Source organism: Eleutherodactylus coqui, chromosome 2, assembly GCF_035609145.1.
Source record: "Eleutherodactylus coqui strain aEleCoq1 chromosome 2, aEleCoq1.hap1, whole genome shotgun sequence".
Classification (NCBI taxonomy): domain Eukaryota; kingdom Metazoa; phylum Chordata; class Amphibia; order Anura; family Eleutherodactylidae; genus Eleutherodactylus; species Eleutherodactylus coqui.
Window position 1 is genome coordinate 180820239 of NC_089838.1, and position 288358 is coordinate 181108596.

A 288358-nucleotide genomic window follows, 5' to 3' on the forward strand; every position below is an offset into this window, starting at 1 on the left:
ACCTGAAAATTGTGATATGAAGCTGGGGACCGAAGAAACTTTCCTCTTTCCTAATCCCGCAGCAGCTGGCTGCGATTCACCTGGACCAGGAATTCGGCCTATGCCCACACCCTCACTTGGAACTCCGCGTCCTCGCCCGCGTCCACCACCACGTCCTCTATCCCTACCCCTGCCCCTCAGCATGGTGGATTACGAATAGAGCAGACACTGAGCGGTGTAAAAAATTTTGTGAATTATTGGTGTGCAGTTGGAGGCAGGCAGCGGTTATGTAAGGCAAACTGCAGCCAGAAATAAATTATATGGAAGGCTGCAAGCAGGCCTAGCTGTGCAATAGTGATGCACCTCAACTCCCAGCAGCCACGCAGTTAAATGCACACCGTCACAGGTAGCCCTAAGAAGGATTTTTTTTTTAAATGCAATGCAGGCTATATAGCGTGTATCTGACTTTCCCTCTATCGTGGGCTGTCGCCGTACGCTGTGCGTGCAGTTGACGGCAGACACAGAGTGGCGTAAAAAATTTTAGAATTATTGGCGTGCAGTTGGAGGGAGACAGCGCTTATGTTACGCAAACTGCAGCCAGAATAAAAATTATACAGAAACCTGCAAGCAGGCCTAGCTGTGCAATATGCAATAGTGATGCACCTGAACTCCCAGCAGCCACGCAGTGAAATGCACACGGTCACAGGTAGCAGTAAGTAGGATTTTAAAAAAAAATTGGAGGGAAATGCAATGCAGGCTATATAGCGTGTATCTGACTTTCCCTCTATCAGGGGCTGTCACCGTAGGCTGTGCGTGCAGTTGACGGCAGACACAGAGCGGTGTAAAAAATTTTTTGAATTATTGGCGTGCAGTTGGAGGGAGACAGCACTTATGTTACGCAAACTGCAGCCAGAAAAAAAAACAAAAAACAGAAGCCTGCAAGCAGACCTAGCTGTGCAATTGTGAAGTACTAGAACTCCCAGCAGCCCCGGAGTTAAATGCACACGGTCACAGGTAGCCCTAAGAAGGGCCGTTGGGGTTCTTGTAGACAGGATTCCACACTACCACTGTCCCTGCCTGACTAATACTGCCCCTATACTATGTAGTACAGACTGCAGCCTGAGAACACTATAGCCTGCACGCCCGATATAAAAAAAAAGGGCAAAACTGCTCCCAGCAGCCCCAACAGTAATGCACACGGTCAGATGTGGCCCTAAGAAGGACCGTTGGGGTTCTTGTAGACAGGATTCCACACTACCACTGTCCCTGCCTGACCAATACTGCCCCTATACTATGTAGTACAGACTGCAGCCTGAGACCGCTATAGCCTGCTCGCCCGATATAAAAAAAAAAAAAAGAGCAAAACTGCTACCAGCAGCCACAACAGTAATGCACACGGTCAGATGTGGCCCTAAGAAGGACCGTTGGGGTTCTTGAAGACGCTAACACTATTCCTGAATGAGCAACAGCACCTTCCCTAATCTCTGCCAGCGTGTGTGTGAGTTGAGCCGCGGGCGGGCCCACTTTATATACTCGGCGATCACTTGATCTCACCAGCCACTCACTGCAGGGGTGTGGGATAGGGCTGGAACGTCACAGGAGGAAGTTGTAATGCCTTCCCTGCATGTCTATTGGCCAGAAAATGGCGCAAAACTTTCAGGGAAGGAAATGGAATTGACTCGAGTAGCACGTGGTGTTTGTCTCGAGTAATAAGCATCTCGAACACCCTAATACTCGAACGAGCATCAAGCTCGGACGAGTATGCTCGCTCATCTCTAGATGTTATGTAAATGGTTTATGCCAGTGTATAATGGCACAACAAGGCATGTATATAGGAGAGTTTATGTAGAATCGTATGTGACACAGGAATAAAGCTGCCATTATTGTATGACGATCTTTGGTAGTGACACCTATGATGTGTTTTGCATCCGGTATGAAAAGACACTGCTTCTATGGAGCGTTTGAGGTCAGGGCTTATGGCTATTATCATGATGCATGAAGAAGTTGCAAATAATGCTGATAGTTATGTCAAAAAATACGTACCTTGCTGCAGCTACAAATAGTAGACAAGAAGGTAATGTAAATTTTGTTGAAAGATGCGGTGAGATAGATAGATATTGTGATGAAGAGACTTTAGGCTGTCAAACATTTTGTGTGTGTCTCATCATTCATTTTTATGTTGGCCCATTCAGTATGCTGGCTGTATGGTGGCCATTGTATGTAGTTAGTTAGCCTGTGCATTTTGTCAGGACCCTGGGAAAGCTGAATGCTGAAGGGAAGTTTGAAACAGGCTTCAGAAAGACTGTCCCATCCCCCAGGGGGTCTGTAAGGTACAACAGCTAATTGCTAAACCAGAACAGGAAATATTTACAATACTAGATAAAGACAGAAACAGCCTTCACACCCCCGTAACTTCTGCCCCCATTTTTGAAACTGGCCCCAGCTAAACCTAATTTTTTAAAGCCAAATTCTAACAAAGGAAATTTGCTCAAACCAAAAGGAAAATGTAGTTTAGAAATTATGACTGATCTATACATTGCAACACACCGACAAGGATATTTTGCAAACCATCACTTCATCACGAATACGACGCAGGGACTCCCATCCTTGCAAGATGCTCAGAGACACTAGAACCGCATATCAGGGAAGGTATGGATCAGAACACATTTGTTTGTGGGTCCAAACCATATGTTGGTCCCACCCCCACGAAGTTATGAAGGAAATATGGATTTCAGTGCCCATGTGCTCCGATGTATGCCACACCCCCACGGGGGCTGGAAGGAGCTAAACGGGAGGTAACTCGCCGAGGGTTTAAAAATCACACATGGACTTGTGCTCAGAGTCAGTCCCTTGGAGTGCATCATGTGTGCGGACTGTCCTGTAATTCCGTGTAACTCCACACAAAGAATAGTAACATTCTTACTTTAATCCTTTTATTTTAATATTGTCTGTGAATATCATATATATGCCTATTGCCTTGTAACATCATTTTTTGTATTTTTCTGTAAACAAGCCCTGCTACTTTTTAGAACTAAGCTTTCAATTAATTAGTGAACCTCATCCATGTTATCGTGAACTCTTATCTGTAAAGACATAATTGTGGGTAATTAGCCTTGGGGGTCCAATACCCATGAACATTGGTGGTGGCAGCATAGCAGAGTAGGTGGATGATTTGAGCTTTCGCTTCGCATGCGTGGAGATATCTAGGAAAACTGGGTACAAATCAGCCTGTATTCTAATGACTTCAAGCTTGCAATCTCAGCGATAGTGAGCGCAGAGCTAGGCAGTTTGCAGTAGAATTGTGGCAGAAAGTGATGGTTGCTTGTCTGGTTGACGTGCAGAGCCTGGAAAGTTGGGTACCAGTCACTCCACAATCTAAGCCTCCTCTTCGCTACGTGTTAGACACCCATTAAAGAAATATGACATTTTGATTTACTGTCAATATATAGACTATTGTCGCTTTAAAAGGGGTTGTCCCGCGAAACAAAGTGGGGTTATACACTTCTGTATGGCCATATTAATGCACTTTGTAATGTACATTGTGCATTAATTATGAGCCATACAGAAGTTATTCACTTACCTGTTCCGTTGCTGGCGTCCTCGTCTCCATGGTGCCGTCTAATTTTCAGCGTCTAATCGCCCGATTAGACGCGCTTGCGCAGTCCGGTCTTCTGTCTTCTGAATGGGGCCGCTCGTGCCGGAGAGCGGCTCCTCGTAGCTCCGCCCCGTCACGTGTGCCGATTCCAGCCAATCAGGAGGCTGGAATCGGCAATGGACCGCACAGAAGACCTGCGGTCCACCGAGGGTGAAGATTCCGGCGGCCATCTTCGCAAGGTAAGTAAGAAGTCACCGGAGTGCGGGGATTCAGGTAAGCACTATCCGGTTTTTTTTTTTAACCCCTGCATCGGGTTTGTCTCGCGCCGAACGGGGGGCTATTAAAAAAAAAAAAAAAAAACGTTTCGGCGCGGGACAACCCCTTTAAGTACATGAATCCTCCTATGGAGTGTAAATATTTTTACTCGGTGAATGTTCAGTAAGGTTACTTCTAAAAAAAAAAGTGCCACCTCTGCCTCCATCTGTCATCGCTATGCCATCATGCAACCTGCAACATGGGCACACACCACCTGCCTGTTACATAACCAGAGCATACCATAAAACAGTTTACGGTATCCACCCCAAGCAGAAAAAAAAACATACACTGTGTGGGTAATTTTTTTAAAAGCAGAATCCATTATAATGGAAAGTGCAGCAGCAGTAGGTAAAAAGGGAGGAATGCTGAAGGACGCTCTTTTGGCATCTGTAGGGGTCTATTCAGCCTATGTGGAATACTGACGGAAGTTTGATATGAATAGATCTTACTGTAAGCTTAACAGATGCAACATTTTATTTATGACTTCATTTAATCTAACTTAAAATCATACAAAAAGGTTGTACTTGCTGATGCAGAAGTACAACTGGAGCTGAAGCACTGTACAGTGTTGGGATGGGGAGTCTCTGAGATATTGGAAAAGCCTGGGTTATTAGTACATTGTGTACTACACTAAGAAGATGTGAATGGGAAGATTGCTGGGTTTATTTGGGTCTAGCTGCTCAGAGGAAATCGCCAGACCCCTGACAATCAGGTGCTCAAAGTTTTACACTAAGTAGCATCTTATAGGTTACATATCATCACTAGAAGTTTTGAAGTTTGGAAATTGACATCAACTGGCAAAATGAAAGGGATAAGTAGCCATATAGTGTGAGCTGCAAAGTATGATATATGTTTACTTCAACTGCCAGAAATGAAAGCTTGTGTCTCTATTGGAGGAAAAGGTGCAAACTCTTCAGGAGAGAATAGCTATATTGAAACTCATTAAGGCAGATAATGATTTTCTTGACAGAGCAGCAGTAAGTCTTCAAAATGTTTAAAGAAAATACATTTTCAGTGTATCTGCAAAAGCAGAGGAATGGAAGCATGTGACCCAAAGAAACAGAAGGATCAGGAGTCAGTCAAAACCCATACTGCTCAAGAAACGGTACCAGGCTCTCACGCAGGTGGAAAAGAAGTGTTGTTGTGAGGAAGAAAAGGAGAGTGGTGGTTGTGGGGGATTATCTACTAAGAGGAACAGAGGCCGCTGTCTGCAGACCTGACATAACTTCAGGAGAGGTTTGCTGTCTTCCAGGTGCACAAATCAAAGATGTGTCTGACAGGCTATCAAGAATCTTCAATCCTACAGAACACCACCCATTCCTAATAATACATGTAGGAACAAAAGACACTGCAAAACACAACCTTGCAACTATCTGCAGAGACTTTGAAGACCTCGGAGAGAAGGTGAAGGAACTAGGAGCACAGGTAGTCTTCTAATCCATCCTCCCAGTTGATGGCCATGGAATAAGGAGATAGAACAGGATCCTGGAGGTGAACAACTGGCTATGTCAATGGTGCCATCAGCAAAGATTTAGATTTCTAGACCGTGGAGTGAATTACCTATATGATGGACTGTTTGCTAGAGACGAGTTGCACCTTACAAAGACAGGTAAGCATATATTTGGCAGATGCCTTGCTTTACTCATTAGGAGATCTTTAAACTAGAACAATATGTGGAAAAAAAGTAAAAGGCCAGGTAAAAATATGCAGCTACTTAATACTTTTGAGAACATTGCTATAAAAAGTAGAAAGAAAGAGACACCGATCACAAACTAAAATGTTTCTACACAAATGCACAGAGCTTGGGAAACAAACAAGGGGAATTGGAGCTTCTAACACAGGAAGAGAAATATGATGTCATAGGCATCACGGAAACTTGGTGGGATGATACACATGTTTGGAATACAAGGCTTGAATGATACAACTTATTTATAAGAAACAGACCTAAAAAAAAGGAGGGAGGTATTGCGTTGTATGTTAGGAAAACATTCATCTCCACAAAGATTCAAGCTTCAGAGCATGGTAGTTCTGTAGAAACTGTTTGGGTAAGAATACAAGGAGAGAACAACAGAAAGGACACCATTGTAGGCATATACTGTAGACCGCCTGGACAAGCAGAAGATATGGATGAACTCTTTCTACATAAGATGGCCAAGTTCTCAAAAAAGTATGACATAGTGATCATGGGAGATTTTAACTATCCATACATTTGTTGGGAATCTCTCTCAGGAAAACTTAGTAAGTCCAATAAATTCTATCTGCTCTTGCTGACAACTTTATCTTTTAAAACGTAGAAAATGAAACAAGGAGATCTGCTATCTTGGAGCTAATTCTTACTGACAGGGAGGAAATGGTTGAGGAAATACGGGTGGCTGGGACCTTAGGAGGCAATGATCATGCTATCCGTGAATTTTTGGATAACAAGGGGAGGTAGATCTGAGAAGACTCAGATTGGATTTCAAAAAGGCAGATTTTAACGGACTCAGAAAGAGGGTAGTAAGGAGCCAATGGCTGGATGTTCCTAGGGACAGAAATGTCCAAGAAGGTTGGGAAATATTTTGTTTTTGTTTTCTCTCAGAAAGTAGATGTAGCATCAACTGATCTTCTCTGCGAAGGAATAAAATAATATAGGCTATCTATAAGCAGAGATATGGTGAGGCAACACTTAGCTAACTTTAATGAATTCAAGTCTCCAGGTCCAGATGAATCACACCCTAGTATACTGAAGGAAGCAGCAGAGGTAATTGTTGAACCACTTGCCATAATCTTTGAAATTTCATGAAGAACAGGAGAATTCCCAAAAGATTGGAAAAGGGCAAATTTTATTCCTATATTCAAAAAAAGGAAGAAGGTGGACTCAGGAAACTACAGGATTGAGAGTCTGACTTGTACACACAGAAAGATCTTTGAAATAAAAAGTATTAAACAGCACATACAGTATACAAGTACCTGGATGCGAATGGAGAAATTAACCAGAGCTAGCATGGGTTTGTAAGAAACAAGTCATGCAAGACTAATCTATTTTCCTTTTATGACAAAATTACCAACTGGGTTCATCAGGGAAATGTGGTGGATATAGTATATCTTGACTTTAGTAAAGCATTTGAAAAAGATTCTCATACCATACTTATTGAAAAAATGACCAAATATGGGATTGACAAGGCAACTGTTAGGTGGATTCACAACTGACTGAGTGATCGTACTTAAAGAGTAGTCACAATTGGCTGCACACTCAATTAATGAATGTGTCAAGTGGGGTACCACAAGGCTCTGTCCTGGGCCCAGTGTTGTTCAACATTTTTATAAATGATCTGGAGGAGGGAATTGAGAGGAAAATGATCAAATTTGCAGATTACACTAAAGGAGAAAGGGAGACGATTCAAAAAGATCTAGGTAAGCTTGAACAGTAGGCGGATACATGTGAGCAAGATAAATGAAAAACAACATACAGAATAGGAGGAAATGGGCTAAGCAATAACACATGTGAAAAAGACTTGGGTATACTAATAGATCACAGACTGAACATAAATGTACAGTGTGATGCAGCAGCAAAAAAGGCAAGCACAATTCTGGGATGTATTAGGAGAAGCATAGAGTCTAGATCACATGAGATAATTATGCCCCTCTACTCATCTTTAGTCAGACTTCTTCTGGAATGCTGTGTCCAGTTCTGGGCACCCTAATTTTAAAAATACATTGCCAAACTGGAGCAAGTTCATAGAAGAGATACCAGGATTGTGAACAATCTGCAAATCATGTCCTATGAGGAATGGCTAAAGGACCTGGGAATGTTTAGCTTGCAAAAAAGAAGGCGGAGCGGCGACTTAATAGTTGTATACAAATATCTGAAAGGCTGTCACAGTGCACAGGGATCAGCCCTATTCTCATTTTCACAAGGAAAGATTGGAAGCAATGTGATGAAACTGAAATGGAGGAGACACAGTTCAGATATTAGCAAAAACTTTCTGACAGTGAAGGTGATCAATGAGTGGAACAGGTCGCCATGGGAGGTAGGGAGTTCTCCTTTGACTAAAGTCTTCAAACAGAGGCTGGTCAGATATCTGTCTGGGATTATTTAGGGAATCCTGCATTGAGCACAGGGTTGGACTAAATGACCCTGGAGGTCCCTGCCAATTCTACCATTCTATGATTTTATGTAGATGGTGTGGGCTCAACAGTTGAGCCAGGGTCATATGCAACGTTAGCAGGCTGTAACTGCTAGCTAGGTCCAACTTCCAAGGGCCATAATGGAAATAATGCTGGTCTGGATGATAACCTCTTACATACCATGGTCAATGCTGAATGCAGCATGTAAGCGATTAATAGAGGGAGGGAACTTATGCGATCCAATCATGGAGAACCAGTGGGTTGCCACGGCAACTGGAGGCCTAAGAGTTCCCTCAGGTCTACCAGGGTTGGTAGTATAAGAAAAAGAAGAAAAGAGATAATACCCTGCAATGATGAAAAAAAAAGGAGGTCCAGCTCATGCAATGGGAAAAATGTAATAAAACAGTAAACTTTTATTTGACATGCTTCTAAAAAATATATAAAATGCCGTGTAGACTAAAAATGACCATATCAAATGAAAAAAATGCTCTAAATCCACTGACACATTTCCAACGCCATCCAGCACCCTTAATTGTAGTCGCCATGTAAGTATTATTTTAGTATGGGGAACATTATCCTACTATTACTGGGTGCAATATGTCTATTTGTTACTAGAGGAAACATTATAACTACTTTTTAGTACAGGGGGCAGTAGGGGTACTACTACAGGGGACATTTGGGCTATTACTACAAGAGAGCATTATAGCTATTTATTAATACATATGGACATTATTGCTATTTATTACTAGAGGGGACATTATAGATATTTATTACTACAGGGTGCCAGCACAGCTACTACTAAATGGGACATTATGCCATTACAAGTGAGGACATTCTGAATATTTATTACTACAGGGGACAATATGGATATTTATTACTACAGGGAGATATTATGACTATTACTGCAGTTGGACATTATGGCTATTATTACTTTAGGGAGGAATAATGACTATTACTACAGGGGGACAGAACAGTATGGCTATTTATTACTATATGGTGCATTACGGCTATTTATTATTACAGGGGACATTATGACTTTACTACTAGAGAAAACATTTATTTCTCACTACAAGGGGACAGTACTGCTATTACTACAGGAGGACAATATGGTTATTTGTTACTGCAGGGGAATTATTGCTATTTATTATTAAAGGGAGATATAATAGCTATTTATTACTACAGGTGTGTGGGGGGGGGGGCAGTATAGCTATTTATTACTACAAGGGGACAGTGTTGCTATTTATTTCTGCAGGGGAACATTATGGCTGTTTATTACCAGAGTGGACTTTAAAGCTATTTATTACTATAAGAGGACAGTATGGCTATTATTGGGGGATATTATGGCTATTTATTACTACTGGAGAAAGTGCTATTATTTATTACTAAGGTGGCAATATGGCTATTTATTACTACAGGGAAATTATGGTTATGTACTACTACAGGTGAATAGTATAGCTTCTCATTTACTACAAGAGATAGTGAGGATCATTGTTCATTACAGGGAGTCAGTGTGGCTTATTATTTATTACTCAAGGGTGCTGTGAGTTGCACTGAATTTAGGTAAACCATGTGTGGTACTCATTCACGTTTATATTGAGATAGGGATTATGGATATGAAAAAGCAAAGAGCAAAAGACATCTGTGTGACAATCTCTAAAGAGACTAATTGTGTTCAGGGCAAGTTATGTCATGTCGGTATGGACCGTATGGAGAAGAAAATGACAATGCTAATTAAAGATTAGATCATGTGTGTGTCACAATGTCATTGTTTATTCTGCCATTAGCTGCCTCTGATCCGTCATGTAACCAATATATGCTGTGAATTGTACAGACATTTCTAGTGATCAACAAACTCTACACAAGTGGAAAAAGAGGGCACTACACACAAGTAGCCTCTGAGAGTCTTTTTATAGGCCAAAGGTGAAATCACTTTTAGGGCACACCACAACACTAATTATTTGCCTGAAATGTCACTGCATGTTGAGTTTTATCATCCGGACCAACTCCAAACAAGAACGAATAAACTTCCATGAGAGATTCAATGCATTTTACCGCTCCATAAATCTGACATTAAGCTACTCGTATACAGAAATCAACTTTTTGGACACCACCAAAAAATTTCAAACAACTCAATACAGACATTCCTGCACCAAAAACCTATATCGCCATAATCATACCATATTATTTATATGTAAGTATAATTATGTGCCTTGTTTTAATTGTCATTACCTAAGTTGCAGAAAATTCACCTGACAACAGCCCCAAGTAATTTACCTTAACAAAAACTAGTTGACTACCTTACTGTAGAATGTTGATTCAAAGTTTTGTTTGATTGCCTGCAGGAGTCAGGAAGGTATTTTTACGGTAAGTTGGGTCTATGTTTTTTAAAGAGTGATTTTTGCCTTTCTTTGAAAAAACTTGGGTTGGTAAGTATAGCAGGAAGGTTTTTTTCAACTACACGAATTATGCAAATATACAACAGGTTTGTAAGTGGATAACTTTTGGGAAGTTTTCCTTTAACATGTCCTTTAACATATTCTAACCATAGCACTGCCATTTCAATACAATGGAAAAACTAACTAATGGTCCATTTACTCATAATGATTGTCACTCAAAATTCGTTCATATGAGTGAAAGCGAGTGATTATTGTTATGTGTAAATGCGAAGCCATCATGTACTATTTGTTTACTTTTCATGGGTCGCTGAGTTTCATCCTGCATAAAAATAGTTGAAAATTCGTTTGATTGTCGTTAGGTTTAAACAATAGTCATTTAGTCATTCAAGCAACTTGAGGGTAGAGGTAATTGTTTGCCCAGCTAACCAAAATGATTCACTTAAAAGCCAATCCACATACTACCACAATAGGCAATGGCTTTTTCTGTGCACTAACTAAAAACCGCCAAGCTAGAAATTTTTATCAAAAGCCAATCATCATACTGGCACAATGCCAACCTTTTTTTCTTTGTATATACACGTGCCCACCTGAACAAACAATCATCCACTTATTTTTAGATATAAACACTACCAAACAAGGGGAAGGGACTTGTTATTTGTGTAGCGCCAACTTATTCCACAGCGCTTTCAGGTAATTTGTTTATTACCCCCCAGCAAGCTGGGTACTCATTTTACCAATATCGGAAGGTTGGAAGGCTGAGTCAACCTTGAGTCAGTTACCTGAACCATGCAACCCAGCAAACAATTATCTTATGTGTAAACACTCATTGTTTGAGGACAAAAAAGTCGCTGAGTCATTAGTTTGTTCAAATGACAATCGTTGCATGTAAATGGTCCTCAAGTAGCTAGTTATTAGTTCATATTTAAAGGGGTTTTGCAAGACCAGTGCCTTTTTTTACACAGGACAATAATCATTTGACTGATCACATGAGTTAATGACGTCACCACTTAATCATTCACTGTTGTTTGTGCTCATGCAGAATGTTTAGAAAGGGAGATCATCTTTGAGAGTTGTTCAATTCTTGTACAATGCTTCACATTTAAACGTAATAAGAAGTAAGTGAGCCAGTGATGATTTTTATGCAGGCTGAATCTGATCAACAAACGAAAAGTGCACAATGGCTCGTGTTTAGATGTAACGATTATCATTCACTTTTGATCTTTTGAGCAACAATATTACATGTAAATGGGCCTTTAGACATCAATATCAGATCTGTGGCAGTTTGCTATTTGGCCCCCCCACCAATTAACTCATTTAAGAGCCTGTGATGTTTGGGTGAATGTTACAGCCTCTTCTCAGGCCTGTGGTGTCATGAATATCAATAACTTGGCATATAGGTATCTCAGTTCCACACAAGTGAATGACATTCAGCTGCTATACCAAGCACAAAAGTGATTTAAAATGTTTGGTGCTGCGCATGGTATTTAGGTAAGTGACTATGACGCTCACCTGAGTGTCATGGCCGCTTTAGATAGCTCAACAACATCTTCATACTAGAAAACTTCTTTAAGAATTGTGCTACCAATTCAACCACAGTCATATTGCAGTGACTGCTCCCCAATATCCCCATGCTGTGCTATCCAATTTGGAAACATCAGTTATTCTTTTATGCATTTTTCCTGAATACTTTCCATCATGTAAAGAAATTATGAAAAATGTTATAAATATTGCACTTGTTTTCAAACTGCTGACCTGTGACTCAGTGACAAGACAACAGATGCGTCTCTTTCACACAAATGCTAAATTAATTTTAATATCTTGAATTAATTTTCACATTTTTTCAAGTAAGCTCTTATACTCCTTGTTCCAGTAATTCAACCTTAGATTAGCTGAGGTTTAGAAAAATAGAACTGAACATAAGTTGCTATTTCTGTTATATATTAAATCAAATGTGAAGAAAATCTTCCTACAGCACTATACAGATAAGCCAATCCAACCAATGTTTATGAATGATGCAGCTCTCTACTGTTCTAGAGTACAGATTTCTGCATGAAATTGCCTAATAGAAATATCAATAGTAGTTTGTCTAATTGTAAACTATTTTTAGATTGCAGATTCTGCAACATTTAAGTAAAACAGATGTGCCACCTTGTGGGCTCTTATGGAAATCAGCTTCTATACCAGTATGAATTATGGATACATAGTACATTTGTATTTTAATAGTCTCCAAGAGTGCGAGTCCATTTTGTGATTTTTAAGGATTTATCATGTTAAATTTATATTCAAGTACTGATCAATTTTCTGATATACTGTATATACTCAAGTATAAGCCGAGTTTTTCAGCACAAAAAAATGTGCTGAAAAAGTCCCCCTCGGCTTATACTCGAGTGAGGTAAAAAAAAAAAAAAACTCAATACTCACCTATCAGCTGGCGTCTGTGTCCCCGGCGGTGTCACCAGCTGCTGCAGTTTTTTCCCGGGCTTGCTTTTAAAATCCCCACTGTCAGCGCTGTGATTGGATCGAGCGCTGGCCAGTCACAGCCGGAGCTCAATAAACCAATCACACCCATTCAGTGATGTCATTCTGAATGGCTGTGACTGGTTTATCGAGTGCTGGCTGTGATTGGCCGGGGCTCGATACAATCACAGCGCTGATGGTGGGGATTTCAAAAGCAAGCCAGGGAGAAGACAGCAGGGAGAAGACTGTAGTAGCTGGCCGCACCGCTGGGGACAGCATTGTGCTGGGGACACAGATGCCGGCTGATAGATGAGTATTGTTTTTTTGTACCTACTATATACTCAAGTATAACTAGGCTTATACTCCAGTCAATAAGTTTTACCACTTTTTTGTGGTAAAACTTATTGATTTGGCTTATACTCAGGTCAGCTAATACGCAAGTATATACGGTAATCTGTGGGTTAGAATTTCACTTTACACTATTTTTGTCAAAAAATATTAAATTGTTTGTAAATGCAATGCATCTTAGAAGGAGTAAATTTATCTGATTATTTTGTCAAAGACAAGCAACAAGATTAATAAATGGAATGGGAGGACTGGAATACCCAGAGAGGATATCAAAATTGGGATTATTCACCCTGGAAAAAAGGCAGTTAAGGAGTGACCAAATAACTATGTATAAATACATTAGGGAACAATGCAAGGAACTCTCCCATGATCTGTTTATACCCTTTATACCCAGGACTGCAATGGTAACAAGAGGGCATACTCTACTTTTAAAGAAAGAAGGTTTCATCACCAACACGGAAGGGGGTTCTTTACTGTAAGAGCTGTGAGATTATGAAACGCTCTGCCTGAGGAAGTTGTGATGGCACAATCAATGGAGGAGTTTAAGAAGAGACTAGACATCTTTCTGGAGCACTACAACATTGCAGGATATGGACATTAAATAACCAGAGGAGTTGTTGATCCGGGCCTTTGAGTCAGGTAGGAACTTTCAAATGTTGATCCAGGTATTATTCTAACTGCCAGTATGGAATCGGGAAGGATGTTTTCCCCCCAAAATGGGATAAATTGGCTTCTGCCCCATTGTTTTTTTTGCCTTCCTCTGGATAAACAAGGGTGAAGTGTAAACAGGATGAACTGGATGTCTTTTTTAAGTCTTGCATACTATTTTACTATGTATAAAGCAATACTGAGCAATGTTAAGGTAGCATATGCAATAGGTGTAGATAGGTCAAACCAACTGATTATAATGTGTATGGGAAACTTCTGTCTCACCATCAATGATTCATTTTGGATGACATAAGATTTGAACAGTTTGATTTCAGCTGCCCCAATCTTTTGTTTTGGAAGGTAAGTTTCATGCTTGGCTGAGCGCAAATACATATGTGGGGGAGTTGGACAGGATAGCTGTAAGCTGAATGAACATTCAGCAGGAAGATTTCAAATGTTTTTGGGCAGCCTTATTGTAAACCCAGTGCTTGGATGACATAAAACACTAGAAGCAGCAGAATCTTGGTGTGTTTCTCTGCTTCTTTCTGCCACTGCAAATGCTCCTTCTCCACTCTCCATAGATGTCTAAGGGTGGCAACTGTAATCTTTTCTCTCAGTGAGCTGAGACAAAAGATACATTTTACCCATATTACCTATATTTTGTGAGTGAATGAACCAAGGGAGTGGAGGCAATTCTAATAAGTAAAGACAGCGGATTTTTTATGTAATAAGATATTACCAAGCTTTTTAACAATAGTGATGAGCGATTAGTGGAATAATTGGTTTGTGTCAATAGCTGGCTGATTTCATGAAAATCATTATCAAAAATTAAAGTCAATGGGAATAACAATCAGGTCTTCAATACAGCCACACATCTGCAGAACACTGTGCTCCTCCCCAAAATTGGTCTAAATAGTGTACAGTGGTGTAGTGGTTAATCTTAGCACATGGGTTTCACTAAAACAAAAATAGGCCCAGGGGTCTCCTAGATCAAGAATTGTTTTAATGAAGACAGCAAGTGTACTGCTCATTTTAAAAGCAATGTCATTAATTTTACAAGTAGAAATTCTGCAACATGAACACAACAGTCAAACACATTCCTGCTCCAAGGAACAGCTGTTGAGCTACCACAAAATTTTGCTATGCAAGAAAGCAGGTGTGCTGTTTGTTTTAAAAGCAATGTCATAAAGTTTGCAAAAATTCTATCAGATGAATATAACAGCCAAGCATGGGCCTTCTCCAAAAATAAAGCTGTAGAGCTATGTCTGTTTCTTCTGCTCTAGAAAAGTTTCATTTTGGGAGAAGGAGGAAGTAGAGCAGCAGCAGTTCCACCAGCAGCAGAAGCAACAGCACCTTGTACGCAGAGTGTGCTCTTCTTGTAAACATGAGAGACGCAGCTCCATATTACCATGTTGAAATTTTTATCATTTGGGGGACAGTAGGAGAAGTAAACATGGTGGAAACAGGAGAAAAAGAGTAGCACCCCCACCACCAACACCACTACCAGCAGCAACAGCACCTTGAGGGCACAGTGTGGCTTTTGATTTAAACCTATGCTCAGTCACATGTGAATAAACATTGCCAGCATGTTAACTAATCACCATGCACCCCCATAGAATCTGCCATGGGGGTGCAGAAGTCAGGTGAATTCCATGCCTGATTCAATTATATAAATATCAGGTGATCCACATTGTCTGTGGACAAGGGGATGTGTCTGTAATTTATCACACCCCACAGCTATGCTGAACACCCATTCTGTTTGCACACTGGCAGGGTGGCAGGCAAGAGCCTCTAAAGCATGTTGTGCAAGCTCTAGCCACTAGTCTAGCATATATATTCAGAAGTCAAAGGGCCAATGCTATGTCTGAATATTTCCATGTTGTAGCTAACATACTCTCGGACCATCATAGATAAGTGTTAGCTGTGACTATCAGTCCTACTCTGTTCTTTTGCTGCAATAGACAGGAAAAACTATGCCACACCTCTGTTAAACCTCCCTGCCACTGGTGGTGGTGCTGCTGTGGTGGCCTCCTGCTCATATGAGCCACAGCCATGGTGAAATGCTGTGCTCAAGCTGCTTAACACTGTCCTGAAAGTGCAACATTTTGAGGTCCTCTCCACTGTCAGACACTTCCGGTTCCTGTGCCAGGCTGTAGAGACACACAGTTGAGCAGCTCCGGTAACCTGCTATCCCTACACCAACAAACAAGCACATACAGCCTGCCTGCAAGTGGCTGTGGACAGTGGAGGAGACAGGCAGTAAAACTGCCTCCAGAGGAGCTGCTCTCACTGAAGCTGGGGGACACAAATCAAGGAAAGAGCAGCGGAGGTGGCGGGCGACTGACTGGGCTACCACGTGGAGAGGAGAGAGGTGAGAGGACTCCAGCCAGCAGCCAAAGTGTGTGTAACTGTGTGCTCACAGCCTGTCAGCAATTACAGCTGCCATAAGCGGCATCTGAGCTGAAGAAGTGACTTAATTCATTAATTGCACTCAGGAGCCCCGGCATAGAGCTGAGCAAGGGGAGTAATTTATTCATTTATTCACTGCACTCAGGGCGTGCCTGTAACCAGCTGACCTAATTTATTCACTGCACTCAGGGGCGTGTCAGCACAGAGCAGATAGCTCCCTCCCCCCTACTCTGAGACACAAGTGAACACCCTTGGATTAACCATTACATCCCCACTGCCCCAGAGACAGACTTTGCTACAGTTCATCTCCCCACTAGTGGAGATAAAATACTCTGGTGACCAAAGTGAAAAGCACACTGTGACAGCAAATTCTCACTTCTATTACATAGACTGCTCCTTCTCCTACTCTGCTTCAGCCTCAGAGGAGCAGACGAAGTTGTTAACAGGAGTTTGACCAGCCAGGAGGAGTTACAGAGGGCTGTTCTACAATTGCCCAAACAAAACCTTTAAGAGAAACACAGTGGACTTAGGGCAGAAAAACACACTGAATCCTCCCCAAAACACTAGCAATACTCCCTTAACTAATATCTAATATTACTCTGACAGGAGGAACTACTGAGGATTCAGATTAAGAGAAAGTCAACGTAACTCCATGCCAGGACACCCTACCACTATTATAGAAAACATAAAAATGCCCTTACCCTCCCAGAAGTAATATGTGGGAGAGACTCATGGCCAACATGGAGGAGGCATTTTCTTAGCCACTTACCAGGCGGACCCCCCCTTCCTCTATCAACTAGCAGCGGTGTAGGGCAAACAGCGAATCTCAGTTCAACAAATTATAAAGGATTTAACTTTCGCCACTCAAGATGGTCAAGATCGGTCCTAACAATAATAGGGACGTGGGTGCTACTAGCAAATCTGGAAATATAGACAACTTTGTCAAAAAAATGCAGCCACTTCTCTCAGCACCCTCAGCACATCAGATGCCATCCTCTGTGAAAAAGCAACGCTGATGACCTCCAACACCAGGGCAGACAAAACTAGCAGTAAGGATGAAGACCCTGCAAGTAACAGAGAACTGCCCATCACTAGAGACTTCCTCACCAGAGCGCTGGAGCCTCTCCTGAGAGAAATACAGAATGAGATTTGTCATTTTGGCCTTGTAGTAGAGATCAAGGAGGGTAGCCACCCATTAATGATCTGATCTTTAATGCGGGCTATGCAACAGTCATTCTGCAGCATAAAAATACTCATATGCCTCAAAGTACCTAAGAGTGATGGTCCACATTTCTGGGGGTCAGGAGAATCTTGCAGCTGGACCCACCATCCATGTAGAATAGCTGGGTTAGTGATAGATGAAATGAACATTGTGTAGCCCCCTGCCCTGCCTCTGGACCTATATTATACCCTCCTCTTTCTCCTCTCATTTCACCTCTATACTAATCCCATGGGTGGAGAAACATGTTGGAGGAGGTGCCCCCCCTTCTTGCTCAAAGCCACACTGCCTGTGGTGTTGAGCAATAGCGGACTGGCCAGACAATTGGGAAAATAGTATCTCTTCCTCCTTCCGTGACAACAACATTGTTCCTAAGGCCCTGCAACATCTGCTCAACATCTGACCATATTGGTTGCTTCCTTGAAGTAAGCTAAAGCGATACACACATCTTTGATCTGCAGCAATTCCACAGGTGTTAAGTAACCAGCCTCCATACAGCTTATGCTAATGGTATACACTGCTTGGTACTCTGTGATTGCTCTTTGTTGCTGACTTAGCCTATTCTAAATATGCAACATGGAATTTCACAGTGTAGGTTTGTCACAAATGAGACAGTTGGGTGGTAGCCCGAACTGCCTCTGCACCTTTGCCAGACGATAAGTAGCTGAGTGTGATGCCAAAACTTTGCGCAGTTTCCTGGCACTTTCCAGCATTGGATGTAAATCTGGGAATAGACACTGCAGGACCTCATGGAAAAGGATGTGCTGTTGTAACAGGGGGGAAGGGATACCAATTTCCAAACTGTCCAGCCAGTCCATCGTTACTTAAAGGGGTTGTCCCGCGAAACAAAGTGGGGGTATACACTTCTGTATGGCCATATTAATGCACTTTGTAATGTACATTGTGCATTAAATATGAGCCATACAGAAGTTATTCACTTACCTGTTCCGTTGCTAGCGTCCTCGTCTCCATGGTGCCGTCTAATTTTCAGCGTCTAATCGCCCGATTAGACGCGCTTGCGCAGTCCGGTCTTCTTCTTTTCTGAATGGGGCCGCTCGTGCCGGAGAGCGGCTCCTCGTAGCTCCGCCCCGTCACGTGCCGATTCCAGCCAATCAGGAGGCTGGAATCGGCAATGGACCGCACAGAAGACCTGCAGTCCACCGAGGGTGAAGATCCCGGCGGCCATCTTCGCAAGGTAAGTAAGAAGTCACCGGAGCGCGGGGATTCAGGTAAGCACTATCCTTTTTTTTTTTTAACCCCTGCATCGGGTTTGTCTCGCGCCGAACGGGGGGCTATTGCAAAAAAAACCCCGTTTCGGCGCGGGACAACCCCTTTAACACCAAAGGGACAGTGTTTTTCATCGAGATTTAGAGGACATATATTCCAGTGCATTTCTCCATCCATGTGAAAGGTATAGAAGAAAAAGAGGAGGGGGATAATATAGGTACAAAGGCAGGGAATGGGGCAACGCGACATTCTTTCCATCCATCACTAACCCCAGCTATTCATTCTAGATGGCGGGGCCAGTCAGGGGACACTCTTAGGCCTGACCCCGAGAAATGTGGGTTATCACCCTTAGGCACTTTGAGGAATATGAGTTCTTTTATGTTGCAGTGATTGTAGAAGGAATGTAGCATAGCCCATATCAAAACATCAGATCATTACTGGAAAGCCATGCTCCTTGATCCCCGCTACAATGCCAAAATAACAATTACCATTCTAGCTGTGGAGCGAGCAATGTAGCAGCTTCAGGACAGACTGTTAAGCAGCTTGAGCACAGCATTTCCCCATAGCCACGAGGGTGCATCCACAATGCATCACAGTTCTGCAGCTCATGAGCAGCAGCATCACCATCAGTGGCAGGGAAAGTCTAACAGAAGTGTGGCATAGTTTTTTTCAGTCCTCTACTCTGCCCTCAAGGTACTGTTGCTGATAGAGGTGGTGAAACTGCTGCTGCTTTCCCTCTCCTGCTTCTCCAAAAATGACAGCCCATGCTTGACTGTTCTATTCGCCTGGTAGAATTTGTCCTTTACAAACTCTATGACACACCTGTTGTATTGCGTAACAAATGTTTTGGCCGCTCTACAGCTGTCTCTTGGAGCAGGCCTGTGCTTGAGTGTTGTCTTCAGCTGGCACAATTTCTCTTTGCAAAATGTATGTCATGGCTTTTAAAACCAGCAGCACACCTGCTGTCTTGTGTAGTTAAATTTAGTGTTGCACTACAACTGCCCCTTGGATTATGCCCTGCATGAATGTTTTCATCTAGCAGCATTTTTGCTTGTAAAATATATAACATTGCTTTTAAATTGCAGCACACCTGTTGTCTCCCTTGGCACACTTTTTGATTTATGAGACTTATATGGGCCTTCTTTTGTTTTCATTGACATCCCCCTGCTATTATTGACCCTCTACATCACTGTACACTATTTTGACCAATTTTTGGGAGGAGCACAGTGTTCTCCAAATGTGTGGCTCTATTATCATGCAATTTGGGGGGCTTGAGCTGCATTGGCATCTTCATGGGGGCAAATTAGTACACCCAATTTTTACTCCCATTGACTTTAACAGGAGTCATAATTAACCATCCCAATTCACGTTTATTTTCAGTGAAATCGGCCCAATGTTACACGAAGCAATTATTCCAATAATCGCTCATCACTAGTAAGGGGTAACATTATAGACCAATGGTATATATGACTGTTACATAGTGCAAGGCTAAATTGATAGGATCCAAATTAGAATTACTTTACTGAGGAATTATTATGTTAATTAACGTGACCTTTTGACTAATCCTTTATTTTGTCATTAAAAGAATTTATTATGGCAACTTCTCCATAAAGAATTCAGATTACCATCAGTAAGTCATTTAAGATACAGTAAGAATTCGTAATATGACAGCTCAGCGGTATGTAACTGCCTGGATTGTATGTGTCAGACTTATACACAATAGAAGACAATTTTAGTAAGTGCTAAGGCTTAGTCATAGGTGCTATTCAGCAGTGTGTAAATGCCATAAAAAAGACGTAGCAGGTACTGCTCACAGTTCTTAAACACGTATTCAATATAGTGTTATAAATAGTTGACCTCCTCTTGAGAAATGGATGAAAAGAATAAAAAGCAATTTCATGTCACTAAGAATACACAGATCAGTAGTTTATTATATGATCACTCAGAACAGCAGAAATATTAGTATTTTAATCAGTTTGTGATACACCATTACGACTTTTCTTATGGCGTTCACCAAAGGGTCTTTTTATAGTGCATCAAAATAAACCCAGAAGATTAGTGGCTTGGCTGCTTAATGACAGCTGGTCTCCTACTATAAAGGGGTTGTCCCGCGCCGAAACGGTTTTTTTTTTTTTTCAACCCCCCCCCTCCCCCCCCCGTTCGGCGCGAGACAACCCCGATGCAGGGACCTAAAGAAAAATCCGCACAGCGCTTACCTGAATCCCCGCGCTCCGGTGACTTCTTACTTACCGGCTGAAGATGGCCGCCGGCATCTTCTCCCTCGGTGGACCGCAGGGCTTCTGTGCGGTCCATTGCCGATTCCAGCCTCCTGATTGGCTGGAATCGGCACGTGACGGGACGGAGCTACACGGAGCCCCATTGAGAAGATAGGAAGACCCGGACTGCGCAAGCGCGTCTAATTTGGCCATTAGACGGCGAAAATTAGACGGCAACCATGGAGACGAGGACGCCAGCAACAGAACAGGTAAGTGAATAACTTTTGATAACTTCTGTATGGCTCATAATTAATGCACAATGTACATTACAAAGTGCATTAATATGGCCATACAGAAGTGTATAGACCCACTTGCTGCCGCGGGACAACCCCTTTAACCCCATGAAGACATGGTCATTTCTCTTCTTTTTTTTCTTCTCTGCTTTTTTTTCCTGCTTGCAAAAACTCATAACTTTTTGAAATGTTTCCATCCACATAACTGTTTGAGGGCTTGTCGTTTGTGGGATGAAATGTATTTTACACTGGTATTACTTAATTCTGCACTGAAAAATGGGGGGATATGTTTTGGATAGGGGGAAATGGAAAAATAGCAAAGACTTTATTTTGTGGGTCAATACCATTAACCCCTTAACGACAAATGACGTACCGGTACGTCATGGAGCGTCGGGGTATGTATGAAGAGAGGTTGCGTGGCAACCTCTCTTCATACAGTGCGGGCATCAGCTGTTTATAACAGCTGACACCCGCGGGCAATAGCCGCGAGCGGCCGCGCGGCCGATCGCGGCTATTAACCATTTAAATGCCCCAAACGATGTTCGGGGGTCCCGCGCGGCCCCCCCGCGGTGAGATCGGGGGAGCCATGCACGTATCATGGCAGCCGGGGGCCTAATGAAAGGCCCCAGGGCTGCCTTAGCAGACTGCCTATCAAGCCGCCCCCGTGGGGTGGCTTCATAGGCTGCCTGTCAAAAAGCAGTATGACGTAATGCTATAGCATTACGTCATACTGCAGGAGCGATCAAAGCATCGCATCTTAAAGTCCCCCAGGGGGACTTCAAAGTAAAGTAAAAAAAAGAATCAATAAAGTTTTTTTTTAATTGAAAAAAAAAAAAGTTGTAAAAGTTTAAATCACCCCCCTTTTGCCATATCTATTATTAAAAAATCTAAATAATAAATTAAAAATATGTATTTGATATTGCCGCGTCCGTAAAAGTCCGATCTATCAAAGTAGCACATAATTTTTCCCGCACGGTGAACGTCGTCCCAAAAAAAAATGAAGAACGCCAGAAATGCACTTTTTTAGTTACCCTGTCTCCCAGAAAAAACGCAATAAAAAGTGATCAAAAAGTCATATGTATTCCAAAATGGTACTATCAGAAACTACAGGACATCCCGCAAAAAATGAGACCTTGCTCAACTACGTCGATGGAAAAATAAAAAAGTTATTGCGCGCACAAAATGACCGCAGAAAATAATTGAAAAAAATTTTATGTCTTTTAAAAAAAAAAAGAGGAGTATAGTAAAAAAAAAGCTAAACAAGTTTGGCATCGTAGTAATCGTACCGACCCATAGAATAAAGTTATCATGTCATTTTTGTTGCCATTTGTGCGCCGTAGAAGCAAGACGCACTAAAAGATGGCAAAATGTCGTGTTTTTTTCATTTTACTCCACTTAGAATTTTTTAAAAGTTTTTCAGTACATTATATGGTACTTTAAATAGCACCATTGAAAAATACAACTCATCCCGCAAAAAACAAGCCCTCATACAGTGACGTGGATGGATAAATAAAGGAGTTATGATTTTTTTAAAGGGGGGAGGAAAAAATGAAAATGGAAAAAGAAAAATGGCCGTGTCATTAAGGGGTTAAAGTGAAACCAAATATATTTTTTGTTATACTACTTAAAAAAAAGAATCTTTTTTTAACCCCTTAATGCTGCATGACATACAGTTACGTCATGTAGGTTCGTGGTTTGTATGGAGAGGGATCCGGAGTGATTTGTAGGAAGCCTTAGGGTAGTTTCACCAGAGCATATTGTGACACTTTTGTAATATGGATATGTAATACAGACGTGTGACACATGGCATTGCAACCATATATCATCAGTATTTCATCATTGTTTGATCTGTATTTGCGGTCATTGGTTTTATTGTCTACTGGGTAAGTAAAAATTAATATTTGCCCAGTAGAAAATAATACCAATGCAAACATGGTCTGTAAAATATAGACTAAATATGGATTAAAAATATGACGCAGTGAAAGAAGCTTTAAAAGGACAGGCATGCGTTAGTAATTGTTGCTTAGCCTATGGCAGCATAACTGATTATTTAAACCTGCTCAGAACTGCAACGCTGTGCTTTAAAAACAGTCATTTTAAGTAAATAATTGCAAAAGTCCTCAGATGCTGTTCCCTGTTTAGCACTAATCCCAATCTAAGGGTGCCTACCCCCTTGCGATTTTTTTTCCTGTGATGTTTTGCGTTTTTTCTCAAGAGCAATTAGTATAGAATGTGTTCTTGTCCATCTGGGGTTTTTTTTCCGTTTCGTGGGGTTTTTTCACATAGGAACTGTCAGTTGCATATGTCTCCTTATTTTTCTCTTAATGCACCCATGATTGTCAATGGAGGGCTGCAAAAAACGCGCAAAAAACGCCGTGGGAAAACGCGCAAAAATCGGCAACGCAAGTGGCTAGGCGCCCTAATAGTGACATAGTAGGTCTATGCTCATGTCCTGACAGGAAAACAATGCAAATAACTAAGAAAATAGTGTTATAGGCTTTGGAAAGTTTTATAGTTAAGACATTTGCAATTGTGCAATAGATTAAAGTACAATATATAATCAGGGCTAATGTGTGAATTCTCCTTCCAGTGATACTTAAAGGGAATGTATCACTTAAGGCCCTTTTACAATCAACAATTATCACTCAGTTTGTTCAAATGGGATGAAAATTTACAATAATTGTTACATGTAAACATGGGCATTATGTACTTTTTGTTTGAATGATGATTTTAAGGTTAACTTAAAATCCATCATTCAGCCACTGAGAGATAAAGCAATCACCTTTATCTATCAATAGACCACAAGCTATTCTCCCCCAAGGCACGTTTACACTAGGATAAAACAATGCAATCTACCAGCAGCTGTGAAGAATAACAATGCAGCTGTTTGCATAGCTGGGAGTGTTTTTAAACAAATACTGGGCTCTGCAAACAACCCCTGGAATCTCTTTTACATGCAAATGAGGATGGTAAAGTGTTAATAGTAACATAGTATGTTAGGCTGAATGAAGACAATGTCCATTTAGTTCAGCCTGTTTCAACTCCCCCCCCCCCCACTTTGTTGGCCCAGAGAGAGGCAAAAAAAAACAACAAGCCAATTTAGCTCATTTGGAGGAAAAAAAAATCCTTGCTGACTCCCTAGTCGCAGCCAGAGTAATCCCTGTATCAACATTTGAGATCAACAACCCTGTTGGACACCTAATGTCTATATCCTGTAATATCATAATGCTCTTGAAAGACGTCTAGTCCCCTTTTAAACTCCTCTATGGATTTTGCCATCACAACATCCTCAGGCAGAGAGTTCCACAGTCTCACTGCTCTTACAGTAAAGAACCCCCTTGTGTGTTGGTAATGAAACCTGCTTTCTACTAGACGTACAGTATGCCCTCTTGTTACCGTCACAGTCCTGGGTATAAACAGATCATGGGAGAGATCCTTGTATTGTTCCCTAATGTATTTATACATAGTTATTTGATCACCCCTTAGCATCTTTTTTCCAGATAAAATAATCCCAATTTTTATATCCTTTCTGGGTATTCCAGGCCTCTCATTTCGTTTATTTGTTTAGTTGCCCCTATTTGGACCCCCTCCAGCACTGCAACATCTTTCCTGAGCACCGGTCTCCAGAACTGTACGCAGTATTCCATGTGAGGCCTGACAAGTGCCTTATATAGTGGAAGAATAATGTTCTCGTCCCTCGTCCTATGTCTCTTTTACTGCTTTTGCAGCAGCTGACTGGCATTGATTGCTCCAGTTAGGTCTACAGTCAACTAGTACCCCCAGATCTTTTTCCATATCACTTTTCCCTAGCAGCACCCCATTTAGTATGTATTGGTGACATCCATTTTTCCTGGCCATGTGCATAACCTTACATTTATCAATATTGAACTTCATTTGCCATTTTTCTACCCAAGCCCCCAGTTCATCTGGATCCTTTTGTAGCCATATACTGTTCTCCATTGTATTAATTATCTTGTATAATTTTGTATCATCTGCATATATTGATATTCTACTGTGCAGTCTCTCTATCAGGTCGTTGATAAATATATTGAACAGAATGGTGCCTAATACTGAACCCTGTGGCACCCCACTAGCAATGGTGGCCCATTAATGGCCATTAACACTTTATGCTAAATCTTTCAATCCTTCAGTTATTTATCTTTGCATATAAAAGGGCCTTTAGATGTGTTATTGTTATTTAAAAACATTGAAATATACTTTATTTTTCAAATCTGTTTTTATTTGCTGATTGTAATTTTTTTATTTCTATTTCCTGTACATGAATATGAGGACTGCCTTCTTCCTTGAGCTGCAGTTAACAGCATTTAGAGTTATGTTTTACAGCAGATTCATGGGCCATTCACACAAAGGACAGGAGCTGACCATTGACCTTTATAGGAAATTGTTCTAGACATGTTCTGTGACCTATTGAGAGGTCATTGCGTAGGGAGTGAGAGTAGATAAGCTGTGTTTCTCAGCTGTAGTAAATGGTGTGATCTTGTATTTTCTATATATAAATATTACCTTTTTTTGTAAATTTGCTTGTGATGATGAGATTTCTACTAGGTCATTATCTAATTGCACATTCCTTTTAACACTAGGTTCTACATTTTGTCTACAGAAAACAATAATAAAGGCGCAAATTTAGGTTAAAAAAACCAAGAACTTCATATTGGACAGCGGAGGTGGGAGGTTAGAGCCCATGCAATGATTGTCGTTTCAACAACAACAACTTTTTTGCTTTCAAATGATGAGTATTTAAACATAAAGATAATCATTTGAAATCATTGCTATTTCCCTTGTTTGTTGGATTGTTTCGTAGTGTTTATATGTAAAAATAAGTGTGTGTGTGTGTGTATATGCGCAGAATCTTTAGGTGGGTGCTTTTTAATTAGTGCGAAGAAAAGGCCATTGTCTACTGTGGTTGTATGTGGATTGGCCTTTAAATGAGTCATTTTGTTTAGCTGGGCAAACAATCACCCCTCCCCTCAAGTTGTTTGAACGACTGCTGCTTAAAACTAAAGACAAGGCAACGAACTAGGTACTATTTTTATGCAGGCTGAAACTCAGCAACCAATGGCAGGTGAATGAATAGTGGTTGATGGCTTCGCATTTACATGTAACGATTTTTGCTCCCTTTCGCTCGGCTGAATGCGTTTTGAGCGTCAATCCTTGTGTGTAAATGGGCCATAAAGGCTCAAAGGATAGATAAATGTTTGCCTGAAAGAACACTGATAAATAGAGAAGAGTAAACAGAAGTTTGGTTTAGCCAGTTCACCAAATTTCTTCAAAAAGTTTGGTTTGGTCGATATTAGTTTGATCCAAACCTCTAAAATAGGATTGAACACTGTCTGAAACCCCTGAAACAGTGTTGATAGTTGAATGAATGTGCATCAGTGGTTAGTACTGTTGCTTTGCAGAACTGGAGTCCTTGGTTCAAATCTGACCAAGGAGAACATCTGCATGGACTTTGTAAAACTCCATGCAGACGTTTTTTTGTTTTTTTGTTAGATTCAAACTTAGGACCCCAGTGCTGCAATGCAGCAGTGCTAACCACTGAACCACCATGTTTATTCTTCCTTCTCCCTCTTCCTATTCCAGAAGAGGAGAAGAGGGAAAAGAGCAAGAATAAGAAGCACAGTTAGAAAGTATAAACTCAATGTCCTCAGTCAGATTTAAACTTTGGACTCCAGCACTACAAGGCAGCACCACTTACCACTGAGCCAACATGTTTCTCTCTTGTTTCTTGCTCTTTCTTTCTTCCTACTTTGGAGGAGGAAAAAAATAAATGCAGGGAGAACAGACAAACCTCACTCAGATATTGTTATCAGTCACATTTGAACCTAGCTACCTAGCACTGCAGTGCTACAAGGCAACAGTACTAACCACTGAGCAACCGAGCTTATTCTTCCTTTCCTCATTCTGCTTCTTCATCTAGAGAAGGGGGAAAAAGGATAAAACTAAAGCTGTAACTAAAAATGCCTGTATAGAAATATTAAAATTAATTGTTTCATTAGGTCTTCGTAATATAACCACAATGTACTGTATCAAAAATGTAAACAAATAAATGTTATTGACACATTACATATTATCCTTGATTAATTTACACTATTAGAAAAGTAACATTAAAGGAGCTTTCTGGGATTTTAGGGGATAGGCCTCAATGTATGATCAGTGTGTGTTTGGGGGTAGTAGGGTAGTGTAAGATCCTTGGGATACCCATGAATCAGCAGAAGGACGCGGCTGCAGCATTCACCCATCAATTGAAAATTTTGATCAAACCCTTGATCTAGGTAGTCAATATGGTGTTCCTCTTTTCTAAGGCAAGAGTCTATTAGTATCAGTATTTAAAATAGGTTTGAAATATTAGCCAGTGACTTGTGAACTTAATCACTAATTGTGATCTAATACATATTCAATTACTTGTGTAACTAGTTTTCATAGTGTACCTCCAATGTTGGCCCAATACATACAGTGCAGCCCCTCACCTTTTTGAGAAGATCACACCTTTATTCAGAATAGTTTTGCAGCTTTAATAGATTTTTTTCAGAAATTTTGAGTTTCACTATACATTGTGCATAGTTACATCTTCTTTGAGAAGGCCCCCCGCCACCCCACCCTCAGAAGACAGACCACTTTTAATGCAAGTTTGAGTGATTGTCTTGAAGAGGTTTCACTGTAATTTGGATTTCCAAATGAGAGGCTGTGTGGTATGATCACGAGGGCCTATCTCTGCGAAAGCCTTCTGCAAAATTCTTATTGGGACATGTAGTTTACACCATAGTTATTGTACCACAGTCAATCTATCATTCAGTTTGGTCTTGTTGCTTTCTCTTATATTGAATGCGGCATGCACTGCTGAGCACAGAATCCAGTACCACCCACATCACACTTTACATCACTGAACAATGCTTCCCTATAGGTACTGATTGCAGCAGGAATGGCTAGCCACAGATTGGTGAAGCAGAAGTAGCTGAGCCAAATGTGCAGGTGAGTGCAACAGGAGCTGCTTTCTACTAAACTGCTCAGTGTAGAGCACAGGGCACAGTGGAGTGAGTTTGGATTAGATGGGTGTCTCCCTGCCTTCCCCTCCTTGGTACTGTGCACATCAAACTGTACATTTATGTACAGCACTTTGATGTGGGCACTGACTGTAAGGCTGGGTTTTCACAGGGCGGATTCTCGGCGGAAATCTCGCGCTTTGGCCGCAGCGAAAAACCGCAAGATTTCCGCCGGGAGAACCGCCGATGCAAAACCCGTGGCGGCTTTGAAGCGGCCTGGCCACTCGCTCTTCCACTGCGGCCGTCGCTCCCATAGAAGAGAGCGCGGCCGCAGCGAAAAAAAAAAAAAAAGGACATGCTGCGGTCGGCAAATCCGCGCCGCAGCAGCGGTTCCTGCCATCTTAGCCGCAGTGGATTTGCCGTCCCGTGTGGACAAGATTTCTTAGAAATCTTGTCCACATGGCTGGCTAATCCCGGGATTAGCGGCCGCATGTGGATTTGCCGCGTCAAAATTCCGCACGGAATTTCCGCAGCAAATCCGCCCTGCGTGAACCCAGCCTGAGTGTAGCAGGAGCCGCTACACTGGAAGTAGGTGTCATAGCATCATTGTCCCTCAACCACCACCCCCTGGCTGGTGAATGCAGACCATAGTGTCCTCTACAGTATAGACAATTAGGTGTCAAGTTCCCCTCTATTGGCCCACATATATAAATGCCTTACTGTATCATTTGTGTGTCTAACACTCCCCAATAAAATGGAATCTATCAAGCTATGTTTCCGAATTAAAGGAATTTTTACTGGACTGCATTAGAAACTTATCAAGTGGTACATATGAAATTAATTTAATTGTTTAAAATGCAAGTTAATGCACCAAATATTCACGGTACATAGCATGTTTACTGAATAACACCCGATTGGACACTATATCTCTGAAACGAAAAACGGTTTTGGGTAAGCTAAGAAACAGCAAATTTAAAGGTAAAACAAGCAGCCAGCAAAATAACAAATAATAGCATGCAAAAATAATTATGGTACAATTTAGAACATTGAAAAAATCACAGCTAAAAATCTGGCAAATGTTTAGGTGACACAAAGAATGTACATTAAGGTCAATATTGATCTTCCAAAGCTCCATAAGCAGATGACATTTTACAAATAGTAGTGCAAGTTATACATGTTTGGGTAAGAAGAGCAGAGAAACTTGACTCAAGACTTATAGACAAACTAACACATGATTCTGAATAAATTCTATCCTCATTTCTTAAAAACTTATTTAAAACTACAAAGGTTTAAATACTCACATAGCCCATTGTTAGTCTTCATAAAAGCCATGTTCACTTCACAGTCAAAAAGGGAAGATACTCTTCACTATCAAGGCTATAATGTGATAGAGTCACTTGTATAAATAGTTGTCAGCTGTATAAAAAGTCATATTCAGGTTGCCATGTATACAGTTGAAGGAGACTTTTGGCTCTCCCTCAAAGACCAAAAGGGTCAATGGCACTTAGGTATTGTTTTGCCTTTCTACACATTTTAACTACATAATGATTGTATAACATGTTAAACCTAATGACCTTCTGTCCTTTTGCAACCCTTTTTATTTAATAATAAGCATATATAGTTACATTTTATACAATTTGCAAACTGTCCATATTTGCTGATTTCTTAAAAAGTAGCCTTTCATACATTTTGTAAACAATTTAAGAAAACGATATTTGGTTATAATATACAAAACAAACAAAACAGAAGTAAATCCAGTAAATCCATATTAAATTATGGATGTAACCACATTTAAAAACAACATTTTTAATAAAATATATGAAATATTTACATAATGCCAAAACAGTCAATATGTTGTTGATGCTTCATAAGGTATGCTTGACTTAAAATGGTGATTGAATAGATTTAGTTTTGTTCATCATTCATGTAAATCATTTCTGAAAGAGTCTTAAACAGTCACAATTAGAAAACCTATGGTTGTGGTATGTGTCTTGGCATACGGTGATGGTCTGGTTTCCCACGTGACTTACGCTCTTGTGGGTTTATATGCTTCCATTTATTTGGAGACATTTTCAGTTTTCTTTTCCTTTTATCTGTGCACCATACCTTTTCACAATATTCCTCAACTTTTTGAAAATTACTGTATCCAATTAACTGCAAGAATTCTTTATACCATTGTTTGGATGACTGGGGGAGGCTTGGCTGTCCAGGACATGGCATTTTGTGGAGTATAACTTCTTCCTCTTCTTCTTTGTGAAATATGTCATCAACACGATCTTCTTCAACAATTTCCAGAGTCATCTTTCTAATTGTATGGACATACGAATTCTCTACAGTTTGGCAATAATATATCCCAGCATCTGATTTATGCAGTTTTAAAAACAGAAGTCCAAAGTCTGTGAATGTAACTCTTTCACTTGTTTTCACCTAAAGGAAAAATATAAACTTTATGTTACTGTAATAATCTTCTCTTCCAAAATACTTGAAAGCAGAATTTATACTTAAAAGTCAATGAATGTGTCTGAACTGCAATGCCAAACACAACCCTGGGACAATAGTGGTGCTTTTTCTAGAAAAAAAAAGCAGATCTTTTTTTCTAATCTCATAAAACTGCATTATATAATTATTCCTAACTTTTCAGCTGAATGTTAATAATTTCACAGTTGCCAAAATAAATTAAAGGAGATGTCTCGAGGAAGCAGTTAAATTTTTTTTTTGCCCAGTCCCCCCCATTAAACATACATTACTAATTACCCCTGTAAATGACATTTCTAGCTGGTTCGTACTTACCGTTCCAGCGTTTCAGCAACTTATAAAAGTTTCCTCAAGATGGCCGCCGGCTCTTTCCCCGTCGCTCGCTGCAGCCCGACGTGCGCGCTCCCGAGACGCCGCCAGCTGTGTCTCCATGGCAACCGGACGCATCGCAGCCGCCGACCAGACGCCCCGCAGCCGCCGACCAGACGCCCCGCAGCCGCCGACCAGACAGCAGGTAACCGGCGCTAGCCCCCGGCTCCCCAGCGCTAGACCCTCAGCCCAGGTGAAGGCCCCGGAGCCCAGCGCTAGGTTCCGGAGCCCAGCGCTAGTTCCCCCGGCCTAGCGGCAGCCCCCCCCGGTGCAGCGACAGCCCCCCCGGCCTAGCGACAGCCCCCCCATCGCAGCGACAGCCCCCCCGGCCTAGCGACAGCCCCCCCATCGCAGCGGCAGCCCCCCCCGGCCTAGCGACAGCCCCCCCATCACAGCGGCAGCCCCCCCCCCCGGCGCAGCGACAGCCCCCCCGGCGCAGCGACAGCCCCCCCGGAGCAGCGCGGCGCAGCGGCAGCCCTTCCCCGGCGCAGCGACAGCCCCCCCGGCGCAGCCCGGCGCAGCGGCAGCCCCCCCGACAAATCACTTAACTGGGAGGCTTCTCGGGGCTGCTGGGCTGGGCTGGGCTTCTCCGCTGGGCAGCTCCAGTTTCTGCACCTTCCTCTAACAGAGGATGGTGCAGAATGGCCGCTGCAGCGCGCTCCCGAGCAGTGACAGCTCGTCTGCGCATGCGCAGACGAGCTGTAGCGGGGAGCACACTGAAGCGGCTCGTGCTGAATGGAGAAGACCGGACTGCGCAAGCGCGTCTAAAAAAGCAAGCTGCCAGCGAATTTAGACGGAACCATGGAGACGAGGACGCTAGCAACGGAGCAGGTAAGTGGAATAACTTCTGTATGGCTCATATTTAATGCACAATGTACATTACAAAGTGCATTAATATGGCCAGACAGAAGTGTATAACCCCACTTGGTTTCGCGAGACCACCCCTTTAAGTGTCTATTCTAAAAAAAACATTTATATTAACAGTTACATTTGCCATCTTTTATTGTAAAACCTAAATGTGTTAGTGTTACCATAGATCTTTCTGCAGCTCTCTAGACATTCCTCTATCATTTAGTGTAAATTAAAAATATGAACTTTTGCTTCATGTTATTAACACCTATTACCACTAAATTTGTTCCACCATTGCATCTGGATTTAGATTTTTGTTTGTCTCATATACTGTATATACACATTTTTCTTTCTTAGCTTACTTCTAAATACATTTCCATTCATATTGTGGAAACTTTACTAATATAATAACTAACATTCCATGAAACTAACCTAGTGGCTGTGTAATAAGTAAAACAATCTAACATTAACAACATAAATTACTATTCTTTAATGACTTTTATACTGTTGGTGACTTTGTAGCATGCATGTTATTTACTGTGACTGTTTCCTGATACAATAAATCATATTACTTGGTTTTCTGAATTACATTCCGCTCAGAAAAACATTCACTTCCCCCCTGCTTATTTACTGCATACATCTATGCCATTATTTTATTAAAACAAATAGTTTTATATTAGGATGTAGGGCATTTTCTAAAACTAAGTGGATGCTACTGCTACTGTAGTCACCATAGAACTTCCATTTAGGAAAGTGAGAAAGTGCTATATTTTAATTTGCACACCTTTTTTATCTAATTGCACAAAGTGAAATATGTTGCTTGGTACATAATCCCTTTTTGTCAATATGCAATAACCAGTAGATAGACAGACAGATAGATAGATCCAGAAGTATTTGGATGGTGACACAATTTTCATTATTTAGCCTCCGTACATCATGACAATGGATTTGAAACAAAGCCATCAATATGTGATTGAAGTACAGACTTTCAACTTTAATTTAAGGGCTTTAATAAAAATATTGCATTACCCATTGAGGAATTACAGTTATATATAACCTCCATTTCTTCTAAGCTTAGAAGGAGGTCAGAATTTTAAGAATGTTCATCAAATAATCTGCGGAAGTAAGACCATTATATATAATGCCATCTGTCATTGTGACCTAATTTGTCAGGAATGACTTTGTAAATTAATAGATAGACTGTGGAAATCAAATACGAAGGCCATATAAGAAAGGCCTAATTACTTAATTACAAAAGAAAAAATACACATATAGACTGTCAACTAATGTATTCAATATTTGCTTGCATTAAATATTGAGTATTTTATTATGAAATCCCTCAATGATGTCAGTGGCTACAGGGAACACACAACAGGTAATGCATACAACTTATCCTCTACAGTATTTAAATTGTACCTCATCTTTCTTTGCTTCATGTGCTTTCTGCAAAAACCAGATCACTTTAGATTGTAAAGAACGAGGCATGCATTCCAATAAAGTGCTGTTGTGTTCAACACCGTATACTGTATATTCCTCAGTCTTTCTTAGACCTTCTCCTGGAACATGAAGAAATGCAAGTGAAAGTTGTAATTTATCTGCTGTTGTCACTACTACTAATCATGATAATGATGATTATTACTATTACTGTTTTGCAATTTAAGTACCATATATACCCGTGTATAAACTGACTTTTTCAGTACATTTTTTAATGCCGAAAACCGCCGCTGCTGCGGCTCAGGCGTGTCTAGCTGCTTGAGTCCTGTCACTATAATAAAGTTCTTTCAGCAGGCAGGGATTTAAAATCCACGGCTGCTGAAAGGGCTGCATCTGATTGGCTGAGCGCTCAGCCAATCACAGGCAGCGCTCAACCATTCACAGGCAGTGCTCAACCATTTATTGAATGGCAGCTGAGCGCTGCCTGTGATTAGTCACAGTGCTCAGCCATTCATTGAATTCAATGAATGGCCAAGCACTGCCTGTGATTGGCTGAGCACTGTGATGCAGCATAAACAATAAACGATGAGCTGATCGCTGATCATTCAGTGTAAATAGTTCAGTATTGAACGTCCACTATGTTAAGTCAGTGGAGAGGGGCGGGGAGTGAGAGGAGAGAAATCTCCTCCAGCCTCCCTGCTGAGAGCTAACAATGCTAGCATGTGCGGGATGATTTTTGGGCATCGTTTGCCCAACATTCATCCTATCTTAAAGGGCCTTAAGTCTGGCTTGGATTTATATAACATATTTAAAGTACAAATTTTCAAATATATTGTTAAACAGAAAGAATCAAACGATTACATTCCTTATTAGATGACGATTCATGTGCACAGTCATATTATGATCCTGTGTTGTACAGATATGCTAACTGTATCTTGCATAAAAATGCTCACTGGTAGGCTACACATCTCCTGCATAAACCTTACATTGTTTTCCAACAATGTAAGATTTCAAAATTCTGTCCCAGTATTTATTGATTTAAACTGAATGTATCTGTTTTATTGGGTTTAATATATTTATTTTCTGGCACTAAAATATGCAAATATAACTTACCATTAAAATGTTGTCCTGAACACTGCTGAGCTGCATTGCCATGTCGAACATCCTGTCTTCTGAAACGTCTGTCAAAATTATGTCATTACGTGCTTGCCATTGAAACATATTATAGAAAAGTTTTGTGCTTTATATTAAATATATTTCCATTTTAATTTGCATTTTAAATAATTAAAATATATATTTGTCACCGATCAAATATTACTAAATGTATATTACAGTAACAGTATGTTACATGTCACAGAATGTACATCACTGTAATATTAAATACATTCATGTTTGCTTTTAGAAAATGTGATTACTAGCACAGTCTGAGATGGAAAATTAAATGGTGACTAGAGATGAGCGAACCTACTTGTTTCGAGTAATTACTCGATGGAGTACCGCCATTTTCGAGTACTTCAGTACTCGGGTGAAAAGATTCAAGGGGCGCCGGGGGGCGGGGGGAGGCGTGGCGAAGCGGGGGGTAGCAGCGGGGAACAGGGGGGAGCCCTCTCTTTCTCCCTCTCCCCCCCACTCCCCGCTGCAACCCCCCACTCACCCACGGCGCCCGCCGAATCTTTTCGCCCGAGTACGGAAGTACTCAAAAATCGCGGTACTCGGGCGAAAAAGGGGCGTGGCCGAGTAGGCTCGCTCATCTCTAATGGTGACGGCTTCCAAATTGATTTTTTTGAGCATGACCAGCCTAACAACCTATATATCTGCCAAAAGTAACAACCCTGAGTGCATCCTCTTAGCTAGCTCCACTGTTGATAATAAAGTATATAAACCCCTAATATAATTAGTGGGGCAGGTGGTTTATATGTTAATTTTTTTCTTGCTGCTGTAGCATATCTGTTTTTTTAAATATTTCTTTGAGGTGCAATTTTATATATGACTAATAAAAAATTACTTTTAAGGGGATCCACTCAGGGTTGTTGCTTTTGGCAGATATATTGGTTTTAGTATTAAATACAATGCGACCCTATGGGTTGGACCCCGAGCCTTTTCTTTTTCAAGATCAGCTTAACAAGCTGTCTGAAATTAGCTAGGTCTTTTTTTTACCAAAATGACTCTTTCACTAAGGGAAATAGATGCAAAAGGATGTTCAATAGAACTATCGTCATCTCTTACTACCAGATAACTATATTTTTGTAAAAGTACATTTAAAGTTTATTTGTAAAATTCGAAGTTGAAGCATGAAACTCTACAATAGGTTCTTATAAAAAAATATATATTGTGAAAGCTTTGATCCCAAATCAGTGTTTTACCTACCTCTTAGATTGTGTTCCAATTGGGAGGTACCTGGTACAGGATAAGCCATCCCAAGCACAGTAGGGATCACGTGCAAGGCAACAGTCAGCACATGCAGTACCATACATTTCACACTGATGAAGCTTTACTTGGGCCACACTTGATTTGGATCCAATGTACAGTTGTTGCTGTATAAATTAAAATAAAGACCTTGATTGTAGGGACAGTGAAAATGTGGAATTGTGTATTTCATGAAGTAGTTCAAGCAGAAGCAGCTGATCATTTCATGAGTTTCCATGCTTTCTCATAGCAAAATAACATAGACTTATATTAAATGGACCATGTGTTGGGTTATTCCCCTTCTTCTGGATCACAATTATAGGCTAAGATTGATTTTAGTCTTTCAAATATTTCCCACTTTTATGTATCAAGTTGAAACTCAATCATATCTTCATAAATAGCAAGATTCTTTTTTCCCTTCTAAACAGTTTTTTTTTGTGTTTATCTATATCTTTACTTATATTTTATAATACATACTCTTTTTGCTGAAATTTCCATTGCAACAATAGGCTCCGAAATCTGAGAAGAACAAAACAAGACAATAGGATGATGAAAATGAGACAGTGATTAGCCATAAAACAACATTAGTGCCCTTTCAATTCATACTTTTTTTGTTTCATTGTTGTTTTTATTGAATGAATAATCAATATGCAATTTTAAATGCAGTTGTGATTGAACATTATCAAAGAACCAAAGCTCTGAAAACCTCGTTAATTAGCAATTAAGAGAACAACTAAGGACAGTTCAGCTAGTATTGCATTTATTCTGTAAATTCTGCTTGTCCTGCAAATAAACCTTCATTTCTTAACTTGAATATAAAAAACTTTCTATTTGTCTGGTTGCACCTACCTAGTAAATATTATAGGGGGTTGGGGATGGATTACGAGTTTGAGGGTTGGTACAAGGGATATTGGGGGTGGGGGTAAAGCACATCTCTGATCTCGCCTCTTTTCACAAGCTCCTTTATAAGTCAATGCATATTTTTGAAGAAATTTCTTCATGTGCACAAGCTTTATGGAAGTCTGTCAGCTGGAACACGCTGTCCAAACTGCAGACATTGTGTTATAGCACAGAAGTAGCCAATCAGATTGATATATAGCAAAGATTCAGTATAACTTGTGTTTTATTCATTTAAACTTCAGCTCATTCTGAACATAGTGGTCCCTGGGTGATCTTATCAGTGATTGACAATCACACTGCTCTGCAAAGTTTTTCATTCGAGTTGGTTAGGCTATCTTGGTGGACTAGATAGACTTTTGTGTGCTGATTTCAAATTTATTCTCAGTTTTTCTGTGTGTGATTGTTCTCAGTGAGAGAAACTAAATAATCTTGTAGATATGATACCTTTTACTGTCTAACAAAAATACATGATGAGCTTGCTGTAACATCATGTATTTTTGTTAGCCATTAAAAGGTATCATATCTACAAGATTACGTGTTTTCTCTGATTGAGAACAATCACACTTTGCTCTACTGGCTAACACTGTACCAAACCTTTTTTCCAGTTTTTCTGTAGCATGCATAGTTTTTGTGATGAAATGCATTACCTTGCAATATTTGTGGTAATATGAGTGCTATGTAGAGATGAGCGAGCGTACTCGGAAAAGCACTACTCGCTCGAGTAATTTGCTTTATCCGAGTATCGCTGTGCTCGTCCCTGAAGATTCGGGTGCCGCTGCGGCTGACAGGTGAGTCGCAGCGGGGAGCAGGGGAGAGCGGGCGGGAGAGAGGGAGAGAAAGATCTTACCTCCGTTCCTCCCCGCTCTCCCCTGCAGCTCCCCGCTCCGTGCCGGCACCCGAATCTTCAGACCCGAGCACAGCGATACTCGGATAAAGCAAATTACTCGAGCGAGTAGTGCTTTTCCGAGTACGCTCGCTCATCCCTAGTGCTATGTAATCAATATTTCTCATTTCAGTTTGAAATTCACTTGCCATAAATTTATTTGTTGGCATGCCTAGAAAATGCAAAAATTACCCGGATATGTTTTGCTATGTTTGTGATTTATTTACAGCTTCAGGACAGCGACGTAAAATTACTGCAAATCTTTCAAAATCTAGAAGTTGTATTAATGTTTTGTTTGGTAAAAAATATAAAATGAATAAAAATTGATTGAACTGATGATAAATGTGCATGCTATAGATTACTGAAGTGCACTTTGGAATGATTCCATTCCTGGTATATTCTGAAATATACATAAAATCAGTAAAAAGCATAGGTGGTCATATTTCAAAAACTGAACATGGTGGGAGAAAACTGAATGCATATTTGGAATCAGCAAACAAGGTTTTATATTGTTGACCAGTGTTATCTGTGTATGACTATGCATACCGAAATATCTGTCAATCCCTGATAGAACCGCCACTGGACCACAAAGCCAGAATGAGCTGAAGTTTAAATGAACATAATACAAGTTAAACTGCATTGTTTCCCATAAAACTATATATCAATCTGCTCAGCTCATCCTGCTCTAAAACATCATGCCAGCTGACAGATTGCCTTTAAAGAACAAAAAATACTAAAGGCAACTTAGTTCTAGAGGTAAAAATAGACGAGATTAGGAAGGGCCATTGTTTTCTCATTGATTGCTCATCGTTCAGTGTTAATAGTGGGCGTTCAGTATTGAACGGACTCTATGTTATGTCAATAGAGAGGGGCGGGGGAGTGAGAGAAATCTCTCGCAGCCGCCCGCACCCCTGCTGGCTGCTCTGTGAGCGAGCAAGCACTTCTCGCTCCCGTGCAGAGCAAGGACACACAGGGACAAGTATTTAGAATCATTTGCCCAACATTCATCTCGTGTAAATGGACCCTAACAAAATGTATCATAAATCTGTTTCTATAATTTCCACTGGTCAATAACACCACACAAAAGCCAGAAAACAGCCCTATAATTAACTTATGGAATGTATCTAGTATTAAAATAAAATAAAATGCCAAAATAAAACTACCTGTATATATAGTAGTAGTAGTAGTTATTAAGATGAAGTTACCTTAAACACCCGAAGTTCTTCAAGAATAACTTCCTCCATTGTTTCTGTTTCTTGATTGTATATCGTGATAGTTTTCAGTACAATTCCATTGTCTGTTTCAGTGGAAATTGGAAAAATGAATAGAATTAGTTATTACTGTAGAAGTGAAATAATACTGTTAAATTATTGCATTAAGGAGGCAGTTCACTTCTATTACAATCGGTTAACAAATGTTCGGCAATCCCCTGCTATATCGGTTGGGAAAGTCAGATGCCAGAAGCTAAATATGTTGCACCTGGCATCCCTTCTGGCACTCCATAGGCTCAAATGAGGCCTGGCGCTGGACCTGCCAATTTTCCATATCTAAAATTGCAGTAGTCAATGTCTTTTGATCTGTCACAAGCATACCAGAGGTAAAATATTCCAGATCAATGGACATATGTGAACACACCCTTAGCTAAGGCTTCTAAAATTGGATGTTTTGAAGTGTGAAAAGTTTGACATAGTAAAACTCAAATCAAAACTGGTACATATAGTTGGCTTAAGGCTTTATGGCCACGAGCGTATATCGGCCGGCCGTGAAAACGGCCGGCCGATATACGCTATCATCTGGGGCATAGAAGCTCATCAACAGGCGCACAAATCTAATATTTGTGCACCCGTTCACATGGCATGGGACCCGGCGCACATGCGCCGAGGTCAACATGCCGTCGCCCCTTTCCCCTCTCTCCCTATCTCAGGCTTGCCTCTGCTCTCCTCCCTGCTCATTCTTTGCAATAGGGGGGGGCGGGCAGAGCTAAGAGGCGTCCCATCCCGCCTGATCCTATTGATGGCTATGGACAAGGGGCAGGGAGAGTGTGGGAGCTTAGCTATGCCCACATCCTGCCCTTGTCTGCAGCCAGCAATGGGAGGAGACGGGATTGGCCGCACTTAGCTCCGCCGAGGGAGGGAGTTTAGCAGCGTGGCTAACAACTCCCTCCCACCTCTGGCCGCTGCCATGGGCTCCCACAGGAGCCCATGCAGCGGCTGACGTTTTCCAGCCCAAAAGATAAGGAGGAAAATCTGTGAGAGCGATCAAACATAGTAGCCATTTTGAAACTCTCCATCTTGGATGGAGATAAAGCAGATATTTGAAATGGGAAGTGGTACATGTGACATGTGTATGTGTTAGAGAATTTGATGAGGAATCCAAATCTGTTCTTAAATGTTATTTCCTTTTATTCCTGCCAAAGTTATTCATAAAGGTTTCTCTTGTCCTGTAGCTGCAACTGTCTCCTCCACACAGTGACACAACTGGCTTATGAAAATAGGAGAAGCAGGGCTCTAACAATCCCCACTACTCTCCATGTTATCTGCTGTGCAATGTATTTGCCACACTGGAAACCATCCACTCATATTTTTCAGATGCATTACCAGGGTCTTTTTTGTTGGAGAAACATAAACCTAGTGATGTACAGTAATCAGGGATCCAGCATTAGTGTGGTGGATGGGGGTAAGTGTAACCACTGTTACCCCTATAGCTAAGACTGCTGCTTCTTCAATAGTGTTATACAAAACTTGCTCTTTGGGACAGAGATCATAAGTCTCATTTCACGTATCCAGTCAAATAGGCCTTATTTGTTAAAGGTGTTATCCACATTTGAACTATTGATGGCCTTAGGACAGGTCATCAATAGTTAACCTGTGAGAGTCTGCCGCTCAACTGATCAGCTGTTTACCTAACCACTGTGAATGCTTACTGAGCCAAAAGCAGAATTCAATGTAAATTGTGAGTGCAGTACCAACCCGGGCCACTGCAAAGTGTATGCAGCTGTCTGCTTCCGGCTCCTTACATATTGACAACAGTCTGAAAAACAGCTGATTGGTGGGTGTCCTGAGTGGCATATCTCTGCCAATCAACTATTGATGACCTACCCTGAAGATAGATTATCAATAGTTTAGATGTGGGCAACCCCTTTAAGAGTGAACATACCCTTTTGAATAGTATATTACTATGGCATTTGTTAAAAAAAACACATATTTAGTGGGTTAATTTGCCACATACAATTCAAAATTCAGTCTTTTTCTCCTCATTTGCTCATTAGTAACAGATTACTAACTGATAATTTGTCACTGTTCATAGATATATAAAAAATAAACTAGTCTCCTACTAAGAAGTAAGAGGGGACAACTAAGAAATATTGGAAATAATGTGCCCAGATTTCAGCAGGATGAAACCTATGTTTCAAGCAATGATTGGTCTATATAATAAACTAATATGCGTATACAGTATATAAAAATCTAAGTCATAACTTGAAGCTTCAAGGCCCAAAGCAAGATCTACAACAGGGTCACCCATCAACTATGTGCCATTTTAATTGGGTTGTTCTCATGTAGCAGAGGCTCTTTTAGAGTCTCTTCAGTTACTGGGGCTATATATAAGACTTACCTGTTCCTAGAAATATTACATCATATTGCCCATCCTCTGCTTGTACTCTGTCGACAGCAATTTGCTTTAAGTTGTATTTTCCATCAACCTTTACAAGAATTGGCTTTTTATGTACAGGTTTAATAGGCTCATACATCAGAGGATGACTTCTAGCAAAGCGCAAAACCTCATCTGGATAATCCTTGGTAGTTCCATAGTGACCGCCATTAACCTTGCTTGGACACTAGATTGCAGAAACAAATCAAAGAAAGCTTAATTTTATAAAGTCATATACTATATTTAAAATAAACAACTTAACTGCAGTGTAGAGTAATTCATATATGCATTTGCAGTGGCAGGCTTAAATGGGTTAAAACACTTGCCCAATCCAGTCCAGTAATGTCAGCACTTCCACCTCTAGCCTGGTTTTTGACCTTGACCTACCTAGCACCTGTGAAGTCATAACAGGGGTTGGCTATTTGGCTTATGTCATTAATTAATCCACTCCTTTCTTTAGCTCTGCATTGGTGGTGACATAGAAAGAGGCTGCCTTAGTTAATGTTAAAATTTCATATGACTTGATATTGCTGTCTGTGCATGAAAAAAGAGCAGGCATCTGTTAGGATATATGTGATGAAAGTATATAATCGCAGTGCATATGTGTATAGATGTGAAGTATTCTGATAGCTCTTTGATTGGCCAAGAATGTTTATTGCAAGAAGAAGCTCCTTGGCGGTTGCTATGATTCTTGAAAAGAGTGCCATATTTGTTACCTAAGCTAGATAAACTGGTTTTATTAGGAAGCCAAATGTAAACTACACAAGCTTCAAAGGGGAAAGAAGATGGACATTGCTGGTCCGAATCCAGCATCCTTTACTGCCAGCTGTGGGGAGGAAGTACAGGAAGATGAACTGTTAGATATTCTTTGTATTTCTCCCTTATTACCTCACTGTCCAATCCTAATCCAGAGATTTCCTTAAAAGGGTTGTCCAGTTGTAAATTACTGATCGTCTAATAGTAGGATAGGTCATCAATCGATCAATGAGGGTCTGGCACCAAAGACCCCACTGATCACCTCTTTGTTGGGTCAGTGTGCTAATACAATGATCTGATTTCTGGATAAAGCAGACAACTCCGTTCCTACTGCAGTGGCTAGGTTTGGTATTGCAGGTGGGTTACCGTTTACATCAATGCAAGCTGGGCCTGAAATACCAAGTCTGACCACTGCAGTAAAAATTGAGCTGTCTGCTTCCTGCAGAAATCAGCTCAGTGGACAAGTACAAAGGCTCAGCAAACAGCGGATGTGCAGGGGTCCCTGGCAACGCAACCCTATCAACCTACTACTAATGACCTAGCCTAAGGATTGTCCATCAATACAACTGAACAACCCCTTTAATAAATTAATATGCAGCTCTGCAAACTGAGCTAGAGACTGGTGAATTTAAAAGATGCGTGGGATGATAGAAATATGTTCATATTTGTGAGGACAGCCGAGCTGAAATATGTACCAATCTTCATCCCAGCTTTGATGACACAGAGATGTTAAGAATGTGCTGTAAGTTTAGATTTTTTTTATTTTTCTTCATTTTATTTGCTGTTTTGCTTTTATTGTATGTCATTTTATTTTGTCTTTTTTTGCATTAAAGTCTAAAAACTTGGATAAGGGTGGACCGTTTGACTCTGACTCTAAACCTCCAGTTGAGGGAAAGCATTGTGGGTGTGTGTATGCAGGTCCCTTGGTCTTTACTAGGATTGGTGGTAGTGAGTCTTTTGGGGTGAGTGGACTGTGTTGGGGTGTGATCTATGTTCAATTTGCAATCTGAGAGAAAAGTAATTGCAAGATTGAGTTAGTCAGGTGTTGTAAGAGTGCATACATGACAACATACTTGAGGTATTTACTAACATGCATTAGTTCTGGAGAGCCCTGAAAGCCTTTATTGGGCCTTAGACTGTCCATATCAAACCATCAGACCCTACAACCCTAATTAGGTCAGATAATATCAGACAAGTGCCAAGGCTGATATCAGAAGCAAAAAGATAGGAGGAGGGGAAGGATTAGAATGCTGTGGGAAAACTAAAAGAAGACTGTTATTTAAGTTCTTGTGAAAAGTGGCATGAATAGTTAGTACTTTGCTAGGAACATGCTATTCAGTCTTTTTGAGGTAGTTTTTTGGGGTGAGAGAGATGTATAGTAAATAGAGATAAGCGAGCGTACTCGGTAAGGACAGATACTCGAGCGAGTATCGTCCTTACTGAGTACTTGCCTGCTCGGCCACAAAGATTCGGGTGCCAGCGTGGGTGAGCTCTGTGTTGCGGGAGTGAGCAGGAATGAGGGGGGGGGGGAGAGAGAGAGATCTCCCTCCCGTTCTCCCCACTCTTCCCCGCGGACACCCGAATCTTTGCGGGCGAGCAGGCAGGTACTCGGTAAGGACGATACTCGCTTGAGTATCTGTCCTTACTGAGTATGCTCACTCATCTCTAATAGTAAACTATTCTCAAGGTCCTAGGATATTGTTCAGTTAGTGCATTTATGCCCCCTAGTTCTATGTTATTAAGTCATCATACATCAATCGAGGTAAAGGAGTCTGTCTTGATATTCAGTTTCCTTCAGAATGACTTGTGTGAGTATATTCAGTGCAGATATTCTAAGCACTCACAGAATATGTTGTCCTAATTTGATGTTAACATGAATCCTGTCTATACTTAATTTCCATTTACCCGATTGTGCACTCTTCCTGAGAAGAATCAACTAGTTATATATTTATCCCTCTCTACAAGGACATGAATAATTCCAAGATAAGAACTTCATACAGCCAACACACTGACTGTTCTGTAGTGAGTTTTCATAGCTTATTTAGAAGTCGTAAGCAACTCGATTGCCGCTTGGCATTATATTAGCTTGATGTGTCATACCATTCCACACTGAATAATTTAGCTCAACTGGAGGCAAAGGAATAGCAAAAAATCATTGCAGAAAGCTGGTAGTTATTTTTAGCAAGTTGTATATCTTTTACGAATTTAGTTGAAAATAAGGAAAAAGCTTTAAATACTGCTGAAAAAAACAACTTACTGAGCCTGGTCTTGGGTAAGGAACTCTACCCTCATACATTGTCCAGTGGTATTCTGGTCCTTCTTTGTGGGCATAGGGGCCATTAAATGCTTCACGTATGCTGGCCATTTGATAAATACAAACTGCATACCCTTTAAAAATGTTGCTGGAAAGAAAAAGAGAAAACAAATTAAGTGTTTTTTAACTTTATTAAAGTGGTATTCTCATCTTAGCACATTATGGTTGAGACGATGAACCCACAGTTGGTTTCTTGACCACTTTGCTGGGTGTTACAGAAACAGCCGAGTACAGCAGCCATATGCTGTTTTCATAACTGCCATTGAAGTAAATAGGAGTTACTTTCTGTGCTGTTTGTAGTGATAGCAGATGACCTGTGTGAATGCTGAGCAGCGGACCATCACCAGTCATCTATTGCTAACATGTCCTGAAGACAGGTCATTAATAGAAAAAATCCCCAAATCCCAGGCAACCCCCTTAGTTACTTAATTTTTTTGTAAAGCTTACCTTGTGGTACTGAACAGTGCAAAGATCTCTGGGTTCTTTGAATCTCTAGTATGCATGAAGAATACATCCTCTATATTTAAAAGAAAACAGATTTTAGAATTTTATTGAGCATATGTTACATAAAATGTATTATTGATATGCCTGTAATAATATGCAAAATAATGTTATGTAGAATCAGCTACTTTTGTTGTTTTTTTTTCTGTCATAAAATTAAAGAGGTGATTTCCAAAGTGACTTAAATCCAATAAATGCCATTTTTCCACAAAACTCCATTTTCTGTGGTGTGACTTTGGACACTTTGGAATAAAATGTGATGTTTGCAGTGAATTTGTGTAGGAAATTTGCAGTAATTTTAGCTATAACATATTTTAATGGTACAGTAGGCTTCATAAAATATCTAACCACTCTTGTCTTCATTTCGTGGAAAAATGGATCTGTCATATTGCAAATAACCTCTTCAATTATGTAAACTGTTTCTTCATGTCTTTGACCACCCCACAGACAACCTGGGCATTGTTTCATTTAAACAGATAAACTCTGGGTCACATCTGGTGTTTGCAATATCTTCAAACACAGTGTACAACTTCTGGCAAATATAATTATGGAATCACCATACTGAGATGATGTTTGCCCAGCTCTTTTATTTCATAGCAAATACGCAGGTGTGACACAAACACTTGGACAGATTTACTATCACTGTATAATAGTTCAGGTAAACATAGGTGGATGGTACTAAAACCGCGTTGGATTACCACAGTGACTCATGCTGAATGATAAATCTGGAGTATTTTTAGACACCTTTGTCTAATTTTATACTACTGTTTAGTTGTATTAGTTGTCTTTGGGGACAAAATTTTGATGCAACTTTTGATGCACAGTGTCGCATTGAGGTAATGCTCCCCTTCCAGGAAGCCATGATCTCTTTCCAGATGCACTAGAAAACTTAGCATTTAAAATTGTATATCTAGCCCAAATGACTTTGTGAATCATACCTTAATCAAATTAAAATATTGTACTTAAATGTTATATGTTCTTTCCAGATCAAATAGAGAAACATTATGATAGATTTACTGAGGTTTGTGGAAGAAAAGTATGAAATCCTCAACAAAAAACTCAGCTAGTGCTTTGTCACTTTTTCTTAGCTTTTGCTGTATGATGGCCTGAATTTTTGAGGCATGGACTTCACTAATATAATGATAAAAGATATTTAGCATCAAACTGGCTCTAACTCTCTTGAAGAGCAGCTGTCAGGTCAGCTTTATAGGATGAAGCCTTTTCATGGACCAATTATTTTTCCACCATACACTTCTAGGAGGATTTGCTGGTTATATTATTATGTTGATATGGCTTTCCTAAAGAAAAGCTTTGCCCTGTGGGAAGATATATTATCCTGAAAAATTACTTTGTAATCATCAAACATACTTTCTATGGATGGAATGAGATGTGTCCAAAATTTGTACGTATCTGTGCATTGATTTTAGCAGTAATAATTGCCATTTCTCCTGGTCCTATACTTCAGGGGTCCCCAACTCCAGTCCTCAGGGACCACCAACAGGTCATGTTTTCAGGATATCCTATAGTAAGAACACCTGTGGCAATGTCTGAGGTGCTGACAATAATTACATCACCTGTGCAATACTAAGGAAATCCTGAAAACATGATCTGTTGGTGGTCCCTAAGGACTGGAGTTGGGGAACACTGCTTTACTTGACAGCTCACCTGATATAGTAAATGATTGGGGAAATGTGATTGTTTTCTTCAGGTAGACATCATTATATGTTTAATTTTATCAGACAAAAGTTTCAGCATCATCTTCTTGCCCACTCTAGTTTACTGATTTATCACTGAATATCAGTTTATATCAATCTTTCACAATTCATGATTGCTTTTCTTCAGCCCACTGTAACCTCATCATCTTCTGTTTAGCTGCTAGTGTTCATTCTTGTTTGCCTTTTCTATGTTAAGTCTTATTTCATTCAGGCAATTTCTTATGGTTTTCTCATAGACTTTGCCTCATGTTTCTTCACGTTTGTTTTTCATTTGTTTTGTTTTGCATTTTCTGTATACAAGACATACAGCTGGGAGTTTTCCATCTTAAAGGGGTTGTCCCGCGCCGAAACGTTTTTTTTTTTTTTTTTTCAACCCCCCCCCCCCCGTTCGGCGCGAGACAACCCCGATGCAGGGGTTAAAAAAGAAAACCGGATAGTGCTTACCTGAATCCCCGCGCTCCGGTGACTTCTTACTTACCTGGTGAAGATGGCCGCCGGGATCTTCACCCTCGGTGGACCGCAGGGCTTCTGTGCGGTCCATTGCCGATTCCAGCCTCCTGATTGGCTGGAATCGGCACGTGACGGGGCGGAGCTACACGGAGCTACACGGAGCCCCATTGAGAAAAGAAGAAGACCCGGACTGCGCAAGCGCGGCTAATTTGGCCATTAGACGGCGAAAATTAGTCGGCTCCATGGAAACGAGGACGCTAGCAACGGAGCAGGTAAGTGAAAAACTTCTTATAACTTCTGTATGGCTCATAATTAATGCACAATGTACATTACAAAGTGCATTAATATGGCCATACAGAAGTGTATAGACCCACTTGCTGCCGCGGGACAACCCCTTTAATGCTTTGAAGCCTTCTGTTCTTTCCTTACATGCGTGCCTTGTATAACCTACCTATTTTGTTTATATTTGCACCACATTTTACACACACAGCTGACTTGGAACAATCAACATCTTTTGCTATACTCCATGTTGAGTTTCTGTCGTGAAACTGTTTTATAATCCTTTCCATAATTTTAATTGACAACTCTTATCTAGGGGTCAGGTTCTATGTTTAGTACCCAAGTCCTAAAGCTCATTAAAGGGAACCTGTTAATTCCTTTATGCTTCTCTGATTTTGGCAATATGGTACAATGACAGAAACACTGATTTCAGCAAGCTGTCACTTATACTAATCAATTCAGCAGTTTCGTAAAACTTTTTAAACAGTGCAGCACTGGGCCTGTGATGAGTCTGAGGTGACTCATTCATATTTATATATTCATGCCCCCTATGCCTTCCTCCTGCCTCCTACTACTGGTTGATAGGTCTCTCTGTGTTAAGCCCTATTTACAGGAGATGAACTGTCGGACAAACGAAGCTTGACCTCGCATCCAAGTGAAGCTCGCTCCTGTGCTGTATCGCTGGCATCGCTCAGAGCGCCTCCATTCACTGTAATCAGGCAGTTGTTCAGAACTAAAGGGGTGCTGTTTACAATTAATGGGCTCATTGTTCAGTTTTCTGCATGCATTTACACAGGACGACTATGGTTCAAACTCCCCCATGAAAGCAGGGATTTGAACAACTCTGAATGATAATACTGTGAATAAGGAGGGACCAATTGATCAGTGCATGGAGGTTAGAGGGAGCATGGATATAGGAATATTAATGAGGCACATCAGACTTATCACTGCGTGGCACTGCACTGTTTAAAAAGTAAGTTTGTACAAAGCTGCTGAACTGATCAGTATGAGTGGCTGACCACTATAATCAGTATGCCTGTCTCTATATAGCCTGACGTTAGCTAACAATACAAAAACTTGGCACATTTCGTTTAAGATCTGTAAGCATTGCCACTTAACTAATTTGCATTTGTTGATTTATATTGGAATTTGTTTTAAACATAAAATTCCATACTTTCCCCGAGAATTGTATAAAATCTGTAATCCAGCATTGTTAATTTCTTAACCTAAACAAAATCCAATTTTCTGACATTGATAGTCCAAAAACTCACAACATGGATGATAAGCATTATATAGCCACCTAATCATTATTTTTCTTAATAGTAAACAAAGTAAACCTATTTTATTGTACTACTGCAGAATATGTACATTTGAGGCTTTAAGAAAAGTAGAAAATTTGCTTTAAGTGGTGTAGTTAAAGAGCTGATGCCACTGGCGTAACTATAGGGGATGCAGTTGCACCCGAGCCCAGGAGACTTAGGGGGCCCATAAGGCCTCTCTTCTCCATATAGGGAGCCCAGTACTATGAATAAAGCATTATAGTTGGGGGCTCTCTTACAAGTTTTGCAGTGGGTCCCAGACGCTTCAAGTTAGGCCTCTGCGTTAAGTGGTTAAGAAAAGTTGGGGGGCCCCAAGATAAACTTTTGCATCTGAGCCCATGAGCCTTTAGCTATGCCCTTGGCTGATGTCCATTTTCATTGCGATTTCAATGTGTATAATTATGCAATGCACAGGTGGGCTTAATAGGCTGAACATCCATGGCAGGCTTGGGAGCCTTCACAAGGTCTCGGTCTGCTATTGTAACCCATCAACAACCTGTAGTTGCACCAGGAAGGGGGGCGGGGGGTTAACACCAGAGCCCCCCTCTTAGGCTAGCTGCTTAAAAGCTAAAGTCATCAGCTGAGTCAATAATTGGTCAGAGCTAGCTCCAACTGCTGCTGTTCCTAGTTGGCTGTCAGCTGTCATAAACAGCTGATGGCTGCTGGGTATGAAGTGTGCTTGGCTCCCAAGCATGCTCCATACTTCCCTTACAACCCATGACAGTTATATCCAACATAGGTAGGTAAGGAGTTAAAATTTGTAATAACAAATTTTGCAAAGAAATATACAGAGGATATATGATGTCAGAATATTACTAATGCCCCACTTACATATATAAATATATTTAAAGGCTTTGTCAAGTAATATTTTAGTCATCCTTCTGATTTTTTGTGCAATGTTATATGCTGAATTCTGTTTGGATTTAATGCTTTTTTTTCTCTGCATACAAATAGTGGCAAAAATTATAATATAATTAAAAATGGAATTAAAAAAATAAGAACATGCTTACCAAGTTCATCAAAATGTGTGTCAATCCTATTATGACCAGGCACCGAACAGGTCAGTCTGGCTTTAAGAAAAGTGGTCCACTTATTTACCATCATTCTCTGTCCTCCAATGTCATTCTAAAATAATAAATAGAATTTAAGGTCCATTATTCTTTCTCCTCCCACGGAAATAAACTAATTTAACCTTAACCTTAAAATCCCTTTCCATTCCTAAAATGAAGGTGGAAACTTTTACAGCTGTTCATATGTAAATTCAAGCTACCTTGGATCACAAGTCATTTCTAGAATGGCCTTCAACTGAATAGAATTATGCTTAGAAAGTTATATCAGATTTTAAATAATAGAAGTGTCTGAGCAGTTCCAAAGAGTTTGAGCAATCTATAAAGTCCTTTCATTCTGGAAATCAGTGTTGGTCAGAGATCATAACCTTCACCAATGTGATCCCTTTATATATGTGAATGACACATCAGAAGATCTTTTCCTGGATTTTCCATTTAATAACTATAGTAAAAGCTTCCAAAGGGTTCAATAAAGTATATATTATTATACAGTAAAACAGATATGACTACATTTATAGTTATATATTGTTATATATTGAAGTAACTTACTGCACAGACTCGTCCTACTCGAGAATAAAAAGCTTGGACTCCATCACTTTCTATTGCTTTTTCAGTGTAAAAGAAGTAGATTTTATTGTCATCCTTGTCTTCATTGTCCGGAATCATGTAGGATCCTACAAACTTTGGCTCTGAACAAAAACATGGGTTTTATAGTTTATAGTTCTTTTTAAATTTTTTTATAAGGTTATTTCTAGTAATTCTGCAATACCATAAAGCTATCATAGACATTTATAGTTAATTGAAAACGAATAGCAGAGAAAGAAAAAATAAAATTTACATATCATATGTAGCTATTAGTGATGAGCGAGCATACTCGCTAAGGGCAATTGCTCAATCGAGCATTGCCCTTAGCGAGTACCTGCCCGCTCGGGAGCAAAGATTCAGCTGCCGGTGGCGGGCAGGGAGCTGCGGGGGAGAGCAGGGAGGAACGGAGGGGAGATCTCTCTCTCCCTCTCTCCCCCCCCCCCGCTACCCCCTGCTGACTGCCGCAACTCACCTGTCACCCGTGCCGGCAGCCGAACCTTTTCTCCCGAGCGGGGAGATACTCGCTAAGGACAATGCTCGATCGAGCAATTGTCCTTAGCGAGTATGCTCGCTCATTTCTAGTAGCTACGCATTATGTATAGTATAAGAAAAGAATTTGAACTGCTCTGTGCTTTATCCAATATATTCACTTTATCAGGCACTTTCAAATCAAATGAATCCTTATTGTGTACTTTTTACAATTATCTTGTTAGGTGTAAATTTCTCAGTTTGGATCCATTTTTAACAATAACAAAAGATCTACTAATACAGCATAGAGGGAACAAGAATTAAAGTTTATATAATTCACCTTTTAGGATACGGTCATCATCATGTTCTGTCCTTATGTATGACAGATGTCCCATGCTTCGAAATAAAGTAGCATCTCTTCCCCAGAAGTCATTGTAGAGACCAACAAATAACTCACCACCTGAAATAAAATGAAGTTCTCATATAATCTTATAGTTACATACTCAGTATATTTAGTTATTTTACTTTTTATTGGAATATTCAATAGTTCAATCTGGTTACAGGATACTGACACCTGAGACTTGCTATTATAGTATGTAAGGCTGAAAAAAGACATATGTCTCTCCAGTTTAGCCTATTAACCCACAATGTTGATCCAGAGGAAGGCAAAAGAAAAATCCAATGAGGTAGAAGCCAATTTTCCCCACTTAGGCTGCCTGTCCACGGGCAAGGCAGGATATCGCTAGTGATTATTCGCCGTGGGGGAGCAGGGGGGAGAAATGACAGGTCTCCACATTCAGCCTATCTGATAGATAGGCTCACCTCGGAGAATCGCAGCAAATCACAACATGCCACGATTTGAATCCCGCAAGCGGAGAATCGCTATGATTCTCCACTTGTGGCCGTCGGGCAGCACTTTCAATTGTTAAGTCTATGGAAAGTGTTCACTGCGTTACCCATGGACGGATTATCGCCGCAGATAACGCAGTGACATATTGCCCATGGACAGAAGGCCTTAAGGGGAAAAAATTTCTTCCTGACTCCAATCTGACAACCGGAATAATCCCTAGATCAACAACCCAAATGTTGATCAATGCAGCAAATGTACCAATATGTTGTGGTACCACTTTTGATGTGTCGATTCTTGTCATGTTGCTGTAAACAACAGGGTATTGTGCCATTTTTAGGTGATAATTTAATCTGTTTGCAAGCTGTGTATTTGTATGGGAAGGGAAGATTAAATATGACTGGTTTACAGTGTTGTGTATTCAATCAAGTATAAGATCCCACTTGTGAATATTTTTACATCTATCTATCTGTCAATTTAGATATTCATCGATTGATCATAGGTATGCAGTGATATGCACATGAAAATACAATATTGTTTTGAGGCAGTTTGAACATCGGTTACTCTCTGCTTATCCCATTGTAAGTGCATTGCTGAAAAACTGAATCTACTTCTTTCTAGTGCAGTATCCCACTGGCTGGTGCATATCTGATGCATGAAATTTTAATGATTAAAATAGTAAAATATCTGACAAAGTGAGGCATATATAACATTATTTTTCATCATATTAAAGCGATACACTATAAATGAAGCTTACATCAAGTTCATCATAAAAGCAAAAAATAATTAAAGTAAATGGCCACTAGATGGCAAGCCTACATTACAACTGGATTTAAAAGTTAGAGCAACAATATTAACGCAGATGAACTAATGCATGTGCACGTCAATGTACTGCAGATGAAAATAATCTTATTACTTCAATTTATTATAAATGGAAACAAACAACAGCATATTTGCAAACATCAAACACTGAGTCTGAAAGAAACTGATTAGGTATTTAATTTGCACCTAAAATATCTAGTAACGCAAATATTACATTCACATTAATAAAACATTGGTTCCTCCAAACTTTTGTTTTTTTATACATATGTCCATCTAGTTCAGCCTATTAACCCACAATGTTGATCCAGAGGAAGGCAAAAGAAAAATCCAGTGAGGTAGAAGCCAACTGGAACATCCCTCTAGTTGTTCCATATTGAGAGTGAAATATGTCTAGTACACTGGTCATAGTCTGATTTATCACTAGTAAATTGGGGTTCCCCACATGCATTTCATCAGGCAGTGTATACATATGCTAATAAATACTGTATGAAAAAGTAAGTGAAGCTAACTGCTCCTCATTTTATTCATATCATTATTTCACATGCACTCAAGTCACAGAAAAGAGAAAAGCTCAGGTAGTGGATCCTATTGTCTTAGGGGCCTTTCACAAGGATAATCACTGACTGACCATAAGAATGTTGGTCAACGCTCATTCCCTCCGTGTACAAAGGCAGATTATCTGCTCTATCTGAATGATCAGTCATTTATACGGGAAGATGTGCAGCTAACTAGGACACATTTATATGCTCACCTAAATGACACAATCAGCTGGTGAACAAGCGTTTGCACATTCGCCATCTAATCGTTCATCCTTCTACATGGCCCAAGTGAGCAAGTGTTCGTAGGAATGTTCAGGTCCGATAACTAGCATATGTAAAAGGAACTTTATTGTCAACCAGCTGATACACCTGGCCTCGTCAGAGTTAATTTGATACAGGTGTTAACGTGTTGTTTGCACAGAAAAGTTTATGAAATCAAGGTTACTTTAGAGTAACCAAGGAATAAAATATGCATACACATAGAGGAGCGTTAGATTCTCCTCAGGCTGCATGTATGGATGTACCTCTGCAGAATGTGCCACCCCTTCCACTCTCCTCATTTAGGACCTAAAGAATGCTTGTGCCAAATTTCACGCTTGTACAACACAAGGAAGTTACAGTACATAGTGGTACCAATACTTTTGCACTAAACATTGAACAATCAAGTTGTGTCCCCTTTACTTTTCCTATTCAGGACCTGAAGAATGCTCTTGCCAAATTTCATGTTTGTACGAGTACGTCATGGAGAAGTTAAAGAATTAGTGGCGAGTCAGTCAGTGAGGGCTTTCACACACATATCAATCTATCTATCTAAGATTTTGCATGGTATCAACTTCCCTGTCCCTATGCTCTATTATGGTATAAGAACATCCCAGAGAGAGGCCCCCACTGCCTATGAGCCAGAATGCAGAGTCTTCTGGTGCAGTTGAGCTGCCCATGTACTACATTTAGGGCTCAGTCACACGGGCGCATCCGGGCGCCGATGAGCCCGTGTTACTGCACGAAGAAGACGGCCGCACTGCAGGTGTGGACGACTCTCCGCACCGCCAGAAGAAAGAACACATGACCATCAATGGAGTTGGTCATGTGTTCTTTCTTCCAGCGGTGCAGAGAGTCGTCTGCAACTGCAGTGCGGCCGTCTTATCCTGCAGTAACACGGGCGCATCGGCGGCCGGATGCGCCCGTGTGACTGAGCCCTTATGTGAATGGCCTAATTCTTCTTTTACTTCATTTCAGGATAAGAAAAGTAACAAGTGAAATTAAGGATTTTCTCATTTAAAAAAAATCTAACTCCTGCTCATCAACACCATTAAACTGATCAGATTTAAGCATTCCTGTACCATCTGCTAACATTTCAAGATGTTCACGTTCACTACAAAACAATTCAGAATATGCAGTTTGAGGTCTTTGCTGTATGTGGAATATTTTGATTGCATTTCCTCTTATTGCTTCTTACCATAGTGTTTAAATTATTTGAATTGCAAGCACGTGCATATTTCCTTTTTTGATACACACAAAGTGAAAAAAAATAGCAAAATGAAGAAAAGTTTCGATTTCTCAGCAATATTAGACTCTAAAAGCCTAATAAAGACTGTGCTTCTCGTCATTCTAGAAACATGCAAGGTTTGGAGAGAGGCATAATCTTATGACCATTTCCTTTAACTTCTTGCTTATGAGATCAAGCAAGTAATGTAATATGCTGACACTATCCACTAAAAGATTTTTTACCCAAAAGTAGAGATTTATTTTCAGCAAATTGTTCATAAGATATTAATGATTTTAGAAATAAATGGTTTTCATTTATTAAAACAATATAAAGAAAACCTGGTCTTGTTGCTCATAGCAGCCAATCACAGCGTAGCTTTCATTTTGAGTGCAGTTTAAGAAATTAAAGCCGAGTTCTGATCTGTGCTTAAGAGCAACAATTAGAGTTTTTAAATAGTTTTGATTAAAGAGGCTCCTTGTTCAGAGTTAAGTAAAGTGCAAGAATCACAAGGTTTTACTTATTTGATGATAATTACCTGCTAATGTTGAAATCACAGATGAGTCAGGGTCGAAAGGGCATCTGCCTCGCCCTCGCTCAACGTTTTGGAGTTCCTCTTGGAATATATGTTCCTGTAACCATCAGATGACAAAGACACAAAATTAAAGGTAAATCAACTGCAACCAATCTGCACAAGTTATTCTGTGTAAACCACAGTACAAAGGAACCCTTAAGTAAAAGGAATGTAATTACAGTCATTCAGTTTGTATGTAATAAACAAAAGTTACAGATGTGTCCAGCCTTAATTTAACTTGAATTTGGTTAATGACTCCAATTTCTCATGAAACCAATTCAATAGAATATCAGTACATGCTTGCAATACCCTTGACAGCCAGCAGCAACCATTGGGTGGCCACACAGAGTCATATAAGATAGACATCTTGTGCCAGACTATTGCAAAATATTTTTAAAAAGCTGATTTAAGGGTCAAGTTAAGGGAGGACATTTCTGTATTTTTTACAAACTGATTATTCATGTTCAGCTCTATATAATCAAAAGGTAACTAAATTAGTTAAGTGCCAATAAAATCAGGGCAAATTTTGATAATACACATAATACTAGTAAAGTCAGGGGCAGACATACAAATAGTGCCATCTGTGAAGCTACAACAGGGCCCTGTAGGTAAATGGGCTTACTGTCACCTTAAAAACATCTTTCTGCCTTATTTTGGAGAGATATAATTCAGTGCTCTATAAAGAGTGATTGGACAACAAAGGGACTCAAATACTGTTCTTGCAAAGGGGACCTTTGCTGTGTAGATCCAGCCCTGAGTAAAACACAAACCCAGTATCTCATTTAGTTCTTTCCACTTTCATTTAAGGGAAGGTACTGTACTTTGTGTGTCTAAAAATGAATAATATACCTTGGTAATAGAGATGAGCGAATATACTCGTTTCGAGTAATTACTCGATCGAGCACCGCGATTTTCAAGTACTTCCGTACTCGGGTGAAAAGATTCGGGGGGCGCCGGGGGTGGGGGGAGGCGTGGCAGAGCGTGGGGTAGCAGCGGGAACAGGGGGGAGCCCTTTCTCTCCCCCCCACTTCCCGCTGCACCCCCTCCCCCCACTCACCCACGGCGCCCCCCGAATCTTTTCGCCCGAGTACGGAAGTAATCGAAAATCGCAGCACTCGGGCAAAAAAGGAGCGTGGCCGAGTAGGTTCGCTCATCTCTATTTGTTAACCATAAACTATAGGAAACCTCATGAAATAATGTCAGAAGAAAACTTTGCATGTTAAAAAGTCTTGATAAATCACATGGCAGCCACAAAACTGCTTTTAAATTTAATCTCAACATCCTAAACGTCAGTCCTAGAATAATATAGGACTGCAAAGGTTATGGTAATTTCCAGACTATTACTATGGCCATAGAATTTAGGCTAAGCTCACATGAGTGTCAAAGCTTCCCTTTGTAATGAAAGTCATTACACTATTCAAGATCCATCACACACTGGATGTACTAAATATTTTAACAAAACCATTACATAAGATGTGTCAAAGAATTACTTCAAATTGCTAAACAATTTATACCAATCGCTAAGTGAATAATGATCATGATGTCAAAAACGTGACATTATGCATAAAACAATGTGTGACTGCTGGAAATGGTTTATAAGCAGGTGACTCAATACATTTCACATATTGCATCTGCTCATTTCCACATGTGGACAATTCAAGCTGAAGAGGGATTATTATTATATGATAGCATCTATTAGATCAGGTTATAACCTTAGGTACTTTAGCTATTTTGACATTCACATATCCCATGCATAAGCAAACCGAAATTGCTATAAATTAGAAACAGCCACTCAAATATTCTCTCTTTTAGCGGACAGAGCAAGGTTTATATTTTTATTTCTAAATAATATGAAACAGGGTAAAATATGTGCAGATACAAATTATGCAAGGTGTGTCCCAACACACAGTCTTATAAAGGTCAATTTGGATTATTTAAACTTTTTGTCATGCTGAATGAATATTGCTATTGAAACAAGATGTACTGTATATTAAAGAAGGGCATTGTACACTATTGAAACTCATATAACTCATGGAAAGAGTAACTGCCCAATGAAACAAAGAGTTATACCTATTATAGAAGACGATGGCAGGTCACTGAGATTATGCCAACACTCTCTGATTAGTGGTGGTCAGCTTTAGCAAAACAAAAAGATGTAAAATGTAGAAATCCATTGAATCCATAAACAGAAAAGCTTACATATTTCTTCCACTGTATCATTTTCTATTGTTTTTTCAAATATACACATGGTTGGAGTGGGTTCTGTACATTCTGAAATTGAAGTTACCAACTCGCAAGCTAGTTTCCTCTTCTGGAGGAGTGCTACTGTAATTTCAATACTATGACTCATTCAAAGTTTCAAAGGAAACTAGAGCACAGCCTCATTTACTTGAGTGAAAATCAGTGAATGAGATACAGTACTAAAGCTGACCCCAATGCTGATATCTACACTCGGGTCAACTTTAGCACTGTATCCCATTTTGTTTAACTGAATGGGACTGCACTGCAGTTAACTTTGAGTGTGTCACATTGTGGAAAGTAGTTTTTGTCCTTGTGGGCGGAGAGCTATCTTCTATCAGCCAAACCGAAAACACACAAAAAAGAGAAAATGCTTATATATCTTACTTGTATGTCATTAGTTTAGTAGTTCGTTAGGTTGAATGAAGACAATGTCCATCTAGTCCAGCCTGTCTATCCTCCTGCGTTGATCCAGAGGAAGGCAAAAAACCCCAAGAGCAGAAGCCAAATAGCCCTTTTGGGGAAAAAAATTCCTTCCCGACTCCCTAATGGCAATCAGACTGTTCCCTGGATCAACCCCTAAAATTTCCTACCTACCTGTAACCTGGATTACCATTTAACTTAAGATTTATAACCTATAACATCCTTTCTCTCTAGAAAGACATGAAGTCCCCTTTTAAACTCCTCTATGGATTTTGCCATCACCACTTCCTCAGGCAGAGAGTTCCACAGTCTAACTGCTCTTACAGTAAAGAACCCCTTTCTATGTTGGTGATGAAACCTGCTTTCCTCTAAACGCAACGAGTGCCCTCTTGTTACCGTCACGGTCCTGGGTGTAAACAGATCATGGGAGAGATCCTTGTACTGTCCCCTCATGTATTTATACATAGTTGTTTGATCACCCCTTAGCAGTCTTTTTTCTAGAGTAAATAATCCCAGTTTGGATAGCCTCTCTGGGTATTCCAGTCGCTTCATTCCATGTATTAGTTTAGTTGCCCTTCTTTGAACCCCCTCAAGTACTGTAACATCTTTCCTGAGCACCGGTGACCAGAACCGTGCGTAGTATTCCATGTGGGGCCTGACTAGTGCCTTATATAATTAGAAACTTTATTTGCCTTTGCAGCAGCTGACAGGCATTGGTTACTCCAGTTTAGTCTACTATCCACTAGTACCCCCAGGTCCTTTTCCATATCACTTTTTCCTAGCGGTACTCCATTAATTGAATATTGGTGACATCCGTTTCTCCTGCCCATGTGCATAGTCTTACATTTTTCAACATTAAACTTCATTTGCCATTTTCCTGCCCAAGCCCCCAGCTTATCTAGGTCCATTTGTAGCTGTACATTGTCCTCCGTTGCATTAATTATATTGTATAATTTTGTGTCATCTGCAAATATTTATATTTTGCTGTGCAGCCCCTCTTTCAGGTCATTGATAAATATATTGAACAGAGTGGGGCCCAATACTGAACCCTGTGGCACCCCACTAGCGACTGTGGTCCAATCCGAGTACGAACCATTTATTACCCCCCTCTGCTTTCTATCATTGAGCCAATTTTTTACCCACTTACACACGTTTTCACCTAATCCGAGCTGCCTCATTTTGTATCTTAGCCTATTATGTGGCACGGTGTCAAATGCTTTAGAGTAGTCCAGATATACGAGATCAATAGACTCTCCCAGGTCCAGCCTAGAGCTTACTTCATCGTAGAAACCGATCAGATTTGTCTGACATGAGCGACCCTTCATGAATCCATGCTGGTGAGGAACTATTCCCTTGTTCTCCTTGAGGTATTCATTGATGGCGTCTCTCAGAATCCCCTCGAAAATTTTTCCCGTTACTGAAGTGAGACTTACTGGCCTGTAGTTACCAGGCTCACTTTTGCTCTCCTTTTTGTAAATTGGAAACACGTTGGCAATGCGCCAATCCAATGGTACTATGCCAGTCTTGATAGTGTCTAGAAATATTAGATATAGCGGCCTAGCTATCTCGTCACTTAGTTCCCTTAGTATGCTTGGGCGTAATCCATCTGGGCCCTTTATCGATTTTAGTCTTCTTTAGTCGCTTCCGCACCTCCTCCTGCGTTAGGTATTTTGTGATGGGTTCATTTTGTGTTATGAAAATAACTCTTTAATGACTGTTCACACCACCTTTAGGCCTTAGTCAGACGGGCGTTTTTTCGCACGATTTGCGGATCGCATGACGGATGCGCATCCGCAAATCGCGTGATCGGGGCCCGAAAATCACCCGAAAATCTGCTCCTAGTCGCGTTTCATTAGAAACGGGCTGGAGCTGTCCAGCGCATTGCATTCAATGGAGCCGGCAATACAGCCGGCTCCATTGAAAGCAATGCGCTGCGGGCGAGTGTGGGATGAATTGTCAGGAAGGGCTTAAATATATAAGCCCTTCCCTGCAATTCATCCAGAAATGTGTTAAAATAAAAAAAAATATATATATACTCACCTTGTCCTGGCAGACGGAGTTCAGAGCGGCCGGCCTGCAGTGGGTGTGAAGGGGGTGTGAGTCAGACTTGCCTCTGATTGGCTCAGCGCTGTTACAGCTGTGGCAGAGAAGAATGATTTGTCTTCTATATGTTCTCAATGGGGTCGGCGCTGCTGCCGCCGGCCCCATTGAGCGCATATAGAGAAGAGAACAGGAATCGCAGATCGCAGATAGGTGCGATCTGCGATTTCTGTTCTATAATTTATCGGACGAGCGCATAAAAAGCGCTCATGTGTCCGATACCATTGCAAAGCAATGGTTTAAAAAAAAATCGCCGGACGCATGCGCATGCTCAAATCGCGCGAAAAAACGCCCGTCTGACTAAGGCCTAAGGAACTTTAGCCCATTTTTCTTTACAGTGATGTTTTGTCAGAGCAAAAGAAAATTATCAAAATTAATGTAAGGGAAAAGTGAACCAAATGACCAAAACAAACAATGATATTCTCTCTTTTATTTCTCAAAGGCCCTTTGGAGATTAATAACAGACAATTAATTGCTAGGTATGGATAGCTCTTGTTCCTCCTCATCCATTCAGATAATAGGCGGAAATCATTCCCATCATGCTCACACTATCTTGTCTAGAGTTCTTATGATATTTTTACTGTGAAATGCTGCAGTGGTTTACAACTAGAGATGAGCAAGCACCAAAATGCTCAGGTCCTCGTTATTCGAGTCGAGTTTTTTGCAAAATTCAATAGCTCTGTTCGCGTAATGAACCCCATTGACTTCAATGAAAGACTCAAGCATTTTTGTATGGTTCCCGCCGTTTGCCAAGCTTTTTTTTCCCCTGTGCTCTCTCTTTCTCTCTCTCTCTCTCTCTCCTCCACCAAGCCAGCCACAAACTACTGTTGACATGCATAGCGTCGCAGCAGTTAGTCGTCAAATCTGACACGTCAGTGGCGGGGCCAAAACTGGGGCGGGGTCGAACACGGCATGATGCCAGCCCGATAGCGAGCACCATCGAGTATGCTAATACTCGAACGAGCATCAAGCTCGTAAGATTACGTTCGCTCAACTCTACTTACAACCAACAGGAAGACCTCCTAGTTTTAGGTGTATGTGTAAAATACATCACTGCTTTCTTCCAGAAACAGTTCAGCTTTGTCCATGGGCTGTATGTCATATTGAAGCTCAGCCCTTCAGCCATAACTTTTTTTGTAAAACTACATATATGAGGCATTGTTTTTATGGGGTGAGTCATATTTTTAGGCATAATATTAGGCATTTAGGTTATATCAAATTTTCAATATGAAGGAATGCATAAAAAAGCAATCCAGCCATTGCTTTTTTTTGCATTTTTTAGCATTAAAAGTAATAGAAAGCATAATTTTACTGTAAGGATCTAGACAAGTTTCTAGAAATATAATAAGTATATGTTTTATATTTTTCTTTTAACTTTGAGTAAATAAAATAGATCGATTTAACCTTTTTTGCATTGTGGCATGATTTTTAATTGTGGATTTTATCATTTTTTAAATCCCCGTGAGAGATTTCAATGGGAGCCATGCCTGCAGGGACAAGCGCCGGCCGCTACATGGAGGCCGGCGTGGAGACTTCTGCTCTGACCTCTGTGTATTTGTGGTGCTGATAACATGTGCCCACTCAGCTGATCAGTCGGGGTCCTGAGTGATAGACCCCAGCCGATCAACTATTGATGACCTATCCTGAGGATAGGTCATCAATAGTATTCTCACTGGAAAGCCCCTTTAACTATTTTGCAAAAGAGAATGTACTGTCATATTTCTATATAAAAGTACATCACTGTTTGTGCATATACAATGCACAGGCTTCTGTTAGAGCACACCTGAGATGACCTCCCTTATGCCCAGAACTATCATGATTTCACAATCAGCTCCACCAATCACATTAGGTAACTCTATATTTATCATATTCTGATAAGAGATTTGAGGCATGAGATGCCTAATATAAAAGTGAAATCTAATTTTGTCATCTAAAGGAATGATTTCAGCATATACATCCATTTCTAGAAATATTTTATTAAAATGTCAAACTAGAGAACATTCATGGCAAAGCGCTTATTTTCTCCCTTTTCCAATGTAAAATAGCTATTGTTCATGACAGACTATTAACTAGCATTTTAGCTCTTTTCTGCTGTCTTGTACTTTTATTGTGCTTAGGTCCTAAAAGAAAAAGTAACTTAATATACTTTTTATACATAGATTTCATGGTGTAACATTTTTTCAATTGCCTACATTACTCTTTTGCTTTGGTCTAATAAATTTTTATCGTAGCATTTATATTGCCACATTTAAGAGATCTCATGAAAATTTAGTATTTGTCAATTTAAGCATGGCATAAACACATTGGGTAGGTCAAATAACACATCTGAAGGCTGAGGCTGCGTAAGAGTTTTGGCTCCATTTAAAATAATATCTATCATTCCAGTTTTCCTGGCTAGGCAGCATCTAGTAAGTCCAAGAGCAGCAAAGACAAATATGCTTAGTGATGTAATTTTTGAGATATGCCCAAGTAACGCCCGGCTTTTCCCTTTTAAAGCCGTGTGGCATCTAAAATAATTTAGAATTTTAAACGAGTAGAATTTCAAGTAGGTCACTGCATTTTTGTGGTTTCTTGGTTAAACAGAATTATACTGTATTGGACATGGTTACAATGTTTCCGCTTGTAGTTTTCTTTAATTTATTGCTTTTTGTAGGCCTTTCTAGCTTTCTTCAGAGGCTTTCACTAAAGCTTTCCATCATATAGCTAAAGCTGCTTATATTTTGTGTTCTTTGTTGACACTGTTGAATATATATACTTGAATTCAGTGCATAAAAAAGACCATCATTGCAAATACAAGGTTTAAAATAAAACCTCTGACAAGTAACTAAAATGAACCCTGTACATAATCTTCAAAATCACACTGAAATATCAAATGGTATTATACTTTCAGAAAAGCGTATTTATTTTGCAATGAAAATGTATTAATTTATTGGTGCCAGTCACTGCTCTGATGGCTTATACACTTAAAGTGATCCTCTAGGCTTGGACAAACAAAGATGGCCAAACCTCTTCTCTGACTACCTTATGCACACTTTACATTAGCATGCATTGGTAGTCTAAGACACTACATGTTGCTCTGACTGGCCAGTGCTGCCTATGTGCGCAGCAATGATTAATCAAAGCAGCTGTAATGTCTTAGACGACTGATGCCTGTTAATGCACAGTGTACATCAGGTAGTCAGAGAAGCTAGTGCAGCCATCTTTCTTTGTTCAGGCCTGGAGGGTCACTTTAAAATACAAGACTAACATCCTTCATAATCCAAGATTCACATTCCTGTCTGTAGGACTTTTCTTGAGTTGTACCATTCCTCTGGAATGTGCTACCTAAGACAATCAGATTCTTTCTCAATATCCACAGTTTTAAAGGGACTATATCACAATTTTTTATTAATTAAAACCAGATAGAGAAACATATTGCATTTTGTGATCTGAGTGTAGAATTTTTTATTCTATTGTCTATATATAACTACGGGAGGGGGGGCAGTTTTCTTTCCTGAGCTACATTTAACAGTGTTTAGAGCATTTGCTTTACAGCAGCTTCATGGGCAATTCACACAATGGACAAGAGGGGACCTATTTTCTTGTATTGGAGACTGTTCTAGGTATGCTCTGCGTGACCTATGCAGAGGACATTTTGCAGGGGGAGGGGTAGATAGTGATGTTAGTAATATCACTGCTGCAGAGCTTTCTCTACAAATCAGGAAGTTTCAATATATTATTAGGCTAGGTTGTCAGTGTGAAAAATGCAGGATTTTAGTTTTTTTTTTCAAAAAATATAGATTATGATTGAAAGTTTAAAAAAATGCTTTAGAAAAATGTTAAACACAAAAATGTGATTTATATAATTGGTCATTTTCTGATGACAGATTTCCTTTAAGCATGCCATAAATACTCATATTTTAGGCAGAACTATCACATTACCTAGTGAAACCGTTCTCTGTTCACCCCCTTTCTTCGTTATCCTCCAAACCTGATTCCGTCATCTAACAATAAGCCCCACATTCCTTGCTCTCAAATACACTTCATATCAGTGAATACACAGATACCAGCTGGAGACCAGCTCATGCAGCTCTATGAGTGCTAACTTGTTTTATAAAATATAGCTGGACCATTGTACTGAACAAGCACTATTGCCCCTTGTGTCTCCCCTGTTTTCTCATATATTTTAATCTTTTGCAAGCACAGCCCCCTCTCCTATTGTTTATTTGTATATGTACCCTCTGATTTGTATAGCTTATTATTATGTTTCAAATCCAGGATTTCTTCTACAAATATTTTCTTTATTATAAATTGCATTAATTAGTTAAAAAACAAGGTCCTACAAGCTAGTGCCAGTAATGTTTACACGTTTTGAAACAACAGGTTCTTGATCACAACATTATTATGTTTCTTATCGAATGACTGCAAGCAGAGGTTAAAGGGTTGTCCAGTTGTAAACTATTGATGGCCTAGCTGCAGGATAGGTTATCAATAGTAGATTAGCAGGGGTCAATCGCTTTGGATCACTGTCGATCAGCTGTTCACTGGGCCACTGAACTGATTTCTGCAAGGAGCAGATCACCCCATTCTCACTGTGATGGCCAAACTCTGCATTGCAAGCCAATTTCTCATGCATTTCAATGCTTGCAATACCAAGAATGGAGCTGTCTGCAGAAATAAGCTCAGTACACAAGTGCACTGCCCAGCAAACACCTGAGGATAGACCATCAATAGTTTATAACTGGATAGCACATTTAACATGGGTGCCTGTCATTAGGTTATGTTATCACACTGCTAATTGTTAACTGTAAGGAAAGTATGAAAGAAACACAATGGAGGTGATCAGCCTTTTTACAAAGGCATACAGAAATGTGTTGCTGTAGTTACATACACTTTATAAATTTTGCTTCTCAGAACTAACTCAGACTGTTTCACTTCCAGATGTTGTCTTGAATAACCTGCTGCTATCAACTAAACATGGTATCTATACATGGATGTACATGCTTAGTCTAAGAGTTATACCATTCAAATGTGCATAAGCTAAGGTCTCCCACACTAGTTTAACAAACATATGTGAACAGAATTTTAAAGGTTATGGACATCTCCGACATGGGAAATTTTATTTTTTACATATGTTAGTGGTTATCTTGAGTTAGAAAGTTGCACTAATTTTTATGCTGCAATCTACATTACTTCATTAAATTTCAGACCATCTGGTATTTGGTTTGCACCCTGTTTCTAGCCTCAGACTTATTTCATATGATTGTGTCTGTCCAACTAATAAATGCTGGATGAGAGGTCTGTGTGGCTAGGATGCTGCTGCCTTCACTAGCTCTCATGTCTGCACTTATTTCTTCTTCTACAGCTAATGAGGGAGTTCTTCTCTCTTCTGCTGACAATGTTACCTTTATGCAATTTGCCTAGTAGTTCTGCTTTCTCACTGCACTTTTACAAAGCTTATGTGATTCACGCTTACTCTTCTGCAAACAGCCTTGTATATGCTTTCCTCCCTATCAAAAGCCTGTGTGTACTGCCCTCCATAATAACTTGGATGCTTTCATCCCTCTCTGCACTGCTGAATACATTCTCTTCCCCTTTCCTGCTGCTATTTTGATGAGAAAAGTAGAAGGGATAGGAGAGAGAACTGTCAAAGCCAGTGGCAACATGCTGTTCGACCTATCTCTGATTCAATGGAGCACTAACTATGTGATGTAGATACACAAACTCTGCAGTAGCAAAATGGTAGGATATTTTTTAATTAAGACGATTGGGAAAGTTTCTTAATTTTGCATTTAGAAAGCAATTGAAGAATATAAAAAACAGTGCAAAGGTCTTAATTTCTATTACAAAATCATGTTGCTTAGTTTTAAAAATATCTAAGTTAATGAAATCAGGGAATAAAACACAGAGCTCTTCAACAGCACACACACCAATCCGGGACAGTAAGTATAAACACCTTTTTACAGCAGAAATAAGATAGTCTGTTTAAAGTCCGGACGGGCCCCTTCATTAGGTACTTTGTCTACTTATATGATGAAGGTGCTCTTCTGGCCTTGAAACACATTGCCTTGAGTCTGCTGTAAATAAAGTATTTATACTTACTGTTCTATAAGTTAATGAAATAATAGCTGCCCCACATTAGACATGTATTCTGTACAATCTGGGGGAATATCATGGTAACAAATGAAAATTAATTTTTGTGTGTACTCTCTTATAGGATGACTATTTCTAACAGTCCAGTTCAGTTGTTGCTCTCCAAAAAAAAATTACCCCGGAATCCTCATGGAAATTGATGTGATGTTCAGATTTTAAATCCACAGCGTATCTTTTAATGTTGAGCATCTTCAATGTGATTTCACCCTATGCAATGCAAATGGTGGAATCTGCAGCAAATCTGCAACATTTATGCACCAAAATCTATGACTAAAACTGCACCATATAGCGTGTTTGTTTCCCACTGCATATTTTCAGCAGATTGAATACAGAATTTCACATGGCCATACCTTTACTGTGAAAATAAATGAAGCGGACTAGAGAAGATGTTTGCTTCGTATTCTTTAATATGAGCTTCAGAAAATTGACAGTGTGGAGAAAATATGCAGACCAAAGTATGGCCTCACAAATTTCTCACCTTTACTACAAAACTGATTTATGGCTTGTCAAGAGCAATTTATCAGACTAGAGACTGACTTTTTCTACCATATGTTGATTTGTATGCACCACGAGAGTATAAACAAAATAAACTTTTGCCGGATGTAATGATAATAATGATTTTTACTTTGACCCTTGAGGGAATATTGTGGAATACTGTGAAAATAAAGTAATAAAAGGATAATTATATTGATTCCAATGAAATTGTAATAACATGGGTAAGACAGGAATGTACCAGCCATCATGGGGATATTTTGGGTACAACCAATACAGTGTAAGAGCAGAGGCCACACATTCATCTGCTTTTAATACAATCGGGCTCCATATTTCTAGAAGACTACAAACAGTTATGAATAGGCTGCTGCACTATTGTAAATGTGACTATATGTATAATCTTGATTTTGTTTTTTTGTATAGATCATTACAAATTGCCTTGTTTTTCATTTTTCCTACTATTAATGAAGGTTTGTTCATTCTGCTCTATGATGAAAACTGGTTGCATGTTTTGATTAGATAACCTACAAATAAACTAGACATGAAACAAAATTGTATTCTATGACAGTGGTGCCCAAAGTTTCTGAAAGTGCGAACAACTTTTAGGTGAGACTTTGATTGTGACCTCCCACTATCATACCTAGCTACATATGAAATTTAAAAGTCCCTGTAAAATTGAAATCAATAACAATTTTATACGAAACCAGTGGATACCATCCAAAGAATGACCAAACCAGAAGTATATGGCACATCAATGACACAAAATCTTTTGCATGCTCTTTTTAAAAACCTATCCATCTTTAAAAAAAATATGCAAACCTCATAATTGTCTAATATTTCATATTGCACTTATTGCTTACCAGTAGAGCCCACAAACTGGTAATAATGTGTCATCACACTTTGCTGCTTATATATAATTGAATTATTTTACAGAAGACTCCACTGCCATCCAGCTATGAATAGTGCATGCTTTTGCACATGCTGGACAGTCCCAAAAAAGGTTAAACAAATTGGGCTACTGGGTAACAGATAGCACAAGCATCATTTTCAAATTGCATTCAACTATTTTCACAACACCAGGGTGGCAGTAGTTCTAAGTACTAGAAATTATTGTTTACATACACCATATGTCATACTGTTATCCGATACCCCAATTTGGTTATCGTTGCTTCCTGAATCTTCCGGCATGTTTCAGAGCATGCGATAGTTACATCTGGATGGCATTGAAGTCTTCTGGAAATAACCGAACTATATGTAAGCAGCAAATTTTGATGGGGCATCATTCCCAGTCTGTCCGCCATACTGTTGGGCAACAAGTGCAATATGGAACATTAAATTACTAGTACAAGCTATATGTATTTTGTTAAAGGGGCTATCCGAGGCCATGTTTTTCTTCCCCATACTGGCTCAGCCTTCTCTAATAACATAACAGAAGACATACTCACCTTCCTTGCCTCCCCACAACTCTAATTTAGCCAGAAAACAGTTCCTGCTGGTCTTTACTTGAATGTGTAGGGTGCCGGTAATTAAGTCACTGACACCAGGGCATGTGATTGCACCCAATCATCAGCTCACTTCAGTTGGTGATTAGCTGCATTTGTCACATAACCTAGGCTGTGTCATCACTTTTCTCCCAGATGTAAAAATCAGCGGGCACTGAATAGCAGAGGAATAAAAGCTGTGGGAAAGATAGGGAGGTTGAGCATGTTTTCTGGTTTGGTGAAAAAGTGCCCTCAGATAACCCCTTTAAAGATGGATATTCCTCTTGTGACCCTCTCATCTCTGTAAAATTGCCCCAGGGGGTCGCAACCTACACTTTAAGAACCATTGCTCTCTAATATATAGTGTATTAACATACAGCAGCTAAATAAATACGGTCATCTGACATTATTACATTTTTAAAGACTGTATTTGCCCTATAATAGCACTTGATGACTAGAGTTCTTGAGGGCAAAATTCAATGTTTGAGGCAATGAAATATTTTTATATTAGGGTCCCTAGGGGTTAAACATTATCCTACTGAAGATGTTAGTGTTTTATTGGTACCAAATGCAGAAGCTAAAAAAGGCAAAAATAAAGTACAAAGTGTACTGTTTTCAAAGCTTTCCAATGATCATTAGTCAATTTAGATGAAACTTTAGAAGTAAAAGTACAGTAGTGGAAAAAAAGGAATTCGGGCAGATTTTATGTAAAAGCTACAAACCAAAGATATAATATATCTATATAAAACCACAAAGAGCAACAAGAATATGCAGAGCTGAAGAAGAAAGGATCCCAAGGCTCAAAGCATACCTACAAAAGTACATACCTGTGACCTGAGTCCAACTCTTATGAAAGTACAAACTGGATCAAATGCTCCTGTTCCACAAGCTAAAATGTGAGTCCGATTATAATGATGAAGAATTCGAACAAAATTTGCACATTCTCTCTGTGAGGAATAAAAAAAAAATTAAAAATAATTTAACAACAATATCAGCATATTTCTAAAAAATAACATCTAGATCACTATATGGATAGATAGATAGATAGATAGATAGATAGATAGATAGATAGATAGATAGATAGATAGATAGATAGATAGATATGAGATGGATAGATAGATAGATAGATATGAGATGGATAGATAGATAGATAGATAGATAGATAGATAGATAGATAGATAGATAGATAGATAGATAGATATGAGATGAGATGGATTGTTGCAGACGTTTTTAGGACAGTGATACAATATTCATAATTTAGCCTCTGCAGACCACCACACTGGATTTGAAAGAAAGCCATCAATGTTCGATTAAAGTGTAGACTTTCAATTTTAATTCAAGGGTTTTTAAAACAATATTACATTAAGGGCTTCTTCATACAACCGTGTTTGTGCACACACACAATCTATGCGCTCTAAACACAGAGACTAGAATCCCTTGTTTTAAATGAGTTTGTTCTTATTGCGCATGCATGGGAAAAAGTAGGACCTGCTCTTTTTTCCTGAGTTTGTGCAGCAGAAATCTCATAGATGTCTAAGGAAGGTGTGAAAATACGAGAGGGGAAGGGCACGACACTAAACAAAATGCAGAGAAAAGAACACATGTATAGCTCATATGCCTTAAATAGTCGTGAAATTCATGGAAGGTGTATGTCTAGCCATTAATTCCATGGAAGGCGTGTTTCATGCACACGTGTGAGCTGGCCTTGCATGTACAAAAAGTACAGTACTATGTACAGACATGCCCGCAATACACAGATTCTGTACCTCTTCAAGCCTCATTGATGCACACATACGCTGTGCTGAGCGTATATTTGTGCATAGCCTCATATGAAGCTGTCCTAACTGTTGATGATTTATAGTCATTTTTTTATTAGCTGTTGTTGTTAGCTGTTTAGTCATTCACGACCCTCGGTGACCCTAAAGGCGAGCTTTGACAGTATCAAGCAAGTCCCTCCTATTTTACAAGCTCAATAGAAGGTCTGGAATTTAAAATCATTCACCATATAACCTGCAGAAGTGAGTATAACTATGCCATCTGTCAGTCTGACTTATATATGTGGGAATAACTTCTCGCTCTGCACTGAAAATTGATCATAGTGACATAGATGTACTATACAACCTTAAATCCATCCCCAGGCACATCCTGGGTCAGCATGGGGAAAAAAAACAGTATGCTGTATTGAAAAAATCCACTGGGGTGCATGGGGTAGTGATGTTATGAGAAAATTGGTTCAGCTGTAATGCAACTTGATCATAGTTTTACAAGCCATAATAGAGAAAAAGTAAATAAGAAATTAAGCTTTGGTTCCTTTTTGTAGCTTTCTAGATGCATATCTGAGATCAGTGTGTCTAATTAGTACTCATACTATCTAGCATTTACCTCTTCTCTTCCTTTTCTGTAGCAGTCATCAATTTGCTGTTCAGAGCTCGGCCAATGTATCTAGGAGAAAGGAATACCGATTTGTTAGGATCACACCCCAAGTAGTTTTTAAAACAAAAATAATTTAAGGGAATTGTACAGTTAAGAATTTCTGCAAAATAGAAACAATACTTGATACTTTTAAATTGTACACAGACATTATATATCTTTCTCATATCTATCTATCTATCTATCTATCTATCTATCTATCTATCTATCTCATATCTATCTATCTCTCTAACTCATATCTATCTCTCTCTCTAACTCATATCTAACTCTCTATCTCTCTCATCTATCTCTCTCTCTATCTCTCTAGCTATCTCCTATCTATCTCTCTATCTATCCCCTATCTATCTATCTATCTATCTATCTATCTATCCATGTATCTATCTATCTATCTATCTATCTATCTATCTATCTATCTATCTATCTATCTATCTATCTATCCATGTATCTATCTATCTATCTATCTATGTATCTATCTCATATCTATCTATCTATCTATCTATCTATCTATCTATCTATCTCATATCTATCTATGTATCTATCTCATATCTATCTATGTATCTATCTCATATCTGTCTCATCTCTCTATCTCTCTATCTCTCTTATGGACTTATAATACGTTAAATTAAGTAAACTGCTATAAACATATTGTTGACACAAGTAGTTTTTACCACTAGTAGTATATTTATGTAGCCACTAGGTCTGTCTTTTATTTCATCAGGTTGTTGTTTGTGATTGAATGAATGGCTGTTAAATTGCTAACAAGCAGATTAAAGTTGTATAATATATTATTTTAGGCTTCATTCACATGATCGAAAAAATTACGGAGAAGTTAGCCGCGCAAAAAAAATTGCAGCTAACTTAGTGAAAAATAGCGTGAACAGGCGATTTATCGCTGTCAATCTCGAGCTTAATTATCAGTGAAATTATCCATTCACATGATTAGGAGATGCATGGTGCTGAAAATGAGTGCTGCAGCTCCAAGAGGGGAGAGAGAGATGAAGGAAAGCCCCACAGGGCTTCCCTTCATCACTGGGGACTCCCTTCATCTCAGTGGGGATGGGGAGTTTCCCCAGCAGCTGAGTTGCAGGAATTCCCATGTAGAGGGGAGAGAGAGAGTGAGATAAAGGGAATGCTGGGCTAATCGGAATGCTTAGATAATCTCTCTCCCTCTCCCATGTTATCCAGCTCCACTAGGAGTCTATAGAAACTCCTGCCATCATGCACCAAAGATAGGCCAGGTCCTATGTTCTTACGCAGCATAGACATTTCAGTCACATATGTCCTATCTTTTTAGGTGTGTATTTATTGTGCATCTAAAATTCATTTATCTGAATGTTCCCATAGGAAACCATTGGTTCTAATAGCTTCCAGGAAGATTATGCGTACATAAACCACACTCTGATGGGTACTTATATAATGACAGAATCATTAAAAGAACTAGCTCATATATTCCTTAACGGATAAAGCGCTGGATTGAATAACTCAGTATTTTAAAGCTTTTAAATACTGTCCCTAAACAGGAAAATGTTACCTAATAGTTTATCCAGAGAGTAAAACTTGTAATGCTATCCATAGCATGGCACAGCTTTATGGCTCAATAAGTTGCACTTCTTCAGAATGACATAGGATAATTAATAGTGCATTAGACATAAAAAAAGACTTGAGATAACAACTCAAACTCCCACTTATCACACAGATACACTTAGTAATGGAAAAAAACTATGTAACAATATCTTGTAACATAATAGCTAAATGGGTTGCAATAGAAAATAAGGCCAAAGTCTACTACTGTCATAGATGGGAAACAAATGCACATAAGTGTATTTAAATCAGTACAAAATGTCTAAATTTACAGTAAAATAAACAACTACATTCTAAATGACAAACAGCCAGAATTGTTGATTGTTCATGTGCAACACAGGCCTAACCTTTACAGTGATAATAGTCTCAGAGGGCTGACGGATATGTGGATAGAATAGTTTTCATAAATGAAGTCATTTAAATCTGGAGTATAAAGCTTATTTAATCAATCTATTTCCCTGATAGCTGGGCCTGAGCTCATAGTGTTTTAATTCAGTAAGTTAACACATGGCAGAAAATCATCAGTGATTTCAATATATGTATTTTCTTACCCTTTTTACAATTTTTGCTAGATTACATTATTTTTAAATTATGCAATGCATCTACCTTCAACAATCCTTTGTCTTTAAACACAGATTTTTGATATTGCCTATATAAACGACAGCAATCATTTTGCATTCATTTCTCTTCATTCTGAAATCTGATTTTTTTTATATATTTCAGATATGAAGTATATAATATTATAAATGTATATGTCTATCTGTTATGTCTAAAAATGTTATTTTTGTCTAGGAAAACTACTCTGATTTTAACCACTTAGGCCTCAGTCAGACGAGCGGCGATCTGCTCGTCGTTCCGCGTGGAAAAATGTCCGCAGAAAATCTGTACCTGTCAAAGGAAGAACATATGGGTGGCAATGGACGTGGTCATGCGGATTTTCGTCCGCACATGCGGTGTGTTTTTTTCCACATGGAAAAACGTGCGTATATCCGCTCGTCTGACTGACTGCCTAAGAACCAGAGTCCCAAGGAATTTAACTATGTGGTGGTTTTACTGCCCCAATTTTTTTTTTCAGCTACCAAATTTTTTTTCCTCCATTTCCTAGGTTTATTACGGGTAAAAACCTTAAAAAAAAAACAAAACTAAATTTTTTTAGACTTAGAACTTTTACAATTAGTGTATTTACACTAAAATAAAGTACAGGAATGGGTTCCGCATTTTGTTTCAGAAGTCTTGAAATATAATTTGTATAGTCTCAGATTACAGGGAGTATATGCTGACGGTTTTGGTTAGCGTCGGTGGTGGGTCATTTTCTTTTATATATATATATATATATATATATATATATATATATTTTTTTTTTTTTTTTTTACTGTTTTTTTTTTTAGAACTTATTTTTACAATATTTTTTTTTTGTTTACATCTATGTCCCCCGTGACATTGTGTAAAACTTCTGGGGGTCATTCACATTTTCTTTAATTTCACACTTTTTCAATATAGCAGGGGCATCCAGTTACAGGGAAAAATATCCCCCTGTACTGACAGTAATCATTAACAGTATTGATCGAGGTCTACTAAGACCCTCCAGCTCTGCCTCGGCAGGGGTCACCCTTCAGTCACATGATCACTTCCGCTTTCTCTCTTTGTACATAGCACTCATTGAGCGTTATGTAGCCTGCAAAGGAGAAGGCAGAAGTGGTTAAAAACTGCTTCTTCCTTCTCTTCCAGGTCCTCGGTTGTGACTAACAGCCAAGGAGCCGACCTAGTCCTGCTACATCGCAGGAGCTGAAATCCTGCGCTGTATTTTTGCTATCAGTCAGGATTAAGGTGCAAGAGCAAGCGCCGTAAATTTACTGTGCTTGGTCCTTAAGGGGTTAAACAATGCTGCATTTTTGTTTGCATCAGATACAGTATTTTGTGCTTAAAAATATTTCCCCTATTTTTTATTTCTAATTATAGTAATTGCCATATATGATGAGTGTATATATGTGTGTATATTTGATAATCACAAGATAAACTTGATCTTATCTGGTAAGCTTTCACGCTGGTAGGAAAATAGCTCTGTGGTGGGTGCTTTCATTATTGGAGATGAGTGCCATATTTGTTATTCAAAGCTCATTTAGATGAAGCTAGATGGAGATTGCAAAAAGTTTGAAGAAAAAGAAAGGCAGATGAGCCTCTGTTTGTACAAGGTGAACATCTCCTATGCTAGTAAGGAGGAATACAGGACAATGCACTGTTTAATATTCATTGTATTCACCCCTTATTACCTTACTGTCCATTCCTAACCCAGGAATTGGCTTAATGAACAAATGGGCAGTTCTGCAAACTAAGCTAGGACAGAGAACTTTTAAAGATGTGTGGGATCATAAAAATGTCACATTTTATGAGGGGAGCTTGCAGCTGAAATGTATGCCAGTCTCTCATCCACCCTCAGGAATGCAAAGACTTCAGAAGGTCTGTTAAGTTCAAGGATTATGTGTGTGTTTCTCTATTTTATATTCAGAATTGCTGTTTTGCATTTACCGTATGTCATTTTATTTTGTCCTCTTTCTAGAGGCTTATTTTTATAAGCCCTGCATTTTTCCATTAAATGAAATTTAGTTGGGCCAGAAATTCAGCAACAGAGGATGTAAGCAAGCCTTCTATCTGACTCATAAAGCACTCAGGTGTAGGGCTCAGGTAAAAATATTCATGAAAATCACATTAAGATCATATTATACACCAATCTAGATAATCAATATATAACCTGATTGCTCGGCTGACTATTGGAGAATTTGCAGTGATTATTACCAATAATAGTAATAATCTTTAGTTGTATAATGCCGATTTATTGCACAGCGCTTCCGAGGCAGATGGGGAACACAAACAATACAGAGATTACAAAAGTTAAAAGGTACAGGTGTAGGAGGTGGAGCAAGGGGGGACACAGCAATGCGACAATGACATGCGATATACAGTTTTTAGGACACAAACGGGGTGGGGATAGTGCAGGAGGTACAGGGCAGGAAGTGTACATGGTAGGCAAAAGTGGAAAGCTATAGGGAAGGGCAGGGGGCATATTGTTTGCGTGGGGGACTAGATCAGGAGGTTTGGTATGCTTCTATAAAGAGGTGCGTCTTTAAGGCGCGTCTGAAGTTCCGTGCGTCAGTGATTGTCCGGATGTTTTGGAGTAGAGCATTCCATAGGATGGGTGATGCTCTAGAGAAGTCTTGGAGGCGAGCGTGTGAGGTTTGTATTAGAGGGGTGTTTAGTCTGAGTGTGTAAGCAGAGCGGAGTATGTGGGCTGGGTGATGTATGGAAGGGGAGGAAAGCGATGTAAGGTGGTGTGGTGCCATTGAGAGCATTATGGATGAGGGTGATGAGTTTGAATTGAGTTCTGTAGTGCATGGGCAGCCAATGCAGTGACTGGCATAGTGCAGAGGCGTCTGGGAAGCTGCTGGAGAGGAAGATGAGTCTAGCTGCCACATTTAGTATGGATTGAAGAGGAGAGAGTCTGGTGCGGAAAAGGCCAATGAGCAGCGACTTGCAGTAATGAAGTTGGGAATGGATGAGGGCGACAATAAGTGTATTTAGCATATCCGTGCTGATGGATTTTAGCAATACTCCTGAGGTGCAGATGGCATGTTTGGGCCAGAGATTGGATGTGGGTGGGTAAGGGTGGCTTCAAACGAGCATACGCACACACAAAAATATGCGTCTATTACAAGCGATGCATTCCCTATGGTGTGTTCCCATGTCTGTGTTTTACAGGTGCGTGCCTGTAAAGATAGGACATGCGTGCACAATAGGGAATGCAGGCATTGTCTTCAATGGAGCACCCCGTAATTGTTTTTCAGGGAAGGGCTTTTTTCATGAATGGGTGAGTGCTGCCTCTGATTGACTGAGCACAGGAACCAATCAGAGGCAGCTCTCAGCTGTCATTCAATAGCTGAGAGCTGCCTCTGATTGGTCACAGTTCTCAGCCAATCAGAGGCAGCCCATTCAGCAAGCCGGGATTTAAAATCCCTGCCTGCTGAATACTCCTCACATCAGTGCAGGAGAAGAGCCAGCTGGACGCGGCTGAGCCCCAGCAGCTGAGGAAAGGTGAGTATAGATTTTTTTTATTTTTATCACCATTTTTTCTTGTTTTTCAGGGAAAGGCTTATATTTAAAGCCCTTCCCTGAAAAACAATTACTGGGTGCCAGCAGCTTGATCCACTACGGAATTCTTTATTCCCTGCAGGGATGAAGAATTCCTTTGCTGCATCTGTCACAGATGTGGCAGGTGCAGCAGGGAATTCTTTTTCCATGCGAGTATGAAGGGAACATTTGCCGCATGCGGCACATGTGTTCTTCATCCCCGCGGGGACACGGCAGTGGCGGACAGGTAAGGTTTTTTTTTTTTTTACACTAAAATTCTTGTTTTTCAGCGAAGAGCTTATATGTAAAGCTCTTCCCTGAAAAACAATTCAGGGGTGCCGGCAGACCACTGTCTTCAATGGAGCCGCTGGCAGCAGATGCGGCTCCATTGAAGACAATGCGTGCATTATTATTATTATTTTTTTTTTACACTAAAATTCAGTTTTTCGGGAAGGGCTTATATGTAAAGCCGTTCCCTGAAAAATAATTCAGGGGTGCCGGCAGACTATTGCCTTTAATGGAGCCGCGGCAGCAGCCACGGCTCCATTGAAGGCAATGCATGGACCTGCGTTTACGCATGTTTTTCACGTACATGGGTGCACACTTATGTACACGCCTATGTACGCACAAAAACACGCTCATGTGAAGTCACCCTAAAGGAGAGGTTAGAATCCAGTGTGACCTGAAGGCAAAAAACATGCGAATGTCCCCAAAGGTCTTATATAAATTTATAAAGGACATTGGTGGTAAAAAAAAAATAATTACATAAATAAGTAAAACAAAATTACAGAATAAAATTAAAATATATACATAAAAAAGAAAATAGCCCAAAGACAACGCCAACCAAAATCGTCGCTATATGGGCCTTGTAATCCAAAACCATACAGATTATATATCAAAATGTCCAAAATAAAATGAGGAACCCATTCCCATACTTTATTTTAATGTAAATATACTAATTATAAAAAAAAATATAAATGTTTAAAAAAAACATCTATTTTTATAGCTTTTTACCCCCAATAAAACTAAAAAATGGAAAAAAAAACACAGAGAAATACATATTAAAAAATAGCCCTATATGTGATTAAAAAAACAACAGCAAAAATAATTTTGGTAGCTGAAGGAAAAAAAATTGTGCAGTTAAACTACTACACGGGTAAAATCTCTAAAATCCCTTAAGGTACAAAACAGCCTGGTCCTTTAGGGGTTAAACCAGTAGATGCTCTTTTCATCTCATAACCTACTTAATGTCATAAACCACATATCTATTGGAATGTTCTAACTGCATTTATTTGTTGTTGAATGTGTTATCTTGTTATTACTTGTTATTAAAAAAATAAAACCCAAAACATACTATTATAAAAAACCATCGCCATAGGGCTTGGTCAGACAAGTGTGTTTTACACGCTGCTACAGCAGTGTGTAAACCACGGTCCTATAGCAGCCATTAGGTGCTCCTATGGGAGCCGTGGAAGCAGACTGCCCGCATCACAGACTTGCGAACGGGCTGCTCCCCAGAGCTAGGTGCAGCCCATTCACACGCATAATCCCTGCATGTCAGCAGCGTGATTTACACATTGCTTAGCAGCATGTAAACCACGCTTGTCTGACCGAGCCCTTAGGAAGAAAACCAAGCTAGCCAGCTAAAATAGCAGTTGGGAACTTTCCTATCATACCTACAAGATTACTTGGTTTCTGTTACTGAGAACAATCACACTTTCCACTACTCACATCCCACCCTTCTATCAAAACCAGTATAAATGTTTTTCAGCAATTTGTGCTATAGTAGTTCTATGTTATCAAACATCACAATCTAGCATTTACTCCTCATGTACATCATTGAGCCTTTATTGCCTGTGACCCTGCTGTTGTGACAGTTGTTCTTCCTTGGACCACATTTTTTACTCCTTAACCACTGCATATCGGAAACATTCCACAAATTGTTTTGGAAATGCTCAGTAGTCTAGCCATCGTAGTTTGTCCCTTATCAAAGTTTCTCAACTTTGAAGAAATGGCTGTTCACTTGCTGCCTTATATATCCCATCCCATCCTCAGTGGTTTTAATGCTATGGCAGGTGAGTGAATATAGCTTTTAAATGACTAGTGTTATATGTGTTGTACTATTTAGACAAAAAAAAGTTTAGAATAAGAAAATTGATTTTGTTTACCTATATTGCTACTTTTTATAAGAATTAGTACTAAGAATTTAATATGATTTCACAATGAGTTTGATTTCTAACTCCAGTTTTTTTAAATTCAAAATGAAATTTTTAAGTTTCTCAAATACATGGTCAATAGTCTTGATTGAAAAAATTAAAATCTTTTTTTTTTTTTTACAGGTTTACCTTCTACCCATAGTTAGGCCGCCTGCACACGCGGTGGCCCCCGCGTACTTGTCCGGCATCTTCTATTCTGTTCTGTGGATGTGCCAGCCGGCACGCCAGTGCAAATGTGCAGTACAGAATAGGCTGTGCCATCGCTAGGCGATGACACGGATCCTGCGACATTTCTACAATGATGATTGCAGAAGGGCCGCGGGATGGACAGCTTCCATTGAAATTGCATGCTGCGATTTCTCCTCCGTGACCAGAAAATCACAATAGATTTCTACTCGTGGACATAAAATTGTGTATTGCCATTGCATGCTATGGGCAGTACATGCTGTAGAACCTGGAGGCGGACGCCCGCTCCGGATTCCGCAATGCAAATGTGCCCGTGTGCAATGAGGCCTTATATCTCTCCGTGGATAGAGAAAACAACAAAAAAACCTTTGTGAAAACCTGTGTTTGCCTCTTTTTCTACTGTCAGTAGTTTAGCAAAGAAGACTGATAGAAAGGAACAGACTTGACTGCAAGATTATGTAACATTTAATCTGATTTCACACGAGTGCATTCCACACACATTTATGAGTCTATAATACGGTTGAGTGTCCTTGCCCAACCACAGTTTTTCTGAACCAAATTATGAACGACATATGAATCTATGGTGCTGTGAGTTTGGGTCAGGAGACACACAGTCGGGCCAGGACATTTGTCCATATTATGGCCACATAGTTTGAAGCTAACCTTAAAAGTTTGTTACCAATGTATAATCACAGAGATTCATAAATCTGCATAAGAGGATAGTTTTAATGAAGACTTCTAGCAAAGTTGTCTTTTATTTCAAACAGATGGATATATTCTTCAAAACAATATAATATACCATATTTTTCGAACTATAAGATGCACTCAATTATAAAATGTATCCAAAGTTTAGACAACAGAAAACAGAAACAAATATTTCATACTAATTTAAACATCTTTGGGAGCGGAGTTTCAATAGTCTGAATAAAAACAAAACCTGGTTCTTGCTCTAATACGTTCCATAGCGACAACCATATTAGTGCATGCTCCCATGTGGTTTTTTTTTTGTCTAGTAAAGAAAAAGGGGTAAACAGTGAATACTCAGTTTCCATTAAACCTAGTTTGTCCATTCAAGCAATGTGTGATTATTATCAGTAAGAAAACCAAGTAATCTTGTAGATATGATACCTTTTAATGGCTATCAAAAATACATGACGGTATAGCAAGCTTTTGGATCTTCTATGGACCCTTCCTCAGGCTTTATGCATTCAAACAATGGCGCAAGCACATAAGTTTACCTTATATACATACACTGCACTCATGCATGCACATTGTACATGCACACTTCACTCACAGTTCAACAACATGCACAAATAATGCAGCATACACAACTCTAATACATACACACAGCTCTGGAGCATTCACATACACACATACAACTCTGCTACATACATGCACACACACATACTTGTTTAGGCCTTAGTCAGACGGGCGTTTTTTCGCGCGATTTGCGCATGCGTCCGGCAATTTTATAAAACCATTGCTTTGCAATGGTATCGGACACATGAGAGCTTTTTATGCGCTCGTCCAATAAATTATAGAACAGAAATCGCAGATCGCACCTATCTGCGATCTGCGATTCCTGTTCTCTTCTCTATATGCGCTCAATGGGGCCGGCGGCAGCAGCGCCGCCCCCATGGAGAGCATATACTAGACAAATCATTCTTCTCTGCTACAGCTGTAACAGCTGTGACAGAGAAGAACGATGTTTGCCCATTGAATTCACTGGAGCCGGCAATACAGCCGGCTCCATTGAAAGCAATGGGCTGCCGGCAATCGCAGGATGAATTGTCGGGAAGGGCTTATATATTTAAGCCCTTCCCGACAATTCATCGTGAGATCGCCCGCAGCGCATTGCTTTCAATGGAGCCGGCTGTATTGCCGGCTCCAGTGAATTCAATGCGCTGGACAGCTCCGGCCCGTTTCTATTGAAACGCGGCTAGGAGCAGTTTGTTCGGGCGATTTTTCGGCCCCGGTCACGCGATTTGCAGATGCGCATCCGTCATGCGATCCGCAAATCGCGGCAAAAAACGCCCGTGTGACTAAGGCCTTAGTCAACATGCTAAACACTGATTTTGTTAAGCGTTGCTTCGCACCGGCAAAGACGTAATTGCACGTGCCTTATGGCATCTTATTTGCGCTATGAACAAGTTATTTTTGCGTGCGTGTTGGCATATTTCACTGTAATTTTTGCACTCACAGGGCATGTGCACTTGCTCATAGGACACAAGCATGCCCATTTTTTAATAGCTGTTTAGCTTTTTCCAGAGAAATTGTGCAGTGTTTTATGTATCCTCTTGCACATTGCGCACACATTTGTGCACCCAGTCATAGACTTCTATGAGGAAATTTGGTGTGCAAATACACACAAAAGTAGAGCATTCTGTTTTTTTTTAATATGCTCGAAATGTGCATGCAAAATAAGGAAATATGTACGAACCCATTGACATCAATGGGTTCTATTTTCTGCATATTGCATGCGTACATTTTGCATGTGCGAAAATGCACACAAATATGTGAGGGTCCCTTATCACTGAATCCCCAAGTACAAATATCTTAATACATTACCTCCTCTTGCTGCTTCCTAGTCACAAGATCTTGTGACATGGTTATGACATCTTCAAAAGGTCCTGATTAGAGATGAGCGAACGTACTCGTCCGAGCTTGATACTCGTTCGAGTATTAGCGTGTTCGAGATGCTCGTTACTCGTAACGAGTACCACGCGATGTTCGGGTTACTTTCACTTTCCTCTCTGAGACGTTAGCGCTCTTTTCTGGCCAATTGAAAGACAGGGAAGGCATTACAACTTCCCCCTGCGATGTTCAAGCCCTATACCACCCCCCTGCAGTGAGTGGCTGGGGAGATCAGGTGTCACCCGAGTATAAAAATCGGCCCCTCCCGCGGCTCGCCTCAGATGCGTTGTGAGATAGCTGAGGGACAGTGGTATCATGTTGGAGCTGCTGTAGGGAGAGTGTTAGGAGTTAGTGTAGGCTTCAAGAACCCCAACGGTCCTTCTTAGGGCCACATCTAAACGTGTGCAGTAGTGTGGAGGCTGCTTTTAGCAGTGTTGCACATTTTTTTTTTTTAGTATATCGGCCGTGCAGAGCATTGCGCCCTGCAGTAATAGTCCAGAGACAGAAGTGTGGAGGCAGGGAGAGCATTAGGAGTTATTGTAGGCTTCAAGAACCCCAACGGTCCTTCTTAGGGCCACATCTAACCGTGTGCAGTACTGTGGAGGCTGCTTTTAGCAGTGTTGCACATTTTTTTTTTTGGTATATCGGCCGTGCAGAGCATTGCGCCCTGCAGTAATACTCCAGGGAGAGAATTGTGTAGGCAGGACCAGAAGACATATATTATAGATTGAATATACGCAGTGGTCCTTTAGAAAAAAATATTTGAAAAAAATCTATTTGGCCTGCCTGTCACTCTGCTCAGTGTTCTGGGTCTGTGTCTGCTGGGGGTAGTAGTTCTCCAAATAAATACGCAGCCAGCTAAGTGTTACAGCAGGCTTGCGCCAAATAATTTCCTGGCTCTGAAATCACCGGTCTGTTGCAGTTAATAACAGTGCAACACTGCAGTTCCGTGACACACACATCAGGGACAGAATTGTGTAGGCAGGGCCAGAAGACATATTATAGATTGAATATACGCAGTGGTCCTTTGGAAAAAAATATTTGGAAAAAATCTATTTGGCCTGCCTGTCACTCTGCTCAGTGTTCTGGGTCCGTGTCTGCTGGGGGTAGTATTTCTCCAAATAAATACACAGCCAGCTAAGTGTTACAGCAGGCTTGCGCCAAATTATTTCCTGGCTCTGAAATCACCGGTCTGTTGCAGTTAATAACAGTGCAACACTGCAGTTCCGTCACACAGTCCAGGGACAGAATTGTGTAGGCAGGGCCAGAAGACATATATTATAGATTGAATATACGCAGTGGTCCTTTTGAAAAAAATATTTGGAAAAAAAACTATTTGGCCTGCCTGTCACTCTGCTCAGTGTTCTGGGTCCGTGTCTGCTGGGGGTAGTATTTCTCCAAATTAATACGCAGCCAGCTAAGTGTTACAGCAGGCTTGCGCCAAATTATTTCCTGGGGTTCCGTAAAGGAAGTCAGCCTCCAACCACAGGCCAATAAGCGGCACATTTAATTACAGCGTTCTGTTTACTGCACTACTGCTAATACACCATGCTGAGGGGTAGGCCTAGAGGACGTGGACGCGGGCGAGGACGCGGAGGCCCAAGTCAGGGTGTGGGCACAGGCCGAGCCACTGCGGTGGCCAGGGGTAGAGGCAGGGCCAGACCGAATAATCCACCAACTGGTTCCCAAAGCGCCCCCTCGCGCCATGCCACCCTGCACAGGTCAAGGTGCTCTACGGTGTGGCAGTTTTTCACAGAGACGCCTGACGACCGACGAACAGTGGTGTGCAACCTTTGTCGCGCCAAGATCAGCTGGGGAGGCACCACCACCAGCATGCGCACGCATATGATGGCCAAGCACCCCACAAGGTGGGACGAAGGCCGTTCACCGCCTCCGGTTTGCACCACTGCCTCTCCCCCTGTGCCCCAACCTGCCACTGAGATCCAACCCCCCTCTGAAGACACAGGCAGTACCGTCTCCTGGCCTGCACCCACACCCTCACCTCCGCTGTCCTCAGCCCCATCCAGCAATGTCTCTCAGCGTAGCATCCAGACGTCGCTAGCGCCACAGTTTGAGCGCAAGCGCAAGTACGCCGCCACGCACCCGCACGCTCAAGCGTTAAACGTGCACATTGCAAAATTGATCAGCCTAGAGATGCTGCCGTATAGGCTTGTGGAAATGGAGGCTTTCAAAAGCATGATGGCGGCTGCGGCCCTGCACTACTCGGTTCCCAGTCGCCACTACTTTTCCCGATGTGCCGTCCCAGGCCTGCACGACTAGTCTCCCGCAACATTGTACGCGCCCTCACCAACGCGGTTACTGCCAAGGTCCACTTAACAACAGACACGTGGACAATCACAGGCGGGCAGGGCCACTATATCTCCCTGACGGCACATTGGGTGAATTTAGTGGAGGCTGGGACAGAGTCAGAGCCTGGGACCGCTCACGTCCTACCCACCCCCCGAATTGCGTGCCCCAGCTTGGTGGTGGTATCTGCGGGGGTGTATGCTTCCTCCACTAAAGCACCCTCCTCCTCCTCCTACGCAACCTCTGTCTCGCAATCAAGATGTGTCAGCAGCAGCAGCACGTCGTCAGCAGTCGCTGTCACGCGGTGTGGCAGCACAGCGGTGGGCAAGCGTCAGCAGGCCGTGCTGAAACTACTCAGCTTAGGAGAGAAGAGCCACACGGCCCACGAACTGCTGCAGGGTCTGACAGAGCAGACCGACCAACCGGGCATGGTCGTGTGTGACAACGGCCGTAACCTGGTGGCGGCTCTGCAGCTCGGCAGCCTCACGCATGTGCCATGCCTGGCCCATGTCTTTAATTTGGTGGTTCAGCGCTTTCTGAAAAACTACCCCCACTTGTCATACCTGCTCGGAAAGTTGCGTCAGCTCTGCGCACATTTCCGCAAACCCACACGCACGCTGCCACCCTGCGGACCCTGCAACATCGGTTTAATCTGCCAGTGCACCGACTGCTGTGCGACGTGCCCACACAGTGGAACTCTACGCTCCACATGTTGGCCAGACTCTATGAGCAGCGTAGAGCTATAGTGGAATACCAACTCCAACTTGCGCGGCGCAGTGGGAGTCAGCCTCCTCAATTATTTACAGAAGAGTGGGCCTGGTTGGCAGCCATCTGCCAGGTCCTTGGAAAATTTGAGGAGTCTACCCAGATGGTGAGCGGGGATGCTGCAATCATTAGCGTCACCATTCCTCTGCTATGCCTCTTGAGAAGTTCCCTGCAAAGCATAAAGGCAGACGCTTTGAAATCAGAAACGGAGGCGGGGGAAGACAGTATGTCGCTGGATAGTCAGAGCAACCTCATGTCTATTTCTCAGCGCGTTGAGGAGGAGGGGGAGGAGCATGAGGAGGAGGGGGAAGAGACAGCTTGGCCCACTGCTGAGGGTACAGATGCAGCTTGCCTGTCATCCTTTCAGCGTGTATGGCCATAGGAGGAGGAGGAGGAGGAGGAGGAGGATCCTGAAAGTGATCTTCCGAGTGAGGACAGCCATGTGTTGCGTACAGGTACCCTGGCACACATGGCTGACTTCATGTTAGGATGCCTTTCGCGTGACCCTCGCGTTACACGCATTCTGGCCACTACGGATTACTGGGTGTACACACTGCTCGATCCACGGTATAAGGAGAGCCTTTGCACTCTCATTCCCGAAGAGGAAAGGGGTTCGAGAATGAGGCTATACCACAGGGCGCTGGTGGACAAACTGATGGTAAACTTCCCATCCGACAGCGCTAGTGGCCAAAGGGGAGGCGCAGAGATTAGGCAGCATGTACAGCGCAGGCAGGGGAACACTCTCTAAGGCCTTTGACAGCTTTATGGCTCCCCAGCAAGACTGTGTCACCGGTCCACAGTCAAGGCTGAGTTGGCGGGAGCACTGTAAAAGGATAGTGAGGGAGTACGTAGCCGATTGCAGCACCGTCCTCGGTGACGCCTCTGCCCCCTGCAACTACTGAGTGTTGAAGCTGGACACGTGGCCTGAACTCGCGCTGTATGCCCTGGAGGTGCTGGCTTGTCCTGCGGCTAGCGTCTTGTCAGAGAGGGTGTTTAGTGTGGCTGGGGGAATCATCACGGATAAGCGTACCCACCTGTCAACCGACAGTGCCGACAGGCTTACACTCATCAAGATGAACAAAGCCTGGATTTCCCCAGACTTCTCTTCTCCACCAGCGGACAGCAGCGATACCTAAGCAATACGTAGGCTGCACCCGCGGATGGATGCATCGTTCTCCATCACCATCCAAAACGGGGACCTTTTTGCTTCATCAATCTGTGTATAATATTCATCCTCCTCCTCCTGCTCCTCCTCCTGAAACCTGACGTAATCACGCCGAACGTGCAATTTTTCTTAGGCCCACAAGGCTCAGTCATATAATTTTTGTAAACAATTTTTATACGTTTCAATGCTCATTAAAGCGTTGAAACTTTCACCTCAACCAATTTTTATTTTAACTGGGCTGCCTCCAGGCCTAGTTACCAATTAAGCCACATTAACCAAAGCCATTAATGGGTTTCACCTGCCCTCTCAGTTGGGCATGGGCAATTTTTCTCAAGTACATTAGTACTGTTGGTACACCAATTTTTGTGGGCCCTCGCCTACAGTGTAATCCAATAAATTTTTGGCCCACCTGCATTACAGCTGACATAACATCAGCTGTGATGGGCAATGCAATGGGATATATTTATGTACCGCCGGTGGGTTCCAGGGAGCCACCCATGCTGTGGGTCCACAGGGAGTTGTAACTACATGTGTCCACTTCTAAAGAACCCCAGTCTGACTGGGGCATGCAGTGTGGGCCGAAGCCCACCTGCATTAAACATGACATTACTACCTCAGCTGTGTTGGGCAATGCAATGGGATATATTTATGTACCGACGGTGGCTTCCTGGCACCCACCCATGCTGTGGGTCCACAGGGAGTTGTAAATGCATCTGTTTCCACTTCTAAAGAACCCCAGTCTGACTGGGGCATGCAGTGTGGGCCGAAGCCCACCTGCATTAAACATGAGATTACTACCTCAGCTGTGATGGGCAATGCAATGGGATATTGTTATGTACCGCCGGTGGCTTCCTGGCACCCACCCATGCTGTGGGTCCACAGGGAGTTGTAAATGCATCTGTTTCCACTTCTAAAGAACCCCAGTCTGACTGGGGCATGCAGTGTGGGCCGAAGCCCACCTGCATTAAACATGACATTACTACCTCAGCTGTGATGGGCAATGCAATGGGATATTTTTATGTACCACCGGTGGGTTCCAGGGAGCCACCCATGCTGTGGGTCCACAGGGAGTTGTAAATGCATCTGATTCCACTTCTAAAGAACCCCAGTCTGACTGGGGCATGCAGTGTGGGCCGAAGCCCACCTGCATTAAACATGACATTACTACCTTAGCTGTGATGGGCACTGCAATGGGATATTTTTATGTACCGCCGGTGGGTTCCAGGGAGCCACCCATGCTGTGGGTGCACACGGAATTCCCATTGCGGAGTTGTACCTGCCCGTGACTATTTATAAAAAAAACGCGGTCTGACTGGGGCGTGCAGACACCTTGACAGAATGAATAGTGTGTGGCACATAGGTTCCCCATTGCTATGCCCACGTGTGCAGCTCCAGATGGAGGTGGCACAGGATTGGATTTCTCATTGCTTCTGTACAGCATTGTGGGCTATCGCCCCGCCCCTTTTAAAGAGGGTCGCTGCCTAGCCGTGCCAACCCTCTGCAGTGTGTGCCTGCTTTTCCTGTGGCAGACGCACTTATAAATAGACATGAGGGTGGCGTGGCATGAGGGCAGCTGAAGGCTGGGCAGGGACAGTTTGGTGTGCGCTGTCGACACTGGGTCATGGGGGGGGGGGGATTTGGCAGCATGTAACCCAGGAGAAGTGGCAGCGGAGTGTCATGCAGGCAGTGATTGTGCTTTGTTGGAGGTAGTGTGGTGCTTAGCTAAGGTATGCATTGCTGATGAGGGCTTTTCAGATGTTAAAGTTGTTGGGGGGGGGCACTCTTGCTGCTATTGTGGCTTAATTGTGGGACCTGGGAACTTGAGATGCAGCCCAACATGTAGCCCCTCGCCTGCCCTATCCGTTTCTGTGTCGTTCCCATCACTTTCTTGAATTGCCCCGATTTTCACAAATGAAAACCTTAGCGAGCATCGGCGGTATACAAAAATGCTCGAGTCGCCCATTGACTTCAATGGGGTTCGTTACTCGAAACGAACCCTCGAGCATCGCGAAAAATTCGTCTCGAGTAACGAGCACCCGAGCATTTTGGTGCTCGCTCATCTCTAGTCCTGATGCTACTGCAAGACCTTCGCTCTTTGGTATTGTCTGTCCCTGTGTGAACAGAAAGGGACTTGCACCCTCGGGGAGATATGTGAGTGATCTCCAGCATTATCTGCTGGTAGGGATTGATCGGGCAGGGAGAGGAAGGACTGTGCAGCCGTGATATGTATAACTAAAGAGTTCTCCCGATGATCGATCAGCGCACTGCCAAATCATTAAGGCAGTGGTCAAGGGTTTCTGCCTCTATTAGACTCCCACCATCACCTCTTGTCGATAAGGCACAGACACTTTTCAGTAAGATTTTATGTTGCTAAAAACTGCGTCTCGGGGGGAATTCACACAAGCGTGTTTTTGTGCGTACATACGCATGCACAAAAACACGCTTCTATTTGCAACAATGCATTCCCTATGGTGTGTGCACATGTCCATACTTTGCTTTACATATAAGCTCTTCCCTGAAAAAGAAAAATTTTAGTGTAAAAAAAATACTTACCTGTATGCCGCTGCTGTGTCCCCTGCGGGGATGAAGCTAGTTAAAAGAATTCCCTGCTGCTACATCTGCTACATCTGTGACAGATGCAGCAGAGGAATTCTTCAATTCTCTACCGCAGCTGTCACACATGTCAGCTGCGGTAGAGGATTCTGCTGCTGGCAAGTGATTTCAGGGAAGGGCTTTAAACATAAGCCCTTCCCTGAAAATCAAGTAAAAGTGGTTTAAAAAACAAAAAAAATAGATAATCCCTGTCTGCTGAAAGAGCTGAATGGGATTGGCTGAGGTGCTCAGCCAATCACAGGCAGCTCTCGCTCGTCATTCTTTTGGGGAGAGCTGCCTGTGATTCGCTGAGCACCTCAGCCAAACACATTCAGCTCTTTCAGCAGCCGGGGGTTTTAACCCTTTGCAATCCAATTTTGGATTCAGGGTTTCCTAGGGGATTTTCTCTTTCTGCCATTATACAATGGCGCCATCTGCTGGCTAGAGCCAGCACAGAGGTATGACATGCTGGAGAGGCCCCCGACAATAGAGCAGCCAGTAATATACAGTAAGAATGCCCTGAGAGAAATGTCTTCTGACATAGGAGCTCTACAGGCTTCAATCAGAATGTCTCCAGATGTCAGACAGTGGATTGGAAAGGGTTAAATCCCCGTCTGCTGATAGATCAGCACCACAGTGCAGGGGACAGCAGGAGAAGACATGGCTGAGCCCCAGCAGCTGAAGGAAGGTGAGTATTTTTTTGTTTGTTTTTTAAACCACTTTTACTTCATTTTCAGGGAAGGGCTTGTATTTAAAGCCCTTCCCTGAAATCAATTGCTGGCAGCAGAATCCTCTACGGCAGCTGACGTGTGACAGCTGCGGTAGAGAATTGAAGAATTTTTCTACTGCATCTGTCCCAGATGGGGCAGATGTAGCAGCAGGGAATTCTTTTAACTAGTGGGGATGAAGGAAACATCTGCCGCATGCGGCAGATGTGTTCTTCATCCCCACGGGGGACACAGCAACGGCGGAGAGGTAAGTATATTTTTTATTTATTTATTTTTTTACACTAAAATTTTTCTTTTTCAGGAAAGAGCCTATATGTAAAGTCCTTCCCTGAAAAACAATTCAGTGGTGCTGGCAGACCGTTGTCTTCAATGGAGCCGCCGGCAGCAGCAGCGGCTCCATTGAAGAGAATGCCTGCATTTTTTTTTCTTTTACACTAAAATGTTTCTTTTTCAGGGAAGGTCTTATATGTAAAGCCCTTCCCTGAAAAAGAATGCAGGGGTGTTGGCAGACCATTGTTTTCAATGGAGCCTCGGCTTCATTGACAACAAGCACGCAGCTGTGTTCACGCGTATTTTTTCTCGTACCTAGGTGCACACATATGTACGCACCTAAGTACGCACAAAAGCACGCTCGTGTAAACCCACCCTTATAGTTAGAAAAATAGAGTGAAACACTAAATAAGTATAAAAAATACCTTTACAATTTAGTCACATCTAATTTAATGTATAGTTCAAGAGAAGGGCAATATAGAGTTAACATATTTAGATTGTCCAGATGCTGTCATTTATACAATCTGTGGACAGTAAAATACATCTCCATAATGTCTTCAAGTTCAGGGGCTCTTGCAATTCATATTCCCTTAACAATCAGTACATGCTTTTACAGAATTACTTTAGTTTAGTAAAGGCCACCATATGCTCAATATCATATTATGAGCACATTTCACCATTGTGTAACAAGTTTTACAAATACAAGGGTTTCAACACAATACCAATATGCAATGTGATAAATGATAAGAAAAAGACTTTAGGTAGTGATTACTGCATTTTTAACTCTCAGGCCTCTTTCACACAAGTGTTATTTCAACAGTAACTTTGCGTTTTTCTCTGATTAGTAAGGGACAGGAGTCCTTCCATCTTACCCTGGAGAGGTGCAATTGGTCCTTGCAACACTATGAGAGGTGTTTGCAGTTTTAAATAGGACAACATCTTATGTCCATACTGAGGTGTGGTGTGTTAGTGCGCCGAATGGATGTAACACTGATTGGAGGTATTCCATATTTGCAAACCACCTAATACTTATGGGTTTTTTTTCCTTCGGAATTTAAAAAAATAAATAAGTGAATTGAGGTCTTCATGCATAAAATTGTTTATTAGCTACAATTATCTTTTGATGATACTTTGTATCATTATTTATAATTGTGACATAGAAGCAATCCTTTCTTGCTCAATAATTTTTTTTAAATTTTTTTTAAACTGGCCCCAACCATCTTGTACAGTATAAATATTAGACCAATGATTGGTTGCAGTAAATAAAGCCAAGTTGGGAGGACTGGAGTTGCTGCTCCGGGGCAGTGAGAGAAAAGGTCAGTATAGTATCTTAGTATTTTCAGGCCATTCACTGTGCTTATGTCATTTTTTAAATAATTTGGGCAAACCCTATAAGGATTGTAGAACTTATAGGGATATTCCCAAGATTGACTCTTATCACCCACCCACAAGGTAAAAGTGTGGTGGTGGGGTCTTATTGCTCAGACCCCCACAGATCTTGAAAACAGGGGTCCTGTGTCTCCCTTTCCTCCTTACTGCACTCCTCGCACTGAGAAGGATTTTAAATTGAGTGGCAGCAGAACAAGTTCACTGTTACTCTGTTCATTTTCAATTAGACTGCTGGAGATAGTTGAGTACAAGTGCTGTCTAAGACAGTCCCATGGACAGGCTCAGACTGAACCACAGGGGAACAGATAAATGGTGGGCCCCCATCGGTGCACAAACTGTGCACAGGATCTGCACATATTAGGTAAATGGAAGTCTACCAATTTCTGCCCATAGCATTCTCCATATAATTCAGTGGAACAGGGCCACATGCAAACGCAGCCACCTTTCCACGGAAGTACAACCCCAATTCCCCTTCCCCAATTAAAAAGTGTTTTTTGTACCATTTTCCCAAACACTTGGAAACCTTGGTCTGATTTCACTATAACCAACAATGCCAACATCTTACCATGTTCTTTTCTTTTTTCTTTCATCTTCCCTCTCCAATCCATCCCCCCCCCCCCATTCTTCAATTACTTAAAAAAATTTCCCATACGGCACACCTTATCTTCATTTATAACTCAGACAGCTACCTCATTCTTTTACTGCTTGACTGCCCTTATAGTTCGATTTTGTTTTTCGTTTTCTTTGTCTACTTTTCAAGTTAACATTTGTTACAACCTCTTGTATACTTCAATATTATATCTCTGCACTGCAAAGTGATATCACAATGTTATGCAATTAGTTTTTAATGGAGACCTGCGTGTCCCACTTTATATAGTTTCTATCTGGTCTTGCTGATTTCACTTATGTAACCTTATGATATAACTGCTTAACACTCTAATGAAACGAGATTTAAAAAAAAAAAGACAAATAGACTGAAGCAAAATGGAAAACTGTTCTGTGGCCAGAGGAATCAAAAGTTGAACTTCTGGGAAGAAAGAAAGGAAATAAAATCTGCTTGAAGTTGTATAAAACATACAAAAAGTCATACTCAATCCCCTGCAGCTCCTGTTTCTACAATGCTGCAATGTTCTTCCAGTTGCCATGATGATGTTCTAACACAGGGACATGTGAGCACTGCAGCCAATTTCCAGCTGTATGTAACTCAGGAACAGCCAGTAATTGGTTTCTTTGGTTACGGGTCCCTGTGATGAAACATCAATGCTGGAACCAGAAAAAGAGTCCAGTAGGTGTTTGGGAGCTGTGGGGCATCAGGTGAGGTATGACTTTAATATTTTTATGCAGTGCTGAGCAGATTTCAATTCCCTATTTCCTTGTCAGATTATCTCTTTAATAATTTAAATGAACTAATTTAAAGAGCATTCAACCTTATTTTACATATTTTTCAAGATTCAGTATGGTATAGAATTTCCATAAGCATCTATTCTTGAAATGGTTATTTTAAACCCCCAAATAAGATTTAGTATTATTCTATCTTTGGCTCCATGAAATCATGATTGTTCCTTCATAGATTCTGAATAAGTGAAAGATGCTAAGGGTGCACACAGCATTTCTACCCACAAAAAAAAAATTCAGGCATAGCTCTGTTGATTTTCGGCAGCTCGTATGGCTACACGAAGTACCCTCTACTGAATAGTGAAATTGATACTCAAGATGAGAACCTTTAACCATAAGAAGTGTAAGCTTTAAACTGATACATCAATTCCAAAATATGCCAAAGAATAATAATTATTTTTTTAACCATCATTTTTATTAATTTTTTTAAGGTTGTGCCCAAAATAATCAAGATTAATCTTGAAAGTCAACCAATACACAGGTTAAAGAAATTTCATTTGCACAAAGAAGTTGATAAGAAACTAGAGAAATAAGGCCCATTTACACGGGACAAATGTTGGGCAAATGACACTCGTCCCCGCACATACTGGCTCCCGTGCTGCTGCACAAGAGTGAGTATCGTTGGTTCACAGTGGGGCAGCAAGAGGAGATTTCTCTCCTTGCTCTCCCCCGCTCCTCTCCATTCACTTAACATAGCAGCCGTTCAGTACTGAACGGCTGCTATTTACACTGAGCAATCATCGTTCAGCTCATCGTCCATCATTTATGCTGCATAAACGATGGACAATGAACTGAATGATAAGCTATTTTAAGTGAATAAAGAGGGGCAGGGGAGAGCGAGGACAGAAAACTCCTCCAGTCGCCCTGCTGTGAGCCAGCGATATTCGATCTTGTGTGACAACACAGGAGCAAGTTTGTGCAGGAACAAGTGTCGGGCATCATTTGCTCGACATTCGTCCCGTGTAAATGGACCTTTAAGTGAACAAAACCTTAAAGTACACACATTTTTAGTGTTTTGATTAAATTTAAAGGACTTTTCACACCATTTAAAATTGCTTAACGACTTTGTCCTTCCTGGTTGCTGCTGACCAGGACCTCTGACTGCTGCATCTAATCACTAACCACAACAGTGACCTTCTATAGACAGCAGTCACTTGTCCTAGTCAGCAGCTACCAGGAAGTACAGAGTGATTGGGAAATAATTTTAAATAGGAGGAACAGGTTTTGGATACTCTTAAGGACTCCTTCACACTGGTGTAAACACATTTACATGTGGATTTGTGCTCTGTTTTTGTGTGTCTGGCATTGCATGTTTGCTTATTTTACATTCTTTTTTGCATGCGCATGCACTACATATTTGCATGCACAAAAAACATGGCCAGATGATGTCAGAACTTGCCCTGCCCCATAAATAGGTCACATGAGTGGCCAGGTACCCTTTTTGTGGTGCTTCTTGTGCTTTCTGAATTTGTAAGAAAGTTGGTGAACTTGGAGACCTGTCTTCTGATGAAGATTATGTTCTTTTTCCTTCGTTGCTGTCTTGCAGATTTGGAGAGTCATGTGAGATGCTGGAAGAGGGGCCTAGAAACATGGGGTGGTGGTTCTGGGTTTACTCTTTGGTATCACGGCATGCGTGTAAGGGGCATTTCTAAACTCTTTGTTTTATAAATGTCTTCTACAGTATTGTTATTTAGTGTAGTGTGCTTTGAAAAACGTTGTCAAACGTGTCTTTGAAGCTAGTGTGCCTTTTTCATAAGTGGATTGCTATTTTGACAAAAAAAAATTTGCTTCCTTGTTCAGGTTCCTGTCCACTTGCTGCATTTTGAATTTCTGTTGAGAAATCTACGATTTCTGGGATCACTAGGAAGACCTGAAATTTCCTTTGGCAGCATCTGATGACATGATGATGGCTCCGCTCTCTTGTAAAGACTGGCTGGACATTGCTGGTGTATTCCTAACTGCATTGGGGCTCTGGACAAAAAGCACATCCACATTAAGCAGCTCATGTACTCAGGGCCCTGATATTGCAAATATGAGCAGTGTTTCTCACTAGTGCTGTTGGCTCTCACTGGTAGTAACTATCAGTTAATAATTGTTGACATTGGGGTTTATGGAAGCACCGTGGATGCTCAGATTTTCAGGGCTTCCAGAATGGGTCATTGATTTGACCGGCTATCCCTGCCAGGACCATGAAACCTTCCTCGCTATTCAGGACCACCTGCCGCTACTTTCAGTGTGGAAATACACAACAAAGCAGGACATGCAGCATATTCTTTTAAGCGACTGAAATGCGCACTTAAAATACATACATGTGAATGAACCCATTGAAATCAATGGGTTCTATGCACTGCATATTATGCTGTGCTAGTACGCTCATGTGAATCAGCTCTAACTTTTCATCCAAAGTTACAATTAAATTGCCTTTCCTTAACAAAAACTGTATTTTTTTGCCTTCTCATCTTTATGCTGTCTTTCTAAGCGTACATTGTATAAAGTATACAGTCACGTCCTAATATACTTCCATTATCAGAATTGTTCTATTTATTATCTCAATAACCCAATATTATGTTTACAATGCATATTTAATCAATTATCTGACATACTGTAGTACTACTATCTGTATAGCTCTTTTACGGCCAAAACAATCCATTAATAGAATTAGTAGTGAATAAATTAATTTCACTGCGGCTTACAATTCTGTAACCATGGTATTTGGCTGAGTGCTAATTTGCAGTTGTTGCTGCCCTGCTTTGTTACCTTCTTTTTTTTTTTTTTTTTTTTTTTAAACATTGAGTTTTTATTGTATAAATGTAAATACAGTTTACAATGGGAAAACATAACATGTTCTGAAGTATGCACAACACATATTAATACAAGCAGTAGAGTAATATGTATTTTTAAAGAACTTAATGCGGTGAATACTGCTTCCCCATTGCTTCTGAGCAAATCAGCTTTGTATTTTTGAAGAGGGGAGGGGGAAAGAACATTAACTATGGGTGAAAAGAAAACCAATAAACAGACTAGGCTATGATAGAAGTACTTGGTAAAACAATTATGGTGACTCCCTCCAGCAACTCCACATCTCCTCATGCTTCGCTAGCGTATTTTCCCTGAACGCCAACCATCTTTCAAATAGCTTCTGCTCCGCCATCTTATTTTTAAATTCGTTGAAGTGTGGGGGATCTGGGCCTCTCCAATGTTGCGCTATGAGAGCTTTTGCCGTCATCAAGGCATGACAGGTTAGATGTCTAGCTGGCGGATGGAGATTCTCTAAGCCCACCAGTAGTATAGCATATTTTGCACCCCTTGGAACCCGGGTGCCTAGCATATCCTCTACGTAATCAAGCACACTCTTCCAATAGGAGTCTAGTTTGGGGCAGGCGTAGAAAATATGCGAGAGGGAACCTCTCTGACCACAACCTCTCCAGCACAGACCATCGCCCCTCCCAAATCTGCCATGCAGCAGGGCAGGAGAATAGTACCATCTAGTGAAAATCTTCGTTTGAACTTCTAAGATACTCAGTCCTTTGGTTGATTTCCCCGAAAGACCAAAGGCGTTCTTCCAGGATTCTAAGGAAATAACCGTCTCCAGCTCTCTCTCCCAGTTCAACATATGGATTTTTTTGGAGAGGGTGACATTGCCTGTCAACATGTCATAAAAATATCTGGTTTCTGATTTCTTTAGATTAGGTGGGGAGGTGATTATATTTGCCGCAGAGAGCGGGATCCTAGTCGTATGTAATTTAGACCTAGACAAAAAGTGGTTGACTCTGGAGAATTTGTATATATCCTGAGGGGACAGGTTGTACCAAGAACGGAGCACATTAAACTTTTTTAAAACTCCCCCTAATTCTAGGTCTGACACTGACCGTAGACCCTTCTCTACCCACCCTCTCATGTCCAGGTCGGGGATGAAGGCTGACAAGACTTCCAGGGGGATTTCAGGAGACACCAGTCTGTCATATTGAGCGGCTTTTTTTGTAAAATCTCCCCAGGTTGCAAGAGCTGCTAGTGTGGTGGGGGCCAGAAAGTCAGATATTATTTTTATGTTCACTTTCTTATCTTCCCCATTTAACATTGTTTCGAGTGATGCTGCTAATAGTAAATTACCGCCCGTGGAGAGTCTAGCGAAACCTCTCTCCATATTTGCCCAGCACACCGCCTCATCTTTCTGGATCAAATATCTCGCCTGGTTCAGGAGAGACGCTTTGTAATACTTTTCTATGTCAGGAAAATCCGCTCCACCTTTAAGTCTGCGCATAGCCAGAATGGATAGGGTCAGACGGGATCTCTTGCCGCCCCACACAAAGAGGGACACCTGCCTTTGGAGTTTACTTAGTGTAGTTTTAGAAAGGGGAATTGGCAGAACTCTAAAAACATATAGGATCTTAGGTAAGATTTTCATTTTGTATGACATGATTCTGCCATACCATGACAGACTGAGGCGAGCCATTCGGTCTAATTCGCTCTGTATGTCCTCCAGTAGTGGGGGGAAATTTGTTTTCTCTAAGTCTTTTGCGTTAGGCGTTAAGTAAACGCCCAGGTACGGTAGGTCTGTATCCCTCCATTCATACGGAAACTCCTTTTTTATCGCGTTCTTTAACTCTACAGAGGTGTTAATCCCCAAGATTAGTGATTTGTTTGTGTTGAGTTTGTAGTACGTCACGCTACCAAATACCTGTAGAATTTGCTGGGCTGCCCTCAGGGAGTTGAGAGGATTCGTCAGGGTGAGAATGACATCATCCGCAAACAACCCAACCTTATATTGTCGAAAATTTAGTGGGATGCCTCCAACCTCAGGGGATGATCTAATAGCCTCGGCCAGAGGTTCTATAGCTAACACATATAGTATAGGGGATAGGGGGCAGCCCTGTCTCGTTCCGTTGGATATTCTAAACGAATCGGACAGCGTACCATCCACCAGTATCCTCGCCGACGGGACGGAGTACAGGGCCCGGATGGCACTCCGCAACCCCCCCCCAAATCCAAACCTAGCCAACGTCTGGAACGCGTAGTCCCAGTGGACCCGGTCAAAAGCTTTTTCAGCATCGAGGGCCAACATGACCGCCGGGGTGCGGGAAGTTTTTAGTGAATGTAGAAGGTTCAGAACTTTACGGGTGCCATCCGGGGCCTGCCTCCCCCTCACAAATCCCACCTGGTCCGAATGTATAATTCCGGGCAAGACTCCAAGCAGCCGATTCGCTAGCGTTTTGGAGTAAATCTTTATGTCCGTATTTAACAGCGATATTGGACGGAAATTCGAGGGATCATCGGGAGGCTTGCCCGTTTTGGGCAGGACTACAATGATAGCTTGTAAGGCTTCTTCTGGGAAGGAACCTCTGTTCATGGCGGAATTAAAGTATTTAACTAAATATGGAGACAAAAGGGGTGAAAATAATTTGTAGTACTCAGAAGAATACCCGTCGGGGCCAGGGGCTTTACCGTTTTTCATATTTAAAATTGTCTCGGAGATTTCAAGACCAGATATTTCTTTATCTAATTCTTTCGCTTGTGCGTTGGAGATGTTAGGGAGATTTAAATTATTTAAGAAATTTCCTATCACTGTTTTGTTCGGTTGGGTCGTGGACGAGTCGTCCTTCAGGTTGTATAGGTCTCTGTAGTAGGAGCAAAATTTGTCAGCAATCTGTTTTGGGTGGGTTATTTTGAATTCTTTGCGTCTCGAGTCCCACAGGAATGGGATCGAGGCTTTAACCGACTGTTTTTTGATTAATTTGGCCATCCATCTGGAGGGTTTATTCAACGAGGAGTAAACATTAGCTCTCCGGTTTCTGGTCTCCCTGTCAAAGTCGCAGTGTAATGTTTTGCGTAGCTCCAGTCTCAATTTAAATAGGTCGTCATGGGAAACCGAAGAGGAGCTCTTTTGCAATTCTTCTTCTAGTCGCTGAATTTCTCGTACCAGCGAGTCGGTTTTTTCTAATTTTTTCCTTTTAAATCTAGCACCTAATTTGATAAGCACCCCTCTTATAAACGCTTTATGAGCGTTCCACAGAGTGCCGGGGTCTATATCTGAGGAATCGTTAGTAGCGAAAAATTCTTTTATATTATTCGTGATTTCGGTTCTATATTCAGGAATTTTCATAAGGTAAGCGTTATTTCTCCACAGCCTGGCGGGAATTCTAGGTCTGCCCAAGGCTAGTGATGTAATTACTGGCGCGTGATCAGACCACGTGGCCGTGCCCACCTCCGCACTCGTCACCATTGTTATGAGCTGCTTGTCAGCCAGACACAGGTCTATTCGCGAAAATGTTTTGTGACGGGGGGAATAGAACGTGAATTCCCTGGACGTGGCATTTAGGCAACGAAAAGTGTCGTAGAGCGAATAGCTGCGCAGCCAGCGGTTCAGACCCTTGCCTATTGTATGCTTTGAATGTTGAGTGGAATCAATAGATTTCTCGGGGCACAAATTAAAGTCTCCACATAGGAGCAATGGACCTATCGCTATTTTTTTAATTTTCCTCATAAGTTTGTTTAGAAAGTTTATTTGTTTGCAGTTCGGGACATAGGCATTTACTAAGGTGATTGGTGAGCCGTTTAGCTCCCCTACCAGAATTACATAACGACCGTCTGGATCACATACTTGTAGCGTAGGTGTGTATGAGACCGAATCGCGGAAAGCCACCATGACTCCGGCCTGTTTTTTTAAGGCGCAGGCAAACACAGTGTGGGGGAACTTCCTATGCGACATGCGGTGTGTGTCTGTGGCTAGTAGGTGCGACTCCTGGATACATACAATATCGCTGTTGTAGTGAAGGGCCTCCTTCCAAGCGAAGCTTCGTTTTTGTGGGAGGTTGAGCCCGTTAGCGTTCAGTGACATAACTCTCACAGCCATATCAAAGAGGCAAGCAATCTGGAGCTAAGAGGCAGGGGTCCCAGGAAGGTGCTGTAGCCTAGAAACACACAACTAAGCAAAAAACAACAACAGTTTGAATTGCAGAAAATTAAGCAATTATGGATTGCTAAGGCGGGTAGCAAAACCACATAGCATACAACAAGAAAACAGTAGAGAGAAGAGTGGCAAGCTAAAGCTTGCTGAAACATTTGGGGGTGTGGAAAGTTCGTGGTGGTGACAGACCGGACTCACAAGTATGGCCAATCTTATTTCGGTGGACCTTGTTGAGCGAAAAAAAAGGGGGAGAATGAAAAGGGAAGACTCACTGTTAAGTCCTTAAGAAAATTTCGGGAGCAGCCCTCTCTCTCGAGGGCCACCGGACGCCTCTCCTGGGCGGCCAGAGGGGGGATCCACAGTTTTTAGCCCCCACGCAGATAGGGAGGTCTTAGCAGACGCCGGATCCGAGAACACGTGTGGAGTATTGTCTTTGAAAACAATAATCTTCGTGGGAAATCCCCATCTGTATGGAATATTTGCCTCTCTTAATGCAGAGGTGACGCCCGCGAAATTGCGCCTTGCTAACATCGTGGCTTGAGAGAGGTCGATATACAGGCGAATGTCTGTGTAGGGGCTCGGCAGAGCCTTCGAGTTTCTCGTTGCTGCCATGAGGGCCTCTTTCGTGCTATAGTAGTGAAGCCTCACAATAATATCCCTGGGGGTGCCATCTTTCAAAAATTTCGGAAGGGGGAGTCGATGCGCTCTGTCGATCTTCCCCTCATGAACGGGGAGATTTGGGAGGATTTTCTGGATCAAACCCGTAACATAGTCGAAAATTTCCGCGTTGGATATCTTTTCAGGGACACCTCGGATCTTAACATTATTGCGCCTATTTCTGTCCTCCATGTCGACTATCTTTTTTTGTAGCGCAATAACGGTCCCTTCTAGGTCGTAATGGGCATCAATGAGCTCATTATGTGATTTTACGATCTCCTCCACTTTGTTTTCTGTGGTGTTAAGCCTGTTGGTGATTTCTGAAATTGATGCGTCCACCCGTTGGGACAGACCCCTCAGGTCAGCTTGTATGGTGTTACTTAGAGCTAACATAGCCTCCTTGATATAAGACTCTGAGGCCGGTCTATCAGACGCAGCCAAGTTGTATATTTCCCCCTCTGATATTGATTGGGAGCTGGGTGACTCAGTGAGTATTTCCTCTGCTGCTTCTGACATTTTCTGCTTGTGTTTAGCAGGACTATTTGATGCAGAGCCTGCTCCCTGCGCCGCCGCCGGCGCCATCTTGTTTTTTGTAATCCGGTTTATGGGGACCCCGGGTTTCTGTTTATTCCCCGCTGCTACTCCTTTCTCTGTCAGACCCGGTCTCGCTATCCCTTCTCCACATCTATCTTCTTCCTCCCTGCTAGTGGGTCTCGGAACTAGGGATTTGCGAGTGTCTCTTACCGGGGTTCCCGCTGCTGTCTCCGGAACTCCCTCCGTCGCCATTTTAGGAGGAGAGCCGCGCGGAGCGAAAAACTCTTCTAGGCGCGCCGGGACCGCTTTGGAAGCCTTCCTTTTTGCCGCGGCCATGGTCCCACAACGTTCCCCTGGCAGAAGGTGAGATTTTTACAGTCCGCCGATTGCTGTGTTAGTCGCTACGAGTCCCTGACGAGCGGAGCCTACACAAGTGCTGCCGTCTCGGGATCACTCCAGGCCACGCCCCCGCTTTGTTACCTTCTAATATAATTGTGTTCCCATTCTTAAAAGGTCTTATAGTAGAAATATATATTAAAGATTCTTATATGTAGTTCTATAATACAAGTGTAGATGAGACTACATTTTATTACATAAGCAAGTACTGCGTTTATTGTTATTAACTTCACTTCCTTGTACATCCTAATAAGGCCTCATTCATATGAGTGTATGCATTTTTATGCGTGCCAGCGTGTGCTATAAAATCGCATCAATGAAGAACAGCCGTGGTCAAGTCCCGAGCTTAATTAGCGTTTTCTCATCCATTCACATGGGTGTATCGTGGGAAAAATACGCAGTAGTACAGAAATCCTCAGTTAGAAGAAATCCTCGGAATGACTTCTATTAGCTTCAATAGCTTACAGAGAGCCAGCTGTCTTCTTTTCCAAGCGATGGATGCAGGTAAACTCCCTCCTCCCTTTTCTTTCAGCTGCTATGGAAGTCTGTGGGAAACTTCTAGCGTTTTTCGGTAAAAGATAGGTGAAGACCTATCTTTTCACGTAGCAAGAAAAATCGGTGACCAAAAATGGTCTCAAATTTCGTGTTTTGATGGTACGATTTTTTGACGCTCTCGAAAACCGCTCATGTGAATAAATGCATTGGAATCCAATGCTTCACATGGTCACCAGTTTCGACTGACATATTTACTCGGTTCAATAGCCACGTAAAACGCTCGTGGGTGAGGCCAAAATCTGCTATACTGATGCAAAGGCCAGTATCTGTAACATTTCATTATTCTGTTTAAGGTGACTGTCCAGCAGTTTAAAATGATACATTAATTAGCAACTATAGACAATGCTTACTTGCAATATACTTTTCTCAGTGTTTTCTATTTGGCTACATTTTAGCTTAGCTTTATTAGGGCAAAGTTTCGTCTTTGATTACACTTTCAATACAGTGTCTGAGGTAGTCTAAAACACACCTCCTATTAATCATCATTGGTTCAGGCAGCTGCTCACTCCCGCCCCATGCAACTTTGCCTCCTCTAATTGGCTGTTGTATATAAATACAAGCATATCACAGGCTTACCATGAGGTCAGTGCATGGAGAGCTGATTTCTATTACAGAAAGGGCAGAATGATTAAAGTACGAACCATTAACCCACCAGTGAGAAAGATATACTGAAGCGAATGAGCCCTAGTAATAGTGAGCTTGGTGGGTCTCTTTAGATTATATGTACACTACATTGGTAATAGTTCTGAAAAGCTAATTGTAACTTAACTTTATGTTAATAACTAACTTTGCATACTGATAAAAATAGTGAATTGCAATCTATAAATAATGCTATTCAATTAGGCTACATACCCCTAACAATACTAATAAGATCTGTCTGTAAAACATTGTAATGATATGTCATTTATGTAGTGTTTAAACAGCTAGACTGTGCGAATGAAGATTGTATAACCTGATGTAGATTGCATTGTAATATTCTTAATTGAAATATATGATACTTTACACATCCATCATAGAAGTGATTATAATAGGATTTACTGCTGCGCTGTAATTCATTGGTGGTTGAGACTCCAAAAATCATCTAAGATTAAGTTGCAAAGACATATTTTTCTCATTTCATCAACTTAAACCTCAAGAGCAACACTGGGTAGGAAAGGTGATTGCCACAAAAGAAATTTATTCTAAAGCAAATGCGTGCTTTTAGTGAGGTAATTCTGGATGACAAGCTCAAACTTCTTTTCAGTAAACTGTAAATCTGTCAATTATGTTTAAAGCTATACAAGAATCATGAATATAGCAGTCATGGCTGACTTATTAAACTCCCATGTGAACGCATAACTTCTGCTATGAGGCACGTCCTCTTACGTTAATTTAATTTACTGTATGTGGAAACTGTTATGTTCTAATACAAGGGGAATACAAGATGACTCAACCGACAGAAATTGGTTCTGTGAAATTTATCCACTTAATCTTTGTGCCCTTAAAGAGTGTAATAAATATTAGCATTTAATCAAAAAGTGAAGGCAAACATGGAGCACAACAGTAAGCATCATTGTGTAAAAAAGGTCAATAAAGGTCCCGGACAAAACTGATACACTGTATTATGTCTAATTTAGAACCTGAAGTCTAGGCAAATGACATATGGACACTTTCTTCTGTGTTTTTAGAAACTCTTTCTCATGCACCTCCACCTCAGACCCCCGACTAAGCATATTGTATGCACAATATATACATTTTTATTGGGAAGTTGCTTTAACATTTTATTATTATTGCAGAAGTTGTTTTTTCCAAGTTTGGTGGTTCCCATAATCATAATAAGCCTGCAGGGCTTCATGGAGTTTTTGGAAGTGCAGTCAGCAAAATGCATACAGCCTCTGTACTTTGAATTGACCATTTATAGAAGCTGTCTTATTTTTTAAGGTCCCATTCAGACAGCCATATTTTTTTGACCTTGTGCTGTCTGTGTATTCCATGGACAGTACACAGACCTATAATAGTCTATGAGGCTATTCACATAGCATTTTTTTTCTGATGGACTTATGGTTCATGTGAAAAAAATCACTGCATGTCCAATTTTTGTCTGTTTTCATGAATGAGAACAGGTAATACAGTGCATCGCCTCCAAGAAAATCATACAGCACATGGACAGCGTCCTTGCACTGTATGATGTATTTCCCATCTGAATCTCTGCACCGAACATGACAATGGTAGTGTGAATAAGCCCTAAAAGAATTGCTGCAGTCCTATTCTAGAAATAGTAAATGTGTTCCAAGCCAGAGACCCTCTTTATGTATTTAGACATTTTGCAGAACATTTATTTTAACTGCAATCAAAACCAAACTTGGCTTACGTTTTTTTCATACATTACCTCTTTATATTTCTCACTGATGTTTTCCAGGCTAAGTGAATACACATGATCTTTGCCTCCCACAAACAGTCTTTCTTGATACTCATCCAAATACATGGTACATAAGTCAAGAGCTCCAAGTTGACTCTGGAAGATTGAGGTTCTGTTTAAGTCCCACAGCTCTGAAATACAAATAAAATTATTAAGTTACAATTCATATGGTCACTGTGAATGGACATATAAGAGTAAAAGGAATGAGAATCATTTCTAAATGAATGGAAGCAGACTTCTAAAAAGATCTGTTTGAGGCTACATTCACACAAGTGCGAATGTTGTGGGAGTTCTCTGCATATGAACCAAATTTGCGCAAATATGAGCTCCATTATTTTCAATGGAGTCAAACACATGAGCGATTTTTTTCCCCTCACAGGAGAAAAAATTGCTAAATTTCTTATTTTTTCACGTCCCATGGAATGCATCGCCCATTGTTTATAATGGCACAGTCAAACACATTGCATGCCGTGCAAATTGCACACGTGTATGTTGGGATGTTTTCCATTAAAATAAATGGGAAACGCTTGCCGACCCACCAATGCGTGCGAAGCAAGTGCCGGATGATCGCAATTTCACTAAAGTGATACGAGGCGTTTTTGCATGAAAAATGCCTCCCATCTGCAGTTAAAACGCACGTAGACAAGCTTAATATCGAGGCGGGTTTCTCGGCCTAATATTGCGCTCGCCTGTGTTTTGTATAAAGTGTAAAATTGTCAAAGTATACATAGAAGGGTATCGCCTAGGGTCATTACTGAACCAGAGTCCAAAGGAGACCAAGCTATTCCTTGGGACCTGGCTAGAGGTTCTCTGTAAGGCAGGCTACACACGGGATGCACAAATCTCGCACGAACAAGAACCCCATTCTTTTGTCTAGGGTCATAGAGATGAGCAATATTTTCAGGAAACAAATCTTTGGCCGCGCTCTTGCATCGCATCTCCCATTATTTCAATGGGACCGGCGGCAGCATCACACCACATGCAGGTGCATGCAGTGTGATGCGATGCGAGGTTTCCCCATTGAAAACAATGGGAGAAACTCTGTGATCCTCTACCATCGCTGTCAGCCGCACCGGAGGATCGTTTCTTCCCCAAAGTGATGCGATTCTCCGGCACTTGCTTCACGCGCATTGGTGGGTCAGTAAATGTCTCCCATTGATTTCAATGGAAAACATCAGAACGCACACGCGTGCAAATTACATGGACATGCAATGTGTTTGACTGTCCCATTGAAAACAATAGGCAATGCGTTCCATGGGACATGAAAAAATAAGACATGTAGCTGTTTTAATATAAAAATGCCTCACATCCACAGGGAAATCGCATGTTGGCGAACGCGATATCACACCCGCCCATGTGAAGTTAGCGTAAAACAACAATAGCAAAAAGTAGTTGTAAGGATTACAAAGTAGTTGCAGATTATAAGGTTGTTGTAAAAAGGGGATGGAAACTGCAAGACAGTATTTGACTTTGTATATTTGTCTCTAGTAATTAGCACCTACATTTTACAAAACAGTTTTAACTGACAGGCTAAATGTTTAATATTTTGGGGCCCTTTATCTACTTAACAGTGTTTTACTGCATTTAAGTGTGGATCATACTGTACATATCATATATCAGGAGAATGGAGTTTATGCATGCAGCTATCTTCATTGTAATTTATGGAAGTTGTGGAATGCTATGTGTTATTACAACACTCAGACCTCATGCCTGCCTGGTCTCCTCACTGGAGAGCACTATTAGGGGAGAAGCTTTCCACCTGACTAACCTGATAGGTATGAATCCTGGAAGTGGAACCTGCACCTGTCAGACATTTTTGGCATATCAAAAGGATAGGCCAAAACTGTCTCAGCTGGTAATTGGCTCTTTAAATTTTATTACAGATCTTGTTTGTGGTTTAATATGACAATGTCAGACCAGAAAAGGTGGTGCATCCCTATTATAAAGAATGATGTATAGGGTTTAATATTCACTAATGCAAACGTTCACAGAATTAAACTATTGCTCATAACAATATTTATTTCACTTTCCCTGATCCCAATCTAGATTTCATGAGATATGCAACTTAATTGCTTAATTTTTTTGAATTCTATAATATTTCTGGATAAGTGATTAATAGCATCACCATCATATCAGTATAAATACAAATAGACACTTACATTACTACATTCATTTAGCATAGGTGGTTTTAAAGTTTTCATTTATCTTTGCTCACCCATAAAGGATTTCAATTTGGTAATGTAAACATCCATACTAATATTATGAATGTGAAAGTAACTGTCTGTTTGTAACTTTTTCATGGCTAAACTGCGGAAGCGATTTTGATGAAATTTGGCAGGGAGATAGCTTACATCTAGAGGAAGGTCATAGGCTACGTTTTATCCCGAAAATATATAGAGTTTTCTAGGGAGCATGGCAAGACAGATTTATTTAGTGATGCACAGGCGCACCTGCTGTCTGCCCTCAGCGCAGGCAGAGGGGAAGAGGGTACACATCATAAGCTATGTCTACATAAACTGGCAGACACGTGAGGGCAGACGTCATTGCCGCATGTACACGATTATTAAAATTGCAGGGGTACCTCACATTGCCCTGGATTAAAACGTGAACAAAAGACACATTAAAATGGATTGAGATTTAAAGAAAATCTGTGTTGCCCATAGCAACCAATTACAGCTCAGCTTTTATTTTACCACATCAGTATAATAAATAACAACGAATCACAGCACTGCTATTATGCTACCTCAGCTTTGTAAGCAATGAAAGCTGAGCTCTAACAACCAATCACAGTGCAGCTTTCCTTTTATCTCAGCAGTATAACAAATGAAAGCTGGGCTGTACGACACAAACAGACAGATAATGCTTTGCGATAATGCCAACGGATTTGCCTTTTCAATTCAAAGGGCTGCAATTCCCTCTAAAAACAGATTTGTGATGACTATCAATAAGGCTCAAGGGTAAACACTTAAGGTAGCAGGTGTACATTTAGAAAACACATGTTTTTCTCATGGGCAACTGTATGTGGCGGCTCACGTGTATGCAGCCCACAAAACCTTTATATCCTAGCAAAAGATGACAAAACCAAAAATGTTGTGTATAGAACTGTGCTGACATAGCAGATTGCAATTAAATTCCTTTCACTATTTCAACTTTTTACATTTCAATACACAGCAAAACACAGATTAGATTAAAAAAGTACAAATTCGATGCGGATGAAGTCGCAGGTAATAAGCTAGTATGATTTTCAGGGACAACCCTTAACTACTTTTTTTATAATTGTACCTCTATTTTTGGCAGCACTTTTTATTTGAGACGTTCATTCTAATCCTGAGCAATAAAGCTTTTCATGTTCATTCGGTAGACTTGAAAAAGAAATATGCTTATGGATTATTGAACAATATGAAAACAAAAACTTTTGGTTAGGCGAGAATTTCAAGCTATTTCTGCATGCTATACATACAGGTTTTCTATTGCATGTCTCTTGTTTAATTTTCTTTTGCAGCTATAGAATGACAGTGAGCTTAACCTCTTCTGTGAACTTGCCCTAAAACTACATTGAGTGTCATGTCCCTTTGTAAGGAATGTCTAGGAATTCCACACTCTCTTGGTAACACAAACGATGCCTAGTCAATAGAATCCAGAGAAAGTAGACAGTGAGTATTTGAACAAGACAGAACAAAACCAGACAGGATTACAGGAATAGCTACATAATGCAAAGGCATAATGAAAGCCAAACGCAAGGTTGGTGCAGGTGGTAGCAATCACTATTGACATAACAGGTCAAGGTCAATAAAAATTATGATGAAATATTTAGTTTTCACTAGCAATATTGTGATTAATCTCTTTCAATAGAACCTGATGATTTTCAATCAGAAAAATGAGCATGATCATTGATATGGGAATAAGATGTCACTCCTACATTAGACTGTATATCAAACTGATAAAAACAATAATACATTTGGCTATAATCTGCATAGAGAGCCAAGTTAGTTGTTTATTGCCATTAATAATGTTTTATATGGTCTAAGTATAGCGAAGAAAATAGTTGCGGCATAAATATACGTAAATTACAATTTTCAATTATATTATGTATCTGTAGTAGAGATGAGCGAGCACCAAAATGCTCGAGTGCTCGTTACTCGAGTCAAACTTTCAGTGATGCTCGAGAGTTCGTTTCGAGTAACAAACCCCATTGAAGTCAATGGGCGACTCGAGCATTTTTGTATATCGCCGATGCTCGCTAAGGTTTTCATTGGTGAAAATCTGCAAAACCCAAGAAAGTGCTGGAAACGACACAGAAACAGATAGGGCAGGCGAGGGGCAACATGCTGGGCTGCATTTCAGGTTCCCAGGTCCCACTATTCAGCCACAATAGCGGCAAGAGTGAGACCCCCCCCCCCGCACTGTCAGCATAAAGAACGATGTTAGCCCATTGAATTCAATGGAGTCGGCAATACAACCAGCTCCATTGAAAGCAATGGACTGCCGGCGAGCGCGGGATGAATTTTCGGAAGGGCTTAAAAATATAAGCCCTTCCCTGAAATTCATCCAGAAATGTGTAAAAACAAAAAATATATATATACTCACCCAGTCCCGGCAGACGGAGTTCAGCCACGGCCGGCGGCATTTCTCCTGAACTGCTCTCTGTAGTATTCAGCAGCCGGGGATTTAAAATCCCCGCCTGCTGAATGAGCTGCCTCTGATTGGTCACAGCCTGACCAATCAGAGGCAGCTCTCACTCACACCCATTCATGAATTCATGAATGGGTGAGTGAGTGCTGCCTCTGATTGGCTCAGCGCAGGGACCAATCAGGGGCAGCTCTCAGCTGTCATTCATGAATTCATGAATGGGTGTGAGTGAGAGCTGCCTCTGATTGGTCAGGCTGTGACCAATCAGAGGCAGCTCATTCAGCAGGCGGGGATTTTAAATCCCCGGCTGCTGAATACTACTGAGAGTAGTTCAGGAGAACTGCTGCCGGTCGCGGCTGAACTCCGTCTGCCGGGACCGGGTGAGTATATATATTTTTTTGTTTTTACACATTTCTGGATGAATTTCAGGGAAGGGCTTATATTTTTAAGCCCTTCCCGAAAATTCATCCTGCGCTCGCCGGCAGCCCATTGCTTTCAATGGAGCCGGCTCCATTGAATTCAATGGTCAGTGCTCGTTTAATCGAGACGAGTACCGCGTGGTGCTCGTCTCGAGTAACGAGCATCTCGAGCACCCTAATACTCGAACGAGCATCAAGCTCGGACGAGTATGCTCGCTCATCTCTAATCTGTAGTCATCTTTTGTTTTTCTTATTGTATTTAAATGGGTTTGCAAACTTATTTTATTTTTTTACTATTATCCTTCCCTGCCCCAAACAAAAACCGAGAAAAAATTTAAATAAAATTAATATTTACCTAACCCTGATAAGCGCAGCATTCTCTTTTGGCCTGCAGAGTTTCTGCCCAGAACAGGCTGTACCCCTTTCCCAGATTTCTAAAGGCTGAGGATCTAAAGCAGCCTGCAAGACAGAGGATTGTGCATCAATGAGCCTATGTCTTCCTTCCCTACTTTAGGACTAAACTGTATAAGCATCCTCAGTGGTGTTAGCTCTCGATAGCTTTGTTTTTGCTATTTATAGTATAAAATAGTGACACTTTTTGGGAGCAAATAATATAGGGACTTTGTATTGTGCATAGGATCCCTTGCAACTCATGCTACGAGATATTCCCAACATTTCTAATCCATTTTCCTTTATTGTAGTTCTTGAGTGTTTGTTTTTTGATGCAAAAAAATTGCATACATTGGAAATACATTTTCAACAAGTTAAGAGTCATAAATTTTAAGCAGAGAGATGGTGAGGAAACACTTAGCTAACTTAATTGAATTCAAGTCTCCAGGCTCAGATGATACTGAAGGAAGCAGCAGAGGTAATTATTGAACCACTCACAGTCATCTCTGAAAATTCCTGGAGGACAGGAGAAGTCCCAGAAGATTGGAGAATAAATGTTGTCCCTATCTTCAAGGAAGAGAAGAAGGTGGAACCAGGAAACTACAGGCCTGTGAGCCTGACTTCTATACTGGGAAAGATCTTTGAACAAACTATTAAACAACATGCAAGCAAGTACTTGGATGAGAATAGAGTAATTAACCAGAGCCAGCATGGGTTTGTAGCAAACAAGTAATGCCAGACAAATCTAATTTCCTTCTATGACAAAATCACAGACTGGGTTAATCAGGAAAATGTGGTAGATATAGTATAGCTTGACTTTAGTAAAGCATTTTAGAAAGTATCTCATACCATCCTTATTGAAATAATGACCAAATATGGGACTGACAATGCAACTGTTAGGCGGATTCACAATTAACTTAGTGATCATACTCTAAGAGTGGTCATAAATTGCTGCACATGCAATTGAAAGAGTGTCTCAAGTGGGGTACTACAAGGTTCTGTCCTGGGCTCAGTTGTGTTCGACATTTTTATAAATGATCTGGAAGAGGGAATTGATGAGAAACTGCTCAATTTTGCAGATGACACAAAGCTAGGAGGGATGGTTAACATAGGAGAAGAAAAGGGGGTGGCAACTAACAGAACTGCATTGAACGAGGAGAAATGCAAAGTACTACATCTGGGCAAGAAAAATGAAAAAAGTTCATACAGAATGGGAAGAATTGAGTTAAGCAGCAGCACATGTGAAAAAAACTTTGGTATACTAATAGATCATAGACTGAACATGAGTCAACAGTGTGATACAGTAGCAAAAAAGGCAAACAAAGGTCTGGGATGTATTAAGAGAAACAGAGTCTAGATCACGTGAGGTAATAATTCGCTCTATGCTTCCTCAGTCAGACCTCATCTGGAATAGTGTCTAGTTCTGGGCACCCCAATTTGAAAAATACACCAACAAACTGGGGTAAGTTCAGAGAAGAGACACGATGATGTTAAGTAGACTGTAAACCATGTCCTATAAGGAACAGTTAAAGGATCTGGGAATGTTTAGTTTGCAAAAAAAAAAAGGCTGAGAGGAGACTTAATAGCTATATACAATATCTTAAGGGCTGTCACAGTGCAGAGTGATCAGCCCTATCGTCATTTGGACAGAGAAAGACTAAAAGCAATGGGATGAAACTGAAAGGGAGGAGACACAAATTTGATAGTCTGGATAGACATCTGTTGGAGATAATTTAGTGAATCCTGCATGGAGCAGGGGGTTGGACCAGATGACTATGGAGGTTTCTTCCAACTCTATGATTTGCATTGTAAGGGAAATGTCACAATAGTTATGCATGAATGAGAGGGCAAAAACTTATTCTGAAAATTGAGTTTTCTTCTCATTTACAAACCACTTGTCATGGCTCCAATCCACAACCTCCTGTACTCCAGTCAATAGCTCTCCCCAGTGAGCAATCCAGCTCGCTGAACAAGTTCTCCTGCATACATCAGCCTTATTCCCTGATCCCAGTTTTCTAGCTCCTTTCTCCTGGTCCTGACCCCACCTCTGTCTTTGATTGCACTTCCTATATAGGCCTGGCCCTGCCACCTCAGTACAAGATTATTCTGCTCCAGAGCTTTTGATCCAACTTTTTTTTTGCCTGCTATTGCTGCAAGACTTCTCAGTACAGACTCCTGGCTTTTTTTTCCTGTCTATGTTACCCACCTCATCCATTGTACTGCAACTGAAACTTCTCAATATTGACTCCTGGCTTTTCCTTTCCTTCTGACTACATTACCCGTCTCATCCATTGTACTGCAACTGAGACTCCCTGTTACCGACTCATGGCTTCCATCTGACTACTCTCTAGTGCCCTGCACGGCTACTACTCACGCGGCTCCTCTTCAGCGATGTTAAAGACGTTAAACCACTTTTCCCAGAAATTAAGATTCATTTTTTTAGATGTAGATGGCATATGTAATGCATTCATCTGGAATACTTCTTTCAAGATGTTATCTTATGGTCATATTTTTTACATCAATCTGTTATCTGTGTTAAGAAAACATTTTAAGATAGTGGGATATTGAATTTGGCTTCTTACTCCTTCATCTCCTGTTTCAATGTTCCCAATAGGGTTTAGGGAGATAGCATTTCTTCTTGAGGAGAGCAACAAGTTGGATTTCGGAATCCTATTTAGGTTATGCAATGTTCATTAGGAAAAATATATGCAAATAGAGACTGGAAAGGTACCTCAATAGCACCACCTATTGAAAAAGGACTTTCCTATACAGTAAGTCAATGTTTAGCCTTTCAACGGGCCTTTCAACTAAAATTCTCTGGAAATAATACTCTATGTGTCTATGATAAATGATGTTAGCCTGTAACCTTGATTGACATTTAAGTAGCCTGTAGGCAAAGAATATCTCCAACCATTAAGTAGGTCACACCTCTGTCGAATATTTAAACATATTTATATGTCTGATCACAAATGTAAAGTGGAGGAGGTGGATCTCTCGTATCCACTTGTTTCAAAATCCATATTTTAAAAGTAGATTCTTTTAATCACTATCATATTTAGAAAACAATCTTTCATAAATGTTCATGATGCATAGTAGCTTTACTTTTATATTGCAACATTTGAAATGTTACTTATTAAGCTATAATTATATTTTCTCTCTTTTATGCTAAATTTAAGAAGTAGACACTCATAAAAACAATATTACATAATGGTTGAAATTACTAAGCAACGTAATGAAGGGCAGTGTCTAAACAAAACAAGCTTTATTGGTTGTTCTGCTCCACTGAATGTCTCATTCAGTGGTAATATTTTTGTGAAGCTATACTGTGCAATGCTTCATTGACTAGTCGGTGACATTTTATATTTACTTCAATTCTTTCCACATGTAAGTTTAAAGGAGCTTTAATAGCTTTAATCACATGCCTGTTAAATAGATTGACAGGGTTAATACCTTGAGCTACAAATCCCACATGCATTTCAGGTCAAGAATTGGATCCATTTTCAATTTCAAATTGGACAAAAATGTATTCTAAAGCACATTAGATACTACAATGTGATTTTTGACTAAATTACCTTGCTCTAATAAAATTGCTCGATGTGTACTCTAGCATAAATACTTAAGCCCTTTATGACCAAGGCCATTGATGTCTAAATATCCATATCAAGATTTTATATTTTTAAAACAATGCATTCTAAAGGGCTTATATTTTATATATGATACCTGTTTTTTTTTATTTTTGTGGCATAGATTGAGCCTTCTTATGGTACCATGGAAGGGTCAGTACTATGGGTAGAAATAGTATAAAATTCAAATTTCCTTCATTTTTTCTATTTCTAATTCAGTGTAATAAATTTGAAAAAAACGGATTTATAAAAAAAATCTTCTCACACTCCTGTGTATAACAGCAGCAAATCTGTATTCTTTGATTAATTTATCATCACTGGAATACCTGGGAATGATGGTCCCCAGATTTGTTGCCATTTGCTGTCCTTAGCTAGTAATTCAGCACCATTTGACCACCATGTTTATCACTTTTCATTGCTGAGATCTTATTATTACAACACCCTGTCACTTCTTTAGCGTTGAACTGACAAAGTGCCGACCCAGTCTCTTGCTGGACTTATATATACATCCTAGTTGCATGGGGCATCAACAATTAGAACTTACATATACTAACGGTGGACACAAAAGGGTTAAACAGCGAGCTTTCAAATTTAAATGATAAATTTGCCAATATACACATATCATAGAAAAGGGAGTACTTTATTTGGGGTCTAGTTTTTATTCAGCAAGTCAAAACTTTTTAAAAAGTGAGAATTGCAATAAAGGAAATTATTTTCCCTAATTCAATGATAGTTTCTACATGGAACTATGAGTATAAGGCTAAAGATTTGTAGAAGTGATCTTAGTTAATTATTTACTGTCTAAGGGCTCGGTCAGACGAGCGGGTTTTTTTTGCACACAAAAAAATGCACTCCACGGATGTGCAAAATGCACATAACTTAAGCTATATGCTGTTTTTCTTAGATGAGTGTGGAGCAGCTGTGCTTGTAGAAGCGCAGCTGCTCCACGATGGTCCCCTCATCACTGAACATTGTGACGGCACTGTCACAGTGTTCAGTGATGATGGGACTCCCCGCAGGCACGAAAGAATCCCATGCCACAGGTGTCACAGCTGTGGCAAAGGACCGCGATTCTATCCCTTTGCAAAAAAAATAATAGTAATAACTCACATAAAAGCGCTGTCAAGCTCTTCTCTCTGTCCCCGTCAGTCTTCATTTGTATTCTGGTGGTCCGAGATTGAAAAATCCCCACCTCCAGAAATCACTGCCTCTGATTGGCTGAGCACTGTGACGAATCAGAACCAGCTTTCGCTGGCATCTTAAACACTAACTAACCTGCTCAGATAGTTTGGAGGAAAGTTACAAAGTCTGGACTGTAGCCTCTCACTAATATCTTCCCAGCAACTGCCATCAGCTGGTACAAGATAGTGCCAATTTCTATTGCTTACAAACCCCAGCAGCTCCTCAACCAGCAACTTTCTACAACCATACAGTTTTCTAAAATTCAAAAGATATGCATACCGACCTACATATATATTTATTTTTACTAGCAGACTACAAGGTCCATTCACTTAGGGTTCATATACATCTGTGTCAGAAGTTATGTTTGAATTCTCCATCACAGATTTCTGTTACAGCACTATTTTATCCTGGAAAATGATGAAGAGCATAACAGAATCAAGACAAACCCCATTACAGTCAATGGGGTCCATCTACCATACCCAGCACTTTCAGTTGTTTCACTTCTAGGATTGAGTCAAACAAAGTAATAAAATTATGTTAGAGTGAAAGAGCCATTACAAGTAATCTACAATCTTGGCATCTAATTCTAAATAATTATAAAAAGAAAATAAGAAGGTCAATTGTTTTTCATCAAAAACCTTGAAGTTCTTGGCTGTTTCTGAAAGTGTTGGATGTTGTGTGGCATCACCATATTAAAACAGGGAGTAGGGTGTCACAGACAAGCATAAGGGCTGTGCTGTCACCATCAGCTACTACTACGCGTTGCAGCAGAACCAACATCAGGCCCACAGCTAGTTCACAGGTTTTGTGCAGCCTGGGCATTCTTTGAAATAATGATGACAGAAGAATGGTCATCTGTAAGATTTGTGGTAAGCATTTAAAATGCAGCAAGAACATAAGCAACCTCAACACAATCTGTATGAACAGTCACATGAACTCCCACCACCCGCTACCATGGAGAGCCCAATTGGGCTGGAGGGCAAAGAGTCAACCTCATTCGGGCTGCAGGCTTCAGAGCCAGGAATGGGAAACGGAAAGCTGGAGTTGAGCCGTCACCATCACCAACACCTTTACCAAAATCGTCATCTACCCCATATTCCAGCCTGTTTCAGGTCAGTTGCCAGCTCTCCATCCCCCAGCTATGGAAATGTAAAAAAATACCACATTAACCATGCATGAGCCACATTAACCATGCATGAGCACAGACAACCGTAATTGGTGAAGTCCCATGCTTGAGTCTTGTGTTCACCTTGCAGACTATATATTTGTAAAATGTATTAAATTACTTTTTTAAATTAATACATTTTATTGAGCAAAAAAATAAAAAATAAACATAGCAAGATAACAGGTGGCTTGCAAAAATGGAATACCCCCAAAAAGGTTTTAGCTAAAAGTTAAATTAGCTTATGCAATGTTAACACAAGGTAGGAGAATAAAGTGCTGAATTTATCCACTTCCCCCAATTAACAGTATATTTTGCATAGTTCCCATGCATACTTCTAATGTACCCTCTAACTTGCAAGTGTTGCTAATATAAACGGTAGGTTCTGACATCACAGGAACTCTAAAGATTTTTCAAAATTTTTTAATCCAAACCTTTACTGCTACTAGGACATGGAAGACTATGAAGCTAGCAAAAAACATCAGCCGCGCTGGAAAAGGAGGGCAAGGATGATGATGACAAGCTTTATTGCAGAGAGGCTACGTGTTTCTGTACCGAACAACACCTTAATCTGGCTGTTTACATTTCTCAATAGAGAAGGAAACTATTTTCAAACCACAGGCAAATGAGGGCAAGTGACGTAATGAGTTCATGTGACCGCTTTACATAATGTAGTATACAAGAAACTGCGTTGAAACTGGCGAATTCCAATTGAAGAAAAAGTAGCCAATAACAGTTGATAACATATATACACAGAGAAATAGACAAACAAATAAATAATTACATAAATACCAATATATAGCCCCGCGAAATGCATGGACAGGAATGTACAAACTGTCGGATGAAGTCTAATTACAACCACTAAAACCAATCAACATAATTAAATATGATTTAATGCTATTATTGGTAATTAATGCTTGCAACTGTCCCTCAGATCTGATATACAGAAGATATCAATTGATAAATTAGTAAACTAATGATTATCATTATATTTGCTATTTAAAAAGTTGATTAATGGATCCTGAACTGTAGCTATGCAGGTGATGCATCATGCTAGACCAACATGATGCGGCTGAACTGTAGCAACAATGAAACAGTTTAATATAATATATATATATATATATATATATATATATATATATATATATATATATATATATATATAAATGTGAAAGCCCTCACTGACTGATGCACTGACTTGCCACTAATTCTCTAACTTCCCGGTGTCGTACAAAGATGAAATTTGGCATGATTATTCTTTAAGTTCTAAATAGGAAAAGTAAAGGGGTAACAACTTGATTATTCAATGCTAATTGCAAAAGTAAGTGCACCCCTAATGTAACTTCCCGGGGTTGTACAAGCGTGAAATTTGGCACAACAATCTAACTGACCTCTATGTGCATATACTTAGGAGAATCTAGTTCACCTCTATGTGTATATACTGAGAACAATCTAACTGACCTCTGTGTGCATATACTGAAAGGCTGTAAAGTACATAAGGAAGCGGCTATGGACTGCAGAGATGGAACATGCCTTTACAGCTAAGAAAGGGCTGCAACCTCCAGTCTGGGGTTAATTTTGAATAAAATGGGTGTTACCTGAGGACATTCTAATGCTCCTCTATGTGTATACATATTTTATTCCTTGATTCCTCTGAAGTAACCATGAAAATTTTACATGTGAACAACAGGTAAACACACGTACCAAATTGAGCAAAGTCGGGCATATCAGTTAACACTGTATAATATATTTATGTACAATAAATATTGACCACCCAAGAATAGTTTCATTGGAGATTACTCTATGCTTTGCATAGCATTTACTTAATGACAACGTAATTGCAAAGGGAAAATTGTTTTTTAAATGTATCGGTCAGCATAACATTGTGTTTATAGCTACATTTGGTCAGTTCTAAAGTCAAGAATTTGTATATTCAGAAAGAACAGTCTTTACCTTTTCTTAATAATCCTGTGCCAGTCACTATTTAACCTAGGTCATTATACCTTTTAGGGGACTTTACTCTGGCCTTTCTGTAAAGCATAATTAATGTGTTCTGGGAATAGCATGTCAGGGGTTAATCCTATTGGAATCTCTTTTACCCTTGGGCTTGACTGCAATATTCCTTTTGCTCAGTACAGGTTAAAGGCATATTATGTTTCAGTAGACCCCCTACCAGCTCTGACAGTGACTACTGTCACACTAGGTGAATTTTTTGCCCTTTAATTGGGGAGCCTAAAGGACTTCTATTACATCATGGGGGCATAGTAGGAAAAAAGATTTAAAAAAAAAAAAAAATATATATATATATATATATATATATATATATAAAATGACCCACTGCTGTCGCCAGCCTAAACCATTACAATATCCACCCTGTCATCTGAAATTTCAGAGCCCTGTGTGGTGCAGAGTGTTAAGGCAGCAGAAATGCAGTCCTAAACTCTTGCTCATGACCTGAAGGTTGCGAGTTCAATCCCCACTTGGTTCAGGTAGCCGGCTCAAGGTTGACTCAGGTCAACCTTGGTACTTATTTTGCTGACCTTCCAAGGTCAGCAAAATGAGTACCCATAAAGATGACTGGAGAAGGTAAAAACAGTCTGTCAGGAAAACGTCACAATGTCACCCTAGGAATCAGTTATGACTCTGCTTGCATCAGGGGACTTTACCTTACCAAACCGAGATAATACAAATTATTTATCAAAATGGCCAATCTATTCCTGTACTTCATTTTAACTTTAAAAATATAGAATTATAAATGTAAAAAAATCTTTTTTTGTACTTTACGTACACATTACCCTTATTAAAAAAAATCAGTGAAAAAAAAGTTATAAAAATTGTGCTATATGTGTTGAAAAAAAAAAAGCACCAACAATAATTTTGGCATGCCCAGAAAGGAAAGAACGGCCATAAAACAACCACATGGTTAAAATCACTAAAAAGTGTCTGGTTCTTTATGACGAAATATTCTGGTCTTCAATGAGTTAACTTCTCATTGTATTCGTATGAAATCGAAGCTGCACTGTGATTGGTTGCTATGGGCAACAAAGATAATTTTTTGGGACATTTTCATAAATCTGTCTATACATGTTTGCAGAATAATAGACATATTATCATTCTAAGAAAATTAGTTGTGTAATTTTTCACATCTCAGCTGTGCAGCACTTACATTTTGGATGCTGGTATTTTTATGCTACTGACAATAGTTCAATTACTGGGGGAATATTATCAGTAGCAAGTTACATAAGATTAAATATACTTCAGAAATATACATTACAAAAGGCTTCACCACTATATGAAGTATAAAATCAGGATTAGGCGGAGAAAAACAATGCATTGTACGGCTCACTGGTACATAATTATTCTTGGATGAAACATTGATGTTACGTTTCTAGCAGTTAGCACCAGATTTAGCAGGCCAGAGCAAATAATAATTGAACTACTGATATTTTTATCAAGGCTATGACTTTTCTCCAAAAATTTGATTGTTGGTACAAATTTGATACTTCCGAAACTCAATTTATTAGCACAATAATCTGGACTGTTAGTAATAAAAATATATGCTCTGTTTAAGGACTATTCAATTAGTTTTGGTAAAGGTACATTTTCCTTGGGTATGCAGTCAGACAAAAGTCTGAGCTGAACACTAATGCTTCCTGTCCACAGGCGTGATTCCGCCGGCGGTAAATCGACGTCGAATCACGACGTCTAAAGCTTTCCATAGCATTGCAATGGAAAACACCGCCCCCTGTCTATGAGCGGAGAATCATTGCGATTCTCCGCTCACATCCGTCAATTCTCCGGGGTCAGCCTATCTGTCAGATAAGGCTGACAGCAGAGATCCGACTGCAGGCTCCTGCTCCTGGGCGGCGGAGATCTGCCGTGGGATACCGCAACGCCCGTGGACAGGCAGCCTAACTATAAAGTTGTTAACATTTTACAAACTTTGTAAAACTATTTACATTAAGATTTTTTATTTATTGTTAGTGGGAAACCAGACCAATTTGCTATATTAATTCAAGCTACACCCCAAATCTACGCAGATTCTAAACCAAAACCTTTTAATTCATTCACACCCCAGATCAAACTGCTAAACTCATTCACATCCCAGACCAGATCTTTAAACTCATTCAGACTCCAAACCAGGCTTCTTTAGTTAATACAGACCACAGACCAAACCCCTAAAATTAATAAGACTCCAGACTAGATAATTAAAATTAATCAGACTTTGGACCAGTCCCTAAGATTATTTCAGACCCCAGACTAGATGTAAAAAGAATAATAGATGCTTCTCCTGCTGACCAGTGTCAGGATGCTGTGTGCCAGGCCAGTGGTTGTTCTCCTCCTGATAGTAGACTTGCCATCTATGGTAGCATGAAGTGAGGAATCTTAACAGCTGATACTTTTGTGTTTGGACTATATTCCGCCAGTGACTTTTTTTTTTTGTAACTGTCTTTTTTTGGAAAATTTAAATAAATGTATAGCATCACAAAATATAATCTCTATATGGGGAGTACAGAAACTACTTGGTAATTTGTATAGACTGTACTAAAATCATTGCAAAAAAAGAAAAGTATCTTGGCGAGGATACAAATGTACTTGTAAAGTTAATCAAGAGAACAAAAGAAAACATAATAGTGACAGAATAAAGTAGAGTTTATACAACACAATAATTTACTTTAGAATTATCACATTAGCTAAACAGCTATGAAAGGCAAGAGTCAATGATGTAGTTCTAACAAAGTGCTTAAATACATATTATATCATTCATAGAAGAGGGGGAGTCGAGATAAGTCTGATTTCCCATAATTTATTTTAATATTGGACAAGCACCCAAATCTATCAATTAATGCCACTATATGAATAAGCATGTGAGGGATTAGAAATGAAAAAACGGAAGTCAGCAGCAGTAAGTGTTAAGGTGGGAGCTTTAATACCTTTAATTTTGAGGTGTTAGCAATTAGCTTGTATCAACGTTTCCATACACAAGATAAACAGACTAGGCAAAAGAGGGCAACCTTGCCAGGTTCCATTTGAAATGTCAAAGGGGGATAGGAAATTATGCACGTTCATTCTGGCAGACGGAGTAGAGTATAAGGAGAATATGCAATCTATAAACTGGTTGGGAAAACAAAACTTAAATAGTGTCTCCTGCATGAAAAACCAGTCAACTCTATCAAATGCCCTCTCAGTATAAGTGCCGAAAGTGGCAAGTGGGATGTGTTTTGTACGTGTGTACTGGATGACATTAATACCTCTGGCTGAATTATCCTTACCTTTATGCTCTTTATTTATTAGGGAGGGATTTTTGAATTCTTTCAGCTAGGATTCTGGCCCACAATTTCAGATCAGAATATAAAAAAGAAATGAGACTATAGCTGCTGCATTTGTAGAACTTTTTTGTCATCCATTGGCAATACCATTATATGGATCTTTAAAGTTTGTGGTGGTTGGCCAGTGCCCTTTTGAAGAGTGTTACAGAATTTTTGAAAAAGGGGAATAAGTAGGAGAGTCTAATTGGGAATACCGTTGGGAACCAGGCTTTTGTTGGACAGGTTGGAATAAGTTGCTTGGGAAATTACCTCCATAGAAATAGGGACTAAGGAGGAGTGAAAACCAGATGGATGAATTCTAGGTAAGTTAAGTTTTGAGAGAAATTTCAGTATCTTGGCCAACATGGTCTGTTTGTCTACAGTTGTTTTGTGTTCAATATGATTGTAAAGAGACCCATAATTTCTTTACATTGGATAGCAATTTGACCAGTTTTAGTTAATAATAACTAAAGATGAGCGAACACCAAAATGTTCGGGTTCGCGTTATTCGAAACGAACTTCCCGCGATGTTCGGGTGTTCGTTTCGAATAACGAACCCCATTGAAGTCAATGGGCGACCGGAACATTTTTGTATTTCGCCGATGCTCGCTAAGGTTTTCATGTGTGAAAATCTTGGCAATTAAAGAAAATGATGGGAACGACACAGCAAGTTCTCCTCTGCCACAGCTGTAACAGCTGTGGCAGAGAAGAACGATGTTAGCCCATTGAATTCAATGGAGCCGTCAATACAGCCGACTCCACTGAATGCAATGGGCTGCCGGCGATCGCGGGATGAATTGTCGGAAAGGGGTTAAATATATAAGCCCTTTCCTGCAATTCATCCAGAAATGTGTAAAAATAAAAAATATATATATACTCACCTGGTGCCGGCAGAAGGAGTTCAGCGCGGCAGGCTGCAGTTCTCCTGAACTGCTCTGAACAGCTGTGAGTAGTATTCAGCAGCCGGGGATTTAAAATCCCCGCCTGCTGAATAAGATGCCTCTGATTGGTCACAGCCTGAGCCAATCAGAGGCAGCCCTCACTCACCCATTCATGAATTCATGAATGGGTGTGAGTGAGGGCTGGCCTCTGATTGGTCAGGCTGTGACCAATCAGAGGCATCTTATTCAGCAGGCGGGGATTTTAAATCCCCGGCTGCTGAATACTACTCACAGCTGTTCAGAGCAGTTCAGGAGAACTGCAGCCTGCCGCGCTGAACTCCTTCTGCCGGCACCAGGTGAGTATATATATATTTTTTATTTTTACACATTTCTGGATGAATTGCAGGAAAGGGCTTATATATTTAACCCCTTTCCGACAATTCATCCCGCGATCGCCGGCAGCCCATTGCATTCAGTGGAGTCGGCTGTATTGCCGGTTCCATTGAATTCAATGGGCAAACATCGTTCTTCTCTGTCACAGCTGTTACAGCTGTGGCAGAGAAGAAGGATTTGTCTTCTATATGCTCTCAATGGGGTTGGCGCTGCTGCCGCCGGCCCCATTGAGCGCATATAGAAAAGATTTCTCAGGGAAGAAAGTTAAAGTAACCCGAACATCCGAACATCGTGTGGTGTTCGTTACGAATAACGAACATCCCGAACACCCTAATATTCGCCCGAGCATCAAGCTCGGACGAGTACGTTCGCTCATCTCTAATAATAACACATTTTGGGAGGATTTAAAAATTTCTTTATTGGAAATTGGTTTGTTCTTCTTGATTATGGCAAACATAATTGTCCTCTCTTTGTTCCTATGGGCATATATATTTTTTTGCTCTTTGTATAACTTTTTAGCAATATATGCATTCAGCAGATTCTAAAGGTCACTTCTAAGTTTATTCTGTTGGATCAATTAGAATAATAATTTAGATTTTTTAAGTAGGTTCTCCAAGACCAAAATGTCAGTTAGGAGGGAATCTATAGCTCCATTCTTGTTTGTTTGGTTTTTAATTTTAGAGTCAAGAGCTATAAACTAACCCCTATTATATAATTTGTGTGACTTCCTAGGGAAGGGGATGCCATATGTAGTATTTAAAAAAACAACAACAAAGTTTGGAGTCCACATCTTTGATTGGATCAACAACACCAAGAGCAGTCATATTTAGTTTTCAGATTCAGCATCTTTTTTCTGAGTCTGAGAGGGAAAGCAATTAAATGGGTGCATATCAGATACTGTGATTGAACCAACACCAGCTCCTTCAACACACAATATATGTCTCTGAGAGATAAAAATATAATCCAACCTCATATGAACAGTGGATTTGGGAATAATAGGATAAATCCTTTTCTGTAGGGATAAGCAAATGCCAAGTGTTAACTAGGGAAAGCTCCGACAACAGGGATTTTAATCTACAAATGTTTAGAAAAGAGACAACTGAGCACCTGGTGGAGGAATTCTGCACGTGTTTCAGAATAACATTTAAATCACCGCATAAAATAATTAAACCTTTCATGAAAGACTTAATTTTGTACTAGGTAGAAATTAGCCAGGGGATGGGTAAAGAATTAGAAGCATAAATGTTAGCTATAGATTTCAAAGTGTTAACTAGTTTCTTTATATATCTTCCATTAACATAAACTTGCTGGACCTGGATGATAAATGGGACACATTTTAAAAGCAATGCTGACATCTCTAGATGCATGAGAGCCATTATAGCTATGTACCATTTGTTAAATTATTGGTGGGGCATGGAAGGAATGTCTTTAAAAGGCTTTCTTGGAATAATGTAATGGAAGATTTTTCTTAATAGAGAAAGTCGATGAGAAAGTTTTGGGCTACATTAAAAATCCCTTTACATGATAGAAATGTATACTGAGGTTATCTAACAGCATCTTTGTAACAGAGAATATGGGAACATGATGATACAATCTGTTTAATCCCCATGCCTAAAATAAACATTAGAACAAACTAGACAGACCACTACAATTTACATAATGTCCAAAACGGATAAAGCATAAGGTGAGGTAGGAAAAAATAACCAAAAAGTACCTCACCTTGCTTATAGAAAAAAGTAAGGTTAACCACTTAAAAGAGATCATTAAAGAGTCTCATGGTAGAGCAGTTCTTGGTTTTGAAAGACTATTTAGTGGAGGCGATGGTTTACTCCACTTGTTATAGACCATCGACCAGCTCTCAGCATAGGCCATCTGTCATTGGGGTTGACATCTATTATGCGAATCTATCAGCTGAAGCTCCAATTTTGGCCAAGCTGAATGAAGATCTTCTAGAGTACTGACAATGGTCCTTGCATCTTTATTGATTATTACAATGCCAAACAAGAACAGCCATTGATATTGCAGGTATATGCCCAGAGATAGTCTAGGAGGGGTTTTGTGGCGCACTGCTTTGAAAAAGTAGAAGGGGAAATGTTGTGAAATATGTCTACTTTGTGATCTTCAAAGGAGTCAGTTCCTTTTCTCTTGAAATAGCCAAAATATCAGCCATGTTGTTAAAGTTGAGTAAGCCATATATCAATTCTTTGGGGGTTCTCACGTTTTTGGGTTTGTATGCAGAGCTCTGTGGATCCTCTCCACACCCTTGGTCCATCCTCTGTCTGGGCCCAGGAGGTTAGCAATGAGGGAGGAAGCTACTTGCCTCCAGAACTCAACTGCGTAGTTCTCAGAGGTGCCTTTCAGGTTCCCATTTCAATTTTCCTGGTCTTCAATAACGTTAAGAGCTTTGTAGAGTTAACAATGTTGATCTGTGAGTTTTTGCTTCATGGCATTGTTAAACTGCAAGATGAAGGCCTGAGCAGACCTGAGTGCCTCCACTCTGTTTTCCACATGCATAACTTTGGGCTTACTCTGTAGCAGCTCTTTCATAACTGGAGACAAAGCCTACATGATCTGTAATTTCAGGAGTGTGCAGGGGACTGGAACAAGGATGCCGATACTTCTAGTGTCTTGTGAGTCACTGAGACCTTTATCACCTGAGTCCTCTGCTGCTCATATCGGATCCAATGCCATCTTAGAGGTAGTTACTGGAGAGATGCCAGTCTTTTTTGTGAGGAATTCATCCAGGTCAGATTATGATTTGTGAAGTCTCAGTGTGGGACTTTCTTGTTCTTGTCTTTGTTGTTTTTGCCCATTTTTGTTTATCTGTAGCTATTAAAAGCTCAGGCAGATGTGGTTCTGGAAAGGAGCTCTGGGATATGTGACCGTCTCCATCCACTGTCAGGCTCCACCCACCCCACTGCTCAGTTTTTTTTTGTTACCCTGATACTCAGTTACAAGTCCCTTTTTAAAAATATTTGATGCCTGTTACCAAAAGAAGGCTGATTTGTACACAGCTGAGTACTACTTCTAAAGAAGTGAATACAAGCTCTGTACAGATCAACTCCTTTTGGTAGCAGCAGCAGTCGTCTGAGATTTAAACTATTATGTACATGACAGAAAAACTGTAACATACTCCATATTGAAGGAGGGAGTGTCATAGTCTTACATGTATTTTAGAAAAAATGTTCCAAATTATTTATGCTATCACTTAATGCATTTACATCTAGTTCATCTATGGTGGGCCTGTGGCTAATTTTTGAGTGCCTCTTTGGCAATCAGAGCACATGTATAATCAGTCAATAACAAGTCAAGATGCTTTTATTTTGAATGCTGCACCTAGAGTTACAGAAAATTATGTGTATTCATTGACAATGATGTTGCCAGTAGATATTTATCAGAAAGAATATAATATCTTCCATAATTACATTGATGTCAGCAGATGTTCATGAATATTCAAATGTCAGTCTTGGATAGACATACAGTCTGTCTTCCTCCCACGTTACACTCAGTCTGAGAAATGTGAATTTGAAAAAAAAATCATTCTTACAGTTTTAGTTATTAGATATCAACAAGTTATTAGCTGACAATTTCAAACATCCTTCAAACACCTTTCTGATTTTTATTCTGTAGATTTCTCTTACCCATATTTTCTATGCACTATGTCACCCTATATTTCTCCCATGATGACCTCTAATTCTGGAAGCCCTGTTTAAAGGCTTTGCCCATGAAAGACATTTATCACCTATACAAAGTGCTCAGTTATCTCCATAAAAGTCCCATGACATTGAATAGAATGGTAGTACACATGCTTGACCACTGCTCCATTCAAACAGGGCACATGGGTCCCTGTGATTGGTGGGGATCCCAATGGACAGTATCTTAGTGATCAAATATTTATCACCTATGCTGTGGATAGTTGATAACAATCCACATTAATGGCCTTCGGAGGAGAAAAAGCACCCATCTGATTTTCATGGTGAGTTTGTTGCAAAATTGTATATTATTAAATAAAATATATAACAAATGAATAGCACAAAACAAAAAAAGATCTTGATTTACGCAACGAGAATGAACAGTTTTGAAAAGGCTGAAATATTTAGGTTTTTGGAAACAGAGCTGTGCAGCATTAAAGCATTGCAGCATCTTTACCAAAGTACATCTGGTGGTGTTTATGGCTAAATACCTACATCTCATAAATCCTCAAAGGATTTATTGTAAAGGATTTGTAGAGTTCGAAGTATAACTCAAAAGTATTATTAATCTAAGCCTTAAAGTAGAATTACTAAAAATCTAATTGACTTTTAACTGAAGAAATGATCCATGTGTAAGTGTTTATCTCATATGGTGGTGCTATAATGTAGACTTTGTGTAAGAAAATCTTTAAGACTCACATGAGAATATGCCTGTCAGAGGAGTAACAGATGAAAAGCAGCCAAAAGTACTTTAATAAACTGGGCACAAAAAAGGACATTTTTGGAGTAAAAGCATATAAAATAGCAAATCCATTGTGCTTCTCTTCCCTTGGTGCTTTTAGCCTGTTTATGTCTAAAATGTCAAATATAAATGCCACTAAGTGATGGGTTGGCTGGTTAAAAATAAGCTTAGTGACCATTTTGCCTAAAAGTTCTATTGCAGCTTGTTTTGAAAGATACTTTGCTGAATTCTATTAAAACACATTTTACAATATGTTAACCCTACATTATTAGATAAAATCACAGAGGTGAGGAAAAAAATTCACAAAGACACCAATGACAGAAAATGAAGCCAGATACAAGATATATACTGCAGGGAAGGCTCAATCACCATGTACCCTGGTATATGGTGATTGAGTCTTCCCTGCAGTATATATTTTGTATCTGGCTTCATTTTCTGTGAGTTGTACATTATTATTAGGTATCATGGATAAGGATAAGGATAAAATATAACTTTTAATAATTATAACTAAAAATCAGGAAGTGATCACAGCTCATATTGATGACATTAATATGAAGCAAAGGATAAACCCAAAAACAAAAACACAATCAAAAAAGGAGGATGGTGGAACACACCAAGAAATGACTAGATCTTCCTCTGCAGTTGGTTATCCCCAAAACCTATACAAAAATGGGATCTAATGGATTTTCAAGTGCAAAATGTGATTATTTGGGTAGTACACACCATGATCCTTAATTTATTCAATCGTGCATGTTACTGTCACAGGTCCCTTAGCATCACAATGATTGTTCACGGAGGTGAAAACACACTGTTTATTCGTAAATGCTACTGTGTGAATGCAACCTCACAGGTGATAACACAGATGCCCATATCAATAGTTCGTGTTAAATGTCCTATAGTTGAAATTTTGGTTGTACTGTTAATAAACCAATATCAAGAGACATAACGTGCATTCATTGTGGTTAGCCATCTGGTGATGTAATGAGTGATAAACATTTTTGTAATATGGAGGTCTTCTCCTATCAGATAGTGGCTTGAAAGAGACCTTATAGGTTGAAACGTTGCCACCTATATGTCTGATTATAGAGCAATAAAGAATTCTGTTTAAGAAATTCTACACCATTTATGCTGCCACTTTTTTCTATACTCTATCAGAAACTTTTTGTAATAACCATTAATTGATCCAACTCATCCATAACAACCGACATTTGACCCTATGTGCCTTTCAATCAAATTAATGGTATCAGGCGTCCTATATCAGAAAGTTTTTTTTATTGGTTAATTGATCCTGGGTATCTCATATCCTACTAGGAGTTGTAGTTCATTGACAATGTGGATGGAACCGTTATAACAGCAAGCGCAAAATGCCTGCATAGACCTCAAACATGATATAAACAAGGGAATAAAGAATCACCTTGCACCTCAAAATACACAAGAATTACTAAGAGCTGCTAAAATCTGGTGTACGAATATGAGGGTTAGACCCAGAAGTTCGAGGTTCTTTTATTACCTCAGTAGACACCATATGCTACATTTACTAACTGACTGCTAGTAGTAAAAAGGAGCGGATTGCCATGAGCCAGATGTAGCTGTTTTTAGCCTGGTGTGGCTCGATGACAGCCAGCCTACTTACTTTGGGTAATGATTAGAAATTTGCTACCTGCCCTCTCTTTGCTATACCAGAGTTTAGACCACAGTCAGTCAGTTCTGAAAAGCACTACCAAGTTGTGGAGTTGTGGATGAACCACCTAGCATGGCTGCTCCTTAAAATGTCATCAAGAGACTGCTGAACAGGCTTAGCTATTTATTCCATATGCTCCTCCCCTTCAGGTCCTGGAAAAACCAATAGAGACATAGATGCACACTTGTAGGTTAATAGCGAAAGTTTGTGCCAGAAACTATTCAGATGGTAGAAGTATGTGCAAAGCACAGATTTCAGAAACTTAGACAAAGTTAGCTCAGTTGGTACGAGCTTAGCCTTAACCGTGGCAAGGTCACAGGTTTGATCCCCATATGGGCCAGTTACTTGGAGTACTGCATTAAGCAGGAGGCTAGACCTCATGATCCATGAGGTCTCCTAACTCCATGATCATTTTAGAGCATTGCTATGCATTACTTCTTTTATATGTGCCAAACACCAACATCAGAAACAGAGATAAAATTAGTTCATTCGGTAAGAGCATAATGCTACCAACAGCAACATTTTGTGTTTGATCCCCTTACAAGCCAGTTACTTGGAGTACTACATTAAACAGGAGACCAGACCCCATGATCTAGGGCAGTGGTGGCGAACCTATGGCACGCGTGCCAGAGGCGGCTCGCAGAGCCCTCCCTGCTGGCACGCGTCACCATCGGCCGCTTACCACATTAGTGAATGCCTGCAGGGGCCACGGCTCCCCTGTTGGCCTTCACTCATCAGCACGCTGCCATCAGCGCTGCTATATGCGCTGATCCCAGCGCACACTGACGTCAGCGTCCAGCCGAGAACCCCGTCCCCTGACGTCTCCTACTTGGTTCTGTGAGAGCAGGGGGAGGAGGCATCTAGCAGCACACTGACAGCAGTGTGCATCAGCGATTGGGCAGAATAGGAGTGGCGCTTCCACGAGGAGGAGGGGTAAGTATGTGGGTCTTGGGGGACCGGGCATTATGACCGCTGGGGGGCATTATTACTGTTAGGGGACCGCTGGGGGGGCATTATTACTGCTGGGGGACCGCTTGGGGGGCATTATTACTGCTGGGGGGGGCATTATTACTGCTGGGGTACCGCTGGGGGGGGACATTATTACTGCTGGGGGGTGAGATTATTACTGCTTGAGGAACGCTGGGGGCGGGGCATTATGACTGCTGGGGGCTGTCACTATTATTACTCCTGGGGGGGGTCGCTGTGGGGAGTCACTATTATTACTGCTGGGGGGTGTCACTATTATTACTGCTGGGGGGGTTGTCACTATTATTACTGCTGGGGGCCGCTGGAAGGGGTCACTATTATTACTGCCGGGGGGCGTCACTAATATTACTGTTTGAGGGCCGCTGGGGGGTGTCACTATTATTACTTCTGGGGGGTGTCAATATTATTACTGCTGGGGGGTGTCACTAATATTACTGCTGGGTGGCCGCTGGGGGGTGTCACTAATATTACTGCTGGGGGGTCACTATTATACTGGGGGCTGCTGTGGGATGTCAATATTATTGCGGAGGGAGTCACTATTATCGCTGGGGGGGTGTCACTATTACCGCTGTGGGGTGTCGCTATTATTCCTGGGGCCGCTAAGGGGGGTCACTATTATCGCTGAGGTATGTTTACATGTGGTGGAAATGGGCAGGACTGTTTCAAAATAGACAGGGTGCAGATTCTGACTGCTTTTTGGATACGGAAATGCTGAAGAATTTTCCACAGAAATTTCCGCTGAGGACATTCTGCAGTATTTCCGCATCCAAAAAGCAGTTAAAATCTGCACCCCTTCTATTTTCAAGCGGCCCTGTCCTTTTTAGAACAAGGGGGGTAAAATCATACATCGTGATAAGCCCCGCCCCCCTATGTGTTGGCACTTCGCAGTATATAAGTGGGTTTTGGGTTGCAGTTTGGCACTCAATCTCTAAAGGGTTCGCCATCACTGATCTAGGGGATCCTCTCCAAGTTCCTGGATCTTTTTAGGTTATGCAATGCTCCTTTTATATATTGGTCCAGCAATACTGGATAATGTCAGCAGACCCTTATGCCTAGTCAAGACATGAACATTATTCTTGCCCCTTATACAGTCTGCAGTCATTAGAGTAGAAAAGATACCTGGTCTATGTCATCACCAAGAAAAAACACATCATGATTGGATTTATCAAGTGGATGTGAAATCGGTAAATCTATGGTAAAAATGATATACAAGCTCTGTGAGGGTGGGAAGCCATCACCTTCACACAATTAGAAAGCATAATCTCCCAAGCACACACTGGAGAAACAGAGATAGACAAAAAAAACACACCCCTTCTAAAGAACAGAATCGTATTAGGGATAAATTAATCAGGGATAAAACAGGCCTGTCTGTCAAGATGCTGTGCTTTACATTTTTTAACGGGACTTACCAAACATAAACCGCAACATCTGGACAGACAGACCAGTATGTACAGATGTGGCAAGTGTACAGCGTGCCCTTTTGTGAGAATGGGCAACAATTTTAAGAGCGTGGTCATTAATTGGGAGTATAGATTAAAAATTATGCCAACTATATGTTTAACTTGCTATCTGTATCTAATCAGTGGATAACACTGAGAAAATAATCAGACAATTCTGCAGATGTATTAGGGACCACATCTGCAATATTAAGAACAAACGTGACAAACCGCTGGCAAGACATGTCAATGAGGTTCATGGTGGTGACTGTGGACAGATCTCTTTCCAAGTGATAGAAAAAAATAGAGCCCCCATTAAGAGGAGGTAATTGGGACAATCACATTCTGAAAAAAGAATCCCAATGGATTTTCAGACTGGATTGTGTCCCTCCAAGAGAGTTGAATAAGATTCAATACTTTACCTGTTTTATTCCTGATTAATTTATCAGTAATACTATTCTGTTCCACAGTTGACTATAAAAATGTGTTTTTTTTTTGTCTATCTCTGTTTTTCCAGTTTGTGCTTGGGAGATTATGCCATCTAATTGTGCAAAAGCGATGGCATCCCTTGCTCTTAAAGCTTGTATATTGTTTTTAATATTGATTTACCAATTTTGCGTCCACTTGATAAAACCTATCATGATGCGTTTTTTTCTTGGTGATGACATGGATCAGGTGTATTTTCTTATCTAACGACTGTAGACTGTATAAGGGTCAGGAACAATGTTCATGTCTTGACTAGACTTAATGGTTTGCTGACATAATCCATTATTGCCAGACCGATATGTAAAAGGAGAACTATATAACAATGGTCTAAAATGATCATAAAATTTGGAGGGGATCTCCTGGACCATGGCCTACTGCTTAATGTAGTACTCCAAGTTAATGGCTCATGGGGGAATCAAACTCAGGGCCTTGCCACTGTTAGCAATTTGGAAACCCCATGCTTAATGCAGAACTTCAAGTAACTGGCCCATGTGAGGATCAAACCCACAACCTTGCTGCTGTTAGTGTTATACTCTTACTAACTGGGCTAACTTTGTCTCGGGTACTGAAGTCTGTGGTTTGCACAGACTTCTATCATCTGGATAGTTTTTGGCACAAACTTTCACTATTAAACTACAGGTGTACATCTAAGTCTCTATTGATTCTTCCAGTACCTGAAGGGGAGGAGTACCATTTCTTGGTGTGTTCCACCATCCTCCCTTCTTTTCTTTTGTGTTGTTTTTTGTTTTGGGGCATATACTTTCCTTCATATTAATGTTATCAATATTAGCTGTGATAATTTCCTGATTTTTAATTATATTTAATAAAAGTTATATTTTATCATCATCCTTATCAGTGATACCTTGTTATTATGATTAGGAATACCCGTGACGTCTATACTGAGTACAGCATTTTTCAGTGATAGTATCTGCATTATTACATTAATGTGATTTTGTTTTAAATAAAAATGTAAACAAGTATTGCTCACTTGTCAACATGTGTCAAAATAGATGAATATGAAAAATAATTACAAACTAGCTCAAAACACTTGAGTTTGGCTGATGTTGTCTTGGGGCCAATAAACTTTTGTTGTAAAATTATTTTTAATAAAACAATAAAATGTAATTGGGAAATCTAATTTTTTACAAGCCAACCCCTTTTAATGAATTAAAAATCTCTGAGAGGCTCTCTGTACAGAGATTCTGCAAGGACGATTGTGGAAAACAGAAGCCAATAGCCGTTCTGAAGTGTGCTCTGTATTCCAATTATGGCACCTACTATCCTAATTGACTGAGAAGCACTATATAGATGTGCTTGCCACTAAAGATGAGCGAACACCAAAATGTTCGGGTTCGCGTTATTCGAAACGAACTTCCCGCGATGTTCGGGTGTTCGTTTCGAATAACGAACCCCATTGAAGTCAATGGGCGACCGGAACATTTTTGTATTTCGCCGATGCTCGCTAAGGTTTTCATGTGTGAAAATCTTGGCAATTCAAGAAAATGATGGGAACGACACAGCAAGTTCTCCTCTGCCACAGCTGTAACAGCTGTGGCAGAGAAGAACGATGTTAGCCCATTGAATTCAATGGAGCCGTCAATACAGCCGACTCCACTGAATGCAATGGGCTGCCGGCGATCGCGGGATGAATTGTCGGAAAGGGGTTAAATATATAAGCCCTTTCCTGCAATTCATCCAGAAATGTGTAAAAATAAAAAATATATATATACTCACCTGGTGCCGGCAGACGGAGTTCAGCGCGGCAGGCTGCAGTTCTCCTGAACTGCTCTGAACAGCTGTGAGTAGTATTCAGCAGCCGGGGATTTAAAATCCCCGCCTGCTGAATAAGATGCCTCTGAATGGTCACAGCCTGACCAATCAGAGGCCAGCCCTCACTCACACCCATTCATGGATTGTTACTGAAAAGATGGATTTTCGTTTATACACTAGCGAGGACCACAACAATGATATATTGCTGCCATGGACAACAGATATCATACTACAAAGACCATCTTCATAATGCAGTGACACATATAGGTTCTTTAGCGTTGTAATATAGGATTGCAAGGATACTGTCAGTGCATGAGGTTTGCGTAGCTGGTAAGAGAAGGTAAACACTATATCCATGTCTGTACTTCATAGTTACTTATGATGCATTCCATCAAATACAATATAAGACTGAGCTCATACTACCACATGGTAAATCACTGCATAAAACTCGCTGCATTTTACTGGTGCAAGGAATTGCGTATCCCTGCATATTTTCACGTTTTGGCCTGTGCATCGACAGCATATTTTACGCTGTCATGCACTAGCTTTCTGGTCTCTTCTTTTTTTTTAACTTTCTTCTGATGTTTTCTACCAACATGCATAAAAAACGCCACACGTATGCAATGTAATTGAGCTTGTGCTGCGTTTCGAACACTTGCATAGAAAACATAAGGGCTGTACAAATGTAAAACGCAGTAAAATTGAACATGCTGCATTCTTTTTTACACGTGTAATTTACGTAAGAAATATATGCAAGTGTGGATATATTAATGAAAATGAATGTGCTTTCATTGATCCCATTCACTGCATATTATGTGTGCATACATTGCGCGCATAATACGCAATGATATTACACTTGTGTGAGCCCAGTCCGAGGTAAATAAACCTTTTCTAAACATTTAACAATTTTGTTAGAACTTCTTGCTATGAAAAAATTATGGATTATCAAATCCATTTCTTCTCTTTTTCCAACATTGCTTTACTTGAGACCACCAATGAAATCAAAGAACAATGCCTCTTTATGAAAGCCACTGAAAGATATTTTGCATTCCTTAGCTTGAAGAATAGACAATGGATAAAGATGCTGAGTCTCAGAAGACTTAGTCAGTTTGTGCCACATATTTAACTGACACTTGAGAGTCAAGGATTTTGTCATACCTATCAGCACTGATCATGAAACACCCATGAGAAACTCAAAACTGTTTGCCAACATATCTATTGAACTGTCTAAGGATGGTGCATCTGGAGCTGCTTAACTTCATAACATTTGAACCTTAGTGAAGAACTATACAAATACAAAATATTCCAGGGGAAATTTACTTATCAAAATTAACTAGAATTCTGGCACAAACTGCAGCCAAGAGAGGACAGAGATTGTGTCAAACCTAAAATGTGTTTTAGTCACTTTTTACACCTGCTTTGACAGTTTCTAAGTCTCTGTGTGATGGGACTTGGCTGAAATGAAGCTTGTAATGGGCTAAATTTATTAACAATGTACACCATTTTTGTGGAAAATGTTAGTATAAAGTATGCTATCCATGATGGGTTCTAAGGAAGAGAAAGTATGTAGTAAGTTGAGCCAAATTTATCATACTGCATGCAGCATATTCATGAATCTGTTTCAAATGTCTTCTTATTTATTAAAATATTTATAGCTTACAACCATTAAACTGAAAGCACAACAGCCCTGTAAAATATTTAGCATATTTTGATTTAATTAACCTTATAGTAAGTAACCTTAGACTCCTATGTGGTCTAACTTTTAGCAATTATTACTTTAGGTTGGTCAAGGTTTAGACATTTTTGCAAAGTCTTGTATTTTACAATAAGGGTGGGAAAAAGCACACTTCCAAGTATAAATAAGATATAAAAAAAAGCACAAATATAGTGATCCCTTAAATTACAATGGCCTAAAGATACAATAGGACAGGTTTACTATTAAAAAAATGCCAGTTTTTTATGCTTTGTACGACATTTATCATGTGGTTTAGATGCTTTTCCAAATTTTTCACAGCATCTAAAGTGGGGTGTTGCTCACAGGAAGTTGGCTTGGTATCACAGACAAGAGGTGTGGTCTAAATGTAGTATCATTCACCAAAGTTTGTTTCAGAGTAAACCAACTGATAGGTGCTGGAAAATTAGACAGAAGCGTTTAAAGTTGCTCCAAATTTGCTATCCAGTATGAGCCACTTTGATAAATCTGGTGCATTGTAAGGGGAGTCTGTCAGCTCATGTAAGTCCAGCAAGCTAAACTTTTGGGCTCATAGTTGCTGAAAGACTGAATCCAGCAATGTGAGTCTTATACTCACTTTAGCTGATGTTCCCACATTGTGTGCTGTCAAAGCCCCTGTAGAATGCTCCCAGCAGACTACTTGTGCATGTGCATAGAATGAGAGGATTACATAGTGGTCACATAGTATAAAACTCACATTGTTAGTATTAGTTTAGCTTACGGGGCTCATAGGAGCTAAAAGAAGTCCTTTACCACTGTTTAGTTTAAAGGGGATCTGTCATTAAAAAAAAAATAATAATAATACTTACCTATTCCTCCACAGGCAGTCTACTTACTGCACCTTCTCCCCACCAATCTTCTCTTGGCTCCTGCAGGTCACCTGGGTCACCTCCAGCCGGCCGGATTCTCTTCTTTTGGTGACGCAGCGTCCATTCCTTGCATTCTTCTTCTTGCCTGGCAATGTACGCTATTTCACTAGTGACGTAGCATTCACAGTCTAGCAGGGAGTGCTGAGCTATTGCAGAGACTGCGGCAGGAAGAAGAATGTGAGGAATGGATGCATCATAACAAGAAGAGGAGGATCCGGCCAGCTGGAAGTGAGGTGACCCGGGGGGTCTGAAGATGATCGGTGTGGAGAAGATGTGGTAAGGAGTCTGCCTGGGGAGGAATAGGCAAGTATTGATTTTTTTTTTTAACAAAACCCTTTTAAGTTTACACTAATTATTAAACAGTAATAGTAAATCAGCCTCAATATTTTCAGTTGAAACCAAATTGAACACATTGCACAAATGCCACATAATACACTCATGCACTTTAGTGTAGTTGAAACCAGACTGAACATACTGTACAATGCCACACAGTGCACTTGTGCACTTTGCAGGAAAATCCAACCAATCAGCATGGGCATTTCAGTTATGAAAATTCTGCTTATTGAAGTGCAGGTAATAATTGATTGTCCAGTTAAGCTCTTTACGGTGCAGTACAGTACTACATGGTCTGCACTGCTCTTTATTGAGGACAGCTCCTTTTCTGGTACACTGTGTGTCCTGTACAGGACCTTGAAGAAGCTCCTGTTCTCAATAAAGAAAATGATTCACAGCATCCAGCAGTTATTTGTGACTCTTATATAAAAGTACTTGCTTTATCTATTTTAGTCATTTTTAGTCATCTTCTTGATATTCTTTACTCTTAATTTTGCATTACTTTTGCTTGATATTTTGGGCGCTTTAGAACCAATTACCAGTTTCCCATAGAATATTTTCAACATACAAAGGTTAGCCTGCAACCAATTAATATTATATGTTATGGAATCACTATATATTGAAATTTACTCATTAATTTAATTTTGCATAGACATTTTCTATTTAACAATAATGCTTACTTTTACAAAGTTCACCCATGTTATATTGTATCCCTCTTACAGTCTATAATTCCTCACAACTTCGTGGGCCACCAAGAGGACTAATCTATTTTCAGTTTAATACAGATCATAACAATAACCCTTTAATAGAAAGTAATGAAAGTTGCCTATTAAGCACATTCTTGGAAATTTGTACTGACTGATTTATAACTAGAGAAACATTTTAAAATGTAGACATTTGTAACCATGTGCAGTATAATGAAATTTAATGATTGTAATGTATTCACTGAAACAGATCTTTAGACCCTCATTTCACTATAGCTAAAAACTCTTCATTTCTACTACCATATTTCATTCAGTTCACTATCTTCTAGTCATAAATGACATACATGTAAAATTGCAATATAAATCTACAGAATAATTCTGATAGTTAACAATTTGTAGATTGGTAGATCATCATTAGAGATGAGCGAACGTACTCGGTAAGGCCGATTTCGCAATCGAGTACCGTGATTTTCGAGTATTTCACTACTCGGGTGAAAAGATTCGGGGGTCGCCGGGGGCGTGGTGTGGTGGAGCGGGGGGTAGCAGCGCGGAACAGGGGGGAGCTCTCTCTCTCTCCCTCTCCCCCCCCCCCCACTCCCCTCTGCAACCCCCCGCTCACCCACGGCGCCCCCCGAATCTTTTCACCCGAGTAGTGAAGTACTCGAAAATCGCGGTGCTCGATTGCGAAATCGGCCTTACCGAGTACGTTCGCTCATCTCTAATCATCATAGAATGTGTCAGGACTCGAACCCAGGACCTCTTGAGTCAGCAGAGGGCTATCCAAGTTTTGGACAGTTCCTTGCTGAAACCCAGCCTTTTTCTATGTTTCCTTGCTCCTTTTAAATTAACTTCCTGTCTCCCTTTTCTGGCTCCACCCTGCTACTAATATGTACTTCCTATAAAAGCCTGAGCATGCCTCAGATCCAGTGAGTGATAATTGTACTCCACCACCTTGATCAAACGCCTCTTCCTCCTGCTCCTCTTTGATTGTACCGATACCTACTGCTGCTGACCTCTAGCTTCCATTTGACTACGCTTTCATCTCATCCCATTGTACTGCATACCGTGACTTCCCGATAATGACTCTCAGGTATCTTGACTACTCTCTAGTGACCGGCACAGCTACTACAACTGCAGTTCCAATCCAGCGTCGGTAAGGCATAACAAAAATGCTAAATATTATGCGGGAAAATTCATCAAGACACATCAATTTTCTAGCATTAAAAAAAAATCTAATTTTTGTCTCCATTTTTTTTGCTAGTGCATAGGCTGCCAACTATGTGCCAGTTGTTCACTACCCATCAAAGAACACTTCAATTTTTACAGTTTTAGTTGATATTTACAGAGCTTAATGTCTCATATGTATTTTGAAATGAAAGCATAAAACAAGTAAACAAGTTAAGATGAATAAAAATATTAGATTAACTATTTCACAAATAAAATCTAGATTTTTGACTCTTCAAAGTAGCCACTTTGAGCTGATATAACAGCTTTACACAATTGAGGCATTCTTTTTACAGCTGCATAAGCCCTTTGGAATCCACTGTCTGACATCTAAAGATATTCTGATTGAAGGCTGTACAGCTCCGATGTCCGAAGATTGTTTTCTGTAGATTACTGGCCTCACCAGCATGTCCCATACTACAGTACTGGCTCTAGCTACAGTTGGTGCCATTGTATAATGGCAGAAAGAGAAAGCCTCCTAGGAAACCCTGAATGCAAAATTGGATTGTAAAGGTTTAAGATATTGTCCAAAAAATTTTTTTTACCCACATTGTTGCAGAAGTTCACACAAATGTGCTGCACTTGTAGGTTGCTTTGCTTACACTCTTCCATCCAGTTTATTCCAAACAAGCTCAATGGGGTTTAAGTCTGATGACTCTGCAGGCCATTCCATTCTTTGACGCTTACCGGCTTCTTCTTGTCTTCTTAAGGAGTTCTGACATAACATAGAAGTATGTTTTGGATCATTGTCTTGCTGTAATATGAACCCAAGATCATCACACTTCCTCCTCCATGCTTGACAGTTGGTGTCACACACTCATCAACCATCTTTTCACTTACTCAGGGGTATACAAAAACTCTGTGTAACGTACCAAGGATGTCAAATTTGATTTATCAGTCCATAAGACCTTCTTCCACTGTTCCGTAATCCTCTGGAGGTACTCTGGATTGAATTTCTTTAAGCTCCATGTACAAAGTGAAAGAAGTGCCGCTGAGTGCTGTCCATAACAACCAATAAGATTTTGATTTGGATTTTCACAGTGCAAAGTAGAAAATAAAATAAGAATTGTGATTGGAACAACTTTTTCAGCAAGTTCTGCCATTGTAAATCTTCTTTTGGACCAGACTAGCCTTTGCTGCCCCAAAGCATAATGACCCTGGCACGAATCACAGGACATGCCTGGAATACTATCTCATAAAAGTCAATCCTCCCCAGAATACAGTGTCCTATGCTCTATGTGGCTGCTGTAAAGCTTATTACTGAATACTGTTAACAGGATCCCTGATAGGGTGGTAGCCCTATATGAAAATGTACTATCAGAAAAAAAAAAGGAAATTAGAAAAAAAGAATATGTATCAGTATGTAATTTTAATTAATAAAACACTTAATATGTAGAGATGAGCGAACGTACTCGGATAAGCACTACTCGTCCGAGTAATGTGCTTTATCCGAGTACCTCCCCGCTCGTCCTGAAAGATTCGGGACGCGCTGCGGAGCGGGGAGCTGCAGGGGAGAGCCGGGAGGAACGGAGGGGAGATCTTTCTCTCCTTCTCTCCCGCCCGCTCTGCCCCGCTCCCCGCTGCGACTCACCTGTCAGCAGCGGAGCGCCCCGAATCTTTCAGGACGAGCGGCGAGATACTCGGACAAAGCACATTACTCGGACGAGTAGTGCTTATCCGAGTACGTTCGCTCATCTCTATTAATATGTCATACATTCCCTTTTAAGCAATGCATTACTCAGCAGGTGAGATGGAGCTTCGCTGGCATTTTGTATCTAAGAAATACTGCACACTAACAACACTGACATTATGAATCATGGTTTCCAGATGTTTAAAATAAAGGTAGGAGGTGGGTTACCTGCAGCTGTCTTTTTGTGTATGTGTGTTTTTTTTTATAGGGAATGTGCATTCTGCTTTATGCCTTGACAAAGTGCATATTTCCGGAGTTTTGAAGCTATATATTTTCCTGGGTCAAAAGCCTTTTTGTGTAATCATTTAGTTCTTTTATTATAAAATCAGTCATAACCACATTTCAAAATATGAATGCATCTACAGACGTAGCAAAGTTTAACTCGACTTGTTAACCCCTTGAGTGGCACGCCCGGAAAAGTTCCGTGACGAGCTCCACTGCTCATAGCAACATAGCCCGGAAGATTTCCGGGCTATGTATCACTATGGGAGCTGCAGAGCACAATGCCACAAGCTGTGACAGTGTGCTCTGCCTGCACAGTCCCACACAGAGCAGTGCAAGGGCTTTGAAAAACCAGCAGAAGATATTGCCGACATGTCGGCAATGTCCTGCTTTGTTTACAGGTTGCCATAGAGACCATCGGCTTGTCAGAAGCAAGCCGATGGTCTGTGTGGCAGGGAGAGCTGGTTGTTAGCTGTCAGAGGACAGCTAGGTACTAGCTCTTACAGCAGAGATCAGAGAAAACCTCCGATCTCTGCTGTGTTAACCCTTTACATGCTGCAGTCTATGTGACTGCAGCATGTAAAGGGCTGTCACTGCAGCATGTAAAGGGCTGTCACCATCGGACCCCTGGAATGTGATCAGGGGTCCTGATGGGTCCCTGTGGAAGTCCCCTAAAGGGACAAAAAATAATAAAAAATTTTAAAAAAATTTAAAAAAAAAAAAGTAAAAAAATTATTAAAAAAATAAAAAAAACACTTGTCTCCCTTTACTTTGTAAAAAATCAAAAATACAATCACACATGTGGTATCCATGCGTCGTAATGACCCAGAGAAGGAAGTTAATACATTATTTAACCCCTTAATGACATGGCCCCTTTTTTCTTTTTTCCCCATTTCTTTTTTTCCTCCCCCCTGTTTAAAAAATCACAACTTGTCCCGCAAAAAACAAGCCCTTATATGGCCATGTCAATGGAAAAATGAAAAAGTTATGGCTCTTGAGACGCAACTGCAAAACTAGTTGAAATTCAATGATTAGACCATTTTAAAAAACCTGCCCTGGTGGGCACGACAGGGTGGTAGGAAACCTGCCACTCAAGGGGTTAATGGGCTTTGTTTTGCTAACACAATATAACAATAGCTTCTGTATTGCTTAATATAAGTTACAGAAAGTTATCATAGTCAAGTTACACTTTGCAACATCTGTGAGCATCAGATAAGACATGCTCATTGATGTATAATTAAACAAAAATCAATGTTTTAAAGTGTATATTCTGAAAAAAACTTGACATACTGTACAGTGGTTAGTTAGTTAGCACTATTGACTTGCAGAACTGCGGTCCTAAATCTAACAAAGAACATCATTTGCATGGAGTTTATAAGTTCTACTTGTTTATATGTGGGATTTCTCTGGGTACTATGGTTAACTCTCCCCCTCCAAAAACACACTGAGGTTAACTGGACTTCTATGTATTTGGACATAGTGTGTGTATTGGAAATAAGAAAAATGAAATTAATAGGACAGGGACTGATGTTACTGATTATAATCTCTGAATGGAATGGAGACAACTATTGGTGCTATATAAGTAGCAAGACATAAAAAAAAGCTAGGTTGACATTGGCATTTCATCTAAATGCAATATTATCTATCTCTAATGCAGCCTTAAGGATAGTGCAACTACTACATAATCCTCCGAGGCGTCTTTCTGGTGAAGAATTCTGTTCCCAGTGTGGTGCTGTGGTTTATCGCCCAGTATTCTACTTCTGTTGCCCGTGGTCACTAATTTATTTCACCATATAAGGCACTTGTCAGGCCTCAAATGGAATACTGTGTACAGTTCTGGACACTGGTTCTCAGATAAGATGTTGTACAAAGAAGGGCAACTAAATTATTAAACAGAATGGGAGGACTGGAATACCCAGAGAGGCTATCAGAATTCACCCTGGAAAAAAGACAGTTAAGGGGTGATCAAATAACTATGTATAAATACATTAGGGGACAATGCAAGGATCTCTTCATGATCTGTTTATACCCAGGACTGCAACAGTAAGAAGAAATCATCCTTTATGGTTGGTGGAAAAGAGGTTCCATCACCAACACAGAAGAGGGTTCTTTACTGTAATAGCAGTGAGACAGTAAGGCTGGAGTCGAGGCCAGCAGAGCCGTAAGTGGAGGTCGGCAATGACAGGGTGAACAGGGAGTGGTAAGGAAGAGGTTAACAAATACAGAAGGGAAGGGTGCAGAGTGAAGGGGGGAGGGAAGAAAATAAGAAGAGGAAATGCAGAGGAGCAGGAGCACAGTTGAAGAAGAAGAGAGAAGAAGAAAGAACACCAGGAGGATAAGGAAGTCTCTCCCGCCGCCCTATGGAAGAGTTATTGAGTGATGGGCAAGGTTTAATTGAAATATGGAGGGAATGGGGGGGATTTGTTTCATTGTCATAGCAGCAGATGGGGGGGGGGGTCCTTGGAGTAGACATAAAAGTGAGGTGAAGAGGGGAAGGCAGGGGCTGGATAGCCACCTTAGCCCCTTTGATTAATGGAGATGGTGGGGTTTGTCACCTCTTGGCTCTGACAGGGCAAAGTCCTTACAGAGAAGGTGGGATCTAGCCTGGTAATGGCTAGTGAGTCTCCCGAGTTAGTTGGCTTGCATGGGAGGCAATTGGAAAATTTGGGTCTCCCAAGTCAATTGGTTGCGGCTGTAGGCATTACGGTTGTTTTTTTCCAAAATGGTGAGGCGACAGATTGAAGGGCTCCAGGACCTCCCCCTTTCGGTTATTGTTAAAATTGGGGTGAAAAAGAAGTGCCATTTTTGTGTAACATTATGTTTGTTATAAAATGGCTGCTGTGGCCAAAAGTATCAAAAATAAGTGGTGTCTGTCATTAATGTATTTCAAGGAAGAACAGGGGAAGTCTATAAGGTAGTAAGGCTGCAGCTGGAGTGACTCCGGTATACCTGAGTCATGTGGAACTCTCTGCCTGAGGACGCGGTGATGGCAAAATTGATGGCGGCGTTTAAGAAGGGACTAAATGCCTTTTTTGGAGCGCTACCATATTACAGGATATAGACATTAAATAACCACTGGGATTGTTAATCCGAGATTTGGAGTCAGGTAGGAACTTTCAAGCGTTGATCCAGGGATTATTCTGACTGCCATTATAGACTCGGGAAGGAATTTTTTCCCCAAATGAGCCAAATTGGCTTCTGCCTCATTGGTTTTTTTTTTGCCTTCCTCTGGATCAACGATGGGGGGTGGAAACTGGACAAACTAACATACTATGTTACTATGTTACATCATTATTGACATGTCAGAGCTAATTATGAGTTTATTAACAGACATTAAGCTACATGTAATTTCTGTAGAACAGACTGTACTTCTTGTACTGATCTCTTTTATAAGAAACCAGTGCAAAGAAAAAAGGAGAGGAGCCTTTGTAGGTTCCTTGATCTTCATTGGCTGTTTAAAATGTTGAACTCTACTATACTAGTAATGCAGTGTGTATGAGTGCACCATTTAAACTGTAAAAATAAATAGCCTTTTACATGTGTCAAATGGAAATGGACCTATAAATTTCACATAAACGTTAGAATTTAAATGTAATTCTGATCTATATTTGTGCCCTTTTACATATAGTTTATTGGTAGTTGCTGCTCTTCTTGATTTATTGTCATAGCTATTTCTGAATATCTGGAAGCTTCTCAAAGTCAATGTATTTCAAAAGAGGAAATTATACATAGAACTTTTAAATGTCATCTACTACATAGAGTGAGTGTTTGCTGAGACTGCCAATGTGCTAAGATGGGTGTATTTGTTCAGTTCTTTTCAATTGCTGTTATTGGCTGTACTATCAGCACTTCAGTCGTCAGATAAACTTAACACTTCCTGCCCTAGCTTTCTGCTTCACTGTCTTGATTTAGGCTTCAATAGCAATTCATTCTGTATGGAAAGGAAAACCTGTCACCACTCTAAGCAAACAGTGCAATAAGCGCTATTCCTCTGTCTATGTCATGGAAGAGACAGACACATTGATTTGACGCATTTCCTTATATTGTCCAGTCAGCCTCAATGAGATGGCCACACATATAAAAAGGCTTTCTTCACTATTTGGCCACTTTGTAATAGATAAATGCTGCAGACAGATCCTGTACATTTTGCATTTGTTCATAAATAGAGATGAGTGAGCACCAAAATGCTCGGGTGCTCGTTACTCGTGACGAAATTATCGTGATGCTCGAGGGTTCGTTTCGAGTAACGAACCCCATTGAAGTCAAGTGGAGACCCGAGCATTTTTGTATATCGCCGATGCGCGCTAAGGTTTTCATTTGTGAAAATCGGGGCAATTCAAGAAAGTGATGGAAACGACACAGCAACGGATAGGGCATGCGAGGGGCTACATGTTGGTCGGCATCTCAAGTTCCCAGGTCCCACTATTAAGCCACAATAGCGGCAAGACTGCCCCCCCCCTCCCAACAACTTTTACTTCTGAAAAGCCCTCATTAGCAATGCATACCTTAGCTAAGCACCACACTACCTCCAACAAAGCACAATTACTGCCTGCATGACACTCTGCTGCCACTTCTCCTGGGTTACATGCTGCCCCCCCCCACACACACACACACACGACGCAGTGTCCACAGCGCACACCAAAGTGTCCCTGCGCAGCCTTCAGCTGCACTCATGCCACACCACCCTCATGTCTATTTATAAGTGCGTCTGCCATGAGCAGGAACCGCAGGCACACACTGCAGAGGGTTGGCACGGTTAGGCAGCGACCCTCTTTAAAAGGGGCGGGGCGATAGCCCACAATGCTGTACAGAAGCAATGAGAAATCCAATCCTGTGCCACCTCCATCAGGAGCTGCACACGTGGGCATAGCAATGGGGAACCTATGTGCCACACACTATTCATTCTGTCAAGGTGTCTGCATGCCCCAGTCAGACCGCGTTTTTTTATAAATAGTCACAGGCAGGTACAACTCCGCAATGGGAATTCCGTGTGCACCCACAGCATGGGTGGCTCCCTGGAACCCACCGGCTGTACATAAATGTATCCCATTGCAGTGCCCTGGACAGCAGAGCTAACGTCAGATTAAATGCAGGTGGGCTTCGGCCCACACTGCATACCCCAACCTGACCGGGGTTTTTAATTCATAGACACAGGCAGGTACAACTCCCTGTGGACCCACAGCATGGGTGGGTGCCAGGAAGCCACCGGCGGTACATAAATATATCCCATTGCATTGCCCATCACAGCTGAGGTAATGTCATGTTTAATGCAGGTGGGCTTCAGCCCACACTGCATGCCCCAGTCAGACTGGGGTTCTTTAGAAGTAGACACATGCAGTTACAACTCCCTGTGGACCCACAGCATGGGTGGCTCCCTGGAACCCACCGGCGGTACATAAATATATCCCATTGCAGTGCCCAGCACAGCTGATGTAACGTCAGCTTTAATGCAGGTGGGCAAAACATTAATTGGATTACACTGTAGGCGAGGGCCCCAAAAAATTGGTGTACCAACAGTACTAATGTATCTCAGAAAAATTGCCCATGCCCAACCAAGAGGGCAGGTGAAACCCATTAATCGTTTGGTTAATGTGTCAATTTGTAACTAGGCCTGGAGGCAGCCCAGTTAAAATAAAAATTGGTTCAGGTGAAAGTTTCAACGCTTTAATGAGCATTGAAACGTATAAAAATTGTTTACAAAAATTATATGACTGAGCCTTGTGGGCCTAAGAAAAATTGCCCGTTCGGCGTGATTACGTCAGGTTTCAGGAGGAGGAGCAGGAGGAGGAGGATGAATATTATACACAGATTGATGAAGCTAAAAGGTCCACGTTTTTGATGGTGATAGAGAACAATGCTTCCATCCGCGGGTGCAGCCTACGTATTGTTTAGGTATCGCTGCTGTCCGCTGGTGGAGAAGAGAAGTCTGGGGAAATCCAGGCTTTGTTCATCTTGACGAGTGTAAGCCTGTCGGCACTGTCGGTTGACAGGCGGGTATGCTTATCCGTGATGATTCCCCCAGCCGCACTAAACACCCTCTCTGACAAGACGCTAGCCGCAGGACAAGCAAGCACCTCCAGGGCATACAGCGCGAGTTCAGGCCACGTGTCCAGCTTCAACACCCAGTAGTTGTAGGGGGCAGAGGCGTCACGGAGGACGGTCGTGCGATCGGCTACGTACTCCCTCACCATCCTTTTACAGTGCTCCCGCCGACTCAGCCTTGACTGGGGAGCGGTGACACAGTCTTGCTGGGGAGCCAGAAAGCTGGCAAAGGCCTTAGAGAGTGTTCCCCTGCCTGTGCTGTACATGCTGCCTGATCTCTGCGCCTCCCCTGCTACCTGGCCCTCGGAACTGCGCCTTCGGCCACTAGCGCTGTTGGATGGGAATTTTACCATCAGCTTGTCCACCAGGGTCCTGTGGTATAGCATCACTCTCAAACCCCTTTCCTCTTCGGGTATGAGAGTGGAAAGGTTCTCCTTATACCGTGGGTCGAGCAGTGTGTACACCCAGTAATCCGTAGTGACCAGAATGCGTGTAACGCGAGGGTCACGAGAAAGGCATCCTAACATGAAGTCAGCCATGTGTGCCAGGGTACCTGTACGCAACACATGGCTGTCCGCACTAGGAAGATCACTTTCAGGATCCTCTTCCTCCTCAGGCCATACACGCTGAAAGGATGACAGGCAAGCAGCATGGGTACCCTCAGCATTGGGCCAAGCTGTCTCTTCCCCCTCCTCCTCATCCTCCTCATGCTCCTCCTCCTCAACGCGCTGAGATATAGACAGGAGGGTGCTCTGACTATCCAGCGACATACTGTCTTCCCCCGCCTCTGTTTCCGAGCGTAAAGCGTCTGCCTTTATGCTTTGCAGGGAACTTCTCAAGAGGCATAGCAGAGGAATGGTGACACTAATGATTGCAGCATCGCCGCTCACCCTCTGGGTAGACTCCTCAAAGTTTCCAAGGACCTGGCAGATGTCTGCCAACCAGGCCCACTCTTCTGTAAAGAATTGAGGAGGCTGACTCCCACTACACCGCCCATGTTGGAGTTGGTATTCCACTATAGCTCTACGCTGCTCATAGAGCCTGGCCAACATGTGGAGCGTAGAGTTCCACCGTGTGGGCACGTCGCACAGCAGTCGGTGCACTGGCAGATGAAACCGATGTTGCAGGGTGCGCAGGGTGGCAGCGTCCGTGTGGGACTTGCGGAAATGTGCGCAGAGTCGGCGCACCTTTCCGAGCAGGTCTGACAAGCGTGGGTAGCTTTTCAGAAAGCGCTGAACCACCAAATTAAAGACGTGGGCCAGTCATGGCACGTGCGTGAGGCTGCCGAGCCGCCACCAGGTTACGGCCATTGTCACACACGACCATGCCCGGTTGGAGGCTCAGCGGCGCAAGCCAGCGGTCGGTCTGCTCTGTCAGACCCTGCAGCAGTTCGTGGGCCTCTTCTCTCCTAAGCTGAGTAGTTTCAGCACGGCCTGCTGACGCTTGCCCACCGCTGTGCTGCCACGCCGCGCGACACCGACTGCTGGCGACGTGCTGGTGCTGACACATCTTGATTGCGAGACAGAGGTTGCGTAGGAGGAGGAGGAGGAGGGTGGTTTAGTGGAGGAAGCATACACCGCCGCAGATACCACCACCGAGCTGGGGCACGCAATTCTAGGGGTGGGTAGGACGTGAGCGGTCCCAGGCTCTGACTCTGTCCCAGCCTCCACTAAATTCACCCAATGTGCCGTCAGGGAGATATAGTGGCCCTGCCCGCCTGTGCTTGTCCACGTGTCCGTTGTTAAGTGGACCTTGGCAGTAACCGCGTTGGTGAGGGCGCGTACAATGTTGCGGGAGATGTGGTCGTGCAGGGCTGGGACGGCACATCCGGAAAAGTAGTGGCGACTGGGAACTGAGTAGCGCGGGGCCACCGCTGCCATCATACCTTTGAAAGCCTCTGTTTCCACAACCCTATACGGCAGCATCTCCAGGCTGATAAATTTGGCTATGTGCACGTTTAACGCTTGAGCGTGTGGGTGCGTGGCGGCGTACTTGGGCTTGCGCTCCAACACTTGCGCTAGCGACGGCTGTACGCTGCGCTGAGAGACATTGGTGGATGGGGCCGAGCACAGCGGAGGTGAGGGTGTGGGTGCAGGCCAGGAGACGGTAGTGCCTGTTTCCTGAGAGGGGGGTGCTTGGCCATCATATGTCTGCGAATGCTGGTGGTGGTGAGGCTGGTGGTGGTGGCTCCCCGGCTGATCTTGGCGCGACAAAGGTTGCACACCACTGTTCGTCGGTCGTCTGCACTCTCAGTGAAAAACTGCCAGACCTTTGAGCACCTCGGCCTCTGCAGGGTGGCATGGCGCGAGGGGGCGCTTTGGGAAACAGTTGGTGGATTATTCGGTCTGGCCCTGCCTCTACCCCTGGCCACCGCACTGCCTCTTCCAACCTGCCCTGCTGCTGCACTTGCCTCCCCTTCTGAAGACCTGTCCTCAGTAGGCGTAGCAAACCAGGTGGGGTCAGTCACCTCATCGTCCTGCTGCTCTTCCTCCGAATCCTCTGTGCGCTCCTCCCTCGGACTTACTCCAATTACTACTACCTGAGTGATAGACAACTGTGTCTCATCGTCATCGTCCTCCTCACCCACTGAAAGCTCTTGAGACAGTTGCCGGAAGTCCCCAGCCTCATCCCCCGGACCCTGGGAACTTTCCAAAGGTTGGGCATCGGTCACGACAAACTCCTCCGGTGGGAGAGGAACCATTGCTGGCCATTCTGGGCAGGGGCCCGGGAACAGTTCCTGGGAGTCTGCCTGCTCCTCAGAATGTGTCATTGTAATGGAGTGAGGAGGCTGGGAGGAAGGAGGAGCAGCAGCCAGAGGATTCAGAGTTGCAGCAGTGGACGGCGCAGAATTCTGGGTGGTCGATAGATTGCTGGATGCACTTTCTGCCATCCACGACAGGACCTGCTCACACTGCTCATTTTCTAATAAAGGTCTACCGCGTGGACCCATTAATTGTGAGATGAATGTGGGGACACCAGAAACGTGCCTCTCTCCTAATCCCGCAGCAGTCGGCTGCGATACACCTGGATCAGGAGCTCGGCCTGTGCCCACACCTCCTCGCCCGCGTCCACGTCCTCTAGGCCTACCCTACAGTCTGTTACTGTGAAAAGGGAATTTATATTTTAGTCTGTTACTGGGAATAGGCCTACCCCTACCCCTCAGCATGGTGTATTACCAGTAGTGCAGAAACAGAACGCTGTAATTAAATGTGCCGCTTATTGGCCGGTGGTTGGAGACTGACTTCGCTTACGGAACGCTCAGCAGAGGCAGGAAAGAATTTTGCGCAAGCCTGCTGTAACACTTAGCTGGCTGCGTATGAATTAGGACAACTACCCCCAGCAGAGACCCAGTACACTTGTGGACAGGAATACAGCGGTAATGTAAGAGGCAACACAGAGGCAGGAAAGAATTTTGCGCAAGCCTGCTGTAACACTTAGCTGGCTGCGTATGAATTAGGACAACTACCCCCAGCAGAGACCCAGTACACTTGTGGACAGGGTTACAGCGGTGATGTAAAAGGCAACACAGAGGCAGGAAAGAATTTTGCGCAAGCCTGCTGTAACACTTAGCTGGCTGCGTATGAATTAGGACAACTACCCCCAGCAGAGACCCAGTACACTTGTGGAAAGGAATACAGCGGTGATGTAAGAGGCAACACAGAGGCAGGAAAGAATTTTGCGCAAGCCTGCTGTAACACTTAGCTGGCTGCGTATGAATTAGGACAACTACCCCCAGCAGAGACCCAGTACACTGAGGACGGTCACAGGCAGCCCAAATAGATTTTTTTTCCCAAATGTTTTTGGAGAGGCCCACTGCCTATATACACTAAATATGTCTTCTGTCCCTGCCTCACCACTACTGGCCCTGGACAATGTAAAATTACTGCAGGACGCAATGCTCTGCACGGCCGATATACAAAAAAAAAAAAGTGCAACACTGCAAAAAGCAGCCTCCACACTACTGCACACGGTTAGATGTGGCCCTAAGAAGGACCGTTGGGGTTCTTGAAGCCTAAAATAACTCCTAACGCTCTCCCTATAGCAGCTCTGGCACCAGCAGCACTGTCCCTGATCTATGTCAGAATGCATCTGTGGCGAGCCGCAGGAGGGGCCGATTTATATACTCGGGTGACACCTGATCTCGCCAGCCACTCACTGCAGGGGGGTGGTATAGGGCTTGAACGTCGCAGGGGGAAGTTGTAATGCCTTCCCTGTCTTTCTATTGGCCAGAAAAGCGCGCTAACGTCTCAGAGATGAAAGTGAAAGTAACTCGAACATCGCGTGGTACTCGTCTCGAGTAACGAGCATCTCGAACACGCTAATACTCGAACGAGTATGAAGCTCGGACAAGTACGTTCGCTCATCTCTATTCATGAACCATTAACTTTATTTTAGTTATATGCAAGCAAGGAATATTTCTGTGATATGCTCTCAGGATATTAAAGGGGTTGTCCCGAGGCAGCAAGTGGGTCTATACACTTCTGTATGGCCATAATAATGCACTTTGTAATATACATTGTGCATTAATTATGAGCCATACAGAAGTTATAAAAAGTTTTTTACTTACCTGCTCCGTTGTTAGCGTCCTCGTCTCCATGGAGCCGACTAATTTTTGGCCTCCGATGGCCAAATTAGCCGCGCTTGCGCAGTCCGGGTCTTCTGTGTTCTTCTATGGAGCCGCTCGTGACAGAGAGCGGCTCCGTGTAGCTCCGCCCCGTCACGTGCCGATTCCAGCCAATCAGGAGGCTGGAATCGGCAGTGGACCGCACAGAAGAGCTGCGGTCCACGAAGCAAGAGGTTCCCGGCGGCCATCTTCACAGGTAAGTATAGAAGTCACCGGAGCGCGGGGATCAAGGTAAGCGCTCCGGTAAGCTGTCTGTACGTCCCTGCATCGGGGTTGTCTCGCGCCGAACGGGGGGGGGGTTGAAAAAAAAAAAAAACCCGTTTCGGCGCGGGACAACCCCTTTAAATCCTCACATCTCCATGCTAGTGCTAACAGTACATTTAATCAGGGCCCACCAGGATATAAGTATCACATTCAGAATCCTAATATTTGGTACAGATTATATAAAATCTGTTTGGAAGATTAAATTAAACCTTCTTTAGACAGAAATTGGTTACAAATTCAGTCTCTTTTTTGTGAACATACACTATATGTTACATTTGAGGTTAGTATGAATTTATGTAACAGGCTTAGGGCTTATTCACAGGAGACTACATTGGCTGCCGTTTTCACGGCCGGCCGATATACGCTACCATCTGATGCATTGGATTCCAATGCATCATATCACACAGGCGTATTTTGCAGCGTAAAAGCGCCCAGGCAGCAAATATAGCGCTGGGTGCTTTTACGCTGGGCAACAAAGATAGTCCTGGAACCATCTTTGTCCCCGGAATATATCGGCCGCTGCATAGGCTCCTATGGGAGCTAATGATAGCGGCCGGAAGTGGGAGGTGGGAGGGAGTTTAGCAGAATGACTCCCTACCCCCTCTCTCCTCCTCTCTCCCCACTGCTGGCTCTTTTCAATGGGAGGGGTGGGGGCAGAGCTTAGCTCTGCCCCGCTCCACCCACGCCCATTGCAAACAGCCGGAGGGAAGAAAAGAGGAGGTGAGCTGGCAAGGGGGGAGGAAAGGGGAGGCAACTGCTTTGCGACCTCCTCGCATACGCACCAGGCCCATGCCATCTGACTGAGCGCACAAAAGTTAGACTTGTGCGCCCGTCCCTATGTTTTTACGGCACCGACGAGCGCACATAAAAATGCCTCCACTCGTGTGGAAGAGCCCTAAGTCATGAGTTATTTTTAAAACTTAGCAAATTACCATTTCAGACCTTTTCAATTACTTAAAGTAACATTTGATTATAACGTCTTGCAGAATAGTACATTCAGAAAGGAATGTCACGCATATTATAATGATGAATATTTTGAGTTGTAAGGCAGATTGTATCACCATATAATGGTGTATAATGTCCCCTTCTTTACTAGAATTAGGCATACATGATTCTTAAAGGGTTACTCCAGTGAGAATATATTTTCCCTTTCCTGCACCCCTCACCTGATTGTCTGTCACACTCTAGATGTCTCCTGTGTATATTGCAGTCACTTCAATGTAGTGCAGCCTCCTGTCTAATACTTATCAGCGACCATCTTGCTGCTGAGATTTTTACTTTCACGTAACTATTGTGTACTATCAATCCCATGATGCATCATCACAGCATTATATGAGCAGCTAGAGCTTGTACGATCTCTGCCATTACATTCTGTATTCACCTACAAAGGCTACAGACCATAATTATACAGTCAGGCGGATGAGCTGTGATCTCCTCTATTATAACTGTGTGACAGGAGCTGTGAGATCATTATCAGTAACTGTGATAGGAGTGTCTGTCCCCTCCCTCTGAAGAGCATATCTGTTACATGCCATGAATTATTACACAGATGTTATGCTGACTGAGAAACTGATTAGTTTTAGACCACATCAAGTCAAGTAAATCTGAGCTAGTCAGAATTGAAATCACATGACCCACCTGAGGAGAAGCACTCCAGGAGCTTCAGATGGAAATTAATAACTAACCAGGGTAATAATAGCTGGTTTATATATACTGCGAGGGTAGTTACATAATGAATGCAAAACATTAATTCATGGGAGTGGCCCTTTTAATACTGTTTAAATATTGGGATTGATGAATTTGCTAGTCATTCATAGTATACACTTGACAAAGGTGATAAAACTGATATATATTACAGTTCCACACATGTTCCATGGCACTCTTTCCAGTAGGTCATTAACAACTTGTATTTGTGATAGACTTGGCTAAATATTTCCAGAAATTAGAGTCTGTTAGGAAATGAGAGGTCAAATAGTTTCCTCTAAGGCACATGCAAATTTAGAAGTACATCTTAAGTTATATGGCCAGTGTTAAGACTTCTAAATCCTGCAATGTTGATTTGGGAATAGATGGAAAGTTTCATAGCAGGAAAAGGAATAGGCTTTGGTTACTTCACTTACAAAAAAGAAATTTTCACAAATATCTTTCTCTCACTTTTACAGAAGTAAAGCAAAAAAACTATGTGACATAGAGCTTCAAAGGTAAACCCCTTGTTTAACTGAAGCTTCACAAGTTACCTTATAAATATTCAAAGTAACAGTTGAATTTCTCTGAGGTTTCTCTGAGGATCTTCTTATACATACAGAGAATACGCTTATGAAGTACTTTGTGCTATGCACTGATCAAGAATGAATGATTACTAGAGATGAGCGAACGTACTCGTCCGAGCTTGATACTCGTTCGAGTATTAGCGTGTTCGAGATGCTCGTTACTCGTGACGAGTACCACGCGATGTTCGAGTTACTTTCACTTTCATCTCTGAGACGTTAGCGCGCTTTTCTGGCCAATAGAAAGACAGGGAAGGCATTACAACTTCCCCCTGCGACGTTCAAGCCCTATACCACCCCCCTGCAGTGAGTGGCTGGCGAGATCAGGTGTCACCCGAGTATAAAAATCGGCCCCTCCCGCGGCTCGCCACAGATGCGTTCTGACATAGAGGAGGGAAAGTGCTGTCTTGGTGGAGCTGCTATAGGGAGAGCGTTAGGAGTATTTTAGGCTTCAAGAACCCCAACGGTCCTTCTTAGGGCCACATCTAACCGTGTGCAGTACTGTGGAGGCTGCTTTTTGCAGTGTTGCACTTTTTTTTTTTTTGTATATCGGCCGTGCAGAGCATTGCGCCCTGCAGTAATTAGACATAGTGCAGGGCCAGTAGTGGTGAGGCAGGGACAGAAGACATATATTGTGAGGCAGGGACAGAACACATATATTGTGAGGCAGGGACAGAAGACATATTGATTGAATATAGGCAGTGGGCCTTTGCAAAAACATTTGGGGAAAAAAATCTATTTGGGCTTCCTGTGACTGTCCTCAGTGTTCTGGGTCTCTGCTGGGTGTAGTAGTCCTCCTAATTCATACGCAGCCAGCTAAGTGTTACAGCAGGCTTGCGCAAAATAATTTCCTGGCTCTGTGTTGGCTGTTAAATCACCGCTGTATTGCAGTCCACAGTGCAACGCTCTGCAGTTATTTGACATACTCCAGGGCCAGTAGCGGTGATGCAGAGAGAGAAGAGATATATTGATTGAATATAGGCAGTGGGCCTTTGCAAAAACATTTGGGGAAAAAAATCTATTTGGGCTGCCTGTGACTGTTCTCAGTGTTCTGGGTCTCTGCTGGGTGTAGTAGTCCTCCTAATTCATACGCAGCCAGCTAAGTGTTACAGCAGGCTTGCGCAAAATAATTTTCTGGCTCTGTGTTGGCTGTTAAATCACCGCTGTATTGCAGTCCACAGTGCAACGCTCTGCAGTTATTTGACATACTCCAGGGCCAGTAGCGGTGACGCAGAGAGAGAAGAGATATATTGATTGAATATAGGCAGTGGGCCTTTGCAAAAATATTTGGGGAAAAAAATCTATTTGGGCTGCCTGTGACTGTCCTCAGTGTTCTGGGTCTCTGCTGGGTGTAGTAGTCCGCCTAATTCTTACGCAGCCAGCTAAGTGTTACAGCAGGCTTGCGCTAAATAATTTCCTGGCTCTGTGTTGGCTGTGAAATCACTGCTGTATTGCAGTCCACAGTGCAACGCTCTGCAGTTATTTGACATACTCCAGGGCCAGTAGCGGTGATGCAGAGAGAGAAGAGATATATTGATTGAATATAGGCAGTGGGCCTTTGCAAAAACATTTGGGGGAAAAAATCTATTTGGGCTGTCTGTGACTGTCCTCAGTGTTCTGGGTCTCTGCTGGGTGTAGTAGTCCTCCTAATTCATACGCAGCCAGCTAAGTGTTACAGCAGGCTTGCGCAAAATTATTTCCTGGCGTTCCGTAACCGAAGTCAGCCTCCAACCACAGGCCAATAAGCGGCACATTTAATTACAGCGTTCTTTTTCTGCACTACTGGTAATACACCATGCTGAGGGGTAGGGGTAGGCCTATAGGACGTGGACGCGGGCGAGGACGCAAGGGCCCAAGTCAGGGTGTGGGCACAGGCCGAGCCAGTGCGGTGGCCAGGAGTAGAGGCAGGGCCAGACCGAATAATCCACCAAATGTTTCCCAAAGCACCCCCTCACGCCATGCCACCCTGCAGAGGTCAAGGTGCTCAACGGTGTGGCAGTTTTTCACAGAGACGCCTGACGACCGACGAACAGTGGTGTGCAACCTTTGTCGCGCCAAGATCAGCTGGGGAGCCACCACCACCAGCATGCGCAGGCATATGATGGCCAAGCACCCCACAAGGTGGGACGAAGGCCGTTCACCGCCTCCGGTTTGCACCACTGCCTCTCCCCCTGTGCCCCAACCTGCCACTGAGATCCAACCCCCCTCTGAGGACACAGGCACTACCGTCTCCTGGCCTGCACCCACACCCTCACCTCTGCTGTCCTCGGCCCCATCCAGCAATGTCTCTCAGCGCAACGTCCAGACGTTGCTAGCGCGACTGTTTGAGCGCGAGCGCAAGTACGCCGCCACGCACCCGCACGCTCAAGCGTTAAACGTGCACATTGCCAAATTGATCAGCCTGGAGATGCTGCCGTATAGGCTTGTGGAAACGGAGGCTTTCCAAAGCATGATGGCGGCGGCGGCCCCGTGCTACTCGGTTCCCAGTCGCCACTACTTTTCCCGATGTGCCGTCCCAGCCCTGCACGACCACGTCTCCCGCAACATTGTACGCGCCCTCACCAACGCGGTTACTGCCAAGGTCCACTTAACAACAGACACGTGGACAAGCACAGGCGGGCAGGGCCAGTATATCTCCCTTACGGCACATTGGGTGAATTTAGTGGAGGCTGGGACAGAGTCAGAGCCTGGGACCGCTCACATCCTACCCACCCCCCGAATTGCGTGCCCCAGCTCGGTGGTGGTATCTGCGGCGGTGTATACTTCCTCCACTAAACCACCCTCCTCCTCCTCCTACGCAACCTCTGTCTCGCAATCAAGATGTGTCAGCAGCAGCACGTCGCCAGCAGTCGGTGTCGCGCGGCATGGCAGCACAGCGGTGGGCAAGCGTCAGCAGGCCGTGCTGAAACTACTCAGCTTAGGAGAGAAGAGGCAGACGGCCCACGAACTGCTGCAGGGTCTGATAGAGCAGACCGACCGCTGGCTTGCGCCGCTGAGCCTCCAACCGGGCATGGTCGTGTGTGACAACGGCCGTAACCTGGTGGCGGCTCTGCAGCCTCACGCACGTGCCATGCCTGGCCCATGTCTTTAATTTGGTGGTTCAGCGCTTTCTGAAAAGCTACCCACACTTGTCATACCTGCTCGGAAAGGTGCGCCGGGTCAGCGCACATTTCCACAACTCCAAGACGGACGCTGCCACCCTGCGGACCCTGCAACATCGGTTTCATCTGCCAGTGCACCGATTGCTGTGCGACGTGCCCACACAGTGGAACTCTACGCTCCACATGTTGGCCAGACTCTATGAGCAGCGTAGAGCTATTGTGGAATACCAACTGCAACATGGGCGGCGTAGTGGGAGTCAGCCTCCTCAATTATTTACAGAAGAGTGGGCCTGGTTGGCAGACATCTGCCAGGTCCTTGGAAACTTTGAGGAGTCTACCCAGATGCTGAGCGGGAATGCTGCAATCATTAGCGTCACCATTCCTCTGCTATGCCTCTTGAGAAGTTCCCTGCAAAGCATAAAGGCAGACGCTTTGCACTCGGAAACGGAGGCGGGGGAAGACAGTATGTCGCTGGATAGTCAGAGCACCCTCATGTCTATATCTCAGCGCGTTGAGGAGGAGGAGGAGGGGGAGGAGCATGAGGAGGAGGGGGAAGAGACAGCTTGGCCCACTGCTGAGGGTACCCATGCTGCTTGCCTGTCATCCTTTCAGCGTGTATGGCCTGAGGAGGAGGAGGAGCATGAGGAGGAGGGGGAAGAGACAGCTTGGCCCACTGCTGAGGGTACACATGCTGCTTGCCTGTCATCCTTTCAGCATGTATGGCCAGAGGAGGAGGAGGATCCTGAAAGTGATCTTCCTAGTGAGGACAGCCATGTGTTGCGTACAGGTACCCCGGCACACATGGCTGACTTCATGTTAGGATGCCTTTCTCGTGACCATCGCATTACACGCATTCTGGCCACTACGGATTACTGGGTGTACACACTGCTCGACCCACGGTATAAGGAGAACCTTTCCACTCTCATTCCCGAAGAGGAAAGGGGTTCCATAATGATGCTATACCACAGGGCGCTGGTGGACAAACTGATGGTAAACTTCCCATCCAACAGCGCTAGTGGCCGAAGGCGCAGTTCCGAGGGCCAGGTAACAGGGGAGGCGCAGAGATCAGGCAGCATGTACAGCGCAGGCAGGGGACCATTCTCCAAGGCCTTTGCCAGCTTTCTGGCTCCCCAGCAAGACTGTGTCACCGGTCCCCAGTCAAGGCTGAGTTGGCGGGAGCACTGTAAAAGGATGGTGAGGGAGTACGTAGCCGATCGCACGACCGTCCTCCGTGACGCCTCTGCCCCCTACAACTACTGGGTGTCGAAGCTGGACACGCCGCCTGAACTCGCGCTGTATGCCCTGGAGGTGCTTGCTTGTCCTGCGGCTAGCGTCTTGTCAGAGAGTGTGTTTAGTGTGGCTAGGGGAATCATCACGGATAAGCGTACCCACCTGTCAACCGACAGTGCCGACAGGCTTACACTCATCAAGATGAACAAAGCCTGGATTTCCCCAGACTTCTCTTCTTCACCAGCGGACAGCAGCGATACCTAAGCAATACGTAGGCTGCACCCGCGGATGGAAGCATCGTTCTCTATCACCATCAAAAACGGGGACCTTTTTGCTTCATCAATCTGTGTATAATATTCCTCCTCCTCCTCCTGCTCCTCCTCCTGAAACCTCACATAATCACGCCGAACGGGCAATTTTTCTTAGGCCCACAAGGCTCAGTCATATAATTTTTCTAAACAATTTTTATACGTTTCAATGCTCATTAAAGCGTTGAAACTTTCACCTCAACCAATTTTTATTTTAACTGGGCTGCCTCCAGGCCTAGTTACCAATTAAGCCAAATTAACCAAAGCGATTAATGGATTTCACCTGCCCTCTTGGTTGGGCATGGGCAATTTTTCTCAGGTACATTTATACTGTTGGTACACCAATTTTTGGGGGCCCTCGCCTACAGTGTAATCAAATGAATTTTTAGCCCACCTGCATTACAGCTGACGTTACATCAGCTGTGTTGGGCACTGCAATGGGATATATTTATGTACCGCCGGTGGGTTCCAGGGAGCCACCCATGCCGTGAGTCCACAGGGAGTTGTAACTGCATGTGTCCACTTCTAAAGAACCCCAGTCTGACTGGGGCATGCAGTGTGGGCCGAAGCCCACCTGCATTAAGCACGACATTACCTCAGCTGTGATGGGCAATGCAATGGGATATATTTATGTACCGCCGGTGGCTTCCTGGCACCCACCCATGCTGTCGGTCCACAGGGAGTTGTAACTGCATGTGTCCACTTCTAAAGAACCCCAGTCTGACTGGGGCATGCAGTGTGGGCCGAAGCCCACCTGCATTAAGCACGACATTACCTCAGCTGTGATGGGCAATGCAATGGGATATATTTATGTACCGCCGGTGGCTTCCTGGCACCCACCCATGCTGTCGGTCCACAGGGAGTTGTAACTGCATGTGTCCACTTCTAAAGAACCCCAGTCGGACTGGGGCATGCAGTGTGGGCCGAAGCCCACCTGCATTAAGCACGACATTACCTCAGCTGTGATGGGCAATGCAATGGGATATATTTATGTACCGCCGGTGGCTTCCTGGCACCCACGCATGCTGTCGGTCCTCACTGAGTTGTAACTGCATGTGTCCACTTCTAAAGAACCCCAGTCTGACTGGGGCATGCAGTGTGGGCCGAAGCCCACCTGCATTAAGCACGACATTACCTCAGCTGTGATGGGCAATGCAATGGGATATATTTATGAACCGCCAGTGGCTTCCTGGCACCCACCCATGCTGTCGGTCCACAGGGACTTCACAATAGGGAGTTGTACCTGCCTGTGTCTATGAATTAAAAACCCCGGTCAGGTTGGGGCATGCATGTGGGCCGAAGTCCATCTGCATTTAATCGGACGTTACCTCAGCTGTGATGGGCACTGCAATGGGATACTTTTATGTACAGCCGGTGGGTTCCAGGGAGCCACCCATGCTGTGGGTGCACACGGAATTCCCATTGCGGAGTTGTACCTGCCTGTGACTATTTATAAAAAAACGCGGTCTGACTGGGGCATGCAGACACCTTGACAGAATGAATAGTGTGTGGCACATAGGTTCCCCATTGCTATGCCCACGTGTGCAGCTCCAGATGGAGATGGCACAGGATTGGATTTCTCATTGCTTCTGTACAGCATTGTGGATTATCGCCCCGCCCCTTTTAAAGAGGGTCGCTGCCTAGCCGTGCCAACCCTCTGCAGTGTGTGCCTGCTTTTCCTCTGGCAGACGCACTTATAAATAGACATGAGGGTGGCGTGGCATGAGAGCAGCTGAAGGCTGGGCAGGGACAGTTTGGTGTGCGCTGTGGACACTGGGTCGTGGGGGGGGGGATTGGGCAGCATGTAACCCAGGAGAAGTGGCAGCGGAGTGTCATGCAGGCAGTGATTGTGCTTTGTTGGAGGTAGTGTGGTGCTTAGCTAAGGTATGCATTGCTAACGAGGGCTTTTCAGAAGTAAAAGTTGTTGGGAGGGGGGGGGGGCACTCTTGCCACTATTGTGGGACCTGGGAACTTGAGATGCAGCCCAACATGTAGCCCCTCGCCTGCCCTATCCGTTTCTGTGTCGTTCCCATCACTTTCTTGAATTGCCCAGATTTTCACAAATGAAAACCTTAGCGAGCATCGGCGATATACAAAAATGCTCGGGTCGCCCATTGACTTCAATGGGGTTCGTTACTCGAAACGAACCCTCGAGCATCGCGAAAAGTTCGTCCCGAATAACGAGCACCGAGCATTTTGGTGCTCGCTCATCTCTACTGGAGATACAATAGTCATGACAAACCTTATCTAGGCATATATTTCACAAACTACAGCAGAATGTAGCATAATATGTAATGCATGGACCCGTATCTGTTGGAGCTCTTACAGAGCTTGTATAGAGACAATCCCTTAAAGTTCTGACCCATAAAGGCTAATTAATATACACTCTAAAACTGATCAGCGAAGTGGAAGATCAACATTGTTATTTATGAAAATGGCATGGCTGTGGATTAAATTCAAGGTGTAATTAACTGTGCTATCATTGTCTATTGGGCAACTGTTGCCACTATCACTGTTATGGGGGCATCTGAAAAGCGACATGCAAGACAATTACAGCAATATCCTCTACATGCCACATGTGCATGTCCCTGCTCACCAAGCAGATAACTTGTCTCAAGCTCTTGAAAAAGTAGATTCCAAAATGAAAAGGTGTGTCCACTTCTGATTTATAATGTTTATTCCATGTGTGGAATTTTCAGTGTGCTAGTGATACATATAAGCAATAAGAAGATACATTTAAACTATGGGAACATTTTATAAATCAAATTATATCTAGTGTAGAATCTGTTGATATTTAAGGGGTTACATACATGAGGCACACATAGTGCAGCCACTGTTAACATCTGGTTCTCAGTAACCTCAATTTTCACATATGGGATACATACATAGGGATGTAAGTGGTATTTCCATGTGGATGTATGTGTGGGGACATTGCAAACAAGTAACCACCCATTCCCAAAAGATACTCTGTTATTAAATGGGATCCCATTTTCGGGGTTTAAAATATACTAGAGGAAGTTTTGTAATCCAAAAGGGTTAAATATGACATGCACAATAATTTGAACTGACAGATATAAAGCATCCTGGTGTTTAGTGATGAGGGGACTCCACGTAGGGATGATGGAATCCCCTGCCACAACTGTCACAGCAATGGCAGAAGAGCATGATCTTCTCCCTTTTTTTAATGGGCTGGCCCCATTGACAACAAGGTGAAACCCCTGGATGTGACAGCATCCAGGAGTTTCAAATCCAAGGAATTCCCTGATACAGCTGTCACAGCTGCAACAGAGGATAGCGATCCTCTCCCATTGCTTTTAATGGGGCTGCACTATTTATGTGTGAATTTTAGCTTTGGCTACACATTTTTTTCACATGCTTCCAGCAGGGTTTTTTTTACACACCTATACATAAGTGTAGTAAAGTAAGGAAAAAAAACAGACCCAACAATAAGAACGTGCATGCTGCTAATGCAACATTTTATGGACCGATGAAAGTAAAATTGTTCTTTTTGGGTCTAGTGGCCGCAGACAGTATTTCAGGCGACTCCCAAGCACTGAATTGAAGCCACATAACACTGTGAGGAAAGAGAGGAACGGTGATGGAAAATTCATGAAATGGAAATGTTTCTCATGCCATTGTGTTTGGCCTATTCATCACACATGACAGATCATGGATCAGTCTGAATATATCAAAATACATTGCGATCATGTTGTCCTAGGCCAAAAAGAAAAGGCCTTTAAAATGTGCTTCAACACAACAATGACGTAAAACACACCAGTAAGTGAGCAACATCTTGGTTACAGACAAACAGGACTGAAGTAATGGAGCGGCCAATCCAATCCACTGGATTCAATCTCATAGAGAACTGGCGAGGTGACGTCAAAAATGTGGTTTATTAGGCAAAATCAAAAAATACAGAAGAACAGTGGAATGTAGTACAATCTTTTTGGATGTGGATACTTATCTGTTCAGAAGTGCCAAAAGTTGGTCGACTCCATGCAACACAGATGTCAAGCAGTTCTCAGCAACATTGGTTATGCCACTAAATATTAGTTCAGTAATGCAAAGTAAAGTGAAATCTTATGCATTTGTTTCGTTTATACATTACATGTTTGAGTTTTTATGGTACTGCTGTTTTTTTGAACAGCCAAAAATTCCTTTTTCTTTACTTTCTGTAAAGGATTCACACATACTGGATACATTGTGTTATTGTTTTCATTTGGAATCCAATGTGTAGTATTCCCAGTGCATTTGCATTTCTGGAAATAAAGGTTATTATAATGATTTTTTTGATTTATTTGCCTTTTCAAACTCACTGCTATTTTTTTAACACTACTGTAAGTTTCTTTCTATGCAATATATAAATACCATTGTACTTTGCAATTTTCAATCAATGATATGCAAGACAGGTTTGACAGAGAGACTAAATAGATATATATGATATGTCAGCAGAGAGTCAAACAAAGTTTCAAAAATCAAATTCCTGAGAGCATTCCTGAGACAGAAAAGTTAGATCTAAAATTGTAATGCAGAAGACAAAATAAACTGTTGTACTGTGAAATGGTTCTAATGCTGCAAAGAAAATTGTACATCACATGGAATTGACTACCGGTACTTTCTAAAAGGGAATTTAGCATAAGCTATTACATATTATGATCAGATTTGCATTCTCTTTAACTCTGCATCTGCAGCATATATATATAATTATCATTGTTTTCATATAGAAATGTGACATGTTATCATTTGAATGAGTTATTGATGTCATGTTCTTATGATCTCTACCACATTTGGTGTTGAAAATGGGAACAGATTTACTACCATATGTGAAAATGATATATAAAGGATCAGGTATTCACAGTGTCAGGTACACAATAAGAAACACTTGTTATAACTGCAATGCCACTAAATATGCTATATATTTATTAAAATGTCATAGGTCAGTTCATAAATCTGTTGTACAACAAAATGGAGGAAATCCTCTCTGAAAACAAAGCTTGTCATAGGCTGGGTTCACACAAAGGGCTTTGAGCTCCATTGTTTGGCTTTGTCCTATGAGCCAAACAGCAGAGAAATGGAAATGCTGGATCCCAATGCCACCAGATGAATCCCATTCACTATAATATGGTCCATATGGTTTTCGGCATGCCCTCTAGCATTTTATTGGACAAACTAGCAAAGCATTAGTAGATCCTGGTCATCATTCTAGGCCCTTAGAGACATGTCAAATGAGCCATTAAAGTGTTTCATTTTGCTGTAAGACATGGAATTTAATGTAATCTCAGAATGACCATTTCCATATGTTTCCATCCATTCTGGGCTTCCCATCTTAAATATATGTTGGAATTTAAAATCAGTGCCTTAATTGCATACTTGGCATGTCCCTATATGATTTTCTACTGTGTTATAATCACCAATGAAACTAGTTAGGTTTTCACATTCATGTTCTAAAACATTCTCGATCATTTTCCTGAGAATTCCCAAAGGCCATACTGAGAATGTATTCACTCCAGCAGAGATGAACTCATTTAATGGTGTTGGTCAATAACAATTTCTCACATTTTCCCAAAGTAAAAGGGAAGCATTTTAAACTGTCAGTAAAGTAGCCGTGCAATTGAGATTTTATATTTTAGTGTGACATATACCGTGCAATGATAAGGATTATTTTAAAACAAGAGCAATGTTTTTTTTAAACCTTTACCAAACATCAGTTATCATTCTGCTTTTTAACATATATATTAAAATTCATCAGGTTAAAAGGGTGACTCCATTTTTATCTCTTTCCGTTAACAGTTACCGTATATACTCGAGTATAAGCCGACTTTTTCAGCACATTTTTTTAATCCTGAAAAAGCCCCCCTCGGCTTATACTCGAGAGAGGGGCTAGGTAAAAAAAACCCGCAATACTCACCTCCCATCCGGCGTCTGTGTCCCCGGCGAGATGGTCTCCCCAGAAGTGCGGCAAGCTGCTATGTAATTCTCCCCGCTGACATCTCTCTGCTTGGCTTTAAATTCCCCACACCATCAGCAAGTAAGCACTGGGATTGGATCGCGCGCTAGCCAATCACAGCCGGCGCTCGATCATTCACAGCCGTTCAGTGAATAACATCACTAAATGGCTGTGATTGGTTCATTGAGCGGCGGCTGTGATTGGCTAGCACTCAAGCCAATCACAGTGCTTACTTGCTGACGGCAGGGGAATTCAAAGCCGAGCAGAGAGATGTTAGCGGAGACAATTACATAGCAGCTTGCTGCACCGCCAGGAAGACCATCGCGCCGGGGACACAGATGCCGACTGGGAGGTGAGTATTGTGTTTTTTTTAACGTAGTCTAGCTATTATACTCAAGGCACTTAGTTTTCCCAGTTTTTTGTGGAAAAGTTAGGTGCCTCGGCTTATACTCAGGTCGGCTAATACCAGAGTATATACAGTAATTAGCTGTAGCTAACTGAATTTAAACCAATCACAAGCAGTAGCTGCACTTTAACTTATCCACTTATGTCAAGCTGTTAAATATTCTATGCTGTTGGTTCTTATATTTGTGTCCAGGAAAGGGTAAAGTGCTTAGTAGAGGGCAACATATTTATATATACAGATCCATACCATATCTCTACGAACAATATGTATGTATTGATGTATATTAAGTTATTGAACTCGTCTAATACAATTATTTTGCTGCATTGCATGTCTATTAAATAAGTAAATGAGTCACATTATCCTTGCAAATTAGGCAAACTGTCCTATAGTAATCTAGTAGGAGTCTTCCAGTGTCCAAAAGAAAGACCAGTAAAAAGGAGCAGAATTGGATCCTTACAACTGGTCTTATACATTCAATGCATGTCAGGAAAACTGTATGACACTTTATGACATATGTCAGCAATCTAAAGTGGATTGGGCTGGCAACATAGTTTTCTTCTTACTCTACTTAGCGATAATCTCTGCCAGAGACGCCTGGCAACTGCTTATCCCCCATTAAAATAAATGTTCACAGTTGGCAGATACAAGCAAAAATATGTTTATGGTGAAGTTGGGGTTGTAGAAATGAGTATTTAGTCAACACCTATTTTATGAGTATAGATAGTATGTAGATTGTATCCAGCAAAGCTTTCCAATGCCTTGATATTATTAGCTAACTAGCAATAAAGACCTTTGTGAAAAAAAAATACAGAGAGCTCTAGAAAAATGTTTTCTGCACAGATTCTGAATCCGCTGCAGAAATCTGCACCTGAGCCATGGATTTCTAACACAGATTGGCACTGAACCTGCATGCAAATGTAGTTTTTTTGATGGGGCATCAAGAAATGATATTTCATAGCTTTTTTTTCCTGATAGATTTCAAATTCGGATTTGAAAAAAAATGTGCACTATATTTTCAATTTAAGTCTCAAAGTACATAGATTTGATGTAGAATCAGTGTGGGACTAGCATAAATCCCAAATCGAATCTACGGCAAATTATGCCATGTAAACATAAATAATAAGTTGTCGCCAATATGTCTTGACTTTTATATATATAGAGGAAAGGTATTTTTATTTGTACAATATGGATTACACAACTTCGGATGCAGGGATAAAATCCATATGGATGTCTATGTAAAGATGTGCATGTTACATATTAAGGACACATACTTTTTGTGGGCTACACACATTTTTTAAGCATGCAAATCCTTCTGAGGGAGTGTGCATACTTTTTAGAGTGTGCATACATATTAGAGGCCTGCACATAATCTTCTGGGGGAACAAATAGTTTTTGTGGGGCATATATATACTTTCTGGAAGTTGGCACACATACTTTTCAGAAGAGTTCACATATTTTTTCGGTCCTACGCACATATTTTTATTTTTTTGAGGGGTAGGTGGTTGCATATACTTTTCAGGGGACGTGTACTTTATTCTGCAGATTGTGCTGTGGATTAGCATGAAAATCTGCATCAAAATCCATAGAGGAGAATGCAACAGGATATTGACTTTAAGTAGGTAAAACTAAGTTATTACCAATGCACTTTTCCTTTTATATATAAAGCCTCATTTACATGCAAGGATTATCACTGAAAATTTCCTCAAACAATGTCTTTTGAGCAATATTCATTGTATGTAAATGCTACCATCATTTGTTTTTCGGCCGAACAATGAGTTTTAGTTCAGCCTAAAATCCATTATTCGGCTGGAGAGCTGATAGCAGGGACTGCACGCTGTGTTTCTCCATGGGAGAGCTGATAACATTGTATTCAGCTGCAGAACAAAGGAGCTGAATGCAGAGAACAGACCATCTGCTGTTATCTGTATACAGTGCAGGGATCCTCATTTACATTCAAATTAAGCTTATAAGCTGCTAACGGGCATTAATGCAAAATGATCACTCAAACTGTCAATCATCCTATCTTTTGAACAAATTTTGAGTAATCATCTTTGCAAATGGGGCTTTAGTTGTGATATTTGGATTAGATTTCTACAATTCTTATCTTCTTTTATCATGTAAAAGGCAAAGTGTATTGTTAACAACTCACTTCCTAGAATTTGCTGTAGATTCTGGTGCAGATCCAAATAGAAATCTAAACTAAAATCTGTGCCAAAATTTGCATGTTATACGCAGTATTTAATACAAATTTTGGTATGGCTTTTGACATGGATCCATACCAAAATCTGCAGCACATTTTTAATAATAAAGTTGCTGAGAATATGCCTCGCCTTTTATTTATCAGGCCCCCTTCATTCATCAATGTACCAATGTATCATTCAAAATATCTGATGGAAAATCCAGACAGTGTTTTTAACAAATCCCTTCACTCACTGCAGATTCAAGTCTTATTACATATTTCTAAATCTGCAGAATGCTCTATTTGTTGCAGATATTGTTACGTGTGCTGCTGGGATTTGTTGTACTATGTACTCCTAGCAGCACAGTCAGGTGGTTGAGGGTTAATTGAGCTGGCTGGGTGTGGTACTTCCTGCTAGCCAATCTCCTGGATCTGTGCTCACATATAAACCAAGCTCCTGGTCAGTCTCTGGCTGGACCCTAGGGTGAGCACTCATGTTACTTCTGTGTCCTGTAACTTGTTATTATTCATGTTCAGCTTGTTCCCACTCTGATCTGTGTTTGCAAGTAGGTCTATTGTCTCTCTGCTTCCCCAAGATTGTTTGGACACCTGTAGTCCTAGTCTGCAGTACATGCAGCCCCCTTTTCCTTCCCCCTGTACAGGTGCAGCCTCCAAAGGTCTTATGTCTGTTCTGTGTGTCAGTTGGTGTAACTGGACACTGTTCCCTATGTCAGCTTGTGTAGCTGACTGTCTATTCCCCCTGGTATGAGGACACATAGACTTGCTGGGAGTTTCATCTGTGTGCATGTGATCTGAGTGGAGTCTGTCTGGCGGTGTGCCCTGTACTCTGTCCTGTTCCTGATGCAGCTGGCTGTGTTTCCAGTGCTCTCTTCTGTCCTGTTGCAAGCTTTGCTGAGTAATCTGTCTTGCTGGTTCATGTCCGTTTGTACGTTTAAATTCTGTCAGTTTTGTGTCAGTTTACTGCGTGACCTGCTATCTGTGTCTTGTCCTGTTTCAGCGTTCTGTGTGAACTCTGTCCGATTCTTCTGGACTCCTGGTTAGTGTAGGGACTAGCGGTATAACCAGGAGCCGTGAAGTGGCCCGCTGGCTTCCATGTTTTGTACAAAATGTCAACCAATACCTGGTATTTATATTCAGCTTATCATCTGTTCTAGTGGTTGCATTGTGGCTGCTGTATGCTGTGTATCCTGTGGTTCTGTCTCTGTCATGTAGCATGTGTATGTCTCCTGTTCTGTGGCATGATTCCTAGGATCAGCTAGGGCCCAGATCTGAAGACCGCTGGGCTGCCCTTATTGGGGCAATGTTCCCCGCTTAGGTAGGGCCATGCCATCCTCCCGTGTAGAACAGGGTCAGTTGCCTGAAACCTGTGTGAATCCCGTGTGACCCTGGTGCTACCTGTGTGCATCCATCCCATCCATTCTATCCCTTTTTGGGTACGATCGTGTGGGCTCCCATGCTTAGGTTGCCCACACGATCGTAACAGATATTTCACCATGTATTTTGCTCATTTCAATGCAATAAGTAAAATCAGCAGCTAAAGCCTCTGTCACATGAGGGTTTATTTCATGCACGAATAGGCACGCAAAACGTTCTTTTCCCTCACGTGTGGAAAAGATCGTGTGAACAGGTGAATTCCAGCTATTTGAAATAGCCCATTCACAGGATCGGAGGTGCGTGGTGCGTGTTTTCCAGCTCCCATAGCAGTCTATGGGAAGCAAGCTCCAAAGATAGGACAGGTCCTGTGTGAATTTCATTGTGAATTTTAGTGCAAAACGTTAGTGTGAATTCACAGGGTAGATTTTTTTATGCTGTGTGTGAAAATAACCTTAGTTGGATGTAGAAAACCCATTTACTTTTTGTCTGCATTGTTTTCAGAACTGACACCAATTAAAGTAGCAATTACACAAAGTGATGAATAGTTATATTCGTATTGTGCTGAATTAGGATTTGTGAAGTCAGGTAATTTAAGTGAATTTCTTTGGCTTCTATCTGTCTTGAAGAGTGTCTGCTCTGTGCAAGCAGAACAAGTACAGCATTGGTAAAATGGGGAGAAAACCAATGACATGAAACAAGAGACATAAGAAATCATATGCTGCAAAAAGAAAACAGATGTGCTTGGCTACAGTAAAAAGTTGTAAATATCTGTTTGAATTCATGTGTGAAACTCAATTCCTGTTCTAACCACGGAGAGACTGCGCACTATAATGGCAGCGTGACTTGGAAATGATCAATGAAACATACGTTTATTGCAATTAGACAAGAGAAAGAAAGTAGTCTTTATGTTAGATGGAGCTGTATAAGCCTCACAGTACATTTGGTTGGAGCTGCAAATTAATTTAACATGTTGTCCTAAGCCACCCTGAAACAAATCATAGTATAAGGCAAATAGAAATTGCCATGCTACTCCAGCATCACATCATATATACACAATCGAGTCACATTATTATGACCACCTCTAGAGATGAGCGAGCGTACTCGCTAAGGCAAACTACTCGAACGAGTAGTGCCTTATGCGAGTACCTGCCCGCTCGTCTCTAAAGATTTGGGTGCCGGCGGGGGAGAGCGGTGAGTTGCGGGAGTGAGCAGGGAGGAGCGTGGGGGAGAGAGTGAGAGAGATTCCCCCCCATTCCACCCCGCTCTCCCCCGCCGCTCCTCGCCCCCCGCTGGCACCCGAATCTTTAGAGATGAGCATGCAGGTACTCGCATAAGGCACTACTCACTCGAGTAGTTTCCTTTAGCGAGTACGCTCGCTCATCTCTAACCACCTCCTACTTTCAACATCGGTAACATGTAGTTCATGAATAGAGATGAGCGAGCATGCTCGTGTAAGGCTGATGCTCGATCGAGCCTCGGTCTTGTCGAGTAACTGATTACTTAACCGAGCACCATGCAGGGGGGCGGCGAGGGGAGGGGGGAGGGAGAGATTCATTGTGGAAGAACACAAGCTGGCATTAGCAGCATTATAGTCTGTGATTTTTTTGTGGCATTTCCTGGGCCTGCTCATCCATGTGGAAGGCACTCTGAACCTATTTGGTTGTAAATCACACATACCCATACATGCTGTTTGTCTTTACTGATGCAGATGGGATCTTCCAGCAAGACAATGCAACATGTCACATGGCTAGAAATGTCCAACAGTAGTTGGAAGAACACAGCCAAGACTTCCAAGTACTTCCCTGGCCCCCTAATTCACCAGACTTAAACCGAATTGAGCATTTCTGGGCCACCTGAATTGTCGTGTTCACTCTATGGATCTGCTCCCACACAACCTCCAGCAACTGTGGGATGCACTGCAGTCAACATGGCTCCAGATACCTGAGACAATGTACCTGCACCATATTAAGTCACTCCCAGTATGTCTAGCTGCTGTCCATGTGGCACATGGCAGTTACTCTAGATATTAGTTGGGGTCATAATAATGTAATTCTGTATATATCTCCACCATTAAGACTTCTTCCAGCCACAATGTGTCTCTGCACGCGCTCCTTATCCTGCTGTTACTCCCTCTTCCCTGTGTCTCCATAAATTAGTAGTTCCCCATCCTCTTGGTGCCCCCACACAATAATAGTGCCTCCTCTGTGGTTCATCCATTTTCAGCCCTTGCTCCCCAAACTCTGTCAGAGAAGAACTATCTTCTCTGACAGAAATATTCCGTTACATAGTCCTAGCTGACGCTGCCTGGTTGCTTGCAGAGCATAACATCTCACCCACCTTTAGCTCTCAGTACAGTGTGTGCAGGCAACAAGTTATATTGGGAACAGAGCTGGCAGCCAGATAGTGTCATCAGGCTTAGAAGAAGGTGCAGTGACAGGGAGTCGTGCCATTTGGCCCTGGGTCCCCCTCTCTTCCTGGTTCCAAGTCACCCAAACCAGCTGCACAAGTAGTATGTCCACCACTCGATGTGTGTGTATACATCCATATACTAAGTATTTTTCATATATATAAATATATCATAAAAAAATACATAGTATATGGATGCATACACACATGGCGTGGTGGACATACTGCCTCTCTCTCTTTCTTCCCCCCTTTTTTGTGCACTTTACCTTCTTTGTCTAATATATATATATATATATATATATATATATATATATATATATATATATATATATATTTAAAGAAGCACATATCTTATTCGTAATGACCTGTACAGTAAATTGAACACACTATTTATCCTGCATGCATGGCAAAAACTGTAAAAAGAAAATTGAGCCATAATACTTATTTTGTTAATTTTGCTTCCCAAAAATGCAGTTAAAGTGATCAAAAAAACCATATGTGCATCAATATGGTTTCTCCATGTATGGAAAAATAAAAAAGTTATGAGACTTAGAATGCAGCAATGCAAAGAAAATTAAGAATTTTGCAAAAAGGGTGTTAAATTGTGCAACCAGGACATTGTGCTATAGATAGATAAATAAAGAGATAGATCAATATTTGTCAAACTATTTAACATCTTTAGTGTGACTAGCACAACAGTATAGTCCCCTCTATTGCTATATTCTATTACATAATACTCTATGTACTATAAGCCGCAAGGATATTTTGAGCGTATTTTTTTCAACCTTTACAGAATAAGCTCAACTTATGCAGGAGCGTATTGTAAATGGCAAATGAAATCTTAATTTGTATTTCAAAATCGGGGTTGTTTTCATGCAGTAATTATAAACTTGTGAGTAGTGTGGACTCACTGACTACACAGTATATGGAAGACATAATGAAAACTACACACTTGAATCAAGGATAAAGATGGTTGACTTTACAGTGAATAGTATGGAATAATTACACACCACAAAGTGGCTTCTGCATTTCAGCTAGTGTATTATATTACAATACAAAGTGTACATTTAATATCAACTGTTTCCTTACATAGAATGTATTCCATTCATATCAGTTCCTGTTTCAAGCGGTTGCTGGTCTGCATGGTGCACTACATGTATCAGAATGGTCTGACACTTTGTATCCACTCTGTGTGGGAGTATACACCAAGCAGCTACCCCCCTCTATATTAAGAGGCTGTGTGAGTGGCTGTCTCATCGGTGTCCCTCACAGGTGTAATTAGCTCCCTCATTTGGTAGTCTGCTGCCTGCATGATGAGAGGATTCAGCTAACTGCCCTCCTTAGTCAATAAGTATATGGCCATTTTCTGCGATTGTTTTCCTATTTCAAGGGGGACTCGCAAACTAAATGTCCTGTTACAAACACACAGAAACATATATTTTATTCATAGTCAGCCAATAGACCTAGGAAATGGTTCAACACAAAGAAGTATCACTGAAAGTAACTACTAGATTAAGAACCCTTATACAAGGACCAATGATTGGGCACGAAGATTTGAACGAAACATGTGTTTGCCCAATCACTGGTCCGTCTGAACATGGTTGCGATCAGTTGACAAACGAACAAATGCTAATTTGATCTTTTATGCAGGCACAAAAATACTTGGTCATTGGTACCCATGTAAATGGGTAGATGTACTGTTGTCAAATGCTATCTATATGAGGACGAACAATCGTATTAACAACCATTCACTGCCATACTATCAATCCTCAACTGCATGTGGAATAACGTGCTCAGATCAACATGGTAGTTGTTGATTGACGCTCATTAAGATGGGCAGTCCATCGATCCCTGTCAAAGGGCCTTAAGGCAATAGAAAGATGTGGGATTTAGTTTGAGCCCCATCAATCCCTGGTCTTAATACAAACAATGCCCACTCAAATGACATTAGACTCATGACACATAGTTCATGAACGCATCGAAATGATCATAGATGGAAATGACTTTGATGTTTATGGGAACCAATTCTAAGCAGCAACATTCCCAGAATGGCCGAACATGAGAAGCATTTTGTACAGAATAGAAATTTTGTAATTTTCATTAATTAGGAATAAACTGTAGCAAATAAAACACAGACAAAGGAATAATAAAATCAGTGTTCTGAGTACAATTCCTGCTATTATAATGGCTTCAGCGTATCTTCTAATCTCTCTTTCACACAACTTTCACAGCTCCAAAGATGTGAGATAGAATAGCACTTGTAAAGTATCACATTCTCTAGCTGGAAAATAGTCACAGGCAAAGAAAGATTAGATTCATCTTCTGTTCTGTGAAAGCAGTCTCCTGCTGTTATCAGCGGGTAGTCCCATTAAGGTCATCTTGGGAAGTGACATGTAGACAGCAGGAAAACAAACCAGCACACAGTGTGTATTAATAAAGATGATTTATATTCATGTTTCAAACTGTCCTTGTGGAAAGATTAAGACAGAACTGAAAATATGGTAATAATGGCTTTCTTAAAAAAGCAAAAAATATGCAAATAACACTTCGCTGTATAAATAATTCCACAGATCATATATCATAACTAGAGATGAGCGAATGTACTCGTCCGAGCTTGATGCTCGGGCGAATATTAGGGTGTTCGGGATGTTCGTTACTCTTAACGAGCACCACATGATGTTCGGGTTACTTTCACTTTCGTCTCTGAGACGTTAGCGCGCTTTTCTGGCCAATAGAAAGACAGGGAAGGCATTACAACTTCCCCCTGCAACGTTTAAGCCCTATACCACCCCCCTGCAGTGAGTGGCTGGCGAGATTAGGTGTCACCCGAGTATTGAAATCTGCCCCTCCCGCGGCTCGCTATGGATGCATTCTGACATTAGTTCAGGGAAAGTGCTATCGTGTTGGAGCTGCTATAGGGAGAGTGTTAGGTGTATTGTAGGCTTCAAGAACCCCAACGGTCCTTCTTAAGGCCATAAATCTTCTCTATATGCACTCAATGGGACCGGCGGCAGCAGCGCCGACCCCATTGAGAACATATAGAAGACAAATCCTTCTTTTCTGCCACAGCTGTAACAGCTGTAGCAGAGAAGAACGATGTTTGCCCATTGAATTCAATGGAACCAGCAATACAGCAGGTTCCACTGAATGCAATGGGCTGCCGGCGATCGCAGGATGAATGGTCGGGAAGGGGTTAAATATATAACCCCTTCCCTGCAATTCATCCAGAAATGTGTTACAATAAAAATATATACCGGCGTATAAGGCGACGGGGCGTATTAGACGACCCCCCAACTGTCACCTTATACGCCGGGAATACAGTGGAGCAAAGAATAAAAATCATTACTCACTTCTTCAGACGATCTGCGGCGCTCCTGCAGACTGTCACTCCCTCCTGGTGTTTGCAGGCTCTTGCTCCCTCCTGGTCCACGGCAGACTATTGCTTTCTCTACGAAAGGCTTGAAATCCCTGCCTCCAGAAACACATGTGCCTTCAGCCAATCACAGCCAATGACAATGATGTCATTGAATTGCTGTGATTGGCTGTGTTTCTGGAGGAAGTGATTTCAAGCCTTTCGTAGAGAAAGCAATAGTCTGCCGGGAACCAGGAGGGAGCAAGAGCCTGCAAACACCAGGAGGGAGTGACAGCCTGCAGGAGCGCCGCAGATCGTCTGAAGAAGTAAGTAATGCTTTTTATTCTTTGCTCCACTGTATTGCCGGCGTATAAGGTGACAGTTGGGGGGTCGTCTTATACGCCCCGTCGCCTTATACGCCAGTATATATTTTTATTGTAACACATTTCTGGATGAATTGCAGGGAAGGGGTTATATATTTAACCCCTTCCCGACCATTCATCCTGCGATCGCCGGCAGCCCATTGCATTCAGTGGAACCTGCTGTATTGCTGGCTCCATTGAATTCAATGGGCAAACATCGTTCTTCTCTGTTACAGCTGTGCCAGAGGAGAACGATCTTTACGCTGACAGTGCGGGGGGGGGGCACTCTTGCCGCTATTGTGGCTTAATAGTGGGACCTGTGAACTTGAGATGCAGCCCAACATGTAGCCCCTCGCCTGCCCTATCCGTTGCTGTGTCGTTCCCATCACTTTGTAGAATTGCCCAGATTTTCGCACAGGAAAACCTTAGCGAGCATCGGCGAAATACAAAAATGCTCCGGTCGCCCATTGACTTCAATGGGGTTCGTTACTCGAAACGAACCCTCGAGCATCGCGGAAAGTTCGTCCCGAGTAACGAGCACCCGAGCATTTTGGTGTTCGCTCATCTCTAATCATAACCTTACAGTACATATGCTTAGGCTGATTAGCAGAGGCTTGACGCTCTTAGGCCCTATTCTAAAACTATCCTAAAGTCCACCGTCAAATAGGCAACAACTTTATATTCCCCACATTTAGTTTCTTTATGACACATTGGATCATTATACTGTACAACACAAACATCATTAGTTTGAGGTCTGTTTGCAGCAGCTCATTATCGTCAAGGTTAGCTAGTTTTCAAAAGATCATAGTATTTTTTTCTAGTGTGTCCAGGAAAGGACTAATAATACACAAACTGTTATTTACTATTTTCTTGATCATGCCGCCATAAAAAAAAACCTCATTATTGGTTGATGACTGGTTAATGTAGATGTCATATGTAGCAAAATTTATAATAAGCATTGTTGTCTAGCAGTTGGCCCTTTCCAGCTGGCAGCAATGGTTGTCCTATTGAGTATTTCCATTAGCAATTACTTTTCAAACAATTGATCATTCCTCAATCTACTTCTACAACAAGGCATTTAGTAAAATAACTATTTTATCATTGTGCAATTAACATGATGAGTTATTGTGTCTGCCCACCATCTTGAATAGTGCTGCTAGCTTCAGGGGAATATGATTCCCATCAAGAATACCCTACATAGATGTTTCACTTCTACGGAGGTGTTTCTGGTTTTGCATTACATTCAGGTGCAACGGGTTTTTGGCTAGAGAGAGTGACCCGAACCCCATTTGAATTTGTGCAGACAGTGACATGGACACAGCAGGGTTAACCACAGTAACATAGTATGGAAGGCTGAAAAAACAGGTATGCCCATCCAGTTCAGCCTATTACCCCCAATGTTAATCCACAGGAAGGCAAATAACCCCAATGATATAGAAGCCAATGTTCCCCATTTAAAGGGAAAAAAATGGACAATCTCTGGATGATCAACCCTTCTGAAATTATTAATGATTATAACCTATAATATTGTATTGCTCAAGAAAGGTGTCCAGGCCCCTCTTAAACTCTTTTAGAGAGCTCGCCATTGCCACGTCCTCAAGCAGAGTTCCATAGTCTCACTGCTCTTACAGTAAAGAACCCCCTTCTATCTCAGTGTTGAAAGAGTCTTTCCTCTAGATGTAGATGGCGCCCCGATGTTACAGTCACAGTCCTGGGTATAAATAAATGATGGGAGAGATCTCTGTATTGACCAGAATGGGTATTTGGTCAGTATGTGGCAACAGTTAGGATAGTTACAAACTACAGGTGCAGAGAAATTTAACTTGACTCTGAGGGCTCAGTCACACGGGCACATCGGCGCCCGTGTTACTGCAGGTGACAGACGGCGGTACCTGAAGACGAACGTCTTTCTGCAGCGCCGGAGGAAAGAACATGTGACCGGCTTCATTGCCAGCCATGTGTTCTTTCATCAGCGCTGCGGGGAGACGTCTGTCTTCAGGTACGGCCGTCTTCTAACTGTCAGTTACATGGGTGCATCGGCGCTGCTGTACGGGTGCCGATGCGCCCGTGTGACTGAGCCCATAACGTTTTTAGACAGCTTTCTGTGTCACAGTTTATTTACTCTTTAAATAGCTTTTTAAGTGGGGTCTGCTGTGTTAATATAATAATTGCTTATATATTTATAATATTTACAAGTTTACAATAACTTGTCACAGAAAGTTATCGAAGTCAGGTTAAACTTGGCTAAGTCTGTACTTGTATAGCAGCAACACAATCTATAGCCCTCCAGTCCAACTGGCAGTTGATGATATAGTTACAGCAACAAGTCCCTGTTACACTTTGCTCACACTCCAATGCAGTTATAACTCAGTGCACTGCCTCTCTCTGTCAAGCCTGTCAGGTGGTTTTCCACTTAGCAAGACTGACTTTTACCTCGTAACTTTAGTACGATTCATTACACTTCTCACAATGCATTCTATTATCACATGCAGGCATTTTCAAGGTGGCCAACTAGCTAGTCACACAGCTTAGGTCAAACTTACTGGGAATCTTTTGTACATCCCCCAAGGACTCTCAAGGCAGTGGTTTGCAACCACTTGCAGGATGTTTTCTGGGTACGGCTCACCTAGGGTGTTTTCACCATGGAAAAATCTGCACCAAAATGTCTGAAATTCATATATTGACACGATTTGCCATGGAACTGTTGAGATTTGCAGCAATTCAATGGAAAAATCAGCATCAAAGTTTGTATGTAATAAATATGGATTTTGTGCGGATTTATCTGTGGTGGATTTTTTCACTGCATATGAAAGCACCCCTATCTATCTCTAGGCTGCACCTAAAGGCAGTACAGTGTGCCCAATTTTCCTAAAGTTTTGGAGCTCTTCTCATAGCTCAGAGTAGCCAAAGTTGGGTGATGCAGCACTTCTTGATGTGCTATCTATCTCCTGGATTGTGCATTTTAGGAGTATTCATTACACTCCCTCTTTCAGAAAGTTCTGTAAGCAACCTCCTTATATAAAATGTTTTTAGTTATGGGACTTTGTGGTGCCTTGCTAGTGCGTTCGCAGCCAGGATGGTCACCTGACACCTTAAATTTATGGTGTACAATCACCATTGCAGTGCGTGTTACCCCTTCATTAACTACCTAGTGGTTTGACCAAGAAAGTGTTTTTATGTTGAAAAATTAAGGTTTAATTGACTAGCTGGCCATTGGATGAGGAGGGATCGAATGTCAGATGCAACATGACCATGGCGGTATTATGTGCTCCTCTCTAAGAAAAATGAGGTAATGCAAAGAGTGCGGAAGAGAGCAGAGTTATGCTACAAGCTCCCTGCAAGGGCTATGTCCAGAGCTCTGGTAAAAACCCTATGGGTCTGTGGCAGTGTTGCCACTTCTGAATTATAGTGTGGGCCATTCGTTCATAAGGATTAATCAAAGCTATAATAGACACTAAATCTCAGCACCCAAAGGCTCATTCCTCACATTTGATGACCTGAAAGTCTGCTGGCCTTTGAGAGGTTTGTTCCAAAAAAAGAATTGTGTTTGAGCATTCTTCATGTGTCGAGGTAAATCTAGATACCCAACTTTTGTGCCTATGGCAGAGGATACCACCCTGGTCGATAGCCCTCCATTCAATGAACTGTATAACATGTACCTTAATATACATTTCTCCACCAACATCCTGTAAATATTAGCAGCAATGAGGTTATGCAACACTTATCAGAACCTGTCAAACACAGATCAAGGATTCAGTGTGTGTGTGTGTGTGGGGGGGGGGGGTACTTACAATCCTCATTAATTTTCATCCTTCTTAGTGCTTACCAATGGTTAATTTTATACACCATTTTTGTAGAACTTAAAGTTCCTACATTATTAATGTGTAAAGCTGAGACATAGCACAACGTTCTTTGTGCTTTAGTGTAACAGCCCATCTATTTGCACAGAAGTGGAGAAGATAATGTCAACAACATTTTATAACAGCCAATGGGAGGTGTTAAAGGGAATGGTATGTGCAGATTTGTGACAAAATCTTAATAAATTACTTTCACTCTCTCATATATCTCAATTACATTTATTAATTCATGCAAGAGCTTTTCTCATAATGATAATTGTTGATGGCACAATGAGAAAAGCTGCTCTCCATTCTTTACTGTTTTCAATACATTATTATTCTATTGTTACTCCTCCCTTCCACTCCTTCTCCACTACCAAAGAGAAACAGTTTTTTCCTAGTAGGTATGCAGGGGTACTGTTTCTCCTTGTGCAGATCGTCTATGTAGCATAGTGTGCCTCATAGGCCATGTAATACTTCTTGGGCATGCAAGATGGAGAAGAAAAAAGGTCTCTGTAGTGCCACCTATTGGAATGTGACTTCCCTGTAAGTCAATATCTGACCTTTTAACTCACCCAGCCAACCAGAACCCTGCCCGCTACTGATGAAGGGCAAGAACAGACAGCAAAACAGCTGTCTATGGATGGGTATATTTTCCTTATGGAGAAGACTCCGACTTGACTTACATCCGTAGTCATGTTATAAAGTCTATTAAAAAGATGGGCATTAACTCATAGGGAAGCTACTCAAGAGGTAGTCCTGCAAATGCATTTTTGTATCTCCTATTTGCCTAATTTCTTCCTACACATGCTAAGAAGTGAAAAAAACAGGGACACAGGAGTAATAAAAGGTATAGAAGTGTACTCTGCTAGAACAGAAAACTGTGTAAATACTGTAGGTCCCTTAACAGCACTAAGCAATAATGGTAGTATTTCACTTAACAGTTATATCCCGCTGTTCAGTCTCCCTAGACCTAAATATTTTTCTACTTACAGATTACATTTAATGTTTGAAAATACCATTCAGTGAATAGTAACCACACATGTATGACCACGTCAACTTCAAGAACGCAGAATGGGCACATTGTTCTCAGGATTGATTGTGTCCTAGCAGCCAGACCCCACCACCCTGACTTCCGTAGCATACGTAGTTGATATGCCATAAATGTCTTTTGATGGAAATTTCATAGCACATCAGTTAATATAACAGTATGTTTTTTGGAGTTCAGGAGGAAACAGGTACCTTGAGGAAACCCTTAAAAAGTCAGTGACAACATACAAACTCCATGCAGATAATAAATGAACAGTCTGCATAATGAAAAATTCCCTTCATATTCATGATTGCTGTTATCACTTGTATGACACCTACAGAATATGGGGAAAGAAAAAACAGAGCCACATGGGGTAATATTGTAAGGCTCAGTCGTAAATTGCCTCATACCCCAAATGTGTGTATGTGCTTACTGTATAAAGCAACATTAGAAGAGGGCAGAAAACATTAGGCGATGGAACCAGCAGAAATGCTGTTGTTGTGAAATAGCCAAGGGTCCAAGTTACCAACCTCATCCAGATATTCACATGGTTTTGTGTAAAACTAATTCACACTATGGCATAGTGCTCCAAACATACATAAATTTATTCAAATGTCCATAAAAAATAAAAGGAGGCTTAAGCTTCATAAATGCATTGTATTGGAGTTTTTATCTTTATGGACATCTGAAAAATTCCTGTATGTTTAGAGCACTGCGCCATAGTGCAAATTGGTGTTACACACTACTTAAATGGCATCAAAGAATATATGCAAGCAAACACTGAGCAGATATTTACAATGTATTTTGTAAGATGATTAAAGATATCTAGCATGTGTAAAACCAGCAGTTAATTAGAAGATCATTTATGTCACTGTATCTGTCATTCTATAATATAACATAATAAAATAAATCTTATTTGTATAGTGCCAATTTATTCCGCAGCGCTTTCAAGTAGTTTATTTATTACCACCAACCAAGCTGGGTACTCATTTTTCTAACCTCAGAAGGATGGAAGGCTGATCAACCTTGAGCGCGGCTACCTGAACCATAGGGGGATTGAACTCGCAACCTTCAGGTTTACTGATGAAGGGAAAAACAGCTGTCTGTAGATGGGTATCTTTTCCTTATGGAGAAGAATCTGGCTTGGTTTACACCCATAGTCATGATATAAAGCCTATTAATAGGATGGGCATTAACTCATAGGGAAGCTACTCAAGAGGTGGTCCTGCAAATTTTTTTTTTGTATCTCTTATTTGCATAATTTCTTCCTACACATGCCAAGAAGTAAAAAAAACAAACAGGGAAACAGGAGTGAGAGCTTAGGACTGCATTTCCGCTGCCTTAACATTCTGCGCCACATGAGGCTATATGCATTGTATAGAAAACCATAAAGCAATGCAAATCATAATGCTAATATACATATAACGGAACCTATCGATTGTGCATGGACTTGCTTATGGCCCTTTTACATGGGACAATTATCGGTGAGATTCGTTAAAATCTCCGTGCATCTGCAGGAATTTGAAAGATAGTTGGCACGGGTAAATGCATGCAGCAACTGAACAAGAGTTGTTCAGTCTGTTTACTGGGAATGGAGGTGAGGGGGGGAAGGGGGGCACAAGACCGCTCCATATCCATGCTGGTCGCACTGAAAACAATGCAAGCAACACTTTTTCCTGTGTGACAGCACAGGAGCAAGCATCACTGGGACGAGAGTTGGGTATGGTTTGCCCAACATCTCAGCCCATATAAATGGACCTTTAGTCATTAATTGATATTATCAGAATTTGAATAGCAGCACAGTATTCTGCCGCACTTTGTAATTCTGTAGTATCTAGAGATGAGCGAGCATACTCGCTAAGGCAAACTACTCGAGCAAGTAATGCCTTTTGCGAGTACCTGCCCGCTCCCCGCTCGTCTTAAAAGATTTGCGTGCCGGCAGGGGGCGGGGAGCGGCGGGGAGGAACGGGGGGGAGATCTCTCTCTCACTTTCTCCCCCCTGCTTTCCCCTGCTCACTCCCGCAACTCACCACTCTCCCCCGCCGGCACTCAAATCTTTAGAGACGAGCGGGCAGGTACTCGCATAAAGCACTACTCGCTCAAGTAGTTTGCCTTAGCAAGTACGCTCGCTCATCTCTAGTAGTATCTCATTTTGTTTGTACTTGTTATCTCAAAACTGGAAATTAACGATTCAAAATAGGAAGAGTGAAAGCTCTATCACAAGAGCTTACATTCTATGGGCTTAAACATATGGGCGTGTTTTAGTCCCGCTATGCGTCAGTGAAAATCACGGCCTCATAACAATATGAAGCAAAACCATTGATTTCAATTGTTTTATTTCCACTATCCAAATTCTTGCACGTAGTTAATACTACTCGCAAGAAAGATAGGGCAGGACCTATTTTTCCACTTTTTTTTTTCAAACTCCTGCACTAGAGCGGAGCTTGAATAGTCCAGAAAATAAACAAACAGTTCATAGGCTTATATGATCCATAGCAGTGACCATATTAGTGTCTGTGCCCATGAGTTTTTGCCCTAAAAGAAACAGGAGGGAAACAAAAGAAAAAGTTCTTGATTTGAACTACAGTGTTGTCCAGCCATCTTCTGTACCAGATAGGGTGTTGCATGAACCAATCAGCCACCCAGTATCTATGAAGTGCATTAAGATGTGCCATGTATATTGCTCTCCGGGTTGCAGCAATATGTTGCATAAACCGTTAAACGTTCACATTTTCTCCAACATTTGAAATAATTAAAGAAGATAACACTAGCTCACTAATATATACTAGGGGGGTAGCTACATAATGAATGAATACAAAAGTTAACCGGAGTGGCCCTTTCACTTAAAGGTCTCATTCACTTCTGTCCCCAATTTCATCATATATCTTAAGAAATAAAATAAGCATTTTAAGCTATTAAAATTTGCAACTTAGACCTACAAATACATAGTACGGTAGAAGGCAACACCTGCTGGAATACAGTGAGGGAAAAATAACCAACACCCATACCACTAATGCTAATATAGAATTCCATCTAAGAGGGAATATGAAAACTAATCAAAGGCTCGCAGCACATAATGATAGTGTAAGGCACATCAAATAAACTTTCCAAAGCCACAAAACTTTGCATTCCCTCAGCCACCAAATTTCAAGCAGAAAGTTAGAAAGTTCATTTTTTTCTTCTTTTTTTCACATCGCATAATTTAAAGGGAATTTGTCACCTACTTTTAACCCTATAAGCTAAGCTGAATGTAGGTGGCCTGTAGAGTGGGGATGTAAGTTTTAGGGCAGACACCCACTGGTGATATTTTGTATTTTGCGCTGCGAGAGCAAGTGAAAACACTCGCCTCGCAGCGCAAGAAAGACGCCGGAATGAGACCGGGATATCGCCAGTCTTTTCAATGGGGCCAGTGGCAGCAGCGCTAGCCCCATTGAAAAGATATGGAGAATACCGTGGCAGGAGCTTCCTTCATCCCTGAATTCATGAATAGCTAAGCACTGTCTGTAATTGGCTGAGCACTCAGCCAATAGCTAAGCACTAGCTGTTATTGGCTGAGCGCTCAGCCAATCAGCACAGCCCTTTTAGGAGGCAGGGATTTTTAAATCCCCGCCTGCTGAAAGTGCTCGACAGCAGTGTAAGGGAGCCAGCCGGAGGACGTGTGTGAGCGGCGGAGAGGTGAGTACTAGAGATGAGCGAACGTACTCGGTAAAGCACTACTCGTCCGAGTAATGTGCTTTATCCGAGTACCTCCCCGCTCGTCCTGAAAGATTCGGGGAGCGCCGTGGAGCGGGGAGCCGCAGGAGAGAGCGGGGAGGAACGGAGGGGAGATCTCTCTCTCCTTCTCTCCCGCCCGCTCTCCCCTGCTCCCCGCCGCAACTCACCTGTCAGCAGCGGCACTCCCCGAATCTTTCAGGACGAGCGGGGAGGTACTCGGATAAAGCACATTACTCGGACGAGTAGTGCTTTACCGAGTACGTTCGCTCATCTCTAGTGAGTACTTTTTTTTTAAACTCTTTTAACCACTTAACGATGATTTTCAGGGAAGGGCTTATATTTCAAGCCCTTCCCCGAAAATCATACTGCAGGGTTTGCCAAAAACCACTGCTTTCAATGGGACCGGCAGCAGCACCGATCCCATTGAAACCAATGGGATAGCATGCTGCACTTCTGCCACAGCTGTGGCAGAGGATTCCTTCATTCCCGCGGTCCTTTTTTTAAATTTTCTTCACACTATTTTTTTGGGGTTTTCTCACACTGCTTATATCCCTGAAGGAGACATGAACCATATCAGCCATGATCACTACTTCTGTACTGCAATGCCTTATCATTTGTAATAGTGATCATAGGCAATGGGTCTGATGACATCAAAGAAGGAGCACCCTTGCCCTGTGAATCCTTAACATGCCGTGATCTACATGGATCATGGCATGCAGGGGGTTAACAGGGGGGGGGGGGGGGTCGCTGTCCTCATGTACCCTGTTGTTGCAGTGGGAGGCCGACTTTCAGTAACAGACTGCTCCCACTGCCGGATGGCGCGGGCTCACTTCTGACCCCGCGCCATCCTATTGCGTTAAGTACCATACTGCCATGACATAACCTTACGTCCTGTGACATCAAGGGGTTAAAGGGGTATTGTTAAATCTTTAAAAATCCCACAATAAGATGTATTCAAAAATAAATAAGTTTATAAATTGTCGTGTTTCTTCCTGGACAATTCCATGCCTAGCGGTTCATGTTCGCTAACTAGTTTTTGTTTACTGGGCTACAACAATGATATACTTTACGCTATACAAGGACACAGCAGGCTATCATTGTGACCAATTAATTGCTAAGACCTAGTAAACAAAGACTGTGGGAGTCCACAAAATCATTTGATTTCAAATGTTAGTATGTGACAATTTGTTATTTCTAGCTGTTTTCATTTCATAATAGGATTTTGGAAAAATGTGTAAATCCTCTTCAAGCTTTGATGATAGAAACATTGGCAATTGATGACAGAAAAAGAGCACATAGTCCATGCAGTCTGCCCTTATGTTTCCTTTTTATTTCTCTCATAAGATGGGTATATGCTTATCCCAGGCATGCTTCATTAGTTGAAATTTGATATTTGACTGTTCCACAGTACAACCTGTCAACATATTTCAAACTGCAGTTATATCCCTATAGGTATATTAATGTGATTATGAGCCATTTCAACTGATCTGCCTAAAGTGTCATTAGCCTACTAACATACCAAGTATTATGAAAATGAATAAATCAATATCCAAACATATGCCTACCTAAATTAGCTGACTATAATTGATGCATATTCTTAAGCACTACGGTGGCTGATTTGCCAATAACGTGTTTATAACATTTCCAAATGTTGTGGCAATTTGCTATTGTTATCATATTTTAAAGACTTTAGTCAAGGGTTGGGATTCAACTGGTTTTCACCAGTTCAGTAGATGCCATTGTGAAAGTTACAGCTAGTTTACTGAACTGGTGAGTAGAAATGCCCTGAATCAATTCCTCTTGTACAAAAGTACAAAATAAAAATAATACACTTTCTTGTTTTGCTTTCTCTGCCAATCAACTCCATTTTAGTCTTTCCTCTTTCCAAGTAGAGCGATCATGTGTTAAATGGCATGCAACTGCTAAGACCAATCCCTAGCCTCAGCAACTGAGGCCAAGAATTGGCCAGAGTGGTCTCATGTCTCAGTACGTACATCACAATATCTAGGAGTAAGAAAGAATCAAAATAGAGTGCATTGGCATGGGAAGCAAAACAGGTGAGTATGCTAATTTTTTTACAGCATAAGAAGGCATTATTGGTGATAAAAAGGCAATTTTTACTGATGGGGCTCATAGGGGGCATTATTACTGATGGGGAGCAAAGTTGGGCATTATTACTGATGGCTGCCATAAATAGGGGCTATTATTACTGACGAAGGCATAGAAATGGGCATTATTATTTAAGGAGAATTAAGGGGGGTATTAATATTGATGAAGTCATAAAATGGAACACTTGTGCTGCATGATGGACACTGAAACAGCTATCAACTCTATGGGAACAAATTTCTATACAAGGCACTATGGATGGGGAGCCTGTGTGGAGGTGTGGAAAATGTAGGGAGGCTGAAAAAGCATGGAGCCAAAGATGACTGTATATAAAATTCTGCTGAAACAAGATGTTACCAGAAGTCATCATGGTGGTCTGGACCAAATGATTGGAAGGAGTGTAGTGACCCAAAAGGGTCTTACACGGCGCTATCGCTATATTAAGGTAGTTCAGACATTTACCCAGGACTTGAAATGGCTTACTACAGGTTAATTTACCTATTAAAAGGGTCAGGTACAATCTGTCTGGCAACCAGCCTCTTTCCCATTCGCTGTTGGCAGTTCTAGCTTTCATTGGCCAGTCTGCCTGGTAAGAAAGGCTCATGGATTGGCTGAAAGACAGTGGGATGACAGTGAGAAGGATCCCATGATTATACCCCACGGGAAGGTGCAGTTAGTTAGTGGATGGAGAACAAAGCAGACATGTGTGAGGAAAGTTAGTGAGAGCAGCAGTGAGGAGAAGATGGAGAAGGGAGACGGAGCGAGCAGTGGATGGAAGAAAGATCCTGGAGTGAGTGAGCAGCTGCGAGAAAGGAAATCCAGCTGGAGTACAAAATGAGCCTGTAACCAAAAGATAAAGAGCCAATACTCCTGAGCCCTGGTATTGTCACCTTAGTTGTCGGTGTGAAAAATGCGAGGTTTTAGGATTTTGTTTAAATATATATTGTAAAATCTAACATTAAAAAATCACCCAAAATTTTGTAAAGATATGTAACATAAAAACCTGATTTATACTTGGGTCATTTTCTGATGACACATTCCCTTTAGCAATGTTGTGGGAATTCACATGTTTGCCAAAATACTACTCATGTGACCAAGCTTCTACACACAACTTAGTTTAATTATTTAGGAAATAATTTTTTTAAGTTTTTAATGAAAGGAGCAACATAATATTAAATTTTTTAATAAATTGTTTAAAAAAATTGTGCTTCCAAAAGTATATGCTTTAGAACATCACAAGGGATTGTCTGAAAAAAATGTATGTCCCTGTGCCTTTTTACTGCATATGGATTTTTAAAAAGTGGAGACCTTCTTGGTAATTTCTATGAGCTTTTTGGACACCCAATTTGGTGAACTTTTGCTGCAAGGGAAATCTGTGGCCAGACAAGGCTTTCCCCAGCAAAGTCATCTGTTTACAGGTGGAGTCGGACCTGCGGCAATGAGCTCATCACTGTGGCAGCTTTCCTATGAAGGGCATTGTCTTTAGTGAATTGCTTTCCACAGATTACAAATTGTCATCACTCCACCACTTATATAGTCCCCAGTTACACTCTACATTTCGCATCTCAGACATACACATTCTGGTAAATTTTATAGGACTACATTATTAAGAATTCATGTTTTAAAAAAGAAGGAGAGGGCATCCACTACGTCTAGAAGAAAGCAGGTTTCATCACTAACATAGAAGGGGATTCTTTACTGTTAGAGCAGTTAGACTGTGGACCTCTCTGCCTGAGGACGTGGTGATGGCAAAATCAATAGAGGAGTTTAAAAGGGGACTTGATGTCTTTCTGGAGAGGAAGGATATTATAGGTTATAAATCTTAGGTTAATTGTTAATTCGGGTATATAGGAAGGTAGGAACTATTAGGGGTTGATCCAGGGAACAGTCTGATTGCCGTTAGGGAGTCAGGAAGGAATTTTTTTCCCCAAAAGGGCTAATTGGCTTCTGCTCTTGGGGTTTTTGCCTTCCTCTGGATCAACACAGGAGGATAGACAGGCTGGACTAGATGGACATTGTCTTCATTCGGCCTAACGAACTATGTTACTATGTATTTAAAACTTTAACACACATAAATGCACTGGTGTAAGTGAGAAAGATATGATCCCTCATTTTCATAAATATTATACATATATTTCTTACTTTCTATTATTTCTGGAGGTACAGTTAAAGGGAACCTTCTATCAGCTATTAGCACCATAAACTAAGTTTGGGTGCTTATAATTTAGATGAAGTGGAGCTCGGGGAGCTGTGCCTCACACTCACCCGTTCCCCTCTTCCTGCGGTGTCCTCCAGCAAAGTCATTGAATGCAGACCAGGTTGATTCTTTTCAGTAGGCTGTGTGCACACTTCCATTCATCTCTATAAGAGGTGCATTCAAGCAACCATCTGAAAAGAGTTGTTCTGACTTCGCCACCAGAACAAGGAACCAGGTGAGCATGGAATACTCCCCAGGCTCCATGTTAGCCTAACTATAAGCCCCATTACTTAGTTTATGGGGCTTATAATTGATGACAGGTTCCTTTTAAGTGTAAAGGTTGATTTAATGCTATTAGCTAAATAAAATCCTCAGTTGTATGTGGCATCAAGTAAATGAACAGCTTGGATGTTTGGGAAGTAGCACAGCAAGAGATAACACGTAAACAGCCTACTGTGATAAATGACATCAAAGGTAAAAACTGTAGACTCCTATTAAACTATCACCACATCATACAAATACTCCTTATGTAGTGTCTGCTGCTTTGATGTAAAGATCAGTACCAGATGTAAGAAATTTAGAGGTGAAGCTCCAGACACTTACACTTGTGCGATGCAGAAATTGTCAGTACCACCCCTGGTAATTACTGGCCTGGTAATTCATTACAGAAGTTAAACGATCAGGTTCCACCATGCAGTGATAAACCAATGGTGCAGTGTCTCATATGTCGTAGATTTATAACAGCAGCTAAGGTGTTGAACTGGACTGAATAGGTTTTAATAAACAACATTTTTCTGCATCTAGTGTAAGAAATAGCTATATTTAATAAGGGTCGTTGTTCAATATTCACATTACAATATAGCACCAGATATGATTACTTACAAATGATGAATGGATCTACCTCAATACTGCAATAAAATAACCAGAGCTAATATTTCAAATGTCTGGATACCATATAGTAAAACTGTCATGGTCTCTTGGGCTATTTCCATCTGTATGGTAACCCATTCTGGTTACAATGTAGTGGGACATTGAGGTTTGGGAAGGGAGATTACATAATTGCTATAAAGTGTAAACAATTTGTGAGACGATAGAGGGAGTGAATAATATGATCTATAAACAGCTTTTCAGATGTATAGCAATCTTTTGGTGAGTCCTTGGGGAGAGGGGCAGAAGACAAATTGGGGTCATAAGACCTATGCAGAGAACAGTTGACAAGTTAATGTAGGCCCTTAGCCTTGGCTTTTGACTACAATACTACCTTTACTCAAATTTTCTCCCATAAATAGATGCCTAACCATCAAAATCAACATTTTTATAATATATCGTATCCCATAAATTACTAAAGCTGAACCTGACTGAACTAAACAAGTCGGAACTAGTCTATTACTTGTCTTATTATGACTGCTGGAGCTGATAGGATCTTTAATTCACGTAGCAATCAAGGGTATAGAAGGTGCAATTGTACCTGAACCCTTTACATAGGGGCTCTAAAGTCCTTCTTGCAGGATAAGAGAACAGCAACGTTATAAATGGGCAGATGCGATTATAACATAACACAAAATTCACAATGTAATCATAGCTACTTATACAAACTCTTAAGGCCTATTTACACCAGCCGATGAGCGCTAAAAAGTCAGTCATCAGCAATCGTTTTATCGATATCTGTGCATGTAAATGTGCGCCGATCGTGCACTTTTCGGGCACTGCTGTCTGATCGTTAAATTCAGTCCAACCTAAAAATCGTCATTCACTTTTATCAGCAGTTCTCCACAGGGAGTGCTGATAGCATAGTTTCCTCATGGAGAACAAAGGATCTGAGCACAGCTAATAGCCCTCCGTGAAGGCTTCATTTACACACCTAATTGGTACTTAAGTGGCTGATCGCTCAAAGCTGTCACTCAAACTGTCATTTGAGCGATCTTTGAGCGATCACCTGTTGGTGTAAATGGGCCTTCAGTCTTGTCATTTGTCCAGTACCTGACTAAAGTTGTAGATTGTTACCTACCATCTAAACCATCAAGAAGCCCAATTACACATCATGAGAACAGCGAGTGTCTTGAACCCTATAGTAGTCAGGGCCATTAGTTGCCCAGATTGTTGGCATGGAAGGGTAAAAGGGAACAAAGGATTTATTTAAAATGACATTCAGTTTTGATAAAATAGTTGAAGTCATACAAGAGAAAAAAAGAATAGTGTTAGAGATAGATGTAATAGAGCACATTCGGGGTCTCATAATGGTCCATGTGTTATTTCTAGTACTTAGACTAAAGCCGGTATCACACGGCGTCAGTGAATTAACATACGCATTTGCGCCGTGTATTTGCGTAATGGGTATGCATATTTTCATGCACATGTGTGTTTTACTAAAAGAAGATAAAGATGGATAGCGCTCCAAGAAATGGATAAGACGTGGTTGTCAAAAAATACAGTGAATGTACGTAAATAAATAAGGGGCAATCGTATGTGGAAGGTAACTCACCCCGTGACGCCGGGCCCGTCTGTAGGGTGCCCGTGCGTCAGTATCCAAGATGGCGTGTCAATCCAGAAAGAAATTCCTCGCACCGGTCTCACGAGACATCCTGAGGAGAGCGTCTTGGTTGCTCCCGGCGATGAAAAAACCACCACGGGATAGAGATAGATCAATGTGAAAAACAGAAAATTAACCAGCGCTCCGGTGCTTTGGAAAATGGCAGATGATGCAAGGTAGTGCAAACGAGGTGTATATGATGTGGATGTTACTTACTTCGCAGGGGTGCTAGTGGTTAAGCACCCCTGAATCCAAGGTAGCAGGCAGAATTCAGAAGGTATATAATAATTCCTTTTTATTGCGACGCGTTTCGGCCGTTATATCGGCCTTTCTCAAGCATGCTTGAGAAAGGCCGATATAACGGCCGAAACGCGTCGCAATAAAAAGGAATTATTATATACCTTCTGAATTCTGCCTGCTACCTTGGATTCAGGGGTGCTTAACCACTAGCACCCCTGCGAAGTAAGTAACATCCACATCATATACACCTCGTTTGCACTACCTTGCATCATCTGCCATTTTCCAAAGCACCGGAGCGCTGGTTAATTTTCTGTTTTTCACATTGATGTGTGTTTTACTGTTATTTTTGCACACGCAAAAACCAAACAACCATTATACCATTCATTGAAATAGGTAATTAAGTTAATTCAATTTGTTCTATTTATTTGCACAAATGCGCAGGTAAATACAACATGCTGCATACTTTTTTGTGCTAATGGAATGCGTGCACAAAATACACTTATGTCAATGAACCCACTGAAATCAATTGGTTCTATTCACTGCGTATTGCGCCTGCAAAACATGGTGTGAATATATTTGTGTGAATTCGGCCTGAGGGCTCTTTTCCACAAGCGTATATCGGCCGCCGTTTTCCCAGCCGGCCGATATACTCTATGCCGGGAGAGATAAAACTGATGAGCGGGTGCACAAATCAAACGTTTGTGCGCCCGTTCCAACAGCATTGGGTCCTGGCACATATACGCCGATACTACCATGCCATCACCCCTTTCCCTTCCCTCCCCCTTGCAGACTCACCTCTCCTTTTTTCCCTGCTCGTTCTTTGCAATGGGAGGGGGCGGGGCTAAGCGATGGCCTGTCCCGCCTCCTCCCATTAATGGCTATGGACAAGGGGCGGGGAGAGGACGGGAGCTTAGCTCTGCCTATGTCCTGCCCCTTGCCCACAGCCAGCAATAGGAGGCGGGGCGGCCGACATTAGCTCCGCCCATGTCCTGGCCCCTCCCATTGCAAAGAACAAGTGGGGAGGAGAGCAGAGGTGAGGCTGCACAGGGGGAAGGAGAGCAGAGGGAGGGAGTTTAGCGGCCACGCTGCTAAACTCCTTCCCATCTCCAGCCGCTGCCATGGGCTCCCATAGGAGCCAAAGCAACGGTCGACATATTCCAGCCCAAAAGATAGTTTCAGGACTATCTTTTGGGCCTGGCGTAAAAACGCCCGGCGCTATATTGGCCCGGCCGGGCGCTTTAATGTGTCAGGAATATGGCCATTGTGATCTGATGCATTGGAATTGGAATGCATCAGATCACAGCGTATATCGTCTGGCTGTGAAAACGTGGGAAAGAGCTCTGAGACTGTAATGTCTTATAGTAACTACAAATCTTTATAGCTGAACATAAAGTATTTGCTATTCTAAAACTTTTTATTGTTTTATAAACAAAGATATTCACAATATTGACACAAAAGAAAGTATTCCATGTGATTCATACATATATGGTATGGCAATAAATTATATTACAGTTGCAAAGTATGTCATATCATAGAAAAAATGTTAGTTTTGTGTACATTGCATTAAAAATAGATAAAATATACACATAAAAATGGTCTAGAGAGACCAGATCTAAAATGAAGAATTCAGTTTTGACATTCATCAGAGGTAATTTAGTGTACGCAGAGTGAAGATACAAATGCCAGACTGCTGCAGGTTCAACCGGCTGTCTTTCTGCATCTTATCATAGAGTTTTACGTTTTATGACATTAGGCTCCAGGACCACTAACTAAGTCCAGCTGCAGCCATTGAACTGCACAAATCAAAGTCATTAAATTGAAGATAACAGAATAGTGAAGACTCTTATGCATCCCTCTAGGGAATACATGAATGCATATATGATAAGTTTAGTATTTTAGTACACAGGTGTACAAATTTAAATGGTCACTGACTTTTAAAACAGCTTTTGCTTGCAAGATAGCCAATGTGATAACCAGAAAAACTGCAATTCCTTTTTTTTTTACATGACTTGCTGTCCACTGCTTGTTTTCAAGGAATGTTATCTTTGTTACTTGAGTTGGCAAGAGAAACAGGGGATAAGCCATCTTGCTTACTGAAGTCTAGGAGACCAAAGTGGAGGGGATGGAGAAGGGAGAGACACTTACACACAAATACACTGTTAGAGCTAATGGTGAATGTTTCATTGCTAGTTATTAACAGCTACACTGCTCACTACTGCTGTCCACTGTCATGATAATAGTTTGCCTGTGTGTGTTACAGTTAGTGAGGGGAATCTGGATTTTTTAGTACACAATGTATAAAACACAGCATATCAGTTATGACCCTACCATCAGTTCTGTGACAACTAAGAATCAGAGATAGAGCCTACAGATGGAAAAACATAATGGCTAGATAGTGTTGTTCCTCATGCAGACATACATGGCAGCGTTTTCTTAAACGTCATCTGAAAATTTAGGCATGCTTTAATGCAATATATAATTATAATATAATGAGTTAACATTAGATAAATATTTTTTGAAGAATTTAGAACTCTAATATAAATCATATGTTACTAGTAATTATTAGGAAATTATAGTACCAGTGTTTCTGGCGGCGCAATGCGCCACACGACAGTGCTACTTGAACATCACACAGAGCACTGCTGCATACATTGTTCATCCCATACAACAGGGATCAGAAGCTGCATAGCAGTGGAGATGAAGGACCTCTGATGAGGTCACCGTCATGCTCCACCCCTGATCACATGAAGGTGATATCATCAATGGTCCTGTATCCTTGTGCAGATTACAGGTGGTCTACCAACCCCCTGTGGCCTCAGTTACAATGGAATGCTAACAAACACCTAACCGGACAGCAGCCGTGTGCGTACAGGACCTGTGATGATGTCACCGTCAAGTGATCAGGGGCAGAGCATGTAACTCCCTCACTGGGGATGAAGGACCTTTGATGACATCACCATCATGTAATCAGGGGCAAAGCATGTAAATCACTAACAAACCCACTAACTCATGCACGGACATACAGGTCGTTAGTAGTTTGAAGGAAGGCTCAGTGTATATAAATGTTGGAAAGCAATGCTTCAAGACTGTTCATGTTACCAAATATAAATGATTAAAATTGTGCGGATAAGCAATATTCTTAAATGTGATGATTGTCGACAAAGCATTACATTGATCATGTCTACACACTGTATGCTATTATATCAACTATATATGTGGAATAAATGTGATATGTTTATAGATGATTATGAATAAATCCCATCCATACAGAATAGTCTTATAAATGAGACATGTAAATCAGAAATGATCTGTTCACCAAAGGAAATGATCTTTGACATTATGGATTGCTTGTACAGAGTATGTTTCTTCCAAAATGCTGTTCTGTATAGATGCGAGTCATAGACCTATGTGCATTTATTTTGTGTATTTAAACCATTTAGTAGATTTTATAGATCCAGTTAAAAAAATGCCTCAATGAAATCACCACTTCCAAGATCAGCATACCCATATGGAATTATAACAAAAAGTATTAAAAAAATTAGGAGCTCTGCTACTTAAGAAATAATTATAAATTATGGGAGATGTTGAAACAAATCTAATGTCAATTTCTTTGGTCTAGAGAAATGTACAGTAAACAAATGTAGATTATAAGGCTATGTTCACATCTGCGTTAGCAACCCCAGTGTGGAGGTTCTGTCGCAGGTTTGATACAGAATGCTGGAAGGAAACGTGCCTGCATGAAGGATTTTGTTGTCTGGTAAAATGCTAGACAGCTGAACGGAGAACAAACAGACAACATTAAAGTCAATGGGGTCCATTTGTGCCATTCGGTTCTGTTATAAGACAGATCCCTTCGGCCAGGGGATTCCAATGCAAATGTGAACATAGCTTAAGACATATCTCAGTATTTCAGAACTATACACAAGTGGAATTACCAAGAATGTGATTTGTGGATGAACTTCACTGTCAAAAAGGGGTCAGAAACGCTATCTTCACTGTCAAAATACACTGCCTTACGAGAGAAAATGTCACACCATGAAGAAATGCTCAAGATGAGACAAAACTCAGCAAACAGATAAAAATCAATTTTAGCTTCAAACAATTACACATCTCATATGGCTCATAGCACAGGGTGAGAAGTAAGTAGTGAGGCCACCATGTTAATTAACTTGACATTGCACCGATTTCCTCAGTGCATGAATACTGTCCTAGGTAGTACTGTGTGTGGTATTGACCACAATCAACAGTTCATCTTCATTATGAGGTTGTAGGAGTGCAATCACTTGATGTCAAATCATGTCCCATAGATTCTTAATTGGAAAAAAAATCTGGGGATCATGTTGGCCAAGGAATTAATTGGACACCTCGCAAAGCATACCTGCTGATGTTTTATTTGTGGCCCATGCATTATCCTGCTGGAAAATGGAATTGGTTACATCCTGAAGATATGGTAGCAGCAACAGCATTAACATATTGGTGTGCCATTAATATGTCCCTGATGTGTACTAGAGAGGGTTGCAGGTGATGCTGATGGTAACCCAAAATATGACTCCACATTGATGAGCTGTGTGGCACTACAAAATGGCAGAAAAATCAGCCCGATTGTCACATCATCTCCAAACCCTCGCTTGGCGATCATCATTGCTGAGACAGAGTCTCTTTTTATCACTAAAAACTGCAACATGCCATTTGTTACACTAGGTAGCTCAGGAGCAAAATCACTGCAAGAGTTCACAACAGTGGTGCGGTGTGAGAGCCAATCTGTGCTTTGCACAGCTTGCCTGCAAGCCTGCCTGAAGCAATCTACACTGAACTGTCATTGCTGACATTAAAGCATACAAATCTATCTATACACCACAGAATGTCACCAGCTATGGACTGTAGAGCCGCTAATGAATGACATCAGATGTGTCAATCTCTGTGTTGTGACATTCAGCTCAGTGCTCCAGTTCCACTATGACAATGCATGTTTCATTCTGCTGACCACTGTCTCCAAATTTGACCCACATTGTGGCATGCTGTTGAGTTTCTGCCACGATATGATGCAAAGACTAAGCGGTTGTATGTAGTTTTATGATGAAACTTATTAAACTCATCATTTGATGAAATGGCTCTCAGGCATCTTCACTTTTTAATCTTTAACAGATGCAAAAAACAATAACACAAAGTAGTTGCTGTGAATGTGACAATGCTACTAAGTTAGCTTCACAGACTGGCAGACAAACTTAGATTGTGTGATTGGCCAGAAACTGCAATACTTTACATACCTTGTGTAGTACCCCAGAGTTGGGTACTCCAGCACTTTCTGTGATGAGTACAGTGTTAAACCAGGTTTAATGTGATATATATTTAAAAAGTGTGAAGAGTTATGATGTTGTGTGTTCATCTTCCCCACTGAATTATGTGTTCTGGTAATATTCTGTAGCCCCTGGTGAGTACAGGTCACTTAGCAACAGTGAGGGGAGTGTGTAGCCATGTATAGAAAGCCTGTGAATTGGTAAAGCCCCTAGATAGGCTGGGTTAGCAACAGTACAAAAGGGGAGAGTGGGTGGAGCTAAGTTAGCCTTACAAGTCCAGAGCTAGGCTCAAGCTTGAGAGAGACCAGGGAGGAACAAGGAGAAAGCCAGTGCAGTGGGAAGTGGAACATCAAAAGTGTGAGTAAGCAAGGACAAGTTATTCTGGAGAGTTAGCAATGGAGAGAGCGAGAGAGAGAAGAAAATAAGTTTGGCCAGGAGAGAACTGCAGCAAGAAGCTAGTACAAACAAGCAAGCCAGAAACCAGTCAGTTCTTTGTAATCCCAGCCAGAGAAGTAAAGCTGGTGTGTAAAATCAAGAGGGCAAGGGGGAATACAACCCTTACCTCTCAACTCTAATCAAAGTGTTTTTCTAATGTCAAGTTGTCTCATCTACCTCAAGTAAATGTATTTCAAGTTGTGTAACTGCTGACAAGTAAAAAAAACTCTATCTGTTTCTGCCAATAAAGTGTTAATGTGTTTTACCAGCTAATCCTGCTTCCTGGAGTACCTTCCCACCATCTACAACATCTGCCCTGAGGTACCACCCTACACGTTCCAGAGGCAAGGAATGCTACCCCAATTTTTGTTTAGTTCTCCACTTTTTGCATTTATTAGTTATGTTCAGAACGGGTCCCTACAAACAACATCCCCCCCTACCTGACTCTGTGGGTAGCAACCACCTGGGGTATCACCGTCTTAGATTGTCCGACTCTGCGGGCAGCACACAATAAGAACTGCCAAATTTACCACTGAATGTGACGTAACGCACCAGATTATGATTTTCCACATCTCAAGAGAGCAGCAGAGCCACCGTGATTACCATCTTATACACTGAAAATTGCATAATGCTGCAACAAAATCTGTATGGAGTTTCATTTTCTCTTTGAGGCGTTGTATGTTCCTCAGATTGTAGGGGTATACTCAAATATCCATGAGACATTACTGTTGTATAAAAGCATGCTCTGATTTGTATTTTAATCTTGACTTTAATGATTGTCTTGTTCATCGTTTCTTCTATAGAATGCATGATACACACTAGTGTACACAGGCAGAACTTGTATCCTGTATATAATACACATTTCAAAGTTATCTCAGAATAAGGGCAGCTTCCAAAAAAAACTCGCGATAGCCTGTTTTGTTCCATAAACATAACCTTATCACCCGCGTATCTGTGCATATTTTTTGCGCTGTCTGGGATCGTTCAAATCGGCGTTGGACACACCGACGCTGTGATTTAAAAGGCTGTGCAGCCTAATTAGTACCAGATGTGTTTGATTTCCCGTGAAATTGCGCAATTACGTGGGTATTGAGTGTGCATTCGCGCACCCCAATAGACTCCTATTGGACCTTGGTGCACAAAGGAGCACTAAAATAGAGCATGTTGTGTGTTTTTTGCATGCACTGCATGTGCGCGTTAAATGAAAGATGTAAACTGGAAAAAAACAATGTTTTTTTTTCTCTGCGTATTGCAAATGTGAATCTACCCTAAGAGCAAGGAAGGAAGGAAGGAATTGCATGCAATGGCTTTGTGTAAGTGACATAGGAATGCAAATTGCAATACCATCCTAATGAGAGAGCACATCCATCCCACAGTAAACCAATTAAGGAAAAAATGTATACTACATGAAGAGGAACCTCTTCATCTCTCTCTTTCTCTCTAACTTTATGATGCATGTAGCTGTTATTTTCATATATATATATATATATATATATATATATATATATATATATATATATATATATATATATATATTTGCAAATTAGCATGTTTAGAGAGGTGGCTGTCAGTTTTCTGAGTACTGATACTGATATGTAGGTGATGGTTATGGAATAATATTAAAGGTTTGCATGAATGGCGTTTCTAAATAAGTCAGATGTAATAATAACACATGTGATTATCACTACACCCCACTGTCTTTGTTGATATCTTGCACCCTGTTCACATGAACAGTAGGTGACAGACACATATACTGCTGTCTAGAATAATAGCACTCTCTAGTGATGTGAGAAATGTGCCAAGTTATCCCAAGCTAATAAACTGAACCACATTTGTAGTGATAATTAAGAAATATCACACAAATGAATGTGTTATGTGAGAAAACAATATTAAAAGGATTGTAGCTTGTCTTATTGGTTATAGTGTAATTTTTTTTAGGTAGACACTCTTTAGACTTTTTAGAGCACTAACACAAAACCGTATATTGTATCAACAGAAATAAAAAGTTGCTTTCGTTAACTTTTCGGAAATTGTGGTCCAAAGCTGTGATAATGTCTATTTTGTTCCTGAAGAAAAGCAGACCTGTGCTTTGGAAACTAACACAAGCAGTCATTTGTGTTCATTTACAGACTATATTGTGCCTCTCCGGGATATCGAACGATCATCTTAATTGGGGAAGATTGAGATTATGGAACATTACTTCACCAGTTTCAAAAACACTAGCCATTCCTATAACACTAGAGGCTCATTATCTCTTTATTTCATGATATATAAGGCTACAGTTTGGCACTGGGCATGGTAGGCAGAAAAGAATCCAGCATCTTGAATTTAAAGTTTAACAGGATGTCAATTATTAGTAATTTGCATAAATGAACACGACCAACTGATAAATGACTCACTACTGAAAATAACTGTATAATATTTATTTCTTGTCTAAGACTACATTTAAAGTCAAATGTGCATTTCCTGTTTTTCCTAGAAAAATCTATTAATTACTAACAAAGAAATGCATGAACAAATTAGGCTGCCCTCACACAGCCTTTTTACTACAATTACTTCTTGGGGCTTTGGAGACTAGCGTCGAACATGGCATTTCTAACACAGCGATTTTTGAATGCTGTATGCTCTATATTTTGTGTTTTAGTGCTTGTTAACGCACCTCAGCACCCATCACAATGATGGGCTGCATTAAAAAATGCTGTCAAACGCTGTAACGTGTGTTCGAATACGCCACATGAAATTGCGGTAAAGTGCTGTTGTTTCAGATGTGGTATTTTGTGAATGCATGTGTGAGAGCAGCCTTGGAAAGACAGTAAGGCTGGCTTCACACTGGTGAGAAAATCGCGTGATTTTAGAGCGATGCGAGAGTGAGTGAAAACGCAAGATTATGAAACCAATGATTTTTAATGATTTCATTATCATTTGCAATGTTTTCCCTCCTGCAATGACACGGAAAAAAAAAAGTTACATGTCCTAATATCGCCCATTGTCTTCAATACAGCGCCGGACCCTTTGAAAACAATGAGAGAACATTGTGATCCCCTGCCACAACTGTGACAGCCATGCCGGGGGATTCCTTCAGCTGCGCAAGCATACAAAGCTGTTTCCATGTGAAAATGCCTCGCATCCAGAGGTTTTCAGAAGGATTGTGAGGGTGATATCAGACAAGAGGTGAGTATACGATAGTTTGTTATGGTTTTCATGTAGTGGCCGGCGCCTGTAATTGCAGGCACGGCTCTCATTGAAATCAATGGGAACCATGCCTGCAGTTACAAGCACTGGCCACTATAAGGAGATCGGTGTGGAGGCTTCTGCTCCGATCTCTATGCACTTGGATGAAAGTCTCTGTGCCAACCTCCCCTGTAGTGGCCGGCGTTTGTAACTGCAGGCATGGCTTACATTGATTTCAATAGGAGCCGTTCCTGCAGTTACAAGCGCCAGCCACTACACGAAGGTCGGTGCGGAGGCTTCCACTCTGACCTCTGTGTATTTGCGGCACTGATAGCTTGCACCTGTTTAGCTGATTGGTCGTGGTCCCGAGCGACGGACCCCAGCCGATCAACTATTGATGACCTATCCTGATGATAGGTCATCAGTAGTATTTCTCTGGAAAACCCCTTCAAGCATTTGATAAGAAGTCAATTAATGATACTCTATGTTCACATCTCCTTCTTGTTTTCTTGCATCATAGAAACAAAAAAAAAGAAAACGTCCTATGAAAGAACCGAATGGCATCGCATGGATCCCATTGACGATAATGAGGATCACCTAGCTTCTGTCATGGCTTCCGGCGCTCTCCTGTATGAAGTAGCACAGCATGCTGTGCTACTTTGTCCATGATTTTCTAAATAGGTATGCAACAGAAATTCCTGACTGATCCTCCGATGCAGATGTGAACAGAGCCTAAGGTGCAAGTTCTTTCTGAATGCAAATAAGACAGAACTCAAACATGAAAAGTACCCATAATTTAAATGGGTTCATTCACATGAGCGATTTTTCACTTGCACCAATAGTACAAGAGCAAAAAAATCACAGCACTGCGAGAATTGCCTGTTATTTCCTGTGAGAGCGTGAAAAGAGTCCCTTCACACTCACATGCCATGTGATTTGCATGTGAGTGTGATGCATTTTTTTACTATTTGAAAAATTGGAACAACATGCAATGTTTTTCATGCGCACGGAAAATGCATGTACAGTGATGCAAACCACGCGTTTTTAAACACCCCAAAACATTGCAGATTCTTGAAATTCACAGACAAAACAAGTGCAATATAGATTAGATTTTCTCTCATCTATATAAACTCACCCATGTAATAACAGCCTTGATTATATGAGCACATAAGGAAATATAATTCCGTTTTTTGCATGGTGGTTCTTATGGCTGGTTGTACTACTTTTATACCTGGTGCATAAAAGGCACTGAGGGTTCAGTATTGCACTTATAATTATGCTACAGTAGCTTTGAATGAGTCTGCAACACAACACAGACATCTGACCTAGAAGAACTGAACATTCTGTAATTACAGCATAAGATTTCCTTTAATTTAGATACACAGCACAATAATTACACAGCACTCACAAACACATTTTATTTTCCTTTCAATACTTCTAACCCAATGTTTAAAACTGTTGAACTGTATTTAGGCACCTTGTTGGCTTGGCATTGCTATATTATTAAATATCCATATTTTACAACAATGAACTCATGTGTAGTACAACCATGTTTAAACATATTATATATAATGTTTAGCTTTATGAATAAATATACAAGCAAAAAACAGATATTAGATAACCAGTTATCAGATATGAAAAATAGGCAACTATAGTGCCTGTATCCATTCAAACAGTTCCCAAATGTGATGTGCATTGATGCACTGGCTGAATAGTTTCCAATTTTTAAATACTGCTAACCACATTAGGAAATCCATTTTCTTAATTGCAATAATTGTATCACACATACAAATCCCACAACTATATACAGTAGCAAGGCTTCTTTTTAATCTATTGCAAGAAACCACTTACATGAAACACTTCAAATTGTATTTAATATCATATTCTTACCTTTATAGGAAAGGCGAAGTCTTGGCTGGCTTGTGTCTGTTGCCAAAGATGCAATTACGTGAAGTCCAAGGAAAACCAAAGCTTTAATGAGAATATAAGCCATGCTGTTTAAAGTCAGTTCTGCGTTGTTCTCTTTCGGAATGACTTTTAGCTTCTCTGCTGGAGTTTAAAAAATAGCTCTTTTCAGTACCTTCTAAATCTCCCTTAGGAATCCCTGTTTTTCCTAGTACACATTTCCTATTTGTCATGCCTCATTACAATGCGTACTACAGAGTGGTCTCTTGTCATGACATTTGTTTACAGACAGACATGTCATTCCTTAGTCCTTGCCAGTGCTGTGCTGTCTCCTAGTCCTGCATTCAGTATAACCAGGCAATCAGTACATTCAACTGCAAACCATCTCAATAAACGCCTCCTTGCTGCAAGCTGCTGAGAAATCTGTTCCCTGCTAAGACCTGCCAGACATTTCGTTTTAATTCACCTTTCACCTTATGTAATTAGAAGGGAAAAAAATTATTTTTAAGAGCTGTTAGATCCTATCAGCAGGGATGCTAGGCTGTACACTGCACTCACCCACACAGGAGATCAGTGAAAGATGAGAGAAAGTACTTCACTACTCATCTGGCAGGCAACTCCTACTTACTGCACAGTAGCTATTTGTGTCATTGCCCAATTAACATTTTTTGAAGTGTACTATTTTGGTAGACTAGGAAATTGTATTTGACTATCATGAAAACATTTATATATTGTTGAAATATGATAGCTTATCGCCAATATTTTTATGATCACAATAGAAAAATTTAAGTTGGAAAACACATTGCAAATAAATTGAGTATTGTGTATTATCAAATTCAAATACTACGTATGACCAAACTAATTTAAAAGTTATGAATTGATTAGTGTTGGCTACAAAACTTTGAATATAATGTGTGTATATAATTTTTATACTACTCCAGACTACTATTTAACACTTTTAACTGCCTTCTCCATCTTCCAATGTGCCATCCCACATCAATCATCTCTGCTAAGGACTTGTCACACATTTCAAACATAAGATCAACATAATCAGAACAAGTTTAAACCTACAGTCACCACAACCCCTCTGCATAGCTATTTAGTCCTTTTCCCTTAACCTCCTTCCCCACCAATATCAAAAGTGAGCTCTCCATCCTACTCTCCAAATCACACTTCACTATATATACACTTGACTCAATCCCATATCACCTCAACCTTAATCTTTTTACTTTGTTCATCCTTGTCCTAAACCATTTTTCAACCTCTCACTGACTACTGGTGTCTTTCCTTTGTCCTTTAAACATGCAGCTATCATAATCATCCTCAAAAAGCCATCCCTCAACCCTTCTTCTCTGTCTAGCTACAACTCCATCTTAATGTTTCCATCTGCATCCAAACTCCTGGCATGGCATGTCCACCTTGAGGTGTTCTCCTAATCTAATCCAACTTGCTGTTCAAACAACTGCAATCTGGCTTCTGACCCTACCAGCCTACTGAAACTGCCCAGACTAAAGATGATAATCTTTAATCGCAGCAGCCTCAAAACATTACTCTGTACTCTTCCTCCTAGACTTGTCCTCTGTCTTCAACACAGCTGACCACTCCCTCCTGGTACAAACTCTCTCCTCTCTTGACATCACAAACGTGGCCTTTACCTGGATTTAGTTTCCTTCACCCTCTCTCTTTTGGTGTTTCCCCAAGCCTTTGTCCTAGGATCCCTACTCGTATTGATTTATACTTTTGCCTAGGACAGCTCATAGAATCCCATGGCTTTCAGTACCACAGTGCCACGGTCTAAGATCTAAGATCTACAGTGCTAAAGTCATGATGCTTAAAAGTTTGTCAATAGAGATGAGCGAGCACCAAAATGCTCAGGTGCTCATTACTCAAGTCGAACTTCCCGCGATGCTCGAGGGTTTGTTTCGAGTAACGAACCCCATTGAAGTCAATGGGCGACCCGAGCATTTTTGTATGGGACCTATGCTCCGCTAAGGTTTTCATTTGTGAAAATCTGGGAAATTCAAGAAAGCGATGGGAACGACACAGAAACGGATAGGGCAGGCGAGGGGCTACATGTTGGGCTGCATCTCAAGTTCCCAAGTCCCACTATTAAGCCACAATAGCGGCAAGAGTGGGCCCCTCCCCCAACAATTTTTACTTCTGAAAAACCCTCATTAGCAAGGCATACCTTAGCTAAGCACCACACTACCTCCAACAAAGCACAATCACTGCCTGCATGACACTCCGCTGCCACTTCTCCTGGGTAACATGCTGCCCAACTGCCCATTTCAGTAATAGTAGCAGTCAAGACAGGCCCCAGTAACAATTCCAAAGCAGCAGTATAGGGGGAGCACAGTATTAGTTCCATTTCAGTAGTAGTAGCATTCTAGGGTATTAATGAGCGACTACTACCCCCAGCAGACACGCAGTAAACTGTAGACGGTCACAGGCAGCCCAAATATAGTATTTTTTTCCAATTTTTGGGAAAAAGCCCACTGCCTATATAGCCTGTATATGGATTTCCCTGTTGGAGGATGACTGTGGTTATTGAAAGCACAGTGCAGCCAGAAAAAATTATGCGCAAGGCTGCAGTAACACCTAGCTGGGTAATAGTGAGCGACTACTACCCCCAGCAGACACGCAGTAAACTGAACACGGTCACAGCCAGCCCAAAGATTTTTTTTTCAAATTTTTTTGAAAAAGCCCACTGCCTATATAGCCAGTATACCTCTTTCCCTGTAGCACTGTCCCTGCCTCACCAGTACTGCCCCTATACTCAGTAAAATGACTGCAGACTGAGGACGCTATGGTCTGCATGCCCCATATACAAAAAAAAAAAAAATGTGCAAAACTGCTAAAAGCAGCCTCAACAGTACTGCACACGGTCAGATGTGGCCCTAAGGCCTCCTTCCCACGAGCGTGACGGGCTCCGCCGCGTAATATTACGCAGTGAAGCCCGTCACGGCGCCCCCCAGAGACCCCATACTTACCAGCGGAAGATCGCGTGAAGACGCTTCCCCGCCCACCGCCGTCGCGTCATGTGACACGCCCATCGCGTCACATGACGCGGCCGGCCGTGTCACGTGACGCGCCGGCCGCGTCATATGACGCTCGGCGGTAGGCGGGGAAGCGTTTTTTCACGCTATCTTCCGCTGGTTGCAGCGGGAGATAGCGTGAACGGACGGCTTCCATTGACTGCAATGGAAGCCGTCAGCGCGTACAGCCCGTCCTCACCCGCAGAAAATAGAGCATGCTGCAGGTGAGGACGGGAGAAATCGCGGTGCGTAATTCCGCGGTGGAATTACGCATTGTGAGCATTGTGCTATTAGGTTCAATAGAACCTAATAGCAGGGGGCCACGCAGCGGATTTTTGCCGCGAATTTACGCGGCGTAAATCCGTTCGTGGGAAGGAGGCCTAAGAAGGACCGTTGGGGTTCTTGAAGACGAAGATAACAGCCTAACACTCTCCCTATAGCAGCTACAGCAGGACGGCACTTTCCCTAATGTCTCTCAGCGTGCATCTGTGATCTGTGGTGAGCCGCGGCCGGCCCCAGTTTATATACTCGGGTGTCACCTGATCTCCCCAGCCACTCACTGCAGGGGGGTGGGATAGGGCTGGAACTTCACAGGAGGAAGTTGTAATGCCTTCCCTGTGTTTCTATTGGCCAGAAAACGGCGCAAAATTTTCTGGGAAGAAAATGGAAGTGACTCGAACACCGCGTGGTGCTCGTCTCGAGTAACGAACATCTCGAGTACCCTAATACTCGAACGAGCATCAAGCTCGGACGAGTACGCTCGCTCATCTCTATTTGTCAACCATTCAAAATTTTCAATATTTCTGCTTGTAATACACAAAAAGCTACCTGTACATTAAATTTTCACACAAGTCCTAAAAGTTGATTAAGAGAACTAAATTAAACAAATGAGTCAAAAATATTGCATTTGGTCATTTATTTATTGCTTTAAACTGAAAACCCAAGAGTTTAGACACAGATTAGCTGCTGACTGAAAATTGTATTTTAAAGTATTTCCAAGTAACTTATTCTCAGAAACAAATCTTGTAGACTCACAGTCTCATAAAAAATTCAGACAAGTCATTTTATTTACAGTCATAACCAGATTTATTAATTAGATTAGTCTAAATTAAATTTAGGCATAGAAAATTCAATAACATCATAATTGCAGCACTTTAGTGAGATACCATCCGTGTGGTAGGACAAAGGCTTCTATTCATCAATTTTAGAAAAGAGGAAGAAAGACAGAAGGAAAAGTGAGCATTATAACTGTATTCCAAAGTTACATCTATCACTTGCTTGATGATTTGTTAGAAATAGATTTAGCATTTTTACTCTGACCCCTACTGAGAATTTATATCTACCCCCTCTTGCTGCCACAGTACCATAAACTCTCACACCTGGCATTCATAGTCAAGATGATTTATCTGGGTGGGTGTTCTCCGTTTTCTTATGGAATGTAGCACGTATATTTATGTATTTTATCTTGACAGTGAATCTTTCAATCATCAGCTGTACCTTCATGGAAAGGAATATAGTTAAAATTATAAATTATCTACGGAACTGGCATGCATTTATATTATGCATAAATATATAAAAAGTCTACACACCACTGTTAGAATGCCATGTTTTGTCATGTTAAAAGATCCAACAAAGATGAATCATTCCAGATTTATTTACACTTTCAATGGGACCCGTTATCTGTAGAATTCTATTGAACAACAAACTGAAATCATTTATGGTAGAATAAAACTAACAAAACTAAAATAATGTGGTTGCATAAGTGTGAACACCCTCTTATATTTAGGGATGTAGTTGTGTTAATTAGCAAATCACATTTAAACTCATGTTAAATGATAGTTAGTGCACAGTTGTTATTATTTACAGTGATTCTGATTTACCCCTTACGCCATGATCTGTAAATAGCTCACAACTAGAGATGAGTGAGCGTACTCAGATAAGCACTACTCGCTCGAGTAATTGGCTTTATCCGAGTATCGCTGTGCTCGGGTCTAAAGATTCGGGTGCCGCTGCGGCTGACAGGTGAGTCGCAGCGGGGAGCAAGGGAGAGCGGGCGGGAGAGAAGGAGAGAAAGATCTTACCTCCGTTCCTCCCCGCTCTCCCCTGCAGCTCCCCGCTCCGTGCCGGCACCCGAATCTTTAGACCCGAGCACAGCGATACTCGGATAAAGCCAATTACTCGAGCGAGTAGTGCTTATCCGAGGACGCTCACTCATCTCTACTCACAACACATCAAAGGGATCTGATTGTTGAAAGGTATCTGAAGGAGAAGGGTAGCAAAAAATTTCCAATGCATTACTAATATAATGGAACACAGTGAAGACGGTCATGAAGATGTGGATTAAATTTGGCACAACAGTGACATTACCAAGAACTTCATGTCTCTCAAATTTAATGAAAAGAAAACTGATGTAGGAGGCTGCCAAGAGGCCTACAGCAACATTAAAGGAGCTGCAGGAATTTCTGGCAAGTACTGATTGTGTAGTGCATGTGACAACCATCTCCCGTATTCTTCTTATGTCTGGGTTGTGGGGTAGGAGGGCAAGACGGAAGCCTTTTCTGATAATGAAAAACATCCAACCCTGCCTATGTTTTGCCAAAAGCTACATCAAATCTACTAAAAGTATGTGGGGAAATGTGTTCTGGTCTGATGAGACCAAGGTTGTACTGTTTGATCATAATTCCTAAAGGTATGTTTGAAACACAGCCAACACTGCTCATCACCAAAAGAACACCATACCCATGGTGGAGGCAGCATTATGCTTTGAGACTTTTTTGCTGCTGGAACTGGAGCTTTAGTCAAGGTGGAGGGAATTATGAACATTTGTAAATATCAGTGAAGATGAATAGTAAATTCACCTTTCGGCATCACAATGACCTAATGCATACCTCCAAATCAACAAAAGAATGAAAATCTGTGTCTGAGTTGACCTGAAGAGAGCTACACACATAAGAAGCCTTCACAATCTGACAGATTTGGAGTGCTTTTGCAATAAAAAGTATGCAAACATTGGCAAGTGAAACTGTGCCATGCTACACCTACCCAAAAAGACTAAATGCTGTCATGAAGTCAAAGGGTACATCAACAAACTGTTAGTTAAAGGGTGTGCATAGTTATGCAATCACGTAATTTTTTTCCACACTAAAAGATTACAGTTTGTTGTTCAATGGATTTTTATAGATAATGGGTCACATTGAAGGTCATAATAAATCTGAAATAAAAAGGATCATCTGAACCTTCCACAAGCATCTACAGCTGTTTAGTTGTACATAATTCAAAGACAAGTGGCACCATTGCTACAGGATCCGGTATGTTGGAACCATTTCCAGGCGCTTGGCTGAAGGACATTTGGTCTCACATCATCTATTAGGTGTACTGCCTCTGTTTGCAGTAGTGTTATGAATGGCAAAACTGGACTACTACAGAGTAGAACCAGGGTGTCCGTGGCAACTAAGGTTTAGTTTGGGCACTAATGACATTTTAATGTTTGGAGACCTAGGGGTGAGCGCTTTAATCCTGCCTTTGCTGTGGAGCAGCACTCTGCCTCCACTCCTGGTGGGATAGTCAGGGGTCGGGGTGGTGGGGGTATTGCACCTGACAGTTGGTCACCCCTAGTTGTGGTTCAAGGAACAATGACAGCTGAGCGATATCTTCAGGACATTCTTCAACCACATGTGTTGCCTTTCATGGCAGGACTTCCAAGAGGCATTTTCCAGAAGGATAATGCTAGGCAACATACAGCAAGAGTGTCACAAGAATGCCTCCACAACATTGTCAAATTTCCGCTGCCTGCCCGGTTGCCAGATTTATTGCCAGTAGAACTTGTATGGGACACCAACTTTAAAAGCTTCTGAGTTTGCAAGATCTAGAGGCTCAGTTACAGCAAATGCGGACAGATATGGCACACTATAACATACGGAATCTGTATGCCTCCATGCCTGCCTGTATCACATCTTGTATGCAAGCTAGAGGTGGTATAACAGGGTACCAGAGCCTCCCTCCAAGTGTTCAGTTTTCCATAATAAATTATCAATGCTACAACCAAACATATAACAACTTTTCCTAGGTGTCTGGATTTTTTTTAGGAATGTTCTTGTGTATATCTATCTATCTGCCTCATGGTAGATGCACGTATATTTATATATATATATATATATATATATATATATATATATATATATATATATATATATATATATATATATATATATATATATATATATAACAAAACTAAATGACAGGGCAAAAAAACTAAAACTTGCATGTTGCCCCACTGGCCTACTTTTGTAGACACTAGTGAAATTCTTCAAAAGCCTCCACAGGCTTTTCTTTTATTCTTAATGTATCTAATTAAAATATTTCCTCGTAAACAGCAATCCAATGACGTTTGTTGTACAGGATGGGTAATGTAAAATTAGCCTGGCACCACAATATTATGATAACTGTCTAAAAGAAAATCTTTGATGTTCATAGCAACCAATCACAGCACAGTTTTCATTTTGCCTCAGCAGTATAAGAAATAAAAGCTGCATTGTGATTGGTTGCTATGGGAAACAAAGAGTTTCTGTTAGACAGCTTTCATAAGAGTGTGGTGCCGGGATACTTTTCTGTAAACCACCCAGTAGATGCTATGGTAATGAGTAGAGATGAGCGAGTATACTCGTCCGAGCTTGATGCTCGTTCGAGTATTAGGGTGCTTGAGATGCTCGTTACTCGAGACGAGCACCAGGCGGTACTCGTCTCGATTAAACGAGCACTGACCATTGAATTCAATGAAGCCGGCAATACAGCCGGCTCCATTGAAAGCAATGGGCTTCTGGCGAGCGCGGAATGAATTGTCGGGAAGGACTTAAATATATAAGCCCTTCCCTGCAATTCATCCAGAAATGTGTAAAAATAAAAAAAAAAATATACTCACCTTGTCCCGGCAGAACGATGTTAGCCCATTGAATTCAATGGAGCCGGCAATACAGCCGGCTCCATTGAAAGCAATGGGCTGCCGGCGATCGCGGGATGAATTGTCGGGAAGGGGTTAAATATATAAGCCCTTCCCTGCAATTCATCCAGAAATGTGTAAAAATAAAAAAAATATATATACTCACCTGGTCCCGACAGACAGAGTTCAGCGCGGCCAGCGGCAGTCCTCCTGAACTGCTCTGAACAGCTATGAGTAGTATTCAGCAGCTGGGGATTTAAAATCCCCGCCTGCTGAATGAGCTGCCTCTAATTGGTCACAGCCTGACCAATCAGAGGCAGATCTCACTCACATATCCATTCATGAATTTATGACTGCTGCCTCTCATTGGCTCAGCGTGACCAATCAGATGAGAGGCAGCAGTCACTTTCAATGGAGTCGGCTGTATTGCCGGCTCCATTGAATTCAATGGGCTAACATCGTTCTTCTCTGCCACAGCTGTTACAGCTGTGGCAGAGGAGAACGATCTTTATGCTGACAGTGGGGGGGGGGGGGTCTCACTCTTTCCACTATTGTGACTCAATAGTGGGACCTGGGAACTTGAGATGCAGCCCAACATGTAGCCCCTCGCCTGCCCTATCCGTTTCTGTGTCGTTCCCATCACTTTCTTGAATTTCCCAGGTTTTCACAAATGAAAACCTTAGCGAGCATCGACGTTATACAAAAATGCTCGAGTCGCCCATTGACTTCAATGGGGTTCATTACTCGAAACGAACTCTCGAGCATCACTGAAAGTTCGACTCGAGTAACGAGCACCCGAGCATTTTGGTGCTCGCTCATCTCTAGTAATGAGTGAATGTGAGGCACAGTGTGTAGTATATAATGCATACACATGAGGGCAGAGTTGCTTTGATAGCAGACTGCACTGCATCAGGCCAAGATGTGGCTGAATGGATGGGATTAGATTTGGTCTTTGTGTATGCAAGTTTTATTTTTTTTTTTTTGTTATTTTATTGCAATTTCCTTCTTGTTTTTGAAATACTCTGTTATGGAGTTATTTGAGGTAGCTAGTATGTTCATATATTTCAGAGACAGTGTGTTGATTTCCATAAGGCTGGGTTCCCACAGGGCGCAATCCCGCTTAAAATCTTGCTGTTTTGCACTTGCGCTTAGCCGCGAGTTTTGGAGTGACTTGGCTGCATGCTTTTCCATTGCGACTGGCGCTCCAACAGAGGAGAGCGCGGCTGCAACAGAGAAAAAAATTTGACATGCTGCGGCCGGGAAATCTGAAACACAGCGCCGGCTTCTGCTGGCTTTGCCGCAATTGATTAGCTGTCCTTTGTGGACGAGATTTTTGACAAATTTCGCCCACATGGCTGGCCAATCCCGGGATAAGCGGGGCAGGCAGATTTGCTGCAGAGAAATTCTGGACAGAATTTCTGTGGCAAATCCGCCCTGTGTAAACCAGCCTAAGAAAAGCCTCATTTACCCTGTAGTAGTGTTTTAGGGAAATTTAATACTTTAGACCAGATTCTCTTGAAGATAACAGCTGATATCTGCCGGCACTAGTAGTCAGGTAGCCTGTGACCAGCTTATTTTCAGAAGTCTCTTTTAGGAGAAAAAAAAAAATTCAGGGATTATGAAAAGTGGAAATTAATTTCATACAAAAACCTGGGTTCCATTTTAATATTGTAGCCTGTATTCAGCAGAATGGTAAATCTGGTTCATTTTGTTGGTTGTATTTATATGCATAGACAGGTAAAATGCATGCTGTAACTAGTTCTTGGCACTTGTGCAAGGTGTAATTTCCGCAGTAGATTCCACCTGTTTTTCTGACTGTTTTTCTTGAATGTTTCTCACAACCTATAATTAGGAATTCCATACTTTCGCAATCAAGTGTGATTTCCTAATGGTATATTTTGTAGCATTTAATTGTACTCCAGTAAGATTAAGCACATCCCCTTGTAAATTCACTGAAATCTATGATCCCTAAGTGACGTCAATGGACCCTGCAGATCCTGTCATTAGTTGGCAATTATAAGAAACTGTTTTATGTTTCATGACCGAAATCCCGGAAATTGTGGCATAACAAAAAGAGAATACAAATGGCACACTGGCAGATTTACTCAAAAGAGCTGTTCACTTTGCATAGATTAACAAACTGCTGGATACAGGTCAACATAATAAATGGATTACCAACAGAGCAACAAATCCATGCAGGAAACAATTCTGCAGATGCATATATGATCTTAAAAAACACCTAAAGGCCCATTTACACACAATGATTATTACTCAAAATTCATTCAAATGAGTGATAATCGTTACACGTAACGCTGCCATCCTGCACTTTTCGTCTGAACGATGATTTTTAAGGTGAACTTAAAAATCCATCATTCAGCCATAGAGATATAAAGCATCTCTCAACAGACCGCATGCTGTGTTTTTCATGGGAGCCGGCAGATAACATTGTATACAGGTGGCAGCCCCGATGAGAACAATCCAGCTGTGTGCAGAGCCCAGCGTGTATTTAATCACACGCTGGGCTCTGCAAACAGCTCTGGGAGGCCCTTTTACATGCAAATGAAGATGATAAAGTGTTAATGGACATTAGTTTCCATTAACAGTTTCTGCAAAAAGATTGCTAAATCTTTCAATCGTTTGAAAGATTATCTTTGTGTGTAAATGGGCCTTCAGTTCAAACATAAGTAGACTCATGCATGAAAAATTCTGCTATGCCAAAGTGCCATCCTTACCAATAGCAACTAATCAGATCAGTTCTTTAGTTTTAAATATGCTCTAAAAATTTGTAGCTCAATATGTTCTCAGCTTAAGGCCATCCACTCACAAGGTGGGATAGCAGTGAGCTTTCTGGAATGGAATACCCGCAGCAATTCCACAAAAATTCCACAGTGCCAAATCCATAGCTAAACGGTGCGGATTTGGTCACATTTGTACTTATGGAGCAGCTGCGGAATTTAACTATTGCTTTTCTGAAGTATAAAAAGATATAATTCTAAATCTACAGCATTTTTCATAAATATCCACACCATATAGAGGAGATTTGTAAAATCCCCCCCCCCCCCCACATTGCTTGTACTGTAAATGACATGGAACTCCTATAACAATTCCTCTAGCAGAAATTCTGCAGCATTTCCACCATGTAAGTCGGCAGCCTGAGGCCTTAGTCACACGGGCGTTTTTTTACGCGATTTGCGCATCGCATGACGGATGCGCATGCGCAAATCGCGTGACCGGCGCCGAAAAATCGGCCCAAAAATCGCCCGAAAATCTGCTCCTAGCCGCGTTTCATTAGAAACTGGCCGGAGCTCTCCAGCGCATTGCATTCATGGAGCCGGCAATACAGCGGCTCCATTGAATGCAAGCGCTGCGGGCGAGTGTGGGATGAATTGTCGGGGAGGGGTTAAATATATAACCCCTTTCCTGCAATGCATCCTTAAATGTGAAAAAATAAAAAAAAGGATGTACTCACCAGCTCCCGGCAGCTGGAGATCCCGGCGGCCGGCCTGCAGTGGGTGTGAAGGAGGTGTGACTCAGACTTGCCCCTGATTGGCTCAGGCTGAGCCAATCAGGGGCCAGTCTGAGTCACACCCCTTCACACCCACTGCAGGCCGGCCGCCGGGATCTCCAGCTGCCGGGAGCTGGTGAGTACATCCTTTTTTTTTATTTTTTCACATTTAAGGATGCATTGCAGGGAAGGGGTTATATATTTAACCCCTCCCCGACAATTCATCCCGCGCACGCCGGCAGCCCATTGCTTTCAATGGAGTCGGCTGTATTGCCGCTCCATTGGATTTAATGGGCAAACATTGTTCTTCTCTGCCACAGCTGTTACAGCTGTGGCAGAGAAGAATGATTTGTCTTCTGTATGTTCTCAATGGGGTCGGCGCTGCTGCCGCCGGCCCCATTGGGCGCATATAGAGAAGAGAACAGGAATCGCAGATCGCAGATAGGTGCGATCTGCGATTTCTGTTCTCTAATTTATCGGACGAGCGCATAAAAAGCGCTCATGTGTCCGATACCATTGCAAAGCAATGGTTTTAAAAAATCGCCGGACGCATGCGCATGCGCAAATCGTGGCAATAAACGCCCGTGTGACTAAGCCCTGAGGGTGAAGATAGATTAACATATAGCATTTAACTGTGTCTTTGGTGGCATTTTTCTCTACTATTTTTTGTAGCAGTTTTAAGTTTCATTTTTGCAAATTCTAAATATACCACTTATGTACAAAATTTTATAAAATGAAAACATCCACCAAAAACACTTGTAAAAATACCAATAAAAATTCATGAAATAGAAGGGATTTTTTGCAAGTTTTTTAAAATGCTGAAAAAGTGTGTATAAGAGCCCTAAGAATTATAAGGAAGAATGTTTTTTTGGGGTAAGGCATATGCTTTTTCCTATGCTTCATTATAGTTAGGTCAATACGGCTGTTCAATCCCCACAAAAAAACCTGATTTAAAATATTTTTAATACACCATCATTGTAAAAAAAAAAATCAAACAACTAGGAGTTTTCAGAATCAAATGAAACTATTTATGTGTGATTGTGACATTGATATAAGTGATTACAATATCAGAGTAAAGGCCCTTTTCAGATGGAATGAGTGTTGGGCAAATGATGCCCGCCCATCTTCCCCGCACATACTAGCTGTCGTGCATTTGCACAGGAGCTAGCATCCTTAGCTCTCAGTGGAGAGGCTAGAGGAGATTTCTCTCCGCGCTCTCCCCCACCCCTCTCCATTGGCATAACACAGCGGCCGTTCATTACTGAACAGCTGGTATTTACAGTGAACGATGAGCAATCAGCTCATCATCCATCATTTATGCAGCATAAACGCTGGACGATGAGCAGATCGCCGATCGTTCAGTTTAAATAGCGGCCATTCGATACTGAACGGCCGCTGTGTTATGTCAATGGAGATTGGCAGGGGAGCAAGAGGAGAAAAAAAATCTCCTGCAGCCGTCCAGCCCCCTCCCCCCCTCCTTGCTGGATACACTTTAAGCTGGAACCCAGCTTAAAAGGATAACTTATTGCAGAAAACTAAAAAATGAAGGGAGGCTCTAGTACCCTATTGTACTGCCTCTAGCTAGGATGCAAGATGTGATAAAGCCAGACATGAAGGCACACAGATTCCATATGGTATTCTGCAGCAGTCCACATTTGCTGTATCTGAGCCTCTAGATCTCGTAGGCTGTTGAGGTTGGCAGGCCAGATTGCCCCATACATGTTCTATTGGTGGTAAATTTGGTGACCAACTGTTGTATGCAATGGCCACTCTGACCATCACACCAACAGTAGGGGCAGTGTGCTGCTTTACAGCAAAGGCAGGATGGAGGTGTTTACCCCTAGGTCTTCAGACACAAACACAGCCATCATTACTGCCCAAACTAAATCTGGATTTGTCGCTGAAGACAACCTGGTTCCACTCCGTAGACGTCCAGTTTTATCATTTAAGATACCACTGCAAACAGAGGTGACTGTGGGTAGGTGACAAAGACCATACATGTAATAAGTGGCATGAGGTCAAACATCCTTCAGCCAATCACCTGGAAATGGTTCCAACAGACATAGAGCCTGTAATAATGGTGTCACCTGTCTGTGGATGGTGGACAATGAAACACTTGGAACTGCTTTTTTTCATTGAATAATAATCAGACGATCAGATTTTCCTCTCTACTGGTGGTCTGTTGAGGGTGTCCTCAGCTCGGTCGCCTTTTGGGCATACCCTTACACATCCACTGGTCCCACCACTTTCTAACAGTCTGGTCAGAATAGCTCAGGAAGTGGTCAATTCATTAATATGACCATCTAGCTTCTTTCATTTCAATAATGCTCCCCCTCTCAAACTCTGTTAACTGGGCAAATTCTCTTTGATTGCATCCTAGAGGCATGTTGAGTGGTCAACGAGCTCTAAACAAATGGAAAAAGAGGTCCACTACGCAAGTAGCCTCTGAGAGCCTTTTTATAGGCCAAGGGTGCAACCACTTTTAGGGCCTCAGGTGGCAAGACCATTCATATAATCATGCCACAAGTCTAATCCTTTGTATATCTGCCTGAAATGTAATTGTATGCCAAGTTGTACAGCAAAATGACAACTACTTCTAGGTGATTGATTTTTTTGGCAATAGGTGTAATATATAAATCTTGCCAGCAAATCATTTCCATATAACCTTACACTGTCCACCCTAGCTTCTAGTAGTATTTGACTGGTGCTTCAATCATACAGTAAGTTTATAAATAATGTAAAAAAGACCTTCCAATTATGTTATTTGCTGTTAAAAGATCATTGATAAAATCTTGGCCATTTACTTAATACTACAAACCAAATGTGTGTTTTTCCAACATAACCTCCCATACATATTATAGTGGTTCCAGATGATATTAAGCTTTGTAGTGTGATTAACACAGACATGAATAATATATTACAGAAGGATTTGGGAAAAGTTGGCAAAGTTTGGGCAGAGAAGTGTCAAATTAAATTTAAGTTTGTACACTATCAACAAGTATTTGGCGGGTAGCTATTTCTCCTGATCTTCAGTTTGTTGAGCTTGCATATCTGCTTATTAGGGAAAGTGAAGTAAGCCATTACCAGGACCCTCATGAAAACAAAAGATTAGTTGTACTGAAATTCAATATGCACAATCTTCATCATTTGTTGGGGTAGAGTAGGCACATCCTCACAGACATATGGTAAGATAATTTGCTAGTCCCATCAAAAATCGGCATGCTTGGCCATCTTTATTTTTTTGTGAGCACCTTATGGCATTATTTATATATAGTCTATATCTTGAAAGAAAAAAAATATTACTACTACACTACACTGAGCAAATGAACATAGAATAGGAGGTATTAGAGGATTGTACAATGAATTCCAGACACCTGCTAGTAAGGGAAATAAAATCACGGAAAAAATCTTAAATTGCATGATGAAGAGAATATAGTTTGATTTATCATTAGTCAAACCACATGCAGAATATAAAGAGTTTGGTGTATGAGAAATAAAATAGTAGGATTCGAGAAAGTTGAGAAGTGTGTGACCAAAGCAATTAGTGAATGGGTATATTTCTGTGCTCAGGAAGATTAGAAAAATTAAAAGGGTTGTCTGTGATAATTTTATTTTAAATTAGAAGTAGCCTTTGAATTACATTATTAATTATCATAGAAATTACTCCTCTGCCACCGTCATATGTCACTTCACAACTCAATGTCACACTCATTTCACTTCAACAATTGAGTAAACATGTGCCCTAAGCAGTTTACACATTCAGTATTGCCAATGCTGCCACCACTTACTGTATTGGATATGGGTGATAATTCCCAATGCCATGCACACAAGGGTAGAAAGTGTCAATAAACCCAATTGGATTTGGTCCTTTACTTGTGTTATCACTTATATACAATTCTTCATGCCCCCTTTTGATCAACAATTATGGGCCTTGTGTGGCACAGGGTGTTAAGCTCTCGCTCACGACCTGAAGGTTGTGAGTTCAATCCCTGCGTTGTTTAGGTAGCCGGTTTAAGCTTGGGCCTTCCAACAAGTAAAGGCCTTCCAACCTTCCGAGGTCCATAAAATGAGTACCCAGCTTTCTGGGGAGTAATAAATAAAAAAATTATCTAAAAAAGTGCTGCAGAATAAGTTGGCACCATACAAATAACAAGTCCCCCCCCAATTATGAACTGTAATAGGGCATATCTCTAACCCAGTATGAAAGAAGTTCCACTAAGGATTTTCATAAGTTTTATTATCTTGTGATGATCAAGTAGGTACAAATATCGATATGTATGAAGATATAGGCAAAACTATTTGGTGTTTGTACTTGACTGAAAGCTTGTGATGTACATGCTAAGCTTCTGGTAATAATATGAAGATCAATCTTAAGAGGAACCCTTAGGCATCATGTCCATGGAGAATCCGTAGCGGGTCCCTCCTGCCCCGCGGACATGAGGGCTGAAAATAGCAATTACTCACCTCTCCGCATGCTCCGGATCTTCCCTTCTTCGCGGCTTGATCTTCTCTCCGTTGCGGACGGATCTTCTTTCTTCGGCCCGGCGGATGTGCACGGCATGCCGGTTGCGTGCCGCGCGCATGCGACGGCCCGAAGAAAAAAGATCCGGCTGCGACGGAGAGAAGATCAAGCCACGAAGAAGGAAAGATCCGGAGCAGGTGAGTATATTCTGATTTTAGGTCTCCCGCGGATCCGGACGGCTTCCATAGGCTTCAATAGAAGCCTGCGGGAGACCAGCACGAAAATGGAGCATGTCCTTTTTTTTATGCTCCATATTTTTTAAAAATCACTTTTATTGACCATCCGCAGGTATTTATCTACTTGCGGGTAGTCAATGCATCCCAAGGGATGCGGATCTGCGTGCGGGGGATCCGCGGCGGATTTTAATTATTATTTTGCCCGTGGACATGAGGCCTTAAAAACATATTTCATAACAAAATATATTCCAACACAAGACTTACAGCAAAAGCATTTAGGACCATTTGGTGTTGACTAGATGTGCATACATATCCACCAAAGCATAACGTCAAGGCAGCATCAGATGAAATAAAAAGTCATATTTTATTCCCCCATAGTAAAATAGCCAGCGTCATTTTGACCTACATACACAGGTCTTTATCAAGCTAGATGTGTATACATAATCAGCACAGCAAAAGGAGATTTAGAGGTGTCAACAGCAATTGAACTGTACAAGTTCAATTTCTCCTGTATGCTGATTACAAAGCTTGAAGAGGGGGTGCATATCTCAAGGGTTTTACCTATTGGTTGTTCTTTGCATCCTTGTGTCATGCACTGCCTCCTCAAGACCTACACTATCTATAACATACTGTTTCAATTTACCAAAAGTACTTCTATGAGTTTTGTTGAGGCCCTTTGATATAGTACAATCTAGAATGTAACCCTCAGACCTGTATTTACTAAGCCATGGCCATAACGCTTATATGCAGTTGTAGCCATTCAGCTGTACTAAGCAGAATTTTTTCTAGCAATTAATTAGTAAATGTTATAATTTTTAAATAAAATTATTACTATGAATTAACAACATTTAGTTTGGAGAAAAGGACATTTTGAGAAGTATTTTGATTGCCAGATTTGGAGTCAGAAAGGTATTTCCTCAAAAATAAGAAGAATTGGAAACTGCCTCATAAAGGCTTATTTTTTGGCTTCCTTTGGATAAACACTGCATGATAATATTACAGACTGAATTTATCTTATGTCTTTTTTTAAACTCTAGCTAACTACATGTATAGTTATCTTAGCCTTTTATATTGGGATTTTGCTCACAGACACTTCAATTCATTGAAGATGACACACATATTATACATCACAATATGCAGATAATAAGTTATATCACAAGTGATTACAAGTAATCATCATTAATCACCATCTGTGCATCACTTCTTCTTTTTTCTTAATTTATGGTGGTAATATTTTTGCCAAAATATTTGGAAGGAAAATAATGTGATTATAGTTTTGTCTTCAATGGTTAATCCAGCAAGAATTCACGGGTCAATCTTTTTATAAACAAGGTACCAATGTTGTCATGTGCATTGAAAATAAATGTCTTATTACTGACCCGTAAAGCAAACAAGAACTCAGAACACGCTATTCATATCTGGAACAAAAATGCATGTCAGCAGATACTTTGCCAAGACAGGCTTTTTTTGAAAGGATTTGTATGACGGTATATTGGCAATAATGAAGTAAACTTTTGTTAAAGAAGTAAAAATACAGAGCCTGAATCAACATAGGACACAAAATTCTTTTGTCAGATCCCTAGGTATTTTTAATGTCATGCAAATGACTGTTATATGGGGTGGGGAGGAAAATTCTTTCTGTTACATCATGACAATGAAACATTTTGTTAACCTGCAAACTTGACCCATAGGAAGTATTATGTCATAATAGGGTGTGATAGAACAACTGTTTTACACAGTGATATCATGCATGTTTTAGAACAGAACACATCTGTGAGTCCACTTCTTTGATATACAAGGAAGTGTAACAATGATTCCAACTCTAGTGAGTAAATCTTAGAATTTATATTGGACACATGCCAGCTCATCAGAAAGTCTTCTTTTTGTCCATCAGTGCTTTTCTTAGGGTGAAAAGTTTTCTTGTCTTATTACCCTGTTTCCCCGAAAATAAGACGCGTCTTATATTAATTTTTGCTCCCAAATATGCGCTACGTCTTATTTTCAGGGGGTACCTTATTTTTCAATGAAGAAGAATTCACATTTATTGTTTAACAAAAAAAATGAACATTTATTACCGTATATACTGCACAGTACCGTAGTTATCACCACAAACCAATATAGCTAGAGAAACTGTGAAAACAAACCAAAAATTACTCAATGACAGTCATGTCATCATTTTCTGGCACATCATCATAAACATCTGAACCCGGAATCTACTGCTGAATTTCTTGACACTCCATTTCTTGTAAAATCTTCGGGCCAAAGCAGGAAGGTTTTTGCCCCAAGAATCTTCCACGATTCCTTTCTTGTACTCAACGGAATAGCGGTTTCTTTTTGCGCTCATGTTTAGGGGTAAAAATATACGGTAGCAACACTGTTTATTTCTTGTACTTTAGACTCTTCAGCAAAAAAGCAGACACCCCCTATTGAATCAAAATGACACACTGTTTACCTGGCTCCCACACACTGTCTGGAGACTGTAATGCTCACCCCCTAAGGGTGCCTACCCACTAGCGTTTTTTTTCCCTGCGAAATTCGCATTTTTTTTCTCTGCAGGGGTCTATGGGACGTGCAATGTTAAAATCGCGATCGCGCAAAATCGCGATTTCGCGGTAAATTGCGATTTTGCGCGATCGCGATTTTAACATTACAAGTCCCATAGACCACTGCAGAGAAAAAAATGCTGCGAATTTCGCAGGGAAAAAAATCGCCAGTGGGTGGGCGCCCTTAGGCTTGAAATACACTCTGTGAGAACCCAGCCTTAAGAATCACACATATGGTTGCCTGACTCACACACAGAGCCATAAAAAAAAAGTAACGTACCTGCAGACAGAAGTTCCTGTACCACTTGTAAGCAGGGATGGTATTGCAGCTTCCGGCCACCAGAGGGAGCTCATCACAGCAGACGTGTGCAGCAGCAACAGGATGATCCTATGGAGTTTTCCAGCCAGCAAGGGGAGCTTATAACAACAGCACAATCGTACAGCATAGGAGGAGGTAGGAGACAACGGGGATGGCAGCAGGGGACAGGCCTCTCGACTTGCCTGCACACTTTAGTATGCCTTATTATCGGGATGTGTCTTATATTAGTGATTTCTGCAAATTTCTTAATGTGTCTTATTTTCGGGGAAACACGGTACTATGTCTTAAAATTTCTGTTGAAGAAAAAATAATGCTATCAATTTAATAGCTGTCCATACACAACCATGAGGTATGGAAAACTGAATTACATGTTTTAGTTTTTACATAATATTTAATATGTATAAATGCATACAAATTTGCTCAAACCGTGGCTATTTTACAAGTAAATTTCATAGAAGGGGAGGCACTGGTATGACAAACTTGCTGCTTTATTGTTTAAAATATGTGCATATTCACAGAAGAGGAAGGACCGATTTTAACTCTGTCAAGAGCCTTGATCACCTCTCATGGGTATTTTACCTAGGTGGTAGCAGTACTTACTGCAGGTGAATAGAAGAAACAGCACAGCAGGAGTTCAAATCAATTTTCCATAGATGAGAGAAATGATCACTACATTTCTCTGATATACACTACAACCTTTTCCACGTAAGAATAGAATTCTCCAATATTCAGCCATCTTGCCTTCCCAACATATCACCGACAACTATAGGATACCATTGCAGTACCCTTACAGAGTTTCAATTCTATAATTGCAACTGGTTGTACACTGCAGTAACTTATATATAGATCCTATGCTATCTCATATGCCTTAAACCAGTCCTGATTGGGTAATGCAATTTATTATTTACCATAAAAAGACTGAAATGCTTTTTGCTTTGTCCAAATTTGCTAACTGCCCCTTTTTCAGCAAATCCCAAAAGCAAAACATTTTAAGGATGAACATATAGTTGTATATGGGCCAAGAAAAGGGTGTGGACCAACCAGTACAATACAAGCCAAAGGTTTGGACACACCTTTTCATTACATGTACTTTCTTTGTTTTTTTTTAATTTTTTTACATTGTAAATTCATATTGATGATATGAAAACTATGAAGAAACACTAATGGAATCAAGTAGTAAGCAAAAAATGTTAAACTAGAATAGGTTTTATAGTTTAGATTTTTCAAAGTAGCCCCATTTACTTTGATGACAACTTTTCCCACTTTTGACATTTTCTCAATCAGCTTCATGAGGAATGGTTTTCCAACAGTCTGACAGGTGCTTTCAGTGGTGAGAGCGCTCGGAATAGTCGATCAGTGATAGAGGAGGGATCGATTGGGGTGTCCCCATCTCTCTAATCCATGAAAAAGACTAAACATTACTTCTACTGCAGAGGATAAATTCATTGGCATAACCAGGCTCAGAAAATGCATGTGGATTAGAACAATAGCTGAATAGGGATAAACACTGTATAGATTTATGTACCAACCCTTCCTCTGCACAACTCAACTGATGATCTCAAACACATTACGGAGGCAATAAATTCCACAAATTAACTCTTGACAAGGCATACCTGCTAACTGAAAACCATTCCAGGTGATTACTTCATGAAGCTGATTAAAAGTATGCCAAGAGTGTGTAAAGCTGTCATTAAAGCAAAAGGGGGCTACTTTGAATAACCTAAAATGTAAAACATATTCTGTTTTGTTTAACAACTTTTTGTTTACTACTTAATTCAATATGCGTACCATCATAGTTTAAGTCTTCATTATAAATCTACAATGTAGAAAAAAAAAACATGAAAAAGCACGGAATGATAAGGTGTGTACAAACTTTTGACTGGTACTGTATCATGCCTCTCTCACTAAGGCCTTCTGCACATGAGCGGAAATTCCACGGAGGGATTTCCTGCAGAATTTCCGCCCGTGCCTGCTGCCATAGGATTGTATTAGATAATGTAATCCTATACAGACAGCCGTGATTTGACTGCGTTAGAACTTGCACAGTAAACAAATCGTGGCATGTCCTATTTCTGTGCGAGCCTTGGAATCTGTGTTCTACCTCCTTAATGTTAACCCCACAAAACTGGGTAGATGAAATCCCAGGCTGGTATTGCACATTGGCATGGCAGTTAGATTTCTCTGCTAGGAGCTTGAATTAAACTTGCCCTCCTTTTAGCCTGGAACTTTATCCTGGAATTAAGGATATATGGAGTATTAGATGGAGTTCCTCACTGCACTCTTACAAGTCTCCCCCTATTTGTCTCTTATCATGTGCTGTAGTTCCATGGATACTTGAAAATGATATTGATATTTGTTAAATGCCCCTTTAAATATTTTTTCCTTCTATTATGCTGCTCCTTTATTCTGTGCTTGTACTTTGATTATTATTATATTTTTGCAATACCTTTAATAAAAATAATGTTATAAATAGAGATGAGCGAGCAAGCTCGGTAAGGTCAGTTACTTGAGCGAGCATCGCTCTTCTCGAGTAACTGCCTTCTCGTCCGAGTGTGCTCGGGTGGGCATCGGGGATAAGCGGGAAGCGGCGGAGGTAGCGGGGGGGGGGGGGGGGGGAGAGAAAGAGAGCTCTCTCTCACTCTCCCCCCCCCCCCCCCACTCTCCCTTGCAGGCCCCCCACTGCCCCCCCCGAGTACGCTCCGACGAGAAGGCAGTTACTCGAGAAGAGCGATGCTCGCTTGAGTAACTGACCTTGCCAAACGTGCTCGTTCATCTCAAGTATGTTAATATTATTCCCGTCATTGGTTAAGTTTATCAGGATTTTAAATACCCATTGACTGCTCTTAATGACTAAGGATATTACTATTCACCTATTTACTAATCTAGACCATGAGGAATATAACCATAAACACCATCACTGCCCTAAATTGCAAGGAATGCTGTTATTAACTCCTTCACTATCTGTAACATCTTCCCAGTGCTAGATAGGACCCACAGGCATAGTAACTGTGCGGGACCGGAGAGTAGTGAGGAGGGAGCCAGGAGTTGTTACCGGGTAGTGATATTTGCAGTACCAATGAATGAGGCAGGAAACATAGTCAGATGGAAGTCAGGAGTCATTATTGGGTAGTCATGTTTGCAGGAAAGGAGCAGGTTTAGGAGATGACACTTGATCAAGGCAAATAACACAATAATCTCGCACTGAGGGAGTGGCAAGGCCAGGCTTTTATAGCATGTCCAATCAAGAACAGGGTGGAGCTAAGACAGGGACTGGGTTGCATGAGAGGGAAACAAGACTGAGGTAATGCAATGAAGCTGTCCAATGGGCTGATGACTCAGTAGGTAGAGCCGCCCCCTGTAGTGAAAGAGGTTCTGGGTTTGAGTCCCAACACTACCCCAGGCTACCAAAAATCTTTTCCATTATCGTAGAAGTAAAAGCTATTTTGATATTTTCCAATAGCAGAATATGTCAATAGTAAACACCTAGTATACCCATTTCAGGAGCTTTTTTCACCTCATACTGTACATGGCATGGCCCATCAGGTCAATGCTTTGTTAGAATTTCTTTTATCTTTTGCCAACAATCTAATCCCCACAACATTAATCTTCTATATAGAAAGAACACATTTAAAAGCTTCAAATAGTCATGTGTTTTGTTCAGAAAAAACTCTTTATTGAAATTTTGTAACAGTATTTATACTTTTACGGTATTGCTCAATTAGACTATGCAGTAAGTGCCCAGAATATCTCTTTAAGTAACTAATAGTTCACAAACTCTACCTGTACATTTTTTGATGCTTGTGTATTAGTTTCAGCTTTACATTGCATAGTGTATAAGTATATCAACAGACCAGTGTTGCTATTGTTACACTAGGATATTGTCCAACTTACCATGAAGAAAAGTCAGTGCAAAAGTAACTAAGAATATTTGAGAAATGTCTTCTTGAAGTTTTGCCTACTTTTGCACAGTAAATTTTATATTCTGTACCCAATTCATATGCAACTGAACAAAATCACCAGGGATTTTACAAACAAATCGTTAAACACAACCAAGAGACAAATCTCTTTTGGTAGCCTCCAGCTTTGAAGGGTTATCTTGCACTTGCTGCATGCTTCTTTAAATTATGGGACTAGTGATTAGAAAGCTTTTCCATACACCTACAACTAAGTGGGCTGACACTTGCTTTGAGATTACCATCCTATATCTCCAAAGTGACCTGATATGACCTTTATGCCTTCCTGTAGTTTTTTTTCTTTAAATCTGTTGCCTTTTATTGTTGCCTTAAGGAATTTAGGTAAGCAGTTAATCACAACTTCTATTCATGGACTAGTTACCCTTAGGGTAAGTAAAGTAGTCTTTTGTTCCCCCTGTATTTTATAAATCTATATAACAAATGAATTTGTTTTACACATTGTAGAAGAAGTATTAGAAGTAATAGTAGCAGCTGAAGTGGGAGTATACAATTAGTGGCTGGCTCAAAAAGTAATTGGACATAAACAGATAAAGGGAAAAAAAGGAAATAAAGAGTCCTATTATTGATATATAGGATAGTAAACATGAAGAAATAACAGAATGCATTCTTTGGCTGTTTTTGCTGTATGTGGTAGCCTTCAAGTTTAACATAGGTAAATTCTGCAAGCAAAACTCTACATTTGTACAATATATTTAACTTTGCATATAGTTTGCTTTACACATCTCTTATGTTGGACTGCTCCTTAGTGGTTAAACTCTTGATTTCAGAAAGGTTCCAGCAGAATTTCTACTTTCACTCTGGATGTAATTTGAAAAAAAAAGCACCATGTAGCTTGGAATTAGTACAAGGTAAGTAAAGTATTTACAAAGTTTTAACATTTTGAATCTGAATTAAATCTTTGCTACCGAGCTAAATACACAAAACATAATATAAACACATAGTAGCATACATGTACCGATACAGTGTACTGATATCATATAGTTGGAGCTATTACTGCATTTCATTTTAGTTAACACCATATACAGCAGATCTAATAGAAGAGTGTCACAGAAGGCATTTTTTCACCTCAATAATAAGTAATTGCTATTAGTGTATAAGGCCTCGTTCAGACGAGCGTTTTTTTGTGCACAAATATCCACGCAAAAGAATGCATCTTTTAGAACCAGTGGTTTTCTATTGAAGTGTTCACATGAATGATTTTTAGGAGCGCAAAACACTCGCAACTGCAAAAGGTAGGACATGCGTGGCTACAATGCACGCATCTAAGGTGCATGCTGCGAGAAAAGATAGGACCTGCATTTTGCGCAGGAGTTCCCATTGACTCCTATGGGAGCTGGATAAACATGCAGCATGCACCACTAATTGTGTGAACGAGCAAATTATGTGCAAATGTAGATCCCACCTTTAGCTTTGTTCTTGCTATTTTTCCACACATGAGCAGCATTATTCTTGCATGGCTATTTGTACGCAAAAAATTACTCATCTGAATAAGGCCCGAGGGTGACTCAGGGAAAGCATTTCACCCATTGTAGGGGAGTCAAAATTACCTGTGAACAATCAGAGGCTGCACTCAGCTATTCGTTGAATGACAGCTGAGTGCTGCCTCTGATTGGTCACAGCGCTCAGCCAATCAGAGACAGCTCTTTCTGGAAGCGGAAATCTTTCAATACCCGGCCACCGGAATACAAATGAAGACTGATGGGGATGGGGAGAAGAGCTGGAGAGTGCTTCTAGGTGAGTTACTTTTTTTCTTTAACATCTAGGGATGATTTTCAGGGAAGGGCTTATATTTGAAGCCACCCCCTGAAAATCATCACTGTATGAAAGCAATAGGAAATCATCATGGTCCTCTGCCATAGCTGTGGCAGGGGATTTTTTCATGCCTGCTGCAGGCCCCTCATCACTGAACACTGTGACAGTGCTGTCACAGTGTTCAGTGATGAGGGGACTCCCTGCAGGTATTAACGGACATCACACAATGTCTTTACACGCAGTACGGACTTTACCGGCATGCATTATAGGCACGAATATCCTATGTTTTGCAAGTGCGAGTACTTTGCGCCTCTAAAAGACGTACATGTGAACACTTCATAGGAAACCAATGGTTCTAATAGATGCGATTTTTTTGCGCACATAGGCACGCAAATAAATTGCTTGTCTGACCGCAGCCTAAGGCCTCGGTCACACGGGCATTTTTTCACGTGATTTGCGGATCGCATGACGGATGCGCATCCGCAAATCGCGTGACCGGGGCCGACGATTCGCTGAAAAATCTGCAGCTAGCAGCGTTTTTGGCTAAACGGCCCAGCACTGCCCGCTATCCTCTGCCATAGCTGTGGCAGAGGAGAACAATGTTCGTCCATTGAATTCGATGGAGCCGGCAATACAGCTGGCTCCATTGAAAGCAATGGGCTGCCGGCGAGCGCGGGATGAATTTTCGGGAAGGGCTTAAAAATATAAGCCCTTCCCTGAAAACCATCCTAAAATGTGTAAAAATAAAAAAAATATATATACTCACCTTTTCCCTGCAGACGGAGTTCAGCCACATCCGGCCGGCAGTTCTCCTGAGCTGCTCTGTGTAGTATTCAGCAGGCGGGGATTTAAAATCCCCGCCTGCTGAACGGGCTGCCTCTGATTGGTCACAGCCCTCACCAATCAGAGGCAGCTCTCACTCACCCATTCATGAATTCATGGATGGGTGAGTGAGTGCTGCCTCTGATTGGCTGAGCGCAGGGACCAATCAGAGCCAGCTCTCAGCTCCCAACCTGCTGAATACTACACAGAGCAGTTCAGGAGAACTGCCGTCCGGACACAGCTGAACTCCGTCTGCGGGGAAAAGGTGAGTATATATATTTTTTTTCTTATTTTTACACATTTAAGGATGGTTTTCAGGGAAGGGCTTATATTTTTAAACCCTTCCCGAAAATTCATCCCGCGCTCGCCGGCAGCCCATTGCTTTCAATGGAGCCGGCTGTATTGCCGGCTCCACTGAATTCAATGGGCGAACATTGTTCTTCTCTGCCACAGCTGTTACAGCTGTGGCAGAGGAGAACGATCTTTATAGTATATGTTCTCAATGGGGTTGGCACTGCTGCCGCCGGCTCCATTGAGCGCATATATAGAACACAAGGAATCGCAGAACGCGCCTATCTGCCTATCGTTGTGTCCTATAATTTATCGCACATCCGCATAAAAAGCGGACATGTGACCGATCCCATTGCAAAGCATTGGGTCTATATATGCGCAAATCGCGCGAAAAAACGCCTGTCTGACCGAGGCCTTAGGCTGAAATCACACAGTGTGTTTAGTATGCTTTTTGTGGTGTGTGTTGGCAATTTTTACTGCATTTTTAGGTCAAAGGTATTGTAGCTAGCTGTTACAGTTGCAAGAAAAAGCAAGTGAACTCTGTAGTAGAGGTGTCAAGATGCAACAAGAGTATGATCCAAAACATTCAAATAAATCAACTAAATAATTGTTGAAAAATAAGATTAATATTTTAGAATGGTCAAGTCAGAGTTCTAATCTAAACCCTATCAAGATACTGTGGCACGACCTGCAGAGGACTTTTCATGCAAGGCATCCCAGAAATATGCCTGAACTGAAACATTTGCATGAAAGTTTAAAAATTCCTTCTCAACATTGTGCAAATGTTATCTGCAGCTGCAAGAATCGTTTGATGGAGGTGATTTATCCTAAAGAAAGATTTACAGGTTATTAAATTCCTGGATTCACTTCCTTTTTCTCCCTGAACTGCGGATGTTTAATAAATGTGCTAAAGAAAATACAAAATTATAACTGTTTGTGTGTTATTAGCTTAGTCAGATTGTATTGTGAATAATTGTGACTTGGAAACCATGAGACCAAGTTTAGTTAGTAATTAGAGTTGAGCAAACATACTCTGCCGAGCTTGATGCTCATTCAAGTATTAGCGTATTTGATGGTGCTCAGTACTCGAACGAGCATCAAGCCGTGTTCGACCCCACCCCAGTTTTTGGCTCCTCCCAGCTGTGACGTGCCTGTTCTGGCCCCTTCCCACTGTGACGCAGCGCGCGTCATTGTCAATTTTTTTGTCTGGGGGAGAGAGAGAGAGAGAGAGAGAGACACGAACCTAGGAAAAAAAGAAAAAAGCTCGGCACCTGGCATCCCAGACACAAAAATGCTCAAGTCTCCCATTGTAGTCAATGGGGTTCCTTACTCAAGTAGAGTTCTCGAATTTTACGAAAAGCAACATATTGTTGTTAGCCTTTTAGTCGTTCATGACCCTCAGCAACCCTAAAGGCAAGCTTCCTCCATGTTTTTCGGTTTTGCACTGCTTCTTTCAGTTGTGATATCCATGCCAGTATCAGCTTTAACAGTATCAGCCATCATGTCCTTTGGTGGCCAGATCTTCTTTTGTCAATGATCTGTCCAAGCATTATAGATTTTTCTAGCGACTCTCCTCGCATTACATGGCCAAGATACGTGAGTCTGGTCATCTTCCCCTCCAGTGATATATCGGGTCTTATGTGATTCAGGACTTCTCTGTTTGTTACTCTTGTCATCCAGGGCATATGTAAGAGCTTTCACCAGCACCACAGCTCAAACGCATCAATCGTCCTTTTAACAGCTTTTTTTGCAGTCCAGCTTTCACATCCATACGTGACTATGGGGAAAACAGTGGTTTGCACTATCCTACATTTAGTTGCTATGCCGATATCCCTACCTTTCTAGATTTTGTACTTGTTTTGCATTGCGCTTCCCCCCAACGCTATCCTACATTTTATCTCTGGCATAAATTCTCTTTTGGTCAATTTTTGAGCCAAGAAAGATAAACTCTTGCATGCTTTCTATGACCTCATTGTCGATTTTCCACCTATTTTCTGGATGCTGTTCTGATGTGTCAAGCAGTTCAAATCGGTTTACTACCTCAATAGTGTATAATTGGGGGATTTTAGAGGCGTTAGATTTTCTCAATGAAGCATCTTTCTTAAAGCTATGGAATTTGATCTTGATTTTAGCTGCAAGGAGTTCATGATCAGTGCCGCAGTTGGCACCAGGAAAGGTTTTTATTGCAATTACTGAACTTCGCCAATGATGATTACATCGGATGTTATCAATCTGATTTCAATGGAGGCCATGGGGAGATGTCTACATGTACAGTCGGCATTTGGTTACATAAACCATGTGTTTGCTATCTTGAGCTTATTTTATTGGCAGAACTGTACCAGGCGATCACCGGCTTTATTTCCTTCACCAAGCTCAAATCTTCCCGTGATGGTTGCTTTTGGCTGTCTGCCAACTCTGGAATTAAAGTCGCCCATAATGTAAACAATGTTTTTCTTTGGCACTTCGTTTAGAGTTTTCTGGACGTCAGCATAAAAAACTTCAATGGTTTCCTCAGCAGCATCAGTCGTTGGGGCTTAGACCTGTAAGATTGAGAAGTTCACTGACTTACCACATATCCAGATAGCAATGATATGGTCGCTGATTGCTCTAAAACGTTTTACTGCCTTTGAGGTCTGCTTGTTTGTAATAAAGGCTACTCTATTTCTCTTGATTTTCTCTTGTAATGTTAAGTAATTGGACTAAAAATATGCATTACATGTCCAGTGCAATTCGCTAGTTCCAAGAATATCAATGTTAAGTCTTGTCATTTCGGGTTTCACAATGTCTATTTTCCCTAGACTCATGGCATGAACATTCCATGTTGCTAGAATGTGAGCTTTGGTACAGCGCAGTCTTTTCCTTTCATCATCAGCTTGGCTTCCCAAAGGCTTTCCTCCAGGTGCATCATGAGGAAAACTACTTGTACTCAGACCTTGTTTTTCCCCATAAATGTTGCCAATTCAATAGATTTACACTACTGAACAAAATAAATTGAACACTGAACAAAATAAGAAGGTAAGTGTTATGTGGTTGACTGTGACCAGCGGTGCCTCTCCTCACCTCCCCCTTCTCCCTGTTCAAGCCATTGGTAGTCTCAGGTTCTTCAGTGCAGCTGAAGTCACACTATTCTCCTGGCTTTCTTATCTGCCTGTAGAGAGTGCACATGTGCTTCACCCACGTCTTAAGGGGCCTGAGCACAGCTTGTCCAGTTGTTTCCCTGGTTCTGTAATGCACCCTCTCACACTGGAGGGTACCTGAGCAATAGGTTTCTAGTGGTTTTGTGAAGCTGCATTCAGCTTGATCCTCAATTTTAACCCTCATTCAGATTATCCAGGTTTTCAGATTTTTACCTGTCTTGACCTTCGAATGTTTTCTAACCTCATCATCCTGATTGCCACTTGTCTTGGCCTCCAGTCTGATTCTCCATGTTGCATGAACTCCCACCTGGTATACTGACTATAACCCTGGCTGTCCTGTTGGTACTGTGTTTTGGTGCCTTCTGGTGTGTTTTGGTCAGCTGCTGCATTTCAGGAAAAAAAAACAACTTCGAATTTTGGTTTAGAGCTCAGCTCTTTGAACATTTGAGTGAAATAGGCAGACTGTGCTGGGTTGTCTCCACCTGTGTTATCAAGACTGACAGCCTTCTAACTATGCAATCATAGCCAAAAGTTTTGAGCCGGACACAAATTTTGCATTTCACAAAGCTTCCTGCTTCAGTGCTTTTAGAAATTTAATTGGAAATTTTCTTTAAAAAAAAAGGGGTTTTATTGTGTAAAAGTGGGAAAAAGGTAAAAAAAAATATTGAATTTTGGTATTATCGTAATCATATCAACCCACAGAAAAAAATGATCATGCCACTTACGCTGCATGAATAACGTAAAAAAATGGATGGCAGAATTGCTGTGTCTTTTCTCCCTGCCCTCCAAAATAAATTAACGAAAGTTATACAATACATTATATGCACCCAGAAAAGACACCGATAAAAACTACAGCTCGCCATGAAAAGTGAGCCCTCGCATGGTCACGTAGATGGAAAATTTAAAAAGTTTAGGTTTTTGAAAAGTGGAGCTGAAAGTTCCCCAAACATCTTCACATTCTTAGGCCCAATATAGGCCATATAACTACGCTGTTTAGAGGAAAATCTGTCAGTGCCATTTCATTTCCCACTTATCATTTTCACAACAGCAGAAAATGTTCAGTTAAACAATTATTCATTGAGGGATGAAGGTCTGTTTAGATTTCACCAAAAAGTAAAATTGTTAGTTCACTAATGCACTCTCTTATCTCAAATAAATGTGACAGATGTAGTGTTAGGATTTTAGACTGAGTAGGGCTATTTTTCCCACAGCTAGAAGGGTTCATGTGTTAAGATTAGGTCAAAATAATCATCGTACCTGGTTTCTTTGTCCACATACCTGCTGCTCTCTAAACCATTGTAAAATATTTTAGTATCAGTAACTCCAACAGCACATAATCATTGCTGAAAACATTGAGGATTTGCTTTCACCTCAATAGTAGTTGGCTTAATTTTATATTTTTGGGTCAGTGATTGATGCACGGAATTATAAATCACAATCTAAAATTGCAAATACAAAGTAACAAAATTGATATGCTTTATGGCTGAAACCTTTCTTCACTTGTAGATGCTTTAATAGATTTTAACAAATATTCTCTGCCACCGATGAAAATCACATCCTATACATCCTCTAGCCGAAACAAATCCCGCATTTACAAAAATTTTGGTCATTTGTCCATTGTAATGAAAAATTACTATTTTATTAGTTTCCTGGCTGATAAAAAGGTGCTTGAGAATAAAATGTATTGGTACAAGCTGGAGGCATTGGTGTGTTGAATTGGCAGCTGGATGCCCGCACAATGTGATACTCTGTGCAGTAGATTTAGTAACTATTAGAGATGAGCAAGCACCAAAATGCTCAGGTGCTCGTTACTCGAGACGAAATTTTCGCGATGCTCGAGGGTTCGTTTCGAGTAACGAACCCCATTGAAGTCAATGGACGACTCTAGCATTTTTGTATATCGCCGATGCTCGCTAAGGTTTTCATTTGTGAAAATCTGGGCAATTCAAGAAAGTGATGGGAACGACACAGCAACGGATAGGGCAGGCGAGGGGCTACATGTTGGGCTGCATCTCAAGTTCCCAGGTCCCACTATTCAGCTACAATAGCGGCAAGAGTGCCCCCCCCCTCCCAACAATTTTTACTTCTGAAAAACCCTCATTAGCAAGGCATACCTTAGCTAAGCACCACACTACCTCCAACAAAGCACAATCACTGCCTGCATAACACTCCGCTGCCACTTCTCCTGGGTTACATGCTGCCCAACCCCCCCCCCCCGCACGACCCAGTGTCCACAGCACACACCAAAGTGTCCCTGCGCAGCCTTCAGCTGCCCTCATGCCACACGCTGGCCTCATAGCCACACCACCCTCATGTCTATTTATAAGTGTGTCTGCCATGAGGAGGAACCGCAGGCACACACTGCAGAGGGTTGGCATGGCCAGGCAGCGACCCTCTTTAAAAGGGGCGGGGCGATAGCCCATAACGCTGTACAGAAGCAACGAGAAATCCAATCCTGTGCCACCTCCATCAGGAGCTGCAAACGTGGGCATAGCAATGGGGAACCCATGTGCCACACACTATTCATTCTGTCAAGGTGTCTGCATGCCCCAGTCAGACCGGGGTTTTTTATAAATAGTCACAGGCAGGTACAACTCCGCAATGGGAATTCCGTGTGCACCCACAGCATGGGTGGCTCCCTGGAACCCACCGGCTGTACATAAATGTATCCCATTGCAGTGCCCAGCACAGCTGAGGTAATGTCCGGTTAAATGCAGGTGGTCTTCGGCCCACACTGCATGCCCCAGTCTGACCGGGGTTTTTAATACATAGACACTGGCAGGTACAAATCCCTAATGTGAAGTCCCTGTGGACACACAGCATGGGTGGCTCCCTGGAACCCACCGGCAGTACATTAATATATCCCATTGCATTGCCCATCACAGCTGAGGTAACATCAGGTTTAATGCAGGTGGGCTTCGGCCCACACTGCATGCCCCAGTCAGACTGGGGTTCTTTAGAAGTGGACACATGGAGTTACAACTCCGTGTTGACCGACAGCATGGGTGGGTTCCAGGAAGCCACCGGCGGTACATAAATATATCCCATTGCATTGCCCATCACAGCTGAGGTAACGTCAGGTTTAATGCAGGTGGGCTTCGGCCCACACTGCATGCCCCAGTCAGACTGGGGTTCTTTAGAAGTGGACACATGGAGTTACAACTCCGTGTGGACCGACAGCATGGGTGGGTCCCAGGAAGCCACCGGCGGTACATAAATATATCCCATTGCATTGCCCATCACAGCTGAGGTAACATCCGATTAAATGCAGGTGGTCTTCGGCCCACACTGCATGCCCCAGTCTGACCGGGGTTTTTTATACATAGACACTGGCAGGCACAAATCCCTAATGTGAAGTCCCTGTGGACACACAGCATGGGTGGCTCCCTGGAACCCAGCGGCGGTACATAAATATATCCCATTGCATTGCCCATCACAGCTGAGGTAACATCAGGTGTAATGCAGGTGGGCTTCGGCCCACACTGCATGCCCCAGTAAGACTCGGGTTCTTTAGAAGTAGACACATGGAGTTACAACTCCGTGTGGACCGACAGCATGGGTGGGTCCCAGGAAGCCACCGGCGGTACATAAATATATCCCATTGCATTGCCCATCACAGCTGAGCTAACGTCAGGTTTAATGCAGGTGGGCTTCGGCCCACACTGCATGCCCCAGTCAGACTGGGGTTCTTTAGAAGTGGACACACGGAGTTACAACTCCGTGTGGACCGACAGCATGGGTGGGTCCTAGGAAGCCACCGGCGGTACATAAATATATCCCATTGCATTGCCCATCACAGCTGAGGTAACGTCCGATTAAATGCAGGTGGTCTTCGGCCCACACTGCATGCTCCAGTCTGACCGGGGTTTTTAATACATAGACACTTGCAGGTACAAATCCCTAATGTGAAGTCCCTGTGGACACACAGCATGGGTGGCTCCCTGGAACCCACCGGCGGTACATAAATATATCCCATTGCATTGCCCATCACAGCTGATGTAACATCAGGTTTCATGCAGGTAGGCTTCGGCCCACACTGCATGCCCCAGTCAGAATGGGGTTCTTTAGAAGTGGACACATGGAGTTACAACTCCGTGTTGACCGACAGCATGGGTGGGTCCCAGGAAGCCACCGGCGGTACATAAATGTATCCCATTGCATTGCCCTTCACAGCTGAGGTAACGTCATGTTTAATGCAGGTGGTCTTCGGCCCACACTGCATGCCCCAGTCAGACTGGGGTTCTTTAGAAGTGGACACATGAAGTTACAACTCCGTGTGGACCGACAGCATGGGTGGCTCCCTGGAACCCACCGGCGGTACATAAATATATCCCATTGCAGTGCCCAGCACAGCTTAGGTAACGTCAGCTTTAATGCAGGTGGGCTAAAAATTACTAGGATTACAATGTAGGCGAGGGCCCAAAAAAATTGGTGTACCAACAGTACAAATGTACTTCAGAAAAATTGCCCATGCCCAACCAAGAGGGCAGGTGAATCCCATTAATCGCTTTGGTTAATGTGGCTTAATTTGTAACTAGGCCTTTAGGCAGCCCAGTTAAAATAAAAATTCGTTCAGGTGCAAGTTTCAACGCTTTATTGAGTTGAGAATTGAAACGTATAAACATTGTTTACAAAAGTTATATGACTGAGCCTTGTGGGCCAAAGAAAAATTGCCCGTTCGGCGTGATTACGTGAGGTTTCAGGAGGAGGAGCAGGAGGAGGAGGATGAAAATAATACACAGATTGATAAAGCTAAAACGTCCCCGTTTTTGATAGTGATAGAGAACGATGCTTCCATCCGCGGGTGCAGCCTACGTATTGTTTAGGTATCGCTGCTGTCCGCTGGTGGAGAAGAGAACTCTGGGGAAATCCAGGCTTTGTTCATCTTTATGATTGTAAGCCTGTCGGCACTATCGGTTGACAGGCGGGTACGCTTATCCGTGATGATTCCCCCAGCCGCACTAAACACCCTCTCTGACAAGACGCTAGCCGCAGGACAAGCAAGCACCTCCAGGGCATACAGCGCGAGTTCAGGCCACGTGTCCAGCTTCGACACCCAGTAGTTGTAGGGGGCAGAGGCGTCACGGAGGACGGTCGTGCGATCGGCTACGTACTCCCTCACCATCCTTTTACAGTGCTCCCGCCAACTCAGCCTTGACTGGGGAGCGGTGACACAGTCTTGCTGGGGAGCCAGAAAGTTGTCAAAGGCCTTGGACAGTGTTCCCCTGCCTGTGCTGTACATGCTGCCTGATCTCCGCGCCTCCCCTGCTACCTGGCCCTCGGAACTGCGCCTTCTGCCACTAGCGCTGTCGGATGGGAATTTTACCATCAGTTTGTCCGCCAGGGTCCTGTGGTATAGCATCACTCTCGAACCCCTTTCCTCTTCGGGTATGAGAGTGGAAAGGTTCTCCTTATACCGTGGGTCGAGCAGTGTGTACACCCAGTAATCCGTAGTGGCCAGAATGCGTGTAACGCGAGGGTCACGAGAAAGGCATCCTAACATGTCAGCCTGTACGCAACACATGGCTGTCCTCACTCGGAAGATCACTTTCAGGATCCTCCTCCTCCTCCTCCTCAGGCCATACACGCTGAAAGGATGACAGGCAAGCAGCATGGGTACCCTCAGCAGTGGGCCAAGCTGTCTCTTCCCCTTCCTCCTCATGCTCCTCCCCCTCCTCCTCCTCCTCAACGCGCTGAGATATAGACATGAGGGTGCTCTGACTATCCAGCGACATACTGTCTTTCCCCGACTCCGTTTCCGAGCGCAAAGCGTCTGCCTTTATGCTTTGCAGGAAACTTCTCAAGAGGCATAGCAGAGGAATGGTGACGCTAATGATTGCAGCATCGCCGCTCACCATCTGGGTAGACTCCTAAAAGTTTCCAAGGACCTGCCAGATGTCTGCCAACCAGGCCCACTCTTCTGTAAAGAAATGAGGAGGCTGACTCCCACTACGCCGCCCATGTTGGGGTTGGTATTCCACTATAGCTCTACGCTGCTCATAGAGCCTGGCCAACATGTGGAGCGTAGAGTTCCACCATGTGGGCAAGTCACACAGCAGTCGGTGCACTGGCAGATTAAACCGATGTTGCAGGGTGCGTAGGGTGGCAGCGTCCGTCTTGGACTTGCGGAAATGTGCGCTGAGCCGGCGCACCTTTCCGAGCAGGTCTGACAAGCATGGGTAGCTTTTCAGAAAGCGCTGAACCACCAAATTAAAGACGTGGGCCAGGCATGGCACGTGCGTGAGGCTGCCGAGCTGCAGAGCCGCCACCAGGTTACGGCCGTTGTCACACACGACCATGCCCGGTTGGAGGCTCAGCGGCGCAAGCCAGCGGTCGGTCTGCTCTGTCAGACCCTGCAGCAGTTCGTGGGACGTGTGCCTCTTCTCTCCTAAGCTGAGTAGTTTCAGCACGGCCTGCTGACCCTTGGCCACCGCTGTGCTGCCACGCCTCGTGACACCAACTGCTGGCAACGTGCTGCTGCTGACACATCTTGATTGCGAGACAGAGGTTGCGTAGGAGAAGGAGGAGGAGGGGGGTTAAGTGGAGGAAGCATACACCGCCGCAGATACCAGCACCGAGCTGGGGCCCGCAATTTTGGGGGTGGGTAGGACGTGAGCGTTCCAAGGCTCTGACTCGGTCCCAGCCTCCACTAAATTCACCCAATGTGCCATCAGGGAGATATAGTGGCCCTGCCCGCCTGTGCTTGTCCACGTGTCTGTTGTTAAGTGGACCTTGGCAGTAACCGCGTTGGTGAGGGTGCGTACAATGTTGCGGGAGACGTGGTCGTGCAGGGCTGGGACGGCACATCAGGAAAAGTAGTGGTGACTGGGAACCGAGTAGCGCGGGGCCGCCGCCACCATCATGTTTTTGAAAGCCTCCGTTTCCACAAGCCTATACGGCAGCATCTCCAGGCTGACCAATTTGGCAATGTGCACGTTTAACGCTTGAGCGTGTGGGTGCGTGGTGGCGTACTTGCGCTTGCGCTCAAACACTTGCACTAGCGACGGCTGGACGGTGCGCTGAGAGACATTGCTGGATGGGGCCGAGGACAGCGGAGGTGAGGGTGTGGGTGCAGGCTGGGAGACGGTAGTGCCTGTGTCCTGAGAGGGGAGTTCGATCTCAGTGGCAGGTTGGGGCACAGGGGGAGAGGCAGTGGTGCAAACCGGAGGCGGTGAACAGCCTTCGTGCCACCTTGTGGGGTGCTTGGCCATCATATGTCTGCGCATACTGGTGGTGGTGGCTCCACGGCTGATCTTGGCGCGACAAACCTTGCACACCACAGTTCGTCGGTCGTCTGCGCTCTTAGTGAAAAACTGCCACACCTTTGAGCACCTCGGCCTCTGCAGGGTGGCATGGTGCGAGGGGGCGCTTTGGGAAACAGTTGGTGGATTATTTGGTCTGGCCCTGCCTCTACCCCTGGCCACCCCACTGCCTCTTCCAACCTGCTCTGCTGCTGCACTTGCCTCCCCCTCTGAAGACCTGTCCTCAGTAGGCTTAGCAAACCAGGTGGGGTCAGTCACCTCGTCGTCCTGCTGCTCTTCCTCCGAATCCTCTGTGCCCTCCTTCCTCGGACTTACTGCAATTACTACTGCCTGAGTGATAGACAACTGTGTCTCATCGTCGTCGTCCTCCTCACCCACTGAAAGCTCTTGAGACAGTTGCCGGAAGTCCCCAGCCTCATCCGCCGGACCCCGGGAACTTTCCAAAGGTTGGGCATCGGTCACGACAAGCTCCTCCAGTGGGAGAGGAACCATTGCTGCCCATTCTGGGCAGGGGCCCGGGAACAGTTCCTGGGAGTCTGCCTGCTCCTCAGAATGTGTCATTGTAATGGAGTGAGGAGGCTGGGAGGAAGGAGGAGCAGCAGCCAGAGGATTCAGAGTTGCAGCAGTGGACGGCGTAGAACTCTGGGTGGTCGATAGATTGCTGGATGCACTTTCTGCCATCCACAACAGGACCTGCTCACACTGCTCATTTTTTAATAAAGGTCTACCGCGTGGACCCATTAATTGTGAGATTATTCTGGGGACGCAAGAAACGTGCCTCTCTCCTAATCCCGCAGCAGTCGGCTGCGATACACCTGGATCAGGAGCTCGGCCTGTGCCCACACCCTGACTTGGGCCTCCGCGTCCTCGCCCGCGTCCACGTCCTCTAGGCCTACCCCTACCCCTCAGCATGGTGTATTACCAGTAGTGCAGAAACAGAACGCTGTAATTAAATGTGCCGCTTATTGGCCTGTGGTTGGAGGCTGACTTCGCTTATGGAACGCACAGCAGAGCCAGGAAAGAATTTTGCGCAAACCTGTAGTGAGACGTAGGTGCATATGACTGAGCTAGTGGAATTCACAGCGCAGAAGCAGTCACATGTCCAAAGGCCACTAGTAGGCCTTAAGTATTTTGCTTCTATTTTTTTGAAGGCTGAGCTGAGACAGCAGACAGATACTGTAGGCAGCGTATATATGTATACTGTTTCCCTCTGGACGGGATGACGGCGGTGATGTAACGGGCAACTCAGAGCCAGGAAACAATTTTGCGCAAGCCTGCTGTAACACTTAGCTGCGTATTAATTAGGACTACTACCCCCAGCAGAGACGCAGTACACTCAAGACGGTCACAGGCAGCCCAAAGATAGTATTTTTCCCAAATTTGTTTGAAAAAGCCCACTGCCTATATAGACAGTATATCTCTTTCACCTTTCCCACTGTCCCTGCCTCACCAGTACTGGCCCTATACTATGTAAAATTACTACAGACTGTTTCCCTCTGGACGGGATGACGGCGGTGATGTAACGGGCAACGCAGAGCCAGGAAACAATTTTGCGCAAGCCTGCTGTAACACTTAGCTGCGTAATAATTAGGACTACTACCCCCAGCAGAGACGCAGTACACTCAAGACGGTCACAGGCAGCCCAAAGATAGTATTTTTCCCAAATTTGTTTAAAAAAGCCCACTGCCTATATAGACAGTATATCTCTTTCCCTGCCTTACCAGTACTAGCCCTATACTATGTACAATGACTGCAGACTGAGGACGCAATGCTCTGCACGCCCGATATGCAAAAAAAAAAAAAGTGAAACACTGCTAAAAGCAGCCTCAACAGTACGGCACACGGTCAGATGTGGCCCTAAGAAGGACTGTTGGGGTTCTTGAAGCCTAATATTACACCTAACACTCTCCCTATAGCAGCAGCAGCATCAGCAGCACTTTCCCTGATCTATGTCAGAATGCATCTGTGGCGAGCCGCGGGAGGGGCAGATTTTAATATTCGGGTGTCACCTGATCTCCCCAGCCACTCACAGCAGGGGGGTGGTATAGGGCTGGAACGTCACAGGAGGAAGTTGTAATGCCTTCCATGTCTTTCTATTGGCCAGAAAAGCTCGCAAATGTCTCAGAGATGAAAGTGAAAGTAACTCGAACATTGCGTGGTGCTCGTCTCGAGTAACGAGCATCTCGAACACCCTAATACTCGAACGAGCATCAAGCTCGGATGAGTACGTTCGCTCATCTCTAGTAACTATGTAAAACAAAAAGAGACTCATTTTATTTTTTGTTTAGAAATGAATGTAGCCTAAACGATACCCATAATTTAAAAATAAAAGGCAATTCATGTACATTATAATGCACTATTCAGCTGAAATTGTACACGAATTGAATAATTTAACCAATTACTTGTCTAAAATACTGAAATATGAGAGTGCCATATAGAAAAACAGGATATATCTAAATGGGGATCTGTCATATTAATATGATGGCCTATTTAAGGACTACATATCATAGTCACATGTTTGCTGTACTATTAGTCCTTTTGTTAAGAGAACCTAAGACAGAATACAGAAAACTCCTTCAAAATACAAGGTCTCATAAATTACATTGGTGAAAAAAATGTAAAAGTTGTGACAGCTGGAACACAAGAGGAGAAAAGATTTCCAGGCACTTAAAGGAGATGTCTCGAGGAAGCAGTTAAATTTTTTTTTTGCCCAGTCCCCCCCATTAAACATACATTACTAATTACCCCTGTAAATGACATTTCTAGCTGGTTCGTACTTACCGTTCCAGCGTTTCAGCAACTTATAAAAGTTTCCTCAAGATGGCCGCCGGCTCTTTCCCCGTCGCTCGCTGCAGCCCGACGTGCGCGCTCCCGAGACGCCGCCAGCTGTGTCTCCATGGCAACCGGACGCATCGCAGCCGCCGACCAGACGCCCCGCAGCCGCCGACCAGACGCCCACCGCCAGGCAGCAGGTAACCGGCGCTAGCCCCCGGCTCCCCAGCGCTAGACCCTCAGCCCAGGTGAAGGCCCCGGAGCCCAGCGCTAGGTTCCGGAGCCCAGCGCTAGTTCCCCCGGCCTAGCGGCAGCCCCCCCCGGCCTAGCGACAGCCCCCCCCGGCCTAGCGACAGCCCCCCCGGCCTAGCGCTAGTTCCCCCATCACAGCGGCAGCCCCCCCCGGCCTAGCGACAGCCCCCCCATCGCAGCGGCAGCCCCCCCCGGCCTAGCGACAGCCCCCCCATCGCAGCGGCAGCCCCCCCGGCACAGCCCGGCGCAGCAGCAGCCCCCCCCCCCGACAAATCACTTACCTGGGAGGCTTCTCGGGGCTGCTGGGCTGGGCTGGGCTGGGCTTCTCCGCTGGGCAGCTCCAGTTTCTGCACCTTCCTCTAACAGAGGAAGGTACAGAATGGCCGCTGCAGCGCGCTCCCGAGCAGTGACAGCTCGTCTGCGCATGCGCAGAAGAGCTGTAGCGGGGAGCACACTGAAGCGGCTCGTGCTGAATGGAGAAGACCGGACTGCGCAAGCGCGTCTAAAAAAGCAAGCTGCCAGCGAATTTAGACGGAACCATGGAGACGAGGACGCTAGCAACGGAGCAGGTAAGTGGAATAACTTCTGTATGGCTCATATTTAATGCACAATGTACATTACAAAGTGCATTAATATGGCCATACGGAAGTGTATAACCCCACTTGGTTTCGCGAGACCACCCCTTTAAGGATAAAATTAGTTTTATCAATAAGGCGTTAGAAATGGACTTACGGCAAATGAGTATCTAGAAATTCCAATAGTTTTTTTTAATGAAGAAGTGTTTAATACCTCTTTGGCCCCTGTGACAAGGGCCCGTATTCTTCATTTTCATAAGTGAATGAACTAGTAATAAAGTATCATATTTCTTTTTTTTCCGATATTTTTCCAATTTATTTTGCGCTAAAAGAAGAAAAACACATACGTAACACAATTAAATTAGCGGTAGTTACATATGGTTTATCTGTTACATTTCAGAGGCCCATGAACATAGCCTTAGTATCAATCTGTATTATACTGACTAGAGATGAGCGAGCACCAAAATGCTCGGGTGCTTGTTACTCGAGTCGAACTTTCAGTGATGCTCGAGAGTTCGTTTCGAGTAACGAACCCCATTGAAGTCAATGGGCGACTCGAGCATTTTTGTATATCGCCGATGCTCGCTAAGGTTTTTATTTGTGAAAACCTGGGAAATTCAAGAAAGTGATGGGAACGACACAGAAACGGACAGGGCAGGTGAGGGGCTACATGTTGGGCTGCATCTCAAGTTCCCAGGTCCGACTATTAAGCCACAATAGTGGCAAGAGTGAGACCCCCCCCCCCCGCCACTGCTGCCTCTCATCTGATTGGTCCCACTGAGCCAATCAGAGGCAGCAGTCACACACCCATTCATAAATTCATGAATGGGTGTGTGAGTGGAATCTGCCTCTGATTGGTCAGGCTGTGATCAATTAGAGGCAGCCCATTCAGCAGGCAGGGATTTTAAATCCCCGGCTGCTGAATACTACTCACAGCTGTTCAGAGCAGTTCAGGAGGACTGCCGCTGGCCGCGCTGAACTCCGTCTGCCGGGACCGGGTGAGTATATATATATTTTTTTTTTTACACATTTCTGGATGAATTGCAGGGAAGGGCTTATATATTTAACCCCTTCCCGACAATTCATCCCACGATCGCCGGCAGCCCATTGCTTTTAATGGAGCCGGCTGTATTGCCGGCTCCATTGAATTCAATGGGCTAACATCGTTCTGCCGGGACAAGATGAGTATATATATATTTTTTTTTACACATTTCTGGATGAATTGCAGGGAAGGGCTTATATATTTAAGCCCTTCCCAACAATTCATCCCGCGCTCGCCGGCAGGCCATTGCTTTCAATGGAGCCGGCTGTATTGCCGGCTCCATTGAATTCAATGGTCAGTGCTCGTTTAATCGAGACGAGTACCGCGTGGTGCTCGTCTCGAGTAACGAGCATCTCGAGCACCCTAATACTCGAACGAGCATCAAGCTCGGACGAGTATGCTCGCTCATCTCTAATACTGACCCATAATACATCCTCCATCGACTGCTATGAGGCCATACTATACCTGTGTACTTCATTCATATTGAATTTGTAAGAAAAAAATAGTTGTGTGAATGCCATATTTCAAAGTTAATCACACTACTGACGACCACTTGTCAGTGAGTATGTATGTAAGTGCTTCTCATGCTCCACCACTGGTGACATCATCATTCCACCGCCTAGTGACATCATCAAAGATCCGACAACATATATAAAACACAGAGCCTGACCGACAGAAGAACAACACAGTTAGGGTTTTTGAAAAGGAAGGACAAAAATAATAAAATGAGAATACAACTCAGCAGTCCTGACAGAAGACACCCATCTAGCCCTACCACAGAGATCCGGCAGGCTGAAGAACCTGTGGTGACATCACTACTGTGACAGGAGCCATTCTGCAGTTTGGTATAAAGTACTATATGTGGGTTCTTCTCATGCTCCGCCCCCTGGTTATGTCATTGCAGGTCCTATAGGATATATAAAACACAGAGCTTGACCGGTAGAACAACACAACTCAGCGGTCCTGACAGGAGACACTGACCTACCACCACCACAGAGATCTGGTGGTCTGAAGGACCTGTGGTGACATCACTGCTGTGGGAGGAGCCAAGCTGTGTTTGTCTTGTGTGGGAATCAAGATGGATGTAGTAGAGCTGTGTGTGTGATGTGTGGGGATCATAATGGATGTACCATGTTGCAGAGCTGTGTGTGTAATGTGTGGGAATCAGTATGGATGTAGTAGAGCTGTGTGTGTGATGTCTGGTGATCATAATGGATGTACCATGTTGCAGAGTTGCGTGGCACATTGCGCCACCAGAAACACTGGTACTATAATTTCCTAATAATTACTGGTCTCCTTTAGACGATTTCCCAGCTTTGCAAACCAGGTTGTGTCCCAGAAGTAGATGCAGCTGGTTTATCATAAAACATCCCCAGGTCCTTTATAGGTATCTGTACCATTTTTGGTTTTATTGAATTTTATACAGATGCCTGTAAAACAATCATGTACAGTATTAACACTTAATCTGTTTTAATGCTCTAAGGGCTCATGTCCACGGGCAAAATAAGAATTAAAATCCGCAGCGGATTTTAACTCTTCTCCTGCCCGCGGATCCGCATCCCATAGGGATGCATTGACCACCCGCGGGTAGATAAATACCCGCGGATCGTCAATAAAAGTGATTTTAAAAAAAATGGAGCATGAAAAAATCTGGACCATGCTCCATTTTCATGCGGGGCTCCCGCGGGCTTCTATTGAAGCCTATGGAAGCCGTCCGGATCCGCGCGACACAAAAATCAGATTTTACTCACACGCTCCGGTTCTTCTCTTCGACGCGGCGCCATCTTCTCTCAGTCACGGCCGGATCATTTTGCTTCGGCCCGGCGCATGCGCGGGGCACGTCACCGACGTCATCATGCACATCCGCCGAGCCGAAGAAAGAAGATCCGGCCGCGACGAGAGAAGATGACGCCGCAGCGAAGGAAGTATCCGGAGCGTGTGAGAGGTAAGTTAATTCTGATTTATTCCTATTTTCAGCGCTCATGTCCGCGGGGCAGGAGGGACCCGCTACGGATTCTACATGGAGAATCCGTAGCGGGCCTGATTTTCCCCGTGGACATGAGGCCTTAGAAACATTTTTGAATGAAATAGTATAATGGAGCTTGAGAGGTGTGATGTTCCTTTTTGTATAAGCACATCCTTAAGGCCTCATGTCCACGGGGAAAATCAGATCCGCTGCAGATTCTACATGTAGAATCTGCAGCGGGTCCCTCCTGCCCCGCGGACATGAGCGCCGAAAATAAGAATTTAAAAGCATTTACCTATCCGGCGCGGGCGGAGAAGATCAGCTGTTCCTCACGGCCGGATCTTCATTTTCGGCCGGCGGATGAATTCCTGACGCCGGCGGCACGTCGCCGGCACGTCGCCGACGTGCCGCGCGCATGCGCCGGGCACATCCGCCGAGCCGAAGCAAGGAAGATGCGGCCGTGAGGAACAGCAGAGCTTCAGCGCCCGCTCCGGGTGGTAAATACTTTAAATTCCTATTTTAGGTCTCCCGCGGATCCGGACGGCTTCCATAGGCTTCAATAGAAGCCCGCGGGAGCCGTCCCCGCGGGAGACCCGCACGAAAATGGAGCATGGTCCGGATTTTTCCATGCTCCATTTTTTTTTAAATCCCTTTTATTGACGATCCGCGGGTATTTATCTACCCGCGGGTGGTCAATGCATCCCTATGGGATGCGGATCCGCATGCGGGAGATCCGCTGCGGATCTTAAATCATATTTTGCCCGTGGACATGAGCCCTTAGTAGTCTGTTTCCATATTCTGTCTAATGTTTTTTTTTCGGGTTGTTTTCCCATTATCTACAGAGCTTTTTAAAATGCACATTTTTCTCTCTTAACACATTCTGAGTGAGCTAGTTCTTCTTGGTAAGTTGTTGGTAATGTTATCATACACCCTAAATCAATCAGATATCTTCTTTATGTGTTGTTTACTGTATTACTGTGGTTGAATTATTTTAAGACAGATGAAGGTTCTAATAACCCACCTACCTAGAGCCTGTAACTATGAAAAGGGGAACTACAATCTGCCCAAGGCTATGAAGAAGCCACTTTGCCTTAGTATGGTGTATTGGAAGGTTACATGTGCCTGTGCCCAATTTATTCATGTAGACCACTAAATTATGGAATATATATACATAGATAGATATATACATAGATAGATAGATATCCTTTCAGTTACTAATAGTTGCTGTTGGTACTATGTGTCACTCTGGTTCAGCTTTCTAGGTGTTTGCATTGAGGTATTGCTGATTGTTATCAGTGTCCTTTCTGTACTATTAATTCACAACTTCCCATTCATGATATTCTGGCCATGTATCATTGCTGTTTATTCTTCAGGATCACAATTTTCCACATATTGGCCAGGTATTATGCTTTTTAACTTCAGTATTTGATTTATTTGTGATATATGTTTTGGATCTCAAAAAAAGATAATAAAAAGAAAAGAAAAAGTAATTTAAAATTGGTGTGATGGTGCTCTGTGGTCTTTCCTACAGAGAAAAGAAAATGTGTTTATTTTGAGGCTGCATGATTTTTTTCTACTTCAACCATTTTAGAATTGAATAGAAAAATCTATTTCAGATATTGTAGCTAGAAAACACATCCTGGAAATTGTACATTCCTCAAGAGTCAGTAATGTGCTACTTTGTTGCTGGGGAATTGTGAAGAGCTTCTATATATAATCTAAATAGTTGCTCGGTTCTTATGTTGTTTTGGGAAGCAAGCCATGAAATTTCTACTGTCCTTAAAATGTAGGCATAGTTGTGGGTCAGTGGAAAAGTAAAAGAAGCAAAAAGATCTTTTTAAGACCTTGCCACGGTGATTGCTTGTAATACAAAATGTAAGTTCAGATGAGGGCAAGAATCAACAAAAGGTTCTTGTGCTGACATTTACTATCTAATCTCTATTTGAAATCACTAAAGCCAGAGCTCCTTGTTATGGCAGTAGTTTAGCTTTTGGTGATGGATTAAAGGTGGCAGAACCATTTCCTTGCATGGTTATGGAGGGAGACATCGCTTGCTGTACTTTGTGCTTCACAGGCTGGGAGAGTGCACTCTTTTAACATGTGTGAAATTCCTAACAGCTTCCTTGGTCTCTTAAGCCTTGGCCAAATCTTTTTCAACAATCAAGAAACTCACAACTGGTAACTAAGCCCATATGCAATATCAAATGATAGACTTTAAACGGTAATCACTGCCCACATTGAGCTTGGCTGGTCAGGGATTAAACGCAATGTTAAGTAGAATTGTTAACAGATGACTTCAAACATTTTCAAGAGCTTTAATAAATTATCTGCAAAACAAAAAAATTATATGCAGTATCTCTGCCAATGAAGTCAATTTCAGCTATTTCATCTGCCCAATATTCAATCAAAAGTGCTTTTTGCATCACTAAATACCTTGTGAGATGAGAATGATAGAAAAGGCATTATGTAACTTAGGGACTTCTTGCTTCTATCTTATAATGGTACCTTTGTGAAGTAAAGCCTATATTTATTTTCTCCCCCTAGCATTTCCCATCACTCTACTTTCCAATCCTTTTTTTACCTACAAATGTGTCCATCCTTACCGAGTCTTGAATTTTGTTAAGGACTTACAGAGGCAGCGTTAGTCCAACTGGCTAGTGTCGAGAAATTTACTACGTGGACCCCTCAAACTAATAATTTTAAAAAATACCTTTTATTAGAATTAATTAAAAAGAGGAAGAACAAACACACATTCACTAGATTCACTTGCTGTCAGCCCACCACCAGGACTGACATGCCGCCGTTTTTTTCATTTATTTTCTTTCAGTTATCATAGGCTCTAACTTGAATACCTTATTACTAAGCATTAGAGATGAGCGAACGTACTCGTCCGAGCTTGATACTCGTTCGAGTATTAGCGTGTTCAAGATGCTCGTTACTCGAGACGAGTACCACGCACTGTTCGAGTTACTTTCACTTTCATCTGAGACGTTAGCATGCTTTCTGGCCAATAGAAAGACAGGGAAGGCATTACAACTTCCCCCTGCGACGTTCAAGCCCTATACCACCCCCCTGCAGTGAGTGGCTGTCGAGATCAGGTGTCACCCGAGTATATAAATCGGCCCCTCCCGCGGCTCGCCACAGATGCGTTCTGACAGAGATCAGGGGAAGTGCTGTCTTGCTGGAGTTGCTATAGGGAGAGTGTTAGGAGTATTTTAGGCTTCAAGAACCCCAACGGTCCTTCTTAGGGCCACATCTAACCGTGTGCAGTAGTGTGGAGGCTGCTTTTTGCAGTGTTGCACATTTTTTTTTTTTTGTATATCGGCCGTGCAGAGCATTGCGCCCTGCAGTAATTATACATAGTCCAGGGCCAGTAGTGGTGGTGAGGCAGGGACAGAAGATATATTTATTGAATATAGGCAGTGGGCCTTTCCAAAAAACATTTGGGAAAAAAAATCTATTTGGGCTGCCTGTGACTGTCCTCAGTGTACTGGGTCTGTGCTGGGGGTAGTTGTCCTAATTCATACGCAGCCAGCTAAGTGTTACAGCAGGCTTGCGCAAAATTATTTCCTGGCTCTGTGTTGGCTGTTAAATCACCGCTGTATTCCAGTCCACAGTGCAACAGTCTGCAGTTATTTTACATACTCCAGGGCCAGTAGTGGTGACGCAGAGAGAGAAGACATATACAGTGTATATAGGCAGTGGGCCTTTCCAAAAACATTTGGGGAAAAAAAATCTATTTGGGCTGCCTGTGACTGTCCTCAGTGTACTGGGTCTGTGCTGGGGGTAGTTGTCCTAATTCATACGCAGCCAGCTAAGTGTTACAGCAGGCTTGCGCAAAATTATTTCCTGGCTCTGTGTTGGCTGTTACATCACCGCTGTATTCCAGTCCACAGTGCAACAGTCTGCAGTTATTTTACATACTCCAGGGCCAGTAGTGGTGACGCAGAGAGAGAAGACATATACAGTGCATATAGGCAGTGGGCCTTTCCAAAAACATTTGGGAAAAAAAATCTATTTGGGCTGCCTGTGACTGTCCTCAGTGTACTGGGTCTGTGCTGGGGGTAGTTGTCCTAATTCATACGCAGCCAGCTAAGTGTTACAGCAGGCTTGCGCAAAATTATTTCCTGGCTCTGCTGTGCGTTCCGTAAGCGAAGTCAGCGTCCAACCACAGGCCAATAAGCGGCACATTTAATTACAGCTTTCTGTTTCTGCACTACTGGTAATACACCATGCTGAGGGGTAGGGGTAGGCCTAGAGGACGTGGACGCGGGCGAGGACGCGGAGGCCCAAGTCAGGGTGTGGGCACAGGCCGAGCTGCTGATCCAGGTGTATCGCAGCCGACTGCTGCGGGATTAGGAGAGAGGCACGTTTCTGGCATCCCCACATTCATCTCACAATTAATGGGTCCACGCGGTAGACCTTTATTAGAAAATGAGCAGTGTGAGCAGGTCCTGTCGTGGATGGCAGAAAGTGCATCCAGCAATCTATCGAACACCTAGAGTTCTGTGCCGTCCACTGCTGCAACTCTGAATCCTCTGGCTGCTGCTCCTCCTTCCTCCCAGCCTCCTCACTCCATTACAATGACACATTCTGAGGAGCAGGCAGACTCCCAGGAACTGTTCCCGGGCCCCTGCCCAGAATGGGCAGCAAGGGTTCCGAATCCTCACCCACTGAAGGAGTTTGTCGTGACCGATGCCCAACCTTTGGAAAGTTCCCGGGGTCCGGGGGATGAGGCTGGGGACTTCCGGCAACTGTCTCAAGACCTTTCAGTGGGTGAGGAGGACGATGACGATGAGACACAGTTGTCTATCAGTGAGGTAGCAGTAAGGGCAGTAAGTCCGAGGGAGGAGCGCACAGAGGATTCGGAGCAAGAACAGCAGGACGATGAGGTGACTGACCCCACCTGGTTTGCTACGCCTACTGAGGACAGGTCTTCAGAGGGCGAGGCAAGGGCAGCAGCAGGGCAGGTTGCAAGAGGCAGTGCGGTGTGCAGGGGTAGAGGCAGGGCCAGACCGAATAATCCACCAACTGTTTCCCAAAGCGCCCCCTCGTGCCATGCCACCCTGCAGAGGCCGAGGTGCTCAAAGGTCTGACAATTTTTCACTGAGAGTGCAGACGACCGACGAACAGTGGTGTGCAACCTGTGTCGCGCCAAGATCAGCCGGGGAGCCACCACCACCAGCCTCACCACCACCAGCATGCGCAGACATATGATGGCCAAGCACCCCACAAGGTGGGACGAAAGCCGTTCACCGCCTCCGGTTTGCACCGCTGCCTCTCCCCCTGTGCCCCAACCTGCCACTGAGATCCAACCCCCCTCTCAGGACACAGGCACTACCGTCTCCTGGCCTGCACCCACACCCTCACCTCCGCTGTCCTCGGGCACATCCACCAATGTCTGTCAGCGCACCGTCCAGCCGTCGCTAGCGCAAGTGTTGGAGCGCAAGCGCAAGTACGCCAACACGCACCCACATGCTCAAGCGTTAAACGTCCACATTGCCAAATTTATCAGCCTGGAGATGCTGCCGTATAGGGTTGTGGAAACGGAGGCTTTCAAAAGTATGATGGCGGCGGCGGCCCCGCGCTACTCGGTTCCCAGTCGCCACTACTTTTCCCGATGTGCTGTCCCAGCCCTGCATGACCACGTCTCCCGCAACATTGTACGCGCCCTCACCAACGCGGTTACTGGCAAGGTCCACTTAACAACAGACACTTGGACAAGCACAGGCGGGCAGGGCCACTATATCTCCCTGACGGCACATTGGGTGAATTTAGTGGAGGCTGGGACAGAGTCAGAGCCTGGGACCGCTCACGTCCTACCCACCCCCAGAATTGCGGGCTCCAGCTCGGTGGTGGTATCTGCGGCGGTGTATGCTTCCTCCACTAAACCACCCTCCTCCTCCTCCTCCGCAACCTCTGTCTCGCAATCAAGATGTGTCAGCAGCAGCACATCGGCAGCAGTCGGTGTCGCGTGGCAGCACAGAGGTGGGCAAGCATCAGCAAGCCGTGCTGAAACTACTCAGCTTAGGAGATAAGAGGCACACGGCCCACGAACTGCTACAGGGTCTGACAGAGCAGACCGACCGCTGGCTTGTGCCGCTGAGCCTCCAACCGGGCATGGTCGTGTGTGACAACGGCCGTAACCTGGTGGCGGCTCCGCAGCTCGGCAGCCTCACGCACGTGCCATGCCTGGCCCACGTCTTTAATTTGGTGGTTAAGCGGTTTCTGAAAAGCTACCCACGCTTGTCGGACCTGCTCGGAAAGGTGCGCCGGCTCTGCACACATTTCCGCAAGTCCCACACGGACGCTGCCACCCTGCGCACCCTGCAACATCGGTTTCCTCTGCCAGTGCACCGACTGCTGTGCGACGTGTCCACACGGTGGAACTCTACACTCCACATGTTGGCCAGGCTCTATGAGCAGCGTAGAGCTATAGTGGAATACCAACTCCAACATGGGCGGCGCAGTGGGAGTCAGCCTCCTCAATTCTTTACAGAAGAGTGGGCCTGGTTGGCAGACATCTGCCAGGTCCTTGGAAACTTTGAGGAGTCTACCCAGATGGTGAGCGGCGATGCTGCAATCATTAGCGTCACCATTCCTCTGCTATGCCTCTTGAGAAGTTCCCTGCAAAGCATAAAGGCAGACGCTTTGCGCTCGGAAACAGAGGCGGAGGAAGACAGTATGTCGCTGGATAGTCAGAGCACCCTCCTGTCTATATCTCAGCGCGTTGAGGAGGAGGAGGAGCATGAGGAGGATGAGGAGGAGGGGGAAGAGACAGCTTGGCCCACTGCTGAGGGTACCCATGCTGCTTGCCTGTCATCCTTTCAGCGTGTATGGCCTGAGGAGGAGGAGGAGGATCCTGAAAGTGATTTTCCTAGTGAGGACAGCCGTGTGTTGCGTACAGGTACCCTGGCACACATGGCTGATTTCATGTTAGGATGCCTTTCTCGTGACCCTCGCGTTACACGCATTCTGGCCACTACGGATTACTGGGTGTACACACTGCTCGACCCACGGTATAAGGAGAACCTTTCCACTCTCATACCCGAAGAGGAAAGGGGTTCGAGAGTGATACTATACCACAGGACCCTGGCAGACAAACTGATGGTAAAATTCCCATCCGACAGCGCTAGTGGCTGAAGGCGCAGTTCCGAGGGCCAGGTAGCAGGGGAGGCGCAGAGATCAGGCAGCATGTACAGCACAGGCAGGGGAACACTCTCTAAGGTCTTTGACAGCTTTCTGGCTCCCCAGCAAGACTGTGTCACCGCTCCCCAGTCAAGGCTGAGTCGGCGGGAGCACTGTAAAAGGATGGTGAGGGAGTACGTAGCCGATCGCACGACCGTCCTCCGTGACGCCTCTGCCCCCTACAACTACTGGGTGTCGAAGCTGGACACGTGGCCTGAACTCGCGCTGTATGCCCTGGAGGTGCTTGCTTGTCCTGCGGCTAGCGTCTTGTCAGAGAGGGTGTTTAGTGCGGCTGGGGGAATCATCACAGATAAGCGTACCCGCCTGTCAACCGACAGTGCCGACAGGCTTACACTCATCAAGATGAACAAAGCCTGGATTTCCCCAGACTTCTCTTCTCCACCAGCGGACAGCAGCGATACCTAAACAATACGTAGGCTGCACCCGCAGATGGAAGCATTGTTCTCTATCACCATCAAAAACGTGGACCTTTTAGCTTCATCAATCTGTGTATAATATTCATCCTCCTCCTCCTGCTCCTCCTCCTGAAACCTGACGTAATCACGCCGAACGGGCAATTTTTCTTAGGCCCACAAGGCTCAGTCATATAATTTTTGTAAACAATTTTTATACGTTTCAATGCTCATTAAAGCGTTGAAACTTTCACCTGAACCAATTTTTATTTTAACTGGGCTGCCTCCAGGCCTAGTTACAAATTAAGCCACATTAACCAAAGCGATTAATGGGTTTCACCTGCCCTCTTGGTTGGGCATGGGCAATTTTTCTGACGTACATTAGTACTGTTGGTACAACAATTTTTGTGGGCCCTCGCCTACAGTGTAATCCAATTAATTTTTTGCCCACCTGCATTAAAGCTGATGTTACATCAGCTGTGCTGGGCACTGCAATGGGATATATTTATGTACCGCCGGTGGGTTCCAGGGAGACACCCATGCTGTGGGTCCACAGGGAGTTGTAACTGCATGTGTCTACTTCTAAAGAACCCCAGTCTGACTGGGGCATGCAGTGTGGGCTGAAGCCCACCTGCATTTAATCGGACGTTACCTCAGCTGTGATGGGCACTGCAATGGGATACATTTATGTACAGCCGGTGGGTTCCAGGGAGCCACCCATGCTGTGGGTGCACACGGAATTCCCATTGCGGAGTTGTACCTGCCTGTGACTATTTATAAAAAACCGCGGTCTGACTGGGCCATGCAGACACCTTGACAGAATGACTAGTGTGTGGCACATAGGTTCCCCATTGCTAAGCCCACGTGTGCAGCTCCTCATGGAGGTGGCACAGGATTGGATTTCTCATTGCTTCTATACAGCATTGTGGGCTATCGCCCCACCCCTTTTAAAGAGGGTCGCTGCCTAGCCGTGCCAACCCTCTGCAGTGTGTGCCTGCGGTTCCTCCTTATGGCAGACGCACTTATAAATAGACATGAGGGTGGTGTGGCATGAGTGCAGCTGAAGGCTGCGCAGGGACACTTTGGTGTGCGCTGTGGACACTGCGTCGTGCGGGGGGGGGGGGGGGGCGGTGGGCAGCATGTAACCCAGGAGAAGTGGCAGCGGAGTGTCATGCAGGCAGTGATTGTGGTTTTTTGGAGGTAGTGTGGTGCTTAGCTAAGGTATGCATTGCTATTGAGGGCTTTTCAGAAGTAAAAGTTGTTGGGAGGGGGGGGAGGCACTCTTGCCGCTATTGTGGCTTAATAGTGGGACCTGGGAACTGGAGATGCAGCCCAACATGTAGCCCCTCGCCTGCCCTATCCGTTGCTGTGTCGTTCCCATCACTTTCTTGAATTGCCCAGATTTCCACAAATGAAAACCTTAGCGAGCATCGGCGATATACAAAAATGCTCGGGTCGCCCATTGACTTCAATGGGGTTCGTTACTCGAAATGAACCCTCGAGCATCGCGATAATTTCGTTCCGAGTTACGAGCATCCGAGCATTTTGGTGCTCGCTCATCTATACTAGGCATCCTTATAGGCAGCATAGGTTCATCTTTACAACCATGCTCTTCAATTCTGGAGTGCTTGAAATAGCAGTTTAGGGAGCTTATTGAACGGCGCAATTCTGTAATCGGAATATATCATTCCGGCTAGACTCCATCTAGGAGAATAGAATTGTTCTAAATTCCACACTAAACTCCACGCTAGTTCCGGCTAGTGTTGGTGTGGGATTTTCGAAATAATAGCCTCATTGGAATATATATTTCTCTGATTACGACCATAGGCTACCAACTTGGTCATATCTGTCAGACTAAAACAGATCTTTTTTTCTGTTTGCATGTATCCTATGTCCTTTTATTGCTAAGGTCATTATGGATACTGTGAGGCTAAATAACCAACTATCTATCCTAACTAAGCCACCACCCAGTCTACCCCTGGGAATTGATATATCGAACCCCTGAAGAACCCACGGTGTGGGGGAAACGCGTTGAGTTACGTAATATATTTGGTCTCGCACATGCCATGGTTTTATCACCAAAATGACACCTGCGTAACAAATCGTGATACATTTCAGACAAATTAGTCACTTTTGAAGACCAATAATACGCAATAGCTGGATTGACCTTCTTAAGCCGGCGCACTTGGTCTTTATCTGTTGATTTGAGTGGCATCAACTGAGTCTAGATTTTTTTCTTACTTATCTAGTTATTGTGTGTTTGTTCTTCCTCTTTTTAATTAATTCTAATAAAAGGTATTTTTTAAAATTATTAGTTTGAGGGCTCCACGTAGTGAATTTTGTTAAGGACTCCAAATTCTCATGATGCAAAAATGATACCTTCTTATGTCATGACAAAACTGCCAGTGGTATCCGCAACATTTCAAATGTAGCAAGACACTTCTTGTCTGAGCATAATGGTTCATATGCATCCATGATTTTTTATGGAACAGAGAGGGTCAGAAGGTCTCCCCGTAGTGGTAACATCACACATTACCTTTTAACCAAGACATGATTTAACCCTTGGGAGGGAAATAATGTATCACCAACTACAGTAGAAGTTATAATGGCTTGTATGACATGCTGTCTATTCACACTACTACTAATACGTCTCCCATGACTGTGTTGGAGTACATACATGGAGAGTTGTCTTTTTTTTTTCTTTTTATTAGCTTATAATATTCTTGTTTATATTGTTTTTCTTTAATGTTTCTATTCCCTGGAATTTTTCTATCATGTGGTTGTCCAAGAAACATTCATGCATTTATGGGCTCACATATGAACCCAAATACTTAACTTTTGATACTAATCAACTAAAACATGTGCGGGCTCAGTACAAACATATAAGAAAAATAATGAACGAATACCACCCTAATCCTATTTCTACAGCCAGTATTGCTAAAAATTCAAAGCTTATTGGTAGGATTAATAAAACAGATTAATTGCACATGTCCTGTTAATTGCACATGCCCTGTCCATAAATTTCACCCCTCGTGTAATAGAAAAATAGATGGGAAAAGAGTGAAAGAAAAACCTATAGATAAACAGTGTACTTAGTACAGGTAACTGGTCTACTTAATACTGCCGTCTTATTGATGTTTTAACCCAAACTTTGTCCTTTTGTTCCTGAGAGGGTGCCAGATTTTCAATATAGTCACTCTGATACACTTAGGGAGCATAGAGGTCTACGTTGAGGAATACAGTGTAAAGGTGGTTTATTTGCATTTATTCTATTGGAGAGATGGTGCTGTTTAACACAGATTCTAGATTTAAGTTCTAGATTCACAGTCTAGATAAGTTACCAGGTTTTAGATTCCGGTTCTAGACCCAAGTTCTAGGTTCTAGATTCACATTTTCCGAACTCTAGATTCGCCAAGGTTAAGTTCTGGAATCCTGTCCCCAGATGTAGTTTCAGGCTCAGGTTCCAGATTACAGACTCAAAGTTCTAGATGTAGGTTCTAGGTTTTCGGTTCAACGCGTTTCTGTTGATCTCTCAACTCCACAGGAACCCTATATGTAAATAGCTTAACCAGCAAATAGTTTCTAGTGTACTCAAATAGCAGAAATAGAAACGACTAGAAGTCTAGAGTTAAGTAACAAGATGAGGAGGTGCTGAAAGAATTCTAGTCAGCGCCTAAGTAAGGCAACAATAACCCTAGCTAGAACACCTAAAGTTGTTATTCAATAACCTTGATAGAGCTGAACTAACTAAATAAAGACAAGCCTATCAGCGTCTATATGTGAGAACAATATCCCTGGCTAGTACTCTTACAGGTCTAGTGCAATAACCTACGCTAGGTAGAAATTCCTTACCTGGACACAATAGCCTAGCCTAAAGACTACAAAACCCTGACCAAAATAAATGAATGAATATAAAAAGAAAAAAAATATTAAAATGAAATAGCAGAGTCTCCAACCTTGATGGTGGTGATGGTACCTTCATAGTGCCTTGATGGTACTTTTAATGTGAATCTTATATGCAGAATGAGTTTTAGCAGCTACTCATGAGGACAGTTTCAGACGAATGTGTTTTTCTCCCCTTAGGTGGCCACGATAATCATGGGACAAAAACGAAACAATTGATTTCAGTTGTTTTGTTTTCACCTTAATTGTAGGACAAGAAAAGATAGGACTTGCCCTATCTTTCCTGTATGTACGTGCGGGAAAGACAAGGCAGCACCTATCTTCCCGCTAATTTTCTTCAAATTCCTGCACTATGGCGTAGAGTTTTAAAAGCCAGGGAGGTTGAAAAAAAAACCTTGTTGAGGCATACCTCCACTCTGAAGTTGCGTATACGGCCGTCTGTTTTTGTAGGTGTCCTAGAGGTTGATTGTTTAGGTATGCTGTGCACATCATCAACGCAGGATCAGGTTACCTATCTGATGGTGGATGTACCCTGATAATATACTCTATAAGGAATGACTTAAGGGCCTTTTACATGGGACAATTTTCGCACAAAATTCATATCACTTTGAGCGATAATCCCAGTGTCTAAATGCACAGTCAACATGTAGTATTCCTTTACAGTTTACTGGTCGGTCACTTTCAACCATCATGAAAATCATTGCTGAATTGCTGACTTCTCACTGAGTATAAATGCTTCTCGCTCAGCACTTTACATAGAATGTGAAGCGCTGAGCGAGAAGTCGGTGAGAAGCCAGCGGTGATCTGCCTGCCTAAATGTTCTGCATGAGCGCTAACAACCTAGTGGTGATATTAGCGCTCTTGCAGTCGTTAAGATGACTGTCGTACAATCTAAATGGAACATTACTCAGCACTACAGAACACACAAAAGGGCTTCTTTACTATTCAAAATACACGTTTTCTAGAGCAAATCACGCCAGAAAATTGCCTCATATGCTTTGCACCACATTTCATATATGTTTTTAGATATTTTCAGACAGTTTTTCGAACTTGTCCAAAGAAGGGGTGCACTAAAGTGAACAAAAAACTGTGTCAAATTGTAGTGAACTGCGCCAAAATTTTGGCACAATTTTTGTTCTAAACTAAGCCAACTAATAGGTGTTCTCAACTGAGACTAGACAGTCATCATTCAGCAAAGCTACTGTGATAGATCTGGCTAAATTTAAGACTGTCTAGTCTAAGTTTGCAATATCTAACTTTTAGACCGTATTGGTAAATAAGCCCCATTGTGCTTTATAAAGTAATTAACAAATGCACTTGTTTATGGATATTCAGGTATTTAAATCATATTGATTACTTTATTTGAGTGAAGATCTTTGCGCTTGTAGCATTACGCTATGATGTGATCATGTAATGCATATTAACTAGCATGTGACTATGACACAGTGGTTTGAATAGCCCACAGTATATTGCCGTCTTGTTTTCTACCCTGTTTCCCTAAAAATAGGCCCTACCCTGATTTTTAGGGATTTTCGGGGAGGCTTGACATGTAAGCGCTGCATTGTTTGGCTGACAAGCGCTCGAGAACCAATCAGAGCCATTGCTTCCTAGAAGTGGGATTTATGAATCCCATAACAGGGAAGCAATCTTCTGTGGGTAGCCGAGGACTGCAAGAAGCGCATCAGAGCTCTGGAGAGCAGCAGAAAGACCTGGTCTGAGCCTGCTGGGTAAGTATAATAAGACACCCCCAGAAAATAAGACCTAGCGCTTCTTTTGGGGCAAAAATATATATAACACATGGTTCTTTTTTCAGGGAGATACGGTATTATAGGAACACTGATTGGATGCCATGAGGGAAATTTATAAAACCGTCTAAAACGAAAACTGTCTTTGTTAAAAACAGCAACCAATCACAGCTCAGCTTTCATTTCATACTCTGCCTTTGAAAAATGAAAGTTGCTCTGCTATCAGTTGCTATGGGCAACAAAGACAGTTTTCATCTTAGACGGTTTTAAAAATCTTCCCCAGAGTGTTTCTAAAAGTCTGGCAGATATACAGAGTTAAGTGCAATGAATAAGGACATGGTACATTGTCTGAAAGGCATTTGTTTGGGATATCAGTCTTTGAATTTTAATGGTCTTCAATGAAAGATCTTTTCTCTAGTGTCTGTGAAGCTGGATATTTTGTGTTAATTCTACTCCCTGGCTGTGCTTCAGACAGTGTGGCTATGAGAACAGGTCCTTGTTTTGTTCTTACTATACATGGGAGAAATGTCTGCATCTGAATGGAGTGTCTAAAAATCCTTGAACATGCTACTAGTGTATAGAACAGTTTTTCAGTAAATGTCTGCAACAAATCTGCTGCATGTGGACAAACCCTAGAGGCTACCATTTTAATAACTCCAATAAAATCTTTGATTATCAATACATTATACCTTCAGTATGCAATATCTGATTAATGTGTATATGATATGCACCATCAATCTTTTTCTTATTATTTTATAATTTTGATTAAAAAAATATTGCAAAATTAGAATTTGCAAAAATATTTGTCCCATACAACCTTATCAAAAGGTATATATTAACCATTTTTTATCTGTTATTATTTCCATGCTTACATCACAGAAGGGAAAATATAAAAACATAAACACAATCACAGAAAACGGCCATATACTTACTGACTAAGGAGGGCAGATAGCTGCATCCTCTCATCATGCAGGTAGCAAACTACCAAATGAGGGAGCTAATTGCACCTGTGAGGGACACCGTTGAGACAGCCACTCACACAACCTCCTATACAGAGGGGGGTGGCTGCTTGGTGTATACTCCCACACAGAGTGGATACAGAGTGGCAGACCCTCTTATACATGTAGTGCACCATGCAGACTATGTGATTCTGTTTTTTTGTGATTGTGTTTATTATTTCCATACTGACTCACACATACATACTTTTTGCAGTGACAAATGTTTCATTCATTATTTCCCCCAAATATTGGATATTTTCCCTAGCTCTAATTACAACTGAAAATAACAATGTACACAATTGAAATAATGATGCTATACAATTTTATGAATGAGAGTATTTAGTATTCAGTTTTATAGAGACAACCCCCTTCATATGCCCTTTTAGGTTATTTAGACCTTACGGAGGATGCCCCTCCACTTGCGTTTCACTATTATGAGTTAGAATAGAAATCTATTCTGCATAAGCAGCTCCTGTTCTTGTAGACTTGACAGTCTGGTATTACAAGGATAGTCATTCATCTGAATGGTCACCATGTAATACAATATCTCCCTAGCAGTGAATAGTAAAATAATGACTCTCTAACACCAAAATATCAGATAAAAATAAGAATAACTTGCCAATGCAAGACGTCAAAACACTTTATAACTAAACCATTAGCTGCTTTTTAATTGGCTAAGGGTGGTGTTACACAGGTGCATAAGTGCCCAGCAGTCGTCCCAAGACTTATAGCTCCTGTGCTTTCACATAGGAGCAATAGTAATACAGTAAATGGAGGTGGAATGCACTGGCGATTTCTTCCAACTGACTGCCTGTTTATACTGAGCAAGAAGTTCTGCCTTTACATAAAATAACTTGTGATTGTTCTCAGTAAGAGAAACCAAGTAATCTTATAGATATGATACCTTTTAATGGCCAACAAAAATACATGATGTTATACCGAGCTTTCAAATCTACTCAGGGTTCTTCCTCAGACATAATGGAACAGATGTAAAGATGTATTTATATAAAAACATATAAACATGATCACATGGGAGGGCACAAACATGGTGTTATTAATTTGCACTCATAAATTCCAGAACAGGATAGGAAGGCACAGACATGGTTTGATTAATTAGCACTTAAATACCAGAAAGGGATGAGCATAACAGTAAATACTTAATTAGTCCAGTGACAAGGAATGTGAAGGTTTTATGGTCTCTAAATTGATGTTAGAGGGTCACCATCAAGCCAACATGTTACCTCTACTCTGGGTTTGTCATGTCTCGTAATCTCCACTGATGTAAAATCCCCCCTCTGAGATTGACTCCGTTTTTGATCAAACGTGGTTATAAATTTATATTCCCAAATTCTTCTGTGACGTTGGGACTTTAAATTGCCTTTAAGTATAATAACTTTCATATGTTGTATATTGTGTCCATGGCTAGCACAATGCTTTGCCACAGATAATTCTTTATTTCTCTCGTTAACCGTGTGTCAATGAGACCTCATCCTGGCTTTCAGTTTTTGTCCTGTTTCCATAACATAAAGGCCCCCAACAGGACATTTACTGCAACGGATTGGAAACACAATATTGGACATGGAACATGTGAATGTCCCATAATTTTGTAGTCTTGATGTGTGTTGGGGATTCGTATCCTGTCTGCGGTCTGTACATGTGCGCAAGTCTTGCAGCTCCTTACATTGGAGGGATAATGTAACTCTTCTATAATCCTGGACGGGTTCTCCGGTCTGTGCATTGCTGCAGCATGCAAAGTTTTCCTTGCGTACTACCTTGCAACTAGTATAGAGAATTGAATAGGACAATTTCTGGTCATACATAGTAGCCGAGGAGACATTCTGTTTAGCTATAGTCTCCATGTAACTTGGTATGAAAAGACCAGGTGATCTAGTCAAAACATCATGTCAGTGTCTTATAGTACATGCAATAACCAACAACTTTTGACTTGTGTTTTTCTCTGAAACTCTTCCTTTTCTACGCTTCTGGAGAAAATCTGAATGATTCTGAAATGTTCAAGAAAATATCAACTATTCAAATTACTATCTTATATGTATCCAATTGTTCAGATCACCACAATGACCCTACCAAACTATGAGATAATCCCTCTTCATGCAACTTTAAATTGCTTCATAACTAGTCTGTACTTCCTGGTTGCTGCTGACCAAGACATGGCTGAGCAGTCACAGGTCCTGGTAAGCAACAACCAAGAAGTACAGAGTGGCTGTGAAGCAATTCTGAATACTGGGAAAACCCCTTTAATGTCGCATTTAGATGGGACAACAGTCATCTGAATGACTGCGTGACTGCTGTTGTCAACGCTAAGGTCGCTAGCGCTCGTGCAGAGTGTTTAGACAGGCAGAGTTTGCTGCTGGATCGCAGGCTTCTTGCTCAGCGCTTCATATTAAGACTGAAAGTCAGTGATAACGAGAAGTGAACGAATAGTAAACAAATTTTGCATTTACACGGGACAATTATCACTCAATTTTGTTTGAATGAATTTTAACCAATAATCGTCACGTGTAAATGACCCTTAAATATCATTTAGATATAACTGCTCATTTTGGACAACACTAGTTTAAAAAGGTTTAAAAGTTTGACACTTTAAATTTAGATAATACATCCCTACTTACAGTAGTTAACACTAAAGAAACAAATCCTAATCTTGTATACAGTAAATTGCACGCTTTACACTTAAATTAGAAGGTCACAGTAGGCATCAAACAAAGCCAAGTGTCTACTGATAAATGTATGTAGGTAACATGTGGTTGATGTAGTGCAAAGAGTGAATCACGACAAACTAAGTATACAAAGTAGAGATAGCAGTACCAGGCACCAGAACATACTGAAATGCTAATCGCTATGTGTTCTGCAGCTCCTATATACTGCATGGTGATGGATTATCATTATGAATTGAATAGCAGAGATATCAGTGTTATTTAGACAATGTGACATTACAGTTTGATGAGGTTAACAAGCCTGCATACAGCATCAGTCATACAGAATGATGATTAAATGATGCAGATCATGTATTATGTAATGTACAGTACATAACTTCCCAAAAGTACTACAGTATCTGCTATCTTCTTATAAACATAAATTAACCACAGAAAAATAAATACTTTTATCTTGTCAACATAATTTATTTTGATATAAAAACATTTGCAAGCCTACCACCCACAGGCATATTGACAAATAATAATCTTTATTTATATAGCGCCAACATATTCCGCAGCGCTTACAAGACAGGGGGAATAAAAACAAAACCATGGTTACATGAAGTGATCAATTGATGGAAACAATAGGGGTGAGGGTCCTGCTCCAACGAGCTTACATACTACAAGTAATGGGGTGATACAGAAGGTAAAGGGGCTAGAGATGTGCACCGTATTCCGAGATGCAGAGTGAGGAGTGCTATACACATACAATATGACAATAGTCAAATTGGGCCATATAGTGGCTAAATCGGTATAACTGCAGAGGGCAATTGATTATGGCTAGCAAGGATTGCAGTCTGTAGGACAGGGAGCATGTTATCAGGTGGAGTACTGAGGGTTTGGTTTAAGGGATATGGTATGCCTCCTTGACGAGCTGTGTTTTTAGAGCACGTCTGAAATTTTGTGTGTCAGTGATTGCCCAGATCACTACACTGTTATTGTACTCCCTCCATATGTTTAGCCTATATTTCTAATATTGAAACTCAGTTATAATTTTATATCTAAGATTTTGTCATTGCATGTTAATTGATTCTCAGAGCTTTTTTTTACATGCATCACGTGACTGTCTTTATTCTTACATATAGTAACACTTTATATATATATATATATATATATATATATATATATATATATATATACACTGCATACATTGAATAAAGCTTTTAACAGTGATAAATCATATATAAATATTTGATGTCATAAACATTATTTGATTCACTCTGATAAGGAAAGACTTTTGCAAACTGTTAGTGTAAAAAAATATTTTCTATAAGATTTGCATTTAGGGTCCAATTTTTTAGTTAGAGGTAAGCTGAGCTCAGGAGATTAACTCTCACCACAACAACACTTAGTGTGATTAAAGTAATTTGTTTATTGATTGACAGCCAACAGTTTTTATAGGGGCACATGCTTCAATTACAATAATTCAAATCTATTATAATTTATTTATTACCATTGGACAAAAGAAACAAACACAATATGAATATGTAAGATAATAATAATAATAATAATAATAATCTTTATTTGTATAGCGCCAACTTATTCCGCAGCGCTTAAGATAAGGAATTTAACATCTAAAATACCAGGCAAACGCATGCAAGCGCAGAAAAAATCATATGTGATTAACATCTTGGAACAGTAAATCTAAACAATAAGGGTGAAGTGACACGAACGTATATCAGCTCGGTTTTTACGCCGAGCCGATATACGTTGTCCTCGTGTGCAGGGGGGGGGGGGGATGGAAGAGCCAGGAGCAGGAACTGAGCTCCCGGCCCCCTCTCCGCCTCCTCTCCGCCCCTCTGCACTATTTGTAATGGGAAGAGGCGGGTCAGGGGCGGGGCTAAGTTTCTGTGAATTAGCCTCGCCCCCGTCCCACCTCTCTCCATTGCAAATAGTGCAGAGGGGCGGAGAGGGGGCAGAGAGGGGGGTGGGAGCTCAATTCCTGCTCCTGGCTCTTCCATCCTCCCCCCCCCCCTGCACACGAGGACAACGTATATCGGCTCGGCGTAAAAACCGAGCCGATATACGTTCGTGTCACTTCACCCTTAGTTGTTTAGAGAGAATGTTTAGGAACATATGTAACAGCTAGAAACATGTCAGTTTGACCCACCGGCCAGTCTAAATGCCACATAGCTATCTTCTGGAGCAAAAGCCTTAGTCATTCACTCAAGGCTTATTGAATACCTATTTAATATCTATAATTTGTCAAGGAGGTGGAAAAATAAATATAATGAAAAGGGGCATGCATACAAGATAGCTAGGGGGAAACGAAAGATATAAGATAGAAGACAAAGTCATATTCATTTCACTAACAAAACATTGCAGGTTCTGTGAGTCCTTTCCTGAAATGTCCCAGTACCTTAGGACTCATCACAGATGAATAGCCATTGTCTGGAAATATAGTGAAAAATAATCCTACTTCTGTAATAAATCACTTATACTGTACAGTATGCAGTTTATAACATAGACACATCATGCAAAAATATTGTATGGACATTACAAAGACTCATAGCTAATGTTACAGTTACTAATGTGTACTGCCACATAGCTGACACTATTCATGGTCATCGCATTGCCTAGGAATTTATATGGGTACTGCTATTGTCAATATTATTGGAAGATATGGTTTGTAATGCTATTTATACACTGTTGTATCTGGCACTGTTAAGGGGGACTTAAAGAGCTGATATTATTAATTATTACCAGTATTATCTTCAGGTATAGTTGTAGAGAGTTAACGTGCCCATAAACTTTTAAAACACTTGTTGAGCCAACACCTATTCTTCCCATACACATGCATAGGCTGGTGGCTTATCTCCTGCCAGGGTAAAAGGATGTGGTGTCAAAATTCAACATGTTTGAACCTTCCCTCCATGACATCAACTCTTGAAGGAGATTTGCCGCCATACCCGATTATCACACTGTCCTGCTAAAATAAGTGGGTTCATCCAACATTACTTTAGTGTGTATGGAGGTGTTGAGATGTGTGGCCAGGAGTAGGATTAGGGCACATAAGTAATAATAATAATAATCTTTATTTGCATAGCGCCAACTTATTCTACAGCGTTTTAGACAGCATAATAAATGTCCTGTATAGTCAATTTTCCTGTATCTAGTAGAGAAGTATGAATGGTAGCAAATTCAATACTATAGTAACAATACAGGACATTTATTATGCTGTTGAGATTTGTTCTTTGTAACTTTATTTAACTTGTTGTTCGCTGTTCCAGGAATGTTTATACTGTAGCAAAGTAATCCTCCCTCCAGGTAAATAATACAACTACTAGGTACTAGAATGTTATTTCAGGAATAAGATGCCAAAGTATTTCGGCATTGCAAGTGAAAGATTATGAAGGGATATAAATCCAACAGCCTAGAAAGTGAAATTGAACAGTGGCAGCCGTACGCGGAGATTACATTACACCTCTGTGTTATTTTATAGGAGGTGGTGAAATTGAAACTGAAATAACACATTATATTCATGTTTATATTACTTTGGAATCTACTCGTAAAACAGATGTTGGAGAATATGTATGGTTACTTGTGCGCATATTGTGGTTACTCGCGGTTGTAATGGTTTCATATTCACTTGACCTTGTGATAAATGTTATCTTTGTGATAGATAAACTTCTTGTCGAAAAGTTTACTTTAGGCACATGTTTGTCCAAGTAATGTGCCCTCAGCAGTCCTAAATGTAGATTTTCCAGATGACTTAAGCCCTAAAAGTGAGACTGATTCTGTTTAGCAAACGGAAGAATTTTAATTGATCATATAGATAACATTAGTTGATACAGTTAATTTGTATATCCCTTCCATACATTGAACAGACTGGAGTTTGAAAATAATGGTGGCTTTATACGAGCATGTTTGCACGTGCAATGGGCAGAGAATAAAACCCATTGTTTTGAATGGATTCATCCTCCCTTTCTCATGCACATTTTTCACTTGCGCGCAAAAAAAAAACAAAAAAAAACACAGCATGCTTTATTTTGTGCACCAAAGGCACCATAGGAGTCGAAATCCCCGCAATTGAAAAACAAACTGCTCGATTTAACAAGGAAAGCAACACAATGGGGACTAATTAGGCTGCACAGACTCTTAAATCATGGCGCAGGCGTGTCCGGTGTTGAAGTGAACGGTTCCCAGCAGCACAAAAAACACAGTAAAAATTGCAGATCTTCACTGCACAAAAAGTGTGCTATTCCGTGCGTTTTTGTGCTTATGCTTATTTAAAGAAGCAATTATAGATATTTTTCGTATTATCTCATTACTGTTACGTCTAGTTCTTACCTGAAACAGAGAACCGTGAATAGGAGTCGTGCACAGGCATAGCCCAATGACTGGGAAACACCCAAAACACTCACCTAGGATACCTGCACGCATAAACAGATGGAATGACTACAGTATGTACGAGGTATTGGTTCATATTTTGGCCAACATACGAGGCTGCAACAAGGGTCCTTGTTGTCTCGTGGGTCCCTACCCTCACAAGACAACTTACCCCATGAATCCTACAATCTTGGCGATCGTCCAAATAGGGACAGCCCCACGTTGGAACCTAAGGACCGGGCTTACCCTAGATGGAAAACGATCCAAGTAGAACAGGACACAGTTAACATCAACACACAAGGGAATGCATGTCATACGGAACAGGACTGTTCACACTACATGTCCGGCCACCTCCACAGAACACAGGCCAACAAACCCTGAACAGGATTGTTTACCTCAAGTCTGGCCGTCTGCACAGACACACACAATACTTTGCTGTTCACACCTACAGCACAACATGCATGGATGCAAACACAAGGATATTATGAGGGAAATGAGGAAACCAGCACCCTCTAGCCAGAGGGGCTGGTGTTTATGTGCAGCAGACTAGTGGTGATTGGTTGGCTAGAGAATGCCACACCCAGTCAGCTCAATCATACCACACCTGTGACAGTGTGCTCTGGGAAAACCATACAACTACAGGACCCAGGAGTACAACCGAACAATTAGTTGCATATTGTTTTATTGTTCAAGACAACTCTTTGTACTTCTATACTTTTAGGAAATGGCCTTACTATTTAAAGCATACATAACACTTCAGATAACTTCCCACAATAAACTGCCGCTTGTGTACATTACATTATTTCTGCTCAGTATATGACTTGTATTTGATATTTTGCTGACTGTGTGCTAAATGGTGAAATTCAACTCCGATATCACAAGACTGCAAAAGAGCCAAGTAGCATACACCAGGATGTCACAAGGAAATATATGAAGCATGTATTAATACTGTACCATACAAAACATATGGAAACTCATCATTAGATGGCACGGGGAGGATGGCAACAAATGAAGAGAATGGTTATGATGAATAGAATGACACTGGCAGTAAAGACTGGGGCAGATGATTCAACTAAATTAACCTCTTAACGACCGCCCATACATCTTTTGACGGTGGTTGTTGAGGGGCTTTATTCTTCAGTGCCGTCTTTTGACGGTGGATGCATGAGAAGCCTGGTGCAGATCTTCCATGCCAGGGATAGGGGGTCCTGAGCTGTCTGATGACAACCAGGTACTTGCTCTAACAGCGGGGATTGAAGATCCCCGCTGTTTAACCCTTTTTACATTGCACTCAGTGCAACTATGGCATGCAAAAGGCTGATGTGATCTCGGGGTTCTAATGGGTTGCAACAGCACCCGAGGGCTTGAATATAGCCTTTGTGTCTGCTAGCTACAGTGGCTTATGAGGATCAGCCTCTGGCAGGGCTAAATTCTCATGCAGGTTCACAGCGAAATCCCTGGTTTTACAGGTGGAATTTGCGCAAAGAATTCTGCATTGGATTCCATGATGTCAACATATCTTTAGATTATATGTTATTTTACCCACTACTATTTTATAGAGTAAATATGGACCAGCTTCAGAATAATTAATTCCTGTGACTATTCAATCTTTAGGCTGCTTGGGAGCCACTTAACAATTCTTCATAACGTAGCTGTAGATACGTTAAATAAAATTAAATTGTTAACATTTCATTTTTACAGTTTGATTTACATGATGAAGATTTCGTTCTGTCGGCAAGCTTCTTCAACTTAAAAATTAGCAATCATCAGTTAGTAGTGCTGAGTTATAGTGGTGGTGACAAATACCCCAGCTGTAACTAGATAATTACCAAATCTAACCTTAGACCTCCACAGATCATGCACTTTCTCCTACTGCGTACTTGTCATCTCTTTTACGTCCTTCTACGGGAAGCTGATTTTCCTATAACTCTTCAGTTTAGATCCCACTGAGAATTTCCAAATATATTATTGATCCTCTTGTTTGTACAGCTGGAATTTTAGTTTGAATACTCATTAGCAGCCTTGACCTATAACAACAGATGTAGAGCATAGAACAACAGCATATTCTTAAGGATACTAAATTTTACTTTGACCCCCTGAATAAAAAAATAATTATGACTAACTTGAGATTGAGCTTTTCCAGTGCAAGCCACTGACATACTCACAAATTGAAATACTATAAAACTGTCATAAAGGAGTACAACATCAAGTCAGAAAACAGTCTTTAACTTTTCTTGTGGTTAAAGGAGTTCAATATTCTTATATAAATAAGAAATGTTATCTTTTTGTGAAAAGATTACACACTCAATGTTACCACATGAAATGTACACAAACATCTAACCAAGAGTTTCATAATAGTAATTCTCCAACAGCATAGACCTGTTGAGATATGTCAGCTTAAGGCTTCCTGTCCACAGGCGATATTACATTGCGTTATCCGCGGCGATAATCTGCACGCGGGTAACACAATGAGCGCTTTCCATAAGATAACTATGGAAAGCACAGCCCGATGTACAAGAGCAGATAATCACTGCGATTTTCTGCTGGTGTATAAAAATCGTGGCCTGCTAAGATTTGGCGGCGATGAACCTATCATCAATAGGTGACTTTAGTGTTCTCGAAAACTCTATGCCTGTGAACAGCCGGCCTAAAGCCGAATGCCCACAAATGGATTATCGCTGGAGAAATCATGGCCAGACACCTGACACAAATTCCGCAGCATGTCCATAGACATGCTGTGTTAGATGATTCTCCCCTGCCCGCGAATGGAAATCAACTGTAATTTGCCACTCGTGGGGGAGAATCGTAGAATGCTCTATTCTGCGTGGAAAAAAACATGGACGATACTTCAGCAGTGTGAGCTCACTGGAAGAATTGCGGAAATCCGCGTCACTGTATGCGCGCCGGCTTGCCGGATGAGACACTCATAGTGGATCCAGAGAGGTGAGTATGGTGTCTCTGGGGGGCACCGGGTCTGATTCCGCTGCAACATTTCACGGAATCTGACCCGGCCGTGGGGATGAGGCCTAAAGAGTAACTTTGAGTTTGCATTTTATAATTTTGTAAAATCTGGTTCTGGTAAAAGCATAATGGAAATTGAAAATGATTTAAGATTAGTGATGAGTAATTAGTGCAATCATCGATTCGTGTCAGCATTGGGCCGATTTCACAAGAATCATTGTGAATTTGGATGCTGGTTCTGACTCCCATTAAGGTCGATGGGAGTAAAAATCAGGTTGACTAATTGGCTCCTTAGAAGGTCCCCAATGCAGCTAAAGCACCCCAAAATGCATGGGAACACAGCCACACAACTTGGGAACACTGTGATCCTCCCAAAAAGTGGTAAAAATAGCATACAGTGGTGTAGAGGATCAATAATAGTACAAGTGACATCACTGAAAAGGCCTACATAGGGTCTCCTAAAGCAAAAATTGCACCACGGAAGACAATAGGCGTGCTGCTTGTTTAAAAAGCATTGTAATAAAATTTGCAAAGCACAAATTCTATGAGGTGGACAGAACAGTCAAACATGGACTTTCTTCAATAAAAAGCTGTAGAGCTTAAGCTGCTTCTTGTGCTTTAGAAAATGTATGTTTTTGGAGAAGTAGAAGGAAAAATGTTGGAATCAGTAGAAAAAGAGCAGCAGCAGTTCCACTACCACCACCAGCAACATGAGAGCTATAGCTCCATATATCCATATTTACATACTTTTTATTTGGGGGAAAGTAGGAGGAGGAAACATGGCGGAAGCAGGAGAAGGAGAGCATCACCACCACAAGCAGCAGCAACAGCACCTTGAGGGCAGAGTGTGGTCTTTCATATAAATCTATGCTCAGTCATATGTAAGTAAAAATTGTCAGCATGCTAACTAATCAGTGGAATCTGCCATTGGGGTGCAGAAGTCGGGTGAAACCCATGTCTGGCTCATTTTTTATAAACATCAGGCGATCCACATTGTGTCGGAACTGGCAGATGTGTCTGTCGGTTATCACATCCCAAGCTATGCTGAACACCCTTTCTGATAGCACATTGACAGCCGGTGAAGACAAGCCCCTCTAAAGCATATTGTGCAGGCTCTGGCCACTCATCCAGCTTAGACACCCAGAAGTCAAAGGGGCCAATACTATGTCTAAGTACATTCACATGGGAGCTCACAAACTCTTGGACCATCATTGATATGTGCTGCCTGTGACTGTCAGTCCTACCCTGTGCTTTCGCTGCAAGCTGGGATGGGCTGAAAAAATGATGGCATAACTCTGTTAGATTTTCCCTGCAATTTTCCCTGGTCATACTAATCAGTGCTTCATCACTGCTGACCATTTTGGTTGCTTTCTCAAAGCAGTCTAAGACAACACACATTTTTGGTCTGCAGCCATGCCACAGGTGTCAAGTGACCAACCTCCATACATATACTAATGGTATACAACATCTGGTACTCTGTGATCGCTCTCTGCTGCTGGCTTAGCCTCTGCAACATATGCAGTGTAGAATTCCACCATGCAAGCATGTCACAGATGAGGTGGTTGGGTGGTCACCAGAAGTGTCGCTGCCCCTCCACCAGACGAGGGGTAACTGGGTCTGAACACCGAAAGTGTGAGCAGTTTCCTGGCCTTTTCCAGCAGTGGAAGCAAATTGGGTAATTGTTCAGGAAGCATTGCACTACCAGGATCATCACATGAGGCAGTCAAGGTGCATGTGAAAGATTGTTGAGGCAAAGGGGTGCCAACAGGTAGGCTCTATTGTCATACATGACCTAGCCTGTCCTCATATTGTGTGTCAGCCAAATGTCAGCCTGGGCCCGCATAGATGTCAGATATATGAGTTTTAGGACAACATTTTGGTATTTACCATGTGCCACAACGCTTGGGGGTACCATGAATTGTGGACCACCACTTATGACCTCACGCTCCTCTTGCATGACATTGACGCAGTGTGTTGTTAAGGGTATATAATGCCCCTGGTCATGCTTGCACCTCCCAACTGACACCATTCTTCAACCCCAGGAACACATTATTACTCAGATGGCTATACGTGGTAGGGACAGCTTTTTGGGCAAAGAAATGGTGTCTGAGCATTTGGTACTGTAATTTAGCATTGTGGAAGGTATCTGTGTTCACTAGCCTAAAGAGAAGCATTTCCATTACTATCAGCTGTCCAATGCTTGTGTTCAGGCTCTGTCCTCATGGAGAGTTGTGGTGGTACTTTTTTTTTGCCTTCCCATAGCTGGGGGATGGAGGGCTGGCTGCTGACCTGGGACATGCTGGAATAAAGGGTAGATATCAATGTCAGTGAAGGTAGCTCTGAAGCTTGCAGCCTGGTCGTCAAATGTGGAGGAGAGATCTGAAGTAGGCATTTTGCACAAAACTGCCTCTCTGTACTCAGAGGATACTGCATGAACAGGAAGGGAGATGGAGGAAATGCAGAGGAAGAGGGAGTAGTACGAAGCTGACACTTTGCCCTTTGGCCCAGGTGGGCTCTCCAAGGCAGCGGTTGTAGGTGTCCATGTGACTGTTCATATACGTTGAGTTGAGGTTGTTTACATTCTTGCCGCATTGTAAATGCTTACTGCAGATCTTATAGATGACCGCTCTTCTATCATCATGTATGGTTTCAAAGAATGCCCAGGCTGCACAACTCATGTGAGCAGAACTAGTTATGGACCTGATGATGCTGCTGCGACTAGTAGTAACTTAGAGTGGTGGCACTGGCCTTTTGTTTTTCTCTAACACCTTCTCCCTGTCTTAGCATGATGCTGCCCTGCAATGTCCGCCTCTTCCTCCAGGACAAATGGCATAAACAAAAAAAAAACCTTAAATATATTGATTTTGTATTTTGTGAAGTTTAAGTATGGTATGTATTGTTCTTAGGGGTAAGAGGAACAACACTAGGTGTTTTCACCTCACACATTCTAATATCACATGTGTTTTGATTTGCCCAAAGTAAAACTTTGAATTTGAACTGAAAGAATGCTATTGATCAACTGCAAAAGTAAATTAAGAAAGAGTTTTTGTACTATGAATACATCTGTTTCTGTGAGTGGGAATTGTGGTTTATTACTGCAGGGCAGGACAGAGAGTGATAATGACCAATTATTTTACTAAACTCTAATCCAATCCATGAAAATTTCCCCAAGATTTAATGTGGATTTAAACAAGCAGTTAAAGAAAAAATAACTGTGTTCCAACATGTCCAAACATGTAAAATGTTTCCTGTCTTTATAATAAGTGTCTATTCCAGATCTTCCAACCGTAGGATGCAAGATAATTGGCCTTGTCTTCAAAGTGAGACAAGTAAATTATAGCACATACCCTACCTGCTGCGGAGTTATTCAGGAGGAACAGCCAAGTATCCCTAGAATAGACACCCAGCACTTAGTACATAACAAATGATTCATATACTCACTGTATGATTAACATTTTAACGGAAGACTAATGTTAATGTTAGTTATTCACTTGATTACTTTTTTTGAACCATAAATCAGATATATGTGACCAATTTTTATGTAATGATTAAATAGTATCAGTTTTTTTACATTACTCAAATTCCAATTTAGAATGATGTCATTTTTTGCATCACATTCTCTGATCACATTAATTTTGAAACTTCCTTCAGAGCTAGATGTTGGGAGAATTCCCAAATGTATAAAAAGTGGTACAAGTTTTTCACTGCATGCCTCTGTATGGAAAATGGCAGCCTGCTATGCTATTACATACAGCTGAGAAAGGAGAATCTTTCGGCATGCTCAGGCTCTGATTCCAGTCAATTAACGCCTTAAATGTCGTGGTCAATGAAGGACAGCCATCTATGCTAAATGCACAGTAATTAGCAAAAAAGAACCATGGCACTCACTCGACCCCGCCAGAAAAGAAAACATGGGGGGGGGGGGGGGGGAGGGACAGAGAGAAATTCAAAAGGTTTCCTTCTCTGTAGTGAAAAATATTCATGCAAAGCCAGCAACGGGGCTATGGACCTAAGCCCCTTCCACGATCCCAATATTATAGCAAAGCTGTGGCAGCTGCCACAGCTTTGCTATAATATTGGGATCTATGCTAAATGCAGCATCTAATAGGCTTATAGAATATATGGCAATACCAAAGTATCCATGAAACAAAAAAGAAATCAAAAAGTTGTAGGGACCACAAAATGGTACCAATAAAATCTATAGCTCATCCTGCAAAAAAAGCCTTCACATAACTCTGTCAACAGAAAATAAAAATGGCACGTGTCTTTGAATGCATCAATCCAAAAAAATAGTTTGATATTGAACAAAACTTGTAAAACTATATAAATTTGGCATCATACTAATAGTTGTGACATGCAGAAATAACATGTAATTCAAACCACATGGTGAATGATGTAAAAAACAAAACAGAGTTACAGGTTTTTGTTAATCGTGCGTCAAAAAGGAAATAAAGAGTGATCAAAATGTCATATCTTTCCAAAAATGGCATCAATGAAAAGTACAGCTTATTCCACAAAACAATCAAGCCCTCATAAATCTCCATTGATAGAAAAATAAAATATTATGACTTTAGGAATTCAACTGTGCAAAAGCAATTTTTTTTCTAGAATAATATTTTTAGGGTGTAAAAGTACTAACATAAAAATGCTATGTAAATTCAGTATTGTCATAACCGTGCTGACTCAAAGGGAATAATGCTATAATGTTATTTAGGGCTTATTTACATGAGCGTATATTGGCCACCGTTTTCACGGCCGGCCGAGATACACTTCCATCTGAGCAGTCCCCCCCCCCCTTCCTTCCCCCTCACCAGCTCTCTGCCTCTCTCTTCCCCTCCAAGCGGTTTGCAATGGGAGGGGGCGGAGCTAAGCTCCCACCCCCTCTCCGCCCCTTGTCCATAGCCAGCAGTGGCATTGGGCAGGACAGAGCGGAGCTTAGCTCTGCCCCCGCCGCGCCCACCTTCCATTGTAAACGCCGTAGTGGAGGAGAGAGGCAAAGAGTCGGTGAGGGGAAGGGAAGGGGGAAATTTCCGGACGATATACGCTCATGTAAATAACCCCTCATACTGTGTGCTGAATGCCATGAAGAAAAACAGCTCCAAAAAACTAATTGTAAAATCACAGTCAAATCTCTAGTTTCATTGGTAATCCGTCTAAAAGCAATCGGCCAAACTTGAAACCAATGAACCTCGATGTAATTGTTTCTATTCGAATCAATGTAAATCCAATTAATTCGCTCTAGACATTCCAAAAAACACACCCAACCACATTTAATAGAAAATAAATGTTTTTTTATACCAAAAAAGGCAGCATAATGTAGAGCTGTGTGTTATCTGTGGTGTTACATAGGACTGCAGGCCACATCTACTGCATTATCTGTCCTAAGAGTTATCGCTGTGTGTTATCTGTGGTGTTACATGGGACTGCAGGTGGCATCAGTATCTGTTCTAAGAGTTATCACTGTGTATTATCTGTGGTGTTACATAGGACGGCAGGGGGCATCAATATTCACCTTTCAGGTGCTGTTGGGGTCCCCACCGCTGCTCTGGGACCTTCAGACTGGCTGCCGTGCGCTTGTCAAGCCGGCAAAGCATCTATTGTTAATGACAGCGATTGAATTCCCCGCCTCCCAGCAAGAGATTGCTCTGATTGGCTGAATCAGCTGACTGACAGCCCTTTTCTGCCGAACAATGGATATCAGTTCGGCTTGAAATCCGTCGTTCAGCGCTGATTACATTGTCTCAGCTGTAATCAGTGTGGCAGAACAAAGAGAACAGCGGTTTGTCTTCTGGATGAATTCAGCTCCTGGAGGCTCACACGCTACTACTTGTTCTAATAGGCATTAGTACCAATTAGTAGATTATGCAAAATGATCGGTCAAAAGCCATCTGTTGAGCGCTCATCTTTGTGTCTAAATGCACCTTAAAAAACCCTCCTACGACTATGTTGATGGAAAAATAGAATAAGCTGCGGGCTTGAATATCAGAATGATAAAAAAAAATAGAAAAATTAGTTGGTCATTAGGACCTAAAATAGGCTGGTCATTAAGGGGTTAAAAGGAAGTTGTATTTTCGTATAAGCACCATAAGCACTAGAGAGTCTGTGCTTGATCAGTCAAGTTGCTGCTTTTCTTGTATCAGAGTGGGCGCACAAACACTGTTCTCCATGGAAGTTCACAGGTACTGACTGAGGAAAAGAATCAAACTGATTGACCTAACACCTCCACAGGTGACTGCATGGAAATGGGGAGCCAGGTGAGTATAAAAAGTACATCCCTGGACTCCTTGTTTTCTGTCCTGTAAACACCAAACCTAATTTATAATGTACAAGGAATATTACTGCGCTCATAAGAGTTGATGAAGAAGATGGAAATGCATGTGACTTACACGAAAAAAGGAGGGGTATAAATGCCCAAATAGAGAAAACACCCCCCCCCCCCTTCCTTTACGGGGCAACATAAGTTGTTGGTTTTTCTACTGCACACTCGGACTACAGGTGCTTGTGAGCAGGTTACCCTTTTGGATCCCCCCCCCCCCTCCCCCATCCTTCCTTCCTGCTTGCTGAAAGTAAGCCTTACACTTGTTTTCAATTGTTTGGCATTTTGGGCACATATCTGATGCGCTGTCCTGTTTACACTTGATATTAAAACTTAGTTTGTGGTGCTTATAGGATGTGATAGGTTTATTTTAAGTACTGACATTAGGCATTATATAAGTTTATACATCCTGTCATTGTTAAATAAGCTTAGGCAGAAGCTAAAGAAATGATAAAAATTAGGCTGTTTATGGCTGCCCACAGAAGCTTAAAGGGGTTGTCCCGCGGCAGCAAGTGGGTCTATACACTTCTGTATGGCCATAATAATGCACTTTGTAATGTACATTGTGCATTAATTATGAGCCATACAGAAGTTATAAAAAGTTTTTCACTTACCTGCTCCGCTGCTGGCGTCCTCGTCTCCATGGTTGCCGTCTAATTTTCGCCGTCTAAAATGGCCTAATGGCCAAATTAGACGCGCTTGCGCAGTCCGGGTCTTCTCCTGTTCTCTATGGGGCTCCGTGTAGCTCCGTGTAGCTCCACCCCGTCACGTGCCGATTCCAGCCAATCAGGAGGCTGGAATCGGCAATGGACCGCACAGAAGAGCTGCGGTCCACGGAGGTAGAGGATCCCGGCGGCCATCTTCAACCGGTAAGTATAGAAGTCACCGGAGCGCGGGGATTCAGGTAAGCGCTGTGCTGTTCTTTTTTTCAGTCCCTGCATCGGGGTTGTCTCGCGCCGAACGGGGGGGGGGGGGGGGGGGGTTGAAAAAAAAAAAAAACCGTTTCGGCGCGGGACAACCCCTTTAAGTAAGACAAGGTTCTTTATTGCTTTTCAAACAGTTCAATATGGTTTGAGGAGTTTATTAAGAGCTTGTATCAAATTTGCAATGACCTGATTTGGGAATTCAAAACCACTTGATTAAAATTAGCAGACATATCAAATACTTATCTGAAGCAGGCTGGGTGATTCTAGATTTTGAAAAAGATTTTATTTCTGCTCTATTTACTGGTATGTATTTTCTGAGAAGCAAAGATTAAGATTATAGTGATTGTTGGCAAAATTGTACAGGCTTAAATATTACTGCGAGATCTGTTTCATATTGGAAGCTAGTTATTTGACTGTGGGTCACCCATTACCAAACAGATTTTTAAGGAATGGGTAGAATATAAGAAGAAGTTAAATCCATGTAAGGCTAAACAATTCAAGTCCAAGTAAAAAGTACAAGAACTTTAGGGAACTTTACAAAATGAATGATCATAATTTTTGGATTTCAAAGGGGATTTTTAGGATATGGGACATGTTTCATAGATAGTCTTCAGTCTTTCTCACATCTTCAGAGGTAATTTGAGTTAGGCTTCTTTCACACGCTATGTTGGAGGCGAAAAACCTGGTCTTGTCTATAGCCATCAATGGGAGAAGGCGGGCATGAATCAGCACTTAGCTCTGCCCTGCCCACTCCCATTGCATAGACCGAACGGGTAGGAAGATAGGTAAGCTTGCACTGGCAAGGGGAGGAGAATAGAGGGAGGGAGTTTAGCAGCCACGCTGCTAAACTCCCTCCCACCTACGGCCGCTGCCATGGGCTCCCATTGGAGCCCATGCAGCGGCTGACTTATTCTGGCCCAAACATAGTTCCAGAACTATGTTTTGGGCCCGACGTAGAAACGTCCAGCGCTATATTGGCCGGGCGTTTTTACGTTTCACAAATACGCCCATGTGATCTGATGCATTGGAATCCAATGCATCAGATCACAGTGCATATTGGCCAGCCGTGAAAACGGCCGGCCGAAATGCGCTCATGTGAAAGAAGCCTCAGAGGAACAGTTTTCCACTATGAAAATTTTCTCCATACTGTGAATTCCAGTAAATCTAATGAATTTTCTATGGAAACATTTCCTCCTTTCCCACTGTAATCTTATAGAGATGGAGTTTAATGCCTAAAGTTGTCCATACATCTTCAACAGGAATCAGACAAACGATTGTTCATCCAGCAACTGTGTCTGCAGGATCCCTCAAACAGATGAATGTTTGGCTCGGCTGAACATCATTTATGTGTTAAGATGGTGGCTTATCTTGGCGGCTTATATCTACATGAGCAAAAGTATCATATGTTGAAATTCAACATCCTCCTTAATCCTTCTTTCCTCAGACATCATCTGTCAGAGGAAACTTGAAGCAGCCCCATACACATTAGAGAGTTGCACAGCCTCACCGTTATCTGTGAGTTCAGGCAACTAAAGACTAACGTGCATTGGGGGCCTTAAGCTGTACCAAAATTTAGCTGTAAAAGATGCTAAGGAAGTTAATCATAACTACAAGTTTAAATGGAACAATGAGATTGGGGAATTGTCAGATGAATAATGGCCTTTAAATCTTTGGAGAATTGTGGCATGAGATGAGTAATGTAATTTCTCAATTCTTTACATTGCCAAAAATTGTATTATACCCCAGTAATATTGTATAGGAAAATTAGATTTATTGTCCCAAATGTCAACGAGATAGGAGCAGTTTAGTGCATTTTCAAAGGCCCTGCCCAAAACTGGTACTATATTGGGACAACATTTTGGCATATCTGGGGAAAGGTTATAGTATTTAATTAGTAAATCAACCCATTTTACGTTTGCTGGGTGATGTCCCCCGTCTTCACTGTTCTTAAGTAGCAAGAATGGGTATATATTTAAATCCCTTTTCTCTGACAGAAATTAAATTAGCATAACTGCACAACAGATATAGTCCCTACTTTTGAAGAGAGGGGCAAAGTATGCATCAAATTAAAGCACCAGAATTTGACAATATTTAGTCTCTCCAGTCAGACCTTAAGAAATTTGTGTTCAACACATGAGAAAATATGGCATCCGTTCACCCTAGTATCCTCTTCCAAGCCAGATGTTTTACAATGGAAAATGGGTGGGTGTTGTTGAGTGACACAACCAGCGGCATTCACCAGCTGCATGTATTATTATGTGCTGACACCTATCATAGGTGCTAGCACAGTAGACTACTATTTCCACCATATTGCTGCTGGAGGAAAACAGTATTCTCAAAGTCACAGTGACATTTGTCACTATAGGAACCATCAAAATTGGAGAACCCTCAGTGATTAATTGAGCTGTATGGAGCAGATATGTTACCAGAAACATACAGCCATATACACTAGCACAGTGACCTGGCAATCTTCTGATCGTCAGGGTCATAGGCAGTGGAGGATTGGTCATCAATAATTCAGTTCTGGAAATGCTATTTAGTCCTGACTTCATATCTCAATTGACTTTCATACTACCAGTTGATTTAAGCTTAATATTGTACATGCAACATAGAACAATCACAGTCAATAAATTGTTTACTTTGTCCAGGAGTTAATAGCTCCTGAGATGGTGTTTGAAAATAGCAATCTCCTCTAAAGTAACTTGCAGGAACTTCGGGTAACCATTTGACTAAATCTGCTAACTAAAATATGCAATCACTGTCCCCTGAACAAACTATTAGAACAGTACCTATAGGAAGGCTGTACAGTGATAAACTCTAAATAATCATTTTTTTCTGGTATTGAGCCTGGGTGATGGCATTCACACACCACCAAAACTTCAGCACCCGGATATTGGTTGTCGGTCTATCTGCTGCTGCTGTTGATCTCTCTTCTGGTGACAGCTCAGCACTTGCAGTCAGTAATTGCAACTTACATTTCTTTGGCTGACCAGCAGACCTCCTTTGGGCACTCGTGTTGCAATGGCAAGGTGGTGCCAATTCAGGAAGCGGAGTTGCACTCTTTCTTTCTGGTACAGGATAACCCAGCTCTCCAGCAGCACTGGGATAGCTCACTCCTCAAAAGGTTCTTTGCTTTCCGCAAAAACTGCTGAGTTACAACTAAGCTTGGAAATGGCACCTGCGTTTTATACCTAGCCCAGCAGCCAGTCAACAGGCAGCTCACTCTCTGCTGATCTACAGCAGTAATGCTATAGAGTCAAAACACAGTCATGTGATCTCTCTAAAGTTTCTAGTGGGAACGTATATAAAGTTCAGCAATATAATACATAGATATATATGCATGGGTATTTAAATCTTTACAAACACACACAGTACAAGATTAGGAAAAATACAATAGATTAGATAGATAATTATGAGATAGATAGATAGATATGAGATAGATAGATAGATATGAGATAGATAGATAGATAGATAGATAGATAGATAGATAGATAGATAGATAGATAGATAGATAGATAGATAGATATAGAGGGGGCATCCACTATCTCTTTTAAGGCCTATTTAGACAGGATGAGTGTCGGGTAAACGATGCCCGACACTCGTCCCCGCACATACTCAATCTGGTACTGCTGCACGGGAGCTAGTATCGCTGGCTCACAGCAGGGTGGCTAGAGGAGATTTCTCTCCTCGTTCTCCCCGGCCCTCTCCATTGACTTAACATAGTGGCTGTTCAGTACTGAATGGCTGCTATTTACACTGAAGATCATCGTTCAGCTCTTGTCCATCGTTTATGCTGTATAAATGATGGATGATGAGCAGATCACTCATCGTTTAATGTAAATAGCAGCCATTCAGTATTGAACAGCCACCATGTTAAGTCAATGGAGAGGAGCGCCGGAGAGTGAGGAGTGAAATCTCATGCAGCCTTCCCACCCCCCTGCTGGCCGCTCTGTGCGTGAGCCAGTGATACTAGATCCTGTGAAACAGCATGGGAGCGAGTATGTGCGGGGACGAGTGTCGGGCATCGTTTGCCCGACATTCGTCCCGTGTAAACGGCCTTCACTTATGCTATGATTGCTGTTATTGTATGCCAATCCTTGGCCTGCTAGAATTTGTTACATGATTGACTGCATGCGTCTGTTGATAATGGAAGTGTAGCAATGTGAGAGGCCAGTGACTGCCAAAAGGATATAGTGGCAGGAGGAGTGAATGGCTGAGTAAGCAAATCTAAGCTGGTTACTGAGAATGGCACCATACTTTGCAGCAGAGGTCTGTTTGCACTTAGCAGGTAACATGTGCTAGGCATATGGATTCAGCTTTCCAAATAAGTACAAACAAAAGGAGAAAAGATTTATATTGAAAACACTGATGCTGGCGGTGCATGCTGCCAGTTTTGATAAAATAGAGCCATTCTTTTCAGGGTTGATATACTGTATATGCTACATATGCTGAACATGTGCTAACAGATAGGTACAAAGTATTGGACATCACATAGGATTCTATTGTTTGCAAGTTACCATGATATTGAATGTTTTTCACATGAATGTAACAGATTTATGACTTCTTGATGACAATATATTCGGTTTTGTTACATTTTATTGATCCTTTGTCAAGCAGAAGTCTAGTCCAGTTTTCTAACTTCTTCAAAATTGTAAAGCATAACACATTTCACATTATGTAATTAACTGTTCATCAGAATGAAATAGTTTTAAAACAAACGTAGCAAAAAAATACTTTTTTTAAGTGGATATTGGGCATACTGTTTAGTAAGTAGCGTTCCACTTTAGTCTTACAAATGTATGTGAAATGGCAGGAACACAAAACCATATGATGGATGCCAGGGGTATGCATTTACAATACCGCACTTTTAGGACTCATTCATATGAACTTAATTTCATCGCTTGATATGCAATGAATAGAGCTAATGAAAGTACATTGATTTTACTGACCCACGCACACCAGCATTTTTTTTGCATATAATACGTGCGTTCTATTTCACCTCTTATTAAGCGTGTATGGCGTTATTGTTCTCTATGGGTTATGTATTAAATGCTGTACGTATGCAATACACAACACCACTAAGAAACAGAGCAGGGAATTAAAAAAAGAAACTATTCACACTGCACATGATAAAGTGTGTGAGATGTCCCGTCATGAACTGCACAAGCGCTGCCCTATGCAGTGATACTTAGCTCATACAGCAATAAAACGCTGCATAATTCGAGCAATGTTTTATGCATATGACCAAATGAATGAGTCCCTAGGGGGTAAACAGATGGGATGATTTTGTCCTGCTATGCGGCCACGAAAAACACGTCTGCATAACGGGACAAAATAAAACCCTTTTTTTCAATGATTTTGTGTCCACTATTGGGATTCGTTAATACTATCGTTAATATTACAGGCGAGAAAGATAGGGCAGGAACTATGTTCCTGTTTTTTTTCAAATTTGCGGAATTTGAAGGTTGAAAGAAAAAAACGATTTTTACCTTGTTCAGGCACAACTACACTCCGCAGCAGCAAGCGTACTTGTGCATATTCCCGTGTGAAGAAACCCTTAGTCTTCTACAGGCCCTTATTGTTTCATCTCTATGTGCCTGCAATCCACAGGCTCTAGGAGATTTTTTCTGATGGACTATACTGCATACAATATTGCAAGGCAGTAAAGTTTCTTATAGGAGGTACCATGTGTCCATGCAAGGAACATAAAGGAGACCTAATAGTACAAGAAATGTGAGTACCTAGAATTGAAAATTCACTTAAAGGGGTTGTCTCGCGGCAAGCATCAAAATTTTACATTACCCCATTCCCCCTGTCACCCCCCTGGCATAAAATAGCAATTTAAAGCGGTTTTTAAACCGCTTGCTACTCACCGATCCGACGAAATAAGGAGTTTAAAAAATCTTCTCCCTAAGATGGCCGCCGGTCCTTTCCCAGGAATGCACTGCGGTTTTCTCCCATGGTGCACCGCGGGTCTTCTCCCATGGTGCACCATGGGCTCTGTGCGTTCCATTGCCGATTCCAGCCTCCTGATTGGCTGGAATCAGTACACGTGACGGGGCGGAGTTACGATGACGACGCGGTGACCAGCTCTCCGGCTCGAGCGGCCCCATTCACCAGGCAGAAGACCGCACAGCGCAAGTGCGTCTAAAAAAGCAAGAAGCCAGCGAAATTAGACGGAGCCATGGAGACGGGGACGCTAGCAACGGAGCAGGTAAGTGAATAACTTCTGTATGGCTCATATTTAATGCACGATGTACATTACAAAGTGCATTAATATGGCCATACAGAAGTGTATAACCCCACTTGCTTTCGTGAGACAACCCCTTTAAGCCCCATTTACACTAGACGAATGTCGGGCAAACAATGCCCAACACTCATCCCTGTGTGTACTCGCTCCCGTGCTGCTGTACAGGAGCGAGTACCACTAGATCGCTCAGCAGGGAGGCTGGAGGAGATTTCTCTCCTCGCTCTCCTCCCCTGCCTCTCTCTATTCACTTTAGCAGTGGCCGTTCAGTTCTTAATGGCTGCTGTTTACACTGAACAATTATCATTTAGGATTTTATGCAGCTTAATCAGTGGTCATTCAGTGTAAACAGCAGCCATTCAGTACTGAACGGCTGCTGCTAAAGTGAATGGGGAGGGGCGGGGGAGGAGAACAAGGAGAGAAATCTCCCTCACCCATCCCGGCCCCCTGCTGGCCACTCTGTGAGCGAGCGAGCGATACTCTCTCCTCTCTCACAGTAGTGTGTACACACAAGGACGAGTATCGGGCAAACTCGTCCAGTGTAAAGGGGCCTTTAGCATTGGAAAAGCATCTATCTTGGCAGCCATACAGTTGTAAATTACAGCACATAGCTTCCTGTACCTTTCAAGTCCATTAGACACTGCTTAGTTCGCAGTTAAGTGTTTCATTTAATTTTGATATTTATTCAAGCAAGCACCAAGTCATGACTGACTCCTAGGGTGTTTTCTTGGCAGACTGTTTTTGCGAGGGGGGGGGGGAGGTGGGGGGTTGCCATTTCCTTCCCCAGTCATCTTTTTACCCCCCAGTAAGCTTGGTACTCATTGTACTAATCTCGGAAGGATGGAAGGCTGAGTCAACCTTGAGCCGGCTACCTGAACCACACGTGATTTGACCTGCAATCTTCAGGTCATGAGCGAGAGCTTAGGGCTGCACTTCTGTTGCCTTAGCACTCTGTGTCAACCTAGGAGTCAGTCATGACTCGGTGCTTGTACCAAGGTACTCTACCCTTTACCTTATCTGAGCAGAAAAATGGTTCAAAAAGTTATAGATAGAAAAAATGCATTATCTTAGTTTTCAATGCTTGCATTATGTATGCAAGAAAAAAATAACTTACTACATTTAAGAAACCATAACAATTATAACTTTCACTTTACTACTATGTGGCCAGGTTTTGGTCCTCTGTGAGTTCACCTCAAAACACTTAGGAGTTTGTAACTTAACCATTGTTCACATCTGCAACAGAGGTGCTGCTTGGAGCCTCCAGTGCCAATCCGGCTCAAACTGTGCCATTTTGTCGTAAAAATACCAGTGGACATGAGGAAAACCAACAGATTCAATTATAGTCAATGGGATCTGTTTAATACTGCTCATGCCCATCATTTGCCAATCCAATACTTTAGGTTTTTTTCATTGTTTGGCTCCTATGACAGAGTTCAGCAATGAAAAAGCAGTGCTAATGTACATCTAGCCCTCAACTATTTCTATACTTTAATACCTTTTCCGTGAAGAACATATTGTACCAATATAATACCGAACAAAAAGTAGTAGAGTTTTCTGCTCTTAATCCCCTTTAGTCACAAACATTGTATTAATAGTCTAAATTCTGAAATGTAATCACCGCAAAGCAAAGTTTTAGATTGTGTCAGATATTAACCTACAGTGAGACATAATTGTCTGTCAAGCATTTTATCATTTATTTCTTAAGTACACAAACCTGTTAGCCTCTAGTAGATATGTTAAATCAGATAAGATACAAATTCCTTTTGATCTTGAGAAAAGGTCTTTGACAATGGCAGAGGTGTCTAATAAGCGGTAATCCATTGACCTGAACTATTGAAAATGTTTATACAGCTTAACTTCAAAGAGGCCCTGCACACCCTTATTTAGTACAGTTCATTTCACTAAATGCCTATGGATATAGACCAGCACCTAGAGAGTATGAAGGTAGATTACCACTACTTACACAGACTATCTAAGGGATCTTTCACGCAGGATGGAACTATGCTGCAAGATGCAGCCAAATCTAAAGGTCTAGCTACAGATTTTGATGCAGAATTAAAGGCAGGTTTTAAGCCATTTTTAAATTCTGCATCAAAATTCGCAAATAGCCTACAGATTTTGCTTGAGAATTTACAGAGACTTGTGGTGCATCATATGGCCTATTCTTTCCCATGTGAAAAATCCCTAAAGAAAATGTCTTGTTTCTAGTGTTTATTTCCTCGAATAATTGCATAATGGAGATCCATTGCTTTTCAGCAGAAAGGCAAAAGTAAAATACTTATATTATATCCGCCCTTCCACTTGTAGTTAACCCTTCACTGCATGAACTTCCAAAAACATGCCAAAATTTATATTTGATATAATCTGCAACTAACCAACTATGCCATCTGGTAAATGCTCTGAAAACCATGTAGTAATACCATGGAGGCAGAACCATTCCCTTAATCAATACATGAAAATATGTGTACTGTATCATATATGATACAAACTGCAGTGAAGAGTTACATTTTCTACTCTGTGCAATGTAATTATTATTGAAATAATATACTGCATGCATAAAGTAAGCACGTTTTTATAATAAATTAGAAACTAATAATACCATGTAATCATTAGGTGTCAGAATTGAAGAAGGGCTGAAGCTTTTGGGTTGCCTCATTAAGATAAAACCTTTTTAAAACAATGCCAGACTGGTGCAAGTGTCCTGCCCGCCGGCTCTCCTATCATGTGTCCCCAGCACCGGCTAGGTCAGGCTGGGAGGCTGGCATCCCGACCACCGGCACTATTTTCACACGCCCCCGACTCTGTGATACTGCCGACTCTCTGAATTAAACACGCCCCCAGCCAATCAGAAGCTGGGGGCGTTAACATTTGTCAAAACTGCTTTATTATGTCAACACCCGAACTTCCGGTGGGAATCACTGCTGTAATGTATGGAAAGGAGTGTGATGCAGGGAAAAAATTGCTCAGGTGTATGACCCCATTCAAAAGAATGGGGTTCACAATCAAGCAATATTTGTGTGTCTCGCAACTCACAAATCTCACGCGATTTTCTCCGCTGTGTGAAAGTAGCCTTAGGGTGCACAAACAAAATGCAGTTTTCTGAATTGTCTTATTATTTAGGGTATTTTAAAATACCTTGTATTCATTTTGTTTGCTGCACTGGTAAAAAATGCTGAATTTTCAAAAGTACCTCTCCAACTTTAGATGAATGTTAGCCTAGCCCATTAAACAGAGAGATGCTCCTTTTATTGGCCAGCTGAGTCCTCTGACATTTTTGACCCACTTACACCTCCAGGTACAGTTACCCTATTTCAACCTGTGACCTGGAGTAGAGGAAGTTATTACTACAACAAACATACGCCACACTGCAGACCATGTACCATGGTTCAGCTGTGAGAAACGAGCTATGAATGAAGCTGGAGAACAAGGTAAATGTGTTGTACTACGGTATGTGTCAGGTAATAGCAAACTGTCATGTCATATAATATCTGATCATAGCAGACTGATCATATAATATAGAGTGGATATAAAAAGTCTACACATCCCTGTTAATGTAATGTTTTGTCATGTTAAAGTTGACAAGGAATCCAATATATGAGGGGAGGTGAAACTTTACCTTTCTTTCACTTTTTTTTCATTTTAGATAGCGACGATCCCCCGTGACATCTCCTGCCTCCGAGCTATTGTCAGGAGCCAGAGACAGGAGATTTCAAATTTGGCGGGGCTCCCGGCCCTCTGCACATGCAGCTGACGTAATGACACCTGGCGCGCATGCGCAGAAGGTCGGCATCAGGTCCTGGTGGACCAGATCACCGCGGGACAGCACGAAGGACTGGGGTGAGGGATCTCAGCTGCCCCCATGGATCCGATCCATGAAGGCAGCTGACTCTTTAACTTTTTAAAAACTCTTTTGCACTTTACTGCGATCGGCAGTGCCGGGGGGAAGCTCCGGGCACTGACAGCATGAAGCAGTCATGTCCATAGCCCACGTAGCTTTAATCCCCGCAGGATGCATGTGTTTTACGTCCTCTTAGCCAGGACATAAAAATACTATGGGCTGGTCACTAAGGGGTTAATCATTTTAGATTTATTTCCACCTTCAATATTACTCATTATCTATACAATTCCATTAAAAAGCAAGCTCAAATGTTCTAGGGTAGAAAAACAAGGCAAAAAACCCCCAAAACTAAAATAATGTGGTTGCATAAGTGTGAATACCCTCTTGATTTGTGGATGAGTTTGTGTTCAGAACTAGCTAATCACATTTAAACTCATGTTAAATAATAGTCAGTATACGGCTGCCAATATTTAAAGTGATTCTCACCTACCCCATATAAGGTTCAGCTGGTCTTGTAGGATTTTCCTGACATTTTCTTAGTTGCATTTTTTAGCAAAAAGACATGGTCCATTAAGAGCTTACAGCACATCAAAGGGATCTGATTGTTGAAAGCTATCAGTCGGGAAAAGGGTATAAAAAAATTTCCAAGGCATTTTACATACCACAGAACATAATGAAGACGGTCATCAAGAAGTGAATTAAATTTGGTGGAACAGTGACATTACCAAGTACTGGACGTCCCTCAAAAATTGATAAAAAGACCAGAAGAACATTGTTCCTGGAGGCTGCCAAGAGGCCTACGGCACCACTAAAAGAGCTGCAGGAATTTCTGGCAAGTACTGGTGTAGTGTACGTGACAACTATCTCCCATGTTCTTCATGCGTCTAGACTGTGTTTTGCCAAAATCTACATCAGATCTGCAAGGAGTATGTGGGAGAAGTGTTATGGTCTAATGAGACTTAGGTTGAATTTTTTTGGCCATAATTCCAAAAAGTACGTTTGGCGCAAAGCTAACACTGTACATTAGCAATAGAAGACCATACCCGCAGTAAAGCATTGTAGAGACAACATTATGTTTTAGGGCTCTTTTTCTATTGCTGCTTTAGTCAGGGTGAAGGGAATTGTGAACAGTTCCAAATATCAGTCTGTGCTAAAAAGCTGAAGATGAAGAGGAATATTACTAGAGATGAGCGAACGTACTCGTCCGAGCTTGATACTCGTTCGAGTATTAGCATGTTCGAGGTGCTCGTTACTCGAGGCGAGCACCACGTGATGTTCGAGTTACTTTCACTTTCATCTCTGAGACGTTAGCGCGCTTTTCTGGCCCAAAGAAAGACAGGGAAGGCATTACAACTTCCCCCTGAGACGTTCAAGCCCTATACCACCCCCCTGCAGTGAGTGGCTGGCGAGATCAGGTGTCACCCGAGTATTTAAATCGGCCCCTCTCGCGGCTCACCACAGATGCATTCTGACATAGATCAGGGAAAGTACTGCTGATGCTGGAGCTGCTATAGGGAGAGTGTTAGGAGTTATTTTAGGCTTCAAGAACCCCAACGGTCCTTCTTAGGGCCACATCTGACCGTGTGCAGTACTGTTGAGGCTGCTTTTAGCAGTGTTGCACTTTTTTTTTTTTGTATATCGGCCGTGCAGAGCATTGCGTCCTCAGTCTGCAGTCATTGTACATAGTATAGGGCCAGTACTGGTGAGGCAGGGACAGTGGGAAAGGTGAAAGAGATATACTGTCTATATAGGCAGTGGGCTTTTTCAAACACATTTGGGAAAAAAAAATATATTTGGGCTGCCTGTGACTATCCTCAGTGTACTGCGTGTCTGCTGGGGGTAGTAGTCCTAATTAATATGCAGCTAAGTGTTACAGCAGGCTTGCGCAAAATTCTTTCCTGGCTCTGCGTTGCCCGTTACATCACCGCCGTCATCCCGTCCAGAGGGAAACAGTCTGCAGTAATTTTCCATAGTATAGGGCCAGTAGTGGTGAGGCAGGGACAGTGGCAAAGGTGAAAGAGATATACTGTCTATATAGGCAGTGGGCTTTTTCAAAAAAATTTGGGAAAAATACTATCTTTGGGCTGCCTGTGACCGTCTTGAGTGTACTGCGTCTCTGCTGGGGGTAGTAGTCCTAATTAATATGCAGCTAAGTGTTACAGCAGGCTTGCGCAAAATTCTTTCCTGGCTCTGCGTTGCCCGTTACATCACCGCCGTCATCCCGTCCAGAGGGAAACAGTATACATATATACGCTGCCTACAGTATCTGTCTGCTGTCTCAGCTCAGCCTTTAAAAAAATAGAAGCAAAACACTTAAGGCCTACTAGTGGCCTTTGGACACTTGACTGCTTCTGCGCTGTGAATTCCACTAGCTCAGTCATACGCACCTACGTCTCACTACAGGCTTGCGCAAAATTCTTTCCTGGCTCTGCTGTGCGTTCCGTAAGTGAAGTCAGCCTCCAACCACAGGCCAATAAGCGGCACATTTAATTACAGCGTTCTGTTTCTGCACTACTGGTAATACACCAAGCTGAGGGGTAGGGGTAGGCCTAGAGGACGTGGACGCGGGCGAGGACGCGGAGGCCCAAGTCAGGGTGTGGGCACAGGCCGAGCTCCTGATCCAGGTGTATCGCAGCCGACTGCTGGGGGATTAGGAGAGAGGCACGTTTCTGGCGTCCCAAGATTAATCTCACAATTAATGGGTCCACGCGGTAAACCTTTATTAGAAAATGAGCAGTGTGAGCAGGTCCTGTCGTGGATGGCAGAAAGTGCATCCAGCAATCTATCGACCACCCAGAGTTCTGCGCCGTCCACTGCTGCAACTCTGAATCCTCTGTCTGCTGCTCCTCCTTCCTCCCAGCCTCCTCACTCCATTACAATGACACATTCTGAGGAGCAGGCAGACTCCCAGGAACTGTTCTCGGGCCCCTGCCCAGAATGGGCAGCAATGGTTCCTATCCCACCGGAGGAGTTTGTCATGACCGATGCCCAACCTTTGGAAAGTTCCCGGGGTCTGGGGGATGAGGCTGGGGACTTCTGGCAACTGTCTTAAGAGCTTTCAGTGGGTGAGGAGGACGACGACGATGAGACACAGTTGTCTATCACTCAGGTAGTAGTAATTGGAGTAAGTCCGAGGGAGGAGCGCACAGAGGATTCGGAGGAAGAGCAGCAGGACGATGAGGTGACTGACCCCACCTGGTTTGCTAAGCCTACTGAGGACAGGTCTTCAGAGGGGGACGCAAGTGCAGCAGCAGGGCAGGTTGGAAGAGGCAGTGCGGTGGCCAGGGGTAGAGGCAGGGCCAGACCGAATAATCCACCAACTGTTTTCCAAAGCGCCCCCTCGCGCCATGCCACCCTGCAGAGGCCGAGGTGCTCAAAAGTCTGGCAGTTTTTCACTGAGAGTGCAGACGACCAACGAACAGTGGTGTGCAACCTTTGTCACGCCAAGATCAGCCGGGGAGCCACCACCACCAGCCTCACCACCACCAGCATGCACAGGCATATGATGGCCAAGCACCCCACAAGGTGGGACGAAGGCCGTTCACCGCCTCCGGTTTGCACCACTGCCTCTCCCCCTGTGCCCCAACCTGCCACTGAGATCCAACCCCCCTCTCAGGACACAGACACAACCGTCTCCTGGCCTGCACCCACACCCTCACCTCCGCTGTCCTCAGCCCCATCCAGCAATGTCTCTCAGCGCACCGTCCAGCCGTCGCTAGCGCAAGTGTTTGAGCGCAAGCGCAAGTACGCTGCCACGCACCCGCACGCTCAAGCGTTAAACGTGCACATAGCCAAATTGATCAGCCTGGAGATGCTACCGTATAGGCTTGTGGAAACGGAGGCTTTCAAAAACATGATGGCGGTGGCGGCCCCGCGCTATTCGGTTTCCAGTCGCCACTACTTTTCCCGATGTGCGGTCCCAGCCCTGCACGACCACGTCTCCCGCAACATTGTACGCGCCCTCACCAACGCGGTTACTGCCAAGGTCCACTTAACAACGGACACGTGGACAAGCACAGGCGGGCAGGGCCACTATATCTCCCTGACGGCACATTGGGTGAATTTAGAGGAGGCTGGGACCGAGTCAGAGCCTGGGACCGCTCACGTCCTACCCACCCCCAGAATTGCGGGCCCCAGCTCGGTGCTGGTATCTGCGGCGGTGTATGCTTCCTCCACTTAACTGCCCTCCTCCTCCTCCTACGCAACCTCTGTCTCGCAATCAAGATGTGTCAGCAGCAGCAGCATGTCGCCAGCAGTCGGTGTCGCGCGGCGTGGCAGCACAGTGGTGGCCAAGCGTCAGCAGGCCGTGCTGAAACTACTCAGCTTAGGAGAGAAGAGACACATGGCCCACGAACTGCTGCAGGGTCTGACAGAGCAGACCGACCGCTGGCTTGCGCCGCTGAGCCAATTTACTGGAAATAGAGAGGCAGCATCCCAGGCGTCTTTAGCAAAAAGCGACAATTTATTCCTCCATATAACTTTTCGACCCTCTTGGGGTCTTTTTCGCCGCTGAGCCTCCAACCGGGCATGGTCGTGTGTGACAACGGCCGTAACCTGGTGGCAACTCTGCAGCTCGGCAGCCTCACGCACGTGCCATGCCTGGCCCACGTCTTTAATTTGGTGGTTCAGTGCTTTCTGAATAGCTACCCACGCTTGTCAGACCTGCTCGGAAAGGTGCACCGGCTCAGGGCACATTTCCGCAAGTCCAACATGGACGCTGCCACCCTGCGCACCCTGCAACATCGGTTTAATCTGCCAGTGCACCGACTGCTGTGCGACGTAACCACACGGTGGAACTCTACGCTCCACATGTTGGCCAGGCTCTATGAGCAGCGTAGAGCTATAGTGGAATACCAACTCCAACATGGGCGGCGTAGTGGGAGTCAGCCTCCTCAATTCTTTATGGAAGAGTGGGCCTGGTTGGCAGACATCTGCCAGGTCCTTGGAAACTTTGAGGAGTCTACCCAGATGGTGAGCAGCGATGCTGCAATCATTAGTGTCACCATTCCTCTGCTA

General features: G+C 42.1%; 1 protein-coding gene across 1 annotated transcript; it reads right to left on the reverse strand.

Annotated features, from left to right (window-relative positions):
• Positions 1 to 28850: 28850 nt before the first annotated feature.
• Positions 28851 to 199352, reverse strand: SEMA3E (semaphorin 3E). Its single transcript, XM_066592012.1, has 17 exons — positions 198869 to 199352; positions 102954 to 103114; positions 70142 to 70201; positions 68587 to 68706; positions 54858 to 54951; positions 50969 to 51088; positions 50125 to 50264; positions 49519 to 49633; positions 44692 to 44761; positions 44188 to 44332; positions 41139 to 41361; positions 38732 to 38823; positions 36221 to 36262; positions 35705 to 35871; positions 34451 to 34518; positions 33320 to 33459; positions 28851 to 30637 (listed from the first exon to the last, which is right to left on the reverse strand). The coding sequence occupies exons 1-17, from the start codon at positions 198969 to 198971 to the stop codon at positions 30182 to 30184; spliced, it is 2316 nt and encodes a 771-aa protein (XP_066448109.1). The 5' UTR covers positions 198972 to 199352; the 3' UTR covers positions 28851 to 30181.
• Between the last annotated feature and the right edge of the window lie 89006 nt (positions 199353 to 288358).

What these genes read in the sequence shown, in the direction of transcription:
- SEMA3E (XM_066592012.1), bottom strand. Translation starts at nt 198,971, where the DNA reads ATGGCTTATATTCTCATTAAAGCTTTGGTTTTCCTTGGACTTCACGTA. An exon ending in TGATGACCGTATCCTAAAAG is followed by an intron (nt 50,265 to 50,968) that starts GTGAATTATATA and finishes GTTTTTGTTCAG; the next exon opens with AGCCAAAGTTTGTAGGATCC. An exon ending in ATTGGAACACAATCTAAGAG is followed by an intron (nt 34,519 to 35,704) that starts GTAGGTAAAACA and finishes TAATTTTGACAG; the next exon opens with ACGTTTCAGAAGACAGGATG.